This window comes from Lissotriton helveticus, chromosome 2_2 (genome assembly GCF_964261635.1).
Source record: "Lissotriton helveticus chromosome 2_2, aLisHel1.1, whole genome shotgun sequence".
Taxonomy (NCBI): domain Eukaryota; kingdom Metazoa; phylum Chordata; class Amphibia; order Caudata; family Salamandridae; genus Lissotriton; species Lissotriton helveticus.
This window is the reverse complement of record NC_136060.1, coordinates 260,396,349-260,684,706: the sequence shown is the minus strand read 5'-3', so window position 1 is coordinate 260,684,706 and position 288,358 is coordinate 260,396,349.

Sequence of the window (288,358 nt, the reverse complement as noted above, 5' to 3'; positions counted from 1 at the left end):
CTATAGAAAATGTAGTTGAGAAAGCTTTGGAATTAAAAAAAAACTGTTTATTTTAGTAATCAATAGAATTAGATCACTAGATAAACCAATCCATTTAATGAAGAGCAAAAGTAGGTGGAGAAGACTAATTAACAGAAGTAATTTTTGTGAGTTTTTTTGGGTGAATGGAAACATACTTCAACTTCTGAGCCTTTTTTTAATGAAGAAAGTTATCTTCAGAGTAATGATTTGTTACATGCAGTTGACACTACTGGTCGTGCTTATGAGGTTACAAATGGTTGTCCTATTGAGAAAGAGAAAATTGTTCCTAGAAATGCAGAAGAGGTGTTAGCTGCTGTAGTTTTAGGGAGACATCCTAAAGCTCCAGTGTACACTTGGAATTGTAGTAGTATTTGCAGTGTCTGGCAAGAATCTATTGATTTTTTACGCAATTTCTTACGTAATTATACCAAGAAAAGTGTTAAACAAAAGATTAAGATGTTACAAGGACTAGACCCTTGCAGAGTGAGAGAAAATACTGGTTTACAAGGTCATTCTCTAACTTGTGTTTCTAAAAAAGTATGTTGAAGTGTTTTCCACCATTTCAGGATATTAGCAGTTCATCATTCTCAGATGAGGAAATTAGTCAGCAGATTGTATTACGCGAAAAGTCCAGCACTAATGTTAAAATAGTTGATCAGTGCTCTTTTGCGTGGATCTGTATCATATGTAACAAATATTTGTGATGAAATTGAGATTAATTACTTTGGTCCTCAGGAAGACAGTGCAGAAGTGAGAGATTAACAGAAGAAAATGTGGAAGACAATGTAGGACAGTGCAGTGTAGAAAATGCTGAACAAGAAATTTACAGTTAAAGATGAATTCAGGTGAAAGGCCAAATTATTCTTGTATCTGTTGTTGACGAATTCATTATAAAAATCAGACCAGGACTGTTGATCTGTATTTAAAAAGTGAAAAGGAAAATAATAATGAGTGGAAAGATTTCACAACTTATGTGTTGGTAGAGAATTGTTTTGATTTGGGTTCTGATCAGTTTATTTGTAAATATTGGTAAATATTCCTTCTGAACTGATGGATTTAAATACCTATGAGTCTATTCTTATTCAATGTGTGCATCCATTTCAGGCTATTGTTCGTATGGAGCCTAAGACAGGGAAATTGCCTCCTTCTGATTTACAGAGAGGATTAAAGGGAAGAGTTGTATATTTGCCTCTAGATTTAAAGAAAAATATTGAAACTATTGGTGTAGAAAATGTAGAGGATGAACCTTTAGTTATTCTTGTTAATGGCGTGCCTACTAAGAGTAAGAAAATCTGGCAAGAATTAGTGGAAGTTAGAAAAGTGAAAAAGGCAACGTTGTATCTGGTAAAAAATAATCTATATTACACAAAAATGTGTATGTGGGAGAAGAAGAAATATCTGTACAAGAAGATACTGACTTGCCATCTAGTCAAATTGAAAAAGTGGATGTGTCCAGAACAGAAGAAATCTACGAACATTACAGTGTTCATCCATTGCATTCCAAAGAAATGATGGGGAATGCTATAGAGTTATTTCATATGAAAGAAGCAAAAGGAAGTCCCATTAGTGTATGGGAAAAAAGCTTGGAAGCTCGTTGTTTCCCTCAGTTGTTTCTTACAGGAAAAGGAGGACGATATGATGAACGACCTGTGCAGATTCCTGCATCTGAATACCGCACATCAAGATTATATGCAGAAGATGCAAGATTTCGACAATGTATTCCATGTTTGTTTCATCTTTTGTTTGAGAGTGACTTGTCTGGACTTTCTTATGCAGTAAACCACATATTGAAAACAGGTGTACATCTGCAAAATGTTTCAGCAAAGGAATTTATGGATAAAGTACAGCAGAAAGATAATGTGTTGGAAACTCAGCTGATTAATCTGATGGCATGTCAGCGTGGTACTAATGAGTACTGGTACCGTCGTCATGGAGAACTCAAATGTATGCTAAGGAACTCCTACATGGTTCCTTACTCTAAGCTGTGCTGAATATGTTTGGGATAATTTACTTCAATTTCTTCGAGAGGCAAATCAAAGTATACCAAATATCGAATACAAGACACCTGGAGAATTGTGCTCTTTGGATCCTGTAAATGTATGGTGGTATTATAATCATAAATTCGAAGCTATGATGTCTTTTATCACCAACAAAAAAAATCCTCCTCTTGGAGAGGTTCTGGATTTCTTTTGGAGAAAGGAGTATCAAGCGAGAGGTGCTCCTCACATACATATGCTATTATGGATCAAAGATGCTCCCAAATTTGGAACAGACTCAGATCATACTACGTTGTCTTTTATTGAAGAATATGCTACATGTGAAGGACCCAAAAGTACACAAGATAAGGACTTAAGACAAAAAGTCTTACCATTCCAAAGCCATCGTTGTAGCAAATGCTGTCGTCAAAAGTACAAATCTAAGGACAAATTCTACAGCAAATGCCGTTTTGCATTTCCTCAACCTGTAATATCGTAAGGAAGAGTAAACAATTTTATGTCATCTTTGCGACATAATATCACAAGAAAGTCTCCAAAAAATACCTACAACTTAAGAAGAAATGAAGAGTCAAAATACATAAATGACTATAACTCAGTAATTTTGTCTATGTGGAATGCTAATATGGATATTCAATATGTTGCAGACAATTTTTTTTTTTTTTTTTTTTTTTAGCATAGTTTTATATAGCGCGAACTAGAACCGAACCGAATCAGTTATCAGAGCGCTTTACATAGCACCAGTTAGGTTACATGAGGACGGACACACATTCATTTTAGGCACGGGGAGATTAAGTGATTTGCCCAGAATCACAGGGGGTTTTTGGCGTCGTTACCGAGACTCGTACCGAGTTCCCCAGGTCCGAGGTTGAGCGCCTTAGCCGTTAGGCCAACCCCTCTGTTGCTCGATATGTGACATCGTACATAACAAAGTCAGAAAAGATGGAATTGAAGGAAATGTGGGAAGATATTTCCCTTGAGAAGAGTCTAAATAAGAAATTATACAGTTACAGTTTGAAGATGTTATGGTCTTGCTGCAACACGAAACCGAGTTCTTAAATCTGTACAAGAAATTGAATATTTAGCTGAAAAAAAGCCAGAAAGTACTGATATTCTGAAAACAAATATGTTGGATACATATTATCCAAATAGAAGTCATCTTCTTGAGAACATTTGTCTCTATGAAGTGCTGCAAAACTATATTTTTAAATGGAATATTACCGAAAACATTAATAATGGTATATATGTCGTTATTGGTTCTGAAGGATGTCTCGTGAAACAAAGAAAAGGACATTTGATTAATCACAGTAAACTGAGTTGTGAAACACCTGACAAAAGGGAATTTTACTATTTAGCTCTTTTGCAGCTTTTCAAGCCATGGCGTTCAGAATTGGAATTACTTGGAGATTTTGAGAGCCATGAAGATTCCTTCAATGCAACTAAAGATACTTTAGAATGTCCTGTTTTGCTAATTATGTCAAAATGTTGAATGCCGAAATTGAGCAAGAAGCTACAATTGCAGCTGAGATTGCTAGAGATAGTTCTCAAGACAGTCAAACTTCTCCTCCGTTGAGTCAGGACCCACTAGGAGAACCAATTGTTCTAAATGAAGCAGCAACTGCTATGGAAGAGGTGGAAACAGTAATGTATCAAGGTCAAGAACATCTAACAAACTTAGGAATCTTAGAAGAACAACTAAATCATGAGCAGAAAGATATATATGAGCAAGTGAGAGAACAGATTGACCATGGATTTCTTCATGAGAAGAAAGAGTGCTCTTGCTCATCATTTGAACCTATCCATATGTATGTGAGTGGACAAGCTGGAACAGGATTTTTTTTAAATTAAAGTAATCACAAGTTTTCTACAGAAAAGAACTGCGTCGCATTTGTCTTGTGTTGTCACTGCTCCAACTGGGTTGGCGGCACACAATATTAAAGGAATTACTTTACATCGTTTATTAATGCTACCAGTAGAGCATGACAACAAATTACAATACCACAAGCTATCTGGAGAAGCTTCTTATGAAGTTTCAAGCGTGTTGAAGAAAATGAAGCTTCTCATTATTGATGAGGTAAGCATGGTCTCAAACTTAATGCTTACCTTTGTGCATTTAAGAATGCAGCAAATTCTTAAAACACAGTATGACGTATTATTCGCAGGAAAACACGTCATAGTTTTTGGAGATCTTGTGCAACTTACTCCTGTAAAAGGACAGCCAGTGTTTAAAACACTTGTGCATGAAGACACTAGAAAGTCTTTGGGGAGTATTGGCAATGTAAACATTTGGTCATATTTTCAGTATAAGGAACTTACTACAAATATGCGACAAGCAAATGATGTTGATTATGGAACAATTCTTCAAGATATAAGAATTGGAAAATTGACCCAACATGGAAAACAAGCTTTACAGACACGATTACTTTCCAATTTGTTTCCAAATGCAAATATTGTCCCAGAAAAAATATACATGAGCATTGCAGAAAACAAATCTGTAATCTGCTTAATGCCAACACTGCATGAATGTTCTATATTCAATGAAGAAATGTAAAGTTGGAAAATGAAGAAATTATAAAATTGGAATCAATTGATAAAATAGAACATGAGAGAATCAGTATTATTTTGAGTGAAAAATTGAAGAGGAAATTGGATTGTTTAGAGAAATCGATAAGTAGAACTGCTGGTTTAGAAAAGAATTTGTATGCATGTATAAATTGTAGAATAATTTTGCGATGTAATTTGGATGCTCAAAAAGGTTTAGTAAATGGAGCAATGGGTAAAATTGTTGATTTTGTTAATTATGTAAACAGAGCTGGCATTAAATTTTTGAAAATCAAATTTGATGAAATTGCTAAAGTACAAGTTAGTCGTTGTGCAGCTCGTTTTTTGCTTGTAAACGATTTGTATGTCTGCAGAAAACAGTTTCCTGTTTGTTTGGCATATGCGGTGACCATTCATAAATCTCAAGGTTTAAGTGTAGATTGTGCTTTAGTGAATATTGGAAGTACCGTGTTTAAAGAAGGTATGGCATATGTTGCTTTGTCTCGAGTCAGAACTTTATCTGGATTGTACTTGATTGATTTTGATGAGACAAAGGTTTCTGCAGATACAAACTGTGTGAAGGAGTATAATAGGTTCAGAAGACAATATGCACAAATTTAGGTCAATATCCAGTGATTGAAAAGCGTGTGGTAGGTAGAAAAAGAAGATTCGAGAATATCGGTTCTGAAACTGTAGAGAAAGAAAAAAAACAAGATGAAGTTGCGCCTCCAAGCAAAAAGACAAAGGACAGAGTTGAAGAGAATGTTGGTTATTGATTTGAAAATAGTTCTGGTGTCAACTGCTATGCTAATGTAGTTGTTAATGTTTTTTTCTTCAAAGTTTCCTACAGCAAATTGTAGAAAATCGGGACAAAAGATTCTGTTCATTGTTGAATTCTGTTTATGAGAAATGTACTAGTGATAAAAGTAAAATACAAAGTGTTTCTGATATTTGAAATGTTTTGGACATATGTTCTGGTTCTACTCAATTTACGCAGAATATTCAGTAAGATTGTCAGGAATTTTTAATGTTTATGCTTGGTGTACTGGAAGATGAAGGTATAGATGTTGAATACCTTTTTGGCCTTTCTTATAAATGGCATCATGACTGTCGAAATTGTTTGTTTACATGTAGCACTGACATAGACACTGAGAGATTCATATATTTGACTTTACCTGACTGTGAATCAGTGTCTTTTGACAATCTAATTAGAGGAGCAAGTCAAAACATGGAGTGTAGCCAATGTAAATCAGAAATGTCATCAACATTATTTATACAAATATATGGACAGTATGTTATTTTAATGCTGCAATGTTGTAGAACTGATGGAACAAAATGTAAAACTTTAATTAAAATTTTTGTAGCTGGTCAATGTTCAATATCAGGAAGAACTTTTATAGCTGTTGCTATTATTTTTCATGATGGACCTTCTACCACATCTGGTCATTACATTCCTTATTTAAAATGTCTGAAAGGTTGGATACAGTGTAATGATACTCAATTAGTTTTTAAGCAACTGTTGCCCAAAGAGTTACCAAATTCTTACCTAATATTTTTAAAGACAACATTTTAAAATCAAAATTTGGCCTTCAGGATTTGTGCTGTTAAGGTAGATTACTCTGGTGTTGTAGAGTATTTTGTAAGTGAGAGTGAGGAGCTTAAAGGTGATCCTTTTCTTGATATTGAGGCAGTGTAGGTGTATCGGGTGGTGGGTGATGTGGGTGCAGCCGGGGACATTGATGATCAGTAAGGTAGTGGTCTTTTGGATTTGTTGTAGTTGTTGTAGGTGTTTGGCTAGAACTCATGTGTAGAGTGTTTTACCACAGTATAGTCTGCTGCTGATGAGGACCTATGTCACTGTTCTTCTTTTGGTTAAGATCCACTTGTAAATGTTGCAGAGCATGTGGAGGGTGTTATAGCAGTACGAGGACACGGTGTAGACTTGCTTACACATGGAGAGGGAGCAGTTGAGGTTGAATCCTCTGTTGTGCACATGGTTAGTAGGTGTTGGTACTCTTCACACTGTAGTCAAGTAGCAGGAGTTGTCTGAGGCTGATGGAGTGGGTCTGAGGATGAGTACCTTCAACTTCTGCCAGTTTGTGTTTACAGTGCTGCTCTTTATGTAATTGGTGACGTCCTTCATTGTGTCGTGGAGGTTCCTTTTGGTAGTATGTGGCTTCTTGGTGACGAAGAGGATGAGCTGGGTGTTCTTTGTGTAATAGATGTTGTTGAAGTTGTGATCGTGGGCTACTTGTGTTAGGGTGGCCATGTAGATGATGAACAGCGTCGGATTGATGATTGAGTCCTGGGAGACCCGTAGATGATGTTGGTGGTTTTGGAACAGAAGGCGGGGAGGCGAATGTTCAGGATTACTATTGAACAACTTCTAAACAAAGGACTTGATGCAAACAATTTGGCTGTAAGGAAAAGTGTGCGAAACCATTAAGGACTTTTTGCTGTGTATTTTCTCAGCATCTACTTGTAAGTAACATTATTTACAGTGTAAGAAAATTAATCAGAATATATTGTTATTTTATGATTGCTTGAGATATCTTATATTTACGTAAGAAATTGCTCTTAGAAAAAAACATTTAAGATATGGGTTTATTTCTTTTTTTTATACTGTTATTGACACTGTTGACTGTTTTTTTTTAAGATATCCTTATGGATTGTCTTTTTTTTGCCCGCTGTTATGTGATGAGTACTATTGAACTCACTGTTTGTAGTGAAATTCAATATATTCTGAGAACAGCAAAAAAGGCAAATGAAATGTTTTACAAAATATGTTGTGTTGTAAAATATATTTAGTACCTGTGTTTTTTTGTATCTTCCACAGGTGACAATTTTACAATATATACTTTTTTTTATTATTTATTATGCTTAACGTAAGTACAAGTAACTGACTCAGCCGCGGCCCGTGGAGGGAGTTGTGGTGAGGTAGGCAAATGGGGCGGGGGAGGGGCAGGGTGGGGAGTTATAAACAGCGAAATCTGGATGATTGCAGGTAAGTAAACAATTAAATTAATAAAATGAATTTCGGATCCTGGGCCCTGCATCGCAAAATGCGATGCAGGACACGGAACGAAATCGCATATTATCAACAAAAGGCGATACATTATCACTGCTTTCATCGGCAGCAAAAATTCCGATAAATCAGCAATAATGGGCTTGATAATAGGGCCTTGGAAATTCCCATTGCTGCCCAGGTTCTGGTGTTAACTTGGGCTGTTATGGGAATTCACAAGGGCCTATTATCAAGCCCTCTATCGCCGCTTTATCGGCAGTTTTCCTGCTGATAAAAGCGGCGATAATCATAATAATATCTTTCTGTTGATGAACACGCGTTGCAATGCCTGTGATTTACGTCCTTCAAATTAGTTTTTAGGTATACGTGTGACCAAGTCTGATAACATCAGAGTTTAAGGACAAACTCCATGATGTCTGTGACTCGAAATCTCGTCGATCACAAAGAAAATAGGAGGACGATAAAATGAAAGTAACAGATGTAATAAAAACAACGGTGAAAAACTACTAAAATGGCGGTGGACGGAGTAAGTGATTAAGGTTTGGCGCCTCGGCACTACGTTCCAAATAAATGTAGATAAAATACGATTATTAATATGTTACAAAAGTACAGCAGCGGATGACACACACGACCCGGGAAAACAAAGCGCCAAATGTAATACCTGAAATAAAGAAAGCTTTGTTTGTTGAACTTGAAGAAAAAGAAAAAAACGTGGGCTTTGAAACGAGGCTGCGCATGCTTAGAGAGTACAACTGCTACACAAAAAAAGGAAAGTTTTACATACTATCATAGAAATGAAGGGGCATATTATCAACAAAAGGCGATGCATTACCACCGCTTTTATTGCCAGTAACTGCCGATAAACCGGCGATAATGGGCTTCATAATAGGCCCTTGTTAATTCCCATGGAAGTAAATGTTAACACCAGAACATGGGCTTCTATGAGAATTAACAAAGGCGTATTATCAAGACCATTTTCGCTGTTTCATCGCCACTTTCATGCCCAGAAAACAACGATAATTTTAACACCAGTCCTTGAAAATACGCCCGTCAGTGCCATATCATCACTAAAGGGCGATACATAATCGCCGCTTTTATCAGCAGAAAACTGCCGCTAAAGCGCAGAGAGTGGGCTTGATAATAGGCCCTTGTAAATTCCCATAGCATCCCAGGTTCTAGTGTTAATATGAGCTTCTATGGCAATTCACAAGGATATATTATCGAGCACATTATCGCCGCTTTATCGACAGTTTCCTGCCGATAAAAACAGCGATAATGTATCGCCTTTTCTTGATATTATCTCCCATTCCTCTTTTTTTGACCAGTAAACTGCAGTAGCTGCATATCATCAACAACCGGTGTTAAAATTATCGCCGTTTTATTGGCAAGAAACTGCCGATAAAACGGCGATAATGAGCTTCATAATACGGCCTTGTTATTTCCCAAAGAAGCCCATGTTAAAACCAGAACATAGGCTTCTATGGGAATTTACAAGGATATATTATGAAGCCCACCCTCCCAACATTAATAAAAAACTCCAGACAATGCAGGTTCCCGGAGCTGGAAGGTCATTTTGCATATTACTGCCCGAGAAAGGTGGCGTTCCCCGCGACGTGTACGGGGAGAGAGAGAGAGAGAGCTCAAAACATATATATTTTTTTAAAAGAACCCAGGGGTGGCGCTCACCAAGACTGCGGGGAGTAGGACCGTAACCCCCCCACATACTTCAAAATAAAACCAGAGGAGTGCCCTTCCCCAGTGCTCGGGGTACCTTACAAGCCCCCATTATGCAGAAAAATTGTCCCTGTAATTTGCCCCCCCGAGACCTAATGAATAAAACGGACTTCTAGTTTTTTTTCACCTTTTCCACCACGTACAAGTACTGCACGAGTACCCCACCATTTTTTATTTTAAAAAAAATAAAAATTGAGCCTAAAGATCCATGTACCACCCCCTGACCAAGACTATTGACTGTTTCTACCCTGCCCCCTTTCCTTATTTCTCAACTTTGTTTTACTGTTTTCTTGTGACTCTGCTCTCCCGACAAACAACATGGCTGCCAACACTTCCTGGTTTGGAGCATTGACAGCCAAACAGCATGCAGCTCCTGCTCGTAATTGTAGGTATGTACATACGCGTACGCAGCAATTTTTCTTTAAAAAGAATAAAATTAAAAATTGAGCCTAAACATCCATGTACGACCCCCTGAGCAAGCCTAGAGGGTCAAAATGTCTCTACCCTACCCCCTTCCCTTATTTCTCAACTTTGTTTTACTGTTTTCTTGTGACTCGGTTCTAGCGAGGCACAAGATGGCCGCCAACACTTCCTGGTTTTGAGTGTTGACAGACAGTTCAAACCCAATCAGCATGCAGCTCACGCTCGTAATTGAACAGATATCAGTACCCGTACTGAACTCCGACTCTAGATATCGCTATGATTTTACTTGCAATTTTCTCAGAAACTACTGAACGGATTTCGCCCATTTAATAAAAAACACAATCTGCAAACCAAACTCTACCTCTCTGCCAAATTCCGTGTAATTCTGTTCAGTTGTTCGGGTTGTAGCCCTGGCTAAAGGTCCCTATTGAAAATTGCATGGTGAAAACATGTTTTGGGACCCCCTTTTTTCTCAGCCCCCACTTGACGAATCACCCCCAAACTTTCAGGGAAGGAGCAGTACCGAGCAGGCCATTTTCTTGGAGAAATTCACGATAATTCGTTCACCAGCGCCAAAGTTATTCCAAATAGAATGTTGAGGATTTCCTATGGAAACTAGGTCCTAACTGTAACTACCTACTGGCGATTCTTTTGGTCCGGTGTTGCTGGTGATCCAGCGCCCCTAAGGAAAAACTGTCTCACCAACACTACCCAACACCACAATACTTACCTTTAGTCATATATCACTCACAAAGGCCCATAAACTAAAGAGACAATTTTGGGCAACTGAATCATGTGACCTAATTAAACAGATCTATTCACAAACTATTTACAAATGAATATACAACTGCAGTTTAACATTTCCTACCATGGTTTTAATCATTTATCATTTAATTAAGTCATTTAGGTAAATGGATCAGCTAATGGTAACTAGACCATGAATAAACAAGACCAGCTTGTCGTTTCAAAAATCTAATTTTATTAACTTTATTATTCAAAGAAAGAGCATTTTCAATTAATTATCTTTATTTTATAAACAATTAATGCAGCATTTTAAGAGAAATGATTTATTAGACTGACATCTTCAAAGCAAATCAGTAAACATGAATTAAAGCAAAATAACAGTTTCCATTCCCTAAAATTCTATTTCCCTGTCTAAAACTTGCTCCACCTAAAAAGAATAATCATTAAAGTCTGCTATCCTTACTTGCGCCAAAGAGTCCAACAGCACGACACGCTCTTCAGGAATCGAAAAGCGAGAAGCGCCCTCCTGCCCATGAGGTCAGGTTTTATACCTTTTTGTCTAACTAATCTTCTCTAAAATGAACACATTTCTTTGCCATCCAGTGTCCTCATTGGCTGACTTATGTCAGCTCATATGATGTCATCACCTTACTCAAGAACAACAATGATGGACAGAATGTGGATCAATGTCACACATTCACCCCAGTCAAAAGATCTGGGCCCAAATCCATAGTTTTTCCACTCCACACCACCCTGGGTTAGACAATGGCGATATGCAAATGGCTAGCTTGCTTCCAGTGGTGTGGAGTGCCTGGGACTCACGTCTGAGCATCCCCAGTACACTTAGAGCGGTTACTGCAAAAACAACAATGATGGACAGAATGTGATCAATGTCACACATTCACCCCAGTCAAAAGATCTGGGCCCAAATCCATCGTTTTTCCACTCCACACCACCCTGGGTTAGACAATGGCGATATGCAAATGGCTAGCTTGCTTCCAGTGGTGTGGAGTGCCTGGGACTCACGTCTGAGCATCCCCAGTACACTTAGAGCGGTTACTGCAAAAACAACAATGATGGACAGAATGTGGATCAATGTCACACATTCACCCCAGTCAAAAGATCTGGGCCCAAATCCATCGTTTTTCCACTCCACACCACCCTGGGTTAGACAATGGCGATATGCAAATGCTAGCCGGGCTGATGAGAGGTGTTACCTCGAAACCGGGCCGGTCCTCGGATGCTTGTTTCCGTTCTGGGAAGGACATGGCTTTTGTAGTTCGGACTGGACTGTTCCCATGGGGCACAGGGTCAGCGCTGATTTGCATATCGCCATTGTCTAACCCAGGGTGGTGTGGAGTGGAAAAACGATGGATTTGGGCCCAGATCTTTTGACTGGGGTGAATGTGTGACATTGATCCACACTCTGTCCATCATTGTTGTTTTTGCAGTAACCGCTCTAAGTGTACTGGGGATGCTCAGACGTGAGTCCCAGGCACTCCACACCACTGGAAGCAAGCTAGCCGGGCTGATGAGAGGTGTTACCTCGAAACCGGGCCGGTCCTCGGATGCTTGTTTCCGTTCTGGGAAGGACATGGCTTTTGTAGTTCGGACTGGACTGTTCCCATGGGGCACAGGGTCAGCGCTGATTTGCATATCGCCATTGTCTAACCCAGGGTGGTGTGGAGTGGAAAAACGATGGATTTGGGCCCAGATCTTTTGACTGGGGTGAATGTGTGACATTGATCCACATTCTGTCCATCATTGTTGTTTTTGCAGTAACCGCTCTAAGTGTACTGGGGATGCTCAGACGTGAGTCCCAGGCACTCCACACCACTGGAAGCAAGCTAGCCGGGCTGATGAGAGGTGTTACCTCGAAACCGGGCCGGTCCTCGGATGCTTGTTTCCGTTCTGGGAAGGACATGGCTTTTGTAGTTCGGACTGGACTGTTCCCATGGGGCACAGGGTCAGCGCTGATTTGCATATCGCCATTGTCTAACCCAGGGTGGTGTGGAGTGGAAAAACGATGGATTTGGGCCCAGATCTTTTGACTGGGGTGAATGTGTGACATTGATCCACATTCTGTCCATCATTGTTGTTTTTGCAGTAACCGCTCTAAGTGTACTGGGGATGCTCAGACGTGAGTCCCAGGCACTCCACACCACTGGAAGCAAGCTAGCCGGGCTGATGAGAGGTGTTACCTCGAAACCGGGCCGGTCCTCGGATGCTTGTTTCCGTTCTGGGAAGGACATGGCTTTTGTAGTTCGGACTGGACTGTTCCCATGCGGCACAGGGTCAGCGCTGATTTGCATATCGCCATTGTCTAACCCAGGGTGGTGTGGAGTGGAAAAACGATGGATTTGGGCCCAGATCTTTTGACTGGGGTGAATGTGTGACATTGATCCACATTCTGTCCATCATTGTTGTTTTTGCAGTAACCGCTCTAAGTGTACTGGGGATGCTCAGACGTGAGTCCCAGGCACTCCACACCACTGGAAGCAAGCTAGCCGGGCTGATGAGAGGTGTTACCTCGAAACCGGGCCGGTCCTCGGATGCTTGTTTCCGTTCTGGGAAGGACATGGCTTTTGTAGTTCGGACTGGACTGTTCCCATGGGGCACAGGGTCAGCGCTGATTTGCATATCGCCATTGTCTAACCCAGGGTGGTGTGGAGTGGAAAAACGATGGATTTGGGCCCAGATCTTTTGACTGGGGTGAATGTGTGACATTGATCCACATTCTGTCCATCATTGTTGTTTTTGCAATCACCTTACTCCAAGCCTAGTTCGGGCTTTTCTTAGAGTCCATTGTCTCTTATTTTCAAGTCACGCAGCTTCCTTAAAATGTTACATTCAATTGAGCTACAGTACATGACTTCCTTGGCTTGGCAAACTTTGCCGCATCCTGTCCTTGAATCTTTCTTTCCAAGAGCACGTTTATCACAGTTTATTTAGAATTTTCAAAAACTTGTCATCATGGTAAAAGTTTCCACTTCCATGCAGGCCCTCTCTGGACAGGTCTCGAAAACACCATCTTTTCAAAGTGCCTTTTAGGCCTCACTCGAAAACCATTATTCAAACAAACACAAGACATCAATTAATTAGAGAATTAAGACCCATTCTGTTACCCACCCCCTTTGCTAATTATTAACCCATTAATTTATGTTACCTAGCTGTGCACACAAAGCTGCATGTTGTATCTACCTTCTTCTTTTAGGCCGCAGAATCCTCCAAAAGCTTTTGCCACAGAAAAGACGTAAAGACATAACATAAGCACACAAATAAGCACATGCCATTAGTTAAACAGCTGCATTTAATACTGACAAAGACAATAGACAAAGTTAGGTTATTATTTTCTATGCACTTGCATTTGCAACATAGAGCACATGAGTTAGTCCCTCGTGTTTCCTTGTAAATATGCATTTTTAAAACTAAGTTGGTTAATAATTCACCACATTCTAGTTAATACGGTTACTGTTTATTGGAAGTTTAACTTTGCGAGTTTGAACAAAATATCATTCAGTACCTCGCTCCATCAACTCCCTCATCTGGTGATTTCAAAATCACCAAACTACACCCAAAATTTTAGCAAAAATGTTCAACCCTTGAATATGTTTTGGACATACACTGTGTTAGTGTTTCTAAACTTTATATTTAGCTGTTTGTTTGTAGCTCTCATATTGTGACCTACGAAACTCTTCTAATTCTATCTCTCTCTCTCTTGTTCTTTTCTGAGCTTATAGATTCTTTTCTTTTCCCTTAGATATTTTTTCTTTTGTGTAACATGCAACTAACTGTTAACAATAGTATCACAAAGACTATAACTAATAAAGGACATAGCATTTTCCCTAAAATTGAACTACGAATCTCCTGAAACCAGTTTTTGATTGCTGCAAATCTTTTGCTCAAGCATTCTGAAAAATGTTCATCTTCTAAAGGTACAATTACTGAATGTAATTCTGTAATATTTTTAATATACATCTCAATGTTTTGACTCTTGTCTGGAATATATGTACAACAATGCTGGACATGTAAAATTCCACAAACTCCTCCCTCTTTAGCTAATAGGATATCAAGAGCATGATGGTTCTGCATAACCATCGATCTCATGGCAATAAGTTCAGTATTGACTAATTGGAATCCACTAGCAGTATGAGTAGACAAACTGTCAACAATTGTAGACATTTTTCTGATTTTAACTGCATTCAGAGTTATACCCACAAAAGGTATTATTGCACCAAAAATATCTCCCAAAATTTCTGAAAAACTTTCCCTTCTGAACCTACTCAGATGATTACTAATTTCAAATGAACCCTTGACATTTCTATTTACATGAAAAATCTTTGGAAAAACTAATCCGATATAGCAAGTGCCATACCAGTGATCGGGAAGATTATAATAGGCTTTGTCTCCACATACAAAATAAATTCCAGGAAAAATTGGATCTTTACCACATTTAAATCCTCATCCACCTAGGATTTGATAAGTGTCTTCACATTGACTAGCACCAACAAAATAATTATCAAACAGAGTATTATCTCTTCTGATACAAAGCTTTCCACTAACAGGTTTGTCTATATGAATTGCAACATTCTCAGTTCTACCATTAAGCTTTTCATCTTCAATCTTTCAAAACTGAGATTTGGTTTGTTTCAGCATCTCATTTCTTTTATAAATTGCTCTTCTCTCTTCAACCAAATTCAAGAGAGATTTTTCTTCCGTCCTCAACTTACATGTTAAATTGTTTCTAAAAGGATACTCATAAGTAAGTTCATTAAGAGCATTTTCAATTAATTATCTTTATTTTATTAACAATTAATGCAGCATTTTAAGAGAAATGATTTATTAGACTGACATCTTCAAAGCAAATCAGTAAACATGAATTAAAGCAAAATAACAGTTTCCATTCCCTAAAATTCTATTTCCCTGTCTAAAACTTGCTCCACCTAAAAGAATAATGATTAAAGTCTGCTATCCTTACGTGTGCCAAAGAGTCCAACAGCACGACACTCCCTTCAGGAATCGGAAAGCGAGAAGCGCCCTCCTGCCCATGAGGTCAGGTTTTATACCTTTTTGTCTAACTAATCTTCTCTAAAATGAACACATTTCTTTGCCATCCAGTGTCCTCATTGGCTGACTTATGTCAGTCCATTACGAGTCATCACGTCTCCATACCAAAATCGAGCCTTTTCTTAGACTCTATTGTCCACTGTTTTTCGTGACTTTTGGCTTTCTCAAAAATGAAACATTTCACGAGTTACAGTTCATGACTTCCTTAGCTTGGCAAACTTCCTGTCCTTGATTCTTTCTTTCCCAGAGCACGTTTAGCACAGTTTATTTAGAATTTGCAAAAACTTGTCATCATGGTAAAAGTTTCCACTTCCATGCAGGCTCTTTCTGGACAGGTCTCGAAAACACCATCTTTTCAATGTGCCTTTTAGGCCTCACTCGAAAACTATTATTCCAACAAAGACAAGACATCAATTAATTAGAGAATTAAAACCCACTCTGTTACCCACTCCCTTTGCTAATTATTGACCCATTAATTTATGTTACCTAGCTGTGCACACAAAGCTGCATTTTGTATCTACCTTCTTCTTTTAGGCCGCAGAATCCTCCACAAGCTTTTGCCACAGAAAAGACGTAAAGACATAACATAAGCACACAAATAAGCACATGCCATTAGTTAAACAGCCGCATTTAATACTGACAAAGACAATAGACAAAGTTAGTTTATTATTTTCTACGCACTTGCATTTGCAACATAGAGCACATGAGTTAGTCACCTCGTGTTTTCTTGTAAATATGCATTTTTAAAACTAAGTTGGTTAATAATTCACCACATTCTAGTTAATACTGTTACTGTTTAATGGAAGCTTAACTTTGCGAGTTTGAACAAAATATCATTCAATACCTCGCTCCATCAACTGCCTCATCTGGTGATTTCAAAATCACCAAACTACACCCAAAATTTTAGCAAAAATGTTCAACCCTTGAAAATGTTTTGGACATACACTGTATTAGTGTTTCTAAACTTTATATTTAGCTGTTTGTTTGTAGCTCTCATATTGTGACCTACGAAACTCTTCTAATTCTGTCTCTCTCTCTCTTGTTCTTTTCTGAGCTTATAGATTCTTTTCTTTTCCCTTAGATATTTTTTCTTTTGTGTAACATGCAACTAACTGTTAACAATAGTATCACAAAGACTATAACTAATAAAGGACATAGCATTTTCCCTAAAATTGAACTACGAATCTCCTGAAACCAGTTTTTGATTCCTGCAAATCTTTTGCTCAAGCGTTCTGAAAAATTTTCATCTTCTAAAGGTACAATTACTGAATGTAATTCTGTAATATTTTTAATATACATCTCAATGTTTTGACTCTTGTCTGGAATATATGTACAACAATGCTGGACATGTAAAATTCCACAAACTCCTCCCTCTTTAGCTAATAGGATATCAAGAGCATGACGGTTCTGCATAACCATCGATCTCATGGCAATAAGTTCAGTATTGACTAATTGGAATCCACTAGCAGTATGAGTAGACAAACTGTCAACAATTGTAGACATTTTTCTGATTTTAACTGCATTCAGAGTTATACCCACAAAAGGTATTATTGCACCAAAAATATCTCCCAAAATTTCTGAAAAACTTTCCCTTCTGAACCTACTCAGATGATTACTAATTTCAAATGAACCCTTGACATTTCTATTTACATGAAAATCTTTGGAAAAACTAATCCGATATAGCAAGTGCCATACCAGTGATCGGGAAGATTATAATAGGCTTTGTCTCCACATACAAAATAAATTCCAGGAAAAATTGGATCTTTACCACATTTAAATCCTCATCCACCTAGGATTTGATAAGTGTCTTCACATTGACTAGCACCAACAAAATAATTATCAAACAGAGTATTATCTCTTCTGATACAAAGCTTTCCACTAACAGGTTTGTCTATATGAATTGCAACATTCTCAGTTCTACCATTAAGCTTTTCATCTTCAATCTTTCAAAACTTAGATTTTGTTTGTTTCAGCATCTCATTTCTTTTATAAATTGCTCTTCTCTCTTCAACCAAATTCAAGAGAGATTTTTCTTCCGTCCTCAACTTACATGTTAAATTGTTTCTAAAAGGATACTCATAAGTAAGTTCATTAAGAGCATTTTCAATTAATTATCTTTATTTTATTAACAATTAATGCAGCATTTTAAGAGAAATGATTTATTAGACTGACATCTTCAAAGCAAATCAGTAAACATGAATTAAAGCAAAATAACAGTTTCCATTCCCTAAAATTCTATTTCCCTGTCTAAAACTTGCTCCACCTAAAAGAATAATGATTAAAGTCTGCTATCCTTACGTGTGCCAAAGAGTCCAACAGCACGACACGCCCTTCAGGAATCGGAAAGCGAGAAGCGCCCTCCTGCCCATGAGGTCAGGTTTTATACCTTTTTGTCTAACTAATCTTCTCTAAAATGAACACATTTCTTTGCCATCCAGTGTCCTCATTGGCTGACTTTTGTCAGTCCATTACGAGTCATCACGTCTCCATACCAAAATCGAGCCTTTTCTTAGACTCTATTGTCCACTGTTTTTCGTGACTTTTGGCTTTCTCAAAAATGAAACATTTCACGAGTTACAGTTCATGACTTCCTTAGCTTGGCAAACTTCCTGTCCTTGAATCTTTCTTTCCCAGAGCACGTTTAGCACAGTTTATTTAGAATTTGCAAAAACTTGTTATCATGGTAAAAGTTTCCACTTCCATGCAGGCTCTTTCTGGACAGGTCTCGAAAACACCATCTTTTCAATGTGCCTTTTAGGCCTCACTCGAAAACTATTATTCCAACAAAGACAAGACATCAATTAATTAGAGAATTAAAACCCACTCTGTTACCCACTCCCTTTGCTAATTATTGACCCATTAATTTATGTTACCTAGCTGTGCACACAAAGCTGCATTTTGTATCTACCTTCTTCTTTTAGGCCGCAGAATCCTCCACAAGCTTTTGCCACAGAAAAGACGTAAAGACATAACATAAGCACACAAATAAGCACATGCCATTAGTTAAACAGCCGCATTTAATACTGACAAAGACAATAGACAAAGTTAGTTTATTATTTTCTACGCACTTGCGTTTGCAACATAGAGCACATGAGTTAGTCACCTCGTGTTTTCTTGTAAATATGCATTTTTAAAACTAAGTTGGTTAATAATTCACCACATTCTAGTTAATACGGTTACTGTTTAATGGAAGTTTAACTTTGCGAGTTTGAACAAAATATCATTCAATACCTCGCTCCATCAACTGCCTCATCTGGTGATTTCAAAATCACCAAACTACACCCAAAATTTTAGCAAAAATGTTCAACCCTTGAAAATGTTTTGGACATACACTGTATTAGTGTTTCTAAACTTTAGATTCAGCTGTTTGTTTGTAACTCTCATATTGTGACCTACGAAACTCTACCAATTCTATCTCTCTATCTTGTTCTTTTCTGAGCTTATAGATTCTTTTCTTTTCCCTTATATATTCCTTTCTTTTGTGTAACATGCAACTAACTTTTAACAATAGTATCACAAAGACTATAACTAATAAAGGAGATAGTATTTTGCCTAAAATTGAACTACCAATCTCCTGAAACCAGTTTTGATTGCTGCAAATCTTTTGCTCAAGCGTTCTGAAAAATGTTCATCTTCTAAAGGTACAATTTCTGAATGTAATTCTGTAATATTTTTAATATACATCTCAATGTTTTGACTCTTGTCTGGAATATATGTACAACAATGCTGGACATGTAACATTCCACAAACTCCTCCCTCTTTAGCTAATAGGATATCAAGAGCAAGACGGTTCTGCATAACCATCGATCTCATGGCAATAAGTTCAGTACTGACTAATTGGAATCCACTAGCAGTATCAGTAGACAATCTGTCAACCATTGTAGACATTTTTCTGATTTTAACTGCATTCAGAATTATACCCACAAAAGGTATTATTGCACCAACAATATCTCCCAAAATTTCTGAAAAACTTTCCCTTCTGAATCTACTCACATGATTACTAATTTCAAATGAACCCTTGACATTTCTATCTACATGAAAAATCTTTGGAAAAACTAATCCGATATAGCAAGTGCCATACCAGTGATCGGGAAGATTATAATAGGCTTTGTCTCCACATACAAAATAAATTCCAGGAAAAATTGGATCTTTACCACCTTTAAATCCCCATCCACCTAGGATTTGATAAGTGTCTTCACATTGACTAGCACCAACAAAATAATTATCAAACAGAGTATTATCTCTTCTGATACAAAGCTTTCCACTAACAGGTTTGTCTATATGAATTGCAACATTCTCAGTTCTACCATTAAGCTTTTCATCTTCAATCTGCCAAAACTTAGATTTGGTTTGTTTCAGCATCTCATTTCTTTTATAAATTGCTCTTCTCTCTTCAACCAAATTCAAGAGAGATTTTTCTTCCGTCCTCAACTTACATGTTAAATTGTTTCTAAAAGCATACTCATAAGTAAGTTCAGTAGTTACAATGAAAAATTCCCTCATCTGTTTAGCATGTTTATGTTTATTCAAGCTATTATCAACTTTTAGATTTGCAAAAATCTCATCATAGTTAGAGTAATAATACTCCAAACGACCTGTCTGATAAAATAAACTAGTTATTACACTACAAGTGACACCATAAGTAAGAGGAAGCATATTATAAGTCACCCCTTCAGAAACAGAAGCGGGTAACTTCACACAAATATAACAGTCCTTCACATCCATAACTTTAACATATTCAGATAAAAGTCTTGAAAATGTATTACTAGAAAAATCACCAACAGATCTATCTTGGTGGATCTCTGGTTTGTGGTCAATAACTTTGTTAGTCCTGCCTACAACATCTTGGTTATCTTGTTTAGCCACAACTTTGCTAGTCATATTAATCTTATACTCTTCCTTGTCAATACCAAGAGGAAAAATGACAGCTAAAATCAACCAAACCAAAATATTAAAATTACACAAATAGAAGACATTTTACAACATCTTCTTAAGATAGAACATCTTGAATTATTATTAGCAGAAGGCATCTTTTCTCTTACAAAAAAAATCAAAAATCAAAAATCAAAAGTTAATATACCCCCCTGTTTTTACTTTTTTTTAAAAAGAAAACCCTACTTCCTAACCATTTTTCCTTGACCTTGCATCTTACATCAATGTGTTTTTCCAGCTAACACAATTTCTTCGACCTTGTGTCACCTAACACAATTTCTTCAGCCATATGCCAAAAACAGATTTCAACTTTATATGGAAACAAAATCAATCATTATCACTCGTGTCATCTAAATCCTCTTGACTACTGCTATTCACTTCCACTACTGGTGGGATAAAGATGTAAGTCCACTCAGGGGACTTGTACTTTTGGTTAGGCCTAATCACCCTCTTTGCCCTGTTGCTAATCACTTCTATTTTCTTTCCTCCTTGATTTTTCTTATCTGAGTCTCCTATTTGACTAGAGACTTCATTAATCTGCTCCTTTGATCTGTTTACTAATTTAAATTTTAAACTTTCATTTTCATTTGGCCAATTATCTCCTTTTCTTGATAATTTCTTCTTTGGTTCGGACACGTTACACTCTTCTCTCCAAGCTCTTTTCCTTGAACTTTTCACTTTGGATTCATCATCACTTTCATCTGATTCGCTAGATACAAGTATTTCTCTACTTGGCAGCTTCACTCTGTTAGGAACATCATCCTTATAACTGGTACTCGTAATTTCGTCTTCTTCTTCAATTACTTCCAACTTCCCAAATTCAGAATTTTCGTTCCTGCCTTCAGAGCTTCCAATCTGCTTTTCAATACTCTCTTGATCTTGAATCACCACTGTATCAGACTCTTTTTCTGCTTCTTTTTCTAGAAGATCTTCATCATTTTCAGAGTCTTGTATCACAATTTCTTCAGTATCTTCATTCAATGCCTCATTCGCATTAGAATTTTCCAGATGTCAACAAGAAGGTCGATCTTCAGAATCTGGATCTCTTTCAGGTTCTTCTTCAGAATCTGAATCAGCTGTAGTGTCACCTTCGTCAGGATTTTCAGGTGGTGAAACACGAATGGTGTGACTTGCATGAATCCACCTTTTTAATCTTCTACACTTTACTGCATTTGTTGTGACAAGAATCACCTGTCTTGCTTTTTGCCACCTGGGTACTAAGCAGTTTCTTCTCTGGTGAACTTTTGTCCTCACCCACTCTCCCGGTAACAGATCATGAGCTTGTTCCTTCTCTTTGGTAATCACTTCAGTTCCCACCTGATGTAACACAGAAGTCACCACGTCAGCAAGGTTCTTGCAATATTCCAATATGACACTATCGTTAATGCTCAATGCTCATAAGTTTACCAAAAGGTACAAATGCTTGTCTCATGACTTTGCCCATGAGAATCTCATGTAGACTTAAACCTGTCTTTTTATCTGGAGTACTTCTCAAAGACATCAAAACAAGTGGAAGTGCATCAGTCCATTTCATTCCTGTAGCTAAACACATTTTGGCTATCCTATTTTTGATAGTTCCATTCACTTGCTCAACAACACCTGATGCTTCTGGTCTGTAAGCACAGTGCAGCTTTTGCTTTATGTTCAGTGCTTCACAAATCAATTTTAGCAATCTGTTTTCAAAATGTGTTCCACGATCAGTCTCGACCGTCACCGGAAATCCATACCTAGGTATGATTTCTCTTAAAAGCAATTGTGCCACAGTAACTGAATCATTGTGACGAGTTGGGAACGCTTCCACCCATCTCGAAAACAGACAGATTATCACTAGGACGTATTTCAATTTGTTATGGGGTGGCATGTCAATAAAATCCATCTGCAACCTGGTATAAGGACCACCCTCCCATCCTATGGTTCCCATGCTCACAACTGTTTTCCTGTTTGGATTGATCTGCTGACAGATCAAGCATCTCTGACAAAAAGATTCTGCAATTAGTCTGAACTTTGGATTGTACCATGTTTGCCTAAACAATCTAATCATTGAATCTCTACCAATAAGTCCTGGACCATGATACATTCTAGCCATGTCAGCATCATGCAATCTGGCATAACTGGTCTGTCATCTTTGTAAACCCAAATCTCATCTTCTTCTCGCTGTCTACAACCTGCTTTTAACCATGTGTCTTTTTCCTCATCATCTGCCTCATCTTGTAAATCTTTAACTACTTGCCATGTCTCAACTACAGATGTTAGCATAAGTGAGTTCAAAACATGTTCATTGTCTTTTTCCCGATAGATTGACATATTGTTCTTTGCGCAAAATTTCGCAATTTCATCAGCATATGCATTTCCTTTAGTCATATAGTCATTACCCTTTTTATGCACTGTACATTTCACTACAGCAATTTTTTCTGGTAGCTGTATGCCATCGATCAACCTCTTGATCAATTTTGCATTTCTGATAGGAGTTCCCGCAGAAGTTAAATAACCTCTTTGAGACCAAAGCTGGCCATAGTCATGGACTATGCCATATCCATACTGACTATCGGTCACTATGGTAATTTTTAACTCTTTTGCTCTTTCATATGCACGAATCAAAGCAATCAATTCTGCTACTTGAGCTGAATGAATTCCTTTGAGACAGGAGGCTTCAACTACATCTGCAACTCTGTAGACAGAATATGCTTCACTCAGAACACCTTCATCTGTTCTTAAGCATGAACCATCAACAACATAAACAAAATCTGATTCAGTCAATGGGTCATCTTTAATATCTTGCCTAGGTTTAGTGCAATATTCTAAAACATCCAAGCATTCATGATCAATATCATTTTCATTCCTGATTTCTGTTACAGTACCATCAGGCAATAATGTGGAAGGATTTAAATTCACACATCTTGTAATTGAAACGTTATCTGATCCCGAATAACTTTTTCATATTTCGTTAACCTGTTACTTGTCAAATGCTGTGTTTTGCTTCTGGTAAGAAGAATTTCAACTGAATGGGGTACTTATACTTTTACAGGGAATCCCATTATTATTCCTTCGCTCTGTTCAAGGCTTACACTTGTTGCAGCTACTGCTTTTAAGCAGCCTGGTAATGCTTTTGCAACAGGATCAAGAACAGCTGAGAAATAAGCTATTGGCTTTCTCAGTTTTCCATGTCTTTGAATCAGAACTGATAATGCACATCCTTCCCTTTCACTGCAATACAGCTCAAATTCCTTCTCGTAGTCTGGCATGCCTAACGCTGGAGCTTCACACAAACTTTTCTTCAATTGTTCAAACGCTTCTAACTCAGTATCTGTTAGGGTAATCGGGTCTTTTATGTCTGCTTTTGTCAGTCTCTGCAATGGTTTTGCAATTACTGAAAATCCACTAATCCATTGGCGACAATAACCAACCATTCCTAGAAACATTCTGACCTATCTCTGTGTTTTTGGAGGTTGCATTCCCTGAATCATTTTAATTCTCTCAATTGTCACTTGCCTGATTCCATTTGCAATTCTGTGACCAAGATATTTCACTTCTTGTTTGCAAAACTGTAATTTTGCAGGAGACACTTTATGTCCCTCATATGCCAGATGATTTAAGAGAGTAATGGTATCTGTTACACAGTTATCTCATGTTTTTGCAGCTACAAGGAGATCATCAATATACTGCACTAATGTTGATTTTCCAGGTAAATCTAGATTCTCAAAGGATTTCTGTAGCAATTGATTAAAAATAGATGGACTTTCTGTGTACCCTTGAGGGATACAACACCATGCTAGGATATGGTCCTGGAACCTGAACGCAACAATTTGTTGGCTTTCTGGATGCAATGGACTGTAAAGAATGCAGTGCAAAGGTCTATAACTATATACCATTCTGCATCATGCGGAATCTGATAAAGAATTACCGCTGGGTTTGGTACAACTGGGCAACATGGCACAACAATTTGATTAACCTTTCTCAGGTCTTGAACTATCCTGAAAGTTCCGTTTGGCTTTTTAATTCCCGTGATCGGTGAATTGCATGGACTACTCTCAATTTCTTTTAGAACACCTTGTTTTATGAATTTGTCAATTACAGGTATAACACCTACAATAGTTTCTGTCTTCATCTTATACTGAGGAATGTTTGGAAAATCTACTCCTTGCTTTACTGTTATTTTTACTGGGTCTACATTTTTCATCAAACCCATTTTGTTTCCAGTTAAATCCCAAATTTCAGCATTGACTGTCTCTTTTAATTCTTCCGGGAGATTATTTTTATCAAATGTAGGAAATAATTTACTTTCGTCTGCTTCAACCATTAACATCGTTAATCTATACAGCCCATCTTCTTCATGAGTTTGGAGCTCTATACCATCCGGTGAGCAATATATTTTACAATTCATCTTACAAAGTAATTCCCTTCCTAACAAATTTACAGGACTGCTGTTACAAACTAAAAATCTATGTTTGTCTTTAAATTTGCCAATTTCAACTTTAACTGGTTCTGTTAAATCTGTTTTAATTTGTTGACTAGCTACGCCAACTACTTGGATTGTGTCCCCAGAGAGAGGCAGGTTTTCTATTTCTACTGATCTAACAGTAGAACGTGTAGCACCTGTGTCCACAAGAAAAGTGATTTCTACATCATTCACTTTACCATTTACAAATGGACCAGCCTGATCTACCTCAAGAGTGGCTCCAAGCACACACTCTTCCTCCTCTCTCAGGCACCGTCATAAGTAATCCTCAGAATGACTCCCTCCATTTTCATTCAACAAATACTGTTGAGAAACATTTGACACATTCACTCTTGGAGATCTGTTTACCTGTTCACCTCCGCAGAATCCCGTTTCTGTATTGTATCTCTGCACATTTACACAATTTGGAAGTGGCGGTTGTGGAATCTGACTCTGCTGATTCACTACCTGTCGCTGTAGCTGTTGCTGCAGATTTATCTCATTCTGCATCTGTGGATTTATTGATGCATTTTTAAAATTTCTGGGCGGATTCTTACATTCGCGCTTCCAGTGTCCAATTTCGCCACAATTAAAACATGGGAGTTTCTGCTTTAATTCTTCAATATTTCCCATCAATCTTTGTTTATTAAAATTACCTTTAAATTTCCCTTGATTCTGATTAACATTTTTATTTTCTAGAGTTGCTATTTGCTGTTCAGCTACCTTCACCTGTGCCCACATAGCTTTTTCTTTTAGCTTCTTTTGTTTAGCATCTATTTCATCACTACAGTATTTTGCTTTTCTCAAAATGTCATCAACTGAGAGCGATTGCCAACCAACTATTCCTGATTTTATCATTTGACCAATTTCAGGTCTTAAGCCATAAACAAATCTGTAAATGAAGTGGCTCATATCCTTTTCACTCAATTTTTCATAACCACTGTATTGTTTAAATACCAGCAGCAATATTTCATAAAATGAGTGTACTGATTCTTTTGGCTCTTAATTTGTTCTATCTATTTTAACCCAATCAACTTCTTTTGGGGGAATCTTATTTTTCAACCATACAATTACCTTATCGTACAGATTGACAACATCTGCTGAAGGAGCACCTGTTACCTTATCTCGAGCAGGTTCTTCTTTAGGCTAATCTATAGAAATGTTACATTCTGTCCAAAGCTCCAATGGAACAACAATGTCAAAGAATCCATCAAGATCAATCCACAGAACCGTTGAGACCTTAACAAATCTGTCTACTTGTCGATACCATTCCACAGGTTTTTCTCTGAGCCGAGGAAAACCATTTGTAAACAGTAAAATGTCCTGTCTTCACCAAGGAACATGCACATAGCCACCTCCAGCTTTTTCTCTCATTTGAAATTCATTTGCTATTTCTCCTCTTTCTCATCTGTCTTCCACCCTTTTCTATGTCCATTTTACTCTCCACTTACTTAATTCACCTAATCTTTTTAGCAACACAATTAATTCTTTTATATGTATAATTCTTCCTGTGGTATTCATGTTCTCAATGTCTTTTTCAGAGAATTCCACTCTATAATGTTTCTGCAAATTTTTCTGCCTGCTTAAATCTATTTCTAATTCAGCAGCCATTTCATCTAATTGATCATACTTTGTATTCGTTTTCCATTGTATGCTTTTGCAAATGAACAATAATTCATCATCCTGATATAGCTTTGAACTGTCAGGTCCAATTGTGCCAACAATCAATTCCTCCAAATCTGCTTTCAGTTTTGCAACATCAAGTAATTTAAATTTTGAGCTTTGTGGGGTATGCGTTAAATCTATTTTATTAATGCTCTTTTCCGGAGTTCAAGAATCAGAATCTGCACCAGATGGAGTTTTATTCGAAAAGCTTTGATTAAAAGTTAAGTCAGGCATCATTATTTTCTCTCGCTGAATTTCTGATAAATCTGAATAAAAATTTTCAGCTACTTTCTGAATTTCTGCATTTAATGGAACAGTTAAAGCTGAATGTCTAGCTTCCCTTTGATCAAATACTGGAAGAACAGGTCCAATCGTTACTGGTACTGTTACTGCTTTCATGCTTTTAGTTAACTGTTGAATTAATTCATCTTTTGATCGGAAATATTCTGAGGTATTTGGCATTTCCTCACATCTTTCTGTTCTCATTACATTTCTTGGGATTTCATTCCTGTGAACTGGAGTTTCAACATAATTTCTGTTTTCACCAGATAAACTAGAATTAGATCTTGTTTCTACTCTTTCAGGAATTTTTGCATTATTTGGATTTAATCTGGGTGGTGTCTCATCAATAATTTCACCAGGAGGGGCACTTGGGGAAGTTCTTGGTGGAACCATTGGGGAAGACCATGAACAAGCTGGTTGATATGGTGGAGGCCGTTTCGGTTTTGTAATATAAATCTCTTCTGAAACTGCATCTTCTAAATCACTTTCCTCAGCATTATTAATTTTTCTTTTGGGCACTCTTTTGATCAGTTGCCTCACCAAATCTCGCTGGATACAGACCATCACATGCAATAAGTCTCCATCAACGCATTCTATCCTCATGAGTTTCCCTATTTATGTCCAATCTGGTACCTCTTGTTATACCTTTATTCTCTCGATCCAATTCAAACATCTCATCCTCCCATTCAGCTAAAGCCTCAAATTGTGTAGTTCTAGGCTTTGGTTCGAAAGTCATCATTTTTTCTCTTAAGTTTTTCATAACTTTAATGTTAAATGATCCATCTTCCGGCCATGCTAATACACTATCATTCTTGGTATATTCTCAATCCAAAGACAAGTATGATAACCATATTCACCTAACATATAAGCTGCAGGTGTTTTGTACTTATGAAGTAATCTTCCACCTCGCGTTTCAATTTTCTTGTCAGGTTTCAATTTATTTTTCAATTTCTGAAACCAAGAAAGCTTCTTTTTCTCTTTTATGTAATAATAATCCATGTTTTAAAACAATTCCGCTTACTTCGGAATGGATCGTAACAAGGAAGTTGATATTCCGCCGAACCAGCCAATCTGTGCGCGAAACTCACTAACAAGCTAATCAGGTTGAGCTACGTCACTGCTTTGTTCAACAAATAGAATTACTGCTTTTCAGAATAAGCCAATCAGCTACAAGTCTGCCTAGTCACATGAGCCAATCAGTGCGCGGTTACTGTGACGTATGCTAGCCAATCACAGCGCGGACCCTAGTGACGTATACTGCCGCTGCAGCTTCTCTCTCCTCAAACTATTTACAAATTTATATACAACTGCAGTTTATCATTTCCTACCATGATTTTAATCATTTATCATTTAATTAAGTCACTTAGGTAAATGGATCAGCTAATGGTAACTAGACCATGAATAAACAAGACCAGCTTGTTGTTTCAAAAATCTAATTTTTATTAACTTTATTATTCAAAGAAAGAGCATTTTCAATTAATTATCTTTATTATATTAACAATTAATGCAGCATTTTAAGAGAAATGATTTATTAGACTGACATCTTCAAAGCAAATCAGTAAACATGAATTAAAGCAAAATAACAGTTTCCATTCCCTAAAATTCTATTTCCCTGTCTAAAACTTGCTCCACCTAAAAAGAATAATCATTGAAGTCTGCTATCCTTACGTGCGCCAAAGAGTCCAACAGCACGACACGCCCTTCAGGAATCGGAAAGCGAGAAGCGCCCTCCTGCCCATGAGGTCAGGTATAATACCTTTTTGTCTAACTAATCGTCTCTAAAATGAACATATTTCTTTGCCATCCAGTGTCCTCATTGGCTGACTTATGTCAGCTCATATGATGTCATCACCTTTCTCCAAGCCTAGTTCGGGCTTTTCTTAGAGTCCATTGTCTCTTATTTTCAAGTCATGCAGCTTCCTTAAAATGTTACATTCAATTGAGCTACAGTACATGACTTCCTTGGCTTGGCAAACTTTGCCGCATCCTGTCCTTGAAACTTTCTTTCCAAGACCACGTTTAGCACAGTTTATTTAGAATTTGCAAAAACTTGTCATCATGGTAAAAGTTTCCACTTCCATGCAGGCTCTTTCTGGACAGGTCTCGAAAACACAATTTTTCAATGTACCTTTTAGGCCTCACTCGAAAACTATTATTCAAACAAACACAAGACATCAATTAATTTGAGAATTAAGACCCATGCTGTTACCCATCCCCTTTGCTAATTATTAACCCATTAATTTATGTTACCTAGCTGTGCACACAAAGCTGTATTTTGTATCTACCTTCTTCTTTTAGGCCGCAGAATCCTCCACGAGCTTTTGCCACAGAAAAGACATTAAGACATAACATAAGCACACAAATAAGCACATGCCATTAGTTAAACAGCCGCATTTAATACTGACAAAGACAATAGACAAAGTTAGTTTATTATTTTCTACGCACTTGCATTTGCAACATAGAGCGCATGAGTTAGTCCCTCGTGTTTTCTTGTAAATATGCATTTTTAAAACTAAGTTGGTTAATAATTCACCACATTCTAGTTAATACGGTTACTGTTTAATAGAAGTTTAACTTTGCGAGTTTGAACAAAATATCATTCAGTACCTCGCTCCATCACTGGCAAGATGGTGAGTTTTTATGGATTTCCGCTAATGCAGTGTGTTTAATATCCGTGCCCATACTTCCTCTCTAGCGGGTGCCTTTCACATGAAAGCACCACAGCATGATCCTTACAGCTCCTGCTCTTTTTTATGGTCAGTAGTGTGGGGCTGCCCATCTGCGGTTTGACTTGGAAGTAACACACATGTTTTCCTGCACTGGAATTGGTGGAACCTTGCTTGTGTGTTTTCAACAGAACAATTACAGAAAAACATAGAGTACTCTTAATGGGCAACGGAATAAAATAACACTACAAAAATGAGAACAATAGCGGTTTGATCATCCTTTGTTTTGCTATCGGGTGTTTCGAGTTTACCGTTTTAGTGTGTTGCAGACCGGAAGTTCTCATGAGAGTTCCTCGTTATTCACCTTAGATCACTTTGCACTCGAATTGTGCCGCTTTAGGCTGGAGTGTGATTGAGGTATTGAGGGTTCAGTGTTTCAGAGGAATGCTGAGAGGCATGCTGCAAACGTTTTTACACTGCAGTTTCTTCACGGCACTAATTGCAAGGTTAGGTTCCATTTGTACAGAGTCCATCATCCTGAGGGCTCTCTTGGTGCTTGTAATTGGTAAGTCTGATATTCTGCGAGGTTTAGGTGCATTACTTCACCTAAAATGCTTCTACATTGCCATTCAGACTGGGCATCTCTGTTGGGAGCTTTCAATATACATTCATTTAATACTTCATTCATGTTTAGTCGATGTGCACAGATCGTCAGTCTGGTTTCGCAACTGTGAGCTCACTGTATGCCTTCTGAATTAGTAGTGGAGTGTGATCCCTTGGGTCTTGACGCGTGAAATTAAACCACCCCACCCCCCATTTTCAGTGGAGAAGCTGGATTCATAACCAGAAATGGATGGAGGCCTCCTAACATGGCAAGGTTAAAGTTCTTCATAGAAGCGGTGTTAACTGGTCTGTAACTCCCATGTTAAACCACAGGAAGTGTTGGGCTAGATAGAGGCCATGAAAACTTTAATTGAAGGTTTTTTTTAGACCCATAACCCGACGGAGCACACTATCTATACATCACTTTTTACTTTACGGTATGATAAAGACCCACAGTTGAGCTCCTCTGTGAAAGGTAAAAGCACTTGTTACTAAAAAGGTTAACATCGGAATTAAAAACCATAGACCTTTGTAAGTGTTCTAAATCATCCTATCTGCATTTAGGAGATTAATGGTTCATAAAGTTCTTAGCAGCTTCACATTTTGTGTTTTTAATTGCGCTGAAATATGATTTTGCTTAGAATACGCAATGATCTACACCAGCTTTCTAACTAAATTGGAGCTCTATAGACTTCAGCTGCCGCACAGTTAGTTTAATTTCCAGACGACAGACTCCTACATTCTAATCCATGTAATTCTGCTCTTGTAGGCTTCCTCTGCTATTACTCTTTTAGACAGTGCATGTGCCCTTTCTCTGTGTATATCTGACCATTGACTTATTTTTTTCTTGGTAGGTGAATGTCCCAAAAACTCGCAGGACATGCTGCACGAAGTGCAGGAAGCATCAGCCCCACAAAGTAACCCAATACAAGAAGGGAAAGGATTCCCTCTATGCCAAGGGTAAGACCTAGCTATTCTTTATAGTGATGCAAACTTTGTAAACCTCTACGGTCTTTGAGATTTGTGTGGTTGCCTAATAATCATTCCTTTTTTTCCGTACAATATAATTTTAAGCAGAGCAGTTATGGTGGTCAAACAAAGCCCATTTTCAGTAAGGAGATGAGGATTGGTTAAAAAAGTTATTTGCACAAGTAATGTAATCAGTATGCTCTAGTACGGGTCAGCCGTGGTCCGCCTCCTCATGATCGATAATGCATTGTTTGGGCTCTACCCATGGTTTATTGTTGCAAGTCTGTTCTGGTCATGAGGTAACAAAAAACCTTGTCTTAGGAATCTCCTTACTAGGCCCTAATCATGGGTGGCTGAATAAGTAATTGGTGTGTGATTGCAGACATCACTGCATCCGCCTTGTACAGTTCTGGAATGGGCATTTTGGCACTACTGACCTGTGGTAGCGGTCCTACGAGCAGTTGCGGCACCAGATCCGGCGTGTCCATGAGGCACGGCCCGGAGGTGGACGGCGGAGCCGGGGCGTGGAGTTTGGCAGGGCCTGGGCGCTGTGTTTACATCGTGGGCCGCCCGTCGGAGCTTGTGGGCGCGGCGCCCCGTCCTGTGTGCTCAGCAGCTGAGGCAGCATTCGTGGGGTAGATCGGCCCCCGGAGACCCAGCGGGGACACTGGTGAGGAGCCGGCAGGGGGGGCACACCGGCCCGCGGGGTGGGGCTGCGGCAGACCGAGGCACGGCAATTAAGAAGAGGCCTGTGTCAGAGGCTCGGGCACGGAAGTGCCCGCCTCCCGTGCACACAGCCGCTGCAGTGTGGTAGGCGGCATTGGCGGCTGAGAGTGGTGCCCCCCACCGGGCTTGAGGTGACACCTGGGGATTGTTGGCTGAGTCAAGCTGCGATGGGGCGTTCCTGAGGCATCCACGGTCTGCCTGTGCACCTTGCAGGTCCCCTTGGGCCTCCCCCCTCCTGGGATTTACATCGGCAGCGGTGAGAAGGGCTGGATTCCGCCAGTCTTTGAGGAGATAGGTCCAGCCCAGTTTATGGACTAGACTGACGCCTCATGGTGTACGCTGAGTGGGTCCCTGTGTCGGAGGCCCGTGCGCAGGAGTGCCCACATCCCGTGCATACAGCTGCTGCAGTGTGGTTGGTGGCATCAGTGGCCGAGAGTGGGGGCCCCCCTGGGCTTGAGTTCACGCCTGGGGATCGGTGGCTGAATCGGGCCATGTTGGGGGGGTTCCCTTGGGGGTGAATCAGGACCTGGACCGGCCTGCTGTGTGCCCACGCTGAGGGGGTTCCTGTGTCGGCGCCTAGCCCAGCTTGGCCCGAAACCCCGAGGTGCCCGTTGAGGATCACCAAGATCACGAGGAATAAGGATGGCGGTGGATACACAAAACATGGGCCTATAGACAAGTTCACGGACCCAGGGGCTATGGGTGGCCCCACGGGGAGCCCCCAATGCGGCTCTGATGGCGGCGATCACCCCATCCAGAGACATGCTTGATGCCATAATTGGTGCGTTGGGATCGGATGATATGTTACTATGACAGGACCTCGGGAATGCAGTGTCCCGCATCACAGAGGCAGAGTCCCACTTCTCAGGGGTTGAAGATGATGTTATGGTCCTCAAGCCGAAGGTGGCGAGCATGGAAAACGTCCAGAAGGGCCCGGCGCTTCGGGTCGAGGATGCTGAGTGGTGGGCCAGGCGGAACAACCTGCGCTTCGTGGGATTCCCGGAGGGTTGTGAGAATGGTAATATGGAGCATTTCCTCACACAATGGCTGGAAAGCTGGCTCCCTCCAGACGTCATATTCCGCTGCTTTGTCGTGGAGCGCTCATTCAGAAACCGACAGTGGGGGCTCGTCCACGACCGGTGATTGCGAGACTCTTGAACTATCTTGACCACGATGCCGTCCTGAAGGAGGATCGAGCCAAAAAACCTTTGCCCTATGATAACCACCGTATCCTGGTGTTCCCGGATTACACGCGACTCGTGCAGCAGCAACCCCAATCGTTCATGGCAGCAAAAGCCAGACTGAGAGACCTCAAGCTCCCGTATGCCTTATTGTTCCCGGCTCGCCTGTGTGTGGTATACCAGTCCCGCACCCACTTCTTTGACAACCCAGAGGAGGTGTTCAAATGGACAGATGGAACTGTGCGGGTGCGGATACATAGACCGCCTGGCTAGAATCAGATTCATCATTGAGTGAGGTGCCGTCTAAAAGTTCCCGAGGACAGCACCAGAGTGGGCACTGAAGAGCTCGGTCCTAGAGGCACTCTCTGTCCTGCGGAGCCTCCTCCCAGGGAGATCCTGCTTCCCAGCATCGGACACTAGATCCGTAATCTCTGTGGACAAGATGGCGCTGAGATGTTCCTCTAATTGGACTGTGTGAATGTTTGATTTAAGCTGTATGGAGGGAGCCCTTATGTGGGCTGAATCTCCACCTGTCTAGTACATGTGGGGGTGGGCCTGGAAGACATGGACTGTAAGTTGGGGATCCATTGGTGGGGGTGGCCTGTGTCCCCCCGTTGGGGGTGTGGCATCAGCCCCGCCGTGACAGGTACTTCAGCGTTTTTGAGGTGTGGGGTGGGGATTTGTTATGAGGGAGGGGTTTCGTTTGGGGTATGGGTTGCGCTTTCACACTGGGTTCATTACGATACACACACACACTGCCGGGGCCCCTTGTCCGTGTTATAACAGCGCATGTTGCCCGATGGCTAGTTGGACTATAGATGGTCAGGCGTCCCCAGGCACCCTTTGCATCGTCAGATGGAACGTGTGCGGGGTCTTGGACAAAATTAAATGAGAGGCGGTCCTGCACCAGGCTCAGAGGGCCAGAGCTGACATCCTCTTCTTGTAGGAAACCCATCTGCTGGGCTCCAAGGTCCTGTGCCTGCAACGCTATGGCTTCCAGCAGGTCTTTCACGCTGGGTTCACGCAGGGTTCCAGGGGGGTAGTGATTCTAATACACTGCAGGGTCACATACATACGTGCGCAACAATGGCTGCATACGCAGGGGCGTTGCCTATTCCTCTGGGGCATGATTGGGGAGGACCCTATAGTGTTAGGCGGTTTTCATGTCCCCCCCTTTACAGTGATCTTTGGTAGAGCGACTACTTACCTTATGGGCTGACATGCCGGACCTGGTGTCTGTGGTGGGCGGAGATTGGAATGATGTGATGGACGTGGGCAGAGATAGAAGCAGGGCTGATAGGGGCCTGGGCGGTGTTCAACCCACGAAATTGCACTCTTTGGTTACAAGCCTTGACTAGGTAGACACATGGCGGCACACTCATGGGGACAAGAGGTAGTTTACGTACCTTTCGGTGGTCCATAAGTCATTCTCTAGGATTGACTATGTATTTGTCCCCTGGGCGATGGTTACAAATGTGGTGTCAGCTGAGATCCTCCCCAGGGGGCTGTCAGATCACTCTCCGGTGTCCGTTGAGCTGCAGATGGGCAGGGGTCGGCAATCCTTCCGCTGGCGCCTTTCGGTATGGAATTTTCAGAATGACGAATACGAGAGGCACATGAGGGAGGTGATCGCGAACTACCTTATCGCCAATGTGGGGTCGGTCTCCAGGGCCATGACACTTTGGGAGGCACTGAAGCCCACTTTACATGGGGTGGACATAGCATGGTGCGTGATGGCCTGTAAAAAGCACCGGGACGAGTTGGTCCGGGCGGAAGTGGAAACACTCAAGCGTTGGAGCCGAGAGGCGGGTGAGGGGCCGGCGGTGCATCAACTACTCCTGGCACAGCAGTCCTATGCCTCCCTCCTGATGAACGAGGCCCAACAAGTCTGGCTGGCAATGCGTAGCAGGATTTGTCAATGGGGCGACAAGTCAAGTAAGATGCTACATCGGCTCTGCTAGGGTTCTCTACATCCCAGGCCCTTACGGGTGTGCCTGATGAGGGTGGGGCAACGATGACTGACCCGAAGGCTATAGCGGAGAGCTATGCCACTTATTACGTGGACCTTTATACCCCTCGAGAGTGCTTACCGGAGGCTACGGTCGACAAATTCATTGCAGATCTCCCGCCCAAAGCGGTGTCTGATGAGACGTGTCAACAACTGGAGCTCCCCCTGTCGGACGAGGAGCTGAGCAAGGCTATGGGAGAGCTCAATTCAGGGAAGGAGCCTGGACCCAATGGGTTCCCCAGTGTGTTCCTTCGTCGGTACAACCTACCGTTAGTCCCCTATTATTGGGCGGTGGTTCCCTATTATTGGGCGGTGGTGGAAGAGGCCAGGGAGGCCGGCTGGCTCCCCCCTGACTGGAGGCATGCGGAAGTAGTGGTGTTTCATAAGCCTGGTTGGCCCCCGGAGCAGCATGCCTCTTACCGCCCCATTTCCCTTCATAATGTGGAGGCCAAAGTTTTGGCCAAAGCACTGGCTAACCACCTCTTGCCCCACATTTTGGCCTTGGTACACCCAGACCAGGCCGGGTTTATGCCCCAGAGGGTGATGCGACACAACATAAGGTGGGCTCACATGGTGCTGGCAGTGGTCCGACAGACTGGGGAGCCGGCAGCACTCCTACTGGTGGACATGGACAGGGCATTTGATTCCCTGAGCTGGGTCTAGCTGTTCGCCCTCCTACGTCGACTCAATTTCAGCCCGCGTTTTTTGTCGTACATGATGCTCCTTTATACCGATCTGACAGCGTCAGTACGTGTGGCAGGAGCGGTCTCGTCCAGCTTCCCTATCAGACGTTGCACCAGAAAGTGGTACCCCCTGTCGCCATATTTATTTGCCCTAGCCATGGAGCCACTAGCGGATCTGGGTGCGCATCGACGCACAGCTTAGGGGTTTTGAGTGGGCCCCGGGTTTATCCGACAGGATCGCATTGTATGCGGAATTTGTCCTCTTTGTTCTTACTGCATAGGATAGATCGGGGACACGAATTCTGAGGATCATGCAAATATTCGGGGAAATGACAGGGCTCTACATGAACCCCCGTAAATCCACGCTGTGGGTTTTAGGAGTTTGGGTGAGAGTGGGCACGTGGGCGTCCATGCTTCAGGTTGCAGTGGGGGGCCTCAAGTACCTGGGTGTATTCCTGTCGGATGTGCTGGCCATATCTTGGGAGCGGAGCTTTGCACCGGTTTGGGAGCGCATTTGTGCAGATATAAAGACCTGGTCATGTATGCCCTTAACAATAGATGGCAAATCGGTGATCTTCAAGTTGGTTGCGCTCCCCCACTTGCTATACCAGCTACAAAATCACCCGTACCAGATCGTGTCTAGATGGTTCCGGCTGGTGAATTTGGTGCTGGGGCAGTTCCTCTGAGGGGGCAGTGCGTGTAGCATTGCGCATGTGCTTTCTCTCCACCTACTGTGGAGGTCTGGGGACCTCGGATATTCATTCGTACTACCCGGCCTCACACCTATTAGTGCTTAATGAGTGGTGGTATGGGGACAGGGGTGACCCGTCCTATGCATTGGAGCGACACCTTATGGGGCCTCACACCTTACACACAATTCTCTATTCAGAAATGCTGAGTTGTACGCTACCACCGGTGACAAAGGTAGTGTTTTAAATTTGGCGGCAGTCACTAAGACAAATGGGGTGGTGGAATACCCTAACTGGAGACACTCCTCTGTCGCATAATGGGCGCCTGCCTGAACTGGCGGCCTTTCAGGGCTTTCGGGGATGGGATGCCATAGGTATGTAAACCCTGGGGGATGTTGTGCGGGATGGGTTACTCAAGTCCTTCCATGATTTACAGGGGGAATTTCGCATGCCCCGGTCCCAATTCAATTGGTATCTCCAACTCCGCCATGCACTCTCCCCCAGGCTGGAGGGCCTTGACTCTCTCCGTGAATTTAGCCCATTGGAGGCGAAGGTCTTCATGGGGGATCTGGAGACCAAGAGGATATCACGAATATATCAGTCCCTAGTCACTTACTACGCCCCTACGCCTCAGAAGCTACGGGGAGTATGGGAGGAGGATGTGGGTACGCTGGAGGAGGAGGACTGGAGGGAGGCCCTAGCCGCCCCCCTGGGAGCGTCCATAGCAGTGTGCCTTATCCAATTTAAATACCTCCACCGGGTCTACTTTACATGGGTTCCACTGTTGCGGGCGGGATTGATTGCCTCCAAGGAATCCCTCCGGTGTGGCCAGTAGGAGGGCACATTCATACACACTGTTTGGCAATGTCCATCACTTGATCGATTCTGGAGGGGGTATTCTCCTGTCTATCAGAGGTTTGGGGGTGGACACTTCCACGCACACCACAGTTCGCCCTGCTGCATGTGATGGAAGGGATTAGGGGCAATGTTTATAAACGGCATCTGATGCAGTTGGGCCTCACATTGGTGAAACGTGACATAGCCAGGATGTGGAAGGATGCACGGGCTCCCTCGGTGGGCGCCTTGAAAAATGGCTTAGACTTCTGCATAGGGCTGGAACAGCTAATCTTTGTGGCCCGGGGATGTCCGTGTAAGCACTACAAGATATGGAAGCAGTGGGCGGACTATAGGGGTTTGTGGCTGGAGCCTCCGATTTCTGCAGACGATCTTCCAGTGGAATGAGGGTAGGGGCTGGTCGGTCGGATCTGGCATGGGGGTAGGGGTGTAGCCTGCAGTGTGTGTGCTACGGCTGGGGTTTTCTTTTGTCCTATATTATCTGCTTATGGACTTGTCTCCGTGGACTTTGCGCAACTCAGGTGGAGGTAGGGGGGTAAGTTGGGGAGGGAGGGTCTAAAATCCTAACAGACACATTGTGTCAAGTGTTTTGGTTGCTTCGTTTTATAAAAAAGGTCAGTTTCTGTTTTGCAAATGCACAACCTGACACTGCAGTTGCCTCTGGGGTACAGAGCTCTGCAATTTATGTGGAATTTGACTATAACATTTGTTTTAAAAAATAATAGTTTTTCACTTCTGTAAGGCCTATCTCACCCATTGGATAACATTGGGTGACCTTATTGCATCTAATAAGTGCTATGTTTTGATTGGGAGCTGGTTAAAAAACATGTTTAGAACCATATGAATTGTAATGTAATATCCTCTATAATTATAAAGTCATATTTCAACTCACAATTGTGAAAATGCCGCTTTTAGAAAGTTGTACAAAAGGGGGTGGTTATGGATGGAGCATCTGAACCAATCAAACACTCACACCCAGTCAAAAGATCTGGGTTTGATCCATCACCATTCTTGAGCCCACTCTGCCACCCCAGTTCAGACATGGCTATATGCAAATCAGTCTGACCCTCTGCCTCATGGGAACTGTCCAGCCCGAACTGCCAAGCCATGCCTTCCCTGGACCGAAAACAAGCTTCCGAGGACCGGTTTCTGGCATTACAGCCGTCTTCAGCCCGGCTTGCTTGAATCCAGTGGCAAAGTGAGCAAGGGACTCACGTCTGAGCATACCCTGCCACACTTATGGCGGCCAAAGTGGTACAAAAGGGGGTGATGGACGGAGCATCTGAACCAATCAAACACTCACACCCAGTCAAAAGATCTGCCTTGAGAACTGACATATGACTGGGATCTGACTGTGTGGTAACTCTTGCTGTGTTCCTTTGTTCAGTGGAACATCTCAGTGAAGGTATCCAGTCTCATCAAGGCTTTGTTCTCAACGGCCTGCATCTTCGTCCCACTAGAGATTTTTGCCTTCTAAAAAGTAACAAAATCTTCACTGTGAATCACCGACAACAACCTCTATTCATCGAACAGTGACTGTTGTCTTGTACCACGGAACTCTACCTTCTCTGGAACCTTTCTGTAAAATGTCTTCTAAGTCCAAAGGTAAGTCGAGGCTGGACCGAATTCACCCATTGAATCCTTTTAGCAGACCATCACGGTCAGCAATTACTTTTGACTTTGCCCCAGTCTTGCGTGACCAGATACCTGCATCTGGCGATTTGAGCTTTTAGGCACTATTTTCCACAAAAACTGATAAGATTTCATTCACTTTGGTGTCAATTTCTTCATTAAAATTCACTATATTTCCTATATTTGTCTGGGATGTTGTATCTGTTGTGTTTTCACTGCTGCATAACTTCTTTGTAAGTTAAGACTGACTGCTTTTGTGGAAAGGTACCGGAGGGTTAAGTATAAGTTAATTTTGTGATTCTTGCGGTTCACCCTGAAAATACTGTGGTTGTTGCCTAATTGGGACTTTCACCCCACTCAACCAATAACCTGATTTAACACCAAAATGTTTTACCATACAAACTACGTAGTCTTGCTCTACTACCAAAAATACAGAAATACCTCACCCACTGGTGAGGGGAATTAGAAAAGCATGATATTATCTCCTTGAAACCAAAAGTAAATGTTCTTGTGTGCCACCAGAGTTGCTCAAATACATGTGTGAGTTCTACATTGAAAAATACCTAATTCCAGTCACTGTAAATCTATCATTGCAGACTACCTGCAACTCCTTTCCTATTTTATACAAAATGTTTATTGTTATTCACACTGACACATATTCATTTAGCTATCAAGGTTACACATCAGACTCAAATATCAGTCATCAATCAGAAGATTTTTAAAACATATAATAAGTAGTATCAAACTGAACGTTACCCCAACAGAGAAGTCACCTCCCATCTCATTCAACTCCTCTTACCCATCCAGTATATTACCAAAGACTAACTATTAAACATCATCAAGGGCTATCTTCTGAGCAATCTAGGCTTCCCAGACACACATTTACATATCCACTGCTTATTTCTGAGGGTGAATTATCAGAAAATGTTCAAGGTTCTTAGGCGTTATGAACAGATTATGTTCGGAAGGCCTTTCCAGGAGTAATCAACCATTGGAGACGATTGTGCTCCATACGTCAATCGCTTGTTCTTGACATTACTAACCAAGGGTTCCATGGCTACTATGTTCAACAATCGCCTGTACCACTGAAACACTGATGGCACAGCCCAGTGTGTTATAATATCATGCCACAATCCAGTGGTTCCAGATTATTGTTTTATCGTTGAGTGTTAAGTACTTAAGTTCAGAGGGTAAGGTATTTAAGCTCATGGAGTCTCAACCCCAGCAGGAACAGGGCTTGAGTGAAGGGCAAGAGGAAGCAGAGTATTCAATGTCAATCTATAGCTACCTCATTCTCAAAAAGGTGTATTTATGGGCATTCCCACAAAATGAAAACAATATTGGCTTCAAGTGCACAGCCTATTTTTTTGTATACAATTCATGACAGATTTCTTAGATTAATATCAATATTCTGGTTGCTCCGTGGGGTGGCGTCTTTCGTCCGTCAAACGTCTATGTGAAACTGTGAGTACTGTGCTGCTAACCTAAGTTAGTAGCATCCCCCTCAGGCCCACCTTAAGGTTCCTTCCAAAAGACAAATGGACTCCAAAATTGTTTGTAGAATTTATATAATATCCTTTTAATCCCGTTTATATTATTTATGAAGTTCTTTTCATTTCATTTATAACTCAACATATTCTTCCCAAAAAAATATAAACTGGATTAAAAGGATATTATATAAATTCTACAAACAATTTTGGAGTCCATTTGTCTTTTGGAAGGAACCTTAAGGTGTGCCTGAGGGGGATGCTACTAACTTAGGTTAGCAGCACGGTACTCACATTCCCACACAATGCCACTGGCTGCATTTTCTTCACCATGGAGGCATAGATTTTGGGAACATACATAGTGGGGTGAAGGTGCCAGGCATAAGGCAATTTGTAATGTTTTTCTTTCGTTGTTATAGAAACAGACCATCTACGTATATATGATCATAGTTTTTAGACCTGACAAGCCTTACGAGAGTATTCCGCCAAACATTTTGCTTTCTCTACTTCTGTTTTGTTGACATTTGTTTTTGTTGGCTTTAGGACTCTGTGCACTTTACCACTGCTAGCCAGTACTAAAGTGCTTCTGCACACTCCTTTAAATATGGTAAAGCTTGCTTGCACTCCATTGGTTCATTTAGTTTACTTGTAAGCCTCTAGTAAAGTGATAGTACACACACTCACAGCCTGTAAATGAACTGCTACTAATGGGCCAGAAGCATTTCATGAGCCACCCACTTCAGTAGCCCTTTTAACATGTCTCAGGCCTGCTACTGCAGTTTGTGTGCCGTTTTAATCCTCCCTTTTTAATACGTGTAAGTCGCACCTTGGGTAGGACTTAAAAAACCAAGAGGGCAGGGTGCAGTGCATTTCAGAGGTTAGACATGTGTTTTTAACTTTTTAACTTTCACATGTCCTGGTAGTGAAACACACACACATTCATTTTTCACCACTGGGAGGCCTACCTCTCCCATTGTATAATATTGGGTTACCTTATTATATTTAATCGTTGATAACTTTTGATTGGGAGCAGGTAGGGTTGTCATATTTACCCTAAAATTAATTATAAGTAGAACCCTCATTAATTCTGAGTAGGATTGACTATCCAGTTATATTTTAAAGAAGCTGCCTCAACACTCTCACAAAGGACTTTACACTATCCTTTAGTCATCCCAGACATCCTGGGACCAAGAAAGGGAGAAAGAACATTCTAGAAACATCTGTGGGATCAAAACTCCGCAAGTTTCTTCCTCTTCAAAGCTAGTCCCAGGTATAAACATAGAACCCTCAAACCCACTGGTCAGTAAACTCCTGAACCTGTGGACACTACAGGAGAAGGACTGCCCTGCTGTCAGAGGACTGCCCTGCTGCTTGAGAGCAGCCCCGCGTTCTCAAAAGAAACACTGGATCTGTTTTGCCCCTTCATCTCAGGCTACTCAGAGGGACTGTGAAGGGTCAGGTGGCTGACATCCTGTGTGAGCTACAGGGAAACAACTAGCTACAGTGGTTTCCATGCCACTGCCTAGCTGACCTGCTGCACTAGGCCAGCAACTGGACCTGCCACAGTACTGATGGTTTCAGCTGGAGTGAGTTCCTGATCCTCCAACAGGTGCCTTCCCAGGTCCTGGACCCATGCCTGCATCATAGAGATCGCCTCCTGGCATAACTGAAGGTTCACTCAATTCTGACACAAAGCCCCGCAAAGTCTACCGCACAGCAGAAAGTTTCATCAGAACCAACTGCGAACGAAGCAAAACTCTGCAAAGTCTCATTGCACAGCTGAAAGCTTCTTCAGAGGCAATACTGAGAGACGCAAAGACCAGCAAAGTGTTGCCATACATCTGAGAGCTTCTTTGAAACCAACGCCAAGCTGCTCGAAGCATTACAAACTCTCTCCATGGTTCTCCTCTGATTTAGATAAAACCAAACAGTTGGCAAGGGCAGCCGAACGTAAGTGGCGACATACAAAGGATCCAACAGATAGACAAAACTACAAAACTGCACACAGACACTATATGAATGAGATAGCTGCAGCTAAAAGAACCTACTCGGGGAACAGGATAAATCTGGCAGCCAACTCACACAAAGAACTATACAAAATATTTAAAGATTTTACAAACCCTCCGGCCTGCCAGCCCCCACCTGTTGAATCCCAGGACTGGGTCAACACCCTCTCATCCTATTTTCAGGAAAAAATTAATACTATCCATGAAACCTTCCCCAAGATAACCAACGCAATGGCAACCAACTTACGCCCTAATCAGGCTGACACGTCCCCTCATCCGTGTGCCGCAGTCCTTAAAGAATTCCTACCATTCTCAGAAACTGAAGTAGCCCACTCATTGAACAAAATCAAACCTGGATCCCCCACAGACCCTGCCTCTTCTCAAGTTCTTGCTAAAATTGCGCCTGCCCTAATTGCTGATCTCACGAAAACCCTCAATCTCTCACTAGCCCACTCCTCTGTCCCTTCTCACTGGAAACAGGCCATCATAAGACCCATCCTAAAAAAAACCTCTGCGGACCCCAAACTGCTTTCCAACTACCGTCCTATCTCCCTCTTACCAATATTCGGAAAAATCATGGAATCCCTAATAACCAAGCAACTGTGTTTGTTTTTACAATTTATAAAGCGCAGCGAATGCCCGTGGGCGTCTTGGCGCTATAAGTTCAGTTAATGTCTCTGAGGAAAAAGAGGAAAATTCTGTCGAAGAAGGTTAGGAGCGGACGAGTTACTGGTCGAACAACCATGTCTTCAGCAATTTCTTGATTTGGAGAAGAGAGTGAGTTGATCTAATTGTTAGCGGAAGGGAGTTCCAGAGACTGGCTCCTGTAACCATAAAACGTCTGTCTCCCCAGGTGACAGTCCTTGTACGCGGAACCACTAGTTGATGCTGTGTCGTGGATCTTAGTTGTCTAGTAGGGCGATAAACAATGAACTGCTCTTTAAGAAACTCTGGCCCTTGTTTGTGAAGCGCTTTGAATGTCAGGCATAGAGTTTTAAATTTAATCAGATTTTTAATCGTCAACCAGTGATAGTTCCTAATTATTTGCCTAATCGGTTTAAATGTGGAGGTCCTGGAGAGCAGTCTTGCCGCCGCATTCTGAATCGTTTGTAGTTTGGCGACCACCCGGGCTTGGGCATTGGCAAATAAGCCATTACAATAATGCAGTGAGGAGAGTACCAATGAGCTCACCACAGTTTTTCCAGCACTTTCTGGAAGGAACGGGATTATTTTTCTTATAAGCCTAAACTTATGAAATGCTGTGGACGCTGTTTGGTTTGCATGGGTGACAAAATTAAGCTTTTCATCAAAGATGACTCCCAAGTTCCTGACCCTTGGGACGGGACTTGGTAAAGCTCCTAGTGATGGAGGCCACCAGACTGACGACCATAACGGGGAAATTTTCCCGAAGATGACCACCTTCGTCTTCTCGGAATTGAGCCTGAGGCAATTACGGGCCATCCAATCTTTGATCACTAGCATGCCTTCTTGGAAGCGTGCAGCTACCTCTTCTCCGTTATTGTTGATAGCGAGCACCAGCTGGGTGTCATCAGCATAGGAGGTAAGGCTCATCCGGTAGGTTTTAATACCTCTTGCTAAGTCCGACACATAGATATTAAAAAGTGTCGGACTTAGGGATGAGCCTTGGGGGACCCCACAGGGTAAAGCCAGTTCAGCCGACTTAAATGGTCCTAGCGTTACAGCCTGTGTTCTGCCAGATAGAAAGGAAGCAAGCAGGTCCTTTGCTCTGGATTGAATGCCCAAATTTCTGACACGGTCAATCAGAATGGAATGATTGACCGTGTCGAATGCCACAGATAAGTCCAGCAGTATGAGCACTGCTGTCCCCCCCTGGTCTTTGATGACTCTGATATCATCAGCAGCTTTAATAAGGGCAGTCTCCGTACCGTGGAGTTTGCGAAACCCAAACTGTGAGTCGTCTAGCAGGTTGTTTTGTTCGATGAATTCGGACAGTTGACCGTTCATTGCCCTCTCGGCAACTTTGGCTAGAAACGGCAAGCTGGCTATTGGTCTATAATTCTTCAGCACGTCTTTATCTAGACTAGGTTTTTTGAGAAGTGGTTTTAAAAGGGTGTTCTTCAACATGTCCGGATGGATCCCTGACTTGAACATCACATTACAAACTTCTGTAATGACTTCACTTATAGAATCCATTACAGGAGGAAAAACTTTAGGAGGACAAGGGTCCAACGCCGACCCCGTTTTTATGAATTTCATATTGTCCGTTATTTGTTCCTCCTCCATTTCTTTAAATTGAATTAGTGAGCAATCAGGGTGTGATGTAAGTAATAGGAGTAGAGGGCTCATCCTTGGCTGAGAACTCTGAGTAGATGTCATTTACTAGGTGTGAACACCTAGAGGCCAACCAGCTGCTTGACCCATCTCAGTCTGGTTTCAGGGCACACCACTGCACTGAAACAGCACTGCTTGAGATTGTGGCTAATTTCAGGCTGACACTCGATGCAGGACAATCCGCCATCCTGGTCTTGCTCGATCTGTCGGCGGCCTTCAACACCATCTCTCACAGCATTCTCCTAGAGCGTCTGCTGGAGATGGGTGTCGAAGGTCCAGCCCTACTCCGGATCAAAAGCTACCTAACTGAACGGCGCTCAAAGGTGCAAGTTGGGCCCTTCACCTCTAATAGCCAAGATAACAACAAGCGGGTGTCCCAGGGATCAATTTTGAGCCCCACTTTGTTTAATTTATATATATCCCCCCTAGCACGAGTAATAAGGGCGCACAGCTTGACACCGTGTCCTATTCCGACGACACGCAGCTACTGATCACCCTAGGCCCTGACCCCAGTGATACCAAACTGAGATTCCATGAGTGCACGATCTCAATCAAGGACTGGATGATGAATAACTTCTTGATACTCAATGCTGGTAAAACCGAGATCGTGCTTTTTGGAAATGCCCAAAAACACTGGACTGATGAATGGTGGCCACCATCACTAGGACCCTGTCCCCCTCCCAAGACCTCTGTTCGTAACCTGGGAGTGACAATTGATGACAGACTGTCCATGCCCCTAGTCCAAGCTCTAATCATTAGCCGGTTGGATTATGGTAACGTACTACTTGCATCCATCAATGAGAGTCTACTTGCTAAACTCGAGGTCCTACAAAATACCACAGACAGAATGGTCCTTGATCTCTCTCCCCGCTCCCCATCCGTGCCCAATCTTAGAACCCTTCACTGGCTCCCCATTAGAAAGCGCATACACTTTAAAGTCTGCTGCCTAGTCCACAAAACCATCAATGGACAAGGTCCCAAATACCTAGAGAAGAAACTTGTAAACCATTGTCCGGTCAGAACCCTTCGGTCTGCCAACAAGTCTCTTCTCACCGTTCCCAAAGTTCGCACTGTCAGGAATGGTGATAGGTCCTTCTCCAAATTAGCCCCAGATGCCTGGAATGCCCTCCCCCTAAACATCAGAACCGAATCCAACCACATGAGATGTGGAAGACTCCTAAAAACATGGCTCTTTTTGCTATCTGGTGTACCGGTTACTCCTTTCTAGCATCTGCAAGTGCTCTGAGACTTACGGGTGATGTACGCGCTATACAAACACAAATAAAAATAAAAATACAAATACAAATTGTTGCACAGCTGAAAGCTTCTTCAAAACCCACATTGAGCCATGCAAAACCTCACAAATCCTTGCTGCAGAGCCTCATTGTGACCAACGCTGGACACCGTGATGTCCTGTAAAGCAACACTGCGTAGTCTGCACACCAAGGACATAAGGTACAAATCGAGTCGGTAAAACATGGTCCTATACCAGGCCTGTGCTCTATTGCGATGAGCCTGAACTTATGTCTATGTCCCATTTCTGCAAATCCAGCTACCTTCAGTTGGCGCTTTGTGCGTTTTTGGAGCCATTTTAACCAAACCTTTTCAATTAAATATTGCTAGTTCTACTGATTGGATTTTTGTTGTTTTGGTCTCATATTATTTATTAAAACATATTATATTTTTCTAAATTTTTGGGGGATTTGTTGTTCTGTTGTGCTTTCACTTTATTATGGTTTGTGTGTTGCATAAATACATTTCACATTGCCTCTAAGTTAATCCTGACTGTTCTTGTGACAAGCTACCAGAAGGTTAAGCACAGGTACATTTTGTGACTTTTGTGGTTCATCCTGAAAACGGCTGTGGTTTTTGCTTGAAATGGGTTTCCCTCTTGTTGGACTTGGCCCTTTTTCAGGGTCATCCCTGAACTTTTTGCCTTCCACCTAGCCTTTTTTTCTGACATGGTGTTGGTGGTTCTAGTGGCTGATTGCGCCACCCACCAAAGTAGCCTTTCAAACCTGTCATAGGTCTCTGCCATTGCAGGGCCTGCTCGTGCAGTGTTACTGTCACTGTGACGTGGCACCTAAGGTGTGTGCCACTTCTGTGACCCACCTTTTACTGCATGTCAGTCACCCCTAAGGTAGGCCCTAGTGAGCCTTATGGGCAGAGTGCATTGTAGGTAAAAGGTAGGACATGCACCTTAAGTGCGTGACATGTCCCGGTAGTGACAAACAGTCATTTGTGGTTTCTCAATGATGTGAGGCTACCCTCCCATAGGAATGCATTGGGTATCTCCCTGATCAGTGTTTCAGTGGTAATTCCTGATATGAGAGGAGCAGCGTGGTCAAGTTTGGTATGGTAGGGACAGTAATAATAAATGCTGGGCAATGGTGTGCGCAGTTTATTATCCCTATTTTAGAAATGCCATTTTTAGAAGTTGGCATTTCACTGTGCAATGTGTCTGCATGCCTGATGTGTATTGCATGTCTGGCTCTGGAGTGACGGGCTGGTGAGGTGTGTGTGGCTCCAAGGAGGGCAGGGTGAATCAGAGCTAGTTCTGCATTTGGTGCAGTGGAAGGAGTAGTCCCCTGGTGCAGAACTTTGAAAGGGGGTTCAGAGGGAGGGATTCCTCACCTCTGACACTAGTTCAACCGCAGGGTTTAGTCCCTGTATTGGGAGGCCAGGTTCAGGTTCTGCCTGACCTGGAGGGAAGCACATCTGTAATCAGTGTCCACACTGTTTTATCTTCTAGGGGTACTACTCCAGGCGGGAGGGTGCAGAATTCTGGAAGGGGGTGCAGAGAGAGGGATTCCTCGCCTCTGACTTCGGTGCAACCTGAGGGTTTAGACCCTAGATTGGTAGACCAGTTGCTGGAGAGTGGTCCTTGTGTTCTGAGGGTGCCTCTCCAAGGAGGAGAGCGTAGTACCCCAGAAGGAGAGGTAGGGGGAGGAGAGCCTCGCCGTGACTTCTGGTCAGGGTGAGAGTGCGGACCCTAGGCTGGAGGAGCAGGAGCAGTGGTAGTTTAGAACTGCATTGATGAGAGGAAGATTGGAGAATGGCTACTGTGTGCCAATGGTTACTGCTCCTGTGAGATGGCAAGGACCAGAGATATCTGGATAGCCTAGGGCTAGGTGCTGGCCGCGGACAACTAGGGAGTACCAGTGGGGTAGCATATTTGGTCCTGGGAGCTTTGACAGAGGGAACCACATGGGTTCAGAAAAGCGTAGAACTGGAGAGTGCCCCTGCAGTTCAGGGCCAGTGTCCGTATTCTATCACGTAAGGCAGGAAAGCCCATCTAGGTAGTGATTGGTCTGCCCTGCGTTTTGGCTGGAAAGGGGATGTGTGTGACTTGGCCCTTTTTACAGCTTCATCGCTGAACGTTTTTGCCTTACTCCTAGCCTTTTTTCTGACATGCTGCTGGTGGTTCTAGGACTCTGGCACTTTAGCACTGCTGTCCAGTGTAAAGTGTGTGTTCTCTCTGTGGTAAACATGGTAAGATTGGTCTACACCTGTTTGGCATATTTAATTTACCTGTCAGTCCCTTGTAAAGTGGTATTTTAGATACTCAGGGGAAGTAACTTAAATGCTACTGGTGGGCTTGCAGCGCTGAGTGCTCCACCCGCCAAAGTAGCCTTTATACCTGTCTCAGGCCTCTGCCATTGCAGGGCCTGCGCGCTCAGTGTTACTGCCGCTGTGACGTGGCACCTAAAGTGTGTGCCACATCTGTGACCCCCTTTTACTGCATCCCAGTGACTCCTAAGGTAGGCCCTAGCTAGCCCTATGGGCAGGGTGCATTGTAGATTAAAGGTAGGAAATGTACCTTAAGTGCGTCGCATGTCCTGGTAGTGACACACAGCCATTTTTGGTTTCTCACTGCTGTGAGGCTGCCCTCTAATAGGAATGTATTGGGGATTCCCTGATATGTGTTTCAGTGGCAATTCCTGATATGAGAGGAGCAGCTGATCAAGTTTGGTATGGTTAGGATAATAATAATAAATGCTGCGCAATGGTGTGCGCAGATTTATTATTACTATTTTAGAAATGCCACTTTTAGAAGTTGGCATTTCTGTGTGCTATATGTCTGCCTGCCTAGCTCTGGAGTGACAGGGGCTGGTGAGGTGTGTGTGGCTCCAGTTAGGGCAGAGTGAGTCAGCGCTAGGCTGAATAGGGGATCTGCATTTGGAGTAGTGGGAGGAGTAGTCCCCTGACCCTGAATTAGTCTTTGCCTGCCTGGGTGAATGCTGGCTTCCTTGTGACTTGCTGCTGCTGGACCCCAGAAGGAACTGCCACAAGGGGCTGCCTCCCTGCTGGAGGGCCCTGTGAGCTGGCCTGGCTGGGCCCAGCCTTTGCCCTGAAACGGTTGTGGCCTTAGCACCTCTTGGGTGCTCTATCTACTTTTCAAAAGTAGCACAAGGGCTCTGCAGACGTGGGGATTCCCGATATTGCTGGAAGAAAGGAGGGAGCCCACCCTGCATTGATGCCCTTTGAGCGGGAGCCCACCCCTCAATGTGTCCTTTTTTTTTTAAGGCGAGAGCCCACCCCGCATTTGTGGAGAGCGGGAGCCCACTCCGCATTCATGTTCCTTTTAGAGGCTGGAGCCTACCCCACATTTATGCCTTTAAACGGAGCGGGAGCCGACCCCGCACTTGTGCCTTGCTGTGAAGTTGCCGCTGAGATAAGCGACCCGGAAGCCAGGCGCCTGCTGCCTGACTCTGGGCGGGGCTAATAGAGAATAGCAGGCGACGTAGCAAACAGGCAGAGCGGGCCTGCAGGGAGGCAGGGCCCCGTGTGCTGGTGGGAGCCTCACGTGTTGCTGCTGTGTCCTTCCAGGAGACTACGGTCCGAGAAGGACAACCCTGGAGAGTGAGGCGGAGTAGGAGGGATCCCTCTGGAGCCGCAAGGGCTCCCTGTGCAGGTCAGAGGAGTTCTTCCTGGCTGAGGAAGAGTCCCAAGAAGGGACTGGAGGAGGTGGAGTCCACGACAAAGTCCCAGTGAGTGGGGAGCCACGTTGGTCTTCCTCAGGCACGGTGAGTGCCGATTTTGAGGGAGTAAAGCTGCACCGCCCGAATGCGGGCAGCTACAACCAAGGGGGCATTTCTTTGTGGCATTAGGAGGAGCCCGGCATGGTTAGTGCCAAAGCTAAATTTTCACAGCTGACCCACCTGTTGGAGGGCAGCTGCAACGTTGGGGCCATTTTGTTTTAGAGTCCCGGAGTGGGGCTCAGGAGGCACTGCAGTGCCAAGGCTATTTTCTTCAGCTGCACCGCAAGAGCGCGGGCAGCTGCAAAACAGGAGCATTTTATTTGCTTGATGAGGAAGGGGTGAGACGGACCCCCAAACCCCCGGCGCATTGTGCACAGGGTTTTGCAGCATTGGCAGCACAGGGGCCAGTGGAAGGCCCCAGTTCCACCCTGACATTCTGGACATAGAGTATTTGATCCCCAGAGAAGGCCAGTTGGCCTGTGGGTCAGTTTGGTGATATTGGTAGAGCGCCAGGCTCTACAAAACTGCATAATGTGTTTATGCCTAATATGATGGTTGCTAAATGTGATTTATGGCCTTGGTGTTGCATAATGTGTTTATGTTTGTGATGCCTATTGCGTAATGTGTTTATGCTGATGAGGTTTATGCATAATGTGTTTATGCCAATGTGATGCAGACATAATATGTTCATGTTGCAGGTGATAATGCTAAGTACAGTATTTTACCAGTAGTCACTGGTTGTGTTTTACATGTGCTACTAGTGCTTTCTAAAGGTTCTGGCAGTGGCCTGATTGGCCCTGTCCTGTATATAATCCCCTGTGAATATTGCCAAGTGCCAGTTGGCACAGTGTATATTGTGTGATTAGGACTCTAATGGGTGTTGGATAATACAAAGACTATTATTTTTTTATAAAGAAAAACCAAAGGTGGTGATGGACGGAGCATTGACAATACAAACACTCACCCCCAGTCAACTTATCTGGGTTTAATCCATCACAGTTCTTTAGCTCACTCCGCCACCCCAGTTCAGACATGGCCATATGCAAATCAGTCTGACCCTGTGCCTCATGGGAACAGTCCAGCCCGAACTGCCAAGCCATGTCTTCCCTGGACCGGAATCAAGCTTCCCAGGATCGGTTTCTGGCATTACAGCCGTCTTCAGCTGGGCTTGCTTGACTCCAGTGGCAAAGTGAGCAAGGGACTCACGTCTGAGCATACCCTGCCAACTTAGGGCGAACAAAGAAAAACCAAAGGTGGTGATGGACAGAGCGTTGACAATACAAACACTCACCCCCAGTCAACTGATCTGGGTTTAATCCATCACCGTTCTTTAGCTCACTCGGCCACCCCAGTTCAGACATGGCCATATGCAAATCAGTCTGACCCTGTGCCTCATGGGAACAGTCCAGCCGGAACTGCCAAGCCATGTCTTCCCTGGACCGGAATCAAGCTTCCCAGGACCGGTTTCTGGCATTACAGCCGTCTTCAGCCGGGCTTGCTTGACTCCAGTGGCAAAGTGAGCAAGGGACTCACGTCTGAGCATACCCTGCCAACTTAGGGTGAACAAAGAAAAACCAAAGGTGGTGATGGACGGAGCGTAGACAATACAAACACTCACCCCCAGTCAACTGATCTGGGTTTAATCCATCACCGTTCTTTAGCTCACTCCGCCACCCCAGTTCAGAGATGGCCATATGCAAATCAGTCTGACTCTGTGCCTCATGGGAACAGTCCAGCCCGAACTGCCAAGCCATATCTTCCTTGGACCGGAATCAAGCTTCCCAGGACCGGTTTCTGGCATTACAGCCGTCTTTAGCCGGGCTTGCTTGACTCCAGTGGCAAAGTGAGCAAGGGACACACGTCTGAGCATACCCTGCCAACTTAGGGCGAACAAAGAAAAAACAAAGGTGGTGATGGACGGAGCGTTGACAATACAAACACTCACCCCCAGTCAACTGATCTGGGTTTATTCCATCACCGTTCTTTAGCTCACTCCGCCACCCCAGTTCAGACATGGCCATATGCAAATCAGTCTGACCCTGTGCCTCATGAGAACAGTCCAGCCCGAACTGCCAAGCCATGTCTTCCCTGGACCGGAATCAAGCTTCCCAGGACCGGTTTCTGGCATTACAGCCGTCTTCAGCCGGGCTTGCTTGACTCCAGTGGCAAAGTGAGCAAGGGACTCACGTCTGAGCATGGCTTGGCAGTTCGGGCTGGAATGTTCCCATGAGACACAGGTTCAGACTGATTTGCATATGGCCATGTCTGAACTGGGGTGGCAGAGTGAGCTAAAGAACGGTGATGGATTAAACCCAGATCGGTTGACTGGGGGTGAGTGCTTGTATCGTCAACGCTCCGTCCATCATTTCCTTTGGTTTTTCTTTGTTCGCCACAAGTTGGCAGGGTATGCTCAGACGTGAGTCCCTTGCTCACTTTGCCACTGGATTCAAGCAAGCCGGGCTGAAGAAGGCTGAAATGCCAGAAACCGGTCCTCGGTAGCTTGTTTCCGGTCCAGGGAAGGCATGGCTTGGCAGTTCAGGCTGGACTGTTCCAATGAGGCACAGGGTCAGACTGATTTGCATATGGCCATGTCTGAATTGGGGTGGCAGAGTGGGCTAAAGAACGGTGATGGATTAAACCCAGATCAGTTGACTGGGGGTGAGTGCTTGTATTGTCAACGCTCCGTCCATCATTTCCTTTGGTTTTTCTTTGTTCCCCACAAGTTGGCAGGGTATGCTCAGACGTGAGTCCCTTGCTCACGTTGCCACTGGATTCAAGCAAGCCGGGCTGAAGAAGGCTGAAATGCCAGAAACCGGTCCTCGGTAGCTTGTTTCCAGTCCAGGGAAGGCATGGCTTGGTAGTTCGGGCAGGACTGTTCCCATGAGGCACAGGGTCAGACTGATTTGCATATGGCTATGTCTGAACTGGGGTGGCAGAGTGGGCTAAAGAACGGTGATGGATTAAACCCAGATCAGTTGACTGGGGGTGAGTGCTTGTATTGTCAACGCTCCATCCATCATTTCCTTTGGTTTTTCTTTGTTCGCCACAAGTTGGCAGGGTATGCTCAGACGTGAGTCCCTTGCTCACTTTGCCACTGGATTCAAGCAAGCCGGGCTGAAGAAGGCTGAAATGCCAGAAACCGGTCCTCGGTAGCTTGTTTCCGGTCCAGGGAAGGCATGGCTTGGCAGTTCGGGCTGGACTGTTCCCATGAGGCACAGGGTCAGACTGATTTGCATATGGCCATGTCTGAACTGGGGTGGCAGAATGGGCTAAAGAACGCTGATGGATTAAACCCAGATCAGTTGACTGGGGGTGAGTGCTTGTATTGTCAATGCTCCGTCCATCATTTCCTTTGGTTTTTCTTTCTTCGCCACAAGTTGGCATGGTATGCTCAGACGTGAGTCCCTTGCTCACTTTGCCACTGGATTCAAGCAATCCGGGCTGAAGAAGGCTGAAATGCCAGAAACCGGTCCTCGGTAGCTTGTTTCCGGTCCAGGGAAGGCATGGCTTGGCAGTTCGGGCTGGACTGTTCCCATGAGGCACAGGGTCAGACTGATTTGCATATGGCCATATCTGAACTGGGGTGGCAGAGTGGGCTAAAGAACGGTGATGGATTAAACCCAGATCAGTTGACAGGGGGGGAGTGCTTGTATTGTCAACGCTCTGTCCATCATTTCCTTTGGTTTTTCTTTGTTCGCCACAAGTTGGCAGGGTATGCTCAGACGTGAGTCCTTGCTCACTTTGCCACTGGATTCAAGCAAGCCGGGCTGAAGAAGGCTGAAATGCCAGAAACCGGTCCTCGGTAGCTTGTTTCCGGTCCAGGGAAGGCATGGCTTGGCAGTTCGGGCTGGACTGTTCCCATGAGGCACAGGGTCAGACTGATTTGCATATGGCCATGTCTGAACTGGGGTGGCAGAGTGGGCTAAAGAACGGTGATGGATTAAACCCAGATCAGTTGACTGGGGGTGAGTGCTTGTATTGTCAACGCTCCGTCCATCATTTCCTTAATTTTTTTTTATAACCTTGTGTGGAGTCTTTTTTGTGGTGTGCCTTGTGTGTTACTGCTGTGTGTGGGTGCTGCACAAACACTTTACACATAAGCCTGACTGCTTGTGCCAAGCTATCAATGGGGGTGAGCAGGGGTTATCTTCAGAGTGTAACTCCCTTGCCCTGACTAGAGTGGTGGTTTATGCCTGGCTTAGGCGCAAGCCCTAGCCAAACAGAAATCCCATTTCTGACACCTCAACCAAAATCCCAAATTCTCACAATAGTCCACTCCACTCCCTATCCTTAATTTTACTATTCTGAATTCTAGCAGGTTTGCTTTGGGAAGCCCAATTTGAAAGTGGTTTACTGTCTCTCAAAATGAACAGGAATTTGGAAATGAGGCCCTCTGTGTCATAAGTGAGGTCATGAGTTTTTCAGTGTTTTATCCCATGCTGCAGCTATTTTTATTGTTGGAATGTAGTACCCAAATGTATCAAGTGTAAAAATGTAATCTTGCTATCTCTGGTAGTTTGAAATCTAACTTGCATTGTATGAAAGAATCAATTGTGCCCTAGTGGAACATATCCTCAATGTACCTGTTTCCATTCAGTTAAAAGGCCCCTTTTGAAGAGGTGGTGTATGGTCAGTGATGGGTATGTAGTTAAGGAGTCTTTCTTGTTGACAGTGTCCCATACCCGGAGAGTTGTGTTAAGTGGTTTTCTGAGGTGTGCGTGATGTGGTCTATGGGTCTAATGGAGTCAAACTACTTTTCGCAACCATGTATTTACCTCCTTCTTGGACAACACCACTACAATTTGCAGTTGTGTGTGTGCATAATAGTATAGTTTCAAGTTAGGCAATGCTAATCCACCCTGTTGTTTACTTTGGTATAAAAGGTTTAAGGGAACTCTTGGTCTAGGATCCTTCCAGCAAATGTATTGATAGTGTCTTGAAGGGAAGCTTTGCTTTGGTTTTGGTTTGCTTTGGGAAGCCCAATTTGAAAGTGGTTTACTGTCTCTCAAAATGAACAGGAATTTGGAAATGAGGCCCTCTGTGTCATAAGTGAGGTCATGAGTTTTTCAGTGTTTTATCCCATGCTGCAGCTATTTTTATTGTTGGAATGTAGTACCCAAATGTCTCAAGTGTAAAAATGTAATCTTGCTATCTCTGGTAGTTTGAAATCTAACTTGCATTGTATGAAAGAAACAATTGTGCCCTAGTGGAACATATCCTCAATGTACCTGTTTCCATTCAGTTAAAAGGCCCCTTTTGAAGAGGTGGTGTATGGTCCAGGGATGGGTATGTAGTTAAGGAGTCTTTCTTGTTGACAGTATCCCATACCCGGAGAGTTGTGTTAAGTGGTTTTCTGAGGTGTGCGTGATGTGGTCTATGGGTCTAATGGAGTCAAACTACTTTTCGCAACATGTATTTACCTCCTTCTTGGACAACACCACTACAATTTGCAGTTGTGTGTGTGCATAATAGTATAGTTTCAAGTTAGGCAATGCTAATCCACCCTGTTGTTTACTTTGGTATAAAAGGTTTAAGGGAACTCTTGGTCTAGGATCCTTCCAGCAAATGTATTGATAGTGTCTTGAAGGGAAGTAAAAAAGGGCTTGGAGCAGATAGAGAACACCAGGTAAGATATTCTTTTTCACAACATTAATACAGTCCATCCAAGATAAGATAAAAGGAGCCCATTTGCGCAGATCTGTTTAAGTAGGGGCTGGGTAGGTAGCCCCATATACGTCCTAGACCTTGGAGTAAGGTTGACTCTCAAGTACTTGACCAGGGTAGATGTCTACCAAACTAGACATCTGGCCCCTAGATCAAATACATCTACTTTAGGGAGGTTGATTTTAAGCACTTCTAATTTGGACATGTTTATTTTACATCTTGCTAGGTTTTCAAAATGTTTGAATTGGAAAGGTGCGTGTCCAAATGAGTTGGTAGTGTTCACTTATGTTATTACTGGGGGTTCAATTAAAAGAGTTAATTTGTGTAATGCCCTGAATTGTATCCATTTTTGTCATCTGCTGTTCTGACATGATCTGCCAAGGGTTCAAGACAAAAGGGGGGACAGCGGACACCCCTGCCTCGTACCTCTTGTCAGTTGAAATGTTTGAAAGACCTGGCCACATAGAGCTATTCCTACTTTAGGGATGCTGTAGTTAGTCATAATCATGAAGGTATATCGGGTGCCCATACCAACTGCCTGTAATACCAATTTCAAAAAGTGGCAGTCTACTCGGTTAAATGCCTTCTATACATCTAGGTTGACTAGGAGGGCCAGGACCTTTGTTTTACTACGTTCTCAGTCAGGTGTATAAGTTTATGGATACTGTTGAGGGTCTATGAGCCCTTGACCAAGCCTGACTGATTAAATGTACAATCCCAAGAAGTAAATCGCTCAGTCTGTTTGCCAACATTTTAGAGTGCAATATTCAGTAATGCAATTGGTCTAAAGTAGTTCAACTTCTATGGTCTTTATCCACTTTTAGTAAAATTGAGAAAACAGCATCAGTCATGGAGGATGTCAATGAGTAATTAGCAGTGAATGCATTGAATAGGAGTATTAGTCTAGGAAGTTGTATGTGCAAAAATGTCTTGCAAAATGCCCCTGTTTAGTCATATGGACCAAGTGCTTTGGCAACTATCAATTGTTTAATTGTGGCTTTTACTTCAAATTCTTATATAGAGGTACAAACTGTCCGGCATAAATACTCAGAATTATAGTAAGCTAAGCTTCATAATGTAAGTTTGCTGGGTGGTTCGGGACTAGTGGTAAGATGTTTTAGCTTCTTGTAAAAATTTGGATTGTGGCAACGCATCATTTCTTTATATTAGCCATGATGGAAATAAGGTTCCCCCTCAATGTGGCCATAAATGCAACACACAGAGTTGCAGGGGATATGTCTGAGGTGTTGTTGACCTCAAAATACGTGTTTATACATCCCATACTATTAAAACGCAAATCGTTACAATGACTTGCTGTAGGAGGGGTGCTGGATTTTCGAATAGTATAATTTACTATTCCAAATCCAGTCTGTGCAACAGTAGGGAAGGTGTTGGATTTTGAATCCAACACCTTCTGCCCCCTACAGCAAGTTGTTGTAACAACTTGCTTTGTAAGGGTAAGCGATGTAATAATGCCGTCATTGTAATGACTGCGCTGTAATGGCATGCAATGTATCGCATGTGGTGTAAATGATATTCCCCATCAGCTTGTGAAGCTTTCCTAAGAAGGCCCCCCACATTAGTTGAGTAAAGCAGAATAAAGCCACTAAGACAGAGCTCGGTATAGGATGCTCTCTCTCTGTCGACAAGGCAGAAATGCCAGGACACTTTCACTAGTTACGATACATCAATAGCACAAGTAGTATCGAAGGGTCCTTTGCGAATCACGCCATCCAGCCAGGCCACCTCCTCATACGTAAACTTCCATTAGACAGCTGTGCTCCCGAGCTTTGGTACGATGACCTTGATTCCCAGACTCCCTCTAAAGAGAAAGCAAAACAGTTCTCCACTATCAGTATCAATGCACAATGTATCCTCTTCTCTCCATGCCTAACTCCTAAAACAAAGACATAATTCTAGCTAACAAGGATGATTCTTCAACCTGCAAATAAAACAAGGGAAAGAACTAATTCAACATGCACATGAAATTCAACTGCTAAATCTAATGTAACAGCTTTCATGTAAAATGCATTTCAGGCCTACATAAATCGGCCAACATAATGAAAATGGCATATAGGCATTACAAAATGACATACAAAATGAACACTCTGTTGGAGCACTTCTAAATTAGCACGTTACGTAAGCACATCAAATACATGAATAATTGTCAGCAGTATACACAAATTCTGCACATTACGGATTTAAAAAAAGATGCATCTAGTTTTGATGTTGATTTCTTCACGTTTACATTGAAATGCCCCTAATTGTCAGGTACACTCTCACTTCAACTTGCACAGGAACAGAATGTTGCCTTCTATCAATTCTCTCGAGAAAACCCACAGACACCGTATTTGTATACTCAGGTGTCCAGCAAACTCCAAGGGGGAAAGGGGATTTGGGATCAAGTAACAAACAGAAGAAGAGACTGCAAAGGTTCTTAGGTTTTTCTCTTGATCTCTTGCAAGCGCTGCTCTTTATTCTGCTTTGCGAGAGTGATTATAAGAGAGACCTAAGTGAAACTGGAAAAAGAAGAGACATAACATTTGCCTAGAATACAATTTACTCTACTACTATCTCTTCTCTCATTCAAAAATTTCTATTCATCAACCTACCCTTCTATCCTTGACCTGTGCTTCTCTTCTATGTATATTTCTTGTTGTGACTTTCTTGGTATATGGCTGTGAATATCAATAAAGAACATATCATTGTAAGTAATGCAATATATCTTTTTCTCGTTGCAGGGTTCTCTCAGAAGGAGAAGAATAGGTAAGTACTTATTCTCTGCCTTTTAACATCGACTATAATCTTCAGTACTTTGTCTTTTAGTAACTTTCACTGTATCACAGGTCTAAAAACAATTTAAAAAAAATGACACTTAGCTTAGTTCCTTGGTGGTTTCAACAGCCCATGAATTCTGCCCAAGAATGTAGCAACTGGAACCAGCTGGAAGGTTTTTCCTATATGGAAGCGATTTATGTTCTAGCCCGTTACTTTCGTTATTACCTTATTCCAGTCATGCGCAGAAAAGATATCAACGCGCAGACTCATAAAAAGAAATAATGAGTCATTGCTAATCAGGAAGGGAAGTCCGACTTCCGACGGGTAATGGACCAGAATACTAAATGCAGAACGCAGCTAAACACGGCGAGATGAGGCGCAAACTACCTGACTAAAAACGGAGTCTTCGGATGTAGGTGCGTAGGCATGAATTTACTCCATTGAAGTGTGCTGAGCTCCACAAGCGCGTGTTTCACATAGAGTTCCCAAATGATGATTAACAAGAACAACTGGACCGCATACCCGTAGGGAACAACTGAGCGGCCATTTTAGCATTCAACTCATGCAAAGCTTCTCTCCAAGAAACACTCATATTTTCTGAACTTCTTTTTGGAGAGTTCAGATTCAGAATTGCGCAGACTGAGCAATCCTGGATCTTGACAGTACCCCCTTGCAAAGGAGGTTCTTCAGGTCGGGAATTTGTTGGGAGTTTTTGGTGAAAGGTTCTCACTAATCTGGGGGCGTGAACATCTGAATTCAATTCGCAAGATCTTTCTTCTGGACCATAGCCCTTCCAATCCACAAAATAGTAAAGTTGACCCCTGACTCTTTTTTAATTCAGATTCTCTTTACTTCGAATTCCATTCCAGTTTCTAATTGCACAGGTTTTGATGGCAAATCCTTCCTCATATCTTGGAGCACCTTCTTTAATAAAGAGACATGAAAGACTGGGTTGATTTTCATTGTAGCGGGTAGTTTTAATCGATAGGAGACTGGATTAACTACGTTGTCTATATGGTATAGACGTATAAATCGTGGTTGAAACCAGCGATTTTCAGCCATTCTAAGGTCCTTAGTACTCAACCAAACACTATCACCTACACTTAGGGAAGGTCCTTCTCTTCTCTTCTTGTCTGCATAGGATTTATAATTTTGTTTTGCTTGTATCAGATTCTTAGATGCTGTTTGGTGAATTTAAGTTAGGTACTTCACCAAATTTTTAACTGCTTGGACTTAGATTTCTCCAGAAGTTACCAAAGAGTTTGGATGCCAACCATAATTCAAATAGAAAGGGGAATACTCTGTGGATACATTGTTTGCGTTATTATGTGCAAATTCTGCTGCCCACAAGTATTCAGGCCATTCACCCTCCTGGTCCATCAAAAATAAACATAGGTACTGCTCTAACTCTTGGTTCACCCTCTCAGTCTGCCCATATGTCTCTGGATGATAACTACTGGAGAACCTGGCCTCCATTCCCAAGCTTTCGACAAAGACCTTCCAAAAATGAGGCAAAAATTGATTTCCTCAATCGGAAACTATAATCTTTGGAATTCCATGCACTCGGACCACCTATGTACTAAAATGTGTGGCTAGTTGTTTAGCAGTAGGGACCCCTTTTAAGGTTAGGAAATGGGTCATTTAATGAATGCACCCACAATCACCAATATGGTATTAAACCCTTGGCTGGAAGGCAAATCCCCTATTAAGTCCAAGGTGACTGTATGCCGGGGGTGAGGAGGGGTAGGCATGGGTTGCAGCAATCCCTTAGGTGCTTGTCGTTTGGATTTTCCCCGAGCACAAACCTCATTTGTCTTAACATACGTTTGAATATTCTTAGTCATTTCTGGCCACCAAATTCTTCTTTTTATTAAATCCTCAGTTTTAAAAATTCCCTTGTGGCCAGCTAATGGGCTATCATGACATTCATACATTGCTTGAGTTTGCAGCTCTCGAGTTGGGAGGTAAAAGGCTCCTTCATGGAATGGCAACTGATGATGGATTTCTCTTCCAGTTTCCTGTTCTGCCCCTTTCTGCATTTCTTCTGAAACCATTGCTTGCATTGTTTGCCCCTCCATCGTTCCGTGGGTAACCATGCTCAAAATCATGGATTCTAGAATTATCTTCTGGGTTTCAGTTGGAACTTTCAGGTTTCCCGTGTCAATTCTTGACAAGGCGTCTGCCTTCCCATTCTTTGTTCCAGGTCTAAAAGTGATTACAAAGTCATAATCTGCAATGTATAATGACCATCAAAGTTGGTCTAGAGTTAGTATTCTTGGAAATTTCAAAAATGTCACATTTTGATGATCAGTTAACACTGTAACTGTGTGCCTCGCTCCCATCAAGTAGTAACACCATTCTTTAAAGGCATCCTTGATTGCCAACAATTCTTTCTCTGAGATTGTGTAATTAACTTCTGCCGGAGTTATTTTTCCAGATTGATAGGCTATTGGAAGAAGCTGAACGGTTCTTTTATATATGTGAGATAACACACCTCCTATAGCCTGATCGGAAGCATTGGTTTCTTAGTAAAATAGTTCTGATAGATCTGCATGCAAAATGATTGGTGCTGTGGTAAAATCCCTTTTTAGAGACTCAAAAGCCTTTTCTGCCTCTTCTGACCATTGGAATTGAACTCCTTTCTTTAGCAATTGTGTGAGAGGAAGAATTTTATGGGAGAATTCACTAATGAATCTTCTATAAAAATTGGCAAAGCCTTTGAAGCTCTGCACCTCTTTTACAGTTACCGGGGTGCTTCCACTCTATCACAGCTTTGATTTTCTGTTCATCCATGATAATCTCTGTGGGGAAAAGGAAAAACCCCAAGAATTCCACAGAGGTAACATTAAAAGCATATTTCTCCAATTTAACATATAACTTATTTTCTCAGAATTTTAGCAGGATCTCACATACTTGTTCTTGGTGTATTTCTTCTGAAGCTGAGTAAACCAATATATTGTCTTGGTAAACAATAGAGCACTGATCGATGAACTTGCCCAAGATGTCATTGATAAAATACTGAAAGGCAGCTGGTACGTTTCATAATCCACAGGGCATTACTTGATACTCGAATAGACCCAACCTTGTTCGAAATGCAGTCTTCCATTTGTCGCCTTCCCTCATTCTTATTAAGTGATAGGCTCCTCTCAGATCAAGTTTTGTATACATCTGAGCTCCTTTCACTTGATTCAATAGTACTGAAATGAGGGGTAAAGGGTAATTTTGTTTTGTTTTGTTACCTTATTATTCGCTCAATAGTCAATACAGCATCTCAAGTCCCCTTCTTTTTTCGGTATGAAAAATAACAGCGACAACACTGGGGATTGGGAAGGTCTAATAAACCCCTTTGCTTGTCTATGTATTCCTTTAGGTTCCTGGTTGTCTTTTTATGTCAAGGCATACACCCGTCTGCAAGGCAAATTGGATCCTGGTTCCGGATCTATTTTGCAATCGTACATGCAATGAGACGGTAGCTTCTCTACCTCCTTCTCATCTAATACGTCTTCAAATTCTCTGTATTCCAACGTAATCTCATTGGTATGTGTCACACACACAGAATTTCCCGCATCACACAGGGAAGTTGCCAGATTTGATTCCCTTGAGCCTTCTTTCCTTCCAAAACAGTTAGTCTTGCAGAATTCTAAATCAATCACTATAGTTCTGGTGCTCCAGTTTATGGTAGGATTTTGTTTGGTAAGTCAAGGTAAACCCAAGATGACCTGAAATTGAGTAGCGTCTATTAAATTGAACTGAAAAACTTCCTCATGACCTTCTGAAGAAATCAACTGTACCTGTTCAGTATGACTCACAATGGGTCCCGAAGACAAAGTGGTTCCATCCATGGTGCGCACAGGTTCACTTTTATATTTCTTTATAGCCCTCAGACCAACCTTGTCTGCAAACTTTAGGTCACAAAAGTTTCCAGTGGCTCCGGAATCTGTCATCGCCGATATGTCTTTCAAGGTAAATTGTCTAAACTTCATTGTCATTGATAGCATTAGGTGAGGAGATGACGATTGCAGGGTGTTTGCCAGCCGATGCTCTTTGTACGCATCCATCAGTCCAACTCCTTATATTGATGGTGCCGCAAGTTTTCCTTCAGCTTAAAAGATGTTTTTGGGTTCTTCGGGCAAACACGTACAAAATGCTCCCCTTTTCCACAATATAGACATAAAATATTCTTTCTTCTCTTGTTCTTTTCTTTCTTAGTCAAAGGTCCTCAAATTGTTCCTATTTGAATTGGTTCAGAACCTTGTTGACTCTCTGTGAATCTAGTGGTTTCTATTTTAACTCGGTCACATCGTGGAATACTAGATCAGAACTCTTTTCTTCGTTCTCCCTTCCTCTCACTCTGTCGAAGTAAATTTCTAACACCAGATCTATTAAAGCTGAAATTTATGTGGGCCGGTTTGGTATTTGTGCTAAGGCATCTTTTTACTCATCCGTTAGCCCTCGATAAAAAAATGCACCTCTTTTGCTTTCTAGCCAATTTGTTTCCACTAATTATTTATTAAATTGGGCTAAAACCTTATTTCCTTGGCGTAACTTCAGCTTCTCATTTTCAACAGCTTGTGCAATTTGTAGTCGATCAAAAATTCAAAGAAACGCTTTTTAAAAATCTTTGAAAATATAGAGCAATGCATTATCTCGGGAAACTAGTGGCATTGACCATGAAGCTGCATCGCCACTGAAATAGAACAGCATGAATGCCACTCGAGATTGTGCGTCAGGGAAAATTGAAGGGCGGCACATAAAGTGTAAAGAACATTGTGTTAAGAATATCTGTGCCTGCTGCGGAACCCCGTTAAAATGTTCTGGTGGGGCTAGCGAAATGACATGGGATAAAGAATGCACTACTTGGGTGGTATTTCTAGGTGACCCCCCCAGAACTCGTACCAGATGCTTCACCTTCTGTGACTGGGAACCTATTCATCCTTGAAGCTAAATCTGATGTTTCTCAAGTCTGAAATTTCTCTCGTCAAATGTATTAATTCCTCTCTTAAATTTTTATTCTCCTCTCTTACTCCCACTTATTCTTTTTGAATTGGTTCTAGCACTACCCCAAAGGTCTGCAGATTTATACCTTCAGCCATTTTGCTCGGGTGCAATCAATACGTGCGCACTTCACTCTGTCAGGAGCGCTCTCACTTCAAATTACACAGGAACAGAATGTTGCCTTCTCCCAATTCCCTCCAGAAAACTCCCAGACACCTTACTTGTATACTCGGGTGTCCAGCAGACTCCAAGGGGGAAAGGATTTGGGATAAAATAACAAACAGGAGAAGAGACTGCCAAGGCTTTCAGGTTTTTCTCTCAAACACTGCTCTATATTATGACTTGCAAAGGTGATTATAAGAGAGACCTAAGAGAAAATGGAAAAAGAAGAGATATAAAGTTTACCTAGAATACTATCAACTCTACTACTATCTCTTATCTCATTCAAAACTTTCTATTCCTCAACCTACCCTTCTATCCTTGACCTTTGCTTCTCTTCTATGTATAGTTCTTATTACGACTTTCTTGGTATATGGCAGTGAATATCAATTAAGAACATATCAGTGTAATCAATGCAATGTATCTTTTTCTCGTTGATGGTTCTCTCATAAGAAGAATAGGTAAGTATTTATTCTCTGCCTTCTCACATGCAATATAATATTCAGTACTTTTTCTTTTAAGTAAATTTCACTGTATCACAAGACTAAAAACTATTAAAAAAAATATGACACTTAGCTCAGTTTCATGTCGGTTTCAACAGCTCACAAATGGTGCCCAAGAATGTAGCAACTGGAACCAGCTGAAAGGTTTTTTCCATACGGAAGCGGAAGAGATTTATGTTCTAGTCGGTTGACTTTGTTATTACCTAATTCCAGTCATGCGCGGAAAAGATTTCACCGTGCAGACTCGGAAAAAGAAATACCGAGTCACTGCTCCTCAGGAAGGAACGTCTGACTCCCGACGGGCAACGGATCGGAATACTAGCTACGTGACGCCAGCTAAACTCGACGGGAATGGGTGCAAATTACCTGACTTAAAACAGAGTCTTCGGAAGTAGGTGCGTAGGCATGAATTTACTTCAGTGAAGTGCGCTGAGCTCCACAAGCGTGCGCTTGACATAGAATTCCTAAACGATGATTAACAAGAACAACTAGACCACATACCCTTAGAGAACAACTGTTCGGCCATTTTAGAATTCAACTCATGCCAAGCTTCTCTCCAAGAAACACTCCTTTGAACTTCTTTTTGGAGAGTTCAGATTCAGAATTGTGCAGACTGAGCAATTCTGAGATTCGTGGATCCAGACACTAATACCCCACAATTCACATTATTACAGTTTGCATTCTAATATCTCATGTTAATACAACAAAAGAATATATATGGGTGTAGACTACTCGTGATTAAAAAGCACCCCTACAACCAAAAAATGAATTTTGCTCTACATCATGATCTTTATCAGGGCTGGTACCTGCATTCCCATCATCAGTTCGCCAAATCCTCTGAAGAGAAGGCGGGAGCCTTCGAAACGCGTCAGGAATTCCACGGCGAAATGGGATTGAATCACTTTCTCTTGAGCTCCTCAGCTATTCAAGCACGCTGTGGCAAGAAAGGCGAGTTCAAGTTTCTCCCCGCGAGTGTGGCCGTGTCTTTACACGCGAGCGCACATATGTGGATGGAACCATCACCATCCTTTTACCGCACCCGCCAGAAGAGTGCAGCAGCGCCATGATGGAAACGAGCGAGCAGAGCCCCTGCATACACGCTGAGCACCGCCAAGCAGCCTCAGGGTAGGAGCCGACCAGGGCAAGCATCCAGCTTGCTAGCTTGACGGGCATATATCCGTCTGCTACTCCGCTATCGTGAGGTCGCCTGGTTGGCGAGGGGAGACCACTCATCCGCCTTGATCCACACATGGGGCGCCAAGACTAAACAGGACTACCAGTCCCATCAGGCACTGGGACATTTGGACAGCCCATCAGGGGCGTGCCATGATCTTTATCAGGGCTGGTACCTGCATTCCCATCATCAGTTCGCCAAATCCTCTGAAGAGAAGGCGGGAGCCTTCGAAACGCGTCAGGAATTCCACGGCGAAATGGGATTGAATCACTTTCTCTTGAGCTCCTCAGCTATTCAAGCACGCTGTGGCAAGAAAGGCGAGTTCAAGTTTCTCCCCGCGAGTGTGGCCGTGTCTTTACACGCGAGCGCACATATGTGGATGGAACCATCACCATCCTTTTACCGCACCCGCCAGAAGAGTGCAGCAGCGCCATGATGGAAACGAGCGAGCAGAGCCCCTGCATACACGCTGAGCACCGCCAAGCAGCCTCAGGGTAGGAGCCGACCAGGGCAAGCATCCAGCTTGCTAGCTTGACGGGCATATATCCGTCTGCTACTCCGCTATCGTGAGGTCGCCTGGTTGGCGAGGGGAGACCACTCATCCGCCTTGATCCACACATGGGGCGCCAAGACTAAACAGGACTACCAGTCCCATCAGGCACTGGGACATTTGGACAGCCCATCAGGGGCGTGCCATGATCTTTATCAGGGCTGGTACCTGCATTCCCATCATCAGTTCGCCAAATCCTCTGAAGAGAAGGCGGGAGCCTTCGAAACGCGTCAGGAATTCCACGGCGAAATGGGATTGAATCATTTTCTCTTGAGCTCCTCAGCTATTCAAGCACGCTGTGGCAAGAAAGGCGAGTTCAAGTTTCTCCCCGCGAGTGTGGCCGTGTCTTTACACGCGAGCGCACATATGTGGATGGAACCATCACCATCCTTTTACCGCACCCGCCAGAAGAGTGCAGCAGCGCCATGATGGAAACGAGCGAGCAGAGCCCCTGCATACACGCTGAGCACCGCCAAGCAGCCTCAGGGTAGGAGCCGACCAGGGCAAGCATCCAGCTTGCTAGCTTGACGGGCATATATCCGTCTGCTACTCCGCTATCGTGAGGTCGCCTGGTTGGCGAGGGGAGACCACTCATCCGCCTTGATCCACACATGGGGCGCCAAGACTAAACAGGACTACCAGTCCCATCAGGCACTGGGACATTTGGACAGCCCATCAGGGGCGTGCCATGATCTTTATCAGGGCTGGTACCTGCATTCCCATCATCAGTTCGCCAAATCCTCTGAAGAGAAGGCGGGAGCCTTCGAAACGCGTCAGGAATTCCACGGCGAAATGGGATTGAATCACTTTCTCTTGAGCTCCTCAGCTATTCAAGCACGCTGTGGCAAGAAAGGCGAGTTCAAGTTTCTCCCCGCGAGTGTGGCCGTGTCTTTACACGCGAGCGCACATATGTGGATGGAACCATCACCATCCTTTTACCGCACCCGCCAGAAGAGTGCAGCAGCGCCATGATGGAAACGAGCGAGCAGAGCCCCTGCATACACGCTGAGCACCGCCAAGCAGCCTCAGGGTAGGAGCCGACCAGGGCAAGCATCCAGCTTGCTAGCTTGACGGGCATATATCCGTCTGCTACTCCGCTATCGTGAGGTCGCCTGGTTGGCGAGGGGAGACCACTCATCCGCCTTGATCCACACATGGGGCGCCAAGACTAAACAGGACTACCAGTCCCATCAGGCACTGGGACATTTGGACAGCCCATCAGGGGCGTGCCATGATCTTTATCAGGGCTGGTACCTGCATTCCCATCATCAGTTCGCCAAATCCTCTGAAGAGAAGGCGGGAGCCTTCGAAACGCGTCAGGAATTCCACGGCGAAATGGGATTGAATCACTTTCTCTTGAGCTCCTCAGCTATTCAAGCATGCTGTGGCAAGAAAGGCGAGTTCAAGTTTCTCCCCGCGAGTGTGGCCGTGTCTTTACACGCGAGCGCACATATGTGGATGGTACCATCACCATCCTTTTACCGCACCCGCCAGAAGAGTGCAGCAGCGCCATGATGGAAACGAGCGAGCAGAGCCCCTGCATACACGCTGAGCACCGCCAAGCAGCCTCAGGGTAGGAGCCGACCAGGGCAAGCATCCAGCTTGCTAGCTTGACGGGCATATATCCGTCTGCTACTCCGCTATCGTGAGGTCGCCTGGTTGGCGAGGGGAGACCACTCATCCGCCTTGATCCACACATGGGGCGCCAAGACTAAACAGGACTACCAGTCCCATCAGGCACTGGGACATTTGGACAGCCCATCAGGGGCGTGCCATGATCTTTATCAGGGCTGGTACCTGCATTCCCATCATCAGTTCGCCAAATCCTCTGAAGAGAAGGCGGGAGCCTTCGAAACGCGTCAGGAATTCCACGGCGAAATGGGATTGAATCACTTTCTCTTGAGCTCCTCAGCTATTCAAGCACGCTGTGGCAAGAAAGGCGAGTTCAAGTTTCTCCCCGCGAGTGTGGCCGTGTCTTTACACGCGAGCGCACATATGTGGATGGAACCATCACCATCCTTTTACCGCACCCGCCAGAAGAGTGCAGCAGCGCCATGATGGAAACGAGCGAGCAGAGCCCCTGCATACATGCTGAGCACCGCCAAGCAGCCTCAGGGTAGGAGCCGACCAGGGCAAGCATCCAGCTTGCTAGCTTGACGGGCATATATCCGTCTGCTACTCCGCTATCGTGAGGTCGCCTGGTTGGCGAGGGGAGACCACTCATCCGCCTTGATCCACACATGGGGCGCCAAGACTAAACAGGACTACCAGTCCCATCAGGCACTGGGACATTTGGACAGCCCATCAGGGGCGTGCCATGATCTTTATCAGGGCTGGTACCTGCATTCCCATCATCAGTTCGCCAAATCCTCTGAAGAGAAGGCGGGAGCCTTCGAAACGCGTCAGGAATTCCACGGCGAAATGGGATTGAATCACTTTCTCTTGAGCTCCTCAGCTATTCAAGCATGCTGTGGCAAGAAAGGCGAGTTCAAGTTTCTCCCCGCGAGTGTGGCCGTGTCTTTACACGCGAGCGCACATATGTGGATGGAACCATCACCATCCTTTTACCGCACCCGCCAGAAGAGTGCAGCAGCGCCATGATGGAAACGAGCGAGCAGAGCCCCTGCATACACGCTGAGCACCGCCAAGCAGCCTCAGGGTAGGAGCCGACCAGGGCAAGCATCCAGCTTGCTAGCTTGACGGGCATATATCCGTCTGCTACTCCGCTATCGTGAGGTCGCCTGGTTGGCGAGGGGAGACCACTCATCCGCCTTGATCCACACATGGGGCGCCAAGACTAAACAGGACTACCAGTCCCATCAGGCACTGGGACATTTGGACAGCCCATCAGGGGCGTGCCATGATCTTTATCAGGGCTGGTACCTGCATTCCCATCATCAGTTCGCCAAATCCTCTGAAGAGAAGGCGGGAGCCTTCGAAACGCGTCAGGAATTCCACGGCGAAATGGGATTGAATCACTTTCTCTTGAGCTCCTCAGCTATTCAAGCACGCTGTGGCAAGAAAGGCGAGTTCAAGTTTCTCCCCGCGAGTGTGGCCGTGTCTTTACACGCGAGCGCACATATGTGGATGGAACCATCACCATCCTTTTACCGCACCCGCCAGAAGAGTGCAGCAGCGCCATGATGGAAACGAGCGAGCAGAGCCCCTGCATACACGCTGAGCACAGCCAAGCAGCCTCAGGGTAGGAGCCGACCAGGGCAAGCATCCAGCTTGCTAGCTTGACGGGCATATATCCGTCTGCTACTCCGCTATCGTGAGGTCGCCTGGTTGGCGAGGGGAGACCACTCATCCGCCTTGATCCACACATGGGGCGCCAAGACTAAACAGGACTACCAGTCCCATCAGGCACTGGGACATTTGGACAGCCCATCAGGGGCGTGCCATGATCTTTATCAGGGCTGATACCTGCATTCCCATCATCAGTTCGCCAAATCCTCTGAAGAGAAGGCGGGAGCCTTCGAAACGTGTCAGGAATTCCACGGCAAAATGGGATTGAATCACTTTCTCTTGAGCTCCTCAGCTATTCAAGCACGCTGTGGCAAGAAAGGCGAGTTCAAGTTTCTCCCCGCGAGTGTGGCCGTGTCTTTACACGCGAGCGCACATATATATATATATATATATATATATATTCATTGAAAAAAACATAGGTTATAGACCATATATAGTTAGGAATTAGCATTTACAAAACCTTGAAAATTCACTGAAAAAACCATAGGTTATAGACCATATATAGTTAGGAATTAGCATTTAAAAAACCTTATTTTACTCACACAAAACCATTGAAATTCCATATATAGTTAGTTGTACTAACTATATATCGCGCACCCGCAATCCACTGCTGATCATGTCACATATTACATCATTCATGACATGGTCAGTGACATCACTGATGACATCACTGATGACATCTCAAATGACATCACTGATGACATCACTGATGACATCTCAAATGGCATCACTGATGACATCACTGATGACAACATCCAGTGACTGTATTTTTCTGTAAAGTTAAAATATGTCTTACATATTTAAGAATGAGTGGATGTATAAGTGTCTGGATGAAGGATTTAGTAGGTGCATGACTGACTGTATGAGTGAGTGGTTAAATGTGTCTCACTGAGTGCATGGGTTAGTGACTAAACTGTCTTAATTTGTGCATCATTATGTCTGTTGTTCTGTAAACTGCTGCATGTGTTGATCAGTAGCTATATGAGTCACAAATGGGTTATTGATTGGTTGCCCAAGCATTTGTATGGGAGACTGAGTGTGTATGTGGGTGGCTGGGAGGTGTATGACTCTGTGCATAGATGTATGGGTTCAAAAGTGCATGTGGAAACAGCTGTATGGGCGGTTGACTGTGTGCATGACTGTATTGGTGAGTGAATAGATATCTCAGTGCTACATGTCAAAGTAAGTACATATGTAAAATACAGTACATGTGAGAGTTGACATATATAAATAACTGTGCATAAGAGCCAGTGAATGTGTGAGTGGCTGTATGGATCATTGTGCACTTGTATCCAGGATTGTATAAGTGAGTAAATATGTTTGAATAAGTAAGGTGTGTATAACTGTATAGTTGTGAAAATGGAGGTGTGATTGATTCTTTGCATGACTGACTAGGTGTGTAAGTAACTCCATGGATGAGTGACAGTCTGTGAGTGTCTGTTTACACTGAGTGTATCTAAGGTTATATTAGAGTCTGAAGAGGTTCATCGTATTATCACATGAATGATGTCATCAGTGATGTGATCAGTAATGTCAAATGAGATGTCATCAGTGATGTCATCAGTGATGTCATTTGAGATGTCATCAGTAATGTCATCAGTGATGTCATTTGAGATGTCATCAGTGATGTCACTGACCATGTCATGAATGATGTAATATGTGACATGATCAGCAGTGGATTGCGGGTGCGCGATATATAGTTAGTACAACTAACTATATATGGAATTTCAATGGTTTTGTGTGAGTAAAATAAGGTTTTTTAAATGCTAATTCCTAACTATATATGGTCTATAACCTATGGTTTTTTCAGTGAATTTTCAAGGTTTTGTAAATGCTAATTCCTAACTATATATGGTCTATAACCTATGGTTTTTTCAATGAATTTCATTGGTTTTTTAAAAGCTAATATCTATAGCTGTAAAATTTATTCTTCTTTAAATCCAAAAATATATTTTATATGTTTATTAATAATTTTTTTTAATATTTTTTTTGTTTCGCTCCCGGTCCGCGAACCGGGAAGCTTCCCGTTAGCTCAATTTGATTCCGCGATCCGGTCCGCGAACCGGTAAGAAATCAACATAGTGACGGTATCGCGTTGCCGCGTAATGCGTCTTATGACGTACTGCGTTAGCGCACCCGGAAGTGCCCCGGGGCGCGGACCGAGGCGCGAAACGCAACTCCCCGGAAGCGATCCGCGGTGCGAAAGCGCGACGTATCGCGTTGCCGCGAAATGCGTCTTGTGACGTATCGCGTTAGCGCACCCGGAAGTGTCCCGGGGCGCGGACCGAGGCGCGAAGCGCAGCGAACCGGAAGCTAACCGGGGAGCGTTCCGCAGCGCGTAACATGAGCGTTAGAGGTCATGTGACTTGTTAATAAAACTTTTCATTGGTTCATTTCACTTTTAGTTTCATAATTATGGAAGGCTAGGTCAGGTGACCTAAAAATAACACTTTTCATTGGTTGAGAAGTATTGTTTTTTCCAAATGATGAAAACCCCTCCTTCTTTCCTCACTCTGACTTTCATTATTGTGAGAGGAAGACCTATTTTGCTTCTTGGAAGACCTATTTTGGTTGTGTGAAAATGGCTTCATTGATTGCTGCAGCTGGTGCACCCCCACCACCACCTCCACCTCCTCATGGGAAGAGAGGACCACCTCCCCAGGTGGTTACCAACACTGAGGAGGAAGATGAAGAAATGGATGAGGAGGGAGAACAACCACAATTCCTGGAAGAGTTGCCCCGGGTTTCAAGAAAGAAAGCCAGTTTCATCTGGCAGTTTTTTTCCATCCCTCCTGGCCAAAAAAAGGTCAATGCCAGGTACGCAACATGCCTCATATGCAAGGAACAATTGTCCAGAGGGACGGACAAAAAATACAGTTATGGTAATCACACCATGCATAGGCACATGACGAGGAAACATCCCCTAAATTACAGCCGGGCGGAATTAAGGGATATGATGGACAATCCTAGAGCAACTCCTGTGGCGAGATCAACAACATCGGTTTCTTTAACACCAGAGGAGGCACGGGAAACTGTGCCAAATATCCAACCAAATTTTGGGCATATGATACATTTATGTATGCACTGTCGTGCATTATTAGCTTGTGGCAACATGAGCATCAATGCACTCAACCTTGCATATGAACACCATGATTGCCCTAACCGCCCCCAGTAATTTTTTTTTGCTCCTGTTGAGCCCTTTTCAACGCCTGTTTTTTGTTGTTTCCCCCCCCAAAAAAACCCAAAAAAATATAAAATCGTTCAAAAAATACAAAAAAAACAAAAAATGTTCAAAAAATACAAAAAAAATATAAAACAACAAAAATATAAAAAAAAAAGTTCTTTTCAGAACTACCTTCCCTTTCAAAAAAAATTGCTACAATGTTTAGCACTCTGGCAAGCTCTATTTCTTTTGGTTCGCTCCCGGGTTAGCTTCCCGGTACGCGGAACGGGAGCTAACCAAAAACATTTAAAAAAAAAAAAAAAAGTGTAAGTATAAGGAAAGTAAACAGAGAGTGATGTTAAAAGAAAGACAGCTATAGGGAGTAAAGAAGAGATACTGTTTAATAGATCTATTTACCGAAGAAAAGACAGAAGAGGGTATAATTGTGAAAAACAAAATAGATAACGAAGTGAAAGAAAAACAAGCATTGGCATAGCCAATAGGTCTCGCCTTTGGGACCTTCTAAGTATTTAGTTATGCAGCATAATATCCTTGGTGCAGCAACATCAACTGTTGCATGTCTAAACACGTATAAGGTCCCAAAAGCGAGACCTATTGTCTATGCCAATGCTTGTTTCTTAAGTAGAATTGCAATATGTCTGACTCTTCCATGTGAAAAGATCTTATCTTGTGCTCTAAAGATTGCTAAAGTCTCGACAGAGAACAGGCTAGGCTGTAAGTAGGGTAAATTGCGCTTGGTGATCTGTTTGAGGGAGCGTCTGCTTTGCCTGGTGTCTTTGGAGAGCAATTTTGATTGTTATACTGGACAATATAGCCCTAATGTAAATAACATAGGGGCATATTATCAACATAGGCAATAAAAGTTTTGCAGCTTTTATCGGCAGAAATGTGTCGCTAAAGCTGCTTTTGCGGCAGAAAACTGCCGCTAAAGCCGCTTTTGCACCAGTTTTCTGCCAATAAAAAGAGCAATAATTTTATTGGCTGTATTCATAATATGCCACTTAGTGTGCTTCAACTACACAGAGAAAGCATTATGAACAAATAGTGATACAGTGATCAGTCAAAGACACTAAGAGTAATAGAGACGGAGTGAGTGAACAAGAGTGAGGAACTATGAGAAGAGAGGGACTGAGAAAAAGAGTGGAAGGAGTTGAGTAAGTAGGTAATAGAGAAAGGAATGAGGGAAGTAGCAAAGGCAGGAAACTGAGGATTAAAGAAATGAAGCAGTGGAACTAATAGTAGTTCAATGTGATAGAAATGTAACGAAAAGAGTACAAAATATTTACCTTATAATTGTCGTTAAATTACTCACTTTTTGTTTTTATACTTTCAATCTGTGAAAGAGAGAACAAACATTAGAAAAATATAAAAACATGTATTAAAAAATTACAAAAGACAAGGGCAAAGATTGAAGGACAAACAGTTTTTCAACAACTTTGACACTTACAGAAGCTACACAGTCCTAAAGATATACATTTTAAACTAACACTATCTTGATGCAGATGAAGTGAGGCCTATCTTAAAACATGGTGCATATTTTGCATTGCTGTTGTTTCAGAAAAGTGTTGCAAGACACTAAAATTTTAAATATTTGCTTCAGGATGCCAATAAGATGTCTACTATCCAGAGTTTTGTTTCAGGTGAGGCCTACTCAGGGTTGCAGATGAAATTTCGAGTTGTTGAAGAGAATAGAGGACATAATACATGTGAAGGTCTACCAATGAAGTGAGTCATGTCCACTGCAATCTTCAACAAAGTCCAAACCTCCTATGTTTCCCTGGACAGACCTAAACTTGATCTGCACAATGTGATTCGTAATGATAGGAAACACAGGTGATGTAATTGAAAAACATGCAATTTATTTTGCTCATTTCACAATCACATCACTTGTGTTTCCTTTGCTTAGGTATCTCATTGTGCAGATGTAGTCTAGCATATGAAAGAATACGCAGAAGTGCAGCACTGCATGCAACAACTTTGACACTTACAGAAGCCTCACCTTCTCCATGCCTCCTACACAGTTCTACATATACATCATAAATGCAAACAGTACAGAATTAATTATACATGTTAAATGGTTTATTTTTGCTGTTCTCAGAATGTATCAAAATTCACTAAAAACAGTGACTTGAAGGTATTCATCATGTAACAGCGGGGAAAAAAAAACACAATCAAAATGATTGTGTTTAAAAAACCCATACAACATCAGAAATCAAAAATCAGAACTCCTTAAAGTTAACTTACTTTCCATGACGTCCAAGGATGTCCTATGAACAGCTTACACTCTTTTGTGCTGTTATTACTTTCAGCCCGCCACTTTCTGAAAGAAAATCTCCATCGTTTTTAAAAACATGTTACATACAATAAATGACTTCTTGCTCTCTACCACAAGATTCCACAAGGCCAAATCTTGTCAGAGCCATGTATAACTCTTGGATTTCTTGTTAGCCAATCCCGTCTTTTCACATTTCCGCAACTTTCAGAATTAAAATGTTGAAGATCATTTTCACAATCCTGGAATAGTAATATCTTCCCCTTCTTGCTCAGTCATGTTCTACTTTTCCTATGACACTGCTACAAGCAGACTTACACTACCTCTATGACTACTACAATTATTTAATTCTCTACATCACTTTTAATCACAAAGCAATGTAAAACAGTAGACAGCATTGCAGACTTACATTCCCTCTACTCCATGTTTTGATTGGCTGCTTCAATTAGCTTATAAAAAGAAACAGTTTTTCTGAACTCATTCAAAGTGCACTTATTTCTCCATGATGTCCAGTCTTGTGGTTAGAAGTTATGTCTCTGAACTACACTTATCCTCAAGGCCAAATAGTGTAGGAGCCATTAGAACTTCTTGAAATTCCACAGAACACATCCCGAAATTATCTCCCTAAAATTTTGGTTTTAAAAACACCAGGTAAGAGTTTTTAAGGTCATACGGCAATTTTTTTTTGAAAATTAAAACAGAATCATTGCAGAATGACCAGCCATTTCTAGACTTTAAATAAGCTGTGTAATGTCCTGATGTTATTGAAGGGCCGTCATGATATATAATTGCTGTAGTTACAAAAGTCCTTCCTGATATTGACAACTGCGAAGCTACAACATTTTTTATTAAAGTTGTCAATTTTGTTCCATCAGGCCTACACCGTTGGAACATTAAAATGACGTACTGGCCATATGTTCGTATAAATAATGTGGACGTCATTTCAGATTTACATTGGCTACACTCCATGTTGTGATTAGCAGCTTTTACTAGCTTATTAAAGGAGACTGATTTACTGTCTGGCAAAGTTAAATATATAAATCTTTCTGAGTCTACACTAGTAGTACTTGATACCATACAGTTCTCGCAGTCATGCTGCCATTGATAAGAAAGCCCAAACAGCTGATCTACATCTACACCTTCAGCATGTAATACATCAAGCATATACATTAAAAACTCCTGACAATCTTGCTGAATATTTTGAGAGAATTGTGTTTGGCCTGAACATCTGTCTAACAGATTTCGAATTTCAGACACACTTTCTATGTTTCTTCTATCAGTGGTACATTTCTCTAACACAGAATTTAACAAACTGCAAAATCTTTGATCAGAATTGACCACAATCTCTTCTTTTACATTTTTTAGAGAAAACAAAACATTAATTACTACATTAGCATAGCAGTTGACACCAGAACTGTTTTCAAACTGAAAACCAACAACATCTTCAACAGAATCCTTTTTGTTTCTGCTTGTAATTTTAGGTTCATTGACTTTTTGTCTTTTTGCTACAACCTCCCCAGTATTGTTCTCATTTCTTCGTTTCCGGCCTACCACACGTTTCTCAAACAAAGGAAACTGAGGCAAATGTGGCGCATACTCTCTTCTTAACCTATTGTATTCCTTAACACAATCTAGATCTGCACAAATGTTTGTGACATCACACTCAATCAAGTACAATCCCGATAAAGTTCTAACTCGTGACAATGCCACATATGCCATACCCTCCTTGAACACAGAACTGCCAATATTCACCAATGCACTGTCTACACTTAAACCTTGCGATTTATGGATTGTCACCGCATATGCCAAGCAAACAGGAAACTGCTTACGGCGAACATATAAGTCTTTTACAAGCAAAAATCTAGCAGAACAACGAGCAATTAGCTGTACTTCCTCAATGCCATCAAATTTAATTTTTAAAAATTCAATTCCATCTCTATTTCTGTATTTCACAAAATCAACAACATTACCCATTGATCCATTTACCAGACCTCTTTCAACATGTAAATTCCTTCTTAAAATTATACGGCAGTTCAAGCACACATTCAGAGTCTTTTCAAAACCTGCAGTTTTAGATATACTCTTCTCTAATGAATCCAATTTTGTTTTCAGATTCTCAGACAAAATAATTGTTGATCCCATATGCTCTACTCTATCAATAGCTTCCAGTTTCACAATCTCTTGCTTTTCTAAATGCAACATTTTGTTGTTAAATTTGGCACATTCTGCAAGAGTTGGCATCAAACATATTCCAGATTTCTTTTCAGTAATTTTCTGAAAAATATTCTCAGGCACAACATCTTGTTCTGGATATAAATTTGACAGTAATCGTGCATGTAAAACTTCTTTCCCATGCTCGGTCACTTTTCCAATTCTAACATCTTGTAGAATAGTCTTGTAAACTTCATCCTTCGCCTGACGCATATTTTCATGCAGTTCAGCATAATTGAAGTTTAACCATATATTGACGTTGCCAATGCTGCCTAGGCACTTCCTGGTATCTTCATGCGTGAGCATTTTGAACACAGGTTGCCCTTTCACTGGTGTCAGCTGCAGAAGATCTCCGAAAACAATGATGTGTTTGCCACCAAATAACACATCATACTCTGTTTTGAGAACTTCTTGCATCCTCAAATGCACAAAGGCAAGCATGACATTGGAAACCATGCTTACTTCGTCAATGATAAGAAGTTTCATTTTCCTCAAGATTCTTGAAACTTCAAAACAAGCATCTCCAGATAGCTTGTGATATTCTAATTTGTTGTCATGCTCCACTGGCAGCATCAGTAAACGATGTAAAGTAATCCCTTTAATATTATGTGCTGCCAGTCCAGTTGGAGCAGTGACAACACAAGACAGCGATGACTCTGTCTTTTCCTGCAAATAGCATGAAATTGCTTTAATGAGGAAACTTTTTCCAGTTCCCGCTTCTCCACTCACGTACAGTCGGACAGGCTTCAACGACGTACATGAGCACTCTTTCTTATCATGACTTAATCCATGATCAATTTGCATGGTAACTTCGTCATATATTTTCCTCTGCTCAACGTTGAGTTGCCTTTCCAACTCTTCTAAGTTAACCGCATCCTCTTGAGCATGTGCCATGGCTCTTTCCACTTCATTCATAGCAGTGGCAGCTTCATTTTCGATAACAGGTCCTCCTAGTGGATCCTGACTCAATGAAGCAGAACTCTGACTGTCCTGAGAACTGTCTCTGGCAATCTCGGCTGCAATTGTTGCTTCCTGCTCAATTTCCGCATTCAACATTTCTACATATTTGGGAAAAGCAGGACATTCTATGGTCTCCTTGGCGGCATTGAAAGAGTCTTCGTAACAGAGAAAATCTCCAAGCAGTTCCTCTTCTGCACGCCAAGGCTTGAAAAGTTGCAAAAGTGCTAAATAGAAAAACTCCTTTTTTTCAGGAGATTCGCCACTCAATTTTCGATGGTTTACCAAGTGGCATTTTCTTTGCTTGACCAGACATCCCTCACTTCCTATTACAGCATACACTCCTTTCTCAGTATCTTCTTTGATGTTCCTCTTGAATATGTAATTTTGCAGAACCTCATACAGACAAACATTCTCGAGGTGACTGCTTCGATTTGGATAATATGTATCCAACATGTTTGTCTTCAAAATGTCGGTACTGTTTGGCTCCTTTTCCTGCCAAATACTCAATTTCCCGCACAGGTTTGAGAACTCGATTACGCGTTGCAGCAAGACCAAGACTCGCCCAAACGATACTCCTGGACTTGGCATAGAGACTTGCTGAAGACAACCGGTCAGAACATTCGTACGCTCCGATTTCTCGATGTGACAACATCTTCAGACTGAAACTGTACAACTTCTTGCTGAGGCTCTTTTCATGGGAAATGTCCTCCCACATATCCTTCAATTCTGTCTTCTCTTTTTTGGTGATGTAAGACGTCACATACCGAGCCACAGCCATACAGTTATCAGCCACAAACTGTATATCCATGTTAGCATTCCACATGGACAAAATCACCGGGTTGTAGTCGTTGATGTACTTGGACTCTTCGTTCCTCTTCAAATTGTAAGTGTTTTTAGGTGATTTCTTCATGACATTGTGTCGCAACGAAGACATCAAACTGTTTACTCTTCCTTTAGAAATCACCGGTCGTGGAAAGCCGAAACGACATTTAGTGTAGAACTTGTCTTTGTTTCGGAATTTACGACGGCAGTACTTTCCACATCGATGGCTTTGGAAACGCAGAACTTTTTCTCTTAGGCTTTTCTTCTCCTTTGCGTTTGGAACAGCACACGTAGAATACTGTTGGATGAAACTCATCACTGAGTCTTCTGGATCCGTTCCAAATTTAGGTGCATCCTTGATCCACAGCAACATATGTATATGAGGAGCACCTCTTGCTTGGTACTCCTTTCTCCAGAAGAAATCCAACACCTCTCCAAGAGGTGGATTCTTCTTATTCATGATGAAAGACATCATAGCTTCAAATCTATGATTGAAGTACCTACATACATTGACTGGATCCAAAGAGCACAGTTCTCCGGGTGTCTTGAATTCGATGTTATCTACGTTAGCATTTGCCTCTCGTAGAAATTCAAGTAAGTCTTCCCAGCCATACTCGGCACAGCTCAGAGTGAGGAACCATGTGGGAGTACCTAAATTCCTCAGCATACATTTTAAATCACCATGACGACGGTACCAGTACTCATTAGTACCACGCTGACACGCCATGAGATTAATCAGGTGAGAATCCAAAATACTATCTTGGACATTGACTTTATCCATAAAGTCACTTGCCGAGATGTTTTGCATGTGTATACCACTTTTCAAGATGTGGTTCACTGCATATGACAGTCCAGACAGATCGCTTTCAAACAGGAGATGAAACAAATAAGGAATGCATTGTCGAAACCTAGCATCTCCTGCATTCAATCGCAAAGTCCGGTATTCAGAAGCAGGAATTTGATGAGGTCGCTCATCATATCTTCCTCCCTGACCTGTTGGAAAAAGCTGTGGGAAACACCGAGCTTCCAAACTTTACTCCCAAACACTAATGGGACTCCCTTTGGCTTGTTTCATTTGAAACAACTCAATAGCATTCCCCATGACTTCCTTGGAATGCAAAGGATGAACACTATAATGTTCATATATTTCTTCACTAGTAGAGGGTTCTACTTTCTCAATTTGACCAGCACACAAATCGCTATCCTCTTCCTCACTTACTTCCTCTTCTGCAACATATACATTCTTATAGTATTTATTATTTTTTTTCAAATACAATGTTGCCTTTTTGACTTTCCTAACATCTACTAAATCTTGCCATATTTTCTTATTCTTTGTCGGAACCCCATTAACTAAGATAACCAGAGGTTCCTCTTCCACTTTTTCTACTCCAATTGTGTTAATGTTTTTCTTGAAATCTAGAGGCAAATAAACAACTCTTCCCTTTAATCCTCTCTGTAAATCTGATGGAGGCAATTTCCCTGTCTTTGGCTCCATTCTTACAATAGCCTGAAAGGGATGGATACTTTGAATCAAAATAGATTCATAAGTATTTAAGTCCTTCAATTCAGAAGGAATCTCAACCAATTCCAGATTATTATGAACTGCTCTAGCAGGCATCTGGTTTTGTTTTAATTTGTTACAACAATAAGTACACACACGTTGATCCAATCCCAAATCAAAACAATTTTCTACCATCAAGTATGTTGCAAAATCCTTCCATTCACTATTATTTTCCCTTTCACTTTTTGCATATAAATCCACTAACTTAGTCTGATTCTTATAATAAGTGCGTCGACAACACACACAAGTGAAATTAGGCCTCTCACTTGATTTCACCTCAAACGTCGCAATTTCCCTCTGGAAATTATCTGTACTGGAAACCTGTACACTATCTTCCACATGACCCTCTACTTCTTGCTCAATTTCAACATTCTCCTCTTTACTTCCAAAGTAACAAAACTCAATTTCTTCACATATATTCTTCACATCTATTTCAGAACCATGCAAAAGAGCAGCGCATAATTGTTTCAGCATAATTGCTGGACTCTTAGCATAATACAACATTCTAACTAATTTCCTCACTTTATTATGATGCACTTCTAGCATCCTGAAATGATGAAAAACACTCTGGCATACTCTCCTGGAAAGACAAGCCAGTGAATGACCATGCAAACCTGTCACTTCTCTTACTCTGCAAGGATCTAATTCTTGCAACAACATCATTTTCTGCTTCAAACTTTTTTTGTTAAATGACCGTACAAAATCACAAAGCAAATTGATGGAATCCTGTCGCACACTGCAAATACTACTACACTTCCAGGTGTACACAGGACCCTTAGCACGTCTTCCTAAAACCTCATTACCTAACACCTCTTCTGCCTCTGTTGTCACAAGTTTTTCTTTTTCAACTGGACAACCATCTTTCACTTCATAAGCACGACCACTGGTGTCAACTGCATGCACCAAATCATTATCCTGGAAATAACTCTCCTCATTAAAAAATGCCTCACAGCTTGAACTATGCATCCATTCTCCAGAAAAAACTTCACAAAAATTACTACGATTAACTATTCTCTTCCATCTACTATTTCTTTTGAAATCAAAAATTGCCTTGTTTAGCTTCCTAATTCTATTGATTATCAAAATAAATAACTTACGTTTAATTTCAAATGCCTGATCAATATCTTTCTCAACTTTTTTTTTTCTCTTATAAAAAACTAGTTTCTGTTGACCTTTCTTAATATTTTTTAACAAATTGCCAATTATCCTGTTGCGGAACATTCGTTTACGAATCTCCCTAAACTGTTGTTTCCTTCTACTATCATGCACAGATTTATCTCTTGCTCTAGCAGTAACATTTTTCATTGTCCTTTTCTTTCCATTTGATTTCCTTCTCGTTTTATGGACTGAAACATTTTCTGTAGTAATATTTTTTTTAATACAAATATTTCTTATGAAATATTTAGAGCTCTTACCCGGTGCTTTCTTCGTGGCTTGAGAAATCTTTTTGTTAGAGGACTGCTGCGTTTTTTTTTTCACCTGCTGTCTTTGACGTTTTGCAGCCTTTATCTGTCTTTGTATTGTAGGCATGGTGAAATCTTGAAATGATCTGCAGTTGAATCTGTGGAAAAATATAATAAAAAATGTTATTAAACATTATTACCAAACAGTAAATCAGTAACAGTGATCAAAAACTTAACACACTACTTGACATTTTAATTTGAATATTTTTTAGTCATTGGCAATTTTACAATACAGAAATACCAGAAAAGAAATGACATTTATATTTATGTTACCTATGCTATTTTATATGTGACTCTGATCTAATTTTATGAGCATATTTTAATATTTTATTGAAGACACTACACATAACCTGTTTTTGAAGGTGTCTTTATTTTTAAATTAAACGGTTTACCTTTTTACTTTTTATTAATTATAAATTTTAAAAATAAATGTTTATATTTCCAAAGGCTCAAGCAGGTCAGCTTCCCATCCTATATCATATAATTCGGACAAATCTGCATCCTCATCACGCTCTTCTTCATCCTCAGGATTTAAATCATCCAAAGGATCAACATCCACTGATGTTTCAATTACAAGTTCAATGATGAGGTCAAAATCAACTGATTGCAGATTGTCGCTCATGTTGAGGTTGTCTTTATCTTTAAAGAAAGATAACAACAATGAGATATTGCAGAATAAGAGACAAATCTCAGCGATTATAATAGTAAAATTGTTTAACAAGATTAACATTTAGCAGCTATTATTTAGCCATGTCCAGCAATGCTGAGCAGGTGAAGCCTATGTCTAATTTTTCACTGAACAGGACTCATCTCTTCTTAACCTTGGATAAGCCTCACTGACTCTGTGTCCCCTGCACATACTTAAATGTAAAGGGGCAGATTTATATTAAATGGCACATCCCCAGGCATGCATCAGTTAACGTGCACCACTGCTCTGCCACCCATGGTGTGCCGCATTTACAATCAGATAGGAGAAAGCTGCGTCAAAACCCTGCGCCTGCTTGAAGCTGGCATAGGTCTTGACGCAGCATTGTGGAGATGGGGCACCCCTGAGCCTTGCTGGAGCTGCATCGCACTTGCGATACAACTCCAGCAATGCGCCACCTTTACGGCACAGATGCGTCACGCATCTGTGCCGTTTTTGCCCCATGCTGCGCCGCATTGTAAATGCAGCACACCATGGGTGGCGGAACAGCGGCGCAGGATGACTGTCACATCCCTGGTGATGCGCCAGTCATCATAAATCTATCCCTAAGCTTCTTATCTTGTTACAGATGAACTGCCATATGTATCATCAAAATATTTTACATTTTCTAAATAGCGAATTTTAAGGAATAAATAGCGATTCTTTACCATTCCTAATTTGCGATGAGCAAATTGCTAATTGCAAGTTACCCATTCATTTCCATGGGCTAGGAGGCTCATAGGAATGAAGGTTTAATTTGCGATTAGCAATTTGCTCATCACAAATTAGGAATTTTTCCAAGGGTGCAGGGGTGTCTCAAGAACACCCTGCTGCACCCCTGAAAAACAAATTTGGGGGCATATGGCACACATACATGCCCTAAGGGCATGTGTTGGCGTCATATGGCACCTTTTGTTTTTTTGAAAAAAAGCTTTTTGAAAAGAATTCACAAATTACCACCAATTTACCACAATAGTTTCCAAATCCTTAATGTCATTTTTTACATAGTTTTTGTTTGATACATTGCATTTAAGTAGTCACAAAATTTGCAAATCCTTCAGTGCAATTGCAAAATAAGGAATAGCAAATTTTGCTACTCCTTATTTTGCATCAAACTTGTTTGATACATACCATTTGTCTAATTAACATTCGCAAAGGCCGAAATTCGTAGAATTTTGATCTTTGCAAATGCTAATTAGCTTGATACATATGGCCCCAAGTGAGGCCTGTCTTGCGACATGGTGCATCTTTTGCATCACTGCTGCTTGGGTTTTATGTGGTACGTTTTTTTTACACCATGACATATCTGCCTAAATGCATCAATTTGTAATGTTGTCGCCTCATAGCAAATCTTTTGCACCACCGCTGCATCATAAAAGTGACGCACAGTGGCACAAAAGAGGCATACACCTATCATAAATCTGTCCCTAGCATTTTAAATGATTAATCCAGGATGACAATAAAGTGTGTCCTATCCAGAGGTTTGTTTAAGGTGAGGCCTACTCAGGATTGCAGATTAAAGTTACGCTTGATGAAGAATACAGAGGAGATAATACATGTAAAGGCCTACCAATGAAGTAAGTAATGTACACTTTATTGCGCCAGTCATCATAAATGTATCCCTAAGCTTCTTATCTTGTTACAGATGAACCACCATATGTACCATCAAACTATTTTGCATTTCCTAAATAGCAAATTTTAAGGAATAAATAGCAATTCTTTACTATTCCTAATTTGCAATGAGCAAATTGCTAATTGCAAATTACCCATTCATTTCCATGGGCTAGGAGGCTCATAGGAATGAAGGTTGCAATTTGTGATTAGCAATTAGCTCATCACAAAATAGGATTTTTTTCAAGCGTGCAGGGGTATCTCAAGAACACCCTGCTGCACCCCTGAAAAAGAAATTTGGGAGCATATGGCACACCTACATGCCCTAAGGGCATGTATGGGCGTCATATGGGACCTTTTGTTTTTTAGAAAAAAATGCTTTTTGAAAAGAATTCGCAAATTACCACAAACTAGAAGTTGGTGGTAGTTTCCAAATCCTTAATATCATTTTTTACATATTTTTTGTTTGATACATTGCATTTAAGGAATCGCAAATTTTGAATTATTGACATTTTAAGTCATTTCCACATGTGCAGTGTTTTCAAAATATGATTTGAAAATCGTTTTTGGGGAAAAGTAATGGTTTGCAAATTTATGACAAGGACATAATGGTGTATGCTTCTCTATAAGCCATTTCAGTGTCTCTGATGTCATTTTCCCATATTACATTATAAGACCTTTCCCCATGGAGCACATTCCTTCTAAATATGCTCCCACCTGTGCATTGCGAATTTAGATTTTGACTGTTTGAGTCACATAGCCATGTTAAAAGTGACCCAAAAAAATTGCAAACGTTTTAAAATAACACATTCATGTGTCTTAAGGACATTTTAAGTCATTTCCCCATGGACAATGTTTTCTAAGTGGCGCAAAAGAGGCATACACCTATCATAAATCTGTCCCTAGCATTTTAAATGATTAATACAGGATAACAATAAGATGTAGCCTATCCAGAGGTTTGTTTAAAGTGAGGCCTACTCAGGATTGCAGATTAAAGTTACGCTTGATGAAGAATACAGAGGAGATAATACATGTAAAGCTCTACCAATGAAGTAAGTGATGTCTACTTCATTGCGCCAGTCACCATAAATGAATCCATAAGCTTCTTATCTTGTTAGACATCAACCGCCATATGTATCATATAACTATTTTGCATTTCCAAAAAAGCGAATTTTAAGGAATAAATAGCGATTCTTTACCATTCCAAATTTGCGATGAGAAAATTGCTAATTGCAAATTACCCATTCATTTCCATGGGCTAGGAGGCTCATATAAATGAAGGTGCAATTTGCGATTAACAATTTGCTCATCACAAATTAGGAATTTATTCCAAAGGTGCAGGGGTGTCTCAAGAACACCCTGCTGCACCCCTAAAAAAGAAATTTGGGGGCATATGGCGCACATAAATTTTAACAACATTCCTTTACCTCAACAACGATTTTCAAATCATAACTTCAAAACACTACACATGGGAAAATTACTTAAATTGTCCTTAAGACACATAAAAGCGTTTTTTGATTGGCTTTCCTGCATGGTAGGGTGACTCTTAACATGGCTATGTAACACAAACATTCAAAATCAAAATTTTCCATGCACCTGTGGAAGCATATTTACAAGCAATTTGCGCCACAGAGAAAGGTCTTACACTAAAATGAGAAAAATAACATCAGGGACAGTCAATTGCCTTATAAAGAAGCATACACCATTATGTCCTTGTCATGAATTTAAAAACAATTCCTTTTCCCCAAAAACGATTTTCAAATCATAATTTCTAAACACTCACATGGGAAAATGACTTAAAATGTCATTAAAACACATGAAAGCATTTTTTGATTGCCTTTCCAGCATGGTTGGGTCACTTTTAACATGGCTATGTAACACAAACATTCAAAATCAAAATTTTCCATACACATGTGAGAGCATATTTACAAGCAATTTGCGCCACATAAATCATAATTTTCTCCTTAAAGCACACTATTCTCTATCTAAATTAAAGAAATATTTTCTCACCTTAGCAAATACTTTGAGTTTGAAAACAGTCTCAGAAACACACCAATTTGTCTTCAGCAGAGCAAAAGGTATGCACTCCAGAGTCTGCAGCTATCAAAAGCACAGAAATGCTGTAATTCTTCACACATATTTCTCATGTCACCCAATCAAAACTCTTCCCTCACTTTTTTTCAAATGAAAACCCTTCCCCCTCTGCCCTTTCTGCCTATTTTCCATAGCAACCACCTCCTGGAATACCTCTGGTGTTTGCAAGTTCACACAACAATGTTGCAATTGAACTCTGAACTCTCAGTGCACCTGCATATCCAGTGCATTCTTTCATTTAATGATTTTTTATTGACCACTCAAAATACATCTTTCAAAGAACACATCTGTGCACCCTAACTTTCTGTTTTCATCAATCAAAATCCACCAATCACTGTTACTGCTTCATGAACACAGAAACTCCACATTTTTTTTTTCATTTTACACTCTCATTTTTTCAACTGCCATTTCATTGCCACACTTCATCTGACTGCAGGAGAACCTTCTCTCACCATGTTTTCTGTCTGGATTGTTGGTCATAGTTATATTCACTGGGCTCAAAGGTACGTTGAAAGCAGGAATTTACCTAACCTCAATTTACAAGATGTGGAAATTAAGTGGTTTGGCCACAGAGGATTAAAATGTCACCAATTGATACCATTGGTGAAAACCTTTATGCATTTGCCAAAACCTGACCTGTTAATTGTGCACTGTGGAGGTAATGATTTGGGCACTTTGACTGGGGTAGGTCTGGAAATGCTTTTAAAGGACACCTTTGAGCAATTGATGGCACTTTTTCCTCAGACTGCCTTGGTATATTCAAATATATGCCAAAGACAGAAATGGAGGTGGGCAAACCAATTTTGTCCACAAATTGAGAAGTCGAGGAAGCATGTAAACAAATCTGTTTCAGCTTACATGAGAGACCATGGAATGGGCTCCCTGTACAACAATAACTTGCGTTACTACATGCAAGATATCTACAGAGGAGATGGAGTTCACTTCTCAGATGAGGGCAACAGAATTTTCACTCTGAATTTAAGAATGTGCATTGGTACCTACTTATAAGTACCTAAATGTACCATAAACCCAAAAGCTCTTCTCAGAGCTACCCTACATCTGATCACTCACAATTATTATTTTACTCTAACATTTTTCACTAATTTTCAACAAAGTACGCTCCCTGGGGCGCTACCCGGTACGCGAACCGGGAGCTAACCTCGCGAAATTTTTAAAAAAAATGTTTTTTTTTCGCACATATGGGCCTCCTCAGCCACCCTCACAAAACCTAGGGGGTCAAGATAAGTCTACCGTGCCCCCTTCTACCCATTCTGAACATTATTTGCCCTCCATCTTGTATCTTAATTCGACCGAAACACAAAATGGTGGACTCCCGTTACGCTTAAGGTTCGCGAACCGAGGCGCTCAACGGTTCGCGTACCGGGTCGCTCCCTGGGAGGATAAAGAAAATAAAAAATAATCAACAAATCCAACAATCAATTAACATACAGCATTTGAAAAGTCTATCATTCATTTTTCATTGTAGTACGCTCCCCAGAACGCTTCCCGGTTCGCGTACCGGGCGCTACCCACGCAAAAAAACAAAAAAAAAAACCTCCACATTAAACCTAGGGGGTCAGCGAGGATCTACTATGCCCCCTTATGGTTATTTCCCCCTTTGTTTTGGCCTCCTCTTGTCTCTCGATCCTACCGAGAGACAAGATGGCGGCCGCTCCGGACTGTTTAGAATGTTGACAGACACCGGAGAGCCAATCAGCTTCGCTACGCGAAGTTTTGGTACGCTTAAGGTCCGCGAACCGGGGCGCTGCCTGGTCCGCGCTTACAGATATATATCTTTTTTTGAACGTTAATTTCTCAAAATCCACTGCAGCACATATATTGAGACCTACAAAAGGCACATCGGGCTACCAGTCCCTACAATTTAGCCAAGTTTCGTGCAAATCCATTCAGCCGTTCGGGCTAAAAGTGAGGCTAACCGCCCTATGGAAAACTCAATGTTAAAAACACGTTTTGGGACCCCCCTTTTTTCTCGGCCCCCCCTGGACGAACCCCCCCCAAATTTTCAGGGGCTGCTCAGAAACAAAATGTTCCATTTTCCAGAAAATTTCAGCCAATTCCGTCCACAAACGCCAAAGTTATTAGACATAGAATTTTCAAAAATCCCATAGGGAAAAAATCCTAACTATATATACCTACTGGCGACCGCCAGTAGGTAATATATATATATATATATATATATACAAACACAGAACTTCGCCCATTTAGTGGCCAAAGTGGTGCTGCTTGCCTTGCGTTCTAATGAACATTTTGCCTCTGGAGAAATGCAAGCAGTGCATGAAACGCGTCAGGCATTTGAATCTGTTGGCACTAATCTGCGCTACATGGTAACTGTAATTCTGCAATTAAAGCGTTATTCAAGTCTTCCTGCCGTGTGGACCTCCTAAATGGGCGAAGTTCTGTGTTTGTATATATATATATATATATATATATATATATATATATATATATTACCTACTGGCGGTCGCCAGTAGGTAGTTATAGTTAGGATTTTTTTCCATAGGAAATCCGCATCATTCTATTGGGAATAACTTTGGCGCAGATTGAGGTATCTGCCTGTAATTTTCCTCAAATTTGCCTCGCTGCGCTCCGCTCCTTTCCTGAAAGTTTGGCGGGGATTCGTCAAGCGGGGGTCGAGATAAAAGGGGGGTCTCAAAACATGTTTTCCCCATGTTAATTTCCATAGGGCGGTTGGACTCACTTTTAGCCTGAACGGCTGAATGGATTTCCACCAAAGTTGGCAAAATTGTAGGGACTGGTAGCCCAATGTGCCTTTGCTATGTCTCAAGATATGTGCTCCAGTGGATTTTGAGTAATTTAGGTTCAAAAAAATATATATATCTATAGGCGTGCCCCGGTACGCGCACCAGGGCGCGCTCCAGCGCGGAAAGCTGATTGGCTCTCGGGTGTCTGTCAACATTCCAAACAGTCCGTAGCGGCCGCCATCTTGTGTCTCGGTAGGATCGAGACACAAGAGGTGGCAAAAACAAAAGGGGAAATGAGCGAAAGGGGGCAGGGTAGACCCCCCCTGACCCCATAGGTTTGATGTGGGGGCCATAAAAGGGCTTTGCGGGGCAAAAAAAAAAGTCCGATTTTCGCGGGGGGAGTGCCCGGTACGCGCACCGGGGAGCGTACCATGGAGAAAAAAGAATGACAGAGTTTTAAAAAAATGTAGCATTTTTTTATAAATTGGAGGTAGTTCTGAAAATAACTTTTTTTTTTTTAAATATATATTTTTTACTTTTTTAAAACGATTTTATATTTTTGGGGGATTTTTTTTCAGGGGAAAAACAAAAACAGGGATTCCAAAACTGCTCAACAGGAGCAAAAAATTGTGAAAAATTAGGGACGGGGAGGGCAGCGGTGTTCCTGTCTCTTTATAGCAATGAGTTCAACGCTCTGCTCCCCATAACAGAGCAGTTCATCACAGTCCACGCATAGAAATTTTATGCCTGCAAACACCGGCTGCACGTTAGTGACCATTCTTCCACGTGGTGTTCCTGAAGGTGTTGCTCCACCAGTGGAGGTGCTGCTGCCATCTCTTGGTAAATTCCGTGCCAGGTCCCTCACTCTCTCCCTGGCATAGTTATTTGGGTGTTTTCTCTGGACATGCCTAATTAAATTGGCATTTCCAAAGCTATATTTCTTATTAGGATTGCCTCTAGATAAAATACTGCCACATATCTTGCAGGTTACCTTAGCAGCATTAACCTTTTTTTTTTCTTCAGGGATGTCAAAAAATTTCCAAATGAAGTGGTCCTTTGTTTTGTGGTGAGGAGGGTCCTCAGGCAAAAAACCATCAGAATCACTGCTGGATGACTCCCTTGCAGCCATTGCTGTAGATCAGGAAACTTTGAGAAGCAGATAATGCATAGAACACCTCTTGCTCTCTCCAAGTACAAAGCAATAGTGAGAGAAATGGGTGGGTTTCTCAATATTTGGAAAAAAAACATGTTCTGAACCAATCAAAAGTGTTATTTTAAAGTCACATGGCTTGACGCGCTTACGCTACGCGCCCTGGGGCGTGTCCCGGGGCGCGTAGCGTAAGCGCGTCGGGGTGCTTACGTTGCGTGATTGTATACGCTCGGGCGCTTCCGGGAGCGCTTACGCGGTGCGTCATCAGACGCATCTCGCGGCTACGCGATACGTGTCTTATGACGCAAGGCGTTGCGGATACGCGATACGTCACGATGATGTTTTCGTTCGCGGCAATGGCGCTAACGGGACGCTCCCCGGTACGCACCCCGGGGCGCGCCATAACAATGCGCTCACCGGTGAGCGCATCGGTAAGCGCCCCGGGAGCGCTCCGAGGCTAAAAAAATAAAAAAATAAAAATAAACACCAAAAAAATAGTATTACATAATTATACAATATAAAATTCATTATAAAAAATATTACATTTCATACCTATAGAGATTTGCTATTAAAAACCGATGAAATTCACTGAAAAAAACATAGGTTTCACACCAGTTATAGTTAGGAATTAGCATTTAAAAAACCTATTAAATTCACTGAAAAACCATAGGTTTCACACCAGTTATAGTTAGCTGGAAATTTTACTCGCATAAAACCATTGAAATTCCCACGTTATAGTTAGTTGGACTCACTATAACTTGCGCGTGCAATGCACTGCTGATGACGTCACATATTACATCACTCATGACATCACTGATGACACCATCCTTGTGACAGAGTGACAGACCTTCTTTCACTGTAATGTAACCCTTGAAACACATATTCAATAATAGAAAGTAAACATTTTAAAAAAAATGGAGATACCCATACCAGTTACAACAACCAATTCAATAATTCCACCATCTATATGCACATCCACTCATTCAACAACAGTTCTATATAGTCACTCATACATATACTCACTCATCATATGTAGTGATACACCTATACATCCTGTTACACACCGACAGTCATCCAAAAGTTACTCTCACACATACTCACACATGCAAGTAAACTATTGAACATCCATTTATTTGCATATACAGCGATACACACACTACCACCTTACTTCTAAGGAACCTTACACATACTTACTCTGTCATGTATTCCTATAGGTTCTGAATCGATCCCCCTATTCCTGACCCTATTCTGGTTACACTAACTATCAAGTTAACTAACAGTCAGCCCATGAGGCAAGAAAAGCCCCCATGATGCAGATACCGTTATCTGACGCAGTCACACTACGGCACAGGAACGTGTTATCTGATTAGGTCATAACGCTTGAGATCTAATTAGACAAGCGACATTCCTCCAGCCCCTGATAAGGCATACGACGTTCTCATAACAAATCAAACCTATGACAACCTGGAATATCCGTGCGGCCATTGTTTTGATTTCACAGAGAACTTCAGTAAAAGAATGTGCTAACGAGCAAGTCGTATGACATCTTTATTGACGCATCTATGTCCATCCTTACGTCAATCTCGGCACCTTTAAGGTATAAATATTGCCGATCTTGCCCTATGTAAAACACATGCGTGGTGACGAGACGGAGCAGCCATACTTGCCGAAGCCCAGAAGCAGAGCAGACCCCGCTGGCAGCAGCCCCGCCTTCCTGACGCGCTGAGAGACGCGCTGCTATCTCCTGCCGAGAGACCCAGCACCGGCGCTTTCGGGCAGCCCTCGCAGGCAGCCTGGAATATCGAGAGCAGAGAAAGAGATACCATTCCTCATTCATCCTAACTTCCAGGTACAGAACTGAATAACCCCTCACAGAGAATTCTTTAGCTATTCACTTGGCAAAAACAAACTTAACTTAAACTGTAACTTTCTATTCCCGCCCACGCATTAGACTTAGGTCAGGTACACCGGGTAGGCGTATTTAGAAACACCAGTTGAGTACGTTTAGTCAAATGTATATGTGTATGTAAATATATTTTAATCATTTTAAACATCATATGGCTCAGAAACCATATCAATGTTTTTACAGTATTATTTTATACTATTGCTTTTAACGTATGCACTTTACTTAACTATAAGTATTGCAATAATATCGATCCATTTCTCTTGTATGAGAAAAGAGACTGATCAATAAATAACACCTTTTTATTGAACACGCCCGTCTCTTCCTTTTCTCTACAATCTGATGAGACTAAGAATGCACGTACTGACTGAGTAAAATAATTGCCTTGTGCTCACACGACTCTGGAGATATACTCTTGATTAGGGGAGAGCAAAGTTGTCATGTTCTATAGTTGTCAGAAACTAAATCCCTTCTTGTCTAATCAGGGGAGTTAATTCTTTCCTGAACATTCGAGAAAGTTTCTAGCGAACTCTGAGCTACGCTGGCAAACCCAAAACTTAAGTCTAGTATCGACAGTAGTAGACCTAGTTAACGTCTGGCCTAGGCCTTTACTGCTGTAGGTATTATTCCAATGCGCAGAGCCTATTGGGAAGATAGGAACTACACTACATGGCGCCCAACGCGTTTGGAAAGGGCGATAAAACTAACGTAAGACATTTAGAGTAACTCAGTCGTGCTTTCTCACTCAGACCCCTTTTCCCAAATACTCCAAAGACGTCTGGAGTGGGTGAAAGGTAATATCCTCCAAAACCTCGCAGGAGGGAACTCCTATGTATGGTTCTTGGTACAATCAACGTTGAAGGATACACTGTTCCAAAATATTGTGCATCTAATCTTTGTTCCATAAGAAACCTGATCTGCAAACAAACATAATACCATCCTGTCGGTAAAATGGGAGACAGTGATGAAGAAAGAGAGGCAGTTAGATTAGCAGCTGAAATAGTAGCAGCTGATACTGCAGCACTAGATGCGGACGGGGATATAATACTCATCCCGGTCGCCAAAAGGAAATCTATAACCTTAAAACTTATAGAAAATGGACTGACACCTAGAGGTGGCACAGTCATATTCGTAATTGAGGCACACGAATATCGGCAGACAGAGGTATACTATACATGGATACATTTTCCAGCAGCAAATGCTGTAACAAAGTACTTCCACTATTACAAAATAGAGGTTCCACCCGACATTTACACTCCTTTCGAGGAGGTGGAAGTACCACTCAAATTCCAAGAGCATTTGCTCTTATTTGATGGCGCCCTAATACATAACAATCACATTACAAGGCTCGGTCCTTTAGGTAGACCAGGAGCAACGTGGCCGGTCTTAGCCGGATACACACCACACCCAGACATCGAAGGGATGTCTACAGGAAAGCTGTTAATACAGCTAAAACAATTACTAAAAATTCATAGACAATTAGTCCAGTATGTAATGCGGACTTCAACAATTCAGCCAGCGATTAAACTTCCACAGCTGACCCCTCACCAGGGGAACACAAATAAAATTACACCACAGAACATCCAATCCTGCCTAGGTAAAGTTCCGGCTAAACGGGAACAAATACCATTCTGGTTGGCACAGAAAATCACCCAAATAGAGGCGGTGTTTCCTGACACCACCCCGCTAGAAAAACACAGGATTCTGACTATATGTCTCCCAATGGGAATCGCACCACACATAGAGGACTGTGACACTTGGGGTACAGTCTTTGCTTCAATCTACACAAAAACGCACAGTGTTCCATCCATTTCGGTAATACCAGATGTGCTAAAACAAATTCAAGATGAATACGGTCCAGAACCAGCTTTAACTCTTGGTATGAAATTACTGAAAGACTTCAAGCAGGTCTCGGCTATATTATTAGCCAATATAAAAGGTGAAGCAGCAAACGTGGCGATCCGCCAGAGGTTAAAAGAGACAGATATAGCAGACCAACCAGCTGAAATTGCCAGAATCATAGAAAAATCCTATGAAGAACTAGGTAGAGATAGTTTAGGTGGAATACCAGTAAAACCGCAACTGACTGAAAGTCCAGAAAAAATATTTTTTAATAATAATTCACCAAAAAAGAACTGGGATGGAAACAAACAATCCAATCCAAAAGAAAAGAAATTCCAGTCCCGAGGAAGGTCTCTTAGGCGAAGGGAGAAATCTCCGAACCAGAGACACAGGTCACCCCAGAGTGACCCCTCTGGGAAAAGATATAACCTTAGAAATAGGGATAATATTAAAAAACCTGATAGATATCAAGACATTGATACACGTCCCTCTCAATCTTTTCAGACTTCCTCGCAGAAATCGGAAAGAAGAGGACGATCAGAACAAAGAGAAGAGCACGCCAAGTCCAAAGACAAGGAACCTGCTCAACAAAAAAAGAAATTACAATTTCCAAAAAAGAAGGTAGCCAGTATCAAGGTAGTTAACAATGCCGAGAATACTGAGGACACAACTGAAAAACGGAGAGTGGGCTCAGACAATGCTAGACAGCGCAGCAGAAGTGAGCATAGCTCGCAAAGTCCTTATGAATCATCTGGAGACAGTGGACACGAATGAATACCTTCAAGTGGAAACTGCAGACACCAGAGTTAGCAAACCCCACAAGATATACGAGATAACATTACGTATAGAGGGAGATAAGACTAGGAAAATAAGGGGACTATTTTGGGATAATCTCTCCAAGGGCTATGATATCCTTCTAGCTGAAAAAGACTGGCCACCAGAGTTTGTCAGGGAGTGCCCTCATGGCGAAGAAGTAATTATGCCTGCCTTCTCGAATCAAATCCCGATTCATAAAAAATACACACTTGCTAGAAAGTGGCAGTGGCCTTAGCACCTGCTTTATATAAAAATCATGTAGGATGGGATGAGGATTCTCCTCCTCACAAAATCCAGTTAAAATCACAACCTACTGCACAAAGGCAGTACCCAATTAAGCAAGAAGCTAAAAAACAGGTAAATGAAATACTAGATCAGCTAGAATACCAGGGGGTGATTGAAACTTGCACCTCACAAATGAACAATCCTTTGTTTCCGGTCTCCAAACCAGACAATTCATATCGTCTAGTTTTGGATTACCGACACCTTAACACATGTTGCAAAACCTTTGCAGTGCAAAACTCACACAGTGCTGCACTAATGAATAACATAGTGCGCAAAAAATACAAAACATAGCACCAGAGAGCAGATATTTAACTGCATTCTCAGTAAATGGCACTCAAAAGCAATTCGCCCAGGGGTACAAGAACAGCCCGGGGGTATTCTCAGCGAGAGTAACAGAATTACTACAGCTATATGATGATGAAGCATTATCTTATGTCGATGACATTTACTTAACAGATGATGACTTGGATACTCACTTGAAAAGAGTGAACACCATAATACTTGGGTTCGCAGCAGAGGGTTACAAATTCAACTTTAAAAAGTCCAGAATTGCCCATCTGACAGTCTTGTACGTAGGATATGAATTATGAAGTATAGCCTGGTTGACAATTTTCTAAGAACTAGAAGAATTAAAAAATCTAAAGTATGAAAAGACGTATCCTCTGCCAATCGACATTCTGCCTCTACGACATTACGCCTGTGTAATCTATACAGACGGACATGTTCAACCCTCCGTTTGGGGAGAACAAGCATACAACCCCACATGTGAGATTACAAAAGAAGTGTGACGCGGAGGTAAACTAAGACCTCTATTAACAAAAACACACTCAGTTGAAACTAATTCAGAACAACAAACTGAAATAATAGCATTGAAAATGGCGCTAGATAATGCGGATCGCGAATTCCCGACACTTATAGTGTCAGATTCATATTACTGCGTCAAATCATATAACAGCGATTTGCAGACATGGATTCAAAAAGGTTACAAAGATGACACAGATGCACCAATAAAGCAGAAACTGCTCTGGGAACAAATAGCTCTTTTACAAAAAGAACTACCAAAGACTCACGTGACTCACTCACTGAGTCATCAGCGTGATGGCGTTCACGTTGTAGGGAATTCATTGGCTGAGACAGCCACAGCGGCAGCCACTAAACCGGCTCCCGTAGATCGAAAAAAGCGTACATTAAAATACATTGACGGTGAAACAGTGCTGGCGGTGAAAACGTCATCAAAAGGCAACTGCTCAGCGTTACCGAGCAACTATCCACTCAATTATACATACATAATCGATGCAAACTCCGTCCCTTTTGCTCGAATCCCTGGAGTGAGGGATAGAGTGATTCCAAACATGGACAGGAGAAACTTGTTAATCGCAGACGCACACATAGTCGAGGGTCTCAGACACCTCAAACTGAAAGATTCTCTGGAAGAATTACAATCACGGTACTGGTGGCCAGGCATGAGCCTACATCATACCATGTTTGTAAAAAACTGCCCAAACTGCAACAGAGATCGCAGTGGGGAGAGAAACAGTTTAATACCTCGTCGTATCAAGGCAGATAATATGACCAATAAAAAGCAGGGCTTGCGATTAACATATACAGGCTAGTTTGCACTTATAATGTAGATCACCAGCACTCGGCTGACGTCCGGACTGTTATACAAAGATTTGCGAGTCTAAATGGCATATACGCTAAGAGCATGCTACGTTCGACCATTGTTTTCACTCAAGCCCTCCGGCCGGGGGGGAAACATGGCCAAATGAGCACAGCCCAGCGGGAATCTTCTCACTTCCTTCCTGAGGGTATGGGATGGTGTAAAGAAAAAACCAAGGCAGAAAGCAATCTATAATGGAAAGGATATTAGGTTCGGGAGCTGGGTGGGTCAAACATCTAATAAGTGTCCAACGTAGTCTAAATAACTTGCCAAGAAATTCTCTGAAGGGATTCAGTCCGTACGAATTATTATTTGGAACTAGAATGATTATCTCTGACCTCGACAGTCAGACTTCAGTGGTTAAAGAAAAAAGCTTTGATGTCAAAGACCGTTTGGCTATTTTGCAGGACTTAAACAAAACAAGAAACGACCTGAGCAACATACAGTTGAAACAACAGCCAACTACCACTGAAGAATCACCACCTGTCCCAGCAAGACCTGTCTGGATTCCAAAAGTCGGGGATCTAGTCAGGGAGAAGATCGCGGTAAAGAAGGAATTTGGGCCTTCTTACAGAAAAGCAGTTCCTGTCTTGTCTGTCAACGGGACAAGATCAGTTGTACTACCGCCACTTGCTGGTAAAAAGGAGAACCGAGTTGTATCCATCGACCTGGTAAAACCACAACATGTGGCCGATAACAAACAGTAGGCCAAGTGGACTCCCAATAAGTAGCAGAACACCAAGGTTTGCTACCAGTACAGAGGTCCTAACGAAGAGGCTCATCACATTCGAAACGCCTACAGAAGAACAACAAGGACTATGCAATAATGCAATAGAACTAAGACCTCTGAAAACCCAAATAAAAACATTTAGCAGAGACACACCAATCTATAATGAAGTACCAAGTGAAAATGCAAGAAACAAAAATCCTGAACCAATTGGAACAATTGACAGAACTGCATCCGGCTACTTCATAAACTTCGATGATTCCTCTGAAGGCTTCAGTGAATCAAAGACACAGCCATCATCAAAATCCTTTAAAGACAAAGCTAAGGAACTTTTGAAACAACTGAAAGAAACATATCTGATTTCTCCATGGATTGAATTTTGGGTGGGTTTTGGTGCATTTATCCTCATACTTTGGCTCATCATGGTATTAACTTTGGGACGCTTCATTGAGGGAAAATATGCTAAAATGGACACAGCAAGTCAGAACATCAACTTGGTCCTCAAACCACACACATCTTCACACGTCGAGAAAAGAGAACTTTCTTCAGCCAACTTCACAGCCAATCCTATACCTGGTGGGGTAGCCTGGGACAACACTGACTATGAAATTTATGGTCCGGTCGAGATCCTGAAATATCCACACCAAATCAAGATCTCCTTGAGTGACTTTGCAAAACCAAACTCATTTGCTGATGATTGGGACTTCGAAAGCATTAATAACATGATGTCTGACTTAGTAATGTCTGCTAAATTTACAAAACATGATTATCTGCAAGGTTCTACAAATTATGATAGTATGTATTGCTATAACCATTATGGTAACCACTTTTTACATAGATCTGCACAACCTAGAAATGTTTTAAATTATAATCAATGGGAACATTGTGCAACACCTCCAAAAGGGAGCTCAAGAACCGTTTACGACAAATATTCATATTTTTCAGGTTTTAACACAAGTAATGCTGAAACATTCTATTTTAAATTGTCAAACAAGACAGGGATGAAAACCATGATAACCAACACAAAGTTGATATATTCAGATTCGTTCTTCGAAGAAATGAATACTTTTGGATTTGATTATTGGGACAAAAATGTTGATTTGAAAAGTGTTTGGGGTACAAAAGAATGGCAAGTACAGGGTTTAGAAGCTTTGTTTAGAGCTTGCATGATCCCAGAACAAATGATATTTTTAAATGACACTGTTCAACAAACCACCTGTCTTGGCCTAGCCAAAATCAAAGATTTAAATAAACCGTCTATTCCAAAGCCAACAATGTTTAGCAATAGCTCTGATACGGATGAAGAGATAGACGTAAACCATATATTAAACCAAAACAGAACACATCCTGATTGGAAACAATGGTTAATCTGGCCCACAGATACAAATAACTGTCAAGATAGATTCCTGAATAAAACACAGGGGTTCAAAATGACCAGGCCAGACCCTAGATATCCCCAAAGACATCACCCAGGGATAATAACAACCTACAGTGTGGGCAAATTATGCCTTCAATGGCTACAAACTTCTACACTGCCTGAAATTAAGCAACACCTAACTTTACTTACTGATGGTGCTGACTTGCGTGATTTCATAATGGGACCACGCAAACAGCGTCAAAAGCGTTTCATAGCAGCCTCTGTATATGCAGCATACAATGAGGCCTGGAAGGTTAATCAAATTGAAACAGCAGAGAGAATACGGGAAATTGACCGTATTAATTTGGAAAAATCACTTTCTGTAGTGGACAATGGGTTAATGACTCTGTCCTCCAGAATTTTTTCATTGGACAGCATTGTGTCTTCAGCAATCGATATATTATCGCAAGACTTACTGTTATTACAACATGGTCAGTCACAATTGCGTTCTATTGTACAGCTTGGCTGGACGTTACAAAATCTGCGTTCAGGCTATGTGCCTTGGCGTTTAATCAACACAACGTCACTATTTAACCTTTAACCTTACTGATAGACAAATCGGTATGGCGCAAAAGGGTGCTGATTATACAATCTTGAGCATTGAAAAACTAGAAAGATTACCAATGACAATGTCAGAACGACCTGTCAGTGAATGGATAATCCACGGAATCATAAATATTCCAATCTCTACCTTCAGGTTTCAATACTGCCAAAAATATATACAGGCTGGCATGTACGAGAAATTGGGGAAGGGGTACCTTAAAACAACTTGGATCCTGCCCTATTCACATGCATGTGTCAGTAATAAAGGACAGAAAGTGTTTCTTAGTGGCAACAATTGTGCCATGTCACTAAGCGGCACGCTTCTGTGTAACGGAATTAGTTTGCATGGAGCCTGTGAAGGGAATTCATACAACCTTTCATGTCACCAGCAAGGCGCACCTGCAACTGAAATAGAACCATTCTTTCAAAGACTCTATAATGGGAGTTACATTCTTATTGTAGACCGCAAATGTTGTAGTCTTATGCCCGGGACTCCTTATCTAGTCACTACGACTGCGAAGGTCAAGTGCTGTGGACGTTCTTTGTTCCCCAGCTCCTTTCCAGACAGGGAGGCAAGGGCATGGCCCAGTTTGAAAATTACTTCTATTCGAATAGATACTTTAAGCAGAATGAAAACAGTGCTTCTTCAGACGCCTACAAGGCTCACGTCATCAAAAGAAACGTATGATCTACAAGTCGCAAGGACGACTGCAGAGATACATACATTATTATCAACTAATTCACCCGTACATTTCGCGGAAATCCTGAGCGAAATCTTAAATATTTCTGATACCACTGGGGTCTCAAAGGTATTTAAGACAGTATTTTCGATGGCATTAACACCATTCAAAGCCATACTGGGTATTTGTCCAGATTTCGTCCATTCGATTTTTGGCGGACTTCCCCTGATCCTGGGACTAATTGCAGGAATCCTATTCTTAGTCCTTATTTTTCGTTATGGCAACCCATGTCACAGATCAAACTCTCGCGACAATGGAAGAAACAATCCTAGCCATTGGATACCGGGACAGGATATCAAAAATCCTGGGACTCTCCCGGCTTAGAGACCTAAACATGACTTGGTTTCTATCATTTCGACCAATGTGGCAAAGGTGTGTTTTACCTGTATTAAGATGTCTGCTATGCGGAGAAGAATGCGTGTTAGACACCTGTCTGACGCTACAATCGGATGCGCCAGTGGATGCAGATACATTGTTGGTTCCTACCAAGGTTCACGCTTTGTGCTGCCCTCAAAGGCTGCCAATCCTGATGACGGCATTCGTGGAATCTTCACCACTACGATTGAAGAGTAGTGAGGTTCAAGATGAAAGCAGCATTGATCAGGTACGACCTTCTGTCAGCAATGCGAATCAGAATGTCAATGGAGACAATAATGCGCACGAATGCATGGTTACACCTATTTCCGACTTAGTGGAACTATCCCATGAAGCTGTTGATAGTTTTTTCGAAAGCCTTAATGATATGATGTTCTCTCTAGAACAGAAATAGAGACTTTTGAGCAAGCTCGCACACGGCGTTCCCTGAATTCGGCCTTCAACTTTAAAAATAAAGTCACATGAACAATTTTTCCCACCAGTTCACGGACAACAATTTTTTAGCAGCCCCAAATTATTTCTTACAAAAATTTTCGGGACACTTATCTTCTGCTTAAAGTAAGAAACTATTCCTAGAGAACTAAGATTTCTATTTTTAGATACTTTATAAACTTTAGTTGCCCGCTGGTATGTTCACAAATATTTTATTATGTGATGAAATGGTCTCGAACTTTCTTTCTGTATAGCCATATTAAGAGCCATTTCATGTGTATTTCTCATATACCAAATAAGCAATAATGTCTACAAATGCGTGTTTACTTTAGCGTTTAATTCATAGCTTAAGTGCATACAATATATATGACTGCAATTTTTCAGTATATTTGAAAATTTCAAAATGCATTTATGTATTTTGGGGTGGTAAGGTATACACTATACTCTATAGTATGTTGTACTATGTTATACTATGCATAGATTAGTAAATATGACCATAGTTAGCGTGGAGTGGGTGTCATGTATTCCTATAGGTTCTGAATCGATCCCCCTATTCCTGACCCTATTCTGGTTAAACTAACTATCAAGTTAACTAACAGTCAGCCCATGAGGCAAGAAAAGCCCCCATGATGCAGATACCGTTATCTGACGCAGTCACACTACGGCACAGGAACGTGTTATCTGATTAGGTCATAACGCTTGAGATCTAATTAGACAAGCGACATTCCTCCAGCCCCTGATAAGGCATACGACGTTCTCATAACAAATCAAACCTATGACAACCTGGAATATCCGTGCGGCCATTGTTTTGATTTCACAGAGAACTTCAGTAAAAGAATGTGCTAACGAGCAAGTCGTATGACATCTTTATTGACGCATCTATGTCCATCCTTACGTCAATCTCGGCACCTTTAAGGTATAAATATTGCCGATCTTGCCCTATGCAAAACACACGCGTGGTGACGAGACGGAGCAGCCATACTTGCCGAAGCCCAGAAGCAGAGCAGACCCCGCTGGCAGCAGCCCCGCCTTCCTGACGCGCTGAGAGACGCGCTGCTATCTCCTGCCGAGAGACCCAGCACCGGCGCTTTCGGGCAGCCCTCGCAGGCAGCCTGGAATATCGAGAGCAGAGAAAGAGATACCATTCCTCATTCATCCTAACTTCCAGGTACAGAACTGAATAACCCCTCACAGAGAATTCTTTAGCTATTCACTTGGCAAAAACAAACTTAACTTAAACTGTAACTTTCTATTCCCGCCCACGCATTAGACTTAGGTCAGGTACACGGGGTAGGCGTATTTAGAAACACCAGTTGAGTACGTTTAGTCAAATGTATATGTGTATGTAAATATATTTTAATCATTTTAAACATCATATGGCTCAGAAACCATATCAATGTTTTTACAGTATTATTTTATACTATTGCTTTTAACATATGCACTTTACTTAACTATAAGTATTGCAATAATATCGATCCATTTCTCTTGTACGAGAAAAGAGACTGATCAATAAATAACACCTTTTTATTGAACACGCCCGTCTCTTCCTTTTCTCTACAATCTGATGAGACTACGAATGCACGTACTGACTGAGTAAAATAATTGCCTTGTGCTCACACGACTCTGGAGATATACTCTTGATTAGGGGAGAGCAAAGTTGTCATGTTCTATGGTTGTCAGAAACTAAATCCCTTCTTGTCTAATCAGGGGAGTTAATTCTTTCCTGAACATTCGAGAAAGTTTCTAGCGAACTCTGAGCTACGCTGGCAAACCCAAAACTTAAGTCTAGTATCGACAGTAGTAGACCTAGTTAACGTCTGGCCTTGGCCTTTACTGCTGTAGGTATTATTCCAATGCGCAGAGCCTATTGGGAAGATAGGAACTACACTACAACTCTCTTAAACAATCACTTATAGAAAAACATACTTATTTAAACAGGAACTCTTACAATCCCTTACTCTCACATATACTCACTTATATACATCAATATTCACATATACTACATTAAAACATATGAAGTTACTGATAAAGACACTCATTCAGTCAGTAACACACACAAATACACAGTCATCCACCCATACAGTCCTGCACATATGCTGTCTTCAAAACACATACAGAGAGTCAGTTATTCATGCATCTATGTGCTAAGTAATACCCCCACCAAACCATGCAAACACTCATACTGATACTAAATCAAACATCTAATAACCCATATACATACACATGTAGCTACTCGCCAACCCATGCAGCCACTTATACAGAAAGTGAAACACTAATCCTTATATTTAAATATTTAAACATTACTCACTAATATATGTATTGCCTAAGATGCACTTATTAAGCCAGTTAACCAATCAATTTAAAAAAAAACAAAAAACATCTAAACACTAATTTATTCTTCCATCAACTTTTACATATACATATATAACACATATTTATTTCTCGGATAGACACACATTCACTGGATGGTGTCATCAGTGATGTCATGAGTGATGTCACTGACCATGTCATGAGTGATGTAATATGTGACGTCATCAGCAGTGCATTGCACGCGCAAGTTATAGTGAGTCCAACTAACTATAACGTGGGAATTTCAATGGTTTTATGCGAGTAAAATTTCCAGCTAACTATAACTGGTGTGAAACCTATGGTTTTTTCAGTGAATTTAATAGGTTTTTTAAATGCTAATTCCTAACTATAACTGGTGTGAAACCTATGTTTTTTTTCAGTGAAAAGTGAAAAGTATATATATATTACCTACTGGCGGTCGCCAGTAGGTATATATAGTTAGGATTTTTTCCCTATGGGATTTTTGAAAATTCTATGTCTAATAACTTTGGCGTTTGTGGACGGAATCGGCTGAAATTTTCTGGAAAATGGAACATTTTGTTTCTGAGCAGCTCCTGGAAATTTGGGGGGGGTTCGTCCAGGGTGGGTCAAGAAAAAACGGGGGGGTCCCAAAACGTGTTTTTAACATTGAGTTTTCCATAGGGCGGTTGGCCTCACTTTTAGCCCGAACGGCTGAATGGATTTGTATGAAACTTGGCAAAATTGTAGGGACTGGTAGCCCGATGTGCCTTTTCTAGGTCTCAATATATGTGCTCCAGTGGATTTTGAGAAATTAACGTTTAAAAAAAGATATATATCTGTAAGCGCGCTCTGGGCAGCGCTCCGGTCCGCGGACCTTAAGCGTACCGGAACTTCGCGTAGCTAAGCTGATTGGCTCTCCGGTGTCTGTCAACATTCTAAACAGTCCGGAGCGGCCGCCATCTTGTCTCTCGGTAGGATTGAGAGACAAGAGGAGGCCAAAACAAAGGGGGAAATAACCATAAGGGGGCATACTAGATCCTCCCTGACCCCCTAGGTTTAATGTGGGGGTTTTAAAAGGGCCCCGCGGGGCAAAAAAAACAAAAAAAAATTTTTGTTTTTTTTGCGTGGGGAGCGCCCGGTCCGCGAACCGGGAAGCGTTCTGGGCAGCGTACTGCAATGAAAAATGAATGATAGACTTTTCAAATGCTGTATGTTAATTGATTGTTGGTTTTGTTGATTATTTTTTATTTTCTTTATTTTTTAAGCATTTTTTTTTATTGTGATTGTGTTTCATAATTTATTAAACTTTCTAACATTTCATTGTCAGAAATTTCATAATTATCATTGAATATACATTGTAGTCTCTGAGGGTGTAAAATGTCCTCATTTTCAAGGAGGTTATCTACTGCTTGTACACATTGAAGTAGTTCTTTGTCTAAAGTTTCATCGAAAAATTCAATATCATTTTCATCATTGATTTCTTGGCTGCTCTCTTGCAGGACAATTTGAAATTCAACTTTCTGTTCGCCTTCCATTTTGCCTGAAATTTAGATTAAAAAAATATATATTAGTAGAGATAGGGCACTGTTGGGATTAATTTTGGGCAGTGTATAGTATCAGAGTGGAAGTAGGAATATAAAAAAGTGTATGTGATTTAACGTAAGTAAATTCATAATTATACAAGAGAAGCCTAACTCCATCCATAACTATAACAGAGAAGTCTATCTAAATCTATAACTACTACAGAGGGATAGTATATAACTATCAGAAAAAGTTTACCATATTAATTTATAGTGCACAATATACTTCAGTTTTAAAAATAAAAACTTACCTTTAGATAGAAGTTGAAGGAATTAGTGAAAATCCTATTGAAATGTACAGCAAGAAGTAGTAGTCAAAATGGCTGTGTTTTCTTCTCTTCCTTTATATATATTCAGGTATATAACCAATCAAATGTCAGGTAAAAAAAGTAGAAAATGAAAGTAACATTTTAATTGGTTGTCAATTCCAACACTTCAGATGTGTTTTGTGAAGTAATTTACCTCACGGTATTTAGAGAGGTCTACAGGCTAAATGGCTAAATGGAATTCCAATCAAATTTGTGAAAATGGTAGGGATTGGTATGTAGTATGAGCTAGTCTATATTTGGTGAAATTGTCTCAAGTGGCTTTTCTGTGAACTACTTTCCCACCTTTTTTGATGGTGCGCTTCCCAGGGAGCGACCCAGTACGCGAACCATTGAGCGCCCCGGTTCGCGAACCTTAAGCGTAACGGGAGTCCACCATTTTGTGTTTCGGTCGAATTAAGATACAAGATGGGGGGCAAATAATGTTCAGAATGGGTAGAAGGGTGCACGGTAGACTTATCTTGACCCCCTAGGTTTTGTGAGGGTGGCTGAGGAGGCCCATATGTGCGAAAAAAAAACATTTTTTTAAAAAATTTCACGAGGTTAGCTCCCGGTTCGCGTACCGGGTAGCGCCCCAGGGAGCGTACTTTGTTGAAAATTAGTGAAAAATGTTAGAGTAAAATAATAATTGTGAGTGATCAGATGTAGGGTAGCTCTGAGAAGAGCTTTTGGGTTTATGGTACATTTAGGTACTTATAAGTAGGTACCAATGCACATTCTTAAATTCAGAGTGAAAATTCTGTTGCCCTCATCTGAGAAGTGAACTCCATCTCCTCTGTAGATATCTTGCATGTAGTAACGCAAGTTATTGTTGTACAGGGAGCCCATTCCATGGTCTCTCATGTAAGCTGAAACAGATTTGTTTACATGCTTCCTCGACTTCTCAATTTGTGGACAAAATTGGTTTGACCATCTCCATTTCTGTCTTTGGCATATATTTGAATATACCAAGGCAGTCTGAGGAAAAAGTGCCATCAATTGCTCAAAGGTGTCCTTTAAAAGCATTTCCAGACCTACACCAGTCAAAGTGCCCAAGTCATTACCTCCACAGTGCACAATTAACAGGTCAGGTTTGGGCAAATGCATAAAGGTTTTCACCAATGGTATCAATTGGTGACATTTTAATCCTCTGTGGCCAAACCACTTAATTTCCACATCTTGTAAATTGAGGTTAGGTAAATTCCTGTTCTCAGTGTACCTTTGAGCCCAGTGAATATAACTATGTCCAACAATCCAGACAGAAAACATGGTGAGAGAAGGTTCTCCTGCAGTCAGATGAAGTGTGGCAATGAAATGGCAGTTGAAAAAATGAGAGTTTAAAATGAAAAAAACTGTGGAGTTTCTGTGTTCATGAAGCAGTAACAGTGATTGGTGGATTTTGATTGCTGAAAACAGAAAGTTAGGGTGCACGGATGAGTTATTTGAAAGATGTATTTTGAATGGTCAATAAAAAATCATTAAATGAAAGAATGCACTGGATATGCAGGTGCACTGAGAGTTCAGAGTTCAATTGCAACATTGTTGTGTGAACTTGCAAACACCAGAAGTCTTCCAAGAGGTGGTTGCCATGCAGAAAAGGCAGAAAGGGAAGAGGGGGGAAGGGTTTTCATTTGAAAAAAAGTGAGGGAAGAGTTTTGATTGGGTGACATGAGAGATATGTGTGAAGAATTACAGCATTTCTGTACTTTTGATAGCTGCAGACTCTGGAGTGCATACCTTTTGCTCTGCTGAAGACAAATTGGTGTGTTTCTGAGACTGTTTTCAAACTCAAAGTATTTGCTAAGGTGAGAAAATATTTCTTTAATTTAGATAGAGAATAGTGTGCTTTAAGGAGAAAATTATGAATTATGTGGAGCAAATTGCTTGTAAATATGCTCCCACCTGTGCAAGGAAAATTTAGATTTTTAATGTTTGTGTTACATAGCCATGTTAAAAGTGATACAAACATGCTGCAAAGGCAATTAAAAAACGCTTTTATGTGTCTTAAGGACATTTTAAGTAATTTTCCCATGTGCAGTGTTTTGAAATTATGATTTGAAAATCGTTTTTGGGGAAAAGGAATTGTTTTTAAATTTATGACAAGGACATAATGGTGTATGCTTCTTTATAAGGCAATTGACTGTCCCTGATGTTATTTTTCCCATTTTAATGTAAGACCTTTCTCTGTGGCGCAAATTGCTTGTAAATATGCTCCCACCTGTGCATGGCAAATTTAGATTTTAAATGTTTGTGTTACATAGCCATGTTAAAAGTGACCCAACCATGCTGGAAAGGCAATAAAAAAACACTTTCATGTGTCTTAAGGACATTTTAAGTAATTTCCCTGTGGGCAGTGTTTTCAAATTATGAATTGAAAATCGTTTTTGAGGTAAAGGAATGTTGTTAAAATTTATGTGCGCCATATGCCCCCAAATTTCTTTTTCAGGGGTGCAGCAGGGTGTTATTGAGACACCCCTACACCTTTGGAAAAATTCCTAATTTGCGATGAGCTAATTGCTAATTGCAAATTGCACCTTCTTTCATATGGGCATCCTGGCGCATGGAAATGAATGGGTAATTTGCAATTAGCAATTTGCTCATTGCAAATTTGGAATGGTAAAGAATCGCTATTTATTCCTTAAAATTCGCTATTTTGGAAATGCAAAATAGTTATATGATACATATGGCGGTTGATGTCTAACAAGATAAGAAGCTTAGGGATAGATTTATGATGACTGGCGCAATGAAGTGGACATCACTTACTTCATTGGTAGAGCTTTACATGTATTATGTCCTCTGTATTCTTCATCAAGCGTAACTTTAATCTGCAATCCTGAGTAGGCCTCACCTTAAACAAACCTCTGGATAGGCCACATCTTATCGTCATCCTGAATTAATCATTTAAAATGCTAGGGACAGATTTATGATAGGTGTATGCCTCTTTTGCGCCACTTACAAAACACTGTCCATGGGGAAATGACTTAAAATGTCCATAAGACACATGAATGTGTTTTTTTAAAGCGTTTGCAATTTTTTTGGGTCACTTTTAACATGGCTATGTGACTCAAACAGTCAAAATCTAAATTCACCATGCACAGGTGGGAGCATATTTACAAGGAATGTGCTCCATGGGGAAAGGTCTTATAATGTAATATGGGAAAAATGACATCAGAGACACTGAAATGCCTTATAGAGAAGCATACACCATTATGTCCTTGTCATAAATTTGCAAACCATTATTTTTCCCCAAAAACGATTTTCAAATCATAATTTGAAAACACTGCACATGTGGAAATGACTTAAAATGTCCTTAATTCAAAATTTGCTATTCCTTATTTTGCGATTGCACTGAAGGATTTGCAAATTTTGCGATTCCTTAAATGCAATGTATCAAACAAAAAATATGTAAAAAATGACATTAAGGATTTGGAAACTACCACCAACTTCTAGTTGGTGGTAATTTGCGAATTCTTTTCAAAAAGCATTTTTTTCCAAAAAACAAAAGGTGCCATATGACGCCCATACATGCCATTAGGGCATGTATGTGCGCCATATGCCCCCAAATTTCTTTTTCAGGGGTGCAGCAGGGTGTTCTTGAGATACCCCTGCACCCTTGAAAAAATTCCTATTTTGTGATGAGCTAATTGCTAATCGCAAATTGCACCTTCATTCCTATGAGCCTTCTAGCCCATGGAAATGAATGGGTAATTTGCAATTAGCAAATTGCTCATTGCAAATTAGGAATGGTAAAGAATTGCTATTTATTCCTTAAAATTCGCTATTTAGGAAATGCAAAATAGTTTGATGGTACATATGGTGGTTCATCTGTAACAAGATAAGAAGCTTAGGGATACATTTATGATGACTGGCGAAATAAAGTGCAAATCACTTACTTCATTGGTAGGCCTTTACATGTATTATCTCTTCTGTATTCTTCATCAAGCGTAACTTTAATCTGCAATCCTGAGTAGGCCTCACCTTAAACAAACCTCTGGATAGGCCACACCTTATCGTCATCCTGGATTAATCATTTAAAATGCTAGGGACAGATTTATGATAGGTGTATGCCTCTTTTGCGCCACTGTGCGTCACTTTTATGATGCAGCAGCGGTGCAAAAGATTTGCTATGAGGCGACAAAATTACAAATTGATGCTTTTAGGCAGACATGTCATGGTGTAAAAAAAACGTACCACATGAAACCGATGCAGCAGTGATGCAAAAGATGCACCATGTTGCAAGACAGGCCTCACTTGGGGCCATATGTATCAAGCTAATTAGCATTCGCAAAGATCAAAATTCTGCGAATTTCGGCCTTTGCGAATGCTAATTAGACAAATGGTATGTATCAAACAAGTTTGATGCAAAATAAGGAATAGCACAATTTGCTATTCCTTATTTTGCGATTGCACTGAAGGATTTGTAAATTTTGCGATTACTTAAATGCAATGTATCAAACAAAAAATATGTAAAAAATGACATTAAGGATTTGGAAACTATTGTGGTAAATTGGTGGTAATTTGTGAATTCTTTTCAAAAAGCTTTTTTTCAAAAAAACAAAAGGTCCCATATGACGCCAACACATGCCCTTAGGGCATGTATGTGTGCCATATGCCCCCAAATTTCTTTTTCAGGGGTGCAGCAGGGTGTTCTTGAGACACCCCTGCACCCTTGAAAAAATTCCTAATTTGTGATGAGCAAATTGCTAATCGCAAATTGCACCTTCATTCCTATGAGGCTCCTAGCCCATGGAAATGAATGGGTAACTTGCAATTAGCAAATTGCTCATTGCAAATTAGGAATGGTAAAGAATTGCTATTTATTCCTTAAAATTCGCTATTTAGGAAATGCAAAATAGTTTGATGGTACATATGGTGGTTCATCTGTAACAAGATAAGAAGCTTAGGGATACATTTATGATGACTGGCGAAATAAAGTGCAAATCACTTACTTCATTGGTAGGCCTTTACATGTATTATCTCTTCTGTATTCTTCATCAAGCGTAACTTTAATCTGCAATCCTGAGTAGGCCTCACCTTAAACAAACCTCTGGATAGGCCACACCTTATCGTCATCCTGGATTAATCATTTAAAATGCTAGGGACAGATTTATGATAGGTGTATGCCTCTTTTGCGCCACTGTGCGTCACTTTTATGATGCAGCGGCGGTGCAAAAGATTTGCTATGAGGCGACAAAATTACAAATTGATGCTTTTAGGCAGACATGTCATGGTGTAAAAAAAACGTACCACATGAAACCGATGCAGCAGTGATGCAAAAGATGCACCATGTTGCAAGACAGGCCTCACTTGGGGCCATATGTATCAAGCTAATTAGCATTCGCAAAGATCAAAATTCTGCGAATTTCGGCCTTTGCGAATGCTAATTAGACAAATGGTATGTATCAAACAAGTTTGATGCAAAATAAGGAATAGCACAATTTGCTATTCCTTATTTTGCGATTGCACTGAAGGATTTGCAAATTTTGCGATTACTTAAATGCAATGTATCAAACAAAAAATATGTAAAAAATGACATTAAGGATTTGGAAACTATTGTGGTAAATTGGTGGTAATTTGTGAATTCTTTTCAAAAAGCTTTTTTTCAAAAAAACAAAAGGTCCCATATGACGCCAACACATGCCCTTAGGGCATGTATGTGTGCCATATGCCCCCAAATTTCTTTTTCAGGGGTGCAGCAGGGTGTTCTTGAGACACCCCTGCACCCTTGGAAAAATTCCTAATTTGTGATGAGCAAATTGCTAATCGCAAATTATACCTTCATTCCTATGAGCCTCCTAGCCCATGGAAATGAATGGGTAACTTGCAATTAGCAATTTGCTCATTGCAAATTAGGAATGGTAAAGAATTGCTATTTATTCCTTAAAATTCGCTATTTAGGAAATGCAAAATAGTTTGATGGTACATATGGCGGTTCATCTGTAACAAGATAAGAAGATTAGGGATAGATTTATGATGACTGGTGCATCACCAGGGATGTGTCAGTCATCCTGTGCCGCTGTTCCGCCACCCATGGTGTGCTGCATTTACAATGCGGGGCATCATGGGGCAAAAATGGCACAGATGCGTGATGTATCTGTGATGTAAAGGTAGTGATTGCTGGAGTTGTATCGCAAGTGCGATGCAGCTCAAGCAAGGCTCAGGGGTGCCCCATCTCCACAATGTTGCGTCAAGACCTATGCCTGCTTAAAGCAGGCGCAGGGTTTTGACGCAGTTTTCTCCTATCTGATTGTAAATACGGCACACCATGGGTGGCAGAGCAGCGGTGCACGTTAACTGGTGCATGCCTGGGGATGTGCCATTTAACATAAATCTGCCCCTTTACATTTAAGTATGTGCAGGACACACAGAGTCGGTGAGGCTTATCCAAGGTTAAGAAGAGATGAGTCCTGTTCACTGAAAAATTAGACATAGTCTTCACCTGATCAGCATTGCTGGACATGGCTAAATAATAGCTGCAAAATATTACTCTTGTTAAACAATTTTACTATTATAATCTCTGAGATTTGTATCTTACTCTGCAACATCTCATTGTTGTTATCTTTCTTTAAAGATAAAGACAACATCAACATGAGTGACAATCTGCAATCAGTTGATTTTGACCTCATCATTGAACTTGTAATTGAAACATCAGTGGATGTTGATCCATTGGATGATTTAAATCCTGAGGATGAAGAAGAGCGTGATGAGGATGCAGATTTGTCCGAATTATATGACATAGGGTGGGAAACTGACCTGCTTGAGCCTATCGAAATATAAACATTTATTTTTAAAATGTATAATTAATAAAAAGTAAAAATGTAAACCGTTTAATTTAAAAATAAAGACACCTTCAAAAACAGGTTATGTGTAGTGTCTTCAATAAAATATTAAAATATGCTCATAAAATTAGATCAGATTCACATATAAAATAGCACAGGTAACATAAATATAAATGTCATTTCTTTTCTGCTATTTCTGTATTGTAAATTTGCCAAGGACTAAAAAATCTTCTATTTAAAATGTCAAGTAGTGTGTTAAGTTTTTGATCATTGTTATTGATTTACTGTTTGGTAATAATGGTTAATAACATTTTTTATTATATTTTACCACAGATTCAACTGCAGATCATTTCAAGATTTCACCATGCCAACAATAGAAAGACAGAGAAAGGCTGCAAAACGTCAAAGACAGCAGGTGAAACAAAATAAGCAGCAGTCCTCTAACAAAAAGATTTGTCAAGTCACGAAGAAAGCACCGGGTAAGAGCACAAAATATTTCATAAGAAATATGTGTAGTAAAAAAAATATTACTACAGAAAATGTTTCAGTCCATAAAAAGATAAGCAAATCAAATGGAAAGGAAAGGCCAATCAAAAATGTTACTGCTAGAGCAAGAGATAACTCTGTGCATGATAGTAGAAGGAAACAACAGTTTAGGGACATTCGTAAACGAATGTTCCGCAACAGGATAATTGGCAATTTGTTAAAAAATATTAAGAAAGGTCAACAGAAACTGTTTTTTTATAAGAGAAAAAAAAAAGTTGAGAAAGTTATTGATCAGGCATTTGAAATTAAACGTAAGTTATTTATTTTGATAATCAATAGAATTAGGAAGCTAAACAAGGCAATTTATGATTTCAAAAGAAATAGTAGATGGAAGAGAATAGTTAATCGTAGTAATTTTTGTGAAGTTTTTTCTGGAGAATGGATGCATAGTTCAAGCTGTGAGGCATTTTTTAATGAGGAGAGTTATTTCCAGGATAATGATTTGGTGCATGCAGTTGACACCAGTGGTCGTGCTTATGAAGTGAAAGATGGTTGTCCAGTTGAAAAAGAAAAACTTGTGACAACAGAGGCAGAAGAGGTGTTAGGTAATGAGGTTTTAGGAAGATGTGCTAAGGGTCCTGTGTACACCTGGAAGTGTAGTAGTATTTGCAGTGTGCGACAGGATTCCATCAATTTGCTTTGTGATTTTGTACGGTCATTTAATAAGAAAAGTTTGAAGCAGAAAATGAAGTTGTTGCAAGAATTAGATCCTTGCAGAGTGAGAGAAGTGACAGGTTTGCATGGTCATTCACTGGCTTGTCTTTCCAGGAGAGTATGCCAGAGTGTTTTTCATCATTTCAGGATGCTAGCAGTGCATCATAATAAAGTGAGGAAATTAGTTAGAATGTTGTATTATGCTAAGAGTCCAGCAATTATGCTTAAACAATTTTCATGGTTCTGAAATAGATGTGAAGAACATATGTGAAGAAATTGAGTTTTGTTACTTTGGAAGTAAAGAGGAGAATGTTGAAATTGACCCAGAAGAAGAGGGTAATGTGGAAGATAGTGTACAGGTTTCCAGTACAGATAATTTCCAGAGGGAAATTGCGACGTTTCAGGTGAAATCAAGTGAGAGGCCTAATTTCACTTGTGTGTGTTGTCGACGCACTTATTATAAGAATCAGACTAAGTTAGTGGATTTATATGCAAAAAGTGAAAGGGAAAATAATAGTGAATGGAAGGATTTTGCAACATACTTGATGGTAGAAAATTGTTTTGATTTGGGATTCGATCAACGTGTGTGTACTTATTGTTGTTGCAAATTAAATCAAAACCAGATGCCTGCTAGAGCAGTTCATAATAATCTGGAATTGGTTGAGATTCCTTCTGAATTGAAGGATTTAAATACTTATGAATCTATTTTGATTCAAAGTATCCATCCCTTTCAGGCTATTGTAAGAATGGAGCCAAAGACAGGGAAATTGCCTCCATCAGATTTACAGAGAGGATTAAAGGGAAGAGTTGTTTATTTGCCTCTAGATTTGAAGAAAAACATTAACACAATCGGAGTAGAAAAAGTGGACGAGGAACCTCTGGTTATCTTAGTTAATGGGGTTCCGACAAAGAATAAGAAAATATGGCAAGATTTAGTAGATGTTAGGAAAGTTAAAAAGGCAACATTGTATTTGAAAAAAAATAATAAATACTATAAGAATGTATATGTTGCAGAAGAGGAAGTAAGTGAGGAAGAGGATAGCGATTTGTGTGCTGGTCAAATTGAGAAAGTAGAACCCTCTACTAGTGAAGAAATATATGAACATTATAGTGTTCATCCTTTGCATTCCAAGGAAGTCATGGGGAATGCTATTGAGTTGTTTCAAATGAAACAAGCCAAAGGGAGTCCCATTAGTGTTTGGGAGGAAAGTTTGGAAGCTCGGTGTTTCCCACAGCTTTTTCCAACAGGTCAGGGAGGAAGATATGATTAGCGACCTCATCAAATTCCTGCTTCTGAATACCGGACTTTGCGATTGTATGCAGGAGATGCTAGGTTTCGACAATGCATTCCCTATTTGTTTCATCTCCTGTTTGAAAGCGATCTGTCTGGACTGTCATATGCAGTGAACCACATCTTGAAAAGTGGTATACACATGCAAAACATCTCGGCAAGTGACTTTATGGATAAAGTCAATGTCCAAGACAGTATTTTGGATTCTCACCTGATTAATCTCATGGCGTGTCAGCGTGGTACTAATGAGTACTGGTACCGTCGTCATGGTGATTTAAAATGTATGCTGAGGAACTTAGGTACTCCCACATGGTTCCTCACTCTGAGCTGTGCCGAGTATGGCTGGGAAGACTTACTTGAATTTCTACGAGAGGAAAATGCTAACGTAGATAACATCGAATTCAAGACACCCGGAGAACTGTGCTCTTTGGATCCAGTCAATGTATGTAGGTACTTCAATCATAGATTTGAAGCTATGATGTCTTTCATCATGAATAAGAAGAATCCACCTCTTGGAGAGGTGTTGGATTTCTTCTGGAGAAAGGAGTACCAAGCAAGAGGTGCTCCTCATATACATATGTTGCTGTGGATTAAGGATGCACCTAAATTTGGAACGGATCCAGAAGACTCAGTGATGAGTTTCATCCAACAGTATTCTACGTGTGCTGTTCCAAACGCAAAGGAGAAGAAAAGCCTAAGAGAAAAAGTTCTGCGTTTCCAAAGCCATCGATGTGGAAAGTACTGCCGTCGTAAATTCCGAAACAAGGACAAGTTCTACACCAAATGTCGTTTCGGCTTTCCACGACCGGTGATTTCTAAAGGAAGAGTAAACAGTTTGATGTCTTCGCTGCGACACAATGTCATGAAGAAATCACCTAAAAACACATACAATTTGAAGAGGAACGAAGAGTCCAAGTACATCAACGACTACAACCCGGTGATTTTGTCCATGTGGAATGCTAACATGGATATACAGTTTGTGGCTGATAACTGTATGGCTGTGGCTCGGTATGTGATGTCTTACATCACCAAAAAAGAGAAGACAGAATTGAAGGATATGTGGGAGGACATTTCCCATGAAAAGAGCCTCAGCAAGAAGTTGTACAGTTTCAGTCTGAAGATGTTGTCGCATCGAGAAATTGGAGCTTACGAATGCTCTGACCGGTTGTCTTCAGCAAGTCTCTATGCCAAGTCCAGGAGTATCGTTTGGGCGAGTCTTGGTCTTGCTGCAACGCGTAATCGAGTTCTGAAACCTGTGCAGGAAATTGAGTATTTGGCGGAAAAGGAGCCAAACAGTACCGACATTTTGAAGACCAACATGTTGGATACATATTATCCAAATAGAAGCAGTCACCTCGACAATGTTTGTCTGTATGAGGTTCTTCAAAATTACATATTCAAGAGGAACATCAAAGAAGATACTGAGAAAGGAGTGTATGCTGTAATAGGAAGTGAGGGATGTCTGGTCAAGCAAAGAAAATGCCACTTGGTAAACCATCGAAAATTGAGTGGCGAATCTCCTGAAAAAAAGGAGTTTTTCTATTTAGCACTTTTGCAACTTTTCAAGCCTTGGCGTGCAGAAGAGGAACTGCTTGGAGATTTCCTCTGTTACGAAGACTCTTTCAATGCCGCCAAGGAGACCATAGAAGGTCCTGCTTTTCCCAAATATGTAGAAATGTTGAATGCGGAAATTGAGCAGGAAGCAACGATTGCAGCCGAGATTGCCAGAGACAGTACTCCGGACGGTCAGAGTTCTGCTTCATTGAGTCAGGATCCACTAGGAGGACCTGTTATCGAAAATGAAGCTGCCACTGCCATGAATGAAGTGGAAAGAGCCATGGCACATGCTCAGGAGGATGCGGTTAACTTAGAAGAGTTGGAAAGACAACTCAACGTTGAGCAGAGGAAAATATATGACGAAGTTACCATGCAAATTGATCATGGATTAAGTCATGACAAGAAAGAGTGCTCATGTACGTCGTTGAAGCCTGTCCGACTGTACGTGAGTGGAGAAGCGGGAACTGGAAAAAGTTTCCTCATTAAAGCAATTTCATGCTATTTGCAGGAAAGGACAGAGTCATCGCTGTCTTGTGTTGTCACCGCTCCAACTGGACTGGCAGCACATAACATTAAAGGGATTACTTTACATCGTTTACTGATGCTGCCAGTGGAGCATGACAACAAATTACAATATCACAAGCTATCTGGAGATGCTTGTTTTGAAGTTTCAAGAATCTTGAGGAAAATGAAACTTCTTATCATTGACGAAGTAAGCATGGTTTCCAATGTCATGCTTGCCTTTGTGCATTTGAGAATGCAAGAAGTTCTCAAAACAGAGTATGATGTGTTATTTGGTGGCAAACACATCATTGTTTTCGGAGATCTTCTGCAGCTGACACCAGTGAAAGGGCAACCTGTGTTCAAAATGCTCACGCATGAAGATACCAGGAAGTGCCTAGGCAGCATTGGCAACGTCAATATATGGTTAAACTTCAATTATGCTGAACTGCATGAAAATATGCGTCAGGCGAAGGATGAAGTTTACAAGACTATTCTACAAGATGTTAGAATTGGAAAAGTGACCGAGCATGGGAAAGAAGCTTTACATGCACGATTACTGTCAAATTTATATCCAGAACAAGATGTTGTGCCTGAGAATATTTTTCAGAAAATTACTGAGAAGAAATCTGGAATATGTTTGATGCCAACTCTTGCAGAATGTGCCAAATTCAACAACAAAATGTTGCATTTAGAAAAGCAAGAGATTGTGAAACTGGAAGCTATTGACAGAGTAGAGCATATGGGATCAACAATTATTTTGTCTGAGAATCTGAAAACAAAATTGGATTCATTAGAGAAGAGTATATCTAAAACTGCAGGTTTTGAAAAGACTCTGAATGTGTGCTTGAACTGCCGTATAATTTTAAGAAGGAATTTACATGTTGAAAGAGGTCTGGTAAATGGATCAATGGGTAATGTTGTTGATTTTGTAAAATACAGAAATAGAGATGGAATTGAATTTTTAAAAATTTAATTTGATGGCATTGAGGAAGTACAGCTAATTGGTCGTTGCTCTGCTAGATTTTTGCTTGTAAAAGACTTATATGTTCGCCGTAAGCAGTTTCCTGTTTGCTTGGCATATGCGGTGACAATCCATAAATCGCAAGGTTTAAGTGTAGACAGTGCATTGGTGAATATTGGCAGTTCTGTGTTCAAGGAGGGTATGGCATATGTGGCATTGTCACGAGTTAGAACTTTATAGGGATTGTACTTGATTGAGTGTGATGTCACAAACATTTGTGCGGATCTAGATTGTGTTAAGGAATACAATAGGTTAAGAAGAGAGTATGCGCCACATTTGCCTCAGTATCCTTTGTTTGAGAAACGTGTGGTAGGCCGGAAACGAAGAAATGTGACCAATACTGGGGAGGTTGTAGCAAAAAGACAAAAAGTAGATGAACCTAAAATTACAAGCAGAAACAAAAAGGATTCTGTTGAAGATGTTGTTGGTTTTCAGTTTGAAAACAGTTCTGGTGTCAACTGCTATGCTAATGTAGTGGTTAATGTTTTGTTTTCTCTAGAAAATGTAAAAGAAGAGATTGTGGTCAATTCTGATCAAACATTTTGCAGTTTGTTAAATTCTGTGTTAGAGAAATGTAGCACTGATAGAACAAACATAGAAAGTGTGTCTGAAATTCAAAATCTGTTAGACAGATGTTCAGGCCAAACACAATTCTCTCAAAATATTCAGCAAGATTGTCAGGAGTTTTTAATGTATATGCTTGATGTATTGCATGCTGAAGGTGTAGATGTAGATCAGCTGTTTGGCCTTTCTTATCAATGGCAGCATGACTGCGAGAACTGTATGGTATCAAGTACTACTAGTGTAGACTCAGAAAGATTTATATATTTAACTTTGCCAGACAGTAAATCAGTCTCCTTTAATAAGCTAGTAAAAGCAGCTGATCACAACATGGAGTGTAGCCAATGTAAATCTGAAATGATGTCCACATTATTTATACGAACATATGGCCAGTATGTCATTTTAATGTTCCAACGATGTAGGCCTGATGGAACAAAATTGACAACTTTAATTAAAAATTTTGTAGCTTCGCAGTTGTCAATATCAGGAAGGACTTTTGTAACTGCAGCAATTATATATCATGACGGTCCTTCAATAACATCAGGACATTACACAGCTTATTTAAAGTCTAGAAATGGCTGGTCATTCTGCAACGATTCTGTTTTAATTTTCAAAAAAAAATTGCCGTATGACCTTAAAAACTCTTACCTGGTGTTTTTAAAACCAAAATTTTAGGGAAATAATCTCGGGATGTGCTCTGTGGAATTTCAAGAAGTTCTAATGGCTCCTACACAATTTGGCCTTGAGGATAAGTGTAGTTCAGAGACATAACTTCTAACCATAAGACTGGACATGATGGAGAAATAAGTGCAATTTGAATGAGTTCAGAAAAACTATTTCTTTTTATAAGCTAATTGAAGCAGCCAATCATAACATAAAGTAGAGGGAATGTAAGTCTGCAACGCTGTCTACTGTTTTACATTGCTTTGTGATTGAAAGTGATGTAGAGAATTAAATAATTGTAGTAGTCATAGAGTTAGTGTAAGTCTGCTTCATAGTAAGCAGTATCAGTGTCATAGGAAATGTAGAACATGACTGAGCAAGAAGGGGAAGATATTACTATTCCAGGATTGTGAAAATGATCTTCAACATTTTAATTCTGAAAGTTGCGGAAATGCCAAATGACGGGATTGGCTTACAAGAAATCCAAGAGTTATAAATGGGTCTGACAAGATTTGGCCTTGTGGAAACTTGTGGTAGAGAGCAAGAAGTCATTTATTGCATGTAACATGTTTTTAAAAACGATGGAGATTTTCTTTCAGAAAGTGGCGGGCTGAAAGTAATAACAGCACAAAAGAGTGTAAGCTGTTCATAGGACATCCTTGGACGTCATGGAAAGTAAGTTAACTTTAAGGAGTTCTGAATTCTGATTTCTTATGTTGTATGGGTTTTTTAAACACAATCATTTTGATTGTGGTTTTTTTTCCCCGCTGTTATATGATGAATACCTTCAAGTCACTGTTTTTAGTGAATTTTGATACATTCTGAGAACAGCAAAAATAAACCATTTAACATGTATAATTAATTCTGTACTGTTTGCATTTATGATGTATATGTAGAACTGTGTAGGAGGCATGGAGAAGGTGAGGCTTCTGTAAGTGTCAAAGTTATTGCATGCAGTGCTGCACTTCTGCGTATTCTTTCATATGCTAGACTACATCTGCACAATGAGATACCTAAGCAAAGGAAACACAAGTGATGTGATTGTGAAATGAGCAAAATAAATTGCACGTATTTCAATTACATCACCTGTGTTTCCTATCATTACGAATCACATTGTGCAGATCAAGTTTAGGTCTGTCCAGGGAAACATAGGAGGTTTGGACTTTGTTCAAGAGTGCAGTGGACATGACTCACTTCATTGGTAGACCTTCACATGTATTATGTCCTCTATTCTCTTCAACAACTCGAAATTTCATCTGCAACCCTGAGTAGGCCTCACCTGAAACAAACCTCTGGATAGGACACATCTTATTGGCATCCTGAAGCAATTATTTAAAATTTTAGTGTCTTGCGACACTTTTCTGAGACAACAGCAATGCAAAAGATGCACCATGTTTTAAGATAGGCCTCACTTCATCTGCATCAAGATACTGTTAGTTTAAAATGTATATCTTTAGGACTGTGTAGGGGGCCTGGAGAAGCAGAAGCTTCTGTAAGTGTCAAAGTTGTTGAAAAACTGTTTGTCCTTCAATCTTTTCCCTTGTCTTTTGTAATTTTTAAATACATGTTTTAATATTTTTGAAATGTTTGTTCTTTCTTTCACAGATTGAAAGTATAAAAACAAAAAGTGAGTAATTTAACGACAATTATAAGGTAAATGCTTTGTACTCTTTTCGTTACATTTCTATCACATTCACCTACTATTAGTTCCACTGCTTCATTTCTTTAACCCTCAGTTTCCTGCCTTTGCTACTTCCCTCATTCCTTTCTCTATTACCTACTTACTCAACTCCTTCCACTCTTTTTCTCAGTCCCTCTCTTCTCATAGTTCCTCACTCTTGTTCACTCACTCCGTCTCTATTACTCTTAGTGTCTTTGACTGATCACTCTATCACTACTTGTTCATAATGCTTTCTCTGTGTAGTTGAAGCACACTAAGGGGCATATTATGAATACAGCCAATAAAATTATTGCTCTTTTTATTGGCAGAAAACTGGTGCAAAAGTGGTTTTAGCGGCAGTTTTCTGCCGCTAAAAGCAGCTTTAGCGACACATTTCTGCCAATAAAAGCTGCAAAACTTTTATTGCCTATGTTGATGATATGGCTCTATGTTACTTACATTTCTTTGCTGTTTCAATTAATCTTTTTCTGTTATTTTTTGTTTTCTGTTTTCTATTTTTTCTCTCTGTTATTCCTCATGTTTTAATCTTATTTTGAACATTCACTCACATTCTCCAAGAAACTCTTCTTTGTTAATGTTATACTCTCTTTTTTTTTCTTTCACTTCGTTATCTATTTTGTTTTTCACAATTATACCCTCTTCCGTCTTTTCTTCAGAAAATAGATCTATTAAACAGTATCTCTTCTTTCCTCCCTATAGCTGTCTTTCTTTTAACATCACTCTCTGTTTACTTTCCTTATACTTACTCTTTTTTTAAAAAAAAAAAAATTTTGGGTTAGCTCCCGGTCCGCGTACCGGGAAGCTAACCCGGGAGCGAACCAAAAGAAATAGAGCTTGCCAGAGTGCTAAACATTCTAGCAATTTTTTTTGAAAGGGAAGGTAGTTCTGAAAAGAACTTTTTAAAAAAATATTTTTGTTGTTTTATATTTTTTTTTATTTTTTGAACATTTTTTGTTTTTTTTGTATTTTTTGAACGATTTTATATTTTTTTTGGTTTTTTTTGGGGGGGGGAAACAACAAAAAACAGGCGTTGAAAAGGGCTCAACAGGAGCAAAAAAAAAATTACTGGGGGCGGTTAGGGCAATCATGCTGTTCATACGCCAGGTTTATAGCATTGATGCTCATGTTGCCACAAGCTAACAATGCACGACAGTGCATACAAGAGTGAATCATGTGCCCAAAATTTTCTTGAATATTTGGCACAGTTTCCCGTGCCTCTTCTGATGTTAATGCAATTGGTAATCTTGGTCTGGCCACAGGAGTTGGTCTTGGATTGTCCTGCATATCCCTTATTTCCGCCCGGCTGTAATTGAGCGGATGCCTTCTTGTCATGTGCCTGTGCATTGTGTGATTTCCGTAGCTATATTTCTTGTCCGTCCCTCTGGACAATTGTTCTTTGCATATGCGGCAGGTGACATACCTCGCATTGACTTTTTTTTGGCCACGAGGGATCGAATAAAACTGCCAGATGAAACTGGCTTTCTTTCTGGAAACACGGGCACCTCTTCTAAGAACTGTGGTTCTTCTCCCTCCTCATCCATTTCTTCCTCTTCCTCCTCAGTGTTGGTCAGGACCTGGGGAGGTGGTCCTCTCTTCCCATGAGGAGGTGGTGGTGGTGGTGGGTGTCCACCAGCTGAAGCTACCAATGAAGCCATTTTCCAACAAGCAAAATAGGTCTTCCTCTCACAATGATGAAAGTCAGAGTGAGGAAAGAAGGAGGGGTTTTCATCATGTGGGAAAAACAATAATTCTCAACCAATGAAAAGTGTTATTTTTAGGTCACCTGACCTAGCCTTACATCATTATGAAACCAAAAGTGAAATGAACCAATGAAAAGTTTTATTAACAAGTCACATGACCTCTCACGCTCATGTTACACGCTGCGGAACGCGCCCCGGTTAGCTTCCGGGTCGCTGAGCTTCGCGCCTCGGTCCGCGCCCCGGGGCACTTCCGGGTGCGCTAACGCAGTACGTCATAAGACGCATTACGCGGCAACGCGATACCGTCACTAAGTTGATTTTTTACCGGTTCGCGGACCGGGTCGCGGCATCAAATTGAGCTAATGGGAAGCTTCCCGGTTCGCGGACCGGGAGCGAAACAAAAAAAATATTTAAAAAGAATTATTAATAAACATATAAAATATATTTTTGGATTTAAATAAGAATACATTTTACAGCTATAGATATTTGCTATTAAAAAACCATTGAAATTCACTGAAAAAACCATAGGTTATAAACCATATATAGTTAGGAATTAGCATTTACAAAACCTTGAAAATTCACTGAAAAAACCATAGGTTATAGACCATATATAGTTAGGAATTAGCATTTAAAAAACCTTATTTTACTCACACAAAACCAATGAAATTCCATATATAGTTAGTTGTACTAACTATATATCACGCACCCGCAATCCACTGCTGATGATGTCACATATTACATCATTCATGACATGGTCAGTGACATCACTGATGACATCACTGATGACATCTCAAATGACATCACTGATGACATCACTGATGACATCTCAAATGACATCACTGATGACATCACTGATGACATCTCAAATGACATCACTGATGACATCACTGATGACATCTCAAATGACATCACTGATGACATCACTGATGACATCTCATTTGACATTACTGATCACATCACTGATGACATCATTCATGTGATAATACGATGAACCTCTTCAGACTCTAATATAACCTTAGATACACTCAGTGTAAACAGACACTCACAGACTGTCACTCATCCATGGAGTTACTTACACACCTAGTCAGTCATGCAAAGAATCAATCACACCTCCATTTTCACAACTATACAGTTATACACACCTTACTTATTCAAACATATACTAAAACATATTTACTCACTTATACAATCCTGGATACAAGAGCACAATGATCCATACAGCCACTCACACATTCACTGGCTCTTATGCACAGTTATTTATATATATCAACTCTCACATGTACTGTATTTTACATATGTACTTACTTTGACATGTAGCACTGAGATATCCATTCACTCACCAATACAGTCATGCACACAGTCAACCGCCCATACAGCTGTTTCCACATGCACTTTTGAACCCATACATCTATGCACAGAGTCATACACCTCCCAGCCACCCACACACACACTCAGTCTCCCATACAAATGCTTGGGCAACCAATCAATAACCCATATAGTTACTCATATAGCTACTGATCAACACATGCAGCAGTTTACAGAACAACAGACATAATGATGCACAAATTAAGACAGTTTAGTCACTAGCCCATGCACTCAGTGAGACACATTTAACCACTCACTCATACAGTCAGTCATGCACCTACTAAATCCTTCATCCAGACACTTATACATCCACTCATTCTTAAATATGTAAGACATATTTTAACTTTACAGAAAAATACAGTCACTGTATGATGTCATCAATGATGTCATCAGTGATGTCATTTGAGATGTCATCAGTGATGTCATCAGTGATGTCATTTGAGATGTCATCAGTGATGTCATCAGTGATGTCACTGACCATGTCATGAATGATGTAATATGTGACATCATCAGCAGTGGATTGCGGGTGCGTGATATATAGTTAGTACAACTAACTATATATGGAATTTCATTGGTTTTGTGTGAGTAAAATAAGGTTTTTTAAATGCTAATTCCTAACTATATATGGTCTATAACCTATGGTTTTTTCAGTGAATATATATATATATATATATTCACTGAAAAAACCATAGGTTATAGACCATATATAGTTAGGAATTAGCATTTACAAAACCTTGAAAATTCACTGAAAAAACCATAGGTTATAGACCATATATAGTTAGGAATTAGCATTTACAAAACCTTGAAAATTCACTGAAAAAACCATAGGTTAGAGACCATATATAGTTAGCTGGACATTTTATTGACATAAAACCAATGAAATTCCATATATAGTTAGTTGCACTAACTATATATCGCGCACCCGCAATCCACTGCTGATGATGTCACATATTACATCATTCATGACATGGTCAGTGACATCACTGATGACATCACTGATGACATCTCAAATGACATCACTGATGACATCACTGATGACATCTCATTTGACATCAATGACCACATCACTGATGATATCATTCATGTGACAATACAATGCATCTCCTCACATTTTAATATAGCCTCTGTTTCACCCAGTGTTAAATACAGAGTATAATTTTTGAAACCATTGACACACCAATACTAGTTACTACATACACACTCACTGATTGCTACGTCTACACACACCTTCACTCATTCACCCATACAATCATTCATACATACAATCACTCATCTTTACAACACTATCATATGCACTCATACACCTATACAGACACTCACAGTCTGCCACTCATCCATGGAGTTACTCACACACCTAGTCAGTCCTGTAAAGAATCAATGACACTTCCATTTTCTTGTCTATACAGTTAAACATAGAGCACCTTACATTTTCAAACATATACTAACACATACTTACCTTCTTATACAATCATTGATACAAGTACACATTGATCTGCACAGAGTCACACACCTCCCAGCTAGCCACACACACACTCAGTCTCCCATACAAATACTTGGGCAATCAATCAATAACCCATATAGTTAGTCATATAGCTACTGATCAACACATGCAGCAGTTTACAGAACAACAGACATAATGATGCACAAATTAAGACAGTTTAGTCACTAACCCATGCACTCAGTGAGACACATTTAATCACTCACTCATACAGTCAGTCATGCACCTACTAAATCCTTCGTCCAGACACTTACACATCCACTCATTCTTCAATATGTAAGACATATTTAAACTTTACAGAAACAAAAAATCACTGGATGTTGTTATCAGTGATGTCATCAGTGATGTCATTTGAGATGTCATCAGTGATGTCATCAGTGATGTCACTGACCATGTCATGAATGATGTAATATGTGACATCATCAGCAGTGGATTGCGGGTGCGCGATATATAGTTAGTGCAACTAACTATATATGGAATTTCATTGGTTTTATGTCAATAAAATGTCCAGCTAACTATATATGGTCTCTAACCTATGGTTTTTTCAGTGAATTTTCAAGGTTTTGTAAATGCTAATTCCTAACTATATATGGTCTATAACCTATGATTTTTTCAGTGAATTTTCAAGGTTTTGTAAATGCTAATTCCTAACTATATATGGTCTATAACCTATGGTTTTTTCAGTGAATTTCATTGTTTTTTTAAAAGCTAATATCTATAGCTGTAAAGTGTATTCTTCTTTAAATCCAAAAATATATTTTATATGTTTATTAATAATTTTTTTTAAATATTTTTTTTGTTTCGCTCCCGGTCCGCGAACCGGGAAGCTTCCTGTTAGCTCAATTTAATTCCGCGACCCGGTCCGCGAACCGGTAAGAAATCAACATAGTGACGGTATCGCGTTGCCGCGTAATGCGTCTTATGACGTACTGCGTTAGCGCACCCGGAAGTGCCCCGGGGCGCGGACCGAGGCGCGAAACGCAGCTCCCCGGAAGCGATCCGCGGCGCGAAAGCGCGACGTATCGCGTTGCCGCGAAATGCGTCTTGTGACGTATCGCGTTAGCGCACCCGGAAGTGTCCCGGGGCGCGGACCGGGGCGCGAAGCTTAGCGACCCGGAAGCTAACCGGGGAGCGTTCCGCAGCGCGTAACATGAGCGTGAGAGGTCATGTGACTTGTTAATAAAACTTTTCATTGGTTCATTTCACTTTTGGTTTCATAATGATGGAAGGCTAGGTCAGGTGACTTAAAAATAACACTTTTCATTGGTTGAGAAGTATTGTTTTTCCCAAATGATGAAAACCCCTCCTTCTTTCCTCACTCTGACTTTCATCATTGTGAGAGGAAGACCTATTTTGCTTGTTGGAAGACCTATTTTGCTTGTGTGAAAATGGCTTCATTGGTTGCTTCAGCTGGTGCACCCCCACCACCACCACCACCTCCTCATGGGAAGAGAGGACCACCTCCCCAGGTCCTTACCAACACTGAGGAGGAAGAGGAAGAAATGGATGAGGAGGGAGAAGAACCACAATTTTTAGAAGAGTTGCCCCGGGTTTCCAGAAAGAAAGCCAGTTTCATCTGGCAGTTTTTTTCAATGCCTCGTGGCCAAAAAAAGGTCAACGCAAGGTATGTCACCTGCCTGATATGCAAGGAACAATTGTCCAGAGGGACGGACAAAAAATATAGCTTTGGCAATCACACAATGCACAGGCACATGACGAGGAAACATCCCCTAAATTACAGCCGGGCGGAATTAAGGGATATGCACGACAATCCCAGACCAACTCCTGTGGCCAGACCAACAATACCGGTTTCTCTAACACCAGAAGAGGCACGGGAAACTGTGCCAAATATTCAAGAAAATTTTGGGCACATGATTCACTTATGCATGCACTGTCGTGCATTATTAGCTTGTGGCAACATGAGCATCAATGCACTCAACCTGGCATATGAACACCATGATTGCCCTAACCGCCCCCAGTAATTTTTTTTTGCTCCTGTTGAGCCATTTTCAACGCCTGTTTTTTGTTGTTTCCCCCCCCCCAAAAAAACCAAAAAAAATATAAAATCGTTCAAAAAATACAAAAAAAAACAAAAAATGTTCAAAAAAAAAAAAAAATATATAAAACAACAAAAATATTTAAAAAAAAGTTCTTTTCAGAACTACCTTCCCTTTTCAAAAAAATTGCTAGAATGTTTAGCACTCTGGCAAGCTCTATTTCTTTTGGTTCGCTTCCGGGTTAGCTTCCCGGTACGCGGACCGGGAGCTAACCAAAAAAAAAAAAAAAAAAAAGTGTAAGTATAAGGAAAGGAAACAGAGAGTGATGTTAAAAGAAAGACAGCTATAGGGAGTAAAGAAGAGATACTGTTTAATAGATCTATTTACCGAAGAAAAGACAGAAGAGGGTATAATTGTGAAAAACAAAATAGATAAGGAAGTGAAAGAAAAAAAAAGAGAGTATAACATTAACAAAGAAGAGTTTCTTGGAGAATGTGAGTGAATGTTCAAAATAAGATTAAAACATGAGGAATAACAGAGAGAAAAAATAGAAAACAGAAAACAAAAAATAACAGAAAAAGATTAATTGAAACAGCAAAGAAATGTAATTAACATAGAGCCATATCATCAACATAGGCAATAAAAGTTTTGCAGCTTTTATTGGCAGAAATGTGTCGCTAAAGCTGCTTTTGTGGCAGAAAACTGCCACTAAAACCACTTTTGCACCAGTTTTCTGCCAATAAAAATAGCAATAATTTCATTGGCTGTGTTCATAATATTCCCCTTAGTGTGCTTCAACTACACAGAGAAAGCATTATGAACAAGTAGTGATAGACTGATCAGTCAAAGACAGTAAGAGTAATAGAGACGCAGTGAGTGAACAAGAGTGAGGAACTATGAGAAGAGAGGGACTGAGAAAAAGAGTGGAAGGAGTTGAGTAAGTAGGTAATAGAGAAAGGAATGAGGGAAGTAGCAAAGGCAGGAAACTGAGGGTTAAAGAAATGAAGCAGTGGAACTAATATTAGTTAAATGTGATATAAATGTAACGAAAACAGTACAAAATATTTACCTTATAATTGTCGTTAAATTACTCACTTTTTGTTTTTATACTTTCAATCTGTGAAAGAGAGAACAAACATTTGAAAAATATTAAAACATGTATTTAAAAATTTGAAAAGACAAGGGAAAAGATTGAAGGACAAACAGTTTTTCAAAAACTTTGACACTTACAGAAGCTTCTGCTTCTCCAGGCCCCCTACACAGTCCTAAAGATATACATTTTAAACTAACAGTATCTTGATGCAGATGAAGTGAGGCCTATCTTAAAACATGGTGCATCTTTTGCATTGCTGTTGTTTCAGAAAAGTGTCGCAACACACTAAAATTTTAAATAATTGCTTCAGGATGCCAATAAGATGTCTACTATCCAGAGTTTTGTTTCAGGTGAGGCCTACTCAGGGTTGCAGATGAAATTTCGAGTTGTTGAAGAGAATAGAGGACATAATACATGTGAAGGTCTACCAATGAAGTGAGTCATGTCCACTGCACTCTTCAACAAAGTCCAAACCTCCTATGTTTCCCTGGACAGACCTAAACTTGATCTGCACAATGTGATTCGTAATGATAGGAAACACAGGTGATGTAATTGAAATACATGCAATTTATTTTGCTCATTTCACAATCACATCACTTGTGTTTCCTTTGCTTAGGTATCTCATTGTGCAGATGTAGTCTAGCATATGAAAGAATACGCAGAAGTGCAGCACTGCATGCAACAACTTTGACACTTACAGAAGCCTCACCTTCTCCATGCCTCCTACACAGTTCTACATATACATCATAAATGCAAACAGTACAGAATTAATTATACATGTTAAATGGTTTATTTTTGCTGTTCTCAGAATGTATCAAAATTCACTAAAAACAGTGACGAAGGTATTCATCATGTAACAGCGGGGAAAAAAAAACACAATCAAAATGATTGTGTTTAAAAAACCCATACAACATCAGAAATCAAAATTCAGAACTCCTTAAAGTTAACTTACTTTCCATGACGTCCAAGGATGTCCTATGAACAGCTTACACTCTTTTGTGCTGTTATTACTTTCAGCCCGCCACTTTCTGAAAGAAAATCTCCATCGTTTTTAAAAACACGTTACATGCAATAAATGACTTCTTGCTCTCTACCACAATTTTCCACAAGGCCAAATCTGGTCAGAGCCATTTATAACTCTTGGATTTCTTGTAAGCCAATCCCGTCATTTGGCATTTCCGCAACTTTCAGAATTAAAATGTTGAAGATCATTTTCACAATCCTGGAATAGTAATATCTTCCCCTTCTTGCTCAGTCATGTTCTACTTTTCCTATGACACTGATACAAGCAGACTTACACTACCTCTATGACTACTACAATTATTTAATTCTCTACATCACTTTTAATCACAAAGCAATGTAAAACAGTAGACAGCATTGCAGACTTACATTCCCTCTACTCCATGTTTTGATTGGCTGCTTCAATTAGCTTATAAAAAGAAACAGTTTTTCTGAACTCATTCAAAGTGCACGTATTTCTCCATAATGTCCAGTCCTATGGTTAGAAGTTATGTCTCTGAACTACACTTATCCTCAAGGCCAAATTGTGTAGGAGCCATTAGAACTTTTTGAAATTCCACAGAGCACATCCCGAGATTATTTCCCTAAAATTTTGGTTTTAAAAACACCAGGTAAGAGTTTTTAAGGTCATACGGCAATTTTTTTTTGAAAATTAAAACAGAATCATTGCAGAATGACCAGCAATTTCTAGACTTTAAATAAGCTGTGTAATGTCCTGATGTTATTGAAGGGCCGTCATGATATATAATTGCTGCAGTTACAAAAGTCCTTCCTGATATTGACAACTGCGAAGCTGAAAATTTTTAATTAAAGTTGTCAATTTTGTTCCATCAGGCCTACATCGTTGGAACATTAAAATGACATACTGGCCATATGTTCGTATAAATAATGTGGACATCATTTCAGATTTACATTGGCTACACTCCATGTTGTGATCAGCTGCTTTTACTAGCTTATTAAAGGAGACTGATTTACTGTCTGGCAAAGTTAAATATATAAATCTTTCTGAGTCTACACTAGTAGTACTTGATACCATACAGTTCTCGCAGTCATGCTGCCATTGATAAGAAAGCCCAAACAGCTGATCTACATCTACACCTTCAGCATGTAATACATCAAGCATATACATTAAAAACTCCTGACAATCTTGCTGAATGTTTTGAGAGAATTGTGTTTGGCCTGAACATCTGTCTAACAGATTTCGAATTTCAGACACACTTTCTATGTTTCTTCTATCAGTGGTACATTTCTCTAACACAGAATTTAACAAACTGCAAAATCTTTGATCAGAATTGACCACAATCTCTTCTTTTACATTTTTTAGAGAAAACAAAACATTAACCACTACATTAGCATAGCAGTTGACACCAGAACTGTTTTCAAACTGAAAACCAACAACATCTTCAACAGAATCCTTTTTGTTTCTGCTTGTAATTTTAGGTTCATTGACTTTTTGTCTTTTTGCTACAACCTCCCCAGTATTGTTCTCATTTCTTCGTTTCCGGCCTACCACACGTTTCTCAAACAAAGGATACTGAGGCAAATGTGGCGCATACTCTCTTCTTAACCTATTGTATTCCTTAACACAATCTAGATCCGCACAAATGTTTGTGACATCACACTCAATCAAGTACAATCCCGATAAAGTTCTAACTCGTGACAATGCCACATATGCCATACCCTCCTTGAACACAGAACTGCCAATATTCACCAATGCACTGTCTACACTTAAACCTTGCGATTTATGAATTGTCACCGCATATGCCAAGCAAACAGGAAACTGCTTACGGCGAACATATAAGTCTTTTACAAGCAAAAATCTAGCAGAACAACGAGCAATTAGCTGTACTTCCTCAATGCCATCAAATTTAATTTTTAAAAATTCAATTCCATCTCTATTTCTGTATTTCACAAAATCAACAACATTACCCATTGATCCATTTACCAGACCTCTTTCAACATGTAAATTCCTTCTTAAAATTATACGGCAGTTCAAGCACACATTCAGAGTCTTTTCAAAACCTGCAGTTTTAGATATACTCTTCTCTAATGAATCCAATTTTGTTTTCAGATTCTCAGACAAAATAATTGTTGATCCCATATGCTCTACTCTATCAATAGCTTCCAGTTTCACAATCTCTTGCTTTTCTAAATGCAACATTTTGTTGTTAAATTTGGCACATTCTGCAAGAGTTGGCATCAAACATATTCCAGATTTCTTCTCAGTAATTTTCTGAAAAATATTCTCAGGCACAACATCTTGTTCTGGATATAAATTTGACAGTAATCGTGCATGTAAAGCTTCTTTCCCATGCTCGGTCACTTTTCCAATTCTAACATCTTGTAGAATAGTCTTGTAAACTTCATCCTTCGCCTGACGCATATTTTCATGCAGTTCAGCATAATTGAAGTTTAACCATATATTGACGTTGCCAATGCTGCCTAGGCACTTCCTGGTATCTTCATGCGTGAGCATTTTGAACACAGGTTGCCCTTTCACTGGTGTCAGCTGCAGAAGATCTCCGAAAACAATGATGTGTTTGCCACCAAATAACACATCATACTCTGTTTTAAAAACTTCTTGCATCCTCAAATGCACAAAGGCAAGCATGACATTGGAAACCATGCTTACTTCGTCAATGATAAGAAGTTTCATTTTCCTCAAGATTCTTGAAACTTCAAAACAAGCATCTCCAGATAGCTTGTGATATTGTAATTTGTTGTCATGCTCCACTGGCAGCATCAGTAAACGATGTAAAGTAATCCCTTTAATATTATGTGCTGCCAGTCCAGTTGGAGCAGTGACAACACAAGACAGCGATGACTCTGTCCTTTCCTGCAAATAGCATGAAATTGCTTTAATGAGGAAACTTTTTCCAGTTCCCGCTTCTCCACTCACGTACAGTCGGACAGGCTTCAACGACGTACATGAGCACTCTTTCTTATCATGACTTAATCCATGATCAATTTGCATGGTAACTTCGTCATATATTTTCCTCTGCTCAACGTTGAGTTGTCTTTCCAACTCTTCTAAGTTAACCGCATCCTCTTGAGCATGTGCCATGGCTCTTTCCACTTCATTCATAGCAGTGGCAGCTTCATTTTCGATAACAGGTCCTCCTAGTGGATCCTGACTCAATGAAGCAGAACTCTGACTGTCCTGAGAACTGTCTCTGGCAATCTCGGCTGCAATCGTTGCTTCCTGCTCAATTTCCGCATTCAACATTTCTACATATTTGGGAAAAGCAGGACATTCTATGGTCTCCTTGGCGGCATTGAAAGAGTCTTCGTAACAGAGGAAATCTCCAAGCAGTTCCTCTTCTGCACGCCAAGGCTTGAAAAGTTGCAAAAGTGCTAAATAGAAAAACTCCTTTTTTTCAGGAGATTCACCACTCAATTTTCGATGGTTTACCAAGTGGCATTTTCTTTGCTTGACCAGACATCCCTCACTTCCTATTACAGCATACACTCCTTTCTCAGTATCTTCTTTGATGTTCCTCTTGAATATGTAATTTTGCAGAACCTCATACAGACAAACATTCTCGAGATGACTGATTCGATTTGGATAATATGAATCCAACATGTTTGTCTTCAAAATGTCGGTACTGTTTGGCTCCTTTTCCGCCAAATACTCAATTTCCCGCACAGGTTTGAGAACTCGATTACGCGTTGCTGCAAGACCAAGACTCGCCCAAACGATACTCCTGGACTTGGCATAGAGACTTGCTGAAGACAACCGGTCAGAACATTCGTACGCTCCGATTTCTCGATGCGACAACATCTTCAGACTGAAACTGTACAACTTCTTGCTGAGGCTCTTTTCATGGGAAATGTCCTCCCACATATCCTTCAATTCTGTCTTCTCTTTTTTGGTGATGTAAGACGTCACATACCGAGCCACAGCCATACAGTTATCAGCCACAAACTGTATATCCATGTTAGCATTCCACATGGACAAAATCACCGGGTTGTAGTCGTTGATGTACTTGGACTCTTGGTTCCTCTTCAAATTGTAAATGTTTTTAGGTGATTTCTTCATGACATTGTGTCGCAGCGAAGACATCAAACTGTTTACTCTTCCTTTAGAAATCACCGGTCGTGGAAAGCCGAAACGACATTTAGTGTAGAACTTGTCCTTGTTTCGGAATTTACGACGGCAGTACTTTCCACATCGATGGCTTTGGAAACGCAGAACTTTTTCTCTTAGGCTTTTCTTCTCCTTTGCGTTTGGAACAGCACACGTAGAATACTGTTGGATGAAACTCATCACTGAGTCTTCTGGATCCGTTCCAAATTTAGGTGCATCCTTGATCCACAGCAACATATGTATATGAGGAGCACCTCTTGCTTGGTACTCCTTTCTCCAGAAGAAATCCAACACCTCTCCAAGAGGTGGATTCTTCTTATTCATGATGAAAGACATCATAGCTTCAAATCTATGATTGAAGTACCTACATACATTGACTGGATCCAAAGAGCACAGTTCTCCAGGTGTCTTGAATTCGATGTTATCTACGTTAGCATTTGCCTCTCGTAGAAATTCAAGTAAGTCTTCCCAGCCATACTTGGCACAGCTCAGAGTGAGGAACCATGTGGGAGTACCTAAGTTCCTCAGCATACATTTTAAATCACCATGACGACGGTACCAGTACTCATTAGTACCACGCTGACACGCCATGAGATTAATCAGGTGAGAATCCAAAATACTGTCTTGGACATTGACTTTATCCATAAAGTCACTTGCCGAGATGTTTTGCATGTGTATACCACTTTTCAAGATGTGGTTCACTGCATATGACAGTCCAGACAGATCGCTTTCAAACAGGAGATGAAACAAATAAGGAATGCATTGTCGAAACCTAGCATCTCCTGCATACAATCGCAAAGTCCGGTATTCAGAAGCAGGAATTTGATGAGGTCGCTCATCATATCTTCCTCCCTGACCTGTTGGAAAAAGCTGTGGGAAACACCGAGCTTCCAAACTTTCCTCCCAAACACTAATGGGACTCCCTTTGGCTTGTTTCATTTGAAACAACTCAATAGCATTCCCCATGACTTCCTTGGAATGCAAAGGATGAACACTATAATGTTCATATATTTCTTCACTAGTAGAGGGTTCTACTTTCTCAATTTGACCAGCACACAAATCGCTATCCTCTTCCTCACTTACTTCCTCTTCTGCAACATATACATTCTTATAGTATTTATTATTTTTTTTCAAATACAATGTTGCCTTTTTAACTTTCCTAACATCTACTAAATCTTGCCATATTTTCTTATTCTTTGTCGGAACCCCATTAACTAAGATAACCAGAGGTTCCTCTTCCACTTTTTCTACTCCAATTGTGTTAATGTTTTTCTTCAAATCTAGAGGCAAATAAACAACTCTTCCCTTTAATCCTCTCTGTAAATCTGATGGAGGCAATTTCCCTGTCTTTGGCTCCATTCTTACAATAGCCTGAAAGGGATGGATACTTTGAATCAAAATAGATTCATAAGTATTCAAATCCTTCAATTCAGAAGGAATCTCAACCAATTCCAGATTATTATGAACTGCTCTAGCAGGCATCTGGTTTTGATTTAATTTGCAACAACAATAAGTACACACACGTTGATCCAATCCCAAATCAAAACAATTTTCTACCATCAAGTATGTTGCAAAATCCTTCCATTCACTATTATTTTCCCTTTCACTTTTTGCATATAAATCCACTAACTTAGTCTGATTCTTATAATAAGTGCGTCGACAACACACACAAGTGAAATTAGGCCTCTCACTTGATTTCACCTCAAACGTCGCAATTTCCCTCTGGAAATTATCTGTACTGGAAACCTGTACACTATCTTCCACATGACCCTCTTCTTCTTGCTCAATTTTAACATTCTCCTCTTTACTTCCAAAGTAACAAAACTCAATTTCTTCACATATATTCTCCACATCTATTTCAGAACCATGCAAAAGAGCAGCGCATAATTGTTTAAGCATAATTGCTGGACTCTTAGCATAATACAACATTCTAACTAATTTCCTCACTTTGTTATGATGCACTGCTAGCATCCTGAAATGATGAAAAACACTCTGGCATACTCTCCTGGAAAGACAAGCCAGTGAATGTCCATGCAAACCTGTCACTTCTCTTACTCTGCAAGGATCTAATTCTTGCAACAACATCATTTTCTGCTTCAAACTTTTCTTATTAAATGACCGTACAAAATCACAAAGCAAATTGATGGAATCCTGTCGCACACTGCAAATACTACTACACTTCCAGGTGTACACAGGACCCTTAGCACGTCTTCCTAAAACCTCATTACCTAACACCTCTTCTGCCTCTGTTGTCACAAGTTTTTCTTTTTCAACTGGACAACCATCTTTCACTTCATAAGCACGACCACTGGTGTCAACTGCATGCACCAAATCATTATCCTGGAAATAACTCTCCTCATTAAAAAATGCCTCACAGCTTGAACTATGCATCCATTCTCCAGAAAAAACTTCACAAAAATTACTACGATTAACTATTCTCTTCCATCTACTATTTCTTTTGAAATCAAAAATTGCCTTGTTTAGCTTCCTAATTCTATTGATTATCAAAATAAATAACTTACGTTTAATTTCAAATGCCTGATCAATAACTTTCTCAACTTTTTTTTTTGTCTTATAAAAAACCAGTTTCTGTTGACCTTTCTTAATATTTTTTAACAAATTGCCAATTATCCTGTTCCGGAACATTCGTTTACGAATCTCCCTAAACTGTTGTTTCCTTCTACTATCATGCACAGAGTTATCTCTTGCTCTAGCAGTAACATTTTTCATTGGCCTTTCCTTTCCATTTGATTTCCTTCTCGTTTTATGGACTGAAACATTTTCTGTAGTAATATTTTTTTTACTACACATATTTCTTATAAATTGTTTTGTGCTCTTACCCGGTGCTTTCTTCGTGACTTGACAAATCTTTTTGTTAGAGGACTGCTGCGTATTTTTTTTCACCTGCTGTCTTTGACGTTTTGCAGCCTTTCTCTGTCTTTCTATTGTAGGCATGGTGAAATCTTGAAATGATCTGCAGTTGAATCTGTGGAAAAATATAATAAATAATGTTATTAACCATTATTACCAAACAGTAAATCAGTAACAGTGATCAAAAACTTAACACACTACTTGACATTTTAATTAGAAGATTTTTTAGTCGTTGGCAAATTTACAATACAGAAATACCAGAAAAGAAATGACATTTATATTTATGTTACCTATGCTATTTTATATGTGAATCTGATCTAATTTTATGAGCATATTTTAATATTTTATTGAAGACACTACACATAACCTGCTTTTGAAGGTGTCTTTATTTTTAAATTAAACGGTTTACCTTTTTACTTTTTATTAATTATAAATTTTAAAAATAAATGTTTATATTTCCAAAGGCTCAAGCAGGTCAGCTTCCCATCCTATATCATATAATTCGGACAAATCTGCATCCTCATCACGCTCTTCTTCATCCTCAGGATTTAAATCATCCAAGGGATCAACATCCACTGATGTTTCAATTACAAGTTCAATGATGAGGTCAAAATCAACTGATTGCAGATTGTCGCTCATGTTGAGGTTGTCTTTATCTTTAAAGAAAGATAACAACAATGAGATGTTGCAGAGTAAGAGACAAATCTCACAGATTATAATAGTAAAATTGTTTAACAAGAGTAACATTTTGCAGCTATTATTTAGCCATGTCCAGCGATGCTGAGCAGGTGAAGCCTATGTCTAATTTTTCACTGAACAGGACTCATCTCTTCTTAACCTTGGATAAGCCTCACCGACTCTGTGTCCCCTGCACATACTTAAATGTAAAGGGGCAGATTTATGTTAAATGGCACATCCCCAGGCATGCACCAGTTAACGTGCACCACTGCTCTGCCACCCATGGTGTGCCGCATTTACAATCAGATAGGAGAAACCTGCGTCAAAACCCTGCGCCTGCTTGAAGCAGGCATAGGTCTTGACGCAACATTGTGGAGATGGTGCACCCCTGAGCCTTGCTGGAGCTGCATCGCACTTGCGATACAACTCCAGCAATGCGCCACCTTAACGGCACAGATGCGTCAAGCATCTGTGCCGTTTTTGCCCCATGCTGCGCCGCATTGTAAATGCAGCACACCATGGGTGGCGGAACAGCGGCGCAAGATGACTGGCACATCCCTGGTGATGCGCCAGTCATCATAAATCTATCCCTAAGCTTCTTATCTTGTTAGAGATGAACTGCCATATGTATCATCAAAATATTTTGCATTTCCTAAATAGCGATTTTTAAGGAATAAATAGCGATTCTTTACCATTCCTAATTTGCGATGAGCAAATTGCTAATTGCAAGTTACCCATTCATTTCCATGGGCTAGGAGGCTCATAGGAATGAAGGTTTAATTTGCGATTAGCAATTTGCTCATCACAAATTAGGAATTTTTTCAAGCGTGCAGGGGTATCTCAAGAACACCCTGCTGCACCCCTGAAAAATAAATTTGGGGGCATATGGCACACCTACATGCCCTAAGGGCATGTGTTGGCGTCATATGGGACCTTTTGTTTTTTAAAAAAAAAGCTTTTTGAAAAGAATTCGCAAATTACCACAAACTAGAAGTTGGTGGTAGTTTCCAAATCCTTAATATCATTTTTTACATATTATTTGTTTGATACATTGCATTTAAGGAATCGTAAAATTTGCAAATCCTTCAGTGCAATCGCAAAATAAGGAATAGCAAATTTTGAATTAAGGACATTTTAAGTCATTTCCATATGTGCAGTGTTTTGAAATTATGATTTGAAAATCGTTTTGGGGGAAAAGTAATGGTTTGCAAATTTATGACAAGGACATAATGGTGTATGCTTCTCTATAAGGCATTTCAGTGTCTCTGATGTCATTTTTCCCATATTACATTATAAGACCTTTCCCCATGGAGCACATTCCTTGTAAATATGCTCCCACCTGAGCATGGTGAATTTAGATTTTGACTGTTTGAGTCACATAACCATGTTAAAAGTGACCCAAAAAAATTGCAAACGTTTTAAAAAAACACATTCATGTGTCTTAAGGACATTTTAAGTCATTTCCCCATGGACAGTGTTTTCTAAGTGGCGCAAAAGAGGCATACACCTATCATAAATCTGTCCCTAGCATTTTAAATGATTAATTCAGGATGACAATAAGATGTGGCCTATCCAGAGGTTTGTTTAAGGTGAGGCCTACTCAGGATTGCAGATTAAAGTTACGCTTGATGAAGAATACAGAGGACATAATACATGTAAAGCTCTACCAATGAAGTAAGTGATGTCAACTTCATTGCGCCAGTCATCATAAATGTATCCCTAAGCTTCTTATCTTCTTAGACATCAACCGCCATATGTATCATATAACTATTTTGCATTTCCAAAATAGCGAATTTTAAGGAATAAATAGCGATTCTTTACCATTCCAAATTTGCGATGAGCAAATTGCTAATTGCAAATTACCCATTCATTTCCATGGGCTAGGAGGCTCATATAAATGAAGGTGCAATTTGCGATTAACAATTTGCTCATCGCAAATTAGGAATTTTTCCAAAGCTGCAGGGGTGTCTCAATAACACCCTGCTGCACCCCTAAAAAAGAAATTTGGGGGCATATGGCGCACATAAATTTTAACAACATTCCTTTACCTCAAAAACGATTTTCAAATCATAATTTCAAAACACTGCACATGGGAAAATTACTTAAAATGTCCTTAAGACACACAAAAGCGTTTTTTGATTGCCTTTGCAGCATGTTTGTATCACTTTTAACATGGCTATGTAACACAAACATTCAAAATCTAAATTTGCCATGCACAGGTGGGAGCATATTTACAAGCAATTTGCGCCACAGACAAAGGTCTTACACTAAAATGGGAAAAATAACATCAGGGACAGTCAATTGCCTTATAAAGAAGCATACACCATTATGTCCTTGTCATAAATTTAAAAACAATTCCTTTTCCCCAAAAACGATTTTCAAATCATAATTTCAAAACACTGCACATGGGAAAATGACTTAAAATGTCCTTAAGACACATGAAAGCGTTTTTTGATTGCCTTTCCAGCATGGTTGGGTCACTTTTAACATGGCTATGTAACACAAACATTTAAAATCTAAATTTACCATGCACAGGTGGGAGCATATTTACAAGCAATTTGCGCCACAGAGAAAAGTCAGGGACAGTCAATTGCCTTATAAAGAAGCATACACCATTATGTCCTTGTCATAAATTTAAAAACAATTCCTTTACCTCAAAAACGATTTTCAAATCATAATTTCAAAACACTGCACATGGGAAAATTACTTAAAATGTCCTTAAGACACATAAAAGCGTTTTTTGATTGCCTTTCCTGCATGGTTGGGTCACTTTTAACATGGCTATGTAACACAAACATTCAAAATCTAAATTTTCCATGCACAGGTGGGAGCATATTTACAAGCAATTTGCGCCACATAATTCATAATTTTCCCCTTAAAGCACACTATTCTCTAAATTAAAGAAATATTTTCTCACCTTAGCAAATACTTTGAGTTTGAAAACAGTCTCAGAAACACACCAATTTGTCTTCAGCAGAGCAAAAGGTATGCACTCCAGAGTCTGCAGCTATCAAAAGCACAGAAATGCTGTAATTCTTCACACATATTTCTCATGTCACCCAATCAAAACTCTTCCCTCACTTTTTTTCAAATGAAAACCCTTCCCCCCTCTGCCCTTTCTGTCTTTTCTGCATGGCAACCACCTCTTGGAAGACTTCTGGTGTTTGCAAGTTCACACAACTTTGTTGCAATTGAACTCTGAACTCTCAGTGCACCTGCATATCCAGTGCATTCTTTCATTTAATGATTTTTTATTGACCATTCAAAATACATCTTTCAAAGAACACATCCGTGCACCCTAACTTTCTGTTTTCAGCAATCAAAATCCACCAATCACTGTTACTGCTTCATGAACACAGAAACTCCACAGTTTTTTTCATTTTAAACTCTCATTTTTTCAACTGCCATTTCATTGCCACACTTCATCTGACTGCAGGAGAACCTTCTCTCACCATGTTTTCTGTCTGGATTGTTGGACATAGTTATATTCACTGGGCTCAAAGGTACGTTGAAAACAGCAAATTACCTAACCTCAATTTACAAGATGTGGAAATTAAGTGGTTTGGCCACAGAGGATTAAAATGTCACCAATTGATACCATTGGTGAAAACCTTTATGCATTTGCCCAAACCTGACCTGTTAATTGTGCACTGTGGAGGTAATGACTTGGGCACTTTGACTGGTGTAGGTCTGGAAATGCTTTTAAAGGATACCTTTGAGCAATTAATGGCACTTTTTCCTCAGACTGCCTTGGTATATTCAAATATATGCCAAAGACAGAAATGGAGGTGGTCAAACCAATTTTGTCCACAAATTGAGAAGTCGAGGAAGCATGTAAACAAATCTGTTTCAGCTTACATGAGAGACCATGGAATGGGCTCCCTGTACAACAATAACTTGCGTTACTACATGCAAGATATCTACAGAGGAGATGGAGTTCACTTCTTAGATGAGGGCAACAGAGTTTTCACTCTGAATTTAAGAATGTGCATTGGTACCTACTTATAAGTACCTAAATGTACCATAAACCCAAAAGCTCTTCTCAGAGCTACCCTACATCTGATCACTCACAATTATTATTTTACTCTAACATTTTTCACTAATTTCCAACAAAGTACGCTCCCTGGGGCGCTACCCGGTACGCGAACCGGGAGCTAACCTCGCGAAATTTTTTTTAAAAATGTTTTTTTTTCGCACATATAAGCCTCCTCAGCCACCCTCAGAAAACCTAGGGGGTCAAGATAACTCTACCGTGCCCCCTTCTACCCATTCTGAACATTATTTGCCCTCCATCTTGTATCTTAATTCGACCGAAACACAAAATGGTGGACTCCCGGAACGCTTAAGGTTCGCGAACCGGGGCGCTCAACGGTTCGCGTACCGGGTCGCTCTCTAGGAAGCGCACCATCAAAAAAGGTGGGAAAGTAGTTCACAGAAAAGCCACTGGAGACAATTTCACCAAATATAGATTAGCTCATACTACATACCAATCCCTACCATTTTCACAAATTTGATTGGAATTCCATTTAGTCATTTAGCCTGTAGACCTCTCTAAATACCCTGAGGTAAATTACTTCACAAAACACATCTGAAGTGTTGGAATTGACAACCAATGAAAATGTTACTTTCATTTTCTAATTTTTTTACCTGACATTTCATTGGTTATATACCTGAATATATATAAAGGAAGAGAAGAAAACACAGCCATTTTGACTACTACTTCTTGCTGTACATTTCAATAGTATTTTCACTAATTCCTTCAACTTCTTTCTAAAGGTAAGTTTTTATTTTTAAAACTGAAGTATATTGTGCACTATAAGTTAATATGGTAAACTTTTTCTGATAGATATATACTATCCCTCTGTAGTAGTTATAGATTTAGAGAGACTTCTCTGTTATAGTTATGGATGTACTTAGGCTTCTCTTATATAATTATGAATTTACTTACGTTAAATCACATACACTTTTTTATATTCCTACTTCCACTCTGATACTATACACTGCCCAAAGATAAATTCACTGATAAAAAATGCCTATCTAAAATTATTCCCAACATTGCCCTATCTCTACTAATATATATTTTTTTAATCCAAATTTCAGGCAAAATGGAAGGCGAAAACCAAGTTTCTTTTGAAATGGACCTGCAAGAGAGCAGCCAAGAATTGATTGATACAATTGATCAAATTGACATTGAATTTTTCGATGAAACTTGGGACAATGAACTACTGCAATGTGTACAAGCAGTAGATAACCTCCTTGCAAATGAGGACATTTTACACCCTCAGAGACTACAATGTATATTCCATGATAATTATGAAATTTCTGACAATGAAATGTTAGAAAGTTTAATAAATTATGAAACACAATCACATTAAAAAAAATGCTTAAAAAATAAAGAAAATAAAAAATAATCAACAAAAACAACAATCAATTAACATACAGCATTTGAAAAGTCTATCATTCATTTTTCATTGCAGTACGCTGCCCAGAACGCTTCCCGGTTCGCGGACCGGGCGCTCCCCAAGCAAAAAAACAAAATTTTTTTTTTGTTTTTTTTGCCCCGCGGGGCCCTTTTAAAACCTCCACATTAAACCTAGGGGGTCAGGGAGGATCTAGTATGCCCCCTTATGGTCATTTTCGCCTTTGTTTTGGCCTCCTCTTGTCTCTCAATCCTACCGAGAGACAAGATGGCGGCCGCTCCAGACTGTTTAGAATGTTGACAGACACCGGAGAGCCAATCAGCTTAGCTACGCGAAGTTCCGGTACGCTTAAGGTCCGCGGACCGGAGCGCTGCCCGGAGCGCGCTTACAGATATATATCTTTTTTTAAACGTTAATTTCTCAAAATCCACTGGAGCACATATATTGAGACCTAGAAAAGGCACATCGGGCTACCAGTCCCTACAATTTTGCCAAGTTTCATGGAAATCCATTCAGCCGTTCGGGCTAAAAGTGAGGCCAACCGCACTATGGAAAACTCAATGTTAAAAACACGTTTTGGGACCCCCCTTTTTCCTCGCCCCCCCTTGACGAAACCCCCCCAAATTTCCAAGGGCTGCTCAGAAACAAAATGTTCCATTTTCCAGAAAATTTCAGCCAATTCCGTCCACAAACGCCAAAGTTATTAGACATAGAATTTTCAAAAATCCCATAGAGAAAAAATCCTAACTATATATACCTACTGGCGACCGCCAGTAGGTAATATATATATGGTGTTTAGGCAACAGATACAAATCGAATGTTTTTAAATATACATTCTTTTCACTTAAAAAGTGGATACAGAGCAACTTCTGAGTTCTGCAATGCAATCCTACGAAAGGAAGAACAAGTTCTGCAAACAGGTATAGTACAGAAACTTACAGGACCAATCTCTAGGAATGAAGGTGAGTGGTGGGCAAGGTCCAAGGAAGCACCAACAGTACACCCTCAACAGCACTAGGCGGCTAGGTGCAGAGTAGCCTAATGCATTTCAATGGGAATCAGTCTCTATAAAAAGATGCTCCGAGAGGGGGAGACACCTTTGGTCCTCGTTTCCAAGGCTCAGGGGTGATATTTGCAGAGGTTTCTATAGGGTTTTTCCTTACTGGAGCAGTCCCAGTTGAGGGGACCTGCATGCAGAGGCTGCAGGGGGTGAAACAACAATGAACTCAAGCTCTGGAGGGCTGGGGAACCTTGTTGGCACTGATGGCCCACTTCAACTCAGGCCAGAGGAGTTGGGTGCAGTGGTTGCTTCAGGGGGTCAGATTTTGGCGGTAACGGGGACCTCAGAGTCTTCTTTTTGGAGTTTCTGCTGAACAGTTCTACTGTTCAGTAGAGGACCGCAACTCCCATTGTCCTCCCCTTTCATGCTAAGTGTAGCGTGAAAGGGTTCCTTATTTAAAATTTAGTGTTAAGCCACGTTAAGTGGCTTAACGCTGCCTTGTAAAAAAGGAGAAGCACCTATCGCCACCACAGAGTTTGAAAAAGTGACGGTGTGGTGGCAATAGGGGCTTGTAAATATGCCCCCTTGTTTTCAAATTTACTACCTGGGAGGGCTATAAAGCTAAGGTACCCCCTGATTTTTTAAGGTCCAAGAGGAGGGGGATAAAGTAAGTACAAATTGAAGCAACCTCTTGTCAAACCTATCTAATTTCACTACTAGCAATAGCTCTACTTGTAGTATTTTAGTATTTAGCAAAGGTACAGGAAAAAAGAGAAAGAAGAGGCTTTCATTTAGATTGTGTTTTATTTATCAAAAAACATTATTTTTTTCTTTTTTTTTATTAGTTTTTTTGTATATAAATATATTCTTTCAGAGGATACAAAGCATGAGATTATTTACAATATCATTCGAAGATAAGGAATCACATTCTATTATTTCTCCATTCATAAATATTTATATAAGTTAATAACCCCCAAAGAAAAAGGACAAAAGTGAAATCCAACTCATTCCCTCATACAACCTTCTCACCGTTCATTCTTCTCAAACATACTAGCTCTCATACTGTGCAAATATATTCACAAGGAAACACACCTGAGACAATGATCTGTTTGTCTTTTAGAAATACATTCAAAAAGGGCATCAGTCAATCATTTTGGTTTTGAATAGTCCTTTCCTTGGCATGAATCTTTAGATGGAATTCTCAGATGTGTGTAGCTGGCCTACGTACGTTTTGGTGAAAGCAAGATGTTATCACCTTCATCAGGGCCGAAAAATGCAATTTGCAAGAAAGAAATGGGGGTTCTTAGTATATGTATGGAGGAAAAAATGTTGGCAGGCGTATTTTGTTTGTCACTGGGTCGGTAAGTATCCGTCGTATTAAATATCAGTAGAACCGTGGCAGAAATGGGTTAATATCTCTAGTTCTAGTACCCATTGATTCTCAGTGTGTTCAGCTCATCACACAGTATTGGGAGATCATCATCATCTCATTCAAATTTTAAGTGTTCTTTCCGCAAATTGCCAAATTGTGAAGGTGAAGGTGGATTTAGGCCCAGATCCTTGTACTGGGGTGAATGTATGACATTGTTCTACATTCTGTCCATCAACTGTGTTTTTTGCAATTTTCACCCCGAGTAGGCTGGGTATGCTCAGACGTGAATACCAGGCTCTCCACACCACTGGAGTCAAGCTATCCAGGCTGATGAAGGCTGATAACCAGAAACCGGTCCTTGGATGCTTGATTCCGGTCTGGGAAAGACATGGCTTGGTAGTTCGGACTGGACTGTTCCCATGAGGCACAGGGTCGGAGCTGATTTGCATATAGCCAGTGTCTAACCCAGGGTGGTGTGGAGTACAAAAAAACAATGGATTTAGGCCCAGATCCTTGTACTGGGGTGAATGTATGACATTGTTCTACATTCTGTCCATCAACTGTGTTTTTTGCAATTTTCACCCCGAGTGGGCTGGGTATGCTCAGACGTAAGTCCCAGGCTCTCCACACCACTGCAGTCAAGCTATCCAGGCTGATGAAGGCTGATAGCCAGAAACCGGTCTTTGGATGCTTGATTCCGGTCTGGGAAAGATGTGGCTTGGTAGTTCGGACTGGACTGTTCCCATGAGGCACAGGGTCTGAGCTGATTTGCATATAGCCAGTGTCTAACCCAGGGTGGTGTGGAGTGCAAAAAAATGATGGATTTAGGCCCAGATCCTTGTACTGGGGTGAATGTATGACATTGTTCTACATTCTGTCCATCAACTGTGTTTTTTGCAATTTTCACCCCGAGTGGGCTGGGTATGCTCAGACGTGAGTCCCAGGCTCTCCATACCACTGGAGTCAAGCTATCCAGGCTGATGAAGGCTGATAGCCAGAAACCGGTCCTTGGATGCTTGATTCCGGTCTGGGAAAGACATGGCTTGGTAGTTCGGATTGGACTGTTCCCATGAGGCACAGGGTCAGAGCTGATTTGCATATAGCCAGTGTCTAACCCAGGGTGGTGTTAAGTGGAAAAAAATGATGGATTTAGGCCCAGATCCTTGTACTGGGGTGAATGTATGACATTGTTCTACATTCTGTCCATCAACTGTGTTTTTTCCAATTTTGTTAGTGCCATTGCTGCACTTGGTGAGATATGTAGCTGATCCTGTGGCAATGCTTGTGGAGTAACGGATGTCCAGACAATTCGCAGATATTTCTGTGCAGTATTTTAGGTGCCATTAGGTCAGGTCGGTGGTGAGATAAAATAGAGTGGCCTAAGAGAAGCTATTTCCAGGCTATATAGAAGTATCTCATGTCGTTTGAGAGGGGCTGTTTGCCAGATCTTTTTTTTGTCTTAACCTAGCCACTGAGGATTATATTGTCGTAGGTGGGGATAGTCCAGCTTCCCAGTGGGGAGAAGGTTGCCCCGCATAAGTCAGAGGCAACTTATTGTTTGGTGACGGTTGAGAGTCATTGCTCCCAGCAGCGGGAAGAGAACAATGGTGTTTTTGCGTAGTCAGCAGTATTTTACCCTATTTCCATATGTGGTACTGTCTCCCCAACATTATTAACCTGATCTCAAATCTAGACACCCTCCCTGGGATTTAGTCATTTCATGCGATCAACTAGTCTGCGCTCTGCAATCTGCTGTCGTCATATTGTCTTCTCAGTAGGAAAATAGTCATGGGGGTTGACTCAGCAGCCCCCTAATATAAGAGATTTTATCTCCAGGCTTGAATGGCACATGCAGCATCTTGCTGTCCTGCGGTGTCACTGGGGGAGGGGGTCAGTCCATCTTCAACTCCCCTACTGGGCTGTACAATGCATGATTTGTCCAAGGTGTTGCCTTACTCATGCCAATTTTTTGTGTCCATTGAGTTAGTCTCTCCTCGCCCTTTAAAGGCCAAACTCTCACGGGCGAGTGCTTGGGAGCCTCTCTCCCACTGCTCTGGTTGGTCAAAGGTAAAGGTGTACCGTTCTCAACAGCATTTGTTAAGAAGACCCCTTCAGTGTCCTTGCACATGGGGTTGGTGGTAGCCCAGTCTCCCTGAAGCCAGGTCACTATTTCAACATTACAGCTCATGGTGATTGCCATGATACACAAGGTCACACCAGATTACTCACATAAAGCGATGCTGTAGAGCCTCCTACAATCTGAAGTTGGACCCACCGGGAATTCTCTGGAGTCTAGATACTCATCTTGGAACAACATTAGAGCATATTGGGGTGCTCTAAAATTACATTTTAGAGTTTTTTATTAAAAACTGTTTATTGGCATTTGAATTAAGAGACATGTCATACAATTAAACTCACAATATCCAATGCAGCAAGTAGTAAAACAGATTCAGTTTACAAACAACCGTTGCAAAACACACAAGACTGCGAGCATGTCAGGGAAAACATTACAATAGTATTGAATGATCTGATCTCAAGTTACTGGAGAGTGGTTCCACATTTACTGATGAAGTGCGCATAAAACGTTAGGTGGGGCGCTAACTCATATAAAGGAGACATACTGTGTTCAAGAATCATGTACACGTCTCTGCAAATTAGGAGCCCGGGGACATCATATAGGAACTTTAGTACCATACAAAGTATCAATGTGGACGTGACCACCATTCAGAACATCAAGACAGGCAACCTCTGTCCCCCTAACATCCCACAGACAAGTCACGGATTCTCTGGAGCTTATAACTTAGGAGTCGGGTTGGGGAGATTGCGCCCTTGACCTAGACCACTGCAGAAAGGGCTCCCAAATATCTCTAGGCCTGGAGGCTACGGGCATCAATTCCCAGAAGGTCCCCAACTGTGTGTGGCCATAACTCACATCCGCAAGCCACGCTTTAAAGATAGGTACACTGCGTCTGCCCCATTTAACAGCAACCTGTCTACGAGCATATAAAAGCAGAAGGGCATGGAGTTTTCTCCTCTGCGGCACCGTGTCCTTGACCAACCCCAATAATCCCAAATGCGGCACAATGCCATCATTTCTTCCAATAATTTGATTAATGGCAACGAAGACGTTCAACCAGAACTCGACGAGCTCCGGACAGTCCCAATCCATATGGAGGAATGTAGACGGCTCAAACCCGCATCTCCAGCATCCAGCATTTTCCCTCAGTCCCATTCGGTGCAGGCCAACAGGCATTCTGTAATATCTGTGTAAAAATTTAAAATGAATGAGGCGAAGTTTATAATTGGGGGAGAGGTCCAGGAGCTGTTTACAGCAAAAAGACCACTTTTCCTCATCTAGCGGGGGGTCTAAGACAGCATTCCAAAGTGCCAGGGATTTTGGCGTGACAATTGGGGCCTGGTCCTGCATGGTCGTGTATAGTCTAGTCACCAACTTTTTCGGCGTCGGCTGCACAAGTAAAGTCTGTAAGGCTTGGAGCGTCTGGGGGACCTTAGGGAAGTCATCTCCAAAAGATTGACATGCCGAACGGAGTCTGTGGTAGGTAAATTTCTCCATAAAGGGAACCTCATTCCCATGTACACCAGTGGGGGGGGGGTTGGAATATACCATCTGGGTACAGATCCGCAAATGTCAGTAATTGAGTACCATCAAGTTCAGGAACTCCACCTCCCAGCTCAAAGCATGCTATCATTGGATTTTGACGACGCTGGATTGCAGGGGCGTACATGAGCGGTAGGCGTGCCCATCGCTGCAAGGCTCTCTAGGCCCATCTCAGCGTGTCCGTAGTATCCACATCTGCCCCGGGACGTGGCGCTTTTTTGAACAGTGCCACTGACAATGGCAGTGGAGCCACTTCGTCCATTTCCACTGCGACATGTGGTTGGTATGGATTTTGGTATATCCAGAAATGCAGGAATTGTGCTTGCGCGCAGAGTGCGTATAAGTGCATATCCGGGGCCCCCAACCCTCCCTGGTGCAGCAGCAACATCAAGAGATCGTATGAGACGCGCGCTTGGCTACCCGCCCAAATGAGAGAGAGCAAGTGGGATCGGAGACATGTAAAAAATTGTTGTGTAAGCGGGATCGGTATGTTCGCAAAAAGATATAAAAATTTCGGTAGTATAACCATTTTAAACAGCGCTACCCTACCGCCAAAAGGACAGGGGGAGCTTGGACTATATCGCTACCTTTCCCTCAAGTCACGTAATGGCCCTCCCAAAGTTCATGGACCAGATGTCTTGCGAATTGCGACACACCCAAACGCCTAAATATTTGACTTCGTCTGCTTCCCAACGCAGTATGTATTCCAAGTGAACCTCGGATGTGCCATCTGTGAGCAGGAAAATAACTGATTTCATCCAGTTTATGGAGATCCCCGAGAGGCCTCTGAATTTGATAAATTCCCGCAACACTGGATCCAGGTTCTCAGAGGGATTTGCGATATACAGCGTAACATCGTCAGCGTACATTGAAATCAGTAAAGTGTGCGAACTAAATCCTATCCCACTGGCGGTGTGGTGCTGACGAATGCGGGCAGCGAGGGGCTCCATGGCAATAGCAAACAGGAGAGGTGACAAAGGACACCCCTGTCTAGTGCCACGTGTGATCGGAAATGCATCGGAGATCAAGCCATTAATCCGCACACTGGCCAGTGGGGCGGTGTACAGTAATTTCATGCGCTTTATGAAAAGAGGGCTAAATCCCATACACGTTAGAATGCGGAACAAATAAGGCCATTCAAGGGAATGGAATGCCTTCGTGGCATACAGAAAAATCGCAGCAGCTTTTACCGAGGGGTGCAAATAGTGTAAAATTGAAAACAGTTTCCTGAGATTATGGGATGTCGAGCGACCAGGTATGAACCCAGATTGGTCAGGCAGTGCCACCATCGGCAGAGGGGCTGGAGGCGGTTGGCAAGTAATTTCGCATAGATTTTAACGTCCACGTTAATGAGCGACAGAGGGCGGTAGAGTCCAATTCAGCTTTGTCCTTGTCTGGTTTGAGCAGTGCCATGATCAGCGCCTCACGCATAGATGCTGGAAGGATCTCTGCTTCGAGGGCCTCCTCATAAACTGCATGAAGATGTGGAGCCACTTCGTCTGTGTATGTCTTATAAAAAGCTGTCGTAAGACCATCAGGTCCTGGAGCTTTATTAATGGGAAGACTTTTTATGACTAACTTGATGTCCTCAACTGTGAAAGAGAGGTCCATGTATTTACGGTGTGAGTCGTTGAACCACACGAGTGCAACGGAGTCAAGAAAGGTCTGCATTCCCTCCGCACACTCCGTCTGTGTAGCAGTGTATAGGCTAGAATAAAAGGTGCAGAATGCACTAAGGACCTTTTCCTGACCTACCATTGTGGCTCCCTCCGGGCTTTGGATTGTGCGTATGTATGGGGAGGAATTCGGTTTTCTTATCATAGTGGCTAGTGTGCGCCCTGGTCTATCTCCCTCGCCATAGCGTCTAGCTTCAGCGTATTTGCCCAAGAACTTAAGTTCGCGTTGCGCCTCCTCAGCAAAGTCCAAGAGTTTAGTTTTCAAATCCCCCACCACATGGGGGCTGCTATCAGTGCAGAATTGTTGCTCAAGTTCTCGTATTTGCATTTCTATGTTCGTCAGGGTGCCTCTGAACACCCCAGCGTGTCTTGATATACATTTGCCCCTGATCACCACCTTGAAGGCCTCCCACAAAGATGCGATCGTGGACACCGAACCAGTGTTTAATTCAAAATAGTCAGTGATATCAGATCGAGTGCCTTCCTTAAATGCATCGTCCAGCAAAGCATGTTGCGGGAGCTTCCAGTTGAATGCCCTAGGTGGTAGATCTGGGAGGGCAAGGGTCAGTAAACAAGGGGCATGGTCTGATATAGAGCGAGCAAGGTGTTTGACCTCAACGGTCCAACCAGCTACATCTGAGGATACAAGCCAAAAGTCTAGCCTGGACCAAGCAGCATGATAACTGGAAATACACGTCCCCTCCCGCAGATCTGGGTGTCGGAGCCTCCAAATGTCAAGCAACTGCCCCTCGACCATTAGGTCATGAAGGGCCTGGGTCGCAGCGGGATGCAGTGGTCTAGGCGCCCCTCTTCTATCTAGCGCGTCCTGCAGCAGCACATTGAAGTCTCCACCCCAAATAACAGTAGAGCAGTCAATAAAAGCTAACTTAGCCCAAATCTCACGGAAAAAATCTGGGGAGTCTATATTTGGTCTGTAGAGTGCCACCATAATAACGGGTTTCCCACCCAGCAACCCCTGAAGTATAACAAATCGACTTTCGGGATCCAATTCAGCTCCGCATTCCCTCCAGTCAAGGCATCTGCGTAGGAACATGGCTACCCCCCATGCATCATTAAAGTATATTGCAGAGTGGACCCCTGACCATCTAGTATGTTTCAAGCATAATGATGGCGTGGCATTTAGGAGGGTTTCTTGTAAAAAACATATGTCTATGCGATGCCTCACCAAGTAAGTATGAATTAGGCGCGCTTTCCGGCAATCGTTCATACCTCGTACCTTCCACGTAAGGATCCTACATAAATTAGAGTCAGTCCCTATCGGCGCGCCGAGGCCATATCATGGTAGCGCACCACCTTTATACAGATACCACTTCCATACACTTGTGTAGTTATAGAAAGCCCTGACAGCTCAAACAGAAAAACAATCCCAACAACCCGGACCTCCCACCCACCTCAACCCCCCAATTAGGTTGTGACAAATCCCCCCCGGACCACTTAAACAGAGGGAACAGCTGAACAGTGGGGACCATCCCTCGGAGGCATAGGGAGCACACGCAAACACCCCCGTTCGCACAGGGTGGCTGAGCCTGTGTCAAACCTCAACATCAGGGTCACAAATCGTCTAGATTAAATAAAAAAATACAGTGTAAAGTAGTAATATCAGAACGCATGCGATAGACCAAGGTTCAGAGCACTTCGTTTATTGGCAGCATTAGAACATATAATACATTTTCACGAGCATCAAATGGGGGACCTGGGAATGGCCCTCAAAAAAAGCAAAATAGGTGTCAGAGCACTTGTGTAAGACAGTGGGGTAAATCATTGTCACTTAGGTGGCCTTGAGCGTCATTTGCTTTCGCCCCTGATTTCTTTCCCTTAGGGCCACAAACTTAAGTGCTGATTTAGCGTCTGTGAAAAAATGTGCAGTTCCGTCGTGGGAGACCTTCAGTTTGGCAGGGTACAGTAACGCATATGGAACCTCAGCCTCCATCAAAAAACGTTTGGCCGGCAGAAACTCTCGCCGCGCTGCCTGCACTGTCATTGTAAAATCGGGGTAGAAGGAGATGGTATTACCTTTATGTGTGATACGACCCTTTTCTCTTTGCCAGTTTTAACATCGTGTCCATGTCCTGGTAATTCAGGAGTTTAGCCAGTATAGGTCGAGGCGAGCCACCAACCGGCGGCTTTTGTCCCAGGGCTCGGTGATCTCGCTCTACCACAAAGACTGAGGATAGGTGAGGATCGAAAGGTTCATGCAGGAGATCTGTTACAAACACCTCCATCTTCGTGATGGCTGTCGTCTCTGGAATGCCCGTGATTCGGACGTTACTGCGCCGGGAACGCGCCTCCAAAACGTCAAATTTCACGCAAATGGCGTCAAGTGCTTTCTCCATGCCAAGGAGCTGTTCTCTGGCTTCTTGTTTGACTTCATGCGGTGTGGCGATTTTCCAGGCTATCAAGGCGCGTTTCGTGAGTGGCCACTTGGTTATTTACAGAGTCAAGTTGGGTCGTCAGGGTGTCTAGCTTTGCATCGATATTGCGTAGACTGTTTCGCATTTCCAACATTAACTACTTAAGATCTCCACCTTGGTCGTCGTCATCTTCCTCGCCTCCCGCAGCACCTTGATTCTCCTGGTCATGATCCAACTGCTTGGCCAGGTGTTTATTCTCAAACAAGAGTTTGGATTGACGGGTGTCAGGTTTGCCCATGGTTTCCACTTGGGTCAATGCAGCTGTCGCACTTGTATGTATGGACCCGGCTCCCCCCCTGCCCAGGACCAGGCCCCGTCCGCATGCAGCAGGAGCTAGCCAGGCTCAGGCTCCCACCACGGAAAGTGGTAGCAGGGTCCAGACTGTATGCACCCCCTTCAATGTCCAGATCCCACAGCACTAATCACTCTCTACAGAGCGGGGGCAATAGCGACAGACCTCTAGAATTTTCCAGCAACCACGCGCCGGGCCTGCCGTAGGTTCACAGTAAAATCCCTCAACACAGTCTAGGCATAAATCACACCGGCATATGGACTGGGCAAGGTAAACAGCGCAGGGCCAGGTCTCACAGCAGGAGGAGGCTCAGCGCCACGCAGGGCATAATCTATCTTGGTCTCCGAGCCGCCGACAGGGCCGCGGTCCCAGGCTTCCCTCACCTCTGGTCGGCTTAACCTCCACGTGGTCTCCGGTGCCGGGGCCCCCACCCTCCGCGTCCCGACCAGCAGCTCCACACGGGTGGCCACAAATCACCACTGTTGCCCGGGGCGCATGCGGCAGCAAGCGACGGTCGATCCAGTAAATCCCTGGCAGCAGCAGTGGGGGTAGCTGAGGCGAGGCAGTGGTCAGGTATGTTCACCCCGCGGTTACAGTCTGATCCATGTAGTAGGACCGCGCCTGGGCCTCACGCTGGCGGCCGCCCCATCACCCGTCCACAAAATGGCGCCGTGTACGAGCAGAGGCCCTTCACTCACCGCAGCCCCGGGCAGGCTCTTCAAGGGCAGTCGAGGTTGTCGCTGCACTGGAAGGCCGCCGCACCTCTGCTGGGGCCCCACCAATCCGAGGATGGCCCTTACACCGTTTGCCACGAAGCCGCACCGCAATCGCAGCAGGTCCACGCGGCCCCGGTCTCAATTTTGGGAGGTGTCCAGGGAGGGCCGCACCAGTCCTGGCCACAGCAGTGCGCCACCTCCAGAGTGCGCCTCAGATCACGCCAGGGTATCGTAGGAAGCACCGCGACCCACCAAACTCGGTCCGCAGGCGCCGCTCGGGGTCTGGTGCTCAAAGCTGTAAAGTTTTGACCTCTAAGTCTCAGTTTTACAAGGATAATTTCAGGATTACTGGCTCAGCCGGCGGAGCCCACTTAGATAACGGCCATTTCGCTGCCTGGCTACACACGCCCCCAAATTACATTTTAGAGTTGCTGACGAGAAGCAAGTGGGAGATACATCCACTCAGGTCACCATTTTGGTTCTGCCCCCATGTCTCTCTCTTGAAACTGTGCAAATCCAAAAAAGATTAGGAGGTACAACATCTACTTGACCCTAAACAAATTTAAGGTATTGTGTACTACTTTATGGAGTAGGAATAATATAGACCAGGGAACAGTTCTTACAGTTCTTACAATTCTGTTTTTAAAACTCTGGAAAGCCAGGTTAGCTACTTCTGTTGTGATGTTCCTTGAGGGGAGTACCATCACAGTGTTGGAAGGGCCCTATGTGTTGGTGTTGTTCAGGCTGGTGCCAGGTAAAAAAACTTAGACAGATACAGCCAGGGCTTGTTACACCCACCGCCTCACCAGATAGAGTCTCATGGGACCTGAAACACTGGAAAAACTTGTGAGTGAGTCAGAGATCCTGTAATTCTCAGTGGTCCTCTTGGATACTACTCAGTATAAATACAACCCTAGGTTCTCTAATTGCCCTTTTAGGCAATTTGGAACTTGAGAAGCAGGACCTTGTTAACAAACCAACTCGCCTCCCAGCCCAGAAACAGCCAAGAAATTACCTAAAAGCCTGGCTCACACATCATCTCATAATGACTGCACCATCTTCACACCAGGCACCTGGAGATAAAACAAAAGAAAGGTTAGTGACATGCCAAACTTTATGCTTTGCCAGCTCAAAGTAGCATAACATCCAACAGGAAGCAGCAACAAACTGCAATCATCTGCTGTTCAGTGACTACAAGCTGTGCATTACCTAAAAGACCAATTCTACTGTTTTATGGCTATCGCCACTACAGTATTAGCGCGGACATGGGTGAAGCAAACAATAAGTTAAGAATACAGAAGGGAGCGTGGCCAGCTGCTGAACATGGTGGACTTGTATTGAAAGAGCGCCGGAGCTCGAATATCCTGAATAAACACACATCCTGACTCGTTATTGCGGGCCCAAACGGGTCACAAGCTGAGAACACCAAGCAAGCAATGTACCGATGCACCAACACTGCGATGACCCCGGCATTTTGAGGCTGTGAGACCGAGATCAGTGAGACGGCTGCTGCAGGGGGAAGGGCTGAGTAACTACGCAGTTAAATGACGGTGCCAACAAGGTACCTTACAAGACCATGCGGTGACCGGAGCCTGCCCGGGCGAACGCTGCGACGTCCCTAGAGGCGAAAGCCTGTCCAGCGTGGAGCCGTGTAGAAAACCAGAGACCCGGCCTCGGGACTTGGGGCAGGGCAGCCCGCGAGTGATCTAGGCCCTGCCCAGAGCTGAATACTGGAGAGCGTTCAAACCTGAGATTGGGCCGGGCGGCCGGGCCTACACGGTGTATCCGAGCTGCGGGCCCTCTGATGCCGTGTGTCGCTCCTGCCTGGGATCCGGGAGTCGGCGTGATGCTCCCCCCCCCGTGGGTGGCCCCAGGATTGAGAGCCCAGTGGGAAGAGGACACGGGGTGAGCAGTAGGTCTCAGTCGCACAGGCCCCCCACAGTCCGTCCGACCTGCCGAAGGGCGGAGTTCACCGTAAAAGGTACCAACGAGACAGTGGGACAGCTGGGATTGGACTTCTTTTCTATGTACTGCCTTTGAAAGAGTGGGGGACAAAAAAAACCAGCTTACACCTCAGTGACCTGCATTGGGGGGACTAGCAAAATAGTGAGGAGACAGTGGGAGATCTACACCGGCTCTCCTGTGGATGGCATACGGGTGTGAGGGCCCTTACTGAGTAAGCAGGTACCATGGGGAGAGGGACGGGACAGTGATAATGATTACAGACATGTGGAAGTTCCCTTCCTCCCCCACACCCCCCCATCATTGAGACTGGCATAAACTGTATATCGGCGTCACCAGGGCCACAGTCTGTGGCTGTTGTAATCACGCTGGGCATTATAAACTGCTGGGCTCGCTGTATTAGTGGCTGAAAGCTGCAAAGTACCCTGCAGCATGCATAGTAGCTCCTGCGTCTGCATCAGACTACCCTGAACCTTGGGAGCTTCCTTCTCTGTAATATCTGCCCTGCCCAGCATTGCATTTGGGGCTGAGAGAGTGTACGGTTGCACATGCTACTGCACTTCATCTGCTGTTTGCTGTCTAGCTTGACTCTTTGTACATTCTGTGAACTGATCTCCTCCATAGTGTGGGAGAACCGTGTGTGCTCTGCACTAGGACCTAAAAGACATCACCCTCTTCGCCGCAGAAGCTCCTGACCACCGGACGCCCAGACCTATTGATAAGGAGGTGCATGGTACGATAAACATGCGCAGTGAGATGGGCCGCCAAAGGGGCAAATCTCAGGAGGCAGTGGCCACTAACTCCCAAGATGTGGACGATGGAGATGAAGCGAAGAGCGTTCATTCACTCAATACGATCCCACTTACGGGTGACGCGGGAGCACAGGACAAACTGGACTTGATACTTAGTGAAGTTAGGGAATCCACGAGATCCATAGAACAGCAAATAGGCAGCTTCACCACCAGTTTTACCCTACTGAAAGCGGATCATACTAAGCTAGCTGACACAGTGAATGATCATAGCTCTACACTGGAGGATTTGGTGGACAACACAAGGAACATGCGAATCAGTTCCTGTCCCTTCAGAAACAGGTCATGGGACTGATGGACAGGGTTGAGAATGTGGAGGGCAGGGCACAACTCAATAACATTTGCATCATTGGGCTGCCGGAACGGAGCGAGGGGACTGAGGCAACGACCTATATGGAACACTGGTTCCACACACATGTGGCCCCTGAGAGCCTCTCAGAATTCTTTTGCACTGAAAGGGTGCATCAGAAACCCCACAGGAAAACTGAGAGTGACCCTTGATTGTGAAAATCTCAACTACAGGGACCGCGATGTGCTACTGCAAAAAGCAAGTGAAAAATCACAGATCCAATTTGAGAACTGCCAAATCTCACTATATCCTAATTGCACGCTACTGGTGCAGCGAAGGTGATCTTCGTATCAAGAGGTGAAGAGGAAGTTACGCACCATGAATCCCAAATATGCACCACTATTCCCCGCACGTTTGAAGATAATCTATGGCCAGAAGACATAGTTCTTCGAAAGTCCGGAATATGTCGAAGAACGGCTAGAAGGTATGGTACCTACACAACTCTCGGGCCGGTCCACTCCTAGGACACGTGGACTTGTAAATACGTGACACCGATGATCGCAACGGGTGGCTGAGTCCCCAAGCGTGTTGCCATTTCCTGGTCCCACACAGAAGCAAGCACAGACAAGCAAGGCGACGGCCCTGGTGGCTGCGAACACCTTCAGAGACAGCTCCTCGCGCAGAATGTTGGAATCATCGGAACTCAGCACGGTTCGTTCGGACTCTGACAGCAGCCTAACACTCTTTCCTACTGTGACACCACAAACGGCAGATGAAAAACTGGGATAGCAGTTTGATTACGATATTACATAGCTAGAAACTGTCGGCAATGAAAGTGCTGATAGTGCGCTATCCCCTAAAACTCATATATCTTTATGCTTATATTCTCTATAAGTTAATATGACAAATGTAATATTCTAAATGATAGGAGCTCCAGGCTATGTGCTTCTTTATATGATGGCTGTGGCTGCCAGTCCCCACTTTGCAATTGCTACAGTTTATTATGTATTACTTCAATGTTCATTTTGTTTTGTCTGGCCTGTTTTAGGTTGTAAGCGTGACCTGGTATTCTGTTTAGGTTGGGGGTTACATGGCTCTGGCACATTAATAGCGTTATGTCTCTGTAACCTTTTGGTACAGGGACGGACAGAGCCAAGGCGATTATATGGGCAAGGTATGTTTATTCAGGGTACAACAGTCCAACAGTCCACTTAAGTAAAACAGAAGGGGCAGACAGTGTCTCTCCTGGGAATAGTCCTGGGGGTGCTTCTGTTTCTCCTTGGCTCCTTCCTGGATTCCGTTTTCCAGCTGTGGTAGCCACGCGTCCTCCTGCGCGTGGGTGGGCGATAGGCGATATCGTTGGCCTCCTGGCTTCCCCGGCTCATTTCCTCGCTGCTCTCCTCGCTCAGGGGTGACCTCCTGCTCCTCCGGTTCGTCGTGGCTCCTCCGGACCTCCGGACTTTCTCCCGACGCAGCCGCTGGAATTCCAAGATCCTCTCGGTGGGCACCGTTCACAGAAGCCGCCTTCTCCGCGTTCTCCTCTGCAACGCTTCGTCCTCCATCCGTGGCTGTAGTCTCCCTCCACACCAGCGAGACTGCTTCTTCCTGATCCACCCTTCTATGTCTTGAAGCCGCTTCTGATTGGAGCACAGGGTTCCCCGTCATAGAGGCGGGGCAGGCCGCCTCGTAGGCGAGGCAGGAATTAAAGGGGCCAGTCCCGTCCTGCAGGGAAGAGGAAAAGTCCGTTACAGGACTGCAGTCCTCGACCCTCTGACAGTCTCACAAGATTGCATGGTCCACCGCATAGTAGAAGACTCACATGATTGAATGGTACTGCATATGCTATACAAATATACATTTCTTACATGGAACGTCTGAGGGTTGGGCTCTGTAAACAAACGGCATGCATTTTTGCTACACAGAGGGGCGCACATGGTCTTCCTCCAAGACTCGCACCTAATCGAGGCAGAAGCCGCAAAAATGAGAAAGAAATGAAGAGGTCAAGTAATATCCACAAATTACTCTCCTTTTGCTAAGGGGGTGACAACCTGGATAAGAGGGGGGTACCATTTGTTGTGTTGGACAAACGGGTAGATAAGCAAGGCAGGTACATATTCCTGAGCTGTACACTAGACGGAATACCGGTTATCCTTGGGAACATTTATGCTCCAAATTATGACCAACACAAATGTTTTATGAGTCTGAACTCAATACTGGTGGGGTGGGAAGCATATCCATGGCTCATAGGGGGCGACCGTAATACGGTCATTGACGTCTCCCTAGATCACTCACATCCATCCCTGAGAGACATATGGCTAGCAAACAGGCGGAAGCCCTCTGCGATTGGGTGAAGGGTTGGTCCCTGTGTGACATGTGGTGATTTAAAAACCTGCTACACAAGGAATGTTCTTTGTTCTCCCCGGTACACCAATTGCACATCAGGATAGATAGGATTATGTGCTCTACCTCCATAGCTGATCAAATTACAGACACCACACACTTAGCAAAGACCTCGGATCATGACCCCCTTAGTTGGGGTAGAGTACCTACCCCAGTTCCCACATGGAGGTTATGACCTCAAACACTGGAGGACTCTGTGTTTCGCAGCACGCTCTCCACAACAGTTCAAAATTATTTTATAGAAAATCGAAACACTGTTTTCATAATAGTAGTCGATTGGAAAGGAGTGAAGGCTGTCATTCGAGGAGCAGCAATTAGCCCCACAGTGGGAGCCAGACAAGAGATGCACAGAAAGCTGCAAGACGCAGAGGTCAATATGTCACAACTAGAACAAGAGGCAGTGCACGACCCCACGAAACAGGCATCACTGCAAGAGACATGCATCCAACATACAGAACTACTTGAAACACTGAGACCGATAGATTATAGATCCTAAACACAAACACATCATTTAGATGTGGACAAGTCAGGTACCCTCTTAGCAAAGCTGATCAGAAATGATCCTCCTATTACTGTCATTAGCCACATTAAACTGCCGGGGGGAGAGACTGTGACCACACAATATGATATTAGTGACGCCTTCAATGTATATTACAAGGGGCTGTACAGTGCACCGCACCTCTTGGAGGAGTCTTCCATTGACGAGTTCCTCACAAACATACCTTAAACACAAACCCAGACACGCATGAAGAAGGCCCTGAAAGGACCTATTACTAGGGCAGAGATTAAAGCAGCTATATGTGGGCTCTCGTGCAATAAGACACCAGGCCCAGACAGATGGCCGGTGGAATTTTTTATGCATACTCTGAGATATTAATACCGCACTTGGAGGACTTATACGAGAAATTGCTCCAGTTGTGACATCTTCTTTGCACCACTGCTCAGGCACTGGTGGTGTCATTGCTTAAGCCAGGTATGGACCCGGCAAACATGTCAGGCAATCGGCCCCTATCACTGCTGTGCAAAGAATATAACATTTTAAGCAAGGTATTGGCTAATAGAAGTCAGCCATACCTTAAAAAGTTCATCCATATCGATCAGTGTGGGTTTATACCAGCTAGGAGTACTTCACTAAACCTAGGCAGACTGAACCAGATCATGTCCACTGATCTTACACATTATCCAAATGCTGGCTGCATATCCCAGGACATGCGGCAAGCATTCAATACGTTGTCATGAGAATAAATGTTCCGGGCTATTGCACGTTTTGGTTTACCCCCTGAATATGTAAAATGGGTAAAGTTGCTATACGCTGCACCCACTGCAAGAGTTCGAACGGTGAAGCTTATCTCCAGAGAATATAGTATCCACAGGGGTACAGGACAAGGCTGTCCCCAATATTGTTTGTTGCTGGAGCCACTGGCACTCCGTATACGGCGGGAGGCCACACATTGCGAAATCCCTATAGGCACATCCACACACCTGGTATTGGCATATGCAGATGACCTTATCTTATATATCACAGACACGTTGGAGGGACAGGGCTCGCTTCCCAGTATTTTTGCTGACTTTGAAATGGTATCAGGTTTATCCATCAATGAATCTAAGTCCAATGCCTTTTTCTTTCATGACCAAATGCACCCAGATTGTATTGCTTTCAGAGAGCTCAAGCTGCCAGTGGCCCCATACACTTTTAAATACCTTGGCATTAACTTATATCGCTCATAAGCGGACATTTTGGAGGGCAACCTGGGTAAGGGTATCTGTGGAATACGTTTGCAGGTAGCTTTCTGAGCCACATTGCCCTTATCGGCTATAGGTAGCATGGCTCTATCTAAGATGGTGGTACTTCCCCGTCTATTGTAGTATTTCACAAACCTGCCATTGTTAACACCCACAACAAGTTTTAATACGCTAGATACTATCCCGTTAGACCTAAGATGGGGTACGGGCCGACGTCAAATAAGTCTTAAGAAACTCCAAATCATCACACAGAAGGGGGGCCTGGGGGCACCAGATTTCAGAGCTTATTATTATGCATGCCAAGTACAGTGGCTGTCCTACTGGTCAGCAGGACTTAATTTACAGGAGATTGATTATAGTACCAGGCACATCGAGCAGGGAACACTCCACGCCTTACTGCTACCACATAGTAAACCACCCCCAGCTCTACCATACCTCCTCCAAGCAGCACTACAGTGTTAGGGAAAAGCGCTGCAATATACTTCTTGAGGTGGTAGATATGCCGATAACATTCCATTGGTAGGGATACCATTGACGAGCGGTAGGCTGACGCAACGGGTACTTGGACCCTGGTCGGATGTGGGTGTGGAGTCTATTGGGCCATTTTTTGGCGATGGGACTCTTGTGGATCACAACACCTTCACACGTATTACGCGAGCGCCTGCCACACTATACATGACACATGCAACCCTACTGCTTTACATTAAAAGACAGTGGGCTCCACAGCAGGAGGAACCCCAGGCAAATGCGTTTGTCAAATCTCTTTATTACATGGGATGTGGAAGCCACCTCATCAAATGGTTAGACCTTAGCATCCGTACGCATGCCCAAATCCCGCTAGATACCACGCGAGCACAGTGGGCGGCAGACTTGGGATGGGACTTAACAGACAGGGAATGGAGGGACATATTGGAATACCCATGAATAATACCACGCAATACCAAGTTCAGGTTTATTCAATGCATGACCAAACACAGAGCTTACTTGATTCTGCACAGGCTACACAGAATGTACCCGAAAACAGCACATCAATGCCCCTGTTGTAAACTACCTGAAGCAGATTTGCTTCATATGTTGTGGATATGCATATGCCTTGGTGAGTTCTGGAGGAGGTGAAACAAATGTTGGAAAATATTACACACCTGCCCATGGGGAGCACGGCGCTAGAGTGCATATTAGGTATACGTAGACGAACGAAGACACACTAGGTTCAGCTACATTTTTTTGACTTGGCGCTTATAGTTGCAAAGAGATCCATCACCATGCACTGGTAGTCAGCAAGAGCCCCCACCATATGTATGTGGCATAGTCAACTGCTTAGATGGGCAGGAGCTGAAAGTGCGCCGCTGCGTAGAGAGGAGGTCCGCGGCCTAAGGAAAAACCCAGTCTCCCTAGAATGGGATGTAATGATGGAAGCCTATAAAAATATCAAGCAGGACGATTCTTCCGCCATTCCAAGTACCCAATAGTAACTGTAATATTATGGTATTATGTATAATAACCTCTGAATGTTACGGATGTAGCAGTGTGATCAGAAACCGCACACAAAGTAATTTAATTGGATGGAGACGATCAATTCAATTATGCACTGAACAGCCAGAGCCAGATGTAGGGGGTGGGATTTAGAGGGGTGGAGGGTGGTGTTAATGGGTGCTGATTGATTGTAAGTATTCTTATAAGTGACTTGTACATTATAGTGTGGGAGTAAACTGCACAGGAATAGTCGCTAAATTTAACGATGATGATAATGTAACCTATTGGATACAGGCCTTATATGTCACAGAATTACAATGCTGTATAAAAGATATGAACAATATGCTTCTTGTTTGGTAACAGAAAAACCCAATAAAGTTTGTTTTAAAAATAAGTTAAGATACAGAATTTTTTCTTTGGAACAGCCTTGAATAGGTACAAACGATCATCTGAATTTTCCCTCTGTCCAGGAACATGGAACTGTGTAGGAGCAGGGAAACCTGTGAAAGCAAAACAAGACTAAACTTAGCATAGTTTGATAACATAGTAAACTATACAGTCAGTGGCAAAAGGATGGGGCCCCTGCAGAGTGTGATGAGGGAGTCCCTGACTCTGTAAGGATGGAGTCTCCTTGAAGGGTTAGGGGACCTCCTGCATCCTAGGGGCTGCAGGACCTGTGTAACGTCCCTGCTTACAGGGTGCAAAGTCAATAGTTGAATAGAATTGCAGCTGCCACTTGAATGGTAGTTAGCGATAAACCTGTGTGTCTCAATCAGATATTGATACCACGGTACATGTGTACCAATTGGTAGGTGACTAAATTGGAGAGACAAAGTAGAATAACAAGAGCAGTCAGGTAAATATGGAATCCAGTAATGAAGCCCATAATAATAGTCTTACCACCAGCGATTGCTGAAGTCCCTCCAAGTTGCTTATATTCTTGTATGATGTTGCAAAGTGATTCTGTGTGCCCTATGTATCCCCATTCTTTGCTGACTGGAACTGGTGGTAGCTGACTCTGACTGTGTCATGGGCACAGCTTGTATGGCCCAGGACTAATGCTATGTTAAAACACAAACACACACGTGCATTAGGGTACTCTATGTGTTAGGGTACACCTAAAATTGACATGACCGACCATATAAGTCCCTAGTAGATAATAGGGTAAGGGGTACTAAAACTAACTTTAAGTCCTTAGTATATACTAGGGTATGGCAGTTTAGAGGCCAGCAGTCTTCATTGCACTTGCATGTGTGCACTGCTTAGTGCCTGAGGTCATTTTAAAAACAGTCCTTCTCTGCTTTTAAATGTAAAGTGTGTCCAAACTCAACTTTGGTGGTAGGGGCTTAAACATGATAATCTACATTATTTTTAATTATTAGGTACCCCCAGGGTCTCCCCTAGGTGTACCAGGAGTGGGGAGACATGTAACTATAAGGAGCTGTGGCTGCCAGTCCCCACTTTGCAATTGCTACAGTTTATTATGTATTACTTCAATGTTCATTTTGTTTTGTCTGGCCTGTTTTAGGTTGTAAGCGTGACCTGGTATTCTGTTTAGGTTGGGGGTTACATGGCTCTGGCACATTAATAGCGTTATGTCTCACAAGATTGCATGGTCCACCGCATAGTAGAAGACTCACATGATTGAATGGTACTGCATATGCTATACAAATATACATTTCTTACATGGAACGTCTGAGGGTTGGGCTCTGTAATCAAACGGCATGCATTTTTGCTACACCGAGGGGCGCACATGGTCTTCCTCCAAGACTCTCACCTAATGGAGGCAGAAGCCGCAAAAATGAGAAAGAAATGGAGAGGTCAAGTAATATCCACAAATTACTCTCCTTTTGCTAAGGGGGTGACAACCTGGATAAGAGGAGGGTACCATTTGTTGTGTTGGACAAACGGGTAGATAAGCAAGGCAGGTACATATTCCTGAGCTGCACACTAGACGGAATACCGGTTATCCTTGGGAACATTTATGCTCCAAATTATGACCAACACAAATGTTTTATGAGTCTGAACTCAATACTGGTGGGGTGGGAAGCATATCCATGGCTCATAGGGGGCGACCGTAATACGGTCATTGACGTCTCCCTAGATCACTCACATCCATCCCTGAAAGACATATGGCTAGCAAACAGGCGGAAGCCCTCTGAGATTGGGTGAAGGGTTGGTCCCTGTGTGACATGTGGTGGTTTAAAAACCTGCTACACAAGGAATGTTCTTTTTTCTCCCCGGTACACCAATTGCACATCAGGATAGATAGGATTATGTGCTCTACCTCCATAGCTGATCAAATTACAGACACCACACACTTAGCAAAGACCTCGGATCATAACCCCCTTAGTTGGGGTAGAGTAATTACCCCGGTTCCCACATGGAGGTTAGGACCTCAAACACTGGAGGACTCTGTGTTTCGCAGCAAGCTCTCCACAACAGTTCAAAATTATTTTATAGAAAATCGAAACACTGTTTTCATAATAGTAGTCGATTGGAAAGGAGTGAAGGCTGTCATTCGAGGAGCAGCAATTAGTCCCACAGTGGGAGCCAGACAAGAGATGCACAGGAAGCTGCAAGACGCAGAGGTCAATATGTCACAACTAGAACAAGAGGCAGTGCACGACCCCACGAAACAGGCATCACTGCAAGAGACATGCATCCAACATACAGAACTACTTGAAACACTGAGACCGATAGATTATAGATCCTAAACACAAACACATCATTTAGATGTGGACAAGTCAGGTACCCTCTTAGCAAAGCTGATCAGAAATGATCCTCCTATTACTGTCATTAGCCACATTAAACTGCCGGGGGGAGAGACTGTGACCACACAATATGATATTAGTGACGCCTTCAATGTATATTACAAGGGGCTGTACAGTGCACCGCACCTTTTGGAGGAGTCTTCCATTGACGAGTTCCTCACAAACATACCTTAAACACAAACCCAGACACGCATGAAGAAGGCCCTGAAAGGACCTATTACTAGGGCAGAGATTAAAGCAGCTATATGTGGGCTCTCGTGCAATAAGACACCAGGCCCAGACAGATGGCCGGTGGAATTTTTTATGCATACTCTGAGATATTAATACCGCACTTGGAGGACTTATACGAGAAATTGCTCCAGTTGCGACATCTTCTTTGCACCACTGCTCAGGCACTGGTGGTGTCATTGCTTAAGCCAGGTATGGACCTGGCAAACATGTCAGGCAATCGGCCCCTATCACTGCTGTGCAAAGAATATAACATTTTAAGCAAGGTATTGGCTAATAGAAGTCAGCCATACCTTAAAAAGTTCATCCATATCGATCAGTGTGGGTTTATACCAGCTAGGAGTACTTCACTAAACCTAGGCAGACTGAACCAGATCACGTCCACTGATCTTACACATTATCCAAATGCTGGCTGCATATCCCAGGACATGCGGCAAGCATTCAATACGTTGTCATGAGAATAAATGTTCAGGGCTATTGCACGTTTTGGTTTACCCCCTGAATATGTAAAATGGGTAAAGTTGCTATACGCTGCACCCACTGCAAGAGTCCGAACGGTGAAGCTTATCTCCAGAGAATATAGTATCCACAGGGGTACAGGACAAGGCTGTCCCCAATATTGTTTGTTGCTGGAGCCACTGGCACTCCGTATACGGCGGGAGGCCACACATTGTGAAATCCCTATAGGCACATCCACACACCTGGTATTGGCATATGCAGATGACCTTATCTTATATATCACAGACACGTTGGAGGGACAGGGCTCACTTCCCAGTATTTTTGCTGACTTTGAAATGGTATCAGGTTTATCCATCAATGAATCTAAGTCCAATGCCTTTTTCTTTCATGACCAAATGCACCCAGATTGTATTGCTTTCAGAGAGCTCAAGCTGCCAGTGACCCCATACACTTTTAAATACCTTGGCATTAACTTATATCGCTCATAAGCGGACATTTTGGAGGGCAACCTGGGTAAGGGTATCTGTGGAATACGTTTGCAGGTAGCTTTCTGAGCCACATTGCCCTTATCGGCTATAGGTAGCATGGCTCTATCTAAGATGGTGGTACTTCCCCGTCTATTGTATTATTTCACAAACCTGCCATTGTTAACACCCACAACAACTTTTAATACGCTAGATACTATCCTGTTAGACCTAAGATGGGGTACGGGCCGACGTCAAATAAGTCTTAAGAAACTCCAAATCATCACACAGAAGGGGGGCCTGGGGGCACCAGATTTCAGAGCTTATTATTATGCATGCCAAGTACAGTGGCTGTCCTACTGGTCAGCAGGACGTAATTTACAGGAGATTGATTATAGTACCAGGCACATCGAGCAGGGAACACTCCACGCCTTACTGCTACCACATAGTAAACCACCCCCAGCTCTACCATACCTCCTCCAAGCAGCACTACAGTGTTAGGGAAAAGCGCTGCAATATACTTCTTGAGGTGGTAGATATGCCGATAACATTCCATTGGTAGGGATACCATTGACGAGCGGTAGGCTGACGCAACGGGTACTTGGACCCTGGTCGGATGTCGGTGTGGAGTCTATTGGGCCATTTTTTGGCGATGGGACTCTTGTGGATCACAACACCTTCACACGTATTACGCGAGCGCCTGCCACACTATACATGACACATGCAACCCTACTGCTTTACATTAAAAGACAGTGGGCTCCACAGCAGGAGGAACCCCAGGCAAATGCGTTTGTCAAATCTCTTTATTACATGGGATGTGGAAGCCACCTCATCAAATGGTTAGACCTTAGCATCCGTACGCATGCCCAAATCCCGCTAGATACCACGCGAGCACAGTGGGCGGCAGACTTGGGATGGGACTTAACGGACAGGGAATGGAGGGACATATTGGAATACCCACGAATAATACCACGCAATACCAAGTTCAGGTTTATTCAATGCATGACCAAACACAGAGCTTACTTGATTCTGCACAGGCTACACAGAATGTACCCGAAAACAGCACATCAATGCCCCTGTTGTAAACTACCTGAAGCAGATTTGCTTCATATGTTGTGGATATGCATATGCCTTGGTGAGTTCTGGAGGAGGTGAAACAAATGTTGGAAAATATTACACACCTGCCCATGGGGAGCACGGCGCTAGAGTGCATATTAGGTATACGTAGACGAACGAAGACACACTAGGTTCAGCTACATTTTTTTGACTTGGCGCTTATAGTTGCAAAGAGATCCATCACCATGCACTGGTAGTCAGCAAGAGCCCCCACCATATGTATGTGGCATAGTTAACTGCTTAGATGGGCAGGAGCTGAAAGTGCGCCGCTGCGTAGAGAGGAGGTCCGCGGCCTAAGGAAAAACCCAGTCTCCCTAGAATGGGATGTAATGATGGAAGCCTATAAAAATATCAAGCAGGACGATTCTTGCGCCATTCCAAGTACCCAATAGTAACTGTAATATTATGGTATTATGTATAATAACCCCTGAATGTTACGGATGTAGCAGTGTGATCAGAAACCGCACACAAAGTAATTTAATTGGATGGAGACGATCAATTCAATTATGCACTGAACAGCCAGAGCCAGATGTAGGGGGTGGGATTTAGAGGGGTGGAGGGTGGTGTTAATGGGTGCTGATTGATTGTAAGTATTCTTATAAGTGACTTGTACATTATAGTGTGGGAGTAAACTGCACAGGAATAGTCGCTAAATGTAACATCTCAGGAAAATCACGATGATGATAATGTAACCTATTGGATACAGGCCTTATATGTCACAGAATTACAATGCTGTATAAAAGATATGAACAATATGCTTCTTGTTTGGTAACAGAAAAACCCAATAAAGTTTGTTTTAAAAAAAAGTTAAGATACAGAATATTTTCTTTGGAACAGCCTTGAATAGGTACAAACGATCATCTGAATTTTCCCTCTGTCCAGGAACATGGAACTGTGTAGGAGCAGGGAAACCTGTGAAAGCAAAACAAGACTAAACTTAGCATAGTTTGATAACATAGTAAACTATACAGTCAGTGGCAAAAGGATGGGGCCCCTGCAGAGTGTGATGAGGGAGTCCCTGACTCTGTAAGGATGGAGTCTCCTTGAAGGGTTAGGGGACCTCCTGCATCCTAGGGGCTGCAGGACCTGTGTAACGTCCCTACTTACAGGGTGCAAAGTCAATAGTTAAATAGAATTGCAGCTGCCACTTGAATGGTAGTTAGCGATAAACCTGTGTGTCTCAATCAGATATTGATACCACGGTACATGTGTACCAATTGGTAGGTGACTAAATTGGAGAGACAAAGTAGAATAACAAGAGCAGTCAGGTAAATATGGAATCCAGTAATAAAGCCCATAATAATAGTCTTACCACCAGCGATTGCTGAAGTCCCTCCAAGTTGCTTATATTCTTGTATGATGTTGCAAAGTGATTCTGTGTGCCCTATGTATCCCCATTCTTTGCTGACTGGAACTGGTGGTAGCTGACTCTGACTGTGTCATGGGCACAGCTTGTATGGCCCAGGACTAATGCTATGTTAAAACACAAACACACACGTGCATTAGGGTACTCTATGTGTTAGGGTCCACCTAAAATTGACATGATCGACCATATAAGTCCCTAGTAGATAATAGGGTAAGGGGTACTAAAACTAACTTTAAGTCCTTAGTATATACTAGGGTATGGCAGTTTAGAGGCCAGCAGTCTTCATTGCACTTGCATGTGTGCACTGCTTAGTGCCTGAGGTCATTTTAAAAACAGTCCTTCTCTGCTTTTATATGTAAAGTGTGTCCAAACTCAACTTTGGTGGTAGGGGCTTAAACATGATAATCTACATTATTTTTAATTATTAGGTACCCCCAGGGTCTCCCCTAGGTGTACCAGGAATGGGGAGACATGTAACTTCAAGGAGCTGTGGCTGCCAGTCCCCACTTTGCAATTGCTACAGTTTATTATGTATTACTTCAATGTTCATTTTGTTTTGTCTGGCCTGTTTTAGGTTGTAAGCGTGACCTGGTATTCTGTTTAGGTTGGGGGTTACATGGCTCTGGCACATTAATAGCGTTATGTCTCACAAGATTGCATGGTCCACCGCATAGTAGAAGACTCACATGATTGAATGGTACTGCATATGCTATACAAATATACATTTCTTACATGGAACGTCTGAGGGTTGGGCTCTGTAAACAAACGGCATGCATTTTTGCTACACCGAGGGGCGCACATGGTCTTCCTCCAAGACTCTCACCTAATTGAGGCAGAAGCCGCAAAAATGAGAAAGAAATGGAGAGGTCAAGTAATATCCACAAATTACTCTCCTTTTGCTAAGGGGGTGACAACCTGGATAAGAGGGGGGTACCATTTGTTGTGTTGGACAAACGGGTAGATAAGTAAGGCAGGTACATATTCCTGAGCTGTACACTAGACGGAATACCGGTTATCCTTGGGAACATTTATGCTCCAAATTATGACCAACACAAATGTTTTATGAGTCTGAATTCAATACTGGTGGGAAGCATATCCATGGCTCATAGGGGGCGACTGTAAAACGGTCATGGACGTCTCCCTAGATCACTCACATCCATCCCTGAGAGACACAATGGCTAGCAAACAGGCGGAAGCCCTCTGCAATTGGGTGAAGGGTTGGTCCCTGTGTGACATGTGATGATTTAAAAACCTGCTACACAAGGAATGTTCATTTTTCTCCCCGGTACACCAATTGCACATCAGGATAGATAGGATTATGTGCTCTACCTCCATAGCTGATCAAATTATAGACACCACACACTTAGCAAAGACCTCAGATCATAACCCCCTTAGTTGGGGTAGACTACCTACCCCAGTTCCCACATGGAGGTTATGACCTCAAACACTGGAGGACTCTGTGTTTCGCAGCACGCTCTCCACAACACTTCAAAATTATTTTATAGAAAATCGAAACACTGTTTTCATAATACTAGTCGATTGGGAAGGAGTGAAGGCTGTCATTCGAGGACCAGCAGTTAGCCCCACAGTGGGAGCCAGACAAGAGATGCACAGAAAGCTGCAAGACACAGAGGTCAATATGTCACAACTAGAACAAGAGGCAGTGCACGACCCCACGAAACAGGCATCACTGCAAGAGACATGCATCCAACATACAGAACTACTTGAAACACTGAGACCGATAGATTATAGATCCTAAACACAAACACATCATTTAGATGTGGACAAGTCAGGTACCCTCTTAGCAAAGCTGATCAGAAATGATGCTCCTATTACTGTCATTAGCCACATTAAACTGCCGGGGGGAGAGACTGTGACCACACAATATGATATTAGGGATGCCTTCAATGAATATTACAAGGGGCTGTACAGTGCACCGCACCTCTTTGAGGAGTCTTTCATTGACGAGTTCCTCACAAACTTACCTTAAACACAAACCCATACACGCATGAAGAAGGCCCTGAAAGGACCTATTACTAGGGCAGAGATTAAAGCAGCTATATATGGGCTCTCGTGCAATAAGACACCAGGCCCAGACAGATGGCCGGTGGAATATTTTATGCATACTCTGAGATATTAATACAGCACTTGGAGGACTTATACAAGAAATTGCTCCAGTTGCGACATCTTCTTTGCACCACTGCTCAGGCACTGGTGGTGTCATTGCTTAAGCCAGGTATGGACCCGGCAGACATGTCAGGCAATCGGCCCCTATCACTGCTGTGCAAAGAATATAACATTTTAAGCAAGGTATTGGCTAATAGAAGTCAGCCATACCTTAATAAGTTCATCCATATCGATCAGTGTGGGTTTATACCAGCTAGGAGTACTTCACTAAACCTACGCAGACTGAACCAGATCATGTCCACTGATCTTACACATTATCCAAATGCTGGCTGCATATCCCTGGACATGCGGCAAGCATACAATACGTTGTCATGAGAATAAATGTTCAGGGCTATTGCACGTTTTGGTTTACCCCCCGAATATGTAAAATTGGTAAAGTTGCTATACGCTGCACCCACTGCAAGAGTCCGAACGGTGAAGCTTATCTCCGGAGAATATGGTATCCACAGGGGTACAGGACAAAGCTGTCCCCAATATTGTTTGTTGCTGGAGCCACTGGCACTCCGTATACGGCGGGAGGCCACACATTGCGAAATCCCTATAGGCACATCCACACACCTGGTATTGGCATATGCAGATGACCTCATCTTATATATCACAGACACGTTGGAGGGACAGGGCTCGCTTCCCAGTATTTTTGCTGACTTTGAAATGGTATCAGGTTTATCCATCAATTAATCTAAGTCCAATGCCTTTTTCTTTCATGACCAAATGCACCCAGATTGTATTGCTTTCAGAGAGCTCAAGCTGCCAGTGGCCCCATACACTTTTAAATACCTTGGCATTAACTTATATCGCTCATAAGCGGACATTTTGGAGGGCAACCTGGGTAAGGGTATCTGTGGAATACGTTTGCAGGTAGCTTTCTGAGCCACATTGCCCTTATCGGCTATAGGTAGCATGGCTCTATCTAAGATGGTGGTACTTCCCCGTCTATTGTATTATTTCACAAACCTGCCATTGTTAACACCCACAACAACTTTTAATACGCTAGATACTATCCTGTTAGACCTAAGATGGGGTACGGGCCGACGTCAAATAAGTCTTAAGAAACTCCAAATCATCACACAGAAGGGGGGCCTGGGGGCACCAGATTTCAGTGCTTATTATTATGCATGCCAAGTACAGTGGCTGTCCTACTGGTCAGCAGGACGTAATTTACAGGAGATTGATTATAGTACCAGGCACATCGAGCAGGGAACACTCCACGCCTTACTGCTACCACATAGTAAACCACCCTCAGCTCTACCATACCTCCTCCAAGCAGCACTACAGTGTTAGGGAAAAGCGCTGCAATATACTTCTAGAGGTGGTAGATATGCCGATAACATTCCATTGGTAGGGATACCATTGACGAGCGGTAGGCTGAAGCAACGGGTACTTGGACCCTGGTCGGATGTGGGTGTGGAGTCTATTGGGCCATTTTTTGGCGATGGGACTCTTATGGATCACAACACCTTCACACGTATTACGCGAGCGCCTGCCACACTATACATGACACATGCAACCCTACTGCATTACATTAAAAGACAGTGGGCTCCACAGCATGAGGAACCCCAGGCAAATGCGTTTGTCAAATCTCTTTATTACATGGGATGTGGAAGCCACCTCATCAAATGGTTAGACCTTAGCATCCGTACGCATGCCCAAATCCCGCTAGATACCACACGAGCACAGTGGGCGGCAGATTTGGGATGGGACTTAACGGACAGGGAATGGAGGGACATATTGGAATACCCACGAAAAATACCACGCAATACCTAGTTCGGGTTTATTCAATGTATGACCAAACACAGAGCTTACTTGATTCTGCACAGGCTACACAGAATGTTCCCGAAAACAGCACATCAATGCCCCTGATGTAAACTACCTGAAGCAGATTTGCTTCATATGTTGTGGATATGCATACGCCTTGGTGAGTTCTGGAGGAGGTGAAACAAATGTTGGAAAATATTACACACCTGCCCATGGGGAGCACGGCGCTAGAGTGCATATTAGGTATACGTAGACGAACGAAGACACACTAGGTTCAGTTACATTTTTTTGACTTGGCGCTTATAGTTGCAAAGAGATCCATCACCATGCACTGGTAGTCAGCAAGAGACCCCACCATATGTATGTGGCATAGTCAACTGCTGAAAGTGCGCTGCTGCGTAGAGAGGAGGTCCGCGGCCTAAGGAAAAACCCAATCTCCCTAGAATGGGATGTAATGATGGAAGCCTATAAAAATATCAAGCAGGACGATTCTTCCGCCATTCCAAGTACCCAATAGTAACTTTAATATTATGGTATTATGTATAATAACCCCTGAATGTTACGGATGTAGCAGTGTGATCAGAAACCGCACACAAAGTAATTTAATTGGATGGAGACGATCAATTCAATTATGCACTGAACAGCCAGAGCCAGATGTAGGGGGTGGGATTTAGAGGGGTGGAGGGTGGTGTTAATGGGTGCTGATTGATTGTAAGTATTCTTATAAGTGACTTGTACATTATAGTGTGGGAGTAAACTGCACAGGAATAGTCGCTAAATGTAACATCTCAGGAAAATCACGATGATGATAATGTAACCTATTGGATACAGGCCTTATATGTCACAGAATTACAATGCTGTATAAAAGATATGAACAATATGATTCTTGTTTGGTAACAGAAAAACCCAATAAAGTTTGTTTTAAAAATAAGTTAAGATACAGAATATTTTCTTTGGAACAGCCTTGAATAGGTACAAACGATCATCTGAATTTTCCCTCAGTCCAGGAACATGGAACTGTGTAGGAGCAGGGAAACCTGTGAAAGCAAAACAAGACTAAACTTAGCATAGTTTGATAACATAGTAAACTATACAGTCAGTGGCAAAAGGATGGGGCCCCTGCAGAGTGTGATGAGGGAGTCCCTGACTCTGTAAGGATGGAGTCTCCTTGAAGGGTTAGGGGACCTCCTGCATCCTAGGGGCTGCAGGACCTGTGTAACGTCTCTGCTTACAGGGTGCAAAGTCAATAGTTGAATAGAATTGCAGCTGCCACTTGAATGGTAGTTAGCGATAAACCTGTGTGTCTCAATCAGATATTGATACCACGGTACATGTGTACCAATTGGTAGGTGACTAAATATGGAGAGACAAAGTAGAATAACAAGAGCAGTCAGGTACATATGGAATCCAGTAATAAAGCCCATAATAATAGTCTTACCACCAGCGATTGCTGAAGTCCCTCCAAGTTGCTTATATTCTTGTATGATATTGCAAAGTGATTCTGTGTGCCCTATGTATCCCCATTCTTTGCTGACTGGAACTGGTGGTAGCTGACTCTGACTGTGTCCTGGGCACAGCTTGTATGGCCCAGGACTAATGCTATGTTAAAACACAAACACACACGTGCATTAGGGTACTCTATGTGTTAGGGTACACCTAAAATTGACATGACCGACCATATAAGTCCCTAGTAGATAATAGGGTAAGGGGTACTAAAGCTACCTTAGTATATATTAGGGTATGGCAGTTTAGAGGCCAGCAGTCTTCATTGCACTTGCATGTGTGCACTGCTTAGCGCCTGAGGTCATTTTAAAAACAGTCCTTCTCTGCTTTTAAATGTAAAGTGTGTCCAAACTCAACTTTGGTGGTAGGGGCTTAAACATGATAATCTACATTATTTTTAATTATTAGGTACCCCCAGGGTCGCCCCTAGGTGTACCAGGAGTGGGGAGACATGTAACTATAAGGAGCGCCTTTATAAAAAATGTTTTATTGGCCCTGGTGATGGAGAATTGCACATTTAATTTTCCCCGTTGTAGATACCTAGTCACAAAGAAAACATTGCTAGGAATTTAATAACTATCATTCAAAGACTTGGAAGAATAGGATTAATACATCCAGCAATATGCCATTGCTAAAATGTATCCTAAATTGTGCAGAAAAGAAGTTACTAGACTTTCTTGTCTGTAAGTCAAAATTCAATGTTCCTCAAGTCTTCCCTGATTGGTCCGAGTGAACAGGATTCTCCCGGCTGCTTTGATGAAGTGATTAAGGGTTCACAGGGGAGAGGCTATCTGCTGGAGAGGGCACTGCCACACAGGAAGGCTACCGCAGGGGGGAGGGGTCATAAAGCATGAGGCGTCAAAGGAGGAACAGGAAAGGCAGGGTGTGCAATTTTTGCCGACCTCATCCTTTATGACCCAGCCAGAAGGAAAGAGTCTGCAGATGTTAGTGGGAAGAGAGATATGGAAATGATCACCACTGTAGGTTAGTTTAGCTAGTACTTGCTCCTCTACTGAGATTTCAGCCATAATGAATTGTGAGGAAGTAGTGCTTTCTGGGACAAGAATATGCCACACTTTGGAGGAAGTTGTCATGCTCTGGGGTGTTTCCTTGCTCCTCGTTAGATAGGAGTGCTCTTCTGTGAGACCCCAGAGAACACTAAATAAATATGTGAGAGGTGCAGTGGCTCTCAGATCTGCTTCTTAAAACTAAGAGAAGAAGGATTGTCATGCTGGAAACTTGATCTGCACCACCAGGCCCTGCATTCTGACGGATTGCGCCTGCTTCATTCAGAACTACAGCCCTGCGGATGTACCTTGCTTCAAAAGTATTAAAGAGTGGCCTCCCTGCAAGCTACAGGTTAACAGAGCTCACCTACACCATCTCCACCAAAGGTCCCCAGCCAGGAGTTCATCCAGTGGACTTTTAAGGTTTTGGCCAGGTGCATTGTGGGACTTGTGGTCCCAACCTTCCAAGGACCAACCGGGAGATGCCTCACCCTTGTGTTTTTGGACTCTTTATACTCAGAAGGAGACCTTCAGGAAACACCTCCTGAAGTTTGGAGAAGTTTGGAGACCTTTTGGGAAAAAGCTCCAGAAAGGGACCGGCTCGACCGGGAGTGCAAAGCCAGCCTCCTTTAACTGAGACCCGTCATGGACTGCTAGTTTGTCCCACAGAAAACCTTTGGAGCTCCAGCCTCCAGGATTTGACCAGGGCCTCATGGCAAATCAAGCCGGTGAAACCTCTCCGAATCCGTCCTGGTGAGGAGCAGTGAGTGAGTTTGGAAGAAAAATGTCCAACAAGGTTTCTAAGTGTGAAGGTAGAATTTTGACTGGGACCTCCTGCTTAGTGTATCCGGCCAGGGCTCTATCGCGGTCAGCCTAAAACAGATGTCGCAGAGTGGCGCTTTAGGCTTTTAAGCACTATAAAGTGGTGATTCTTTAAAAATTCACATCTTCGGTTCCCTACGTTGGATTTTTGTCATTTTGGTGTCTATTTGTTCATAACAATATTTACTATTCCTAATAATTGGTGTGGGAATTTTATTGTGTGTTGCGTCTAACTTATTTAATGTCTAGATGTTTTTAAATGCTTTACGTACCTGTCTCTTAAGTTAAGCCTGCCTTCTCGCTGCCAAGCTGCCAAGGGTTGTGCATGAGAATACTTTATTGAGACCTATACTGAGCCCTAGACAGTATTAGTGGCCTTATTGCCAGTGGCAGATGCATATTTACCACTGCTAATAACCCACTTCCAACATATGTGCAGAAGATGTTGAGGTAACAGCCAAACTACATCAACACCCAATACTCCCACCAGATAGAGGTTTGTGTTCTGACATTAAGAATCCAATACAAGTCATAAAAATCCACCTAGTGGAATCCAGCCAGATTCAATAGCCATTTTAGAGCCAGGTTCAAGCTGGCCCCAGTGATATATGTCGAATTTGCCCTGGTGTCATTTGCTGACAGTGTGACGCCTTTAACAGCACCCACAAGTTGTCTGCTTTTCGTTAGAAGCAGCTACCTGCAGAGGGTGAAAAGGTATTCATATTTTCACTTCCAGCTTGGCCCAATACACCGGCCTCACTTGAAAGGTCATCCGCCCTCCTTTTCATGGTGTTTTAACTCTCATCCAGGCTGTGAGCTATCTGGAGACTAACACTTAGATGTCACTTAGTGGACATTTGTGGATCTACGCAGATTCCAGAACTTTCCCACATAGAAATTTGAGAGAAAAATGTTTTTTTCAGCGAAAATTGAGGTTTGTAGGGGATTCTGGGTAGGAGAATGTTGGGGGACCCAAGCAAGCCATACCTCGTTGGACTCACCTGGGTGTCTAGTTTCCAGAAATGTGTGGGTATGGTAGGTTTCCCTAGATGGCCATCGAGCTCCGGGCCAAAAACTCATGGTACTTCCTTGCAAAACCAGGTTCGTTTGTGATAGGTAATTTTGATGTCGCCTCAACAGGTTTTGGGCCCTTACCTGTAGCGAGTCCTTGACCCACTCATGTGAGTGAGGTACCATTTTTATTGGGAGACCTGGGGGAATGCTGGGTAGGAGGAAATCTGTGGATCCACGCAGATACCAGAACTTTCCCAGACAGAAATTTGAGAAAAAATTGATTTTTCAGGAAAAGTGAAGGCTTGCAGGGGATTCTAGGTAGGAAAATGTTAGGGAACACACGCAATCCATATCTCACTGGACTGCCCCAGGTGTCTAGTTTCCCAAAATATGTGGGTTTGGTAGGTTTCCCTAGATGGTCGCCGAGTCTGAGGCGAAAAACTCATGGGCCCCCTTGCAAAACCAAGTTGGTTTGTGATAGGTAATTTTTTTGTCGCCTCAATACGTTTTGGACCCTTGCCTGCCACGGGTACCTGACCCACCCATACAAGTAAGGTAGCATTTTTCTCAAAAAACTCCGGGGAATGTGGGGTGGGTGGAATTTTGAGGATCCACACAGATTCCAGAACTTTCCACCACAGAAATGTGACAACAATGTGTTTTTGGGACAATTGTTTAGGTTTGCAAGGGATTCTGGATAAAGGCACCTGGTGAGAACCAGTCATGTCACCCCATCCTGGATTCTCCTGGGTGTCTAGTGTTTAAAAATGTATAGATTTGCTAGGTTTCCCTAGGTGCTGGTAGAGCTAGGGTTAAAAAACTACAGCTAGGCACTTTGCAAAAAAAGGGTCATTTTTCACTGGGAAAATGTGGTGTGTCAATGTTGGGTTTTGGGCCTTTTCCAGTTGTGGGCACTAGGCCGACCCACACAAGTGAGGTACCATTTTTCTCTGAAGACTTTGGGGAACCTGGGGTGGGTGGAATTTAGTGGATCCACACAGATTCCAGAACTTTCCACCACAGAAATGTGAGAAAATGTGTTTGTTTGTTTTTTACAGTTTTTTAGGTTTGCAAGGGATTCTGGGTAACAGAACCTGGTGGGAGCCAGTCAAGTCACCCCATCCTGGGTTCCCCTAGGTTTCTAGTTTTCAGAAATGTTAGGGTTGCTAGGTTTCTATTGGTGCCGGCAGAGCTAGGGTTATAAAACTACAGCTAGGCACTTTGCAAAAAAAAGTGTTATTTTTCACTGTGAAAATGTGGTGTCTATGTTGTGTTTTGAGCTGTTTCCTGTCGCCGATTCAGAAAAGGGGGTGGTGATGAACAGAGTGTCTTAATTAAGCAGACCACTCTTACCCAGTCCAAAGATCAGGGCTTGATCCATCACCGTTATTTAGCTCACTGCCCCATCCCAGCTCAGAACCTGGCTATATGCAAATTAGTCTGTCCCTGGCCCAGTGCATAATGGGAACAGGGCAGACCAAACTACCAAGCCAATTCTTCACCAGAAACGAGACAAGCTTCCGGGGACCGGTTTCTGGCATTTCAGCCGTCGTCGGCCCGGCTTGCTTGAATCCTGATGGAGCAGTGAGCAAGGGACTCATGTCTGAGTATACCCTGCCACACCTATAGAGGCCAAAAACGATTCAGAAAAGGGGGTGGTGATGAACAGAGTGTCTGAATTAAGCAGACCACTCTTACCCAGTCCAGAGATCAGGGCTTGATCCATCACCGTTATTTAGCTCACTGACCCATCCCAGCTCAGAACCTGGCTATATGCAAATTAGTCTGTCCCTGGCCCAGTGCATCATGGGAACAGGGCAGACCAAACTACCAAGCCAATTCTTCACCAGAAAGGAGACAAGCTTCCGGGAACCGGTTTCTGGCATTTCAGCCGTCGTCGGCCCGGCTTGCTTGAATCCTGATGGAGCAGTGAGCAAGGGACTCATGTCTGAGTATACCCTGCCACACCTATAGTGGCCAAAAACGATTCAGAAAAGGGGGTGGTGATGAACAGAGTGTCTGAATTAAGCAGACCACTCTTACCCAGTCCAAAGATCAGGGCTTGATCCATCACCGTTATTTAGCTCACTGCCCCATCCCAGCTCAGAACCTGGCTATATGCAAATTAGTCTGTCCCTGGCCCAGTGCATCATGGGAACAGGGCAGACCAAACTACCAAGCCAATTCTTCACCAGAAAGGAGACAAGCTTCCGGGGACCGTTTTCTGGCATTTCAGCCGTCGTCGGCCCGGCTTGCTTGAATCCTGATGGAGCAGTGAGCAAGGGACTCATGTCTGAGTATACCCTGCCACACCTATAGTGGCCAAAAACGATTCAGAAAAGGGGGTGGTGATGAACAGAGTGTCTGAATTAAGCAGACCACTCTTACCCAGTCCAAAGATCAGGGCTTGATCCATCACCGTTATTTAGCTCACTGCCCCATCCCAGCTCAGAACCTGGCAATATGCAAATTAGTCTGTCCCTGGCCCAGTGCATCATGGGAACAGAGCAGACCAAACTACCAAGCCAATTCTTCACCAGAAAGGAGACAAGCTTCCGGGGACCGGTTTCTGGCATTTCAGCCGTCGTCGGCCCGCCTTGCTTGAATCCTGATGGAGCAGTGAGCAAGGGACTCATGTCTGAGTATACCCTGCCACACCTATAGTGGCCAAAAACGATTCAGAAAAGGGGGTGGTGATGAACAGAGTGTCTGAATTAAGCAGACCACTCTTACCCAGTCCAAAGATCAGGGCTTTATCCATCACCGTTATTTAGCTCACTGCCCCATCCCAGCTCAGAACCTGGCTATATGCAAATTAGTCTGTCCCTGGCCCAGTGCATCATGGGAACAGGGCAGACCAAACTACCAAGCCAATTCTTCACCAGAAAGGAGACAAGCTTCCGGGGACCAGTTTCTGGCATTTCAGCCGTCGTCGGCCCGGCTTGCTTGAATCCTGATGGAGCAGTGAGCAAGGGACTCATGTCTGAGTATACCCTGCCACACCTATAGTGGCCAAAAACGATTCAGAAAAGGGGGTGGTGATGAACAGAGTGTCTGAATTAAGCAGACCACTCTTACCCAGTCCAAAGATCAGGGCTTGATCCATCACCGTTATTTAGCTCACTGCCCCATCCCAGCTCAGAACCTGGCTATATGCAAATTAGTCTGTCCCTGGCCCAGTGCATCATGGGAACAGGGCAGACCAAACTACCAAGCCAATTCTTCACCAGAAAGGAGACAAGCTTCCGGGGACCAGTTTCTGGCATTTCAGCCGTCGTTGGCCCGGCTTGCTTGAATTCTGATGAGCAGTGAGCAAGGGACTCATGTCTGAGTATACCCTGCCACACCTATAGTGGCCAAAAACGATTCAGAAAAGGGGGTGGTGATGAACAGAGTGTCTGAATTAAGCAGACCACTCTTACCCAGTCCAAAGATCAGGGCTTGATCCATCACCGTTATTTAGCTCACTGCCCCATCCCAGCTCAGAACCTGGCTATATGCAAATTAGTCTGTCCCTGGCCCAGTGCATCATGGGAACAGGGCAGACCAAACTACCAAGCCAATTCTTCACCAGAAAGGAGACAAGCTTCCGGGGACCGGTTTCTGGCATTTCAGCCGTCGTCGGCCCGGCTTGCTTGAATCCTGATGGAGCAGTGAGCAAGGGACTCATGTCTGAGTATACCCTGCCACACCTATAGTGGCCAAAAACGATTCAGAAAAGGGGGTGGTGATGAACAGAGTGGCTGAATTAAGCAGGCCACTCTTACCCAGTCCAAAGATCAGGGCTTGATCCATCACCGTTATTTAGCTCACTGCCCCATCCCAGCTCAGAACTTGGCTATATGCAAATTAGTCTGTCCCTGGCCCAGTGCATCATGGGAACAGGGCAGACCAAACTACCAAGCCAATTCTTCACCAGAAAGGAGACAAGCTTCCGGGGACCGGTTTCTGGCATTTCAGCCGTCGTCGGCCCGGCTTGCTTGAATCCTGATGGAGCAGTGAGCAAGGGACTCATGTTTGAGTATACCCTGCAACACCTATAGTGGCCAAAAACGATTCAGAAAAGGGGGTGGTGATGAACAGAGTGTCTGAATTAAGCAGACCACTCTTACCCAGTCCAAAGATCAGGGCTTGATCCATCACCGTTATTTAGCTCACTGCCCCATCCCAGCTCAGAACCTGGCTATATGCAAATTAGTCTGTCCCTGGCCCAGTGCATCATGGGAACAGGGCAGACCAAACTACCAAGCCAATTCTTCACCAGAAAGGAGACAAGCTTCCGGGGACCGGTTTCTGGCATTTCAGCCGTCATCGGCCCGGCTTGCTTGAATCCTGATGGAGCAGTGAGCAAGGGACTCATGTCTGAGTATACCCTGCCACACCTATAGTGGCCAAAAACGATACAGAAAAGGGGGTGGTGATGAACAGAGTGTCTGAATTAAGCAGACCACTCTTACCCAGTCCAAAGATCAGGGCTTGATCCATCACCGTTATTTAGCTCACTGCCTCATCCCAGCTCAGAACCTGGCTATATGCAAATTAGTCTGTCCCTGGCCCAGTGCATCATGGGAACAGGGCAGACCAAACTACCAAGCCAATTCTTCACCAGAAAGGAGACAAGCTTCCGGGGACCGGTTTCTGGCATTTCAGCCGTCGTTGGCCCGGCTTGCTTGAATCCTGATGGAGCAGTGAGCAAGGGACTCATGTCTTAGTATACCCTGCCACACCTATAGTGGCCAAAAACGATTCAGAAAAGGGGGTGGTGATGAACAGAGTGTCTGAATTAAGCAGACCACTCTTACCCAGTCCAAAGATCAGGGCTTGATCCATCACCGTTATTTAGCTCACTGCCCCATCCCAGCTCAGAACCTGGCTATATGCAAATTAGTCTGTCCCTGGCCCAGTGCATCATGGGAACAGGGCAGACCAAACTACCAAGCCAATTCTTCACCAGAAAGGAGACAAGCTTCCGGGGACCGGTTTCTGGCATTTCAGCTGTCGTCGGCCCGGCTTGCTTAAATCCTGATGGAGCAGTGAGCAAGGGACTCATGTCTGAGTATACCCTGCCACACCTATAGTGGCCAAAAACGATTCAGAAAAGGGGGTGGTGATGAACAGAGTGTCTGAATTAAGCAGACCACTCTTACCCAGTCCAAAGATCAGGGCTTGATCCATCACCGTTATTTAGCTCACTGCCCCATCCCAGCTCAGAACCTGGCTATATGCAAATTAGTCTGTCCCTGGCCCAGTGCATCATGGGAACAGGGCAGACCAAACTACCAAGCCAATTCTTAACCAGAAAGGGGACAAGCTTCCGGGGACCGGTTTCTGGCATTTCAGCCGTCGTCGGCCCAGCTTGCTTGAATCCTGATGGAGCAGTGAGCAAGGGACTCATGTCTGAGTATCCCCTGCCACACCTATAGTGGCAAAAAACGATTCAGAAAAGGGGGTGGTGATGAACAGAGTGTCTGAATTAAGCAGACCACTCTTACCCAGTCCAAAGATCAGGGCTTGATCCATCACCGTTATTTAGCTCACTGCCCCATCCCAGCTCAGAACCTGGCTATATGCAAATTAGTCTGTCCCTGGCCCAGTGCATCATGGGAACAGGGCAGACCAAACTACCAAGCCAATTCTTCACCAGAAAGGAGACAAGCTTCCGGGGACCGGTTTCTGGCATTTCAGCCGTCGTCGGCCCGGCTTGCTTGAATCCTGATGGAGCAGTGAGCAAGGGACTCATGTCTGAGTATACCCTGCCACACCTATAGTGGCCAAAAACGATTCAGAAAAGGGGGTGGTGATGAACAGAGTGGCTGAATTAAGCAGGCCACTCTTACCCAGTCCAAAGATCAGGGCTTGATCCATCACCGTTATTTAGCTCACTGCCCCATCCCAGCTCAGAACTTGGCTATATGCAAATTAGTCTGTCCCTGGCCCAGTGCATCATGGGAACAGGGCAGACCAAACTACCAAGCCAATTCTTCACCAGAAAGGAGACAAGCTTCCGGGGACCGGTTTCTGGCATTTCAGCCGTCGTCGGCCCGGCTTGCTTGAATCCTGATGGAGCAGTGAGCAAGGGACTCATGTTTGAGTATACCCTGCAACACCTATAGTGGCCAAAAACGATTCAGAAAAGGGGGTGGTGATGAACAGAGTGTCTGAATTAAGCAGACCACTCTTACCCAGTCCAAAGATCAGGGCTTGATCCATCACCGTTATTTAGCTCACTGCCCCATCCCAGCTCAGAACCTGGCTATATGCAAATTAGTCTGTCCCTGGCCCAGTGCATCATGGGAACAGGGCAGACCAAACTACCAAGCCAATTCTTCACCAGAAAGGAGACAAGCTTCCGGGGACCGGTTTCTGGCATTTCAGCCGTCATCGGCCCGGCTTGCTTGAATCCTGATGGAGCAGTGAGCAAGGGACTCATGTCTGAGTATACCCTGCCACACCTATAGTGGCCAAAAACGATACAGAAAAGGGGGTGGTGATGAACAGAGTGTCTGAATTAAGCAGACCACTCTTACCCAGTCCAAAGATCAGGGCTTGATCCATCACCGTTATTTAGCTCACTGCCTCATCCCAGCTCAGAACCTGGCTATATGCAAATTAGTCTGTCCCTGGCCCAGTGCATCATGGGAACAGGGCAGACCAAACTACCAAGCCAATTCTTCACCAGAAAGGAGACAAGCTTCCGGGGACCGGTTTCTGGCATTTCAGCCGTCGTTGGCCCGGCTTGCTTGAATCCTGATGGAGCAGTGAGCAAGGGACTCATGTCTTAGTATACCCTGCCACACCTATAGTGGCCAAAAACGATTCAGAAAAGGGGGTGGTGATGAACAGAGTGTCTGAATTAAGCAGACCACTCTTACCCAGTCCAAAGATCAGGGCTTGATCCATCACCGTTATTTAGCTCACTGCCCCATCCCAGCTCAGAACCTGGCTATATGCAAATTAGTCTGTCCCTGGCCCAGTGCATCATGGGAACAGGGCAGACCAAACTACCAAGCCAATTCTTCACCAGAAAGGAGACAAGCTTCCGGGGACCGGTTTCTGGCATTTCAGCTGTCGTCGGCCCGGCTTGCTTAAATCCTGATGGAGCAGTGAGCAAGGGACTCATGTCTGAGTATACCCTGCCACACCTATAGTGGCCAAAAACGATTCAGAAAAGGGGGTGGTGATGAACAGAGTGTCTGAATTAAGCAGACCACTCTTACCCAGTCCAAAGATCAGGGCTTGATCCATCACCGTTATTTAGCTCACTGCCCCATCCCAGCTCAGAACCTGGCTATATGCAAATTAGTCTGTCCCTGGCCCAGTGCATCATGGGAACAGGGCAGACCAAACTACCAAGCCAATTCTTAACCAGAAAGGGGACAAGCTTCCGGGGACCGGTTTCTGGCATTTCAGCCGTCGTCGGCCCAGCTTGCTTGAATCCTGATGGAGCAGTGAGCAAGGGACTCATGTCTGAGTATACCCTGCCACACCTATAGTGGCCAAAAACGATTCAGAAAAGGGGGTGGTGATGAACAGAGTGTCTGAATTAAGCAGACCACTCTTACCCAGTCCAAAGATCAGGGCTTGATCCATCACCGTTATTTAGCTCACTGCCCCATCCCAGCTCAGAACCTGGCTATATGCAAATTAGTCTGTCCCTGGCCCAGTGAATCATGGGAACAGGGCAGACCAAACTACAGAGGAATCCAATATGGGATGAGGGTAATTTTTCACTGTGAAAATATGGTGTGTCCACGTGGTGTTTTTTTTGCCTTTTCCAGTTGCAGGCACTAGGCCTACCCACACAAGTAGGGTACCATTTTTCTCTGAAGACTCTGGGGCATGCGGGGTTGGTGGAATTTAGTGGATCCACGCAGATTCCAGAACTTTCCACCACAGAAATATGAGGAAAATTGTTTTTTTTACAGTTTTTTTTAGGTTTGCAAGGGATTCCTATGTAACAGAACCTGGTGAGAGTCAGTCAAGTCACCCCATCCTGGATTTCCCTAGGTGTCTAGGTGCCGGCAGAGGTAGGGGTTAAAAAACAACAGCTAGGCACTTTGCAATAAAAGGGTAATTTTTCACTGTGAAAATGTGGTGTCCACGTTGCGTTTTACGCAGTTTCCTGTTGCCGGCACTAGGCCAACCCACACAAGTGAGGTACCAGTTTTTCGCGGAAGACTTCAGGGAGCGCAGGGTGAGTGGAATTTTGTGGATTCACACAGATTCCAGAACTTTCCCCCACAGAAATGTGAGGAAAATTTGATTTTTTGACATTTATTTAGGTTTGCAAGGGATTCTGGGTAACAGAGCCTGGTGAGAGCCAGTCAACTCACCCCATGCTGGATTTCCCTGGGTGGCTAGTTTTTAAAAATGTATAAGTTTGCTAGGTTTCCCTAGGGGCCGGCAGAGCTAGGGTTCAAAAACTACAACTAGGCACTTTGCCAAAAATAATTCATTTTTCACTGTGAAAATGTGGTGTGTCCACATTGCGTTTTGCGCCAATTCCTGTCGCCGGCACTAGGCCTACCCATACAAGTGAGGTACCATTTTTCTCAGAAGACTTTGGGAAACACGGGTGGGTGGAATTTAGTGGCTCCACGCAGATGCCAGAACTTTCCACCACAGAAATGTGAGGAAAATGTGTTTTTTTAAATAATTGTTTAGGTTTGCAAGGGATTCTGGGTAATAGAGCCTGGTGAGAATCAGTCAAGTCACCCCCATCCTGAATTACTCTGGGTGTCTAGTTTTCAAAAGTGTATAGGTTTGCTAGGTTTCCCTAAGTGCCTACAGAGCTAGGGTTCCAAAAACAACAGCTAGGCACTTTGCAAAATAAAGGGTCATTTTTCACTGTGAAAATGTGGTGTGTCCATATTGCGTTTTGGGCCTTTTCCAGCTGCGGGCACTAGGCCTACCCACACAAGTGAGGTACCATTTTTCGTGGAAGACTTTGAGGAACGCAGAGTATGTGGAATTTTGTGGATCCACACATAGTCTAGAACTTTACACCACAGAAATGTGAGGAAAATGTGTTTTTTGGACATTTCTTTAGGTTTGCAAGGGATTCTGGGTAACAGAACCTGGTAAAAGCCAGTCAAGTCACCTCATTATGGATTACCCTCGGTGTCAAGTTTTAAAAATGTATAGGTTTGCTAGGTTTTCCTTGGTGTCGGCAGAGCTAGTGTTCAAAAACTGCAGCTAGGCACTTTGCAAAAAAGGGGTAATTTTCAATTGTGAAAATGTGGTGTGTTCACATTGCGTTTTGAGCCGTTTCCTGTTGTGGGCCCTAGTACTGCCCACACAAGTGAGGTACCATTTTTATCGGGAGACTCAGAGTAACACTGAATCATAGAGCAACTGTTATTACTGATAGACTTTCGATGCATTTCTGCCTTCCAAATGAAAGACAATGTGTAAAAAAGAAGACATTTTGAAAAATTACCTATAATTCTCATGCTAGTATGGGTATTCCCAGTTTCGGAAATGTGCAAATATCTACTGTTTATAAACTCTATATTTTGTTCCCATATCAGAAATACATAGGTGTCATTCATACCTATTTTTCCATGTATACATTTTCCCAGAATAATTGCTATATACCTGGTACATATTAAAAAGCCATTGCAAGTCGCTGCTCAGTTATTGGCTCTGGGTTCGTCGGGTTCTTGGTGAACCTACAAGTCCAATGTATCCCCACAACCAGAAAGGTCCAGCGGATGTAACGGTATATTGCTTTCAAACAGTTGTCATAGTTAGAAGAAGTTACAGGTGAAAACGTTGGAACAAATGGCTGTTTATGTCAACTAAATTTACATTTTTTCTATATTTAACTGTTAGTTTCTATAAAGAAACCTCAAAGGATCTACACAAATGACCCCTTGCTGAATGCAAAATGTTGTCTACTTTTGTAAAATGAATAGCTTTTCAGGATCCATTATTTTTTTTATCTCCATTTCTACCATTAACTGGAAGGAGGTTGAAAGCACAAAAAATAGCAAAAATAGGCTATATCCCAGAAAAATGCCAAAACTGTGTGAAAAATGTTCTGACAAAAGTCTGCTTGTCCCTGAGAGCTGGGAAGATGGTGATTTCAGCACCACAACTCCTTTTGTGATACCATTTGCAGGGAAAAAACAGATGCTTTAATCTCTAGCCCTTTTTTCCGATTTAAAAAAAAAAACGAAATCTAGCTGTATTTTGGCTAATTTCTGGGTTCCCTCCAGGGGATTCCACAAACCCTAGGTACCTTTGACTTCCCATGATGTTGGAATAAAAGGACACAAATCTGGCGTGGATACCTTATGTGGTCAAAATGTTACAGGTGCCTAAGCGCGAACTACCCCAAATAGCCAAAAAAAGCTTAGCACTGGGGGGAAATGCGAAGGGGTTAACTCAGTAAGATATGGGAGTGACGGGCTGTGCCCTCAGGTGGTTCCAGTCTTTTCTGCTAGGCAGGCAGCAGGCAGTGTCCCTCCCTCCCTATCAATCTGTTTTTACCAATGTCTCACATGGCGTACCGCAGGGCTCGGCCTTCAGCCCTACTCTTTTGAATATTTACATGAAACCCTTGATGGCGGTCATCAAGCAACACAAAGTTAATTATGCGGATGATACGCAATTGTTTCTCTCCCTTGAGGGAGCACAGTCAACATCTTTAGATGGGTTTCATAGCTGGCTGCCGGACACGACGCTTTGACTAGGGGAAAATTCACTGCAATTTAATGCGTCCAAGACGGAGGTGCTTTATTGTGCCACGGATAGGATTCCTTCCTTGTTGCCCAGTAACTTCTGGCCCTCTGACTCCCCTAATTTGGTTTGGCCTGTAAAGACAGTTTGTAACCTGGGTGTGACATTCGATTGTAATCTTACTTTGGAGGTGCAGGTGACCAAAGTTGTGGGTTGCTGTCTGGCCATCATTTACGGAAGATTTTTCCTCTGCTTCCTCCTTTGACGCGCTCGTTGGTACCATACTTAGCAGAGTTGATTACTGCAATGCCCTGCTTCTTGAGTCCCCAAAATTCCTTCTTGATACGCTGCAGAGGATACATACAACTGCAGCTAAAATTGTGTTAGGTTGGCCCAGAAGGTCTTCCGCTTCATTGGCCCTGGCTGAGCTGCATTGGCTCCCTCTGAAACAGAGAATTAAGTTCAAATCACTCTGCTTAGTATTCAAGGCCCTGTATGGAATGGGTCCTGCCTCCCTTCAAAGTAAGTTCGAGTGGTATGTTCTTACTCGAACTCTGCGCTCGTCAGGGGCAAAACTGATACAAATCCCCAGATTTAAAAAAGTCAGAGCAGGTGGTAGATACTTTGGGGTAGCAGCTGCAAAGCTTTGGAATACCTTAGCTCTTGAGCTGAGACAAATCAGTGATCTCCTTCCGTTTAGAAGGAGCCTAAAAACTTGGTTGTTTCCTAAGATTTAGGGGTTTGGCTACAGTATGGCCCAACGGATGTATGTTATGCTGAGTTACTAGCGCCAGGATGCCTTTCAGGTGATAGTGTGCTTTAGAAATTCAATAAATAAATAATATATTTCAAAAGTCAGCCTTTTTGTGACCAATTAAGTAAATCAGAATAGATTTACTGTCACATTTGTCCTTGCTGCATAATTCTTTATGGCGGAGTTTGAAAAAAATAAATGTATACTTGGACTGCAATGAATTGACTGCACCCACTCCATGACCACCAATTTATGGGATCCTGGAGTCACTTTTTTCCATTGGCAACACTAAATCCATCTCACGTGTACAACAGTAAGAAAAAGATCCCATCAGGGGCTTGTCAGTAGCAAATCTATTGACGTAACGTCTGTCAATGACTACAAAGGTGTGATGATGATGTAGATATGCAATGGGTTTATGAAATCTTTATTCTTATGCTGCTGTAATTGATGCGTGTTATGCAGTCTCCGCCACATGATGTACTATTTGCTTTTCTCCATAAGAAGTGTTATTCCTACATATGCATGCATTCGCAGTAAGTTGGAGAGCGGAGAATCAGCTAGAAATCTGTGTCGATCAGAAGGCAGAGATTAATTGCATTTCAGGCTAATTTTCTGATCAGTTTGTTTGCCCTTTATGTCCTGATGTTGATCTCGAAGTGAGTTTTTGTGATTCCTAGTAGCGGGTTTCATCTGCCAGTCAATCTTGATCCGCCTATCTATTTTGAGGCACTTTTTATATTCACCCAGGCAGTTTATGGGATTTATATAAGACCGCTAATTCAATTATATTTTGATGATTAATGTTGTCCATTTATAAACCACTTAAGAGCTGCATCTCTTGTGTCCGACCGACCACTTTGACCAACACGATTTTTACCAATACATTTGGTGATAAAATATTCACAGATTCTTACTAGAAAAGCGCTGAACACCTGCTTAATGTTGAACAATTTGAAATAATTGGTAGTTTGCTATTTATCTATTAAGTTCTCCTTTGATTTGCTCAATTAAGGCGTTCATAGAATTTTATTTGTTTTAATAGAATTCATTATAATTTTAAATGTGTTTTTTCATATATCCTCACTGTGTTTACATTTAGAGATGTGCTGGTTTTATTTGTACTGTACCAATGACAGTAATGAAGTAAAGTACTTTTAAAGAGAGCCTTAGATGAATTGATATGGTCTAGGCATAGGATAGGTAGAGCCTCCTGCTTCTGTCAGTCTAATCAAATGACACAGTAACGTTTTGGAACTTATATTGCTTTGTATGCGGCGACGAAAACTCTTCTCGGTGCACTCCCTTCTACTGATTTTTGGTCTGGCTAGAAAAAAAACAAGTTTTCTTTCAAAGCATTTAAATCCGTAGAAAAAAGACAATGGCGATTTAAAGTACTGGTAGGCAAGTTGTTAAGCTTTACGACCTTTAAAGTTTAGATCTTGCACCATTTTCCTATGCCATTTATTCAGGAAATATGCATTCTGTTCAATGAATGCATGGCTTACCGTTACTAATGTTTAACCAGTCCCTGCTGTCATGTCTGTGACATCTGTTTGACATAATGGTGACGCTTTTATTTCTCCAATAAGCTTTTACCCTACAGGTAGGAGTCAAGCTGTAGATGAGTTTTTTAAAAACATTTTAAGCCCCCCACCACTAGTTGGAATACTGGAATACTATTGAATAAGCAGCATGCTGGGGACGGGGTGTATATTTGTATGAGTAAACTGATAGGCTGGCCAGGGCATTCTGTGCTTGGTTTGTGGGATATTTCTCCATTTTCATTTAGATTAATTTTTGGGTGGTTCTGATGCTCTGTGTTATTTTGTTCCTCTATTTTCAATGCAGATGTCGCAGCATAGTTTTGTTTCACCATGCTTTATAACCTATTGCTTTAAGAAATATATAGCTTGACCTGTATTTTTAGGTGTGCCCTTTATCTGTCTCGCCAGCTTCATATAATAAAAAATATATATTTGAAAGATACATATATACATACATAGAGGGACTGTGGGTCAACCTTCTTCATCCATTGGCCTGCTCACATTTTATTTTCATCCATCACAGTCTACAACAGCAGGCAATGGATCGGCCCATTTCAGCCATTGGCTCTCTTTCACTGTGGGTGATGCCGTTTTGCCTGATCTCGTGTACATCCACCTACAAAGAAGAAGTTAGAACTGGAGATCCATTATCAATGCCTTTTTTATTCTTTAGCCTCCTTGTATGTTTAAACTACATCTTCAGGTTATGGTAATTCAAGACCAAGAGCACCTTTTCTTTGGTCAATAAGAATCATATTTTCTGACATGTTCATAAAACAAAAACTATTTCAATAACTGTTCTAAATAGCATGCCAGTTAAGTACCCATGGTTCTCTATGCCAATAAAAATGTAATGTTTATGTTATTTAAGATTTTGATTGCAGCCATATAGCTGCCATGCTTAGGCAGTGTATATTTTCATTTTTTTTATTGTTCCTAATATCTCCTTGGCTTCTGCTTGCTCTACAACAATAAAGCAAATTAACCATTACACTATTTTGCTGAAACCAGACCCATTGGCTTTGCCATTGCTAGTTTTCTTTTATTTTGTCTGTTAAAACTATGTCACAGTCTTTTTAGTCAGTGATCTTATTTGTATGGGCTGGGCAAGTTTAAGTAGCAATGCTATGTGTACATTTCAATATGCTTTGATTGCTTATTTTGTCTCTGGATGAAAGATGTTTACTAGGTCCTGTCAATATAATTATTATGAGAAATCTAACTCTTACTGCCTTGTTTTCCATTTGTGGTTCATAGTATCCCTTGGGTGGTTTGTCATGAAGTGCATCATACATTAACTGTCCTTCTAATTATCTTTCCATATAATACCTACTGGCGTTCGCGAGTAGGTACTTATAGTTAGAACCTAGTTTCCATAGAAAAATCATTTTGTGATTTGCTAATATCTTTAACGTGGTTTGACAAATCTTCGCGAAATTCTCTAAAAAATAAGTCTATCCAGGTCAGCTCCTATCCTGAAAGATTGGGTGTGATTCATCAAGCAAGAGCTGAGAAAAAAGGGGGGGGTCTCAAAACACGTTTTCCCCATGTTCATTTCCATAGGAGATTTTGCGATGAGCTACAGCCCGAACTACTGAACAGAATTACCCCAAATTTAGCAAAAAGGTAGAGCTTGGTTCAGAAAGCGACCTTTTCTTTAAATGGTGTAAATCCGTTCAGTAGTTTTTGAGAAACTCAAAAAATAAGAGTCAAAAAATGAATTTCCCATAGGAAACTTTGGGCAAGGCTACAGCCGAAACTACTGAACATAATTACCCCAAATTTGGCAAAAAAAGTAGTGCTTGGATCAAAAAGCGACCTTTTTTTTAAATGGTGGAAATCCATTCAGTAGTTGCTGAGAAATTAGAAAAATAAAGGTTTCAATATCTGGCTGGAGTCCTGAGCACAAGCTTGACTGTGATTTGCTGTCAACACTCAAACCAGGAAGTGTTGGCAGCCATCTTGTGACTAACCAGAAAACAGAGAAACAAAGATATAAAACAAGAGAAGGGGGCAGGATAGAAACACCCTGACCCTCTAGGCCAGCTCAGGGGGTCCCAGAAGGACTGCCATGGCCGTAAAAAGCATTAAAAAAATGTGGCGCACTTTGTGCTGGGGTCAGGGGTTTCCGCGTTTTATTTTAATAAGGCCCCTGGGTGGGCAAGGTTGCGGGGCATTCCTTAAAAAATAATAGCTATGGCTCGCTGGGGCTGCGGGTACCTGCTGGGGCCACCACAGCCCCGGGGCTTCAATCATGTTGGAGGTTGGTTGCGCGGTCCCCCTCCTGGAGCCTTCCATGTGCTCATAACTTTGGGGTCGTTTGACGAATCTTTACGAAATTTTTCAAAATGTTTCTCTTTTTTGATCAGCTGCTATCTTGAAAGTTTGGACGTGATTGGTCAAGTGGGGCTGAGAAAAAAAGGGGAACCAAAACGTGTTTTCTCAATGCAATTTCTATTGGAAACTTTAGACAAAGCTACAGGTCAAACTTCTGAACGGAATTACGCCGAATTTGGCAGGGAGAAAGATCTTGGTCCAGAAAGCACGTTTTTGTTTAAATGGTGTAAACCTGCGCATTAGTTTTTGAGAAATATCACATTTTACAGATATCGATATTTGAGAATTCTGACATCTGATTGGCTGAGGGGTTACGAGCACGAGCTTGCGGCTCACTGGCTGTGAACTGTTGAGACTAGGAAGTGTTGGCAGGCATTTTGTGATTTAGTCTGTCAGCTCGCATCTCTTCCTTTACAAGCCATTGGGTCCGTAGTTCTACCTCTGCGAGGCAACACTGAAAATATACCGCAGCTCTGTCTCCCTGAGATACCCCTCCCCATATCACCAGTTTGCGGTTATGCTTTTAGAAGCCAGTGTGTCGGCTCGCAGCTCTGGGTCTGCAAACTGTCAGACATTTTGGGACTCAGTCTGGGAGCATGCATCTCCTCCTCTACAAGCCATTGGGTCCGTAGTTCTACCTGTGCGAGGCCACACTGAAAATAATCCGTATGTGTGTCTGTGTGATATACCCCTTTCACGCTGCCTCTCCCCACATCACCAGGTCATGGCTATGCCTTTAGAAGCCAGTCCTTCGGCTCTGAGCTCTGTGAGTCAGTCCATGGGCATGACCCCCTACACTACCCAAACACCACTGCACTACCCTAAACACTAAAACTACTCCCAGCACGACCTCCCACACCACTGCACTATCCTAAAACAATACTCCCAGCATGATGTCCTACACTACACAAACACCACTACGCTACCCTAAATCCTAAAACTCTACTCCCTGCATGACCTCCTACACTACACAAGCACCACTGCACTACTCTAAACCCTAACATACTTTTCCCAACACAAACCTCCGAACAGTATACAAACACCACTGCACTACTCTAAATCCTAAAACACGACCCCAGCACGATCGCCTGCATTGACCAAACACCCCTGCACTACCCTAAACCTTAAAACACTATCCTCAGCACGATCCCCCAGCATGACCCCCTACACTATCCAAACACCACTGTACTACCCTAAACACTAAAACACTACTTCCAGCACGACCCCCTACACGACCCAAATACAACTGTACTAACCTAATCCCTAAAACACTATCCTCAGCACGATCCCCTATACTACCCAAACACTACTGCACGGGTCTAAACCCTAAAACACTGTCCTGACACCCCCCGCCACCAGCCCCTTGTCCGCCATCCCCCCTCACCCTCCCCCACAAACAAATGTGAGAGCAACCTTATGAAATTTGGAACGTAAAAAATTGGCCGATGTCGCACAATTATAATAAAAAAGATGCGTGTGAGGTTGGATAAATAAGAATCTCAGTCATCTAAGGATTTACATATAAAACATTTTATTTGAACAAAACAACAAAATAAAAGTAGGTACAGCTGCGCACCCAGGCTGCTGCACCCCATCCACTCCCACTGCCTAGAGGTGTATGACAGTGATGGAGCAAGGATTCGCACCTAAAGCGACTTGCTTGAATCAAGAACCTCAAATAATGTTATTAAAATAATAATCAATATGTTTGTGTTACTAATATTGCACATTTTACATTACACCAGGTGTCCTAGTGACGCTTGCTTATGTGTTTATTAACCATAATACGCTTGCCACTAAAATGGCCGCTGCTTGGCGGGAACTTCGTCTGCCCATGAGTCGGTCACACTCACGTGACGTGACGTACTCGCAGTTCTGGTGGGAAACCTTTGCGCTTTCGCACTAGCTTTAAGATGGCCGCTTTGTGTTCTCACATGCTGAAGCTTGCTCTGCCGCTTTCTGCATTGCTGTTCGTCTTGCACTAATCTTAATGCTATAGTTAATATAAAGTAAGGGGAGTCATATAGGGATTCCTGGTATACAGTGTATTCATTTATTGCTATGTTCTAAATTGCTTTCCTTTACTTTTCATGTGGCGAGTCTTTTTGGGTCGGGGAAGTACATGGAACTCCATCTTAGAAGTCCCTACTGCGCATGACATCCTGGCAGAGGGAAGAAAACCTTGTACCCGTGGAACTCAGCCAGCTGGCAGCCACAGTCAAGATGCTCATGAGAACTGACCTGCGACCCAGCAGGACGTAGCTGAACTGTACTGCACTTGTAACAATTGTATATAATCTCTGTATTCTTCATTGTATTTTGTAGAATATGTCATGGGAACCCCAAATTCAATAGGCGGTTCCAGAAGATGCAAATTTGGACTTGTAGTAGTTAATCCTGGTTGGTGTGTTGACCTGTCCTACCTGAGGTCCAATCGAAATTAGGGATTCTTACACTTGCAACATTTGGGGGGTGGTACACTGACCCAAAAACAGTATAACTAGCCTAGGTTCAGCTAGAGAATTTGTCCGACTTGTCCGAATAGCTGACCTGTCACTGACCCAACGCACTCAATAGGTGACTGATACAGAGAGCTGCGGAGCACTCTGTCCAAAATTTCCACAGACCCAAGCGGGGTTTTAAGAACCTTAAGTGCTGGCGGAGCACTTTGCTGGGGAATTCGATAACCCAATCGGGGTTCTGACTGATATCTGCAGAGATGGTGTAGCGCAGGCGTTGCTACCGAACTGCGGGTGCTGGTCTTTCCTTGGTGGTCCTGTCCTGATCCTAATCTGGTTTTCCGGTCCTGTCCTGGGGTGTCCATTCTGCACCTGCTGTCCTACTGACGACTGTCCTTCCTTGGGGTTTTCTCCTGTCCTTAACTGACCCGTGGCCAGGGTTGGTCTTCACACCGTTCTAGGTAAATATAGTGCTGGGAAATCTATTCTGCATCTTTCATTATTTTCTTTGCTTTAATAAAGACGTACTCTTGCATATTGATTTTCCATGCTCTCTTTGCACTGACAAATGAAAAAGTCATACATCATAGTTGTTATACTAGCATGTTCCAATTTCTACCCATCCTTTAAGTACGTTCCTGCATACAGTTCATGAAATATAGATGTTCTTTTCTTTACTTTCCTTTAGATAAATGAAGTGATTGCTCTGAAATATTAGCGTGTTCCACATTTTACCTTCCCCATAGTTACATGTTACCTTCGAATTTCCATAGACTGACAAAATTCTCGTGCTTTGCCTACTTAAAGGTATACCAACTGTGACATTCTAGCATGTGCCTTATTTTTCCCGTCCTTTAGTCACTCCACGTCTAGTCTAAAATTCCTGAAAATTCTTACTAGCATGTTCCCTGTTCTTACCTTCCTTTAGGGTACTACATGGTTGGTCTAATTTACTTCCTATATGGTTACGTGCTTTTATAATTCTAGTTATTGACAGTCTAATTGCTGTAAACCTTATGCTTTCTGAAAACAATGAACTTTAGATAAAGGTTTTCTAAAACTTTCTGAGTTTGTGGTTATTATATGAGTGCAACATAGAAAAGGTATTTTGTATTTTGGTGTCTGCCTTTCTTTTACAGCTAGCTCTCTGATCCATTGTGGTCATAGGTACCCATAGCAGTGGATTGGTAAGTCGGGTACACTGGAAAATATAAAAGGAAGGAAACAGGGTTACTGGTAGTAGAGTGCAATGGTTACCCGATTAATAAATATGGTGAATTGGAATTGTATGGGCCCAATACGTATATGGTAAAATTATAGTCGGGTGACCTGCGCTCTCTATCAGTAATTTTCTGGTAGCAGAGGATGGTTAGAGACTAGTTAAAGTTAGGTAGGACTAGTTAGGAAGGTAGGTTATTTGTTGATAATTTTGAAAAATTTGCTGCTAATTGATCGAATGTACAATCAATGTTTTATTGTTTTAAGAAATTATGAAATGTTTTAAATTGTTTTTCTTGCTGCTATATTGATATATGTACTAATCCACTCGTTAGTGATTGTTAATGTTTATTTGGAATCCCCAGGGAAAGAATAGCGGGTGGTGAGGAGAATCCATCGCGCAGTGAAGTCAGTGGCTCGAGGAAAATTGGTGCAGGTTAGGCAGAACTGGAAGCACTAATTAGGGTTTTCCCTGTACAAATGTATGAATAAATGGTAGCGAAGAGTTCGCTGGCAAAACTTCTATCGTGATATACCCTAGTAAGGGTCACACGGAAGGAGTAGCAGGTTCGTCTAAGCTTGTTTGGTAGCAAAGGAGTTCACTAGTGAAACTTTTGGCTTAGTATATATCCCAAAGTGGATGAGTCGAAGAAGTAACAGGTTCACTGATGCTTGTGTGAAGGGTAGGCAGAAGGGATCTACTCGCAGTAATTGAAAAGTAAATCGAAAAAGTTTACTTGCAGTGAAACAAATCTTTTCTTTCTAGACACTCGAGTATAGTGGCGAATGTGTTTTTGTTATAAATTTAACTAAGCACTTGCACTTTAAAAGGTAGAATCCGAAGTGTTTCTTACCTTGTGAAGGAGCGAGTCAGTTGTGGAGCTGCGCTGACGTCACTCAGTGCGCGCTGGTATTGGTTGAGACAGCGGGTGTGTAGCTAAGGCGGAATTGTAAAGGAGGGGTGAGCACAGAAGCGTGGGAACTCGTATACAGGAAACACCGTGCACCCATTGGTTGAATTATTTTGAAATCGCGCAATTGATTGGTTTGAGAAAAATTGAAAGACTTGTTAGCATTGGAAGAAAATAGTAAACAGAAGAACGCATTTGCGCATGATCTAGGGTTGCAAAGTAAACAGAAGAACGCATTTGCGCATGATCTAGGGTTGCAAAGTATATGTGGTATCCAGAATTTTTACCTGATCCGAAATACTTAGGGTTCGCTAAAGAACAGATGCTAAAAGGCAGACCTTATAATATGTACGGAAGCAAGAGAAAAATGACTCTAGTAGACAAAGTTAAAAATTATTTCAAGAAGGATAAGCCCATCAAAACTAGAGAAGGAATAGTTATTCCACCACCTAATACTCCCGCATCATTCATGTTGTTTGACAAATGGTATCACACCTGTGTATGGTTGGATAATTGGGTGGAATATACTAAAAATGATGGAATTTTGGCATTTCCATTAGATGGTACTTTTAATAGCCGTATTCTGTTCAATTTGAGAACCCGAATGAATGATTTACATCCCAGACCCAGACTAACGCAATATGAGGCCTTAGAAGAATGGGAGATAGAGGCTTTCAAACGAGATAGACCTAGATTGATAAGGGAATAAGTAAATGGTACCCGAAAATGCATGGAGAAGCCAAAGAGAAAAAAATGAAGCAGTGGAGACAGAGCATGATAACAGAAGGACTATACCCTGTAATAACACTAGAAGAAGTCATGGGAGGGAAAAAGACACAAAAGACCAAGCATTTAATGACCGGTGGGGATTCAGATGATGATTATTTGGAGGAATTGCTAATAAAGAATCCACCTCCTTATAATGAAGGATCAAGACCAGTAAGTGCAAGAGACGACTGTTTATTACCTCCTTATCAGGAGGAGCTGAGACCTTTAAGCACAGGGAATCCATTCTCGAAACCTAACTATGGTGAGGGACCAGGTATGACTCATCCAACTGCCCCAAATTATGTCCCTACCCTAACTCCGCAAATAGTGCATGAAACAGGCCTGGAAAAATTGCTACAAGAAAGAGAACGAGAGGCCATAGCTAAACAAAGAACAGAATTAATTCAGAAAATCTCCCAACTAAATACAAGTCCTGAAGCCTTGACAATCCCAGTAACTATCGGACCAGTTGTTCCTTTGTATGTGGATAAGCAGGGATGTCCAAAGACTCCGATTATTACCCCAGCTGTAGTACAGCCGAGAAAAGAGCCTTTAATTGTAGATGATCAGACCAGTGAATATGAATCTGAGGTTTCTTTGATGGATTTACCGATAAGGGAACCAGAAAGGGATTCACGGAGGAAGAACACTCCTTTCAATATAAGAGAAGTGCAGATTGACTCAGCTTCTGGTACCAGAAGTGCCACCGTAGTCACTCCTGAAGAAATTGAGAGATGGAGTCGAGAATTAGAGAAACCAAATCCTCAGTCGAAACCATTAGATATTTATAAATTAAGAATAGAATTGGAAGAACTGATGGCTGGAAATGTGGGGTTAGACAGACTAAATACTTTTACTGATGAAGAATTGCTGTTTATCTGCAAGAGTATCACCCGTAATACCAGAGTGTTCCATGAGAAATTAATGGACACCGCGGCTAGTATGGGAATAGATATTGGGAAATCTAAAATGTTGCAAAAACCCTACAGAGCAGAGTTCTCAGACAAGGATTTAGAAAACATGAATGTGTCAGGGAAAAAGGTACAGATCAGAGAATTATTAAACCTGCTGCAAAAATGGGGGGAATTAGAAAAGTGGAAAGCCAGATGGGCAAAGAAAAAGGAGGAGATTAGATCCTAACAAATGACTTCCGAGTATGTCTTGAAAGGAGCAGACAAGGCAGAAAAATTGTATTCTATGCGAGAAGTGCCAGGTGGAAAATATGTGCATGTTCCATGGTCCCGACAGGATATTGTGTCCTTTACCAATGATTTCCCAAAATTACGAGAGAAACCTGTAGATTGGTACAGACAGGTAGAAAGTTTTGTGAAGGTTCAGAAATGCCTCTGGAAAGATTTGGATAGCTTCTTTGACATTGTAGTTCCCGTAGATTTGTGGACAGAATGCAAAATTGCTATTGATTGGCCTAGTGAGGAATTCCCGAGGGACCCTTACACAGGGGCTCCTTCACCCGAGGTAATGAAAAAGTACAACCAGGTAATGTTGCATCTCAAGGGAAAAGTGCCTGCAAAAGAAACTGATTGGACCCGAATAGATAGAACTACCCAGAATAGAGATGAAACTGTGCATTCCTATTATGAACGACTGTTACAGGTGTTCAAAACGTACAGTGGTCTGGATAACATAGAAATGAAGGACATGACCGACTTCATCTATAGATTTGTGCTAGGGTTAAGGCCTGAAATTTCACAATGGATCAAAGACAATAAAATCTGTTGGCAGTCTAAACCCATTGATGAGGTCCTGAAGTATGCTAAATATTGCGAGGATGAGATGGCAGATAAACGGAAAGCATTAAAGGAAAAGGTCATGTGGGCACAGGTAAAATTGGCAGAACAACAGGAACAGCAGTTAAATAAAATGACCAGTAATCAGAATCAAGGCCCCGGGGGTGGGGGAAAGCCCAGAGTAAAAATAGCAGGGAAGAGGCCAAAAAGAAGTTCCCCTGTCACGGGTGCGGACAGATAGGTCACTGGAGAGACGAGTGTCCACATGTACAGAATGGTAACGTGCAAATGAATGATTTAAATCCACAGACGCAGAATGCGAAACCACGAAAGACCCAGCAACAGGTAAAACAGAATCAGTTGCCTCGAGCACCTAGACAGAATTTTAGGAGCAAAGCACCACAGGGTGAAGACACCAAAGTGTGGGAAGTAAGGGAAAATAAGAATGCAGCAACTTCACAATTTCTGTTAAATGACACGTTTCTCTGTGATGACACCTACTGACGGTGCCTGAGGGGGGAGGACGAGGAGTGCGTGCTTGGCGCCTCCTTGCCGGTGGACCAGTCAGGGCATACATTGAAGGAAAGGTTGATGGAAATGACGTCACCTTTCTATTGGACACTGGTGCTACCCGTTCTACTGTGAGAACAGCAGACATTCCTAACCTACCCCTCTCGGGAGAAGCGATCCAAGTAGTGGGCGTTTCTAATCAGCTAATTAGTACCCCAGTTACAAAACCTATGGAAATTAAAATTGGAAATTGGAAAGAGCATAGGTTTGTTGTCTGTGATTCCAGTCCTGTAAACTTGCTAGGACGAGATTTGTTGTGTAAGATGAATTGTACTATCTTTTGCACACCAAATGGCATCGAAATTCAGACCCCAGACGAAGATGGAATTTATAAGTTAAAGTTAGCTAGACCAGACTCTGAAATCAAAAGACTGACAATGCAAGACTTACCTGAAGAGCTCCAAGAAACAGTAAAACCAGAAGTATGGGATTTTACTGGAAAAGATGTAGGATTAATGGAAAATGTTGACCCAATTAAAATAGCAATAAAAGAAAATGCAGTATACCCAAATGTTAAACAGTACAAAATGAGTGCAGAAGTGAAAGCAGGAGTTGCCATTGAAATAAAAAGATTGTTAGAAGCAAACATCATACAAGAAGTGATGAGCAGTCCATGTAATTCGCCAATAATTGGAATCAAGAAACCTAGTGGGAAGTACAGGGTAGTACAGGACCTGCGCAAGGTTAACAAAATTGTGGTTCCTTGTTGTCCTGTTGTGCCAAACCCTGCAGTAATTCTATACCAAATTCCATGGAATGCTGGATGGTTTACTGTCATTGACCTATGTCATGCATTCTTTTCAATTCCATTGCATCCAGACAGCAAATTTCTTTTCTCATTTGAATTCGACAGTCACGTGTACGTCTGGAATCACGTCCCTCAGGGGTATACAGAAAGCCCCTCAATCTTTAAACAGATTTTGAAAAAGTGCCTTGAGACCCTAATTTTGCCTGGAAAATCAGTTTTGGTGCAGTACATAGACGACGTCTTGGTGGCATCTAAAAGTCGAAGAGACTGTGTAACTGACACAATTGCCTTGCTGAACCACATAGGTGAAGGTGGACATAAAGTATCACCCGAAAAACTGCAATTCTGTACCACATCAGTAAAATATCTGGGGCACCAGTTAGAGAGAGGTATCAGGAAAGTCACCTCAGAAAGAATCAGGATAATTCGAAACATGGATTTACCAAATACCCAGAAGGAAATCAGAATGTTCGTTGGAGTTGTAGGTTACTGTAGGCAGTGGATTGTGGGATTTGCAGTCCTAGCAAAACCATTGATAAATATGACAAAGAAAGGAGCAAGTGACCCAGTAGAATGAGATGACGAAAGCATGACAGCTTTTTAAAAATGACGAGACTGTCTCTGTACTGCTCCTGCATTAGGAATGCCTGATTACTCAAAAGATTTTGCACTGTTCTGTGACACACGAGATAATTGTGCACTTTCAGTACTGACCCAAATTCATGGTTTGATTCGACGTCCAGTGGCATATTTTACTTCCACATTGGACCCAGTAGCAGCTGGATAACCTGGATGTCTGAAAGCTGTAGCTGCAACTTGCATGAGTCTTGAACAAAGTGAGTCCATTGTTATGGGACATCCAGTAACTGTATATGTTCCACATTCTGTTGTAATTTTACTGACAAGGACAAAAACCCAGTACCTCACACCTAGTCGGCTGACTAAGTATGAGAGAATTGTTGTAGGTGCAGGAAATGTAACCATCGAACGATGTAACATTTTGAATCCAGCTACCTTACTGCCCAGCTCATTTGCAGAGGAAGTGAGGGAGGAATTTGCACATAATTGCATTGATTTAACTGAGTTCAGTACCAAACCACTCCCAGATATCAAAGAGAGCCCTCTGTACAGGGAAGATTATGAGCTGTTTGTAGACGGCTCTTGCATGAGACATGAGGACGGGGGCCTGAGCGCTGCCTACTTAGTGTGCACTCTAGAACGTGTAGTGGAAGCATCCTCTTTATATGGAGTAAAGTCTGCACAAATAGCCAAATTAATTGCATTGACAAAAGCTTGTAAATTTGGGAGAAATTTGAGAATAACCATATATACTGATAGCCAGTATGGTTATGGGGTTGTGCATGACTTCGGCCAATTGTGGCTACAGAGGGAGTTCCTGACTTCTTCAGAAGTGGATAATATGTGCAGGATTTACTGGAGTCAATCCAGTTACCAAAAGAATTGGCTGTGGTCAAGTGTGCTGCTCACAAATCTGGCAATGACGATGTGACAGCAGGTAATCGATATGCTGACCAGTTAGCCCAACATTGTGCAAAATACAAAATGGCAATCAATATAAAGGTTGGGGGAAACGGAAGCAGCTGCCAACTTTTGATGCTAGAGGGAGTGAATACATGGGAGGAAGTGAGAGACTTACAGGAAACAGCAGACCCACAGGAGAGGCAGAGATGGGTTGTCGAAGAAGGCATGAAGATGGTGTCATTGTGTACCTTGATGATACGCCTGTGTTGCCAGACTGTATGCTTGCTCCTATGGCTAGGCTGATCCATGGAAACACAAATGTAGGCAGAGATGCGATGATTCGCATGTTCCGCCAAACATGGTTCAACTCGAAATTCAGAAGCGTAGCAGAAGCACTCTGCCAGAGGTGTTTGACCTGCTAACAATTTAACCCTGGAAAGAAAATCATAGTGTTACCAGGGAAAATTGGAAAGGCAGAAGGCCCTTTTATTAGATTACAACTTGATTTCATTCAGTTGCCCCCTTGTCGAGGAATGAAATACCTACTTGTCATTGTCTGCCTGTTTTCAAAATGGGTGGAAGCTTTCCCTGCACGAAGAAATGACAGTATCACAGTAGCAAAATTATTGCTTAGGGAACTAATACCTCGTTACGGTTTCCCAGTCTTAATTGAATCTGACAGAGGAAGTAATTTCCAAAATGAAATAATAAAGCAAATCTGTGAAGCATTCAAAATCACGCAACATCTGCACTGTGCATATCGTCCAGAGGCTTCTGGAGTGGTAGAACAGATAAATGGCACAATCAAATCAAGATTGGGAAAGATATGTGAATACACTCAACTGGAATGGCCAGATGCTCTGCCTCTTGTGTTAATGGGACTCAGAAGTATTCCAGACCAGAACACAGGCTTAAGTCCCCATGAAATCCTGATGGGAAGAGCAATGCGGCAAGCATGGGTGCCAGGATACTAAATAATAAGCATATCTGATGATTTGGTACTGGAATACTGTAAAGAGCTGGCTGACCAAGTGCGTTCTATCTCTCGCCAGGTTGGGGGAGAAGACATCGCCAGGCCAACGACTCCAGCACATGCTCTGAATCCAGGTGACTGGGTCGCAATAAAGAAGCACACTCGGAAAAGTTGCCCTGAACCCAGGTGGGGAAAGGCACGACAGGTGATCCTGGTAACCACCACAGCTGTAAAGTGTGCAGGAGTACCGCGCTGGATCCATGCCAGCCACACGAAGAGAGTGACTGAACCAGACGAAACTGAGGCTGAAGGTTGCGCAGCTGAAGGATCCCAAGACATCGGTCCTGAAGTAGCTGAAGAACAACCAAGCTCCAGTCAAGAAGATTGGACTCCATTTATCGATCTGACAATCGATACTATACGAACCAGGAGTCAAGCTCAACTAGATAGACAGTGGGATAGTGAGGACGAGACAGGTGAAGAAGAAGCTACTCAGATCATCAAAATCTATGTAAAATCTGATTCTGAGGAGGACCAGGTAGGGAGAGAGCAGGTAATTGACACTCCTCCTAGAACACCTGCACCAGAAAAGGGACAGATAGAAATTAGGGCTGAAGTTCATGCGGAAGAAAATCAAGAGTTCGAAGAGCTTGAACAGGAACAGGTAGGATTAGACAATCGTGTTCAGGAAGAAGAAATCGAAATAGATCAAAGCCAAACTCAGCAGACACCTGAACAAGGCCAGTTTAGGGACCAGGCAGAAGAAACAGACGAAAGACCTGGACCTAGTCAGTTAGGTGACAATACTGATGACGAACTTGATCCAAATGTGCCGCAACTGAACGAAAACAAAAGGGTGTTTGAAGAAGGCCAAGACACAGTGCCAGTTAAAAGACTGAAGAAAGGTGACTCTGTACCCAGATTTGTGAAAAGGCTGAGATTGCGTCTGAAGACAATAGACGAGGAGCCTGAACAATCAAATGAGGTCTCGAGTCAAACTGACCCAGTGGTGACAAAGCAAAAGAGAAGAAGTGCTCGCATTAAAAAGCTGAATAACAAGTATTCGAGCCCTGAATGGACTTATTATGTACTGGAAGAATTTGAGAATCTGGAAATAAGTGACGAAAGTACTGAAAGTGACGGAGAATTGATTGCTGAACAGTCCGAAGAAGAATCTGAACCACCCTGAAAAAAGTTACTCGAGTAAGCAAGTTGTGTAGAGTTACAAAGAGGGGTTGAAGCTTCTTTTGAGCAGAAATGGCTGATTCTTCTGAGAATGGGAGATCGAGACGAAGTTGTTGTAAAACATGCTGCCAAGTATGTTTATGTAGTGTAGCAATAGTACTGATCCTTTGCATAGGACTAACAATAACCATCCCTTCTATGATGAGTAAAAACCGAAGTCTTTACCCAAACAATAATTTACCTGACGACACTGTAGAATCACACACAAGAATTACACCACGAAGAGTAGATACATTGCACAAACCACTTAGCCTGAAACGGAGACAATTAGATTTAGAAGCACCAGATGAGGAAGGATTACACTTTAACAAAATAAAGAACAAGACTCATTTAAACGTTTTCGCAAACCTGTTAGTACATTATGTAGAAACTATGGAAATAGATGACTGTTATGTCTGCATGAAGCTACCTACTTCTGTGGCTGAAGGCGTGACTTATCATCACCTGCCCTTAACCTATGGAATTTCCTGTAGTATACTAACTAGTTTGTTTTACAAAAGAGGACCTTTACAGTATTACTATTCAAACTCTGACGTGACATTTTCTGAACTTCCCGTTCGAAGAAACTTGAATCCTGTACATACGACTAGAGATGTAGCTAAGTACATGAGTGATTATTTTCTAACAGTAGGAAAAATTAATATAGATGATGCACACAAAAATAACCTGACCTGTTCTTTACATGAAAAGGAAAAAGAATTTCTGGACATGGTAGAGAAGAGAAGAGAGAGTATCCAAAAGAAAGCCAAAGACAAGAACCATAAAGTTCCTAAATGGGCAGAGAGTATAGGGAGCACCTCAAATGGTGGAGCTAATGCTGCAATGCTTCTGGCTTTTGAAAAGAAGGGGAAACTCTGTCTTAAAAGAGAAATGACTAGTCATTATAACAATATTTTCATTGGTTCCAGTGACTGCGAACATAATTACAAGGTAATTGGAGGTTGGGGGTTCAAAGATGGGACAGAGCCTGTATTTCCTGGAATTTATTTTATTTGTGGGAACAAGGCTTACTTCAAATTGCCCGACCATTGGTACGGGAGTTGCTATTTTGGTATTGTCTTCCCAAAGATATACCATGTGGGGAAAATCACTGGAAGCACTGAAGAAACTAACCAATTAGTACGCACTAAAAGAGAAAGTGCTGGTGAAGTTGTAGGAGATATTTTTAGTGCACTGATACCTACAGTGGGAGTGGTTCTGAATACACACAGAATTTGCAAATTGTCAACAGTAGTAGATCGGTTATCTACCGCCACTGCTGGAGGTTTCCTGATGGTCAATACCGAAATGGTTGCGGTCAGATCAATGGTTTTAGAAAACAGACTTGCTCTTGATACCCTATTGGCAAAAGAGGGCGGAGTCTGCAGAATGCTGAAAGCGCAACATTGTTGCACCTACATACCAGATAAAAGTGTAGAAATTAAAAGGTATCTGAGGAATATTACAAATTTGGGAAAGGAGCTCAAACCACTTGAAGTTGATAGTGCCTGGAAGAGACTTACTGATGGTCTCTCCGCCGTAGGCCATTGGTTTGCTAACTTAGGTAGAAGTTTTCTGATTAAAGTACTGATGCCAATTGCAATAATAGGTTTAGTAGTATTCGTCATATTCATCTGTTGTAAATGTCGAAAACACCAGAAAACGTACAATGTAAACCAGAGAGGAGTGAAAAGAAATATGGATGAACTTGAATTAGAAGAAAAGAATAATCAGATTTATAAAAGGGTGAAACATTCTCACCCCAATAAAGAAACAAAAGAGAAACTAAATCGAATGTTTGAAGAAATTGAATTGGGCAAACTGTGAAAAGTTGGCATCTGGTTCCATTTGATTTGTGATGATATAAAATATCATCAAAGAGGGGATTGATGGAGCAAGGATTCGCACGTAAAGCGACTTGCTTGAATCAAGAACCTCAAATAATGTTATTAAAATAATAATCAATATGTTCGTGTTACTAATATTGCACATTTTACATTACACAGGGTGTCCCAGTGACGCTTGCTTATGTGTTTATTAACCATAATACGCTTGCCACTAAAATGGCCGCTGCTTGGCGGGAACTTCGTCTGCGCATGCGTCGGTCACACTCACGTGACGTACTCGCAGTTCTGGTGGGAAACCTTTGCGCTTGCGCACTAGCTTTAAGATGGCCGCTTTGTGTTCTCACATGCTGAAGCTTTCTCTGCCGCTTTCTGCATTGCTGTTCGTCTTGCACTAATCTTAATGCTATAGTAAATATAAAGTAAGGGGAGTCATATAGGGATTCCTGGTATACAGTGTATTCATTTATTTCTATGTTCTAAATTGCCTACCTTTACTTTTCATGTGGCGAGTCTTTTTGGGTCGGGGAAGTACATGGAACTCCATCTTAGAAGTCCCTACTGCGCATGACATCCTGGTAGAGGGAAGAAAACCTTGTACCAGTGGAACTCAGCCAGCTGGCAGCCACAGTCAAGATGCTCATGAGAACTGACCTGCGACCCAGCAGGACAAAGCTGAACTGTACTGCAGTTGTAACAATTGTATATAATCTCTGTATTCTTCATTGTATTTTGTAGAATATGTCATGGGAACCCCAAATTCAATAGGCGGTTGCAGAAGATGCAAATTTGGACTTGTAGAAGTTCATCCTGGTTGGTGTGTTGACCTGTCCTACCTGAGGTCCAATCGAAATTGGGGATTCTTACAATTGCAACATTTGGGGGGTGGTACACTGACCCAAAAACAGTATAACTAGCCTAGGTTCAGCTAGAGAATTTGTCCGACTTGTCCGAATAGCTGACTTGTCTCTGACCCAACGCACTCAATAGGTGACTGATACAGAGAGCTGCGGAGCACTCTGTCCGAAATTGCCACAGACCCAAGCGGGGTTTTAAGAACCTTAAGTGCTGGCGGAGCACTTTGCTGGGGAATTCGATAACCCAATCGGGGTTCTGACTGATATCTGCAGAGAGGGTGTAGCGCAGGCGTTGCTACCGAACTGCGGGTGCTGGTCTTTCCTTGCTGGTCCTGTCCTGATCCTAATCTGGTTTTCCGGTCCTGTCCTGGGGTGTCCATTCTGCACCTGCTGTCCTACTGGCGACTGTCCTTCCTTGGGGTTTTCTCCTGTCCTTAACTGACCCGTGGCCAGGGTTGGTCTTCACACCGTTCTAGGTAAATATAGTGCTGGGAAATCTATTCGGCATCTTTCATTATTTTCTTTGCTTTAATAAAGACGTACTCTTGCATATTGATTTTCCATGCTTTCTTTGCACTGACAAATGAAAAAGTCGTACATCATAGTTGTTATACTAGCATGTTCCAATTTTTACCCATCCTTTAAGTACGTTCCTGCATACAGTTCATGAAATATAGATGTTCTTTTCTTTACTTTCCTTTAGATAAATGAAGTGATTGCTCTGAAATATTAGCGTGTTCCACATTTTACCTTCCCCATAGTTACATGTTACCTTCGAGTTTCCATAGACAAAATTCTCGTGCTTTGCCTACTTAAAGGTATACCAACAGTGACACTCTAGCATGTTCCTTATTTTCCCCGTCCTTTAGTCACTCCACGTCTAGTCTAAAATTCCTGAAAATGCTTACTAGCATGTTCCCTGTTCTTACCTTCCTTTAGGGTACTACATGGTTTGTCTAATTTACTTCCTATATGGTTACGTGCTCTTTATAATTCTAGTTATTGACAGTCTAATTGCTGTAAACCTTATGCTTTCTGAAAACAATGAACTTTAGATAAAGGTTTTCTAAAACTTTCTGAGTTTGTGGTTATTATATGAGTTCAACATAGAAAAGGTATTTTGTATTTTGGTGTCTGCCTTTCTTTTACAGCTAGCTCCCTGATCCATTGTGGTCATAGGTACCCGTAGCAGTGGATTGGTAAGTCGGGTACACTGGAAAATATAAAAGGAAGGAAACAGGGTTACTGGTAGTATAGTGCAAGGTTACCCGATTAATAAATATGGTGAATTGGAATTGTATGGGCCCAATACGTATGTGGTAAAATTATAGTCGGGTGACCTGCGCGCTCTATCAGTAATTTTCTGGTAGCAGAGTTATGGTTAGGGACTAGTTAAAGTTAGGTAGGACTAGTTAGGTAGGTAGGTTATTTGTTGATAATTGTGAACATGTTGCTGCTAATTGATCGAATGTACAATCAATGTTTTATTGTTTTAAGAAATTATGAAATGTTTTAAATTGTTTTTCTTGCTGCTATATTGATATATGTACTAATCCACTCGTTAGTGATTGTTATATGTTTGTTTGGAATCCCCGGGGAGAGAATAGCCGGTGGTGAGGAGAATCCATCGCGCAGTGAGGTCAGTGGCTCGAGGAAAATTGGTGCAGTTTAGGCAGAACTGGAAGCACTAATTAGGGTTTTTCCAGGCTGCTGCACCCCATGCACTCCCAGTGCCTGGAGGTGACTACCCGCAGCTGCGCACCCAGGCTGCTGCACCCGATCTACTCCCACTGCCCAGAGATGACTGCCCGTCATAGTGCAAACAAGCCTCACCTTTCTGCCACCGGTGTGTCTCCAACCATGTGCCGGGATATAGGGCAGCTCTCAAGCTTAGTCATCTGAAACATAGTATTAAATCAGTAATGGCAGAGTACATACAACTGTGCAGTACTGTACCCCATCTACTTCCACAGCCCAGAGGTGTCTGCCCACCGCTGCGCAACCAGGTTGCTGCATCCCAACCACTTCCACTGCCCAGAGGTGTCTGCCCGTTGCTGTACACCCAGGCTGCTGCACCCCATACACTCCCACTGTCCATAGGTATCTGCCTGCTGCTGCGTACCCAGGCTGCTGCACCCCATCCACTCCCACTGCCCAGAGGTGTCTGAAAGCCACTGCACACTCAGGCTTCTGCACCCAATGCACTCCCACTGCCCGGAGGTGACTGCCCGCAGCTGCGCACCCAGGCTTCTGCACCCCATCCACTCCCACTGCCCGGAGGTGACTGCCCGCCGCTGTGCAAACAAGCCTCTCTGCTCATCTTCCACCACCGGTGTGTGCGGAAGAGGGTCCACCATGTGCCGGAGCAACCTCCTCACCCATTGTATACATGCGGTGAAGCCAAGCTCACAATTCAGGGTAAGTGTTGATTGCATGATAGACACGCATCATCGCAGGCCTGCAAGACAATAAGCAAGATAAGATTGTGCGTCATGCGTCGTTCAAAGGAGCGAGAGAGAAAAAGTGAAAGAGAGAAAGAGTGAGAAAGAAAGAAAGCAAGAGTGAGAGCAAGACAGAGAGAAAGAGTGAGAGAGAGAGGAAGAGAGAGACAAACAGTGAGAGAGAGGAAGAGAGAGAGAAAGTGAGAAACAGTGCGAGAAAGAGGAAGAGAGAAACAGAGTAAGAGTGAGAGAGCGAAAGAGATAGAAAAATTGAGAGAGGAACAGAGAGTGAAAGAGGGAAACAGTGTGAGAGAGAGGAAGAGATAAACTGAGAGAGAGAGAAAGAGGGTAAGGGAGAGAAAGGAAGAGATGTAGAGGGACAGCTCACCTTTCTGCCACCGGTGTGTCTCCAACCACACGCTGGGACATAGTAGAGCCCTCAAGCTTACTCATCTGAAACGTAGTATGGAATCAGTAATGGCAGAGTACATACAACTGCACATGCCTGTCCCGCCGCTGCACACCCAGGCAGCTGCACCCCATCCACTTCCACTGCCCAGAGGTGTCTGCCCGCTGCTGCGCACCCAGGCTGCTACACCCCATCCACTTCCACTGCCCGAAGGTGACTGGCAGCTGCTGTGCACCCAGGCTGCTGCACCCCATGCACTACCACTACCAGGAGGTGATTGCCCGCCGCTGTGCTAACAAGCCTCTCTACTCACCTTTCGCAACCTGCATGTAGGAAAGAGGGCCTACCACTTGCCGCTGCAAGCCTCAAGCCCAGGGCCCGTAGACAGGGCACCCTGCATATCATGCAGCCCCACTCCGTAGGCCACCAGGTCTCACATTTGGTGCTGGGTCTTGATTTCGCCATGGCAGAGGACATACCAGTGCATGCGGCTATTCATCGCAGGCTGCACAGCCGCTCAGCCCTTGCAGTGCCTCTAAGTCTGGGACCAGCGAGGCGATGCCACGTGGTGGTAGGCCTGCGCTGTCTGATGTCTCAGGCCTACACTGCGATCCAGCAGGGCACACAAATCCTGACCTGTCCAGACCGCCGGCACGGGGCATCACCGAAGGCTGCACACCCGCTCAGCAGTTACGATATGCGAACCTCAGTGGACCGAAAGTCACCGTCCCGTGCCGGTGTGCCTGTGCCGGCCGCAGTGCATCCGGTGCGAGCCACTCTGAAATGGCGTAGAGCATGTGCGCCCAGTCTTTTTTATTGGCAGGGTCATGTGTCCTGTGACATCTGTGCTGGATTGGTGTGATGTGGGTGTATACCAGCCATGAGGGAGTGGCTGTGGCATTATGACAACTAGGCTGTGACCAGCAGATCACTGCAATGAAAATCTGGGCCATGTAGCGTTGTTGTCCTTCCCTGTAAGCGTAAGCGGAGTGAGCTGGCGTGGCATATACCAGTCCTGCGTGAGGCTGTGAAGAATGACTCCGGAGCTATGGGCATGGCTCCGTCATGAGCTGTTTGAGGAATCAACTGATGCAGGTGTCCGTGTTGTAGTGCTGCCGTCAGCCGGGTCGCAAGCGCCAATGTGTCACTCTGTCAGCCAAGTCCCACAACATGGCCAACATGGAAGGTACGGGGAATCACTAACCCTACATTCATCCATAGTTCCACTTATTAAAGATGCTGGACATGACACATCTGTGTGGATATTAATGTTTATTGCACATTCAGTGGAGTGTTGCGGCTGTAGCAATACAGGGCCATGGAAAGTTCAAGTTTCAGTTTTTGGCACATGGAGGGCAGCCAATAAGAGCCAAGCTCGTGTTCGGGTTTAGGCTGTGCCAACATATGTAGTTATACAATCACTCCGCCAATCCCAAGCACTTATAAATTCACTATACACTCTCCTTGCAGTACTCTAATGATCCAGTCTCTCGTACGTACTTGTACAATGACCGAGACAAAGTTACATAAACAAAGTTTGCCCCCACTGCCAAAGGTAACATGGTTGCATACGCTGTCCTCAGCACAATGTAATGTGGTTGGGCCCAGGGGCAGCATCTTGCATACATAATGACCACATGGACACAGATAGATAGTGGAAATGGGTACGGGCACGTGCGCTCAACTCCTTTTTATTACCAGGGTCAAATGTCCAGTGACGTCTGTGCTGGATGCGTGTGGGGTGAGTGTAAGCAAGCCCTCTGTGAATGGTTGGTGCTGGTAACAAGTACAACAGTAATCAATGGATTAGACACAGAGATTCAGTCATAAAGGGTCAATGTTTCGTGCTGCACTAAGGTAGGGGCAGCAGATGTGAAATAATACTCAAAAGATTCTATTGTAATGGGTCCATGACTTGTGGTACACTGAGGTAGGAGCAGCAGGTGTGAAATTATACACAAAACATTGTATCATAAAGGGTCCATGAATTGTGCTGCATTGAGATAACGGCATCAGAAGCATTTAGCGTGTGCGCAGCTAGCAAAGATGTGTGGTGTGGGCGAGCCACACTGGAAGCAATGTCTGTTGCCTACTGGACTGCGTCATCTGCAATTGCGACTCGATGTGTATTGTGAACCTTGCTATCCGCAGTGTAGATCGAAGGCAGTAGTCAGCACAGACATCGAGGAATGCTTTTTGTCACGCCCTCTTAACAAAAAATCTGAGAACATAGAGCACATTGTGAGCTCGGCTGACCGCAGTGTATTCATATGAAAGAAAACATGAAAAATATGTATGGAATACGTTGTCGAAATATGTAGGTTTCAGGGACATTATAGTTCAAATAGTGAGCTCTGCTGTCCTCAGTGTAGACTGCCATTCAGTGTTTGGTTGGACTTGCAAGATGAATATGGTCATTGTAGTGAAGCTATAACTGAAATAAAACAGATTCTTGAAGCAAGGATACTAAAAGGATATTATGTAGGTTTTAGGAACGTTGTAATTAGTTGCCTACAGGACTCTGTAATTAATTAATCAAGACTCAATTTTCCAGTTCAATAACTTTATTTCGGCCTCAAAGGACCATAAAAGCGCAAAACAATATGTGCAATACAAATATTAAGACAATAAATATTAAATGCTTTTAAAATAAATTGAGTATGCAAAAGGAAAGAAATCAAATACATAGTAAAATGGAATTAAACTATATTACATTATCAAACTTACATTAGATTGTAGCAAGACTACATACTAGGCGCTAATCAGTTTCCGATGCCGATGCCACATTGCATTCAGGAAACGCGACACAGCAAAGACAATAGGGGGATGGGTGTCGTATTTTAGGACTCTAATTGCGCGTGAGCACTGGCGAAATCCCAAGTTTCTGCAAATAGGGATTAGCCAGTACTTGCGTGCGCCCTGATACCCTGGGCAAAAGAAAAAGACATGTATGTAATTTTCCACAGAATGTCCACAAACGGGGCATTCTTTCTGGTTGTTTTTGTCCCATTTACTAGAGAAAACTCTAAGAGGCAAAGTGCCCAATCTAAATTGCATGTAAAGTTTTCTTGCTGGTGCGGGGAATATCACGTCCAAGAATTCTTCCCTTTTATATTCTGCCTTGACCTCATGAACTCTGTGGTCAGCCTTCCCACCCCAGAGCTTGCCTGAAGGGTAGCTAGGTTATAGTTCTTATAATGGCGGATCACCTCAGCCTTGGTGATCTCCGGGCAGGCAACATCCGGGGTCTCCCAAAGCTCAGGTAAGCCTATCCTACTGCTAATGTACTTTATATGAAACAGCCACCTAATGTTCTTGCCTCTCAAGGCATCCCATATATCCCTGAATTAATTTCTATAGGACACGAGTTCCGGGACAGAGCACAGTCTTTTCCAAAATGTTGGAGGGCGTGATGACATAACCTCTTGGATGGGGAGTAACCCTAGGTCCAGACTCAGTGGGACGAGTGGGGTGCTCACAGGGAGGCCCAATATGTTTCTTAGAAAGGTGTGTTCAACCTTCGCCAAACTGGTGGGAGTTTTGATGCCCCCAGAGTTCGGCCCCATAAAGGGCTGCTGCTCTGGCCTGCACATTGTGAATTTCTATAACTGGGGCCGCCGGTTTGAACTCAGACTCTCTATGGAGCTTCTGCATCCCCCCCACCACTCTTGTTAGTTTGAGTGTAGCTTTGGCCAACTGCGGTTCCCATTGGAAGTGTTCACCCAGGGTAATGCCCAAATAATCAAAGGTTTTAACTCTCTCCAGAGGAGTTCCTCCCAACAGCGGATTAGGGCGTGTCTGCCTTGGGGGATTGAAAATCATAAACTTGGTTTTGTCCAGGTTTATCTCCAATCCCTGCAAGACACAAAAGTCAGCGAAACCATCAAGGATGCGCTGGATGCCCGTTGATGTCTTGGACAACAGCAAAGTGTTGTCCGCGAACATCAAAGCGGGCACCCGGCCCGTAATTAGTCTCGGGTCGTCTATGTTTCCGATCCCAAGTAGGTGATCTACCAGGCCGTTAATGTACAAGTAAAAAAGGGTGAGCGCCAGTACACAGTCCTGGCAGACCCCCTGCCCGACCGGGAATCGTGGAGACAGTTCACCCAACCTTCCGCACCTCACCTGGGTGAAGTTATCAGAGTGAAGCTTAACTAGAACATTGAGGAGGTAACCTGGTAGTCCCAACTCATGCAGCACCTTCCAAAGTTTAGCTCTGGGCACCAGGTCAAACGCTGACCGCAGGTCTACAAAGATCATGTAGAGGCTGCCACCCTCTACAGTCACTGTTCTCCTGTATAGAACCTGGAGTCTAAATAGCTGGTCCACAGTTGATGTTCCCTGCCTGAAGCCAGCCTGGAAGGTAGACAAGACCTCATGTTCCTCCATTCATTACTGTATTCTGCCCATGATGATGCGTCCCATCAGTTTTTGGGTGACATCTATAAGGCTAATTGGCCTATAGTTGGTCGGTTTCAAAGGGCAACCTTTTTTGTAAATAGGGACGATTTCGGCACCCCGCTATGAGTCCGGGGGGTCCATACCTTTTAGAATGGCATTATATAGAACACAGAGATAGGGGGGCCATATGTTCGGCTCTGAGCGATACAAGTCACCCGGTAGCTTGTCCAAGCCAGGGGCTTTGTTTAGGGAGAGGTTCAAGATGGCAGACTCAACCTCCGCCAGTGTGATCTCCCAGGCCCCCTCCAGTCGATACTCATGGGGGGGCATGGAAGAGGGGTCTCTGGTCCATCATTGCTCGGGAGGGAGTACAACCCCCTAAAATGTGACTCCCAAGCTAAAACAGCTATGTTGGGTTCATTCGTCAGTTTTCCTTCCCTACTCCCACAACTAACAATTGACCAAAAGGATTTTTAGTCTTTGGACTTGAGTGCAGTTCTTTAATCTTCCCAATTGTCCGCCTCCCACTCCTTCCTAGCCCTCTTCGTAGCACGCCTGTACAAACGCCGGTAATGCTTGACCTTGTTTTTGTCCTGGAGCCTGACGGCACAGACCAGTGTGTTTTTAGCTTTCCTACAGATGGTGTTGTACCATGGTTGGACTATGGCTGTTTTTGCCTTTGGTCTCCCCTTTGGATAGAACACATCACCAAGGGCCCGCACGAGACCCTGGTGGATAATTAGGGGCTCCTTACTGACTATTGGAATTTCCTCCACCTCCGCCATACCGCAAAGGTGGGGCAAGGCATCAGCCAGTTTGTTGGGAGAACCCAATATATATGGCCACTTAACCCTCCGCCTGTTATTAGTTAAGGATAGCGGAGGAGCAATTAAATTTGGATCGGAACCTGGGTTAGACAGGCCCAGGCTCCCAGGTTTCCAATACATGACCAGGGAATTGTGGTCACTGTCTTTCCTAGGAAAGATTTTGAAGTCTGAGACCATACCCCATGTTCTTGCTTCCACCAGGATATAATCCAAGTTGGAGTTTTGGCCCTCCTTATTAAATGTCATTTGGGCTGGTCTATCTGAGGTAGTCCTCCCATTACAGGCTCTGAGAGAGGTCGAAAGAGTAAGGGAATTAATTTGTAAGACCAAAGGGGTCCATGCTCTCCCAAAGGGGTCCATGCTCTCATGACTCAATTTTAATTGTGAGCTCTGCTGACCGCGCTGTAGGCCGCAGGCAGTGGTCAGCAAGGACCCACAGCCATGTGGCGTCGAGTTGTGCTGCACAGTTAGTGGCACATGAGGCAACCAGCATTGCGGAGCCTGCAATAATGTGTGGTCCAGGCCGGCTGCACTGGTAGCAATGTATTTCGTCTTATGAATTCTGCCTTAATAAGGCTACGTGGCAATGAATTGTGGTGCACGGAGTTAGTGGCACCTGAAGTACTCAGCGAGTGCGCACCCTGTGATGATGTGTGGTCCGGGCGGGCCAAACTGGTAGCAATGTCTTTTGTTTAATGAATTCTGCCTTAATAAGGCCACATGGCTTTGACTAGTGGTGCACTGAGTTAGTGGTACCTTTGGCGCTCAGCTTGTACAGAGCCTGCAATGATGCAAGGTCTGGGCTGGCCGCACTGAGAGCAATGTGTCTTGTATACTGGACTGCGTCATCTGAAATCGCCACTCCATCTGAATTGTGAGACCTGCTGTCCGCAGTGTAGATCGAAGGCAGTAGTCTGTACAGACGTAAGTCTGTGGTGCTGTGCCGCTGGGTTCGCAGGAGGCCTGTTTCAGGGAGGCTGGCGGTCACAGAGGAGGCCTTGTGGCAGGGTGAGGGCCACCACCCTGGTAGATGATTTGGGATTCCCACAAGTGAACCACACCCAGAGCCCCAGTCTATTTATAAATACTCCTATCCTGAAGTGGCGTACGTTGGACCAGCCTACTCCGCTTCTGCTTCCAGAGAGGGACAACACCGCTACATGACCGAGATCTTCCCAACTGCCTGAGTTACCATGGTTGCGTCCACTGTGCACAACACTACAAGTGCCAGTAGTATATGTCCACATAGAGAGGTTTGTGCTCTGCATAGTGAGGTCTGTTCAGCACATCACCGCTACACTTGGTATTGTGTGCATTATTATTGATGGCTGACTTGCGTCCTTCACACATACTTGGTTGCCACATCTCACAACATTCAACTATTGTGTGGCTGAGGGGCCATGCCATTTTTGGAAGGTCCTCTGTCCTGTTCTGCGCTGCCTCAGTGGTAGAGGGGGTGGTCATGGGGGGAGATCCTGAGGGTGGTGGCAGTGGGTGTTGTGGCCTTCTTGGGTGTCGGAGGTGCATGATCAGTAACTCTATGACATGTGTTGGTCTTCAGATTCTGGTCTGGGCTCCTTTCACATTATAGGTAGTCATCCTGCTTTACACCAGTAAAAGGCAGATGTTAGATTTCTACTGTTAACCCGGCTTATCGCCTGTTTTTGGATCGCACCGCAGATTTGGCTGCTCATTGAAAATATCGGGAAGCGGTGTTTTTGTGGTATTTTTGCACGGGGAACGTCTACACTGCATATTATTAACGTTAGTAGTTTCTCTCTTTTGTGGCGATTTTTTAATGAACATTATAATTAGAAATTAGCATTTAAAAACCATTGAAATTAACTGAAAAAACCATAGGTTTCAGGGACGTTATAGTTAGAAATTAGCATTTAAAAAAACATATAAATTCACTTAAAAAACATAGGTTTCAGGGATGTTATAGTTAGTTGGACATTTCACTCGTACAAAACCAGAGAAATTCAAACGTTATAGTTAGTAGAGCTAACTATATCTCGGGCCCCCCCGAAATGCACTGCTGATGACGTCACATATTACATCACTCATTACATGGTCAGTGACATCACTAAGATCTCTGAAACCTATGGTTTTTTCAGCAAATTAAAATATATCACTGAAAAAACCATGGGTTTTCAGGGCATTATAGATAGTTGGATATTTCACTCGTACAAATCAGTGAAATTCCCCGTTATAGTTAGTTCAGCTAACTATAACTTGCGTGCCCGCAATGCACTGTGGATGATGTCACATATTACATCACTCATGACATGGTCAATAACATCACTCATGACATCACTCATGACATCTCAAATGACATCACTGATGACATCATCCAGTGAATGTGTTTTTAAAAAAAATTAAATATGTTTTATATATGTATATCTCAAGGTCAATGGAAGAATAAATAGGTATATAAGTGTCTAAATGGGTGATGATTTTTTTTGTAAAATTGATTGTATAACTGAATGATTAAGTGTATCTTAGTGAATACATGGGTTAGATATGTAAATATCGGTATCAGTCTCTCCCTTTGTGTATAAGTGGCTGCATGGGTTGGTGAGTAGCTACATGAGTATCTATATAGGTTATTAGTTGGTTTTTTGAGTATCAGTATGAGTGTCTGTAGGGTTTGGTGGGGGTAATACTTAGTGCATAGATGCATGAATGAGTGACTCACTGTGTGTTGAAGACAGCATGTGTGCAGGACTGTATGGGAGGATGAGTGTGTGTATGGGTGTGTTAGTGAGTGAATGACTGTAAAACTAGAGTATTTATGAGTAACTACATATGTTTTAAACTAGTATATGTGAGTATTGGTGTATATAAGTCAGTACATGTGAGAGTGAGAGATTGGAAGAGTTCCTATATAAATTAGTATGTGTTTCTATAAGTGTTTGCTTAAGAGAATAAGTATGTGTACGTTTCTGTAGAAGTAAGTGTGGTGGTGTGTGTATAACTGTATATACAAGTAAATGGATGTTTGATACTTTGTTTGCATGGGTGACTATGTGCGGGGGAAACTCTATGAACGAGTGTCAGTATGTAATAGAATGTATAGGCGTATGAGTACATATGATGAGTGAGTACATGTATGAGTGACTGTATAGGACTGTTGGAGAATGAGTGGATGTGTGTGTAGATCTTGGAATTACTGAATAGGTGTAAATCGTAAATGGTATTGGTGTGTCCATTGTTTTGAAAATGATAGTTTCTAGTTTTGAGTGTGTGTATCAAAGGGTATATTAGGGTGAGAGGAGGTCATCCACTCTATCACAAGGATGATGTCATCAGTGATGTCATTTGAGATTTCATCAGTGATGTCATGAGTGATGTCACTGACCATGTCATGAGTGATGTCATATGTGACGTCATTAGTAGTGCATTGCGGGTGCACGAGTAATAGTTAGCTGAACTAACTATAATGGGGGAATTTCACTGGTTTTGTATGAGTGAAATGTCCAACTAGCTATAACGCCCCTGAAACCGATAGTTTTTTCAGAGAATTTCTAAGATTTTTGAAATGCTAATTTATAACTATAACGTGCCTGAAACCAATGGTTTTTTCAGTGAATTTTAAAGGTTTTTTAAATGCTAGTTTCTAATCAAGCTCCAAAAATCAGCTGCAGTCCTGTCTTGTGGGACATTTGCCTTTTTGCAAAGGGGGTTCCTGGCCCCCAGAGACTGCAATGAAGCTAGGGGACTCCATTCCCCAATTCCATTTACACCAGGAGGTGCATTTGTTAACACCTGTGAGGAAGGAGCGTGGTCTAATCACGCTACACAGTGCAGCTGCAGTCCTGTCTTATGGGACATTTGCCTTTTTGGAAAGTGGATCCTGGCCCCCAGAGACTGCCTTGAAGCAAGGGGACCTCATCCCCCATTTCTAAGTGCACCAGGAGGTGCGTTTGCTAACACCTGTGAGGAAGGTGCGTGGTCTAATCACACTACAAGATGCTGCAGCGGTCCTGCCTTGTGGGAAATTTGCCTTTTTGGAAAAGGGGTTCCTGAGCCAAAGAGACTGCCCCGAAGCTAGGGGACCTCATCCCCCATTTCCATTTGTACCAGGAGGTGCGTTTGCTAACACTTGTGAGGAAGGGGCGTGGTCTAATCACACCACAAAATGCTGCGGCAGTCCTGCCTTGTGGGACATTTGCCTTTTTGGAAAGGGAGATCCTCGGCCATAGAAACTGCCCTGAAGCTAGGGGACCTCATCCCCCATTTCCATGTGTGCCAGGAGGTGCGTTTGCTAACACCTGTGAGGAAGGGGCGTGATCTAATCACTCTACAAACTGATGCTGCAGTTCTGTCTTGTGGGAGTTTGACTTTTTGGAAAGGGGGTTCCTGGCCTCCAGAGACTGCCCTGAAGCAAGGGGACTCCATCCCTCATTTCCCTTTGCGTCAGGAGGTGCATTTGCTAACACCTGTGAGAAAAGGGCGTGGTCTAATCACGTTACAAAATGCTGCAGCAGTCCTGCCTTGTAGGACATTTGCCTTCTTGGAAAAGGGGGTCTTGGCCCCCACAGACTGCCCTGAAGCTAGGGGACTCCATCCCCCATTTATCCTTTGCGTCAGGAGGTGCGTTTGCTAACACCTGTGAGGAAGGGGCGTGGTCTAATCACGCTATACACTGCAGCTGCAGTCCTGTCTTGTGGAACATTTGCCTTCTTGGAAAAGGGGTTTCTGGCCCCCAGAGACTGCCCGAAGCTAAGGGACTCCATTCCCCATTTCCCTCTGCGCCAGGAGGTCCGTTTGCAAACACCTGTGAGGAAGGGGCATGGTCTAATCACGCTACAAACTGCAGCTGCTGTCCTATCTAGTGGGACATTTGCCTTTTTGGAAAGGGGGTTCCTGGCCCCCAGAGACTGCCCTGAAGCTAGGGGACTCCATCCCCCATTTTCCTTTGCGCCAGGAGAAGCGTTTGCTAACACCTGTGAGGAAGGGGCATGTTCGAATCATGTTACAAAATGCTGCGGAAGTATTGCCTGGTGGGACATTTGCCTTTTTGGAAAGGGGGTTCCTGGCACCCAGAGACTTCCCTGAAGCTAAGGGAGTACAGCCCCCATTTCCCTTTGTGCCAGGAGGTGAGTTTGCTAACACCTGTGAGGAAGGGGAGTGGTCTAATCACGCTACAAACTGCAGCTGCAGTCCTATCTTGTGGGACATTTGCCTTTTTTGAAAGGGGGTTCCTGGCCCCCAGAGACTGCCCTGAAGCTAGGAGACCTCAATCCCCAGTTCCCTTTGCGCTGGGTGGTGCATTTGCTAACACCTGTGATGAAGGGGCGTGGTCTAATCATGCCACAACTGCAGCTGCAGTCCTTTCTTGTGGAACATTTGTCTTTTTGAAAAAGGGGTTCCTGGCCCCCACAGACTGCCCTGAAGCTCAATCAATCAATCATGGCATTTGTATAGCGCACTACTCACCCGGAAGGGTCTCAAGGCACTGGGGGAGGGGGGGCCGTCACTGCTCGAAGAGCCAGGTCTTGAGTTGCCTCCTGAAGGAAAGATGGTCCTGGGTTAGCCGGAGGTGGATGGGGAGGGAGTTCCATGTCTTGGCTGCCAGGTAGGAGAAGGATCTTCCACCGGCGGTGGCTCGGCAGATGCGTGGAATGGCGGCGAGGGCGTGGTTGGTCGACCGTAGCTGGCGGGTGGGCGTGTAGAAGGTCAGGCGGTCGTTGAGGTACTTGGGGCCCAGGTCGTGGAGGGCCTTGTGTGCGTGGGTGAGGAGTCTGAACGTGATCCTCTTGCTGACAGGGAGCCAGTGCAGGTCTCTCAGGTGGCCGGAGATGTGGCTGCATCGGGGGATGTCCAGGATGAGTCGGGCGGAGGCGTTCTGGATGCATTGGAGTCTTTTTTGCAGTTTGGCTGTGGTGCCGGCATAGAGGGTGTTCCCGTAGTCCAGCCGGCTGGTGACGAGTGCCTGGGTGACCGTCTTCCTGGTTTCGGTGGGGATCCATCGGAAGATCTTTCGGAGCATGCGCAGGGTGTTGAAGCATGATGACGATACGGTGTTAACTTGTCTGGTCATCGAGAGGGAGGAGTCCAGGATGAAGCCCAGGTTACGTGCGTGGTCCGTTGGCTTGGGAGTGGAGCCCAGTGCAGGGGGCAACCAGGAGTCATCCCAGGCGGAGGGAGATGGTCCCAGGATGAGGACTTCCGTCTTATCTGAGTTCAGTTTCAGGCGGCTGTTCTTCATCCACTCGGCGACGTCTTTCATCCCTTCGTGTAGGCTGGTTCTGGCGGAGGCTGGGTCGTTGGTGAGGGAGAGGATGAGCTGGGTGTCGTCGGCGCAGGAGATGATGTTGAGGTTGTGTTGGCGTGCGATGGCTGCGAGGGGGCTCATGTATACGTTGAAGAGGGTGGGGCTGAGGGAGGATCCTTGTGGTACGCCGCAGATGACTTTGGTGGCCTCGGATCTGAACGGGTTGAGGCGGACTCTCTGGATTCTTCCGGCGAGGAACGAGATGATCCACTCCAGAGCTTTCTCTTGGATACCGGTGTTGCTGAGGCGCTGCACTAGGGTGCAGTGGCAGATGGTGTCGAATGCCGCGGAGAGGTCCAGGAGGATGAGGGCCGCTGTTTCTCCGTTGTTGAGCAGGGATCTGATGTCGTCAGTGGCTGCGATGAGGGCGGTCTCGGTGATGTGGTTGGCTCGGAAGCCGGACTGCGAGTGGTCGAGGGATCCGTTCGTCTCGAGGAAGGCGGCAAGCTGTCTGTTGACGGTCTTCTCGATGACTTTGGCAGGAAAGGGGAGGAGCGAGATGGGGCGGAAGTTCCTGAGGTCGGTGGGGTCCGCTGTCGATTTCTTCAGGAGGGCGCTGAGCTCGGCGTGCTTCCAGCTTTCCGGGAAGGTGGCGGTTTTGAAGGAGGCGTTGATGATGTCTCTGAGTTGGGGTGCGATGATGGAGTCAGCCTGGTTGAAGACGTGGTGGGGGCAGGGGTCGGTTGGCGATCCAGAGTGGATGCTGTTCATCGTGCGGGTGGTGTCTTCGGTGCTGATCGGGGTCCAGGCGCTGAGGGTGGTCATGGGGGGCGATGGTATGGTGGTGGGGTACGTGGTTGGAGCACCGAAGCTGTTGTGTATTTCGGCGATCTTGCGGTGGAAGAATGAGGCTAGTGAGCCGCAGAGGTCTTGCGAGGGAGTGATGTCGTTGTTTCCGGCGCTGGGGTTGGAGATCTCTTTGACGATGCTGAAGAGTTCCTTGCTGTTGTGGACGTTGTTGTTGAGTCGTTCTTTGAATGCTGTCTTCTTGGTGGTGTGGATCAGCTGGTGGTGTTTGCGGGTGGCGTGCTTGAGAGCAGTCCAGTTGTCTGTGGTCTGGTCATTGCGCCAGGCTTTCTCGAGGGTGCGGCAGTTCTTCTTGGAGTTCTTGAGTTCGTCGGTGAACCAGGGGGCTTTCTTGCTGCCGTGTCTGCTGGGGGGGTCTTCAGTGGTGCGAGATCATTTGCGCAGTTGGTGATCCATTGCGTGAGGTTGATGGCTGCTTCGCTGGGGTCCGTGGTACTGGCGGGCGGGTTCTGGCTGAGGGAGGTGCTGAGCTGGTCGGCGGTGATCTTGTTCCAGTTCCTGCGAGGGATCTGTTGTGGGCGGTGGTGGGTCGCGGTTCTTATGAAGCTGAAGTGGACGCATCTGTGGTCAGTCCAGTGAAGTCCGTTGGAGTGGCTGAAGGAGATGTGCTTGCTGGAAGAGAAGACTGGGTCGAGCGTGTGTCCGGCGTAGTGGGTGGGGGTGTTAACCAGTTGTTTGAGGCCGAGATTTGCGAGGTTGTCCAGCAGGGTGGTGGTGTTGCTGTCCTTGTTGTTCTCCAGGTGGAAGTTGAGGTCCCCTAGGAGGATGTAGTCAGCGGAGGAGAGGGCGTGCGGGCTGATGAAGTCTGTGATGTCTTCGCTGAATCGTGTGCGTGGTCCCGGGGGTCTGTAGATGAGGGTGCCTCTGAGTGTGGTCTTGGGGTCAGTGTGTATCTGGAAGTGGAGATGTTCAGCGGCGGTGAAGGTGTCGTCGGAGCTGGTCGTGATGCGGATTGTTTTCTTGTGCACAATGGCGATGCCTCCTCCAGTCTGGTTGACGCGGTCCTTCCAGGTTATCTTGTATCCCTCCGGGATGGCGACGGCGATGTCATGAGCAGAGGAGGCGTTCATCCAGGTTTCCGCGAGGAAGGCGACGTCTGGTGATGTTGTGTCGAGCAGGTTCCAGAGTTCGACGGCGTGTCTGTGGACGGAGCGGGTGTTGAGCAGGATGCATTTGAGGTGGTTCCTGTTGGTGTTCGGCTTGGCGGGTGAGGTGCAGGTCCGGAGGCAGGTGAATTTGCAGGCTTGGCAGGTGAAGGGTCCGTGGGTGCGTTTCGGGGTAGGACGGTAGCATGCTGGTGATCGGCCGATGTTGAGTGCGTTGAGGGTGGCGGTGTTGTAGGTCCGTCGTGTGGTCTGGCGATGGTGGGGGCCAGGGGTTCAGGCGCTGGGCGCGGGCCAGGCACGGATGGGCATAGACGGGCTTGCCTTTGGCGTGCCTTCGGCGCACCATTGGCGCACCCGCTGCGTGTGAACGCTGCGCGTAAGCGCGGACTCTGCCATAAATGGAGAGTGGGGGGGCGGAGCGAGGGAGGAGCAGCTGGGAGGCGGGAGCGGGGTGGTGAGTGGGGAGGGGAGCGGAACGGTGATGCTGGAGGGAGCAGGGGTGGGGCCGCGGGGGAGCAGCGGCAGGGAGCGGGGAGCGGGGTGGAGGGGCTCAACAGTTGGCGAGAACACAACAAAATACAAATTACTGGCACAACATACAATGCGGGCAAAACTAGAGCAGGGGCACAACAGGGGCAGATACAATACGGTCAAAACAGACAAATTACTGGCACAAGATGCAAAACCGGCAAAACGAGATCAGGGGCACAACAGGGCAGATACAATACGGTTTAAGGCGAGATCAGGGGTACAGCAGAGGCACAACGGGCAGCGGCGGCGGAAGCAGAGACCGGGCACACCAAGGATGGGCCACACGGCGGGTAGAGCGACCGGCTCTAACCAGGTCAGGTCAGGTCACAGCTCCCCGCCTCGTGGACACAACCCTATGTTTCCAGTGGGAGGGAGGAGCAGCTGGGAGGCGGGAGCGGGGTGGCGAGTGGGGAGGGCAGCGGAACGGTGATGCTGGAGGGAGCAGGGGTGGGGCCGCGGGGGAGCAGCGGCAGGGAGCGGGGAGCGGGGTGGAGGGGCACAACAGTTGGCAAGAACACAACAAAATACAAATTACTGGCACAACATACAATGCAGGCAAAACGAGATCAGGGGCACAACAGGGGCAGATACAATACAGTCAAAACAGACAAATTACTGGCACAACATGCAAAAACGGGCAAAACGAGATCAAGGGCACAACAGGGCAGATACAATACGGTTTAAGGCGAGATCAGGGGCAAAGCAGAGGCACAACGGGCAGCAGCAGCGGAAGCGGAAACTGGGCACACCAAGGATGGGCCACGCGGCGGGTGGAGCGACCGGCTCTGATCAGGTCAGGTCAGGACTCAATCCCCCATTTCCCTTTCCGCCAGGAGGTACGGTTGCTAACACCTGTGAGGAAGGGGTGTGGTCTAATAACTCTACAAACTGCAGCTGCAGTTCTGTCCCGCAGAGACTGCCAAAAGCTAAGGGGCTCCATCCCCCATTTCCCTTTGCACAAGGAGGTCCGCTTGCTAACACCTTTGAGGAAGGGGCGTTGTCTAATCATGCTACAAACTGCAGCTGCTGTCCTATCTTGTGGGACATTTGCCTTTTGGGACATTCGCTTACTTTGAAAAGGGTTTCTTCACCCTCAGAGACTGCCCTGAAGCTAGGGTCCATCCTCCATTTTCCTTGTGCCAGGAGGTGCGGTTGCTAACACCTGTGAGGAAGGGGCTTGGTCTAATCACTCTACAAACTGCAGCTGCAGTCCTGTCTTGTGGGACATTTGCCTTCTTGGAAAAGGGGTTCCTGGTCCCCAGAGACTGCCCGAAGCTCAGGGACTCGATCCCCCATTTTCCTTTTGTTTAATGATGTGTAGCGCTCTACTAGTTTTGCACTTTCTGGCCACAAATCTCAGTCTGGAGGCATGTATAAAGTTCCTCCGTGGCATTAAGGCCCCCTGGGTGCTTAGAATCGAGATCTAAAATATAGAACATCTCCAAACGTCTAAGTGCTTTTTCTCTATCCCCTCCTCTTTTGTTGAGTGGAATGTTGTCTAATAGGAAGTACTTCAGATCTATCGAATACGCATGATGTACTTATCTGAAAATGCCAGGCTACCGGATACGTCTGGTACTGATTGTGCTAATGTGCTGTAGTATCTGAGGTTCCGTGTATTCTGAACCCGTTCCATAAAGGTCATGGTTTCGTTATGAATTTGATATTAGAGAACCGTAACTAGTTAGTGCGGCAAGTATGAGTGTTTTCATCATGTTAGACTGATGGATTCACTACGTATTTAGGGATTTCGTTCTGAACCCTTGGGTTCCATTTTGTGTATGGCAGCCATTTTGTGGCTGCCCTCACATAGGCCGATAACTGTGGCTGAACAAGTCTTTTAAGTACATGTACACCTTAGCTCCAGTTCATGCTGACTCCTGTTTGACCTGAGTGAACTGACCCTGTTGCCTGAAGCTGACCTTGATAAACCAGTTCCTGCCCTTTAGCAGATCAAGATTAAGGATCAGAGCACAGGACATTGTAAAAGTTTTATTGCACACCAATATGCCTTATCCTACTCTCACCTGTTTCTGCTCCTTTCTTTATGGTCTATTTATGATTGGGTTGTGGCCTTTTTTTTATTATGGGTTTGTTCGACCTGTCTAAAGAAGAATGTTGGGTTTGACCGATGATTGATCATGGGCTGGGCAACTGAAAAGTGGGTTTTACCGTCATGCAATACTTTTGTTGTGGAAACATGTGATTGGTTAAACTGTAAACAAGGAATGTTTGCCTGAAGCATAATGTTTGGCATAAAAAGGGATGACTTGCTGTGTAAAATTGAGCAGTCTCCTGAGAACTCATACCGTGATGATTTCTAGGACTTCTGTTACTGGCTGCAGCCAATAAATTTGATCTTTGACGCCACCAAGACGTTTCCTTGTCTCTGTATTCTAAGACAGGTGGAACCCGAAGACTTTGGGCGTGCCCCTGGCGCCGCTGGGTCCTAAATAACCCGGTTCTTCAGTTGGCGCTTCCAACGTGGGGCGACTTCAGCGGTACCGGTCCAAGCCTGAGGTTCATGAGGAGCTTCGTGAGGAAATTCTGGAGGACAGCCACCACTTCATCGACCCCGGCATGTCGAATGTGGACTGAAGGTCTTTTCTGCGAGGCTTCCCGCTTTCCTGACGGCTACGAAGGACTGCTGCCCTGACTGTCGCCCTGTCTTGGACCCATTTGTGATGCTTTGTACGGTGAGATGATAGACAGGTCTTCTGGTGGCGTGACTGATACCTCAGTTAAGTATAAGTGGGTCGCTCCCAGTCCTTAGTTTTTGGTTCTTTGGTTCTTAGTTTGTTTGGTCCTTAGTTTTGATTTGAAAATTGCAATTTCCAAAGCCGAGGGTCTCGTATATTTACGAGTGTATCGGTAGAGATAATCCCTTGAAGTTTGAAGCTCGATTAGTGAGAGAAGATGCCTAATCGTAGCAAATTTGGTACTCAGTTTGGTTGTGGTTGCAACAGGGATTCCCGATTGGAGGATTCGTGTCCGATACCTCCGGTGGAACTCCGACTTATGAGCTCTATTCTAAACACGGCGTGGGCCCCATTATGTTCAATGAAGTATGGGTCCACTACACTAGAAAAGATGGTGTCTTACAATGGCCCTAACATGGTAGCTTTAATACAGAGATTTTAGACAATTTAGAAACTAAATTATTTAGGAAGAAATCCCGGCCGGCAATGTTTGACTCCTTTCGCCTTTGGCGTAAAGAAGCCAGACAACGAGAAATTAAACAAGCTAAAAAAGATAAAAGAGAAAAGGATGTATCAATAATGCAAGCTGCTAGGCAGTCTAAAGAAAACGAAGAAGATAAAGCAATTGAGGTGTCGGATAGGCAACGTTGCATGGCCATAGATCAATGTTATCCAGCCTTGCCGTCTTCTCCTCCAAAAGCGATTGAAGATCTTGAGAAAGATGCTTTGATGTCTCATTTACAGAGATTACCACCTCCTTATGTGCAGGGTGCTACTGTGCCTCCATTACCACCGGTTGTTCCACCTAAGCATGGGCGTAAAATCCGTTACGCTCGCGGATTTTTCGTATTTTCGGAGAATCCGCAATCCGCGAACTCTCGCGGATGTGGCGAGAATACGCAAATCCGCGTGAAGCGGATTTTTTGTTTGTGTTCGCACTGCTCGCGGTCCGCGGCGCGGGCAGGAACAATCTCGCACTAGCAAAAGTACAAAAATGAGTAAAGGAAGGGGCCCAGTCTCCAACTTCCTGTTCCTGTCCAGCAAGCTCCTCCCATAGGGGTGGGGTGAAGGAAGTGCCCCAGTCTCCAACTTCCTGTTCCTGTCCAGCAAGCTCCTCCATTTCCTGGCCACTTTGATTTCGATCTTGACTGGGAAGGATTACTTTTTGTGGTTGCTGCTGGATATTTGGATTTGAGGCCTTTTGGAATACCATTGGATTCGAAATTTGATTTCACAAAGAAGTAAGTTGATGTTGTTTGTTTGTGGTGATTTTTGTGTGTGTTGCTTTTTTTCGACTTTTTTGGGGGGAAAATCTGCAAGTTCGCGAGCTGAGGATGTTTTTGCTTGTGTTCGCACTGCTCGTGTCCCGCGCAGCAACAATCTCGCACTCGCGAAATTGTAAAAATTACAATTCTGCACATGAATTGAAAACCACCAGGCTTATTTATGGGTGCATGCATGATACAACTGTTTTGTTGAATTTTTTTTTTAACATGATTCTGGCCAGGGCATGGATGGCATTGGATTGTGGTGATTTTTGTGTGTTTTAGGACTTTTTGAGGTGGTGTTGGGGGCTTGCTATGTGGGTGGGGGCCATTTTATTGTCTGGTCCCGTGTGGGTGGGGGTCTAGGGGCCATTTTTAAGCCAGTTTGTGTGCTTTGTGCCATAGGCCTGCACCCAGTGTGCTGTGATTTTATCATGCCCAGGGGGCCCAGGCCAGAATACGTCTGTTCGCGGATTTTGCTGGTTTTTCGCCACGTTCGCGTCGTGAAGCAACAATCTCGCACTCGCGAAATTGCAAACATTGCAATTCTGCACCAGAAAACCACCAGCAGGCAGCCTAAACCTTCTGAAACTTGATGGATGGCATTGGATTGTGGTGATTTGATTGGTGTTGTGTTTTTTGACTTTTTGGAGTAGGGGTTGGGGGCTGGCTATGTTGGTGGGGGCCATTTTGAGGCATGGTCCTGGCCATGTGGATGGGGGGGTCAAGCGGCCATTTTGAAGGCAGGCAGTGAGCTTTGAGACATAGGCCTGCACCCATTGTGCCTTGCTTTCACCCATTGTGCCCAGGCGGAGTCAGGGGTACATGAAAGTACAACCCTCTCTGTGTGTGCTCTCTTGGATCAATGTTAAATTCCTGTTTCCCAAAAATTTAGCAAATCCTAATTTTGAAATTTCCATATTGTGTGGTGTGCACGTGTGTATTCATAAATGCCTACTTGCAAACTCTTTATTCAAGCGCTACATATGCAACATATATTTACTGATGTTCCTCTGTCTTCGTTTGCTTTTAGGTGCACAAAACTCCGCATCATCGTTGAGCATCAGTGCCAGGAAGAAGTGCTGCTGCGGCCTGTTGTTCCGACATCTGAAGAAGATGGCTCCAAAAAGAGGTGCCCGTAGGTCCTCTTGCAAGAAAGATGTCTCTACTAAGGAGAAGAAGAAGCAAGTGGCACCACTTACCAAGGAGACTGGTGGCTCAACCAATACATTTTTTGGGGAAAAACAACAAAAAAAAACAAAGGCCCACCATGAGTGCTGCACAGGTAGCCTGTTTAGTTGTTGAATCACCAACGACCAGTGATGTGGGATCATTGCAAGAAAGTAGCAGCACGCCATCAACACAGGTTTTAACTCATCTCACAAGTACTATTCAACAACCAAAGCCGCAACAACAACTGCATGGGCTACTAGTACAAGCAGAAGTACATGCGCAAGGAGCTGTCCGAGAAGAAGCTGTCCGAGAAGGAGCTGTCCGAGAAGGAGCTGTCCGAGAAGGAGCTGTCTGAGAAGGAACTGTCCGAGAAGGAGCTGTCCGAGAAGGAGCTGTCCGAGAAGGAGAAGGCCGAGAAGGAGAAGGCCGAGAAGGAGAAGGCCGAGAAGGAGAAGGCCGAGAAGGAGAGGTCCATGGAGACTTGCAAGTAGAGGTCAGTGAAGATGCCGATGTAGCGGCGCATGGAGCGGTGCAAGTGCCCACAATGGTTGTTCTTCCAGAAGTAGGGGCACAGGAGGAAATTGACTTTGGAGCCGGGGTATCATGTCAGGAAGACGAAGGCACTCCTCCTGATGATTCATTTTCTCCCAGCTCCCCAGCAAGGAAAAGATCAAGGAGGGTGTGTAGAAGTTCCTCTTCAAGCCCCGCTCCATCAGATGATGATCTGGATCTAGATTGGCAACCATCTCTGACGTCTGAGAGGGAGGCACACCATGAGCTGCGAAAGGTATCACATGTTAAAAGGAAGGGCCCCGGAAAGCTCATACTTATGGATCCGAACGTCGGACTTGATGAAGTGGTGCATTCTGATGTTGTTGAACAGGATGACAGCAATGACCTAGTCATCACACATGTCAGTCCAGCCACACCGGCCATGCAGCAGACAGACATTTATACCCTATCCCGACGTCATGCTGAGCGTGACCCTGGCGACGTGCCACTGGTAGCACCACCAACGCAGTCAAGTAGTACCACAAGTTCAACAAAACCTACAGCTCCCATATTTTCTCCCCGGAGGGGGACTCCATCCAGCTCGACTCCCTCAAGTAAGGTTGCTGCAATAATTGCACAACCCAGTAGATGTCTGCAAGGCTCATCCACCACTGCTTCATCTGGCATTGGCAGCAGTATCACCTCGTGCGGCAAAACCAGAAGTTTCCAGTCCCCAGTTTGGAACTTTTTTAGTGTCCATGAAAAGTATGATAACATAGCCGTTTGTTGCATTTGTAAGACTAGCGTTAGCCGTGGTAAGACTGGTACCAACTATGGAACCGGAGGCCAGATAGGTCATCTTGAAAGAAAGCACGCTGTCGAATGGTTTCCGCACCTAGCAAACGTCAAGGGAAAGCGATCCCAAAGGGCAAGTGGCCAAAATATACCCATAGTAGGTGTTTCATCTGAAGATGATGGGGAGGTAGAAGAAGCGTCAGACATGTGTCCGGTTGCACCCAGTACCCCTGGCAGCACCACACCCTCCGTAACACATAGCAGGCACACTGAGAGTCTGGGAGACACACCAATGCGGGAAATGTCAACACTGATCAGAAGTGGGTCGAAGAAGGCATCAGCATCATCCCGTAAATTTGTCCAGCGCACCATTTCAGCCATGTTCTCCTCAGATGCGCAATTTCAACGCAACCACCCAACTGTACGCCTGTATAACACTAAGCTGGCAAAAATGCTAGCGGTGGACCTTCTCCCTTTTTCGTTTGTCGAAGGTGTGGGTTTCCTTGAACTCGTGGCAACATTGGCCCCTAAATGGAAGGTTCCTAGCCGGTACTATTTTGCCAGGGTTGCTGTTCCAGCACTACACAAAGAGGTGCTTGAGTTGGTGGGGGCAGCTTTGCAGAAGAGTGCTGTTCACACTATACACCTGACAACAGACATGTGGACCAGTTGCCAAGCCCTTGATTACATGTGCATCACTGCACACTGGGTCTCTTTTTCAGGGGTTATAAAACAGATAAATGCAGGTGGTGACTTGGTCGAGATTTTTAAGGGTGCTCGTAAACATGCAACATTAGCCATGTTTGGCATGGAGAAAAGTCATACTGCAGTCAACATTTTGGCTGACTTTAACAAAAAGGTCTTGCAATGGCTGCGCCCAAGAAATTGCAAGGTTGGTTATGTTTCTACAGATAATGGCAGGAATGTAGTTAAGGCCATGGAGGACGGTTTCTATTTCAGAGTGCCGTGTTTGGCGCACTGTATCAACCTTGTTGTGCAAAAGTTTTTGAAAAAAGAACTTGCAGTCGACAAAACACTGACCATCTGCAGAAGAATATGCACACATTTCAACCATTCTTTTAAGGCCCGGAAGGAGCTGAGGCGCAAGCAAAATGAACGTAGAATGCCAGTGAAAGCACTTATCCAGGAGGTGGCAACACGTTGGAACTCAACCTTCTACATGCTTGAGCGTCTGCATGAGCTGTTTCCAGTAGTCAATGAGTATTTCTACAACCTGGGTGGTGATACGACAGAAATGATGCTAGCGGTGGAGCAATGGCAGCTAGTTAAAAGCCTGACAGACATGCTTCGTCCTTTTGAGGTCTTCACGCGTGACGTCAGCAGGGAGGACTGTTCTTTGAGCAAAGCTATCCCATTGTTGCTGAAGCTCGAGCACCAAGTCAAGGTGGTGTCTTCACAATTAAAGGACGTTGGAAAGAACGAAGCACATGAGTTGGCGCAGAGATTATTACAACGCCTAGTTAGCAATGAACGGCTTGTAAATATCAAGAAACAACAACACTACATTTGTGCTACTATTCTGGATCCACGTTACAAAAAGCCATTGTTTGGCAAAGTAATAATTCCTTTTGAAACATCGGATGTTACAGAGTACAAAGGTTGGCTAGCTCAGTCAGCCATTCGTTTTGAAAGAGAGCGGAAGGAAACTGTAGGAGAAGACAGTACTACTAGTGAATCAGCAGGCCATCAGGCGTCCCAAAAAAGCACTTCTGCATCTGTGCCTCTGGCAGAAGTGAGTGACTTTCCCTCTGAGCCGTTAACCACACCAGCAACCGTATCATCTGCACCAGACCCAGGCGATATGTCTGAAGCGGGTTGGCTAACTCAGCTAGGGTTTCCTTGTCCTAGAAAGGACACAGAAGTGCAAAGTACAGGAATCCGGGAGGACATTCTTTCAATGGTGCAAGCCTATCTGGATGACTCAACAGAGGTCAATATTACTGAGGACCCATTGGCGTATTGGCATGGGAAAAGAAAAATATGGCGAGAGCTCACCAACCTGGCTATCAATTACTTGTCTTGCCCACTCGCAAGCGTGTCCTCAGAACGTGTTTTTAGTTCTGCTGGTGGCATTGTGACTTCCAAAAGGTCCCGCCTCTTGCCCGCAAATGTGGAGCGGCTCACCTTGATAAAGATGAACCAGCACTTCATACCACCAGATTACAGAGTACGAGAATCCACGCAGGAAGAAGAGGACACCGACCTACCTGAGGAAAGTTCTCCTCAGTTACCAGAAGTAACCCCGACTGATGATTTAGCAGAGTATGAGGACGAGTTCTGCTTCCCTGACAGCGAGTTCTGAAAATGAGCCAATCATTCATTAATTGTAATTAGTCCTCCTTATTCACTTTTATTCCTGTGTGTCTGTCTTTCTTTAGCAAGTGCTTCATCACATTCCCAACAAAACTGTAATCAACCAATAAAACAACAAGCCCATCAACAGAACTGTCTTGATTTTGATGCCGCAGCATTCCTCAGGTTCACAACAGTTAGTTGACAAGAACTCAGTCCTGGTCGTCTATCCTGAGTCCTCCTCCTCCAGACTCACCCTATCCATTACCCATAATGCTGATGCCTGGATTCTGCACAATGAAGAAACTTACGTTGACGAGTCCCCCACTGTGAATTCCAGGTGGAGCCAGCCCTCAAACACAAATTACAGGTAAGATAAGCGTTTGGATGGGAGGTAGTATAATGGAGTATTCGGAGAGGCGAGAGAGTGACAGTGGTACTAGCAGTAAAGTCCTAGGGCTCTTGAATTAACAAACTCTGTGACAGGCATTTACTTAGGAAAACATTTGGCCTATTGCACGTGAACGTGTAGGCGTTATTATTGCTTGCTTGCCTGTCTCAGGGGTGCTGTCTCTGGGGCTTCTAGGTTTTTGGGTTGTGTGAGCACCGCTGCCACATTTCTAATGTTGATTGCTTTTGTTTTGCAGAAAATCCACGCCGGGAAACTCCAGTTGGGGCCCTGCTGCAGAACGCCTTAGGACACTGTGAATTCCAGGTGGAGCCAGCCCTCAAACACAAATTACAGGTAAGATAAGCGTTTGGATGGGAGGTAGTATAATGGAGTATTCGGAGAGGCGAGAGAGTGACAGTGGTACTAGCAGTAAAGTCCTAGGGCTCTTGAATTAACAAACTCTGTGACAGGCATTTACTTTGGAAAACATTTGGCCTATTGCACGTGAACCAACACGATGACAGTGTTCAGTTAAATGAACTTACTGCAAAACCACCACTCACCAAGCTCAAAATTAGTAAAAAAACAGGTATGCTCAGATAAAGTTTGAAAAAGTATATTTATATCCCTAACAAAATAATCTCCCGCAAGACCCTCCCTAACCCCAACAAATAAATAGTCCTTCAAAAGTCCCCAAAAAACCCAACTCCCAATTCCCACCCCCCAAAAGTCTCTAAAAAAGGGGCAAGGGACACTCTAGGGATGCAAGCTGTTAAGTTTGGCCTCCAGGGCATCATGCCTTAGGGCCAGGGCATCATACTTCTCCTGGAGGGTGGCTTGATCTAGGCGGAGGACCTCCACCACATTCTGATATTTGCTCCATTTCTGGACCTCCGCCTCTAGGTCGGACACTCTGCGGAGTGCACGGCGCAAGCGAGCCTTAACAGTACTGCGAGGTGCAGCTTTTGCTGCTCGGCGGTGGCGTCTTCCAGCACGGCTCCGGTTCGCTGGAGCACTGCGCTTACCGGCAGAACGTGGGGTCACGGAGGAGGATGCAGATGTTGATGCACTGGACTGTGTGTCGTCCCCCTCCAATTCCACCAGCCGCCGATATTGGGCAACAGTTGCTTCCAGCCTCCGTTGCCGGGCCAGTACAGCCAGCATACTCCTCGTCGGTTTGGAGGTTTTAGTATTGCCAACTATATGAAGAAAGAAAGACATAATATGTAACCAATGCTCTTTAAGAATATGATTAACACAAAATAATTCAGCAGGAAGTTGTGTCACAGTACAACTAGCAACTAGCCAGCGCAGTACAAAACTATTCAGGCCAGTATCATGGGCGTCCGCAGGGAGGGGCAAGGGGGGGCGCTTGAATCACCATTTCCCTTCCCACAACTCACTTGTATCCTTGGTTTGATGCTCTTTCATATGAAAGAGATCTGGCAGAAGCCCAGGCGATATGTCTGTTTCCCTCTCTCTCTCTCTCTCTGTCTCCCTCTTTATGTCTCCCTGTGTCTCCCTCTACCTCGCTGTCTCTCTCTCTCTGTCTCCCTCCCTCACCCTCCCTCTGGCTCCCTCCCTCTCTCTCTCTCCTTCTGTCTTCCTCTCTCTCTGTCTCTGCCTCTATCTGTCTGTCGGTCCCAGCCTGCTGTAATTACCATATTGTAATTTGTCACTGGGCCACCACTGGATACACATCATATCCTATCTAAGAGTCAGATAGTACCATGATCCAGCTTACCTGTACTCGCCACCGCCACTGTCTCCTTCCTCACAGTCTGTACTTCTTGCTCTTGGTCCGACTCCTCTAGCGCCGCCTCCTCCCCAGATTGATCCTCGGACTCCGAGTCAATGATGACCACCACATCCGAGCTGGCCCCGCCACCAGATGTTCCACCTACAAAGTAGATTTAAGAATGTTAGATTACACCACTCCACTAGTATTTGGTCTATGAATGAAAAAATGTGAAAACAACAGAAAAATTAATTGACTGTCTACTCTAGTCTAAAGTAAAAATGTCCCTCCTTCCAGGGAAAGCTGTTGTCTTGCTTCATTTTTTGTCACAATTGTTGAATGCTTGCTTAATTTTAACACACACTATTTTTCTCTGAACAGACAGAAACTGGACTTCTAACCAGGTGAAAGCTCGGCTCGACCACAAGAAATGTGTTCCAATCCATTACTCATCAACTCAGCACCAAGCACTTTTCCATTTCCAACTAACTTTATTTTAATATATGTGTTTACTTAAACTTTTAATAAAGCTTTTAAACTTGAATAGACTCTGTGGTTTTTATTCCTCCAGACTAGAGTGACTGAGCGAAAAGTTTTGCAATTTTTGCAAGGAGGAGTCCGTGCCGCTGACACTACCAGGTTTATTTATACAGTGTGCCAAACACGCCACTCTGAAATATTATTACTCTGGTCTTTGGTGTCCATAGTTCGGTTTGTGGAGAATTGTCCCTGCAACAGTAGGATTATTGATTTTGCTCCTATCTAAACACTATTTCGAAACAATTAAATTAGGAATGCTTGGACAACAATAGGTCCTCTATATTTAAATGAAAACTTACTGGGGCTAGCAAAGGAGCACTCGCCGCCCTGGCCTGCATCCTCCTCCTTTGGAGCCACTGCATCCACTGTTTCTGTCCGCTTGCCCCTGGGCGGACCTGACGTACAACATGAAAGAAAGAACAGAAAACATTGATGATTGCTGCTTGCCGATGTCCTTGTCAACCAAATCAAACATTTAGAAAGAACAAGAACCTACTATTTCATCCAAAAAGAGGGCTACAAAGGAAGGACTGCACCTGAGCCTCTACTCTAGGGGCAGATTTACAAGCCCCTTGCAGCTCTTTTGCTCCATTCTTGCGTCAATTTTGTGACGCAGCGCCACAACAAGAGAGGCGCCATGGTGTGGCGTATATTAACAACGTGACGCATATGGGAGATGCATCCCATTCTAAAGCCCTGCGCCATTAGGGAGCATTCCAGCGCAAGGGAGGGCGTTCCTGCGCAGGAACGCATGCTAAAAGTGGCTATGGGGAATATATAAAATTTCAATCAGTCATTTAGGACAATGATGCGTCACTGAAACCCTGCGCCTGCATGAAGCAGACTTACGGCTTGACGCAGCATTGCTGGAGCTGCGCCATCGTTGCAACGCAACTCCATCAATGAGCCGCCTTTACGGCACCGATGCGTAACGCTTCGGTGACGTTTTGGGACCATGGTGTGCCGCATTGTAAATACGGCGCACCATGGGGGGTGCTGGCGTGCCGCACACTTTGCAGGGATGCGCAGGTAATTGCTAATCTGACACTTAGGGGCATACTTACGAGTTCTGAGCTGGACACCTCCAGATGTGCACCAGAACAAATGCGTAACGCAAAACTAACCTTGCGTCACGGCAGATGCGCCGCTATTACAATGCGGCAAACCCTGGCGCAAGGGTAGGCAGATGCGTGACGCATCTCGTGACGAAAGAGGGGCGCATCTCTAGAGTCGCGTCGCGGGCGCGATGCAACTATAGCAGTGCTCAGGGCTGCCCAATACTCAACATACCGCATCAGTCCTTACGCCTGCTTCAAGCAAGCAGGCATAAAGAATTGACATAGCAGCGTCGCGGAAGTGCCTGCGTTAAATCTTGTAGATTTCACGCAGGCACTTTTGCGAGGCACACATCTGCCTGACCGCCACCCCCCCGCCCCCCCTTGCGTGGGAACGCACCCATTGTGGCGCAGGCCCAGGCCTTCACGTGGCGCTTCTCCTTAGATGGATCACGTTGTACATGACTCGCAGGGATGCGCCACGTTTACGTCGCTGTGCGTCAGGTAAGGCAGTGTAAACGTGGAACAAGGGGCTTGTAAATCTGCCCCTTTGTGTCTAGCATTACGCAGTTCTGTAAAATACACTCATACATTACTCAGCCCAATTAAATGAACACAAAATAGAAAACAAATAAGCAGTGGCACCGGCACAGAGAAGGAGAACAGTGCACCTGAAATGCACAGAAGATTTTGAAATATTAATTTACCTCTCTTATCAATGTAATCACCAGCAGCATTATTGCTCTTTGTAAAAAAATTAAAGCAAACATTTGCAATATAACACAGTCACATAGAGCAGGAGAAAAAACAGAGTAGTGAGTGATGAAAAAATTGCTACTACTACTCACCAAGCCCGGGGACCTCCACTCCCAGCACGTCTAGCAGGTCACACTCTCGGTCCAGTATATCGGTCCAGCGGTGGGTGACTTGATTGTAGGTGCGCTGGACCCCCGTGATCTTAAAAAGGGCCTGGCACACCTGCCCCCACCGCTTCCGTCGCTCCTGGCTGTTGGTGTAACCAGCAGCGATCCTGCCGCCTGCCGCGATGGTCCTGGGGAGACGGCGCTGCACATAAAAAACAAGTGCGCCCACCTCCTCAGGGCTGAAGATCTCCCGGGGCACCACCATTTCCGCCCTCAAGCGACCACACGGGAGCCGGGCACGGGCTGCGGTGCCCGTCTTGGGCAGCTTGACAGCTGTCTTGACCATGTTCTGGGCAGGTGTTAGCAGTAAAGAAGAGACAAAATGAAAAAGAATAAGAGTAGGGAAGAAGGAAATAAAAGTTTAAAAAAGTAGTTGAAAAGTAAACAAAAGTAGCCTAAAACACAAAAATATAGATCTAGAAAAATAGAGGGATAGAAAATAAGTTAAATAGATCAAAAAAATATTAAAACAAGCAAAGGATGGCAGAGATATACAGAGGATAGAAACACCATACCCAGACACATAGGAATGAATGAAAAACAAGATGGCGGCCCGATCACGTGCGCGTAAGTAAGTTCGCACGCGATTTCTCTCGCGAACTCGTGCGAACTTGCATTCGCAAGGCGCGCATTGCGCGAGATTACACATAGCGGGCGGAAACGGAAATACGTCACGCAAACAAAATGGCGGCGCCCATACTCAACCTTGGGGTAACTCGCACGAGTTTGCGGCTTCCACGGGCGAGTTCGCACTACGCCGCGCCTCGCGAATAGGGCGAAATTACCGAAAAACGAGTTTTGCAAAAGCAAAACCAACGAGCAGTTGCAAAAGTTCGAGCTCATCATTTGTAACCATTTACCTGTAGTGCTTCCTGAAGAGGCCCTCCAGAATCCGGTTGCCTACTTGCAACTATTGTGTGACCCTGCTCTGACAGTCACAGAATAGTTACAAGTATGCCATTGCATCCTGTTAAAAAAAATTTACATTGCATTTGCAACAAAAAGGAAAGGGAGCAGACAAGCAGGTGCCAGCCTTCATTAATGTCAGTTGGGGCAGGGCAGGTGTTGTTGTTTGCAAAACTTAAAGCACTTAGCAGGTGTGCACTCACTGGTCAATCAGAGGGTGTTGTGATGACACCGAGGGTGGCATGGGTGAGCCAGAGGGTGGCATGGGTGACCAAAGAGAGTGCCAGTGGTGACAGAGGGTGGCAGTGATGAAGAAAGCCTTGCAAACAGGCTGGGCACGTAGAAACAACAAGTTCGCAAAACTGGCGACCCGACAAGTAAGTTCGCAATTTGCAAAATTGTACAAAACCCTCGCGAACTTGCAGAAACCCGTGCGAACACACACACCCCCAAAAAATACGCAAATCCGCGAGAATTCGCGGATTTCGCGGATTTTCGCAATCCGCAAATACGCAAATCCGCAAATTCGCGGATTGCAAATCCGCAAAATCCGCCCATGCTTACCACCCTTTGTTGTTCAACCTCCTGCTGTTGTTCAGCCACCTGGTACTCCACAGATGGTTTTACCTCCTCCTGCGCAACCCGCTTTAGGGTCGCCAGCTTTGCTACCAGCTTTGCCTCAAACTCCTTTGCCTTCCACTTCTGCATCTGAGACTCCTACTGTTCTTATTCCTACACCTTCTTTGCCTCAAAACACTTATTCTCCTGTTCTTATGACTGCTTCTTCTCCTTCTGTTCGAAAACGAATGACAGAAACTGTTTCCAGTTTATTGTCTCCATTGTTTGGGTCACTGAATATGATCCCTGTTTCGGAACGTAAGCAGAGTCGTAGTCAGCTTCCTGGTTCCGAGGAACGGGCTGTGTTGGATTTGTTGGCTCGTAAATGGATTATAAATGCCTCAAGGTATAGTTTGCCAGTGGTTATGGATGTTTTCTTTCAGTGGGAACCGCCTAAGCAAAGGTATGTTTTTAATGTAATGTGTATGTTTCTGCGTCAGGAATGGGAAGATAATGATTTGGGTTTGATCCCGCAGGAACTACTTGATGTTCAGTCGGATTTTGCTAAAGGGATGATAGTAAAATCTGATATTACAGATGCCGTATAGACGATACTGGCTTTTAGATCTAGCCTTCCGCCTCAGACATTGCACGAACCTGATTCCTCTGTTAGGAGAAAAGCGAGACAGTATCCCATGAGAGAAGTTCCCCCAGTTTGGAAGGAAGGGGACCAAAATGCTAATCCAGCTATTCTGCCTCATTTTCAGCGAGTGTAGGTACATGTCCCTTGGAAGAGAGCAGAGGTCTTGGCTCTTAAGCAGACCTTACCTGATCCCCGTAAGAATCCTGATGGCTATTACAAAGAATTGTCCCAGACAGTTGACGCATGCATCATGAATTTGGCAGACATAGATATGCTGTTGGGTAATGTAGTACCTCAACCTCTATGGGCAAAGATTCGTCATGAGAATCATGCGGTAGAATTAGGAGATACTTGGGCAAATATTATTGCTGCGGATGGTAGACAACAGGGAGGTGCTAAACCTGAACCTTTGGTTGCGGAATTGCCAGGTAGAATTATTAATTTAATGAAGATGATGATGCCAGCGTTACAAGTAAATTGGGACAAGTTAGCAGCATGTAAGCAGAAGGACGAAAGTGTATCTGATTTCTTCACTAGATTTGAAGAAACATTTATAGATCATAGTGGTCAGGATATGAGTACGGAAGGTGGGCAAAGATTGTTCGTAGATAAGTTTGTTTTTAACTTACTTCCTGAACTGTGTAATAAGTTGAAAGATTCTGAGAGTTCTTGGGCTGTTTCCTCGTCGGCCCAGATATTAGCGACTGCACAGTACTATGAGAATAGGGACAAGGACGAGAAAGAAAGAGTAGAGAAAAAGACCAAAGACTTAAAGCCAAAGGTTCTTTTGCAGCAGGCGTATCCGCCTCGCTTGAATCAGCAAGAGTCACAGCAACGCCTACAGTTTCAGCAACCTCCCCCATTTCAGAGACCGCCACAGAACGCTGGGTATTTTCCTCAAAGACCACCCTTGGGTTTAAATCAGTGTGCGTATTGTAGGGAGGAAGGCCATTATAAAAATGAGTGCCCTGTGGTATGACGGCCCGAGAGGCTGTGGTGGTTTTCAGCAAGTGTCTAGGGGTAGAGGACGTGGTGCGTTTCCTCAGAACGAACGTTCCTTTCCCCCACAGAATTCTATGAATTGCTTTGATCAACAGAAAATTGCATCTGGTCAGTCGACTCAGTACTATGCTGATGACTATTATGTTGAGAGTGAGAATGCTGATTATAATGATTGCTAGGACAGCCATGGACAAAGGGAGGGAGTAGTGTTGGTTCCAGTAGATCAGAGTGGGCCTTATGTTGCAGTAGCCACATCGGGTGTGGTAGAGCCTTTTCTTTTGGATACTGGTGCAGCGAAGAGTTCTATCATGCACTCTAAACTCCCTGGCGCACCTTTGTCTGGCTTAACTAATGTTTCAGTAGGATTCTCCGGCGCCCCAGTTCGTAACCCAGTTTCTAGTCCCTTGTCTCTTTCTATAGGGCCTTGTGAGTTGGAAGCACCTCTCATTTTAACGACAGGTTGTGGTGAGAATTTGTTGGGTTTGGATTTGTTGAAAAGATTGCATGCAACATTACGTTTTTCTCCTTCGGGAGTTCAGCTTACATTGGGTAAGAAAGTGATCTCTCCGATGTATTTGTCTAAAGATCGGCTTCCACCGGAATTGCGTTCTCTTCCTGATACTCTCTGGGCTACTGGTCCTATTAATGTGGGTCTTTTGGAGATTCCACCTTACGTTGTAACGCTTAAAGCGAATGTTAAATTGCCGCGCATCGCCCAATATAGGATTTCTAGCGATGGTGAAAGAGCGCTTTTAGCGATCATCTGTGATTTGATTGAGAAAGATGTGATTGAACAAAAGAGAGGTAATGTGTGTAACAGTCCCGTTTTGCCTGTCCTGAAACGCACTGACTCTTCTCAGCCACCTTTTTACAGGTTTGTGATCGATCTTAGAGAGGTTAACAAGATTGTCGTGCCACAGTTTCCAGTTGTTCCGGATATTACTGCTTTGTTGACCTTGATTCCTGCTTCAGCTACCTGGTTTTCGGTTATAGATCTGAAGAATGCTTTCTTCAGCATTCCAATTGCCGAGGAAAGTAGAGATATTTTCGGCTTCTCTTTAGGAGGCCGAAGCTTCCGGTTTAAGAGAGCTTCCCAAGGCTATTGCGAAAGTCCTTCTATTTATAGCCAGGCTTTGAAGACTCAGCTTGATACTCTTGTGTTGCCTGCTGGTGCTGCTCTTATTCAGTATGTGGATGATCTGTAAGTGGCCGCTGATGATGAGAAAACTTGTAGAGAAGCTACTCTTTCTTTGTTGCGACATCTGTCGGACTTGCATCATAAAGTGTCACCTTCTAAGTTGCAGTATTGTTGCCAAGAAGTGACCTACTTAGGTCATCTCTTGTCAAAGGAGGGAAGAAGGTTGACCCCAGAACGAATTCAAGCGATTGCGCAAATGACTGTACCAAGCACACAGAGAGAAGTGCGTGCTTTCCTGGGTATCACGTCATATTGTAGACAGTGGATTCCAAATTTCTCTCTATTAGCAAAACCTCTGTTGGCTTTGACTTGTAAAGATACACTGAATCCTCTTCCGTGGTCTGACGACTGTCAGAAACGTTTTTCTGAATTGCGAGATGCGTTGTGTTCTGCTCCAGTGTTGGGTACTCCCGACTACAGTAAGCCTTTTACACTCTATGTCCACGAGAGAGAGGGTTGTGCATTGTCAGTTTTGACTCAACAATTCGGTGATAAGCAGCGTCCATGTGCGTATTTCTCGTCAACTTTAGATCCGGTAGCTAGAGCGTTGCCGAGTTGCTTGAGAGCTACAGCGGCAGCGGCTGTTTCTATCCGACAGTCTGCTGGACTGGTGATGGATAATAGGTTGATTGTGATGATTCCACATGCAGTGTATACTTTATTAAATCGGACAAAAACTCAACACCTTACTAGTGCAAGGTTGTCGGGTTATGAGTTGACACTTTTGGCTAGTCATGTGCATATTAAGCGATGCAATGCATTAAATCCAGCAACATTGTTGCCGACGTCTGTGGATACAGATGGTCAGGAACAGCACGATTGTTTTCTGAGGACAGAAGAGGAGACGAAGGGTAGGATCGATTTAAAAGATTCTCCTCTTCCGGATCCTGATGGTACGTTATGGGTTGATGGTTCATGCTACAAGCTTCCGAATGGTGACACGACTGCAGCATATTCCGTAACGACATTATGCACAATTGTTGAAACTGCACGAGTGAGCCATAATTCTGCGCAAGCAGCAGAGTTGATTGCATTAACGAGAGCGTGTATTTTATCTGAGGGAAAGAGAGTGAATGTGTATACCGATAGTCAGTATGCGTTTGGTGTTGCCCATAGTTTCGGACATTTGTGGAAAGAAAGGGGATTCCTCACATCCCATGGGACTAAGATTCAGCATGGACAGTTGGTGAATGAGCTTCTCGAGTCACTTACTTTGCCGAAGCAAGTTGCGATTGTGAAGTGTAGTGCTCATTGGAAGGTTACGGATGATGTTGGCCGTGGTAATGCGTTTGCGGATGAAGTTGCGAAAGACACAGCAAGAAATCTGATGAGCCGAATGTATGTTGCAGGCCCTGCAAGATGGATTGGTGATGTTGGAATGTGCGAAGATACGATTGAGAGTGTGAAATCAATACAGGCTGAAGCTACTGAAAGTGAGAAGAATGTTTGGAGAGAAACTATGGGTAGATTGGATTTGATTGGTTGTTGGGTTGAATTGTCAGAACACCAAAGATGGATGTTGCCAGATGCGTACGTGCTTGCAGTGGTTACTATGGCACATGGTTTGTCTCACATCAGTGTGAAAGGGATTTGTAAGTTGTTGGCTCCAGTATGGCAGAATGCTGGAATTCCCAAGTGTGCGCAGAATGTGGTCAAGAATTGCATGGTGTGTTTAATGTATAATCCTGGCAAGGGAACCCCAACTCCAGCTGGTCACTTTGCTCCTCCGACGTATCCGTTCGAGGTTTTGCAATTGGATTTCATTCACATGGAAAGGTGCAATAATTTAAAGTATGTCCTTGTAGTTGTTTGCGCCTTTTCTAGATGGGTAGAAGCATACCCCCTAAAAGATAATACTGCCTCGTCCACTGCTAAAGTCCTGGTCAAAGAATATTTCCCTAGATTTGGGTTGCCAAGGATGGTATGGAGTGATAACGGAAGTGAATTCGTGGGGAAGGTGATGAAGAGAGTGTGTGAAGGGTTGGGAATTCACCAGAAATTCCACGCTGCGAATCATCCCCAATCAGCTGGTTTAGTTGAGTGCTATAATGGCACGTTAAAGTTAAAGGTGGCTAAGATTCAAGCGAGCACTGGTCTTCAATGGCCTGATGCTTTACCGTTGACACTTTTGTCGACTAGAACTACAGTACATTCCCGGATAGGCCTTAGTCCGTATGAGATTGTCTTTGGCCTTCCGGCAAATGTTTGGGGAGTGCCTAGGCCAACAAAGTTTAGTGACATCGAATACCCTATGCTAGTGGACTACTTGTATGACTTGACGACTAAATTGCGTGTCTTACATCAACAGGTTCATGATAAATTGCCGCCAGCGTCCACGGACCCAGGTCACATCCTCAATCTCAGTGACTGGGTCCTGGTGACAAATTTTTTGCGGACTTAGAATGAGCAGCCCCGCTGGAATGGACTGTACCAAGTCCTGCTATCTACGAGGACTTCAGTAATGGTTTTCAGGAAGAAAAACTGGATCCACGGCATACCTTGTAAGAGGGCGCCGTTGCCTCTGCCGTACGACCAGTGGGTCCGTGAAGGTATTGCAGATTCAGAGACTGAAAGGGTGCCAAAGTTTGCACCGTTTAGCGATGCTGAGTTGGTATGGAGAGGTTCCGAGAAAGAAGATGACGATGTTCTGCAAGAAGCTGTGCCTTTGTCTCTAAGATTGGACACTACTGAACCTGAACTATTATTCCAAAGTCAAACGAAGCCTGGAAAAGACCATTATAATCTACGCCCTAGAAACAATGGACTAATAAAATAAATGAATTCCTTTTTTTTGATTTTTGGAACTGAACTCTCTCAGGAATTGAACTCTCTCAGCCAAGAAACTTTTTTGGTATATTTTTGTGAACCACCATCCGGGTTCAGCTGTAGGGTCACGGTGTAAAGACTAGAGAGTGCAAGCCGAAGACGCAAGGTCGACGGTTCTGGTTGGTCTAAGGGAGTTCCCTGGGCTGACAGAAGCATTCCTTAGCAGAAGAAAACCAACCGCCGTGAACAGCATCGGTTAGAGGATGGAGTTTTTTGAGGTTGAGAGAGCCTTTGAGAAAATTAACTTTAAGAAGAAACTTTGTAAAATTATGCATAGCAAATGTTTTCTGATTACATGTCTTTTGATGTTTTTTAGCATGACGTTAGCTTTGGTGGGTTGGTTTGTATTTTCTCTTCAACTGATTTCTGCACTCATTTTCCAACCTACGACTTTACCTGCTACTACTTCTTTGCATTCTTTTCATACTTTACCTGAACACGAACAGATTAGAAGGTCGGAATTTGTGAATAATTCCTTTGTGCAACTTCTCCATCAACACCAGTTAGTAGTAAACACCACTAATTGTTGGGTGTGTGGTCTTATGCCGCATACTACGGATAGAGGTGTTCCCTATTTGATTTTACTGTTTAGTCAGAACGGGTCTTTATGGGCTTTTCAGACTATGTTCCTTTATGCCCTTGAGGTTTATCCTCCGCGTTTTGGAAGAGAGAACACGAGTAACCAAGCTTTTGTGAAAGGAGTTTTAAACATGAGTAGAAATATCGAAACGTACAAGACTATTCCCAAGGATGAGTTATTAGCATATATTGATTGGAACGCAACCGGATATAGTATTAGTCTGGGTGAGAAGCAGAGGCGTAAAAGGTCACCTCCGATTTGGATTGTACCCCATCGTGGTCATTTCTGTCTGCAAGGGAAAGGCAAGAATCCGAGAGCTCAGTTAGGGAAGAGTGTTTGTACTCAGACGTATGTCTTTGCGTCCCAAACTTCCCCACCGTTTTTAGCAGCTAAGGGCACGTATTTTGTCTGCTATGATATAGCATATACATGGTTGCCCCCTGATTTTTCGGGAACATTTTATGTTGCATATTTGTTGCCTCCTACGTATACTGATGCTGTAGATTACCACAGAACGAGAGTTGTTAGGGGTGTCTTCAGTGAGGAAGATACTACGGGACAAGAAGTGGGAGACTTTTTCAAGGGTTTCCTACCGTTTTGGGGACCTATGGCAAACAGTAGAAATATACGGCAATTGACAAGAGTGGTTGAATCCACCATAAATGAAACTGCTGGTGCCCTTAGTAATCTGACCGCTGAGCTTCAAGCGGATCGCCTTATGACATTACAGAATCAAATGGTTTTAGACGTCATACTTGCAGATCGAGGTGGGGTATGTAAAGTGATCCAATCGAGTTGCTGCGTTTTCATACCAGACAATGCTCCTACAGTATACCAGGCCATTTCCAAGTTACATAAGATCTCTGAGTCTATAAATGTGGATAAAGGAGATTGGTCGTTGATTGGATGGTTTTGGGAACTGTTATCGACCTGGGGATGGAAGATTCTGATGATCATTGGGATGGCTTTAGCGATTCTTTTCCTGTTCTGTCTTTGTGTGCAGTGCGCTCTTGCTATATGTGGCCTCTGTGCTACTACGTGTGCAAGGAGACCTGTCCCAAGACAGGTACTAAGTAATAGGATTATGCTCCAGCAACATCTTGATGATCTGATGAATATAGACCTGGATTCAGATTGACGTGAGTTTAGGTTATTGCCTATGTAAGGGCAAAAGGAGGGTCTGAGGTTCCGTGAATTCTGAACCCGTTCCATAAAGGTCATGGTTTCGTTATGAATTTGATATTAGCGAACTGTAACTAGCTAGTGCGGCAAGTATGAGTGTTTTCATCATGTTAGACTGATGGATTCACTACGTATTTAGGGATTTCGTTCTGAACCCTTGGGTTCCATTTTGTGTATGGCAGTCATTTTGTGGTTGCCCTCATATAGGCCGATGACTGTGGCTGAACAAGTCTTTTAAGTACATGTACACCTTAGCTCCAGTTCGTGCTGATTCCTGTTTGACCTGAGTGAACTGACCCTGTTGCCTGAAGCTGACCTTGTTAAACCAGTTCCTGCCCTTTAGCAGATCAAGATTAAGGATCAGAGCACAGGACATCGTAAAAGTTTTATTGCACACCAATATGCCTTATCCTACTTTCACCTGTTTCTGCTCCTTTCTTTCTGGTCTATTTATGATTGGGTTGTGGCCTTTTTTTTTATTATGGGTTTGTTCGAACTATCTAAAGAAGAATGTTGGGTTTGACCGATGATTGATCATGGGCTGGGCAACTGAAAAGTGGGTTTTACCGTCATGCAATACTTTTGTTGTGGAAACATGTGATTGGTTAAACTGTAAACAAGGAATGTTTGCCTGAAGCATAATATTTGGCATAAAAAGGGATGACTTGCTGTGTAAAATTGAGCAGTCTCCTGAGAACTCATACCGTGATGATTTCTAGGACTTCTGTTACTGGCTGCAGCCAATAAATGTGATCTTTGACGCCACTAAGAAGTTTCCGTGTCTCTGTATTCTAAGACAGGTGGAATCCGAAGACTTTGGACGTGCCCCTGGCGCCGCTGGGTCCTAAATATCCCGGTTCTTCATATCCTCTTGTGCCCTTGTAGTATTTTATTGCCTACATAGCGTAAGCCACAAGGGCACGCCAGCACATAGACCACGAAATCCGATTTACATGTTAGGGCCTTACTGATGGGCCTTTGGTGGTTGCCAAAAGGTGTCTTATATGATGTTTTACTGACTCCATATTGGCATGCCTTACATATCTTACATCTGTGGAATCCCTTTCTCTGGAAAAGCCACCTGCCCTTAGACTGGAAGCCTGGGTCATTTTGGACTAGAGTGTCCTTCAAAGAGGGTGCCCTGCTGTATGCTATGGCTGCTCTATTAGTTAGTAAGTGGCCTATAACTGGGTCACCTAGGATTACAGGCTAAATCTTCCTGATAATATTTTGGATGTATTTTTCTGTCTATTATATCCTAGGATAAACCTGAACGTTTCAATATTGTCATGCTGAGTTTTATCAGCCTCTATAGGTATGGTTAATAGGGTCTCTTTCCTGACTGCATTACTTTTTGTATGGCAGTAATGATACATTTAGCAGAATAGCACCTTACTAAAAACCTGCTCTTACTGGCTGCTTGGGCTGCCTTCAAGTCAACTTCACAGCTGCATATGCACAGCATCTCCCCAAAGGGGATACTTAGGATTAAATGATGGGGATGAGAGCTCCTAGCATGCAACACTTAGTTACCAGCAGTAGGTTTTCTGTGCAGCTTTGTCTCCAGTTGGCCATCTCTGATGTAAACCTGAACATCGAGGAAGTTAACAGTCACAGAGCTGACAGAGGCTGATTGTGTTAAGACCATCTATACATTTCTCAGCTTCTGCCCTTGAGCCTTTCCAGATTAGAAAAAGGTCATCTATGAATCTCAACCAAATTTTGATGTTATTGGCGACATATGTTACATGATCTTTGTGCAGGACCAGCTCCTCCCACCAACCCATGTGCAGGCAGGCAAATCTGGGGAAGAAGCTGGCCCCCATAGCTATGCCTCGTTGTTGTTGATAAAGAGCATTATTAAATATGAAAATATTGTTGCATAAACAAAACTCAACCATATTGATAATCATTTTACTGTGTTGCACATATTCTGGTGATCTCCTTGCTAGGTAGTGTTGCAGCCCTCTTAATCCATCTTGATGGTTGATGGACATATAAAATGACTTTACATCTACAGTAATGAGTAAATAGTCAACCTGCCACTCAATATTCTGCATTTTAGATAAAGAGTCCCCAATGTCCCTGATATTGGAGGGGAGCTGTTGCACATGTTCTTGCAATTAAAAGTGTATGTACTGGGATGTTCTTTCCAATAGACTATTGCGTGCCGAGATAATTGGCCTCTCGGGTTTTTTCTTAATGTATTTTCTGTATAAAATACAGAATTGGTGTCACCGGATTGTCATTCAGTAGGAATTTGTACACCTATAAGGTCAATAGTCCTGCATTTTTTCTAGCAACTAGTTTCATTTTGTAGTAGTTGTACATGGTTCTCAGGGCTAATTGATCACTTCTACGGTAACACTCTCTGTCCATTAGTTGGATTATAGCTTCCTCAATGTATTCAGCTTTGCTCCAAGGAACTATATTGCCCCCTTTGTCTGCGTTGCGGATGACTATTTCCTTGTTGGTTTTGAGTTTAGTCATCAATAGATGGTATTGGAGTACATGCCTATTAGTTTTACACCTTATAGTATTGTGCAGTTTGTGGTTGAGTTGCTTGATGCCCATCAATACCTGCTCCCGAAAAAAGTCAATAGTGTCTCTGGGTGTGATAGTGTTGAAGGTCGAGCGGGGCCTGAAAGGAGTAACTTCTGTCCGTCGTTCGGCCATCCTGCTCATTAACCTGTTGCATGCGTCGGATGGCCCCCGGCCATCCGATTTGCACAAGCGTGGAATTCCCCCGCATGGCGGTGGAATTCTGGCCGCGCCCAAAGGATTAATTCACTTTCCCCAATGATGTTTGTTGAGGCGCATGTTTCATTTGCTAAATCCTGAATGTCCCGTAGGACTGACATATCCGATGCTGTTAGATTAAACGGAGGGGAACTGTCTGTCAAATGTTACGGGTGATTTTCTGTTGACTCAGTGCTTGTTTTGTTTGGCTGATGAAAGTATTTTTTCAGTTTAAGTTTTCTTACACATTTAAAGATGTCCATTATAGTTGCCGCATAATAGGAAGAACTTTCGGGGCAGTTTGACAGCCCTAGTGCTAATAGTTGTTCCTCTGCCCTATTGAGGTCCACATTGGTTAGATTTATTACCTTCTGGCTGTTGGATTGTTCGCAGTGTGTTAACGTCTCCAGTTCCTCTTCGGTTGCCCTGTTTGTTTTTTCGACCCTTCGTCGCTTCGCTTGTCGCTTCTCCTGGCGCTTTGTGGATCTTCTTTTAGTTGTCTGTTCGATTGAATTCTGGGGTGTAGAGTCTGTCTGCTTTTTAAACATAAAAAGTTCACCTCTTCAACCAGTGTGATTTTTGCCGGTATTTGTTTAGACAACATAAAAAGATTAAAAAAAGATGCAACACAAAAAGATGATGGACGGAATGTTGAACATTGTCAAACATTCACCCCCAGTCACAGATCTGGGTTTAATCCATCGTTATTTTGCTCACCACGCCACCCCAGTTCATACATAGCCATATACAAATCAGTCTCAACCCTGTGCCTCATGGGAACAGTCCAGACCGAATTGTCAAGCCTTGTCTTCTCTGAACCAGAATAAAGCATCCTCGGACCGGTTTTGGGGTTTCACCCCTCTTCAGCCAGGATAGCTTTACTCCAGTGGCGTAGTGAGCACGGGACCCACGTCTGGGCATACTCTTCCCACTGATGGTGAAAATGCAACACAAAAAGATGATAGACTAAATATTGAACATTGTCAAACATTCACCCCCAGTCACAGATCTGGGTTTAATCCATTGTTATTTTGCTCACCACGTCACCCCAGTTCAGACATAGCCATATGCGTATTTGTTTACACGCCTGTTTGCGATCATCCACCTTCGTCTCACTTTCCAGGGCCGAGCTGAGATCTGAGTTGGATGACATCTCCTGCCTTGCCCTTCCGCACACATAACTAACCTTTGCAACTTGTGTTTCACTATATTTAGAAACTTTCAATGAGTCGTATTTTTTTGCGAACGTAAAAATGCACCCGCTCTCAAAATCCATGCGGTCTCCATTAAACTTAAAAGCCTTTCTTCCGCTAACTTTATCTTCCTCTTTTTTAAGTCTTTTCGTCATTTCTTCTTTCAGTTTGACCAATTCATCATTTTGCCCCATTGTGCTCAATTCAATATTTAATGCCTCTATTTGTTCCTGCAATTTTAATCGATCTTTTTCAGCATATCTGACAAGTATAGTAATTTATCTTCGGGACGATTCAAGATTTTACTCTGCCCATTCCCTCATCATTTCATGATCTAGGTTTTCATAACTAGGGGTTATTATTATCCGTTGCCCTTGTGGTACTCTGCCTACATCCAGATAGCGTTGGAGGGATTTAGCCTCCCACCTTTTGCTTTGTTCTGACTTCATTAGTTATTCCAATTGTTTTATTTTTTCCCTTAGGCTGGGGTTTCGTGGCCCCACTGGTGCATTCTGGGAAACTGAGTTTTGTTTCTGAGCTTTTTCATCATCAAACATGTCGACTGCCGCCGCTTCTCCTTCTCTCAGTGCATCAGCTGACATTGTTTTCGCTAGAGCAGTTTCAATAATTTTTTGTTTTACGATACCTTGGAAAGGGCTTGCTGGCAGTGCACTGCCCACTTTTCGTGTATCACCGCACACCTCTAAACCCAGCTTGCTTTTCAATATGTGTTGGGAAGTGGGTTATTGGGAGGGGCAAATGTAGGTCAGCCACTGGCAATAAGGCCGCAAACACATGGTAGGACCCAGTATAGGTCTTAGAAAACTATTCCTATGCTCAACCCTTGGTAACGTGGCTGCGAGCAGACAGGCTTAACTTCAAAGACAGGTATGTAAAGCATTTAAAAACACAATTTCTGTAAATAATTAAGACACAACACATAATAAAAATCCAACACCAATTGATAAAAAAAGGAAATATTTTTATCTTTAAAGTGACACCAACACGACAAAAATCAAATTCAGGGAACCGGAGATATGAATTTTAAAAAATTTACTATAATATAGCACTTAGAAGATTATAGCACCATATTGTGATACATGCTCGCGATAGACCACGGAAAAGTCAAAGTTTCAGGCCAGGTGGGATGGAGCCCTGAGCGGCTACAGCTTAGAAACTTTTCTGGAGCTTTTTCTCTCGATGCCCCTTGAAGCTCCCAGCCAGTCCGGATTCGGTGAGGGTTTGCCAGCTTGACTTGTGACGAGGTCCCGGTGAACTTCCCTGGAGCGGACTCTGAAAATATTTCAGTGGGACAACCCAGGAATCCAGGCCCACAAGCGATGGAAGGCAGGTGGTTTGGCTCTTGAGGTTGCTCCCGGTTGACTTTTCTACGAGCGGACTTAGCAACTTTTCTGGAGATTTTTCTCATAGGGTCTCTCGATGCTCTTCATGCAGCTGGATTAAGTGAGGGTTGGCCGGCTTCAGATTTTCTCTAGTCCCGGTCAATCTCTGGAAGTTGGAACTATGGAGATTTTAGTGGGTCAAACCTGGGTAACTTGGCCAGCTCGTGGTTGAAGGCAGGCGGCCTGGCTAGCCAGGTTGAGTTGGTCCCTCTATGAAGCTTTTTTTTCAAAGTTGGTCCAAAGTTCCCCAGATTTCTTGAACTTCATCCGGAAGTCCCTCAAGAGGTCCCAAAGTGTCTCAAACTTACTCCAAGGGTCTGAAAGCTCCAAGATGGTTCTTGAAAGTTGAGGACTTCAGTTCCCACCATCCACTGGTACAAAACCCTTACAAATCCACTGATGGGTCTCCAAGGTGTAGATTTAGTTGGTGATGTTCCAGTTGAGCTCTTTCAACATGTAGCTTTCAGGGAGTCCACTCTTTACTTATTTGCCAGCAAGATAATCCACAGGGCTGTAATTTCAGATGGTGCAGTCTTCCGAGGTCAGGCCTTAGAATTCTATGCACAACATCTTCTCAGCAGGGGACTTCTTGCTTCATTCAGTTTCAAGCAGCAGATCTGGAGGGCTCTGCCCCTCTCAGATACTTATTCTAAATTCTCTGGGCCAAGCAGCAGGTCACTCCTGACCAATGGGAGCAGGATAACTCCTCAAGGCGATGACCACATCCTATAGAGTGTGGCATTATTTTGTCCCAGAGTGTATCAAATCTTCCAAATCCATAATGGCTGATTTTCCAACAGGGAGTTAAGCCCTGGCTAAACACACCCCCGGGGATGGCTTATTTCCCTAGACTCTCCCACTACCATTTGCACATACCTTCCTTAAGCCTAGCCCTGACTCTGGGTCAAAAGCGTAAAAGTGTGACTGCACCCAGGCCTCCCCTCTGCCTTTGAAGAACATGATTTACGACTCCACCCCCTGGCCTGGCATACATATGGACCAGCACACTGCCCTCCCAGCAGAGCTGGTAACCCCGGGGCTCTTTATCACCTCTTCAAAGCAGATTAGAGAGAAGAGGAGTTTGAAGTTAAATAATTTTTAGAGGTTATTGCTTGCTATATTGTAATAATAAAGAATCCAGCACTGCAAGCCAAAAATAGACATAGTTTCTATGTGGCCACATGCCATAGGTGAAATCCTAAGGCAGTCCTGAATTTTCAGCCAACAGTACTTGCTGAAAGAGCAATGGAGATGAAAAGGAGAAAAAACAAGCATTTGCAATGCAATAGATCTTGCATTTACGCGAGTTTGAGATATTGACATTGAAAATGGCAATGCCTTTTATTTTTGTTTTCGTTTTTAAAACATAAATAAAAGGCATTGCCATTTACAATGCCAATAGCTCAAACTCGAGTAAATGCGAAACGTATTGCATTGCAAATATTTGTTTAGCAGTGCCTGTGCTGAGCATCGGCAGGACCCGGCTCAATTAAAGCCCTGGTGCCAGGAGAGCCACACAGCCAAGCATTTACGCGAGACCTATTGTATTGCAAACATCCGTACAGTGTAACACTTGAAGTAAAGGGACCAGTAACCACGGAAGGATACAAATGACGACATGGCATAATAACGCGGGACTAACAAGCCTCAATATCAATCAGAAGACAGAATTTACGAAGGACAAATGCAGAAGCCAGTGAAAAATATGGTCGGAGAGTAGGAGCAGGTTGCCTCCCCATACTAGACTACTGCATGCCTCGCAGAGAGAGCAGCATATGCGGGCTGCTGCGAAGGCCAACCTAAAAATAACGAATATGAGCAAAGTAAATTGGGAGGCAGGGACTGAGAGTAGTGAACTGGGGGAAAAGAAAGAGAAAAAATAAGGAGCAAATATCAAAGAGTAAGAAAGAGAGATCCCACAGTGAAGGTCAAGTAAAAATTGGTGACATTACCAAAGGGGGAACAGGAAAAATAAACGAAAATATGAGTTGTCGAACGAGGATGAATGGCCATATGTGGGATCAAGAGACAGGCAGGGAGAAGAAAGAGGAAGCAAATAAGGTGGGTGAGAGGGCAAAAAAGGGAAAAATAAGCTTACAGTTACAAGCACTAGAGATGAAGGATTAAAAGGAATGGGTGATTATAGAACATACACTAGCTGAGAGGACCAGGCAAGAAAAATAAAATATGATAAGCAATTATAGACAAGCAGGAAAGGGAAATTAAAACATAGAACAAGCAAATACTAGTGCGTAAGTAAGAATAAACTGAGAAAATAGGAAGCAAACATGAGACAGCAAAAAAGACAAAGGAATGAGAGGAAGAAGCAAAAGGAGAGGTTTAAAGGGGGGCAGGGGAAGAAAAATATAGCAAAAACATGTATAAACTTTTTGAAGAGCACCGCTACAATATGTCCAACTGCAGGATATCACCTGCATAGAGGTTCTTTGATAGCAGCACTGCTGGTAGTAGATGTGACAAGAGGTGGCATGGTGGGGGCAGGAGTGGGGCTTGTCACTGTTGATATGCAAATAGTTGGTTTTAGTGGTGTACTGGAAGGCCTCTCTGGGGTTACACTATGAGTAATACCTTGTAAGTGTTTTTCTCAACTTATTTTGTTTCACCTAATATTAGCATAGATGTCAGACTACCTATTGACAGGGGCGGCACCTCCCTTTGAGCGGTGGATCGACACCCCACTAAAATGCACCCAGAAATGCCCCAGAGATGAAAAATAAAACGGTAATGAAGTTAGTCAGTCAGTCAAAATATCTTTATTCGATTTAGTTAAAAATCATACAAAGAGATAAAACATTGCAAGACGAATAAAAACTATTTACAATATCATACAAATCAGTGCATACAATAAGGTTCTGTACCAGGCTCTATAAAAAGAGCGAATTAAAATCATTTAATACAAAGTTTAAAAATATTAATAAAACTCATTTTTGGGGGGCCCATTACTCTGATGTGTTTTTTTAGTTCTGGCTGCCGCCACCAAGAAATTTGCCATGCAAAATGTAATGTGAATATCGTTCAGTGATTGGAGATAGAGCAGGGCTGGTCTCACCTGTGTAAAGCCAGCCTCCTTTAAAACAGGTAACAGATATTTTTTCCTAGGCTCTAGAAAGAAACCACAAAACATAACAAAATGCATGGTATCTTGGACAGAAAAATAATCACAGCAACAGGGGGGAGCTAGCTCTGGTTTTTCCCAAGTTTTGAAGTTACCCAGATACAAATGTAACAAATTAAACCTAAACTTGGTCAAGAGAAACCTATGGAATGGCTTCGTGACGAAACTAAGGTAAGGTGCTAGTGCAATGGGGTTTACAAGCAGATAGTGTTTCCTCACTGCCGGTTTCTGCAATCCCCTATCCTCACGACCCACTCTTGCCCTACCCATGAACTGCTTCTTGATTAAATCTATATCCTGTTTCTTAATGTCCATGGGGGATGTGAAAAGTTCCGGTCGTCCCAGGTCTGAGAAGGACTTCATCAGGTAGGCCAGCCATGGCACCCTTTTAAAGTGGTCAAAGGACATGACGTCAGCCATGATCTTATGATTAAGATGCAATTCTTCATTAAGCCACGTCTTTAGTCAAAAGATCAAGGGTGCCATGTTCAGCCTATCAGTGACAAAATCCAGTCCCACCTCCATATGTATGGAAAAAGTCGGTGTGGACTGTGGGACAGACAAGAGGGACCGTAGAAATCTGTTTTCCGCCTTCTGTATTGGTTCAGGATTTACATAACCCCAAAGGGGTGAAGCATATAAGGCCAGTGCAACAGATTTGCTAATCTTCAGGAGGGCTTCCATTGGCCTAGCACCCAGCCTGCTTGCAAATCCCATGAGGGCTGCTGATGATCTAGTCACCGCCAGCCTCTTAGCTCTAACCTGGGGTCCCCAAGAGCCCCTCTGATCAAAAAGGACCCCTAAGTAGGGGAAAGTCGAGACTCTGGTGACAACCTCGCCTTTACATTCAAAGGTTTTGGAATTCCCCTTGTAACTTTGGCGCCCAACAACCATTGTGTGTGATTTATTCTTGTTTATTTTTAAGTCCAGGTGGTCCATAAATGTGCCAAAAGCATCCAGAAGACGTTGCAGACAGACACCAGTGCGAGCTATCAGCATCGCGTCATCCGCGTACAAGAGAGCAGGGATCTTAGCTACTCCTGCACGCGGAACATCACCCTCAACGTCCTCCAGGTAGGCACCCAAGCCATTAATGTAAATAGTAAAAAGCAGCGGGCCAGTATACAGCCCTGCCTGACCCCACGCATAGAATTAAAATGGGGCGTACACCTTCCCTCATTTGTAACCCGCACCGCAGCAAATAGCTCTTGGTGAAGGGAAGCCATATACCTGACCAGCGCCTCATCTATCCCATCCCCAGGAGGGTAGTCCACAGCTTAGACCTGTTCACCAAGTCGAAGGCCGAGGAGAGGTCCATAAACGCTAGGAATAGAGGCCCCTCCTTGGCCACCGTATATTTCGAGATCAACAGATGTAAGTTGGAGCATTGCTCAACCGTTCCTCTCCTCTCTCTGAACCCATATTGAATGTCGGCCAGCCCCCCGCACTTCTCGACGCTATCCCTCAGTTTAACCAGAAGGACCCTGCCTAAGTTCTTAACTGCAGAGTCCAGGAGGGATATGGGCCTATAACACCCGGGATCATCCCGCTGGCCCTTCTTAAAAATGGGGACGATGGTAGAAGTTACCCAGGTGGTTGGTAGAGAGTTGCCATTAGCGGCGGTGAAAACGTTAGCCAAAACACCCGCCCATAGCTTGGGTGAGTATATATAGAAATCGGCCGGCACCCCATCAGGGCCAGGAGCCTTGTTCTTGGTAGTGGCCAAAATAGCTTTCTCCACCTCTGACCTTTTCAAATAAATGGGGGAAGCATCCGGGACCACCAGGGGACACACTTGAATGGCCGTCTCGTTATCTCCGTACACCGTTCTAAAGTGGGCCAGCCATTTGTTGTCGGGGATAAGACAATCCATGGCAACATTGGCTGAATCAGAGAAGAAGGGCTGGTTGATTATATCCCAAAATTGCCTGCTGTCCCTTAGGACAACCGTAGAAAGAAGAGTCTCCCAGGCTTCGTGCTTAATATTGTCTTGTCTGGTCTTGACTGCTTGCTTGTATTCCTTCCTCAGAATAGCAATGGCAGCCCTCGGCCTAGGTTTTAACTTCAAGGCTGCCATTAAGGATTTATGTGCTTTTGAACAATTAGCGTCAAACCAGCGCTGCTTGTTACACACTCCCTTCCTGGTTTTTACCAATAAGTCCTGTGAAACCTGCCCACAAATTGTTTGGAAGGCCCCTATAATTTCGCAGTCTAAGGCATTTGGGTTTTGGCACGTCGCCACATGGGCCTCGATTTTCGGGAAAACTTCAGCATAAAAGTTCTCCGGAACCACCTTCGCCCATTTAAGTCTTCTACCCTGGTCAGATGTGCGTAGGGTATATCCTGGTTTTATTAGCCCCGGCATATGCCCCATAAAATCTCCCCAAGCGACATCAAGTATAACAGGGTTGTGGTCACTGAAGTGGGAGGGAACTGTACGATATGAGCTGACCCTGTTTAGAATACCCGGTGTTACAAAAATATAGTCAATAATTGTACCAGGGTCAGTTCCCGTGAATGTAGCTATTCGTGACCCCCCCCCCCTCCGGTTCAAAAAGATTAAAATTTGCCAAAAGATCTTCCAGATCCTCACCTAATGTAGTATGCTCAAAGTGGGGGCCTTCAGGTCCTTCTCCCCCCTCCTTATTACTTGAGCCAAACATGAGCTTGCAGGGGTGAATATTAAAATCGCCCAGTAGTATGCACTCCGAGTCGATATGCATATTGTGACTGACTGACATTAAAACAGAGTCTAATCTGGCAATATCATTGTCACCATTGTCCCTATTCCAGGAATTATAAAAATTAATATATAATGTCCTCCTGGTAGGGCTAATTTCCCTTTCGACAATAAGGATATTGGGGGAGACATTTTTTATCTGTCTTAGGCATCCTTTGAGTTCTAGGGAAAATAAGATTAAAAGGCCTCCCCTAGCTCTACCAGCTCTGCTGGGGGTGGCAGTTTCAGCAAAGCTGGTAAACCCATTCAGCCAGAAATTAGCGGTAGTATCCCATGTTTCTTGGAGGGCGATGACCTTGTGCCCAGGGACAAATCTAATCCACTCCCTGTCATTTCTTTTGGAGCTAATACCTGCCACATTCCAACTGAGTATCTTACATGTCCCTGCCTCATCATTGTTTGTGTGGCCTCCCCCCTCTGTCAAGAGTGTTGGGTTGACTGATAGTCAGTCTATGTCCTCCAGGCCCGACAGGGGGGCGAAACTATTATTCGTGGTCAACCCACTACCCTCGAGGGCACTCTGGTGTCACGGGAATGGCAAGTTGACGAGATAGTTGGGTACCTTAGGGGTTGTATGGATGTGTGTCCATAAGAACTACCCTCTCCTTGAGGTAACTTCCCACCCATCCTACTCCCCTGAGGGTGTCCGGTTTGCGTAGTGCGAATGGGGGTTGGGTAGAAGAAACCCAGAGGGACAGGTCTCAACTGGTCCTTTAAAGAGATAGCAGAGCCATCCCAGAAGAGTCTATCCGCTAAGTTAGCCCTGCTAAAATTATTGAGCACACAATCCCCTTGCGTAGATTTCTGCTGTTTACCAATCCAACCCACCCTCCTTGCGTAGATGATCATGTCCGCAATATTCTCCCCGCAACATGTGTCCGAACACCACTTGTTGGCCTTAGCCATGAGGTCCGTAGTAGATTCCACCTCGCCTTCCCTGAGTGGGGGTACCCCAATAAAAACAGCAACTAATGGGGATGCTTCAGGTGGTAAATTAAGTTTATATTTGCTGTGGACTACCTTCCTAGGATCAGGTATGCATAACTAAGACTGCGGGCATAGCTGCCCCTCCAAATTTGCGGGGGGTGCCTCCTTGACTAGAAGTGGTGCTTTGGTAATCCCTGCGCTGGTTGCAGCACCACACATGGTGCCTGTACCATTGCCCCCTTACCAGACACCTTCCTGCTCCCCACACCCTCGGGGCACAGCCCTCTATCATGTGTGACCAGACAAGGGGAATGGGTGTTAACGAGTCTGTCGATTAATGCACATTTCTTTAGAAGTCCTTCTAGACAAGTATTTAGTGTGTCCACAATGTCCTTCGCAATCCCAACAAGTAAAGGTTCAATCCTTGCAACAAAGAGTGCCTCCAGTTTATCTCCCAGGGGGTCGGTTGGTAAGTTGGATATGCTCACCCTATTGACGTTATTATCCGTATGAAGTTAATTCATTACCATTTTATTTTTAGTCAAACTGTCCTGAACTGAGTGTCAGGGCGAGGCCTAATGGGTGGCAGCAGTGGTGGGCTGATTGTGCATAAGTTTCTAGTGAGCATGTCAATTTGGCCAGCCAGCTTGTGATGGCCATTCTGACATGTACACTATAAACCTGTCTTCTGGGCTTATTACAAGTCTGGTGGTCAACGGACCACCAGACTCACGGGGGCACGGCAGTGGCAGTCTTCCGATTGCCCTACTAGAACCAGGGTGGTTGGGCTGCCCTGGAACCACTGCAACTGCCAGTGATCAGAGATCCCTGGTGGTGGCTCAGGGGCATTGAGGCCACAATATGCTTGGCGGGGCCTCAGACTGCCACACTTCTCATGGCTGTGCAATCGCCATGAAAAGTGTGGCAGTGAGGAAACAAAGGGGGCCCTACAGAGCCCTGCGCCATGTGGATGCACACAGGGGAGCACAACATGTGCCCCTCTGAGTGCATTCACACCAGTACCTGCACGGCACGGACTGCAGTAGTCCATGACCTATATGTACGTCCCTTGATGTTCCCATTGCGGTATTTCATAGGCACTGCCTTGGGACTGCCAAAGAACAGTCAGCCAGACCAGGAGAAAACTCCTGATCTGGTAGACAGTTCCTACACAGGTTTGGTTGTGCGGGAGCGAGGCGGTCCCGCTTCCGCATCACAAAACTCATAATAAGCAACTTAGACAGCTGGGTTGAGAGCCTGCAGAAGCCCACAGTGTCATCAAGCGCGCTGAGAAAGGCTGCTCAATCCAATCCTGTCACTTCTCTCACAATGGTTAACAGCCTGAAAGCAGTGCCAGGATTGGTTATGTAGTTTACCTGGGGCCCTGGCCATGACATCAGGAAAAAAAGAGGACCGGAGCGAGCACGACATGCAGTAGCGTCTCCTGGAGGGAGAGCTGCCGAGGGTGAGACGGGTCGGTGGAAGGGCAGGGTGATGAGTAGTAAACTACGGCATACGGCCAAACCGAGGTAAGTACATAAATAAATAAATAAAACGAATTACATTGCGCACGCTGCAAAGCCAAATTGCGTTGCAGCGTGCCCAATGTAATTTGTTTCATTTATTAATTTATTGATGTACTTACTTCGGTTCGACCATATGTCGAAGTTTACTACCCCCACCCTGCCCCTTCCCCGCACCGCAAAACAACCCCCCCAACCCCCCGCCCGACCAGCACTCCCTCCAGGAGCCGCCACTGAGGACGTGTCTGTGCAATCTGGTAAGTGACTTTTTTTTTTTTTACTATTTATTTAACGCACCCTCCCCTCCAGTGCCACAGTTGCCAGCCGCCGCTGCCTATTGATCGGGCTGTGATGAACATATGTCTTATCCGCAATGCACTACTTCTCGCATACTCTGAAATCAAATTACAGTGTCTCCTATTACAACTCTGTATTTAAAATGCAAACCAGCAGCAATCCATCAAAATGAAAATAAACCCATACTTCTCCTTAAAAAGACGTATTAGACTATAGGCGGGTAGAACTGCGCGATAGAGCACTGAGTTATGACTATTTTTAGCTGTTCCGTTTTCATCATTGTTGAGAATTCCACTTTTTATTACTGCATGAAGGCCAACTGTCCCCGCGTCAACCATCTCGTAAATTGTAAATTATTTTCATTTGGCCCCACAACAGTCAAGCGCTATAGCCTTCAATATATAACCGCGGCAAGTGCCCGTTTTCAAGGGAAAGAGGGAGATGAATGCGGGAGGGAATTAGTTTTCTATGCAAAGCTGAAGAAATGAATCATCCTTGCCAATTCCATCTGGAATAACTGTAATGGGGAGGAAGCAAAATGGTGACTCAGTGCTCCGAAAGCCCCCATCCCTCGCATCTGAATTTATCACATGAAATTACTACAACAAAAGCAGCAATGTGAGCAAAAATTATCTGTCGAGCTGTCAGAAAAACATAGCTCGTATTTTCTTTAAACATACAGAGAAAACAATGGACTGACAAGCGGAGTGGAAGGAAGGAAGAGGGTTCTGGCTAGGGTCATTATTTGTCAGTTTTGATCACATCAGGACTTCCCTCCAAGAAGAGAGAACATTCTTATTTTTCTGGTGATTGCCCCTCAGAGCTGTTGAACTCTATAAGGAGGGGAGTCGTTTCCGCCTCTCTGTCCTACAGCAAGACGTGCGTTTGCATTTGGACGAACCCCTCCCTGCTGCTGTAGTAAAATCAAAATAGAAATAAATATCTGAGAGAAACTGCACACGGAGCCTAAGGGAGGCGAATCCAAGCTGTGGCAGCTCAATCAATAGAGAGGAGAGTGTGCTTAGGTATAACCACCTGTCTTCATTTGCTTTACTGCTAATTATGGAGCTTGATTAGACGCCACTTTTGTAGAGTGGAATGTGAACTGCTCAGAACTAACTTCCTGTTGCCTAGTCGTGAAAGTAGCAAACTTTGTTTTCATTAAAGCGCGAGTACATGCTATCGAACCTGGTTTTCAGTTACTATATCTTATTAAAAAAAAAGTAGGATAATAAAATGAAAAGGAACAGAGTGCTACAAAAGCATACCAGCCCACAAAATTCTTAATTTGCGCAGTTTGGATACAGACCTCGCTCGTTTCGTCTTTTTTCAGAAGTTATAACTCTAAAAAAAGTTGTACCATTTCTGTTTCCCTCTCCTTCTCTCTCCCCACCAAAGCCTAAAATAAGAAACTACGTAGGTTCTTCTCAAATTCTGAGCTTTGGGCCTAGCATTCAGAATCACGGTCTGTGCGTGGTACTGAACCCTAAGGGTCCTACGATTGAGATGTGTTATATATGTGAGATGGGCAGTTAAGTAAAAATGTCAAGTCCTTCATGACACTTTCCAGGGGAGGGGTGGATTTTACTTTACATGACTGAACGAAGGCCTATGGCAATGATGTATTAATCTAATGAGGAGTTTTGGTTGGTGCACATGCGCCACCTTGCAATTACTTCATATTTCTGGGTAATTTCACGTAGTTGGAAGTCCAACCAGATGCCAGGTGTGCCTTATTTCTTGTGTGGTATTTTTTATTCACTCCTATTTCCTCTTTGATGCGTGTTCTCGGTGTAGGGTATCACAATCAGTATTCTGGAGAGAGGTTGTGGTGGTTGAGTTCTGCCCCAGAATTAGGGTTCAGATGTTTCTAATGGCGTGGCCTCTCAGCTTCCAGAATTACGCACCGTTATTTCTGTTTCTTAAAGCCTCAAAAGAACACCGGATTAGTTGCCACTGCTTGAGCGGTCCTTGCCGGTATGCAGAACGGCCCATAGCCAGAAGTATATTTTAGGGGGGCTTGGCCCTCCGCTATGACCAAACATTAAAGCTGTGCTCAATAGGTGCATTCTTTCCCAAAATACTGATTGTGCACTAAATAACCCACAGAATTTCGCGGTAGAGGAATATTGAGGACAGAATATAGAAAGGTAAGTGCATCTAATGTAGTACAGATTAACAATTCCTAACTCCATTGCTTAGGCAAACATACGTGGAGTATGGTATAGAAATGCTAAACTTACCATATTGATATTTTAAATTCAATATTCTGCGCCATCGATATTCTGGTTTTGATATACAGGGTGCACATAGTGTGAGTCTATACAAAGTAATACGTTTTTTTAAGGTACATATTAAAGCACACTTGATAAAAAAAAATACAATCCAACTTTAAATGCTATCAATTAGAGCTCTTCCGGTTCCTATGCAGCTCGGGACTTGCCAATTAAACTTTGAATACGGGACATAGAGAAACTTCAATTATTGGCTCCTCGGAAAGCTGGCTTATGTCTCTAGTTGTTATTCTTACCATGACCGTTCACCTATAGAAATTCGATGCATCTTTTTCATCTATCATTCGTCCTTTGCATAATTAGTGTTATGTTTGGCCAGTGCATTTTGTCCTTTAAACGTCAAATCGCTGGTGTAGTCAGGCATAAAATGCAGCTCAAACCCCGGACGATTAGCGCGTCATCAGTTTAAAAATAAGTCACGGCGCACTTCTGTCCTTTCCTTCGCTTTAGCCTACGGTTAGCTTTCTCATCAGTAGCCTCGAGATGTTTCTGTGATTCACATGGTAAAATGCTTCAGCAAAAGAACAATCTGAGCTTCACAGCTGATTCAGTAAACACGCTTCATGCAGAAAACTATTAACATATTAACTGACCTTTAAATAATTAGAAACCGTGCTAGAATGGGCAGCAATGGTTTGATTGCGAACATCAGTTCAAATTGAATCAATGGCAATAGTTTCTGCCTTCTGAAGATGACCTCTCAGGCCATTTGTTCCTCACTGGCAAATTGTATTTTCAATTGATTAATCATTTTAAGAAACTGCTTTACAAAATGTACTGATTGTAGAGCACGAAATACAGTGTATTAAATGTACCTCAGTATTTGCTAGTGTGGCATACCCTAAAATGTATTTGTTAATTTAATTATTTTTCCAATTTTGTGTCTCAGGAATATTGTCCAGGGGTATTACAGCACTTTACAATATGAAGACAACGTTTCGGATGTCCAGCATTAAGACTTAATGACAGAAAAATCTGGATGCATTGCAAACGCAAGATTAATACAAAAGTACAGTAAAAAAAAAAACAGGATTACAATTTAAGAAAACATACAAGTGAAAGGAAGGCTTAAGTGGCAGTTAACCTGAAAAAGCGCGTTGAGACCAAATTATATATGAGTTAGAAGAGCAGAACTGTAATATGGCTGTAAAATACAACCAGTAAGTGAGGAAAATAGTTATACTAGAACTATGGTGAGAAAAGAAATACTTCAGGAAGGGTCTTTAGGATGTAGCGTAGGTAAAGAAAGAGGAAGGCATGGTCAGGATAAGAGAGAAAATACCAACTTGTAACTAAAAGGGGGAGAAGAATGGAGAGAAATCTCAGCAAGAAGAATGGAGAAACATGTCGAGAAGAGAGGAGTTAAAGAAAAGGCAATAACCGAGTGGAGTACGAGAAAAAAGAACACATATTAATATAGATAATCACAAGGTGATTGATCAGAATGATAATTAGATGAATCTAACTTGAAAATGTCTATAGAAGAGATATTTTAGTCCCTTCTTGAACATTAGTGTCAGTAAGCGGGGATAGAGGTTCTGCTTACTGCTTTTCGTGGTCCAGACGGTACTCCAAATCCACTCGGGCTGGGTTCCTTTCAGTGAAGGAAAGGCTGACACTAATCGCAGAGTTCTGGCGCTGTTTGGACTGAAGCTGTGTGGTGGATGCACTTTACAGGAGCGTGCTGGCAATGAGTTACAATTCCTAGTAGACCACAGACTCTTGCATATCGCGGTGACCGTTTATAACCGTTTTGGCTTAGCAATTGTAAGTTTTCTTGTGTTTCATGGCATAATTTGCTAGGCAATTGTGCTTCAGTGTTGCTTCCACCAGGACCTCACTATATTAATTCAAAATGTTCTAGCAAGGACTTATTGCCATTCATAAGGTTGTCTTGAACTGTCAATTGGATTACAGAGGCTAACCTAAAGTCATATTGCTGATTGAAACGGCTTTTGAAAAATTCTCTTGAACATTTTTGGGCTATTTAGACTAGGGTTATTTATAGGTCAACTTTTTTAAGAAACAAGGAGCATTCCTGAATTGGATTGTTGCTTCTGTATTAACCAATTTCATGCATAAGCAAGTAAAAACTATAATTCGTCCTTCACCAAAGAATGTGCAGCGATAAAGCTTGAGTTTCAGGTTTTACCCATCACATATCGAAGTATGGAGAGTTGATTACACAGAGGTAGCATTCAGGGTTTCATTACATTCCACAGACCTCATTGTCCAGCTGAGTGAAAAGGCAGCAGTGGTGCAGTACAGTTTCTATGTTCTCTCTTATTTAATACACCTTTTCCAGCCTCTACTACTGCCCATTGCATTTTTGTATATGTAGTGACTGGTATGAACACACCAGGAGGCATTTCTTCCTTTGGATCCTGCACATAAGGGTAGTGCAACCTGACAATTGGTAGTAATGTGTAGAGTAGAATCAAGTGAGTTCCAGACTCTGGTGACACAGCCATAAGTTGACTGGGCCATAGGGGGTTCCTTTATAAATGTTTGGGGTTCAAGTATACACATTTCAGTACTGGAAAGGGACCACTGAACCCCCTGTTGTTAATTTTACTGGTGAAGGTGTATTTATGGTAGGTCAATTAGTTGGGAAATGCTACAGACAAGTCTCGACAGAAAAAGGGATTTTACTATAATTTTAGGGTTTTCTAATAGGATGAGTTGTAAAATCCCTAAAGTATTTTCAATCGGAAGTGTTTACTCCTAGCCATATTCTTTTTAGGCGATTGCTGGTTAAATATTTTGCCAAGAAAGGAATTTTGATCAATAATGATCACTGGATTATTGTCGACTATGTTGCAGCACTTGATCCAGAATTGCACAGGGAATTTGAAGTATGTAGGAAAAATAAGTAAAAAATCTAATTTTAATAGGTTGCATCTCAATTGTGGGTCGTCATCCAATCTCAAAACATCAAGGGAGATTGAAATTGAGTTCCATTAAGGATAGGAAGTTAATCACTATCTATATAAACATTACTTCCTTATAAGAAATTTTGGGCCATATGTACGACCTACCAATTTGCGACTCGCAAATTGTGTTGCATTGGCGACTCGCAATTTGCTACTTGCAAATTGGGATGTACAACAGTGTCTCAGGCACTGTTTGCGATTCCTAATGGGGTCGCAAATTGCATGCCTCATTAATATAAGTGAGGCAGGAGCAATTTGTGACCCCATTAGGAACGGCTAGCACTCACAGGGATGGTGACCTGCTGGGGTCAGCAGACCACCATGTCTGTGACTGCTTTTAAATAAAGCAGTTTTTTGAAAAGAAAAAAAAGATCCTGTTTTCTTTAAAGGAAAACGGACTGCATTTAAAAAAAAGAAAAAATGAAACTTTTAAGTTTCATTTTTTAAGGGCAGGTAGTGGTCCCTGCGACCACTGCCTGCCCTTAAATTTTTTTTTGACCCATTCACAAAGGGAAAGGGGTTCCTTGGTGACCCCTTCCCAATTGTGGATGGTTTACCACTTACTTGAAGTAGGTGGTAAATTGCGAGTGTTTTGTGACCGCAATTGCAATCGCAAAACATTCATACATAAAAATGTGAGTTGCAAATAGGAAGGGACGCTCTTGGCACAACCCTTCCTAATAGCGAGTCGCAAACCTCATTTTGTGAATCGGTAAATTTTACTGATTCGCTAAATGAGGTTTGTATATGGCCATGCTCTAAATTGCAGTCACTAGCCCGTTTGCGACAGCAATTGAGGGTCATACATCTGGCCCTTTTATTGCAGCCATTAGGATATTGCTTTTTTTTAGGCTTAGCAATTTATTTATGTAAAATTAAATCAATAATTACATTCACTTGTGTTGGAAATGATTTAGGCGGACATTACTCGCGTAATATGCTGTAGCGTAAGTGCACGAAATTACATGATCAGGAGTAATAGTGTGATTTTCAGTAATTTTACGAGTAAAGCAAAGTTACCAAAGTTACTCCAGTTACATGGGTATAATTAAAATTTCACCCAGGCATAGAAATGACTAACTTTTGTGTGGTCTTCCCCCAGATTTTAGCTTGAACAGTTTTTGCTGGCTTAAGGACTATGCACACTTTGCTCTTGCTAACCAGTAGTAAAGTGCTATGCTTTCTCTAAAAATGTGCTGAAATTGACACACATCTGATTGGCGCATTTATTTTACCTTTTTGTCTCTAGTATGTCATATTGCCCATTCCCAGGACCAGTAAAATAAATGCTACTGATGGGCTCCATGCAACTAGTGTGCTCCAGCACCCATTGTGCACCCTGTACATTAGCAGTGTAAAGCATGTTTCCAGACCTGCCACTTCAGCTGAGCTATGTAATTTTTGAACTGCCTGTTCAACCTGTCAAATCATCCTTTTGATAGAGCGAAACCTTCCTTTTCAATATTGAAAAGTAACCCCTAAAGTAGGCTTTATTGCTCACAAGGCAGTGAGCATGGTGTTTAAAAGTGGAACATGTAAACTTGTAATATTTTCCATATTCTAGAAGTGAAAATGCTGAAAAGCTACTTTCACTGTAGCAAGGCTGGCAGCTTCTATTTCAAAGTGCTGGATCATATTTTTTATTACACCATGTAATGCTAGATTTGGGTTGGTAGAGGATAGAAAAAAATTCAAGGACTCTTTTTTACAGTTAACCAAAATTCAATTTAATTGTAAAGTTGGATTCTTTCTAACTTTTGGGCAAAAGGCATTTTTTTAAATTTACCACTTTGCTGCCTAAAACCTTTATTCTTTAATGGCCTTTCTGTAAGTATTCCAACTACCTCCTGCCAATTGATGACTCTCTTGTGGTGAGATGTGAAATGATTCCAAGACAAGGACAAAGGGCCTTGGATGCTGGTAGCTGTTGCGCTTCAGTTGACATGATGGCCTGGGGGCTGTGCCCAGTAATTTGATTAACTTCAAAAGGGCGTACCATGTCACAGGCAGAACCCCCCCCCCCTTTTTATGCCCCCTGGCTACCCACCCACCAGGTCCATTGGAGATGAGCTTCCACCAGAACCAGTTTTGAATTATATTAGAGAGTATGCTCATTTCCCTGGCCACACCTTTGGGTAGGCACAGGAATTTTGCACAAAGGAAGAAAGGTTTGTCATATAGCTACTATATATCTTTATATTGTGTTAAGTTAGCATAGGCTCATTAAATGTTTAAACGCCATTTTTCCTTTTGCTGCTTCTGCACAAGACACTTAATTGTTGATTTAGCTTTCAACCCAGTAGTTCGTTGTGGTTTACATGAGAATAATATGTTATTACTCTGATATCAGCTTTGCTTAATAAACTATGTCTGTACAGAGAGTGCTGAAGTTTCAGGAACAACACGATACAGATTTGTTATGAGGTCTGATCTTCGCGACTTCATAGACATAACATAAGTGCCACTTCTGCCATCTTTGGGCTTGAGGAGGGTTTTATATTGCTTTGCTTAAAGCACAAAAACACACTTGATGCTGTTTGCATGCAGAGAGAGCTGGTGTATGCTGATGTGATCCCTTCATACTAGGACACTGAGGTATGGGCCCGCCCTAATTCAACCCAAAGAGACCTTCTTAGCTATTAATATAATATGCGAGTTAGGGAGGGTGATAAATAAGTGTTGTTATACCCTTATTGATTTACAGCATGGTAACATGCTGTCACCATTCGCTTTCTATGGACTAGTAACTATGCTTGTAGCTTTGTTGTTGATAATATGTTTACTTGTATTATCTAAGATATTGCGCCTGAGAAGACGGCATTAGTAAATAAACATTTCAAATGCTCCCGTGTTCTTCTTTACTCCATGTTCTGGTTTGTAATGATTGTATAACGAAAGAGTGCTCAAGTGTTCCACGTAACCTGAGGTTGGTGAGTTCATGTTCTGGTTTGTCTAAACATTGGGAGTTGGTTATGACCAATGAGACACTGTAGCTAGCTCGGTAAGGGGTTTGTTGGGTACTAAGGTGAGTTTTGGGTCACCCTAATTCGCTGAGGTTCCAATCCTCTGTGCACAGTTCTGTGGGAGAACAGAAACCCTGCTACATGGCGCCCAACGTTATCGGTGGTCTTATATCATGACACTCGAGTAGTATTTCATTCCTACCTTAACCCCTTCACTGTCGTTTCCGGTAAACGGTGGTGTCGGTGAAACCTACCTGTTTTTTTAAATAGGTCTTTATTCAAGCTTGATTCTTTCTAAACGGTTTCCTTGAATTACTACCCAGTTGTGCTACAAAGTTGACTTTGTTTTTCAGTAGTTCCAGTGGAATCATGGCTGTGGCCATTGCGCAGCATAGTCGCATTGCGGTGCGCACCCATCTACAGACATACCAGGTCCCGTTGGAGGGCATGGCTGTGATTTTAGTGGTGTGTGCAGATCCGGCGTACCCGTTCGAACTCTTTTATTCATGGGTAACGTTTCCGGCAGTGGACGCAAATTCTGGTGTGTTCCACTCCTACACACCCTCCCCTGTACCGGCTGAATATACACCGTACAGGGCACTGGAGATACCTATTGATCATTGGCAGCATCGCGTTTGGTTTGATGGCGCCCTCCCCCACTCTTTATCTGCTGCAAGGTTAGGTCCTTTATCCATTCCAGGTACGAATTGGCCTGCTTTGGGTGGCTTTACCCCGCACCCGAATCACGGGGCTTGTACCCTTGCGGAAGTTTGAAGGCTACACGTAGTCTCAATTGCCGTGATTCGTGCCTTAGTGCAATACATAGGTCGACATCTCCCAGGTGGTCCCCAGGGGGGTGCGGCCGTTCAAACGGAACGTGGCGGTTTAAGGCTCAATCCTGTTATGGTCAATTCGGTTTTTGGTCAGCATCCTGTTGATAACGATGACTTCCCTTTCTGGCTAGCCGAGAAATTTGACCAACTGGAGGCCGTGTTCCCGAATTCTACTCCTGCTGATAAACATCGAATGTTGACGATCACTCTACCGAAGGATTTAACTCCTGAGCTCGTTGACTGTGAAAGCTGGGGCAAGACTTTTGCGGCCGTTTATACGAGGTGTTTCGGCACACCGTCTATGTCCGCACTGCCTGAGATCGTTATGCGTGTTCAGGATGATCACGGACCGGAGGCAGCGGTTGAATTGGGTATGCGCCTGTGTGGTTCGTTTGAGATAGTATGCGATCTCATTCTCTCCAATATTAAAGGAGATGCAGTGAACTTTCAGGGGTCGAATGCTTTGGCTGCTCTGCCCGACGCCGATAAACCCAGACAGTTAGCGAAGATAGTTGTGGCCGTATATAAAACTATTGGCCGCACAAGTAGGGGTCTGAAATATTTTTCAGTTAAAGAGAAGAAAAAACCACAAGGACAGTCTGCTGCAGCGGATGTCCAACCCAAGTCCAAAAAACAAAATTGGCCTAAAAAACAGACACAGGGAAAGCAACAAGTGCAGTCTCAGGATTCTTTTCCTGCACCACAAGTTCCTGCGCCGACAGAAAAAGTTTATGATTTGCGCGATCGCGCGATGATTAAATCGCCTGATCGATTTCAGGTTTCTGATCAACGCTCTCCTCGTTCCTTTCAGGACTCATCGGCACCGAAGACCGGTGGAGGAGGAGGCGGACGGGGACGTGGTAGCCAACAGGGACGTGGCCAGCCCCGCCAGACTGACGGCGCAGCGAAGCAGGAGGATTCTACGTCAAAAAGACCGCAGTTTGCGAAAAAGAAAGTCGCGGCCTTAACAGCGCATCGATATGCCACAGATAGTGAGAACGCGGCTTCGGAATCTGACGTGGGCTCTGACCTTGCTGGACAGCGCGGCGGAGATTACCATAGTCAGAGAGGCGCTGCGTCCACTACTGAGGGTGACAGCGACTGATGTCTACGTTGTAATTGAAACAGCAGATACGAGACTTGCTCTCCCTGAAAGACTTTATGAAATTGTCCTGTTAATTGAAGGTGACATACAGCGTACCGTAAAAGGGGTATTTTGGGAAAATCTGTCTTCTACGTATGATGTTTTGCTTTCGGAGGCTGACTGGCCCCCACCTTTTGTGCTCGCGGCGCCGCGAGGGGAGGAGGTAATCCTCCCCAGTTTCGCGAAAACTGTCTCGAAAGAGCATGCGCAGCATTTTGCAGAAGAGTGGGCTCGGGCTCTCGCACCGGCTCTGTACCGTAACCAATGTGGTTGGGATAAATTGTCGCCTTGCCACGAAATTCCGTTGCGGTCTCAGCCGCAGCCTCAACCTCAATATCCCATTCGGCGTGAAGCCAAAACTTCCGTCGCGGAAATCCTTGAACAATTAGAATATCAGGGAGTTATAGAAACTTGTGTGTCACCATTGAATAATCCTCTTTTTACTGTGACCAAGCCTGATGGATCATATCGTTTGGTATTGGATTACCGGCATTTGAACTCGCATTGCCGTAACTGTGCAGTACAGAATACTCACGGCTCTGCCATTGTGGATAGTCTCGTGCGAAAACGTTTCAAGACAACGCTTGACATATCTGAAACTGAACTCGGACAAGACGGAAGTCCTCATCCTGGGATCCTCACCCTCCGCCTGGGACGACTCCTGGTGGCCCCCCGCCCTGGGCAGCGCACCCAAACCAACTGACCACGCACGCAACCTGGGCTTCATCCTGGACTCCTCCCTCTCCATGACCAGACAAGACAACGCCGTCTCCTCGTCATGCTTCAACATCCTGCGCATGCTACACAAGATCTTCCGATGGATCCCCACCGAGACCAGGAAGACGGTCACCCAGGCCCTCGTCACCAGCCGTCTGGACTACGGCAACTCCCTCTACGCCGGAACCACCGCCAAACTCCAGAAGAGACTCCAGCGGATCCAGAACACCTCAGCACGACTCATCCTGGACATCCCCCGCCGCAGCCACATCTCCGGACACCTGAGAGACCTGCACTGGCTCCCGGTCAACAAGAGAATCACCTTCCGGCTCCTCACCCACGCACACAAAGCCCTACACAACCAAGGACCAGGATACCTCAACAGCCGCCTCAACTTCTACGCTCCCAAACGCCAGCTTCGATCGACCAGCCACGCCCTCGCCGCCGTCCCCCGCATCCGAAGAGCTACCACAGGAGGAAGGTCCTTCTCCTACCTGGCCGCCAAGACTTGGAACTCCCTTCCGACCCACCTCCGCCTGACCCAGGACCACCTCGCCTTCAGGAAGCAGCTCAAGACCTGGCTGTTCGAGCAGTAGCGGACCCCCTCTCCCCAGCGCCTTGAGACCCTCCGGGTGAGTAGTGCGCTATACAAATGCATTGATTGATTGATTGATTGATTGACATATCCAACGGTTTTTATGCCCACAAATTGGACAGCTTTAGCTCCCAATGGACCAGTTTTACGTGCGCTGGGGTCCAAAAACAATTCCGGCGTCTTCCAATGGGCTATAAGAATAGTCCTGGTATATTTACCGCTCGCATTGTCTCTATTCTGGAGGCACTCGACCAAGATGCTAGTTCGTATGTGGATGACATATATCTCACAGACGACGATATTTGGGAGCATCTGTGTCGTGTAAATTCTGTTATTTGTAACTTTGCTGACATGGGTTACAAATTTAACTTTGCAAAATCGCACATTGCTGAACACACAGTGTTGTTTTTGGGCTATGAGCTCAACAATGAAGGTAGAGGTTTGGCTCCTCACTTCTTAGAGAAGTGCGCACAGTTGCGCGCTCCTACTACACTGAAAAAATTACAGTCCTTGCTGGGTTTCTTAAATTTCGGAAGAACATACATTCCGGAATATGCCCAGCGTATCAAGCCTTTGTATGCTTTGATACAACCAAATTTTTCAAAATCATGCTGGCTGCCTGAGCACTCAGCCATTTTGCAATCCTTGCAGGCTGATTTGCTCGCTTCTAAGTTCTTACTGACTCGTGACAACCATACCAACCTGGTGATAAGAATAATACCAGGGACAGTGGGTTTCACGTACCTCACTTTTAATGAAGGAGACACAGTACCTATTGCTTACAAGTCACACTTGTACACTTCGGCTGAGATGCGGTTTCCCACTGTGGAAAAGGTTTTAACAGCTGTACAGATGGCTATTCTTAAAGAACGGGCTCTGTCACAAGGGAAACGCATGTTGGTTGTAACACCCTGTCCTCACTTGGAGGCAGTCACGAAAGCCAGTGTACCAAATTCGAAAGCTTTGCACCCTCGGTGGATTCAGTGGGCTGCGTCCTTGACGTCCACGGATGTCACGTTTATTTTTGACGCCTCGTTGCGGTCGCAGGAGTACTTGCAGTATGAATTTGTTCACCCTGCTCCTCTAGCTACGCGACCTTTGGAGGACTTCCATTGCATCATTTACACTGATGGTTCGGCGCAGGTTGCGCATGGCTCTAAACATGCCTACGTTTCCGCATGCGCCATTGTGGTCGGTGCTATGTTGAACAATGAGTTCATATCAAGGGAAGTGCACACGTTGCCGCTTGGAGATTGCACCGCACAATTGGCAGAGCTTCGTGCTCTTTTACTTGCGTTGGAGTACGCAGATCCTAGTGTTACTACTCTTATTGTAAGTGATTCTTTCTACTGTGTCCAGTCTTACAATGAAAACTTGTTCTTTTGGATTCAGAATGACTTTCGTGATTCAAAGGGTAGCACAATAAAACATAAATTGATCTGGGTTCGAGTGGCGGAACTTAAGGATAAGTTGCCACTCGTTTATGTGATTCATACTCTTGGCCATCAGCGTCTAGGGGTTCACGCTGTCGGTAACTCGCTTGCAGATGAGGCGGCGAAATCAGCAGTGTCTACATACTTAGTTGCAGCAGTTACACGGTCCAAAAGTAAGATTGATAGTGACATCTTGGCAGCTGTTGCTGCCACTGAGAAGGAAGGTAAACATCCTTCGGGATTCCCTTCGAAGTACACATACCACTTAAGTCCCGAAAAGGTTCCTTTTGTAAAAATACCTGATGTTGGTGAACGTTTGATTCCCAACGCGGATCGCAGGGCAGACTTGATTACTGCAGCTCATGAAGGTGTGGCGTCTGCGCATGCGGGCGTCTCAGCCACTGTAACTCAATTACAACAACGTTTCTGGTGGCGGGGACTGTACAAACAGACGCGTGAGTATGTCCTTCTTTGTGACATATGTCAGCAGATTAAACCTTCGACTGCTGCGCGTCCGCCACAGACTCAACTGTATATTTCTAATAAACCACTAGGTTGTGTTTATTTAGATCACTGCGGTCCTTTTTCCTCTAATACTGCGTATAAGTACATCTTAGTTGCAGTTGATTCGTGCACACGCTTTGTGTGGGTCTGGCCCCATCGCAGCGCTGATTCACGGACTGTCATTAGAGATTTGCGCATCTTTGTAGGAATTTTTGCCTGTGGTACCTTCCATTCGGATCAGGGTCCGGCTTTCGCCTCTAAGGCGTATAAGGATGCCATGCATTCGATGGGGGTCCAAGTCAAGTTTTTGTCTCCCTACAGACCTGAGGGTAACAGTGTAGTGGAACGAATAAACCGTGATTTAAAGCAATCTTTGACAGCTCGAGTTATAGGCACTGGCAGAAGCTGGCTAGCCCACCTCTATGGCGTGCAGCGTGCTCTTAATAATCTCCCTAGAAGGTCTCTGGGTGGGCGGACCCCATACGAAATGCTCTTTGGCATCAAGATGTACGTCCCTGACCTTGACGGTCTAGACTGTGTGGTTCGCGCCACTTCCTTTGACGCAGATGAACATTGCAATGTTTTACAGAATCTACAAAAGTCCAGAGACAGTCTTGCAAGAGAACACTTGCCCTCCACGTCGGATGTTGCATTGCAGATCCCGGTAGTCGGCTGGCTGCCCAAAGTTGGTGAACTGGTTCGTGAGAAGATCGAAAACAAGAAAGAATTTGGTCCGTCCTATCGAGCTCCAGTTCCAGTCCTTGGAGTGAAGGGCACAAGAACAGTCATTTAACCACCGCTTCCTGGTCGTAAGGAAAACAGGTTTATTTCAATTGACAATGTCAAGATACACAGAGTGGCCGATTCTTCTTAGTATGACACCAGCAGTTTCCTGTCCTTCCATTGTGAGAAATTCAGTTATACCTACTGCTTTTAATCATGAATCAGAAGTGGCCATCGAGTTGCCTGCAATTTCCAATACTTTATTAAGTACTTTACCCGGTGCTGATCAAAATGAAATAGACTATACATATCCCACTGATTTATCCATGCCTGACCTGCAAGCACGTTTAGCCACGGAATCCAGATTTTCATTTGACTCTGTTTCCCTTGCCTCGAAGAAACCCTCTCGTGTTGCGGTTTATGCCAGCTTGTTTAAAAAACATTTTTTGATTCCCCCTTGGACATATATTTGGCTGGTGCTTTTTTCGATATATCTTCTTATGTCAATTGGTTTTGTGTTTTATTTTTTCCGATTGGTAAATGGACACTATGTGGAGGAAAGAACATGCGTTCGTCATCTCAATGGAACTTTGGCCCCCCTTTCCTCATCACATTCTGCACACAGACTGAGAAGAGACTTAACATTTGTTAACATCACTGCTTGGCCTGTCCTTGATGGGATCGTGTGGGATGCCGTTCGTTTTCAAATTCATGGCCCTACGGAAGTTGTTAATGTGCCTAACGTGCTTAGAGTTAATATGGGGGATGTGGTGAAACAAAACATACGTTCTGATGATTGGGATGTTCAGGCCGTTGAGTCTTTATTTTCTGATTTGAAATACTATGCTGCCTTTGATGCTGAAGATTTATATTTAGAATCTGCTAATTATGGTGATTTGTTTTGCTTTCAACATTTTGGCAATCACTTCTTACATAAAACAACATCCAGAAGTAATACTGTGAATTATACACAATGGGAGCATTGTCCGGCCCCTATACAAGGCAGTTCAAGTACTTTTTTGAAAAAGTACACATATTTTACTGACTTCAATCAGTCTAATCCCGAGTCCTTTTATTTTAAAATGACACAGAAGCCTATGTCCAAGGTTAGACTTACCGATACTAAACTATTGTATTCGAAGTCCTTTCTTGATCAGCTGGCAGTTGGGGGTTATGAATTATGGAAGGAAATAATTGACCTGAAATCAGTTTGGGGTTCCAAGGACTGGCAGGTACAAGGCACTGAGGCTTTGCACCGTGCATGTCTCATCCCGAATAAGATTTTGTTTTTGAATTCTACTATTTCGCAAACAACATGCTTTGGATTGGCTACTGCTAAAAAACTAAATTATCCTTCTATCCCCGAGTTAAAGGAATATTCAGGCTGGAGTAATTATACTCAATTTTCGATTAGAGAGTTACAGACCCTATTGCTGAATTCTTCCTTTAACTTATCCAGTATAGACACTAAAGGTTGGCTAGTGTGGCACAAGAGTGCTGATTCTTGCCAGCGCCGTTTTCTGGGTTTGTCCGACGGCTTTACTCAGGTTAAACCTGATTCACGTTTTGAGACTGAGCATTCTGTCACAACTTACTCTGTGGGTAAGTTATGTCAAACCTGGCTGAAACATTCCAAATTATCTGCAGTTAAATTACATCTTGCAAAACTGAGTGATGATGTAGATTTAAATGATTTCATAAAAGGCCCAGCTAGTGGTAGGTCAAAAAGATGGATATATGCTGTATACAATGAAATTTGGAAAACATCGCAGATTGAAGCTGTGACACGACATAGGGCTATAGATCAAGCAAATCTAGAGAAAGTCCTTGCCGTGGTGGACAATAGTATTAACATGCTTTCTTCACGCATTTACACTTTAGATAACATTGTGTCTTCTGTAGTGGATATTGTGCATGATGAGGTATCTGTGTTGTACCATGGTCAGAATCAATTACGTTCTATCATGCAATTTGCATGGACCCTGCAAACGCTTAAAAATGGCAGAGTGCCATGGGGCTACATGAACGTTTCCTCTCTCTTTGCACCCTTTAATTTGACTGACAAACAACGCTTGCTTTCTATGCGAGATGCTTCTTTTTCTATGTTACATATTGAGAGATTGGAGTCCTTGCCTTTTTCTGTGGCAGAAGCCTCAGCTGCAACGTGGCTTATCCACGGTCTGATAACATTACCTTTTGCGTTGAATAAATTTACTAACTGTATGAAATATGTTGCCATAGGTCGCTATGAGCCTTTAGGTAGTGGTTTTCTCTAAGCATGGGCGTAAAATCCGTTACGCTCGCGGATTTTTCGTATTTTCGGAGAATCCGCAATCCGCGAACTCTCGCGGATGCGGCGAGAATACGCAAAATCCGCGCGAAGCGGATTTTTTGTTTGTGTTCGCACTGCTCGTGCTGCTCGCGGTCCGCGGCGCGGGCAGGAACAATCTCGCACTAGCGAAAGTACAAAAATTAGTAAAGGAAGTGTCCCAGTCTCCAACTTCCTGTTCCTGTCCAGCAAGCTCCTCCCATAGGGGTGGGGTGAAGGAAGTGCCCCAGTCTCCAACTTCCTGTTCCTGTCCAGTAAGCTCCTCCATTTCCTGGCCACTTTGATTTCGATCTTGACTGGGAAGGATTACTTTTTGTGGTTGCTGCTGGATATTTGGATTTGAGGCCTTTTGGATTACTTTTGGATTCGAAATTTGATTTCACAAAGAAGTAAGTTGATGTTGTTTGTTTGTGGTGATTTTTGTGTGTGTTGCTTTTTTTCGACTTTTTGGGGGGAAAATCTGCAAGTTCGCGAGCTGAGGGTGTTTTTGCTTGTGTTCGCACTGCTCGTGTCCCGCGCAGCAACAATCTCGCACTCGCGAAATTGTAAAAATTACAATTCTGCTGCACATGAATAGAAAACCACCAGGCTTATTTATGGGTGCATGCATGATACAACTGTTTTGTTGATTTTTTTTAACATGATTCTGGCCAGGGCATGGATGGCATTTGATTGTGCTGATTTTTGAGTGTTTTAGGACTTTTTGGGGTGGTGTTGGGGGCTTGCTATGTGGGTGGGGGCCATTTTATTGTCTGGTCCCGTGTGGGTGGGGGTCTAGGGGCCATTTGTATGCCAGTTTGTGTGCTTTGTGCCATAGGCCTGCACCCACTGTGCTCTGATGTCATCCATTATGCCCAGGGGGGCCCAGAATCGGTCTGTTCGCGGTTTTTGCGGGTTTTTGCCACGTTCGCACCGTGAAGCAACAATCTCGCACTCGCGAAATTGTAAAAATTGCAATTTTGCACCGGAAAACCACCAGCAGGCAGCATAAGCCTTCTGAAAATGGATGGATGGCATTGGATTGTGGTGATTTGATTTGTGTTGTGTTTTTTGACTTTTTGGAGTAGGGGTTGGGTGCTGGCTATGTTGGTGGTGGCCATTTTGAGGCATGGTCCTGGCCATGTGGATGGGGGGGTCAAGCGGCCATTTTGAAGGCAGGCAGTGAGCTTTGAGACATAGGCCTGCACCCATTGTGCCTTGCTTTCACCCATTGTGCCCAGGCGGAGTCAGGGGTACATGAAAGTACAACCCTCTGTGTGTTTGCTCTCTTGGATCAATGTTAAATTCCTGTTTCCCAAAAATTTAGCAAATCCTAATTTAGAAATTTCCATATTGTGTGGTGGTGTGCAGTGTGCACGTGTGTATTCATAAATGCCTACTTGCAAACTGTTTATTCAAGCGCTACATATGCAACATTTATATTTACTGATGTTCCTCTGTCTTCGTTTGCGTTTAGGTGCACAAAACTCCGCATCATCGTTGAGCATCAGTGCCAGGAAGAAGTGCTGCTGCGGCCTGTTGTTCCGACATCTGAAGAAGATGGCTCCAAAAAGAGGTGCCCGTAGGTCCTCTTGCAATAAAGATGTCTCTACTAAGGAGAAGAAGAAGCAAGTGGCACCACTTACCAAGGAGACTGGTGGCTCAACCAATACATTTTTTGGGCAACAACAACAAAAAAAACAAAGGCCCACCATGAGTGCTGCACAGGTAGCCTGTTTAGTTGTTGAATCACCAACGACCAGTGATGTTGGTTCCTCGCAAGAAAGTAGCAGCACACCATCAACACAGGTTGTAACTCATCTCACAAGTACTATTCAACAACCAAAGCCGCAACAACAACTGCATGGGCTACTAGTACAAGCAGAAGTACATGCGCAAGGAGCTGTCCAAGAAGGAGCTGTCCGAGAAGGAGCTGTCCGAGAAGGAGCTGTCCGAGAAGGAGCTGTCCGAGAAGGAGCTGTCCGAGAAGGAGAAGGCCGAGAAGGAGAAGGCCGAGAAGGAGAAGGCCGAGAAGGAGCTGGCCGAGAAGGAGAAGGCCGAGAAGGAGAAGGCCGAGAAGGAGAAGGCCGAGAAGGAGAAGGCCGAGAAGGAGAGGTCCATGGAGACTTGCAAGTAGAGGTCAGAGAAGATGCCCATGTAGCGGCGCATGGAGCGGTGCAAGTGCCCACAATGGTTGTTCTTCCAGAAGTAGGGGCACAGGAGGAAATTGACTTTGGAGCCGGGGTATCATGTCAGGAAGACAAAGCCACTCCTCCTGATGATTCATTTTCTCCCAGCTCCCCAGCAAGGAAAAGATCAAGGAGGGTGTGTAGAAGTTCCTCTTCAAGCCCCGCTCCATCAGATGATGATCTGGATCTAGATTGGCAACCATCTCTGACGTCTGAGAGGGAGGCACACCATGAGCTGCGAAAGGTATCACATGTTAAAAGGAAGGGCCCCGGAAAGCTCATACTTATGGATCCGAACGTCCGACTTGATGAAGTGGTGCATTCTGATGTTGTTGAAGAGGATGACAGCAATGATCTATTCATCACACATGTCAGTCCAGCCACACCGGCCATGCAGCAGACAGACATTTACACCCTATCCCGACGTCATGCTGAGCGTGACCCTGGCGACGTGCCACTGGTAGCACCACCAACGCAGTCAAGTAGTACCACAAGTTCAACAAAACCTACAGCTCCCATATTTTCTCCCCAGAGGGGGACTCCATCCAGCTCGACTCCCTCAAGTAAGGTTGCTGCAATAATTGCACAACCCAGTAGATGTCTGCAAGGCTCATCCACCACTGCTTCATCTGGCATTGGCAGCAGTATCACCTCGTGCGGCAAAACCAGAAGTTTCCAGTCCCCAGTTTGGAACTTTTTTAGTGTCCATGAAAAATATGATAACATAGCCGTTTGTTGCATTTGTAAGACTAGCGTTAGCCGTGGTAAGACTGGTACCAACTATGGAACCGGAGGCCAGATAGGTCATCTTGAAAGAAAGCACGCTGTCGAATGGTTTCCGCACCTAGCAAACGTCAAGGGAAAGCGATCCCAAAGGGCAAGTGGCCAAAATATACCCATAGTAGGTGTTTCATCTGAAGATGATGGGGAGGTAGAAGAAGCGTCAGACATGTGTCCGGTTGCACCCAGTACCCCTGGCAGCACCACACCCTCCGTAACACATAGCAGGCACACTGAGAGTCTGGGAGACACACCAATGCGGAAAATGTCAACACTGATCAGAAGTGGGTCGAAGAAGGCATCAGCATCATCCCGTAAATTTGTCCAGCGCACCATTTCAGCCATGTTCTCCTCAGATGCGCAATTTCAACGCAACCACCCAACTGTACGCCTCTATAACACTAAGCTGGCAAAAATGCTAGCGGTGGACCTTCTCCCTTTTTCGTTTGTCGAAGGTGTGGGTTTCCTTGAACTCGTGGCAACATTGGCCCCTAAATGGAAGGTTCCTAGCCGGTACTATTTTGCCAGGGTTGCTGCTCCAGCACTACACAAAGAGGTGCTTGAGTTGGTGGGGGCAGCTTTGCAGAAGAGTGCTGTTCACACTATACACCTGACAACAGACATGTGGACCAGTTGCCAAGCCCTTGATTACATGTGCATCACTGCACACTGGGTCTCTTTTTCAGGGGTTACAAAACAGATAAATGCAGGTGGTGACTTGATCGAGATTTTTAAGGGTGCTCGTAAACATGCAACATTAGCCATGTTTGGCATGGAGAAAAGTCATACTGCAGTCAACATTTTGGCTGACTTTAACAAAAAGGTCTTGCAATGGCTGCGCCCAAGACATTGCAAGGTTGGTTATGTTTCTACAGATAATGGCAGTAATGTAGTTAGGGCCATGGCGGACGGTTTCTATTTCAGAGTGCCGTGTTTGGCGCACTGTATCAACCTTGTTGTGCAAAATTTTTTGAAAAAAGAACTTGCAGTCGACAAAACACTGACAATCTGCAGAAGAATATGCACACATTTCAACCATTCTTTTAAGGCCCGGAAGGAGCTGAGGCGCAAGCAAAATGAACGTAGAATGCCAGTGAAAGCACTTATCCAGGAGGTGGCAACACGTTGGAACTCAACCTTCTACATGCTTGAGCGTCTGCATGAGCTGTTTCCAGTAGTCAATGAGTATTTCTACAACCTGGGTGGTGATACGACAGAAATGATGCTAGCGGTGGAGCAATGGCAGCTAGTTAAAAGCCTGACAGACATGCTTCGTCCTTTTGAGGTCTTCACGCGTGACGTCAGCAGGGAGGACTGTTCTTTGAGCAAAGCTATCCCACTGTTGCTGAAGCTCGAGCACCAAGTCAAGGTGGTGTCTTCACAATTAAAAGATGCTGGAAAGAACGAAGCACATGAGTTGGCGCAGAGATTATTACAACACCTAGTTAGCAATGAACGGCTTGTAAATATCAAGAAACAACAGCACTACATTTGTGCTACTATTCTGGATCCACGTTACAAAAAGCCATTGTTTGGCAAAGTAATAATTCCTTTTGAAACATCGGATGTTACAGAGTACAAAGGTTGGCTAGCTCAGTCAGCCATTCGTTTTGAAAGAGAGCGGAAGGAAACTGTAGGAGAAGACAGTACTACTAGTGAATCAGCAGGCCATCAGGCGTCCCAAAAAAGCCCTTCTGCATCTGTGCCTGTGGCAGAAGTGAGTGACTTTCCCTCTGAGCCGTTAACCACACCAGCAACAGTATCATCTGCACCAGGCGCATGCGATATGTCAGAAGCGAGTTGGCTAACTCAGCTAGGGTTTCCTGGTCCTAGAAAAGACACAGAAGTGCAAAGTACAGGAATCCGGGAGGACATTCTTTCAATGGTGCAGGCCTATCTGGATGACTCAACAGAGGTCAATATTACTGAGGACCCATTGGCGTATTGGCATGGGAAAAGAAAAATATGGCGAGAGCTCACCAACCTGGCTATCAATTACTTGTCTTGCCCACTCGCAAGCGTGTCCTCAGAACGTGTTTTTAGTTCTGCTGGTGGCATTGTGACTTCCAAAAGGTCCCGCCTCTTGCCCGCAAATGTGGAGCGGCTCACCTTGATAAAGATGAACCAGCACTTCATACCACCAGATTACAGAGTACGAGAATGCACGCAGGAAGAAGAGGACACTGAGGAAAGTTCTCCTCAGTTACCAGAAGTAACCCCGACTGATGATTTAGCAGAGTATGAGGACGAGTTCTGCTTCCCTGACAGCGAGTTCTGAAAATGACTCAATCATTCATTAATTGTAAATAGTCCTCCTTATTCACTTTTATTCCTGTGTGTCTGTCTTTCTTTAGCAAGTGCTTCATCACATTTCCAACAAAACTGTAATCAACCAATAAAACAACAAGCCCAGCAACAGAACTGTCTTGATTTTGATGCCGCAGCATTCCTCAGGTTCACAACAGTTAGTTGACAAGAACTCAGTCCTGGTCGTCTATCCTGAGTCTTCCTCCTCCTCCAGACTCACCCTATCCATTACCCATAATGCTGGTGCCTGGATTCTGCACAATGAAGAAACTTACTTAACGTTGATGAGTCCCCCACTGTGAATTCCAGGTGGAGCCAGCCCTCAAACACAAATTACAGGTAAGATAAGCGTTTGGATGGGAGGTAGTATAATGGAGTATTCGGAGAGGCGAGAGAGTGACAGTGGTACTAGCAGCAAAGTCCTAGGCCTCAAGAATTATCAAACTCTGTGACAGTCATTTACTTTGGAAAACATTTGGCCTATTGCACGTGAACGTGTAGGCGTTATTATTGCTCGCTTGCCTGTCTCAGGGGTGCTGTCTGTGGGTCTTCTAGGTTTTAGGGTTGTGTGAGCACCGCTGCCACATTTCTAATGTTGATTGCTTTTGATTTGCAGAAAATCCACGCCGGGAAACTCCAGTTGTGGCCCTGCTGCAGAACACTTTAGGAGTGGGACTCTGTGAATTCCAGGTGGAGCCAGCCCTCAAACACAAATTACAGGTAAGATAAGCGTTTGGATGGGAGGTAGTATAATAGAGTATTCGGAGAGGCGAGAGAGTGACAGTGGTACTAGCAGCAAAGTCCTAGGCCTCAAGAATTATCAAACTCTGTGACAGTCATTTACTTTGGAAAACATTTGGCCTATTGCACGTGAACCAACACGATGACAGTGTTCAGTTAAATGAAATTACTGCAAAACCACCACCCACCCAGCTCAAAAGTAGTAAAAAAACAGGTATGCTCAGATAAAGTTTGAAAAAGTATATTTATATCCCTAACAAAATAATCTCCCGCAAGACCCTCCCTAACCCCAACAAATAAATAGTCCTCAAAAGTCCCCAAAAAACCCAACTCCCAATTCCCACCCCCCAAAAGTCTCAAAAAAAGGGACAAGGGACACTCTAGGGATGCAAGCTGTTAAGTTTGGCCTCCAGGGCATCATGCTTTAGGGCCAGGGCATCATATTTTTCTTGGAGGATGGCTTGATCTAGGCGGAGGCCCTCCACCACATTCTGATATTTGTGCCATTTCTGGACCTCCGCCTCTAGGTCGGACACTCTGCGGAGCGACCTTTAACAGTGCTGCGAGGTGCAGCTTTTGCTGCTCAGCGGTGGCGTCTTCCGGCACGGCTCCGGTTCGCTGGAGCACTGTGCTTACCGGCAGAACGTGGGGTAACAGAGGAGGATGTAGATGTTGTTAGGTTTGATGCACTGGAGTGCGTGTCGTCCCCCTCCAGTTCCACCAGTCGCTGATATTCCGCAACAGTTGCTTCCAGCCTCCGTTGCCGGGCCAGTACAGCCAGCATACTCCTCGTTGGTTTGGAGGTTTTAGTATTGCCAACTATATGAAGAAAGAAAGACATAATCTGTAACCAATGCTCTTTAAGAATATGATTAACACAAAATGATTCAGCAGGAAGTTGTGTCACAGTACAACTAGCAACTAGCCAGGGCAGTACAAAACTATTCAGGCCAGTATCATGGGCGTCCGCAGGGAGGGGCGCTTGAATCACCATTTCCCTTCCCACAACTCACTTGTATCCTTGGTTTGGTGCTCTTTCATATGAAAGAGATCTGGCAGAAGTGAGTGATTTTTCCTCTGAGCCGTTAACCACACCAGCAACCGTATCATCTGCACCAGGCCCAGGCGATATGTCGGTTTCCCTCCCTCTCTCTCTCTCTCTCTCTCTCTCTCTCTGTCTCCCTCTTTCTGTCTCCCTTTGTCTCCCTCTACCTCGCTGTCTCTCTCTCTCTGTCTCCCTCCCTCACCCTCCCTCTGGCTCCCTCCCTCTCTCTCTCTCCTTCTGTCTTCCTCTCTCTCTGTCTCTGCCTCTATCTGTCTGTCGGTCCCAGCCTGCTGTAATTACCATATTGTAATTTGTCACTGGGCCACCACTGAATACACATCATATCCTATCTAAGAGTCAGATAGTACCTCCATGATCCAGCTTACCTGTACTCGCCACCGCCACCGTCTCCTTCCTCACAGTCTGTACTTCTTGCTCTTGGTCCGACTCCTCTAGCGCTGCCTCCTCCCCAGATTGACCCTCGGACTCCGAGTCACTGATGACCACCACATCCGAGCTGGCCCCGCCACCAGATGTTCCACCTACAAAGTAGATTTAAGAATGTTAGATTACACCACTCCACTAGTATTTGGTCTATGAATGAAAAAATGTGAAAACAACAGAAAAATTAATTGACTGTCTACTCTAGTCTAAAGTAAAAATGTCCCTCCTTCCAGGGAAAGCTGTTGTCTTGCTTCATTTTTTTGTCACAATTGTTGAATGCTTGCTTAATTTTAACACACACTATTTTCTCTGAACAGACAGAAACTGGACTTCTAAGGACAAGAGGAACATCAACTTCAAACCAGGTGAAAGCTCGGCTCGACCACAAGAAATGTGTACCAATCCAGTACTCATCAACTCAGCACCAAGCACTTTTCCATTTCCAACTAACTTTATTTTAATATATGTGTTTACTTAAACTTTTAATAAAGCTTTTAAACTTCAATTGACTCTGTGGTTTTTAGTCCTCCAGAGAGTCCAGACTAGAGTGACTGAGCGAAAAGTTTTGCAATTTTTGCAAGGAGGAGTCTGTGTTGCTGACACTACCAGGTTTATTTATACAGTGTGCCAAACACGCCACTCTGAAATATTATTACTCTGGTCTTTGGTGTCCATAGTTCGGTTTGTGGAGATTTGTCCCTGCAACAGTAGGATTATTGATTTTGCTCCTATCTAAACACTATTTCGAAACAATTAAATTAGGAATGCTTGGACAACAATAGGTCCTCTATATTTAAATGAAAACTTACTGGGGCCAGCAAAGGAGCACTCGCCGCCCTGGCCTGCATCCTCCTCCTTTGGAGCCACTGCTGCATCAGATTTTTCGGTCCGCTTGCCCCTGGGCGGACCTGACGTACAACATGAAAGAAATAACAGAAAACATTGATGATTGCTGCTTGCCGATGTCCTTGTCAACCAAATCAAACATTTAGAAAGAACAAGAACCTACTATTTCATCCAAAAAGAGGGCTACAAAGGAAGGACTGCACCTGAGCCTCTACTCTAGGGGCAGATTTACAAGCCCCTTGCAGCTCTTTTGCTCCATTCTTGCGTCAATTTTGTGACGCAGCGCCACAACAAGAGAGGCGCCATGGTGTGGCGTATATTAACAACATGACGCATATGGGAGATGCATCCCATTCTAAAACCCTGCGCCATTAGGGAGCATTCCATCGCAAGGGAGGGCGTTCCTGCGCAGGAACGCATGCTAAAAGTGGTTATGGGGAATATATCAAATTTCAATCAGTCATTTAGGACAATGATGCGTCACTGAAACCCTGCGCCCTGCATGAAGCAGACTTACGCTTGACGCAGCATTGCTGGAGCTGCGCCAGCGTTGCAACGCAACTCCATCAATGAACCGCCTTTACGGCACCGATGCGTAACGCTTCAGTGACGTTTTGGGACCATGGTGTGCCGCATTGTAAATACGGCGCATCATGGGTGGTGCTGGCGTGCCGCACACTTTGCAGGGATGCGCAGGTAATTGCTAATCTGACACTTAGGGGCATACTTACGAGTTCTGAGCTGGACACCTCCAGATGTGCACCAGAACAAATGCGTAACGCAAAACTAACCTTGCGTCACGGCAGATGCGCCGCTATTACAATGCGGCAAACCCTGGCGCAAGGGTAGGCAGATGCGTGACGCATCTCGTGACGAAATAGGGGCGCATCTCTAGAGTCGCGGGCGCAATGCAACTATAGCAGTGCTCAGGGCTGCCCAATAATACTCAACATACCGCATCAGTCCTTACGCCTGCTTCAAGCAAGCAGGCATAAAGAATTGACATAGCAGCGTCGCGGAAGTGCCTGCGTTAAATCTTGTAGATTTCACGCAGGCACTTTTGCGAGGCACACATCTGCCTGACCGGCACCCCCCACCCCCCACCCCCCCCTGCGTGGGAACGCACCCATTGTGGCGCAGGCCCAGGCCTTCACTTGGCGCATCTCCTTAGATGCATCACGTTGTACATGACTCGCAGGGATGCGCCACGTTTACGTCGCTGTGCGTCAGGTAAGGCACTGTAAACGTGGAACAAGGGGCTTGTAAATCTGCCCCTTTGTGTCTAGCATTACGCAGTTCTGTAAAATACACTCATACATTACTCAGCCCAATTAAATGAACACAAAATAGAAAACAAATAAGCAGTGGCACCGGCACAGAGAAGGAGAACAGTGCACCTGAAATGCACAGAAGATTTTGAAATAGTAATTTACCTCTCCTATCAATGTAATCACCAGCAGCATATTGCTCTTTGTAAAAAAGTTAAAGCAAACATTTGCAATATAACACAGCCACATAGAGCAGGAGAAAAAACAGAGTAGTGAGTAATGAAAAAATTGCTACTACTACTCACCAAGCCCGGGGACCTCCACTCCCAGCACGTCTAGCAGGTCACGCTCTCGGTCCAGGATGTCGGTCCAGCGGTGGGTGACTTGATTGTAGGTGCGCTGGACCCCCGTGATCTTAAAAAGGGCCCGGCACACCTGCCCCCACCGCTTCCGTCGCTCCTGGCTGTTGGTGTAACCAGCAGCGATCCTGCCGCCTGCCGCGATGGTCCTGGGGAGACGGCGCTGCACATAAAAAACAAGTGCGCCCACCTCCTCAGGGCTGAAGATCTCCCGGGGCACCACCATTTCCGCCCTCAAGCGACCACACGGGAGCCGGGCACGGGCTGCGGTGCCCGTCTTGGGCAGCTTGACAGCTGTCTTCACCATGTTCTGGGCAGGTGTTAGCAGTAAAGAGAAGAGAAAAAATGAAAAAGAATAAGAGTAGGGAAGAAGGAAATAAAAGTTTAAAAAAGTAGTTCAAAAGTAAACAAAAGTAGCCTAAAACACAAAAATATAGATCTAGAAAAATAGAGGGATAGAAAATAAGTTAAATAGATCAACAAAATATTAAAACAAGCAAAGGATGGCAGAGATATACAGAGGATAGAAACACCATACCCAGACACATAGAATGAATGAAAAACAAGATGGCGGCCCGACCACGTGCGCGTAAGTAAGTTCGCACGCGATTTCTCTCGCGAACTCGTGCGAACTTGTATTCGCAAGGCGCGAGTCGCGCGAGATTACACATAGCGGGCGGAAACGGAAATACGTCACGCAAACAAAATGGCGGCGCCCATACTCAACCTTGAGGTAACTCGCACGAGTTCGCGGCCTCCACGGGCCAGTTCGCACTACGACGCGCCCCGCGAATAGGGCGAAATTACCGAAAAACGAGTTTTGCAAAAGCAAAACGAACGAGCAGGTGCAAAAGTTCGAGATCATCATTTGTAACCATTTACCTGTAGTGCTTCCTGAAGGGGCCCTCCAGAATCCGGTTGCCTACTTGCAACTATTGTGTGACCCTGCTCTGACAGTCACAGAATAGTTACAAGTATGCCATTGCATCCTGTTAAAAAAAATTATTTACATTGCATTTGCAACAAAAAGGAAAGGGAGCAGACAAGCAGGTGCCAGCCTTCATTAATGTCAGTTGGGGCAGGGAAGGTATTGTTGTTTGCAAAACTTAAAGCACTTAGCAGGTGTTTGTTCACTCAGTGGTCAATCAGAGGGTGTTGTGATGACATTGAGTGTGGCATGGGTGTGCCAGCCAGAGGGTGGCATGGGTGAACCAGAGTGCCAGTGTTGACAGAGGATGGCAGTGCTTTGCTTTGCCCCAATAATGTACACTGGTGAACTAGAGGGTGATGTGATGACACAGAGGGTGACATGGGTGAGCCAGAGGGTGGCATGGGTGACCAAAGGGACTGCCAGTGGTGACAGAGGGTGGCAGTGATGAAGAAATCTTAGCAAACAGGCTGGGCACGTAGAAATAACAAGTTCGCAAAACTGGCGACCCGACAAGTAAGTTCGCAATTTGCGAAATTGTACAAAACCCTCGCGAACTTGCAGAAACCCGTGCGAACACACACACCCTCAAAAAATACGCAAATCCGCGAGAATTCGCGGATTTCGCGTATTTTCGCAATCCGCGAATATGCAAATCCGCAAATTCGCGGATTGCGAATCCGCAAAATCCGCCCATGCTTAGTTTTCTCCATGAAGTATGGTCACTTCCTTTCACTTATAGATGTTTAAAGGACGGCCAGGAAGTTTATCTAAATGGGGAGGAATGTACAGAAACTCCAGATCATTCATTAATGTGTAGACACATACAATTACATGGTTCTTGCAACCAGGACCGACCAAACTTGGCCTGTGTTTTGAAGGGCTCTCCTGTACCAGCAATCATCCCGACTTTTACTTTGTTGGGGAACGGGAGTTATTTACTTTTGAATAATGAAGATTGTTGCGGGTTAATTAAAGGTGTAGCTTATGTGGTAACAGTAAGTGAACGTGTAGTTTGCTGCAGAAATGTCCTGTACCCACCCACACATGAAAATAGGGAGGTTTCCATTTGGCCACGCATACCAACCTTGAAGGCAGGGTTCAACGGCATGACTAGACTGAGGGCTCTATTGTCCCAGAAAGAAGTGGCCTTGAGTTCGGCTCGAGAAACTTTTGTGCTTCACATAGCTAACACCAGGACCGAGGTTCAGGCCCTTTTAAATACTGATTTACCGTTGCATTTCGGCAAGATGATACATTCTATCTTTAACGCGTCCTCGACATCTGGACTAGCACATTTTTTTAAAACAGTTAGCAGCGGCCTTGTGACTTCCTTTGAAAAAATATTTGGAGTAATCCCTAGTTTCTTTCATTCAATTTTCTCGAGTCTATTTGGTGGATTCCCGGTTTTACTGGCACTAGCGGCAGGCGTCCTACTTGTACTTTGCTTCCTTAAATATGGATGCCCCACATGTGGAAGAAGCGGCCCAGCCCCTGCTGCCGCTGTTTCGCAACCGAATGCTTGAATATTTTGGCACACTGCCGCTTGCGATTTTGAGCACGGCATATGGATTATCGTTTCGATTTTCCTACTTCACCTGTGTCCAACCTGTGTTTCACTGCCTGAGCTGTGATTTCGATTGGGCCATTGATTTGTGTCTCTGCGGACCGGTTTCTCCTGACGTCGATTTTAATCAGCTGATGAGTCCTATCACTACTCACGAGTTGGTTTGTTCTGACGTAAGGATTATGGCCATAGCAGCGGTGCATGGACTAATGGGTCCTTGGGATTTTTTCACGGCAGCGCAGGATTTCTTGGAACTGAGCTTTCTGGAGAACCCACCGAGTTGTCCTCTGATGGCAATAGAGGCTCCGATACTTGGGGAACATGTTTGTTCTTTTCCGCTTTTGAATTGGATGGCTGAACTGTATTCGGATGAAGACGGTGATTTCATGCTGGAGGCTGTTGCTG